Source organism: Scyliorhinus torazame, chromosome 7, assembly GCF_047496885.1.
Source record: "Scyliorhinus torazame isolate Kashiwa2021f chromosome 7, sScyTor2.1, whole genome shotgun sequence".
NCBI lineage: Eukaryota > Metazoa > Chordata > Chondrichthyes > Carcharhiniformes > Scyliorhinidae > Scyliorhinus > Scyliorhinus torazame.
The window spans coordinates 43,195,977-43,460,010 of NC_092713.1; the positions used below are offsets into that span (position 1 = coordinate 43,195,977).

Genomic DNA, 264,034 nt, shown 5'->3' on the forward strand with positions numbered 1-264,034 from the left:
CTTGTACTCTCATCTTGCAATGAATCAACACACCATTTGCCCTCCTAACTGTTTGCTGTACCTGGTGGCCAAAGACACCCGGATCCCTTTCTACATCAACATTTCCCAATCTATCACCATTTAAATAATAACTCTGCAATTCTACTTTTCCTACCGAAGTGGGTAAATGCACATTTGTAATAATGTCACTGCTATTGAGCAATCTCCAGATCCCATTCAGACACACATAATAACTGATTGGATGGTAGATAGGCTTTCATATTGATCATAATTACATTGGTGTGGATTTTGTGTTTTCTTTTGACTGGAACAAAAGTGTTCTCCATCATTACTCCTCTAAAATTTATTGTTACTCCAGGATTTAGTGCATGGTCAGACTGATGTGGACCTTCTAAGGTTGTGGACCAACCCCTGCCACACCGAGCAATCAGTGAAATCAATTAATGTGGTGAGAACCTACTCTCTTCCGCTTTCATATTACCTTTAGGCAACTTATGAAAAGTTACATCTTGTTCACTCAGTTGTAATTCAGTTTTAAATCAAGGTGTGAAAAATTATTATTGCTCAAAACGTATCTGGCACTGAAAAATATATTTGTGGAACATTGTTAAATATCTTCGTTATGATTACTCAACTTTTTTCATTAATTATTAATTGCTACAACATGCTGTGCAAGTGTGCGGTCAATTCCAGCCCCACAGACCCCGAAGCCCCAACGTATGTGAATTAACCAATAATTTGTATATTTTCCTGAGATCTTTGACTTTTGACTGCTCCAATGACTTACAGGCACCAGATTTGCAAGTAAATTTTTTTTTAAAAACTGCTTGTTTATAACAAGAGAAGAGATAAATATGGAATGGAAATAATGGAACCATGGTCTACTAATCTAACTGTTCCTCAAACCCTGTCCCACCCTCCACCCTGACACACTCGAGATAGACACACAGTGGATGGGGTAGGAAATGTTCACAAATAACAGGGATTAGAAGGGCTGAGATGAATATTTGCGAACTTGAAATCATTGGTTGGTTTGGATCTTTTAGAACCTGCTGTCGATGAGACCCTGTGAGCTGAAGGAATTCCTCTGGAGAGTCACCTTCACCTGTACAGGTCTCCACCAGATTGACTCTCAGTCTCACTGAGATGGTTCTATACCTGAGAGTTTACCATCCACTCTGCCTTTCAGCTGCTTCACTGGTCATTGAGCAAGGTTTCCGGCTGTTGTACAGAAAAAGAGAAAAGGCTCTGGGCTTCAGGACCCTTTTTGGATTCTGAAGAGAGATATCAGCCTGGGCTTTTCCCAGCCTTTCTCACAGAGGTTTAAACTTGCACAGGTCTGGCTGGAAAGAATGTTTGCAGCATTTAAATCAGGAGTCAAACCTTCACAAGACTAATAGTGTCCAGACCTGCTCACTCTAGTTGAGATATCAGAAAGAGAAGAAGTTCCAGCCTTTAACAGGCTTCTGCACAGCTCCTTTTCAGAAAAAAAAACTGTAAGCAAAAATGGAACCCGCTCCTGGAATCTTCTGAAAGGCTCTATCAATCCCAATCGAAAACAGAAAAATTCCTGGAGATTCAGATGAGGGGATTGGCTGCTATTCAAGTTAATCAAAATGACATCGCAAGCTATGTTATATAGAGTATACTGCGCCAAGGGGTGTGCCTGGGCTAGTTCAAATAGTAGCTTGCAGCAGGGGTGTTTCAGTTCAAAACCAAGAGTCTGTACTTAAAAACAGCCAGCAGGGCAGGCATTAAAAAGGAAATTTAAAAGAGGTTCCTTATATAATTATGATATTTTAGCCTCCATCTTCCCTCCAATCTCTATTTTTTGCGATGCAATTTGTTTGTTAGGGCTTTTAATTTCCTGTCTGTCTGAGAATTCTTGAATGCAATTGACCTTTTGGACAGCTGATGACATCATTACAGCTCCATGCCAAGAATCCCCATTAAACATCGCAACAATCAATTTCACGTTGATTTACAGAACTCACCAGAGTGCACTAGATCTCTCAGTGGGCTTTCCTTCGAAGTGTTACAACATCCTGGGTTAGTGTGCAGTCAATTCCAACCCCATTTAACCCAGAGTCACAACACAATTGAATTAACTAATATTTTTTAGAAAAATACCCAAAGTCCTTGGCCTTTGGCTGCCCAATAATTACAATCACCAGTTTTGTAAACTTAAACACCCAAAGTCCTTGTCCGCCCAATAATTACAGTCACCAGGTTTGTAAATTTAAACAGAATTACTTTTATTTAACAAGACTTGTAATGAAATATGAAGCAAATACAACTGGTTAACTATCAGCTAATTCCCAATTCCCTACTTTAACTTGCCTCCCACCCTCTATACACACACAATAGACAAGAGTGGAAGAAAGGGTGAATAATAATAAGTAACATTAAGAAAAAAGTGTCTTTGTTTCAGATGGTTGTCTTTAGCACACTGCCCTTCAAAGCAGGCTTTCAGGTCAAGATTTCTGCTTTCCAATTTGTAATGACTTTCAACTGTAGATTCATTCAGGTCTCTGCAGTTTCAGAGATACAACAGCTCACAGCATTTCCAGGGCAAACATGAAGGAGAGAACAGTTCCTTTTCTGTGTGGCCAGGTCAAAAATCTGCTTTCCTTAGATGCTGGAAATCATCCCACTCAGACAGGATCCAATCACCACATGTTACTGGGCAGAATACAGCCTTTCGGCCAATTTGTTGGCCACCAGCCAACTAATCGAACTGAGTGCGAGAAGTCAGAGTTCTCTTGTCCAAAGCTAGAAGAGTGTACTATGTTGTAACTTTTTTTGAATTCCTTATTCTTTCTGCTGTTTGACTTAAAATGTAAATGTCCATTAAGCATTCATGGATCCAAAATGATATTAACAAAAATAAAAGGGAAATAAGGAAATCATGAGGAAGGACCCTTACAAAGGTCAACACGAGCTTTGCATTATCCAGGTCAACAATAATTATGGTTTTATGACTTGGATTTGATTTATCATGATGTTTATCCAACATGCAGCATTGACATGAGCAGAAATTTCTTCCAATTAAACATGTGGAAGAATGAAGCCATTATTATTGGTGCTCACCGCTCGCTTAACATCAACTTAATTTCCTTCCATGGCACTGTTTGAGTTTGCAACTTACAACATCAGGGGCGCGATTCTCTGACCCCGCACCGGATCGGAGAATCGCCGGGGGGCAGTATGAATTCCGCCCCCACCAGCTGCCAAATTTTCCGGCGCCAGGGATTTGGCAGTGGCGGGATTCACGCTGCCCCCCGGCGATACTCCGACCCGCGATGGGCCAAGTAGCCGCCCGTTTTCGGTCAGTCCCGCCGGCGTAAATTAGAGTAGGTACTTATCAGCGGGACCTGGCTGCACGGGCGGCCTCTGGGGTCCTCGGGGGGGCACGGAGGGATCTGGCCCCGGGAGGTGCCCCCACAGTGGCCTGGCCCACCGATCCATGGGCGGGCCTGTGCTGTGGGGGCACTCTATTTCTCCATGTTGACTGGTATAAAAGTCCACGATGGCCGACGCAGAGATGAACCCCCCCTGCACATGGGCTGGGATGACGCCAGCATATGCTGGCGCTCCCGCACATGCGCCAATTCGCGCCAGCCAGCAGAGGCCCTTCGGCGCCGGTTGGCGTGGCGCCAAGCCCCTTCCGCACCAGCCGGCAGGGCGCAAACCACTCCACCGCCGGCCCAGCCCCTGAAGGTGCGGAGGATTTCGCACCTTCGGGGCGGCCCACGCCGGAGTGGTTCCCGCCACTCCTCGGCACCGGGACCGCCCGCCCCGCCGGGTAGGGGAGAATCCCGCCTCAGCTTCCTATACAATCCCAAACTGAGCTACCCAATCACACCACACATCCTCTGCATCTCGAAGACAGCCAACCTCTACCTCTATATCAACATTGCTTGCTTCCACCCCTATTTCAGCCAACTGATTTGACCCATCTGTTATCCATACCATTACTTTCTGCAGACCTCCCACTTTTAACTTGAGCTCATCCAAAACTCTGCCAGCCGCATACTGTACACACTCATCTTTCTGCTTACTGACCAATGTTGTGTTGGGCGCTCTGGATCCGTGGAACACATACAGGTCACCAACACTTGAAATAGTGCAACACTATTTTATTGAGTCATTAACTGTTTAACATACTCTCACTGTGGGTTAACACGATATTAGCTTTAACTAAAGACCTTTGCCTTGTCCTAACCAGTCAATGCACTCAGCACATGGTGAATGTCTGCGCTGCAGGCTGTGAGCTCTGTCCTACTAGGAAGCTGCAGCTCGAATGAGCGGGAACTCTGATGCCCCCTGTCTTTATAGTACGTGTGCTCTAACTGGTGATTGGCTGCGGTGTTGTGTGTGTTGATTGGTCCCACTGTGTGTCCATCAGTGTGTGTGTCTGCACCATGATATACTGGTGTATATTATGACAACCAGCATTGGTTCCCTGTCTGACAACATCTCAGTTTTAAATTCTTCATCCTGGTTTTCAAATTCCACCCAGGATTTCCCCCCTCCCTATCTCTGTAACCTCCTCCAGACATACATCCTTCCAAGATCGCTGTTCTCCCATTTTACCCCCTCACACACCAATTCCCTAGGCTCCCATATCGGTGTTAATGCTTTCAGCTGACTGGACTCTAATCTCTGGAATTTATTTTCTAAACCTCTCCATTTCTCTACCCTTCTCTTTGTTTAAAGTCATTCCTTAAAACTTACCTCTTTGACCAAACATCCAGTCACCTACTGTAAATTCTCAGACGAACGACCACTCAGAAGCATTGTCTGCAGAAAAATATTTTATTCAGGTTACTATACACTCCTCCTACTCCCAAAGAGTCTCCCCCCCCCCCCCCCCCCCCCCCACCCAGCCCATACCTGGGCCGGGGTATTTATATTCCAGCAGGCCTAGGAAAAGTGGGGTTAGCCCCGGCCCCTTACCTGGGTAGGTTGTATTCAGGTGAGGCCTCAGTGTCGTGTGAGAGTATCTTTAAGAAATGGGTGTTTATAAATGGGTGTGTATATAAATATCTGGGTGTTTACTACTGCAGTGATGTCAAAGAGTGGGTGGAGCTGGGCTGTCTGTCAGCTTTTCACTTTCGTTTTTGAGCAGGCTGCAGGGTGTGTTTTAGTTTAGTTTTCAGTGTTGGAGCTGAAGCTAGACCAAACAGGTGTACTGCTGTTCTCTCTGCCATCAAAAGACTATCTCTTGGTCATTTGGTGAATTCAGAATTATAAATGTTTTCAGTAGTGACTTTAAACTGATGTGCTTCTGATAAAGGTTTTGTTTTTAAGTCATATGGATGTTAAAAAGGAAAGCTTAAAGGTTTACTCAGTGTTGTATTCTTTGGGGATTGCATTTGAATTAATGGTTGTTAAGATGTTCACTATGTTTTAAAAAGGTTAACTTGAGTTCATAGAATAAACATTGTTTTGCTTTAAAAATACTTTTCCATTTCTGCTGTACCACATCTGTAGAGTGGGCCGTGTGCTCCCCATACCACAATCTAGTAAACATTGTGGGTCAGGTGAACTCCATGATACACTTTGGGGTTCTCTAAACCCTGGCACATAACAACAGGGACTCTGATGTTGCAGATTCCTGGGCCTCCTGTCAGGTTAAAACATCTACCCTGATATTTCCTTCTGTGCCTTACCTTCAAACCTTGTCTAATAAAGTTTTTGTGAAGCACTTTGGGAGTGTTACTATGTCAAAGGTACTATATTAGCAGAAGGTACCATTGCAAAAGAAAGTGCTTTTCCTTCTGGTTCAAATAAGCAACCTAACCATCCCGATTCGCTGAGGCATAGTTCAGCGTACAGTAACTGGCAGAACCCTTAAGAGTATTGATAGGCAGAGGGATCTGGGTGTACAGGTATACAGGTCACTGAAAGTAGCAACGCAGGTGGGGAGGGTAGTCAAGAAAGCATACAGCATGCTTGCCTTCATCAGCCGGGGCACTGAGTTTAAAATTGGCAAGTCATGTTGCAGCTTTATACTTAGGTCGCATTTGGAATATCGTGTTCAATTCTGGTCGCCACACTACCAGAGGGATTTGGAGGCTTTGGAGAGGGTGCAGAAAAGATTTACCAGGACGTTGCCTGGTATGGAGGGCATTAGCTATGAGGAGAGGTCAGAGAAACTTGGTTTGTTCTCACTGGAACGACGGAGGTTGAGGGGGGACCTGGTAGAAGTCGACAAGATTATGAGGGGCATGGACAGAGTGGATAGTCAGAAGCTTTTTCCCAGGGTGGGAGAGTGAATTACTAGGGTGCATAGGTTTAAGGTGCAAGGGGCAAGGTTTAGAGGAGATGTATGAGGCAAGTTTTTTACACAGAGGGTGGTGGGAGCCTGCAACTCGCTACCGAGGGAGGTAGTGGAAGCAGACACGATAGTGAATTTAAGGCGTGTCTTGACAAATACATGAATAGGATGGGAATAGAGGGATATGGTCCCCAGAAGGGTCGGGGGTTTTAGTTCAGGCGGGCAGCATGATTGGTGCAGGCTTGGAGGGCCGAAGGGCCTTTCCTGTGCTGTACTTTTCTTTGTTCTTTGTTCAATGATCACAGATGTTCTGAGTTTGCTATTTTAGCTTATTTTACACTCTCGTTATACTTAACTTTAACCCCTGAAGATGTTGTGGCGCAGTGTCCCTGCCTCTGGGCCAGAAGCTCCAGGTTCAAGTCCTATTTCGGGAGTTGATGGCCATGGAAGGTGTGTTCGTAACGTGGCCAAACAGGTTGAGTATCAATTTGTAAATCTTTTAAATCTGCTTGTGCAGCAGGAGGCTGCAGTCCTTTGTCAAGCATACTCATGGACACATCTAATCCACCTGACCCCACTGTATTTATTAGATTAAACTCACACCCACAGCTCTACATGCACTTGAAACCAAAATAATGAAGATAAATGTGTGTAGATCCTGTTCCAAAACTGATGGTTAATACTCAGCACAGTTTCTGTACAGTTTACCTTCCAGATATACATATATATCAATTTATATTTAACTTCCCGATATCCTGATTTTCTTTGTGTGGTAGATATATTCTTTATCTATCAGCACGGTAGCATAGTGGTTAGCACAGATGCTTCACAGCTCCAGGGTCCCAGGTTCGATTTCCAGCTTGGGTCACTGTCTGCGGAGTCTGCACATTCACCCTGTGTCTGCGTGAGTTTCCTCCAGGTGCTCCGGTTTCCTCCCACAGTCCAAAGATGTGCAGGTTAGGTGGATTGGCCATGATAAATTGCCCTTAGTGTCCAAACAACGGTTGGGTCAGGTTACTGGGTTACAGGGATAGGGTGGAGGTGTGGGCTTGGGTAGATGCTCTTTCCAATGGCCTCCTTCTGCACTGTAAATTCCTTGAATTCTATGAAATGTGTTTTACAGTTTCACTATATCCAGCACACAGAGGAAAATATTGTGATCTCCCACTGCAGTGAGCTACTCCAATGTTAGGGGCTGGTTTAGCACAGTGGGCTAAACAGCTGGCTTGTAATGCAGAACAATGCCAGCAGCGCGGGTTCAATTCCCGTACCAGCCTCCCCGAACAGGCGTCGGAATGTGGCAACTAGGGGCTTTTCACAGTAACTTCATTGAAGCCTACTTGTGACAATAAGTGATTATTATTATTGCTGCAGACACAGCTCTGAATTAGCTGTGAGATCTCAACACATGCAACTCATGAGCACATCATCAACTCACACGCTCATCTCAGCTGTCCCAACTATGCTGCAGCTGAAGATCACGGGGCAAATATGGACGTATTAATTAGAAAACAATTTATCATTTCTGGCACCACATTCCCAAAGTAATCGTGCTTACTGCACCAAGTTCAGCCAATATTACTGTTTAAGTGACTGGACAGTCTCTGTAGGACTGCTGAGGGGGGCTGAAACATGAGGCTACAGCTCAAATAGTTAGCATCTTGTCACACTGCACAATGATGCAAGCTCCTCAGTAGCTTTTAACAAGCCTCTTACAATTCAGTTAATAAAATTGAATCGCATCCTTTCTTGCTGCTCGTGAAAATGCTGGCTTCAACAAAAATACAAGATATAATCCATACAGCAGCAGAGAAAAGGAGTGTCATAAATTGTCAGTGATGTTCAAAACACATAAATTAGTGGGACTAATACATCAAATTGTGCAGTGTGGTCTTATTGTGAACGCTTTTTATAAAATGCTTAGTGCATTTCTTTAACAAAAACATGAACCCATCCATTTTAAATAGGCTAGGCCCCTGATACTGGATTAAAAATACAACATATACACGAAATACAGAGCAGCAATGAAGTTAATGAGTACTGAACCATATAGCTAAAACATTGGGATTTAAGGTTATGATTAAACTGTGTGGTGCTCTGGTCAGTGTGCACCTTAAGTATTGTGCCTCGCTTATCAAGAAGCAAGAGAAGGCATTCAAGTCCTGAAGGAATTGCAGAGAAAAGGCAGGTTCCATACATAAAATAGCACAAGTTAGGAGGCAAGACTGGAGGTCTCAGGTGCTGGATTTTCCTGTCGCCGACGCCTAAATCGCGTTCGGCAACGGGCCGGAGAATCCAAATTTCCGACAGAATTGGGGGCGTCGTCGCCTCTGTGATGTTCCGCCCCCTCCACAGCGGCGTAGTCGGAAACAATTGCTTGGGGCCCGCCCCCAGATGCTCCGCCCCCGACTGGCCGAGTTCCCGACGGCGTGGGTCCCGTGTGGTCGCACCCGTCGGGAACTCAGGGTGGCGGCTGCGGGCTCAGTCCAGGCTCGCAATAAGCCTATGGCTTTTTGGAGGACAGTCAAAAGGAGTTGCCTCAGCTCCAGTAGAAAATATTGGAAATTCTCAGCACATCTGGTAGCATCTGTGCAGAGAGAAACGGAGGTCATCCCATCAAACCCTTCATCAGAACTAGCGCAGATTGTGGACCTGAGGCGTTAACTCTGTTTCTCTCTCCCCAGATGCTACCTGGCTTGCTGACTATTTCCAGCATTTTAGTTTATATTTCATATTTCCAGGATTTGCAGTCTTTGCTCTCCTAGTGTATGCTCCATGCTGGACATTTGTACGTACGGTTAGCTTCAATTTAAAATAAGAAAATATTTAGCACCCAATGCAAAGTGTAATTTTTCCATTGACAAACCCCACTTGTGAGGAAAGAAGTAAGACATTATTGCAGGTTAATAGTGCTAATTCATGTGGGTGGGGGGGGGGGGGGGGGGGGTTGCCATTTTTAAACTTGGAAGTGAAACCAGGAGTCATACACCAATAAAATATGTCCCTGTTAGTTCGAGATATTTACATTTGGACATAGGATTGTTGTTTACAGTGCTGGTGAAGTTCAAGTCTTTTGGATGTGCTGTTGGGATATTATATAGGACCAGATTCAAAGAGGCTGAGCTGAATGCGCAACATGGATGACCAAGTTGTGAGTAATTGTCTGAAAAAACCATGGTTGTAAAATATATCATATTGAAGCCTTTGCTTTAAATGGGATTTATAAATAGAGGAATGCAGTGTACAAAACCAAGTAGCTCTGCTCAAGCTATATAAAATAGTTGGGCCCCAATGTGATTACGGCTTCCAATTCAGGGCACCCAAAAGATGTGAGGGAGAGGGTTAAATGGGGGTGAGGTAGGGTGGAAGGTGATAATCTATGATTAATCTAGGACAAAGGTTCGGCACAACATCGTGGGCCGAAGGGCCTGTTCTGTGCTGTATTTTTCTATCTCTATGAAAGGATCCTGGAAATAGACAAAGCGACAAGGCCCATGATTCCCCTCCCTGAACTTGCAACCGATACCCCCATCCCCCCCAGCCTCCCGAAATGTCGCGAATTCTCCAGCCCCGAATAGGCTCGTAGTGGCGTGACGCCATTTGCGACGGCGTCACCCGTCACGGGCGTGCGCGGTGTCACTGCACAAAAGACGCCCCCCCAGGGACCCGGCAAAATGGCTGCCGCCGTGCAGCGCCAAGTGAGACCCCCCACTGCTTGCCCCCTTCCCCCATCCCCCATCCCCATCCCCCCTTCCCCCATATCCCCCATTCCCCATATGCCCCCTTCCCCCATATCCCCTTCCCCCATATCCCCCCTTCCCCCATATCCCCTTCCCCCATATCCACCTTCCCCATATCCCCCTTACCCCATATCCCCCATATCCCCCTTCCCCCATATCTGTCTTCCCCCATATTCCCATATCCCCCCTTCCCCCATATCCCCTTCCCCATATCCCTCCATACCCTCCCTTCCCCATATCCCCTTCCCCCATATCCCCCTTCCCCCATATTCCCCTTCCCCCAAATCCCCCCATATCCCCTAACCCCCATATCCCACATTTCCCCCATATCTCCCTTCCCCCATATCCCCCTTTCCCCATATCCTCCTTCCCCCATATCACCCATATCCCCCTTCCCCCATAATGCCCCATATCCCGCCTTCCCCCATATCCCCCCTCCCCCATATCCCCCTTTCCCCATATTCCCCCTTTTCCCATATCCCCTTTTCCCCCATATCCCTCCTTCCCCCATATCCCCCTTCCCCCATATCCATATCCGGGAAGGCGGATATGGGGGAAGGGGTATATGGGGGAAGGGGGAATAGGGGGTATGGGGGAAGTACGGATATGGGGGGATATAGGGAAAGGGAGGATATGAGGGAAGGGAGGATATGGGGGAAGGGAGGATATGGGGGAAGGGGAGATATGGGGGAAGGGAGGATATGGGGGAAGGGAGGATATGGGGGAAGGGAGGATATGGGGGAAGGGGAGATATGGGGGAAATACGCCGCCCCCAGGACATTTCAGGGCGGCCACGAGCCAGGGACTAACCCGGAGCACCAGGCTGCCGCCGCCCACATCTAGTGCGAGTGCGGCGACGCTGACACCCACGACGAGGAGGGCCACACCCAGCGACGAGGAGGGCAGCCACAGCAACAGGCCCCCACGCAGCTGACCCAGGACACTGATGCACAGGACACTGACGCCCAGGATGCTAACACACAGGACCCTAACACACAGGACACCGACGCCCAGGACACTGACGCACACGACACACACACAGAGGTGAAGGATGGACAGGAATCACTACTCCAGGGGACCCCGGACTTCGGGTCGGATGAGGAGCACGCCATTACGCCACTGCTGTCTCCTACACCCTCCACCATCGCAGAGACACTCGCCTCAGTTGGGCACTTTAGCAATGAGGCATCTGGGACACTAACTGGTGCGCACAAGACAGCCGTCCCGGTACAGCAGGTGGAGGCAGGAGCAGCCGAGGGGCCAGGCTGTCGGAGGGCAGGCAACCATCTGCCGCCCAGATGGGTCCCGGGTTCCTGGAGTTACCACACCCACCCATAGACCCGATGCAGGCACGGACCAAGGGACGACCAAAGGGGGTGACGGCCGTCTTGTGGCAGCTGCAGACGAAGGTGGAGGAGTCCACCCACGTGCAGGAGCAGGCAGTGGTGCCGGTCATGCGTATCATCCAGGCTGACACCGTACGGGTGGCGTCCGCGATGCAGGCAATGGGTGAGACGGTGTCAGACATGGGTCACATTATGCAAGGTGTGGGGCTTTCCGTGCAGGCGGCTTTCGTGGCCCAGGACATGGCTGCCCTCTCACAGGCAGCCGTGAGCCAGAGCCAGCAGCTAATCGCAGAGGCGCTCAGTGCTGTGGCCCAGTCTTAGCAGACAATGGCCTAGTCTCTGCAGGCCATGGCCCAGTCTCAGCAGGCCATCGCTGAGGGCATCGGAGCCATTGCCCAGGTGCTGGCCGGCGTTCCCCAGACACAGACACGATGGGCAACTCCCTGAGCTTCATGGCTGCAAACTTGCAGACCCTTGTTGATACCAGGGTGGGCCTCCAGGACTGGCAGCGCCAGGTGTCGGGGGGCGTCGGTTCCTTTCGCATCTTCGACCCATGTAGAGGCCCGGGGGGCCATCGGGCCCCCCGAGGGAGGAGGAGGTGCTGGGGCCCGTTCCGGGTCCCCCTGTAGGGGAGGTCCCGGAACACTGCGACACCTCGGATTCCTCGGACTCCCCCCCCCCCCCCCCATCCACCCCCCCTCCTTTCCATCCCAGGTGCATCTGGTGGGCAACGGGCAGGACAGGCTGGCAGCCCGCTATCCCAGTCGCCCGAGCCGTAGCCTGGCCCATCTAGGCCGGGCCGCCCCAGGAAACGGCCGCCGAAGGGGTCCCTAGTCACAGGGCAGGAATCACAGGCGTCCACCTCCAGTTCTGCTGTACCATCTGGGGAACCACCTAGATGTTGTCATAGGGCCCGTAAGGCCAAGAAATTAGACACTGAGTAAGTTGGCATGGGTGCAGGGCACAGATTAGTTCTGGGGCTAGGGCACGTGTATGTACTGTTATTAAAATCACTTTCACACCTACAGAAGCTGCCTTTGTGCTCTGTCCGATGTGCGTGGGGGTGTGGTGTGAGGTGAGCATTAGTGGGTGTGTGAGGGGTGGTAGAACGTCGGCCTCAGGTGAGTGTGCCCCCCTCCCCCCGAGTCGCCCTCGCCATCCCCCCGGGGCAGACGACGGGACCGTGCGCTGCAGTGTCACAGCCGCATGCAGGGACGGTCCGGGTGGAGGGTGGTACTGTGGCCATGGGTCAGACATTGTCTAACGATGTGGAGCCCAGAGCTCATCGCAGAGTGGGCTGTCATCATCCTCCATGGCCTGCAATAGATACGCTTCCACCGGCGACTGCGTGAGCCCGGCCCGTTGTGCCGCAGGTGGATGTGCAATGGAGGGGTGGTGTACATGCAGGTGGGGCGCGGGTGGTTGGTGTTGGGTGGGTGGGGTGAGGGTGGTTGGTGTTGGGTGGGTGGGGTGAGGGTGGTTGGTGTTGGGTGGGTGGGGTGATGGTGGTAGGCTGGTGCCGTAGTGTGCATTCTGTGCCCATACTCGGCGATTCCCACGTCCCCCTAGTCCGTGAACCGGGCGGCTATTAGCCTGTCCCGCGCCCGCTGGCCTAGCTGGTAACAGTGGGCAGCCTCCCATCCATGTCCAGCCCGTCTCTCCTGACCATTGCCCCCATCCTCCTCATCTGGGGAGGTCTGCACCTCGTCTTGCTGCTCCACCCCTTCCCCCTCCTCTGCCTGCAGCACATCACCCCTCTGCTGGGCTATGATGTGCAGGACGCAGCAGACCACAATGATGTGGCCGACCCTATCTGACGGGTACTGGAGGGCCCCTCCAGAGCGGTCCAGGCACCTGAAGCGCATCCTTCAGCAGCCCAAAGCACCTCTTGACCACACCCCTGGTCGCTGCATGGGCATTGTTGTAGCTGTTCTCCACGTCTGTCTGTGGCCTCCGTATAGGCGTCATCAGCCACGCCCACAACGGGTAACCCCTGTTGCCCAGCAACCAGCCCCTCAGCCAGGGGGGGGGGGGGGCGGGGGGGGCGGCGTTCCTCGAACATGGGGGGGGGGGGGGCGGCGTTCCTCGAACATGGTGGGGATGAAAGATTGCGGCAATACGTATGAGTCATGTACACTGCCCGGGTACCGGGTGCAGACTTGCAGAATCATCATGTGGTGGTCGCAGACCACCTGAATGTTCATGGAATAGGTCCCCTTCCTATTCGTGAACATGGCCCTGTTATCCGCAGGTTGCTGCACGGCGACGTGCAGCCCATCGATCGCCCCCAGGACCCATGGGCATCCTGGCCGCCGCAGCTAAGCCCGCTGCCCGGGCACAGGGAACTGGATGTAACGGTCCGCAATGGCATAGAGGGCGTCTGTCACTGCACGGCTGCACCGGTGCACCGATGCCTGCGAGATGCCGGACAGGTCCCTACTCGGCACCTGGAATGACCCCGTGGCATAGAAGTTCAGGGCCACCGTAACCTTGACAGCCACGGGGAGAGGGTGTCCTCCCCCAGTGCCACGCGGTGCCAGATGTGCCATCAGGTGGCAGATATGTGCCATGGTTTCCCGGCTCACCCGGAGTCTCCTGCATGCCCGATCCGTGAGGTCCTGGTACGACGGGTGGGACCGGTACACATGGGGCCTCATCGGGTGTCTCCGTCGCCGTGGCACCACCACCATCTCCTCCTCCTCCTCGTCCTGTCGTGCGGGCGGCCCTCCAGCCTGTGCGGTTGCCACCGGCCTCCCTGCGGCACGCTTTTCTGCGGCAGCCGCCGCCGCATCCTTGGCACGCTCCTGCTCCAGCTCCCCCAGGGCGACATGTAGTAGTGCGGCTCTTGGGTAGTGAAACTTGGGCAGTGAAACTATGAAATACTTGGGGGGGGGGGGATAGACGACATGTCACCATTGCCCAATCGTCCCCAAACCCCCCCCCCCCCCCCCCCGCTCCCCGGCACACACCTTCTCCATCACTCGCCCTCCCTTGCCTCCCCCTCGCCTCCCCAGCTTGCACCCTCCCCAACGACCCCCCCTCTCCTCCCCGGCACGTACCCTCCCCAACCCCCCCCCCCTTCCCCGGCACGCACCCCCTCCATCATTTGCCCTCACCAGCACCCCCTCTCCTTCCCGGCACGCACCCTCTTCATCACTTGCCCTCCCCGGCCCCCCCCCCCTCACCTCCCTGGCACGCACCCTCCCCAACCCCCCCTCCTCCCCGGCACGCACCCTCCCCAACCCCCCCCCCCCTCTTCCCCGGCACGCACTCCCTCCGTCACTTGCCCTCCCCAACCCCCCCTCTCCTCCCTGGCACGCACCCTCCCCAACCCCCCCTCTCTCCTCCCCGGCACGCACCCTCCCCAATCCCCCCCGGCACGCACCCCCCCCCCCCCGGCACGCAACCTCTCCATCCCCCCTCCCCTCTCCTCACGCAGCCCCTCCCCCCCTTTCTCCCCCCTCCCCCCCAGCCCCTCACCCCCAGCTGCTCCCTCCCCCTCTCCCCTCCCTCCCCCTCCCTCCCTCCCTCCCTGTCCCTCCCTCCCTCCACCCCCTCCCTCCCTCCCCCCCCGCCCCTCCCCACCCAGCCCCTCCCTCACCGACCCCTACCTCCGCGCTGGCCGGCTTCAACCATCATGACTGGTTGACGCCGTTAAATAGATGGTTTGATTTACACCGGCGTGACCTGCGTTCACGCAGGACTTGGGACTTCGGCCCAACCGGCCCGGAGGATTGGGGCGGCCCCGGGGCCCGTTGCGTTGCGCCAATCCTCAACATTCTCCGAGGCACACGCCGCGATTCACGACAACGGGATTTTTGGGGGGGCCAGAGAATATGCTCTGGGCGGCTGGGCGGGATTTACCCCCCCCCCCCCCCCCGGCGATTCTTCGACCCGCCTGGGGGGTCAGAGAATCTCGCCCCATATGTTAGCTTGAAATTTCATGTTACACTCCCTACTATTTTGTCATCTTTGCAGCATGCTCCATTTGGCTGGTGTACCGCACATCCTCATCCCTGGTGCTCCTTGGCCTTTCTCATGGCAGAGATGACCCCTATGTGAGCTAAGATCTGCTACAATACACATGAGTTAGGTGTTTTCTGGTCTTCCAGGGCTGCGGATCCCGGTCATTAGAGCAAAGCGACTGATTGTCCCACTAATTAATGGATCAATCATCTGTTGCTTTAGCAGTCATTAACCCTATTAACATAAACGGAACTTCAGATGAATACACAAAGCAGCCAGACATTAGTATTACACAGTGAAATTCCAAGGCCACTATTTCTTAAATATGCCTTAATTATTTGACATTTTATTTACTTGTGACTTTGGTGTTGAAATTAGTTCCAACGATCACAGGTTAAACTGAACTTCACAGCTCAAGAAATTCAAGACAAGACTAACCTACTCCATAAATCTAGGAAGTACAGAAATTGCTGTCCCATAATTAATTTTTCCAGGCCTCTTTTGCTCTCTCTGGCTTTTCCTCTCTGTCTGTCTCGCCCCCTCTCTTTGGCCAAACCCATTAAAAGCTCTTTAAGCTGGGCTCAGCACTAAAGTAAAGAAAAAGGCCGTTGTGAGAGCCTGAACTCTTTCATGTATTACTCTGAATCAGCGCCATGCAATTCTTACTGCTGATATCTACATCCCTGTAAAATGTTACAAGATGTCAAGGGAATGATTGCTTTGCTGATTATGCAGCTGTTATGGGCCTTGCATTGGGGCTGAAGTTGTCGGATGCTGGGCAGCGGCAGGAGGTGAATTCTGGAGTGTATTTGTTGAAGGGTGTGTATTTTCCTGCAGTTTTCAGTTCAATAAATAATCATTAGAGATCCAGAATACGTCCGCTCACAAGGCTGTGAGCACAACCTGCAGTCTCCATCTCATTCCCATGGTGACTCACCAAGTGTAGTTATTTTATATGTGTGAGCAACAATCATGACCCTGAATGCTAGATTCCTTTCTGCTGTCCTTTTCTTATCAATCCCCTCTCTCCTTCGGCAGCTCGATTGACTTTAATTTATTTATTACCCTCTCTATTCATAACTATCCTGGGCTCACTTTGTTTGCCTCTCTAACCATCTCATTATTTTCCTCCATTCCTCCCTCATTCCATTTCTTTTCTTTGGACTCACCCTTTCATCCCTTCTCTAATGCCTCCTCTCTTTCCTATTCTCTCTCTACTCCGTTCTTTTCCCGTTCATTCATACCTTTCCTATGGGCATCCTGTGGGCAGGATTGAATGTAGGCCAGCCAGTGACCAGAGCTCGCGAGTACCAAGAGCACAAAGGGACAAAGCAGCAGAGCGAGGGAGAGTGCGAGGGAGATCGCGCTGCGGGCATGGGCGGAGGTTTTCAGAGCACAGCAAGGATAAAGCAGTGGTGGAAAGAGAGAGAGGTAGTGCATTGTGAAAACGAATCAGCAAAACGAAGCAGAAGTTAGATCACAGGACAGCAGGTAGAAGATTGGTTGGTGAGTATAAAGGTTTTCCCTCCTCTAAACTTGGGCAGTGAAACTATGAAATACTGTGCTGAATTTAAAAAGCTCACTCCACATGTTATCAAGAATTAGCTGAAGGCAGTGGTTACTGCAAAGGCTTTGGGCCCTGTCAACATCCTGACAATATTGAAGATTTCTTGCTCCAGAACCTGCCGTGCCCCTGGCTAAGCTATTCAAGTACATCTGCAACACTGGCATCTACCGAGCAAAGTGGAAAACAGCCCAGGTTTACCCCATACATAACAAACAGGACAAATCCAATCTGGCCAATCACCACCCATCAGTCCAATCTCGGTCATCAGTAAAGTGTTGGAAAGTGCACCAACAGTGCTCTCAAGCAGCATTTATTCAGCAATAATCTGCTCACTGACGCTCAGTTTGGGCTCTGCCTGGACCACTCAGCTCCTGATCTCATTCCAGCCTTGTTCCAAAGATGGACAAAAGAGCTGACCGCATTTGACTGAGTATAGTATCAAGCAGCCCTCGCAGAACTGGAGTCAAAGGAAATCAGGGGGGAAAGTCTGCACAGGCTGGAGTCGCACCTAGCCCAAATGAAGGTGTAGAGCGAATCAATGGGAGATGGTGGAAAAGTGGTAATGTTACAAAGCTAATAACCCAAACACTCAGACTAATGCTCTGGGCTATGGGTTTAAATCCCACCATGTCTACTGGTGGAAATTCAATTTGTGAAAGCTGACCATGAAACCAATTATCAATTTTTGTAAATAAAACCAGCTGGGTCACTTTAGGGAAGGTAATCTGCCATCCTTACCTGGGCTGGCTTACATGTGACTCCAGACCCACAGATATGTGGTTGGCTCTCCCCCCCCACCCATCACTGCCATCACTGGCCTTGGACCAAGTGACAATACTCAGCCCAGGGTGGATTTTGTACCAGTGCAGCCACCACTGTCTGGTGACATTGCCATTCAGTAGATCTGCTGGCCTCTGATTAGCTGCCGTCTTTTAGCAGGCAGACATCAGTCCCTGGGGTCCATGAAGCCTGCGAAGGCCCATCGCAGTGCAGTTAAGTGCCTGAGAGGCATTTAATGCAATGGCCTTCCTTAAAAGAGGCAAAATGGGGCTCTTGCCAGCTCTTCCACTGACAGGCGAGAACAAATTGCCTCCATTAAATACTCACCATGGTGTAAAGCTAATTAAACACTGGCCCGGATTCTCCACCCCCTGCAGGGTTCCCGACGTGGCGGAGAATCGGGCGCCCGGGGTAAAAATGGGATTGCCGCCCGTTTGCAATGCTCTGGTGCCCCCGCTGCCAGTGGGATCAGGGTTCACATCCCACGCGCCACTGGGAAAATGCAAATGGATGTTAATGATTTATTTGCATCCATTTAGTGGGCCGGGTACAATATTCTCCTGGCCCACGTGATTCTCTGGTTCTCTGGGCCAGGAATCACATAGGTGGGATTTACTACTGGTATTTCTCAGTGTGGCCCTGACGTGGTGGACCTTGAGGTGGGCTAAGAGGGTAATCCCTTAAGGGAGCTGCACCCGAAGTCCAGACCTGCCTATCCCACTCCACCCCATCCCCACCAGACCCTCCCTTCCCCCCACAGCCCCACCCCCCGTAACCCCCTTAAAAATTTACTGTTGTAATAGTCACTTGGACATACACCTGCTGGCTCAGACAGAGGAAGCACCACATGTCCATTTCTGGAAAGAGAAAGCAGTGACTTGTGTTTAAACCCCTCAGGTCCTTGAGCTGCAAGCCATTCATTCATTTCTCTTATTGGCTGTGCTTGACAGCTTCCACAAACACACACACATACACACGCAGTTGGGTGCCTTGCTTCATTCATTTTTTCATGGTTCAGTAACTCTGAAGTGCTCAATGTTTACAAACATCAACCACTTCAAAGAGAGCAAAGTGCTGTCAATTTCCAGCTGAGCACATCAAAAACACTCAAGTGTGAAGGGAGGTAATTGGAATACACTTAACTCTCTGAATGTCCAGGTGAGTGTTACAACGGTAATCTTTTCACTGTCTCTGTCTGGACTGCTCTCTAGCTTCCTGACAGGGGTCACATTTCTGGGGGGGGTTCCTAATTTAGGGGATATTTGTAGGGGTTCCTAATTTAGGGGGTCACTGGGGGGTGGGTGGGGGTCTATTCAATCTGAGGATGGCGGGCTGATTTGCAATGCGGGGAGGATTGGAGGCTTAGTTGTGATGCTGGGGAGTCGGGGGGGGGGGGAGGTGTGGCCAGCCGAGGGACCTCGCTATTGGGCGGGCCGCTCAAAATGGCGGGCCCCCATTCCTTCGGGAATGCCTCGTAATCCTCGCCAAGGATAAACTTATGCATGCCGAAGGATAGTGAATTGCTTCCTGCAAATCAGATGTAATTCCCCTCCGGTGGGTAAACATCACCTCCCAAACGGAGAATCCCGGCCACTGTCTAAACTGGTGAAGCATAATAGTTCTGATTTGTTCAGCAACTCCATGGTATTTTGTCAATTCTTTCATTAATGTTTGTACCATATCACAATAATGGTTTTTGATACCAGTGCTGCAGAGCGAAGAATGGCCTCCTTTGGTTCATTCTTACAGCGAGTCAGCAGTGTTTCGTCTGGGCGTGATTGTTCAGAGATAATGAGGGAATCTTGGAGATCTTACAACGCTTGTACATTTGCAGTTCAGTGCTAACAGCCATCTCTAATTTTAAACATTGCCACTGAAACATCTGTCACAAATTCCAAAAGAACCTAGAGTTAAGCGTGAGTGTGAACTGTTGTATATGCTAATCCATTCAAAATTGGTGCTTCCTGCTGGGTTAAGAGCCTTAGCTTGAGCACTTGTGCATGTCAAGGAGGGTGAAGTGTCGACCAAACTTATTTCTTTCAGCAGCACGAAGGAGAGATATGTGATTCTCACCCCTCCCAGAATAACCAATTTCATGTGCCACTCAAGAGAGATGACTCTGGTGCACCTGTCAGCAGCACAGTTTCCATAGTTACGTGGTTTTAAAATGTTATCAATTTTCCTTTGGTTCAGTTTTGTTTCATTTGACGCAGGGCTTTTTACCAAAGCTACCTCTTCAGGGTGCCCACAGGCATAAACAATAATCACAAATTTAAATTCCCACAGACTTCCAGCAAGTACCAAGAACCAAGTTAACCATTATTTAGGAATATCTTCTCATTAATACCGAGCAGCGAATAGTTGTGCCTCGTTGTTTCCATTACAGTAAGAAAACAGAAAATTCTGAACATGCATCATGACATGTTGATGAGCATTTGAAAGAAAGAGATTAATGCCTTGGGTGATTTTTTTTCCAGTCTGCTTGCGCAGTTCTGCAGATGAGTTCCACCTTATCTTTCTCTTTCAGTCGTTAATAGGATTCTGCAAATTTTTCATCCTTGTTTTCAAATCCCTCCCTATCTCTGTGAATGCCTCCAGTTCCGCAACTCTCTGACATATCGGTACTCTTCTAATTCTGGCCCCTCCAGTGTCCCTGCTCGCAATCGCTCCATCATTGCTGACCATGTTCTCAGCCGCCTCAGCCCTCATCTCTGGGTCCCCTCCCTTCACCTCTCCACCTGTCTCTCCCTCTCTCATCCTTTAAGAAACTTCATAAAACCTAATTCTTTTACCAAGTTCTTGGTCACCAGTCCGAATATCTCTTTATGTGATCGAAACAGCCTACTGTTAGATGAAATTTTTGCGATTGGGCAATACTCGCTGAAAACCCCTGAGTGCGCTAATAGCTACACCAACAACCAATTTAATATAATCAATCGGGTTCGTATCATGGCTCATTTATGCTTGCTCAAAGCGTTATGCGTTCATATACAGGGACCCATTCTTTGCAACGAAAGGAATATGTTCAAACCTCAGAACCTTAGAAACTTTACAGTGCATAAAGAGGCCATTCACCCCATCATGTTTTTTCCGGACAAATAACGAGAAAAAAGAAAATGGTTGCTCATTTTAATTCCATTTCCCAGCACCTGGCCCATAGTCTTGCAGGTGACAGCGCTTCAGATGCAGATCCATGTACCTTTTAAATGAGCATTTCAGTCTGAATCACCGACTTAGGCAGTGAATTCCAGATGCGCACCACCCTCTGGATGAACGCTTTGTGCATTAAAAAAATTATCCAGAGGATTGGGGAGCCTATCGTTCCCCGTTGATTTCTCCATGGCAATTCCTCGACCAATCTGAGTTGACATACCAACCAAACAGCACCCCTTTACTCCTGTAGCACAAATTGTTATAATTGTTTAGAGTTTGGCATTCTTACATTTGTCCTACTGAATGAAAACTTCGACAGACTGTCTCTCTTTTCAGTAATATTCTATGTTTCCATAAGTCAACAAACATTGTGTTAAACAGAGCACTGCGAGTTCACACGGGTATTTGATTATAGATGGTAAAGTTTGTTTTGATGTACACATAAAACATAATTTGTTTTTGGCACTTTGTTCTGTAGAGTGTTTGCAGAGTAGCCCCTGAGTCTACTTTGCTGTCAACATACAGGAAGTTACGAAGACCTCTTTAACAGACATGTTATGTAACCAACACCTTTACAACATGGTGGCAGCAGGAAATCAGAAAACCCTCAACCTCACAAGAATACTGAAAAACTAAGAAAAAGAACCTCTTTCATGGATTCTGAAACAAAAGTGGCTCCTAAGTGAAGTTATAGACACTGAGAAAATTCACCAATAAAAGCTCCAGACAAAAGTGCCTGGAAGCTAAAGGCAGAAGTTTTATTGCAGCAAATGATTCCATAGAATCTTCTTTGGAAGTCCGGCTTCAGCATAGAGAGCCCATAAACTGAAGGGGTGACCGAAATCCTTTTAGTTCCAGGCTGTAGCCAGTCCTGGGAAGCCCCTTTTACTAATTCAGACAGAAACGCAGTTTGAATGAAACCTGTCACTAATTCTGATCCTTCACTCTGAGCCTGAACACGTGGCCTCCGAGTTGAAAAGAAAAAAAAACACACTCAACTCTCAGTAGTCTTCTGACCATTCGAATCCTTAGGCTGCAGACCTGTGGTTGATTTAAACACACGGGGCTGGATTCTCCGGTCGGCGACGGCAAAAATCGCGTTCGCCGATAGGCCGGAGAATCCAAATTCCGGACAGAACCGGGGGCAGCGCCGCTTTCGCGATGCTCCACCCGTTCCAAAGCCTGAGGCCTGCCCCACAATGCTCTGCCCCCAACTGGCCAAGTTCCCGACGGCGTGGGTCTCTCACGGTCTCACCCATCGGGAACTCAGCGTGGCGGCTGCGGAGGGCCAATCTGTGGGTAGGGGGGGGACATTATTCGCGGCTGGGGGCACTGTGGTGGGCAGTCTGGGGTGCGCGGGCTGGCCGAAGGGAGGACTATTTTGCCGGCCGGGTCCGCGAACGGCATCCGCCATGAAGTGCGGCGCGGCCGCTGCAGGCCGCCGCCGTGCGCATGCGCAGCCACGGACCCGGCAATTCTCTGGGGCATATCGGCAGCTAGAGCCGGGTGCTCCACACTGCCTTCCTGCTAGCCCCCAGCAAAACGGGGAATCGGTGGCCGTTTTGCGCCAGTTTTCCCACCGTTCCTACGCCGGCGTTGGGACACAGTCTCCAATTCGGAGAATCCAGCCCCTTGCTCCTCACAATGCTACATTGCTGAATAAATCAAATGGGCAAACAGCTGACACATGGAGCCAATGTGAAAAAAATGTAGCACGCCACTGCCATTTTGCAGAACCCGCTGAACCCAACAAAGCACGGGAAGTTAGGAAAGAAAAATAAATAGTAACTGCAAAACCATTTAAAAAGGAAAACTGCTACTGCACAGCCATTCTTACAGGGGCAACATGAATTGAATCTGTCACTGCTGAACAGCAGGGAGGAAAGAAAAACGGTTAATGCACAGCCATTCTTAAAAGGGCACAACATTTAAAGCAGTGACTGCAGAAGCAATATTAAATCACTATGGATTCAAAAATCCAACCTACCAGATCGATTTGGACCGACCCCATGATCAAATTAAACAGGACATTTGGCATCCTTGGGAAACGATTTTCATATTTCTTGAGTACATCAGAGCGAGACCAGATTATTTCCTTTTATTTCTGGTTTTGGTGACCTTGCTAATCATGTTGCCCTGCTGCAAGGCATTGATGAATCTGCAACCAGCCTCGAAGAACTATTAACAGCCTTTGATGAATATTTTAATCTTCAAGTTGAGGTGAGTTAAAAGCTTAAAAAGAGGCAACCACCAAGTTCCGTCCCCCAGAAATGATGAAATGGCGAAAGACAACACCTGCAAAAACTATGTCAGGGATCCAGTGAGATGCAGAACATTCTTCAAGCCCCAGTAATATATCCTTATGGGAAGCCCAAGGCCGAAGTCCCAAATGGTTTCCTTCTTGAAGACTATGACACATTTCCAGCACTGCACCAGCAAATGGTAGTGAGCTCCGTGGCAGGAAAAAATGCAAGTACAATCAGAGAATGTTTACCTTGAAGCTGAGTTGGACGAACTTAACCTGAAGTACAGCCAAGCACAACAGCAGCCAAGAAAGGCATTCACAGAGGCCAGTGTCTTGAAAGACTCTTTGATGAACTAATATGTGTCCCTCGAAAAACATAAGGAGTTGGAAATGATGTTGAATGCTACTTCAGAAAAAACTGCCTTGGAGCTATCAGCAATGATAAAGCTATACACGGATACACTTCATGAGAAGATATGAAGTGGACAAGAAAATAAACAGTTAATCAAGCAGCTAATTGTCCTTCAGATTCATATTCAAAAACAGTTCATTATCATTCAGCAACACAGCAGAATAAAGAATATCTTGAGCAACAGAATGGTAGAACAGACTCAACCAGACGCTGTAAAATTTCAAGAAAACTCAAGACGACTTACCTGAGCTCCACAATGAATGGAAAAACCTGTTGAAGGATCTTTGCATGCTATAAGGACCCCTCAGAATTGTTACAGCAGAAAAGGAGGCATTTGGCTCATCGTGTCTCCACTGGCTCTCTAAATGAGCTGTCTGGCTTAATGCCATTCTCCTGCCTTTTGCCCATGCCCCAACATATTGTTTGTATTCGAGTAATTGTCTAATGCCCTCTTGAATGCCTCAGTTGAACCTGCCCCCGCCACACTTCCAGGCAGTGCATTCTGTCATGATATGCAGACACACACATAATGATATACAGTCAAGCAGCTAATGGACACAGAGAACAGGACATGACCAATCAGCAGGCAGGACACTCAGGGGTGGGATCTGACTATAAAAGACACGAGGCACTCACACTTCGCCTCTTTCCTCTGATGTACACCTAGAGAGTCAGTCAAGGGTGTTGTTCCAATCTCACACCTCCACCACGTGGCTAAGAGCTAGTCTGGTTCAGTCAGACAGAGTAACCACACTGAAGTTAGCAGAGAGTTGAACTCACAGAGAACTGTGCTAACTGTTCTATTAGTTCAATAAGCCTGATTGAATTAACTTCAAGGTCTGGAGTATCTTTCTGGTCTAAACTGCATCCAGTTGAAGCCAGTGTTAGACCAGTGTACCTAACACGACATGATACCAGGAGACTACTAATTTAAGGTGGCTTACCTCAGTCCGTTCCGTGACGACCAGCAAATGTATCCTGGCACCATGGAGAAGGTTCAGGCTTCTCACCAGCTCAGGACTTCCGGCAATCTCAGTGCCAACTGACGGATATTCAAGCAAAGGTTTCTGCTGTACATCGAAGCCTCAGACCTCGAGGGTGCGTCTGATGAAAGGAAGATCGCGCTTCTCCTCTCAGCAGCGGGCGATCAAGCCATCAAACTCTTCAACTCGTTTAACTTCACTGAAGGCCAGGACAAGACAAAGTTTCAGACCATCCTGGACAAGTTTGACAGTCACTGTGAAGTGGAGACCAATGAAATCTTCGAGCGCTACATATTCAAACAACGTCTTCAAGGTAAAGATGAATCTTTCAATGCCTTCTTAACTAGCCTCCGCCTGCTAGCGCTGTCCTGCAACTTTGGTGATATTGCTGACTCCATGATCAGAGACCAAATCGTGTTTGGAGTTCACTCTGATCCTCTGAGAGAGCAGCTCTTAAAAATCAAGCATATGATCCTGCCAGTCGCGATTGAAACATGTGTAGTGCATGAGCACGCAAAAAATTGGTATTCCCAATACAAATCGGCTGAAAATGAAAAACTTGCCTCCCACGAGGCAGTGAGTGTGCAGGCCATCTCCTGGATGCAGCGCCTCAGCATTGAAGACAGCGGCCATCTTGCGTGCTTTTCCCGGAGCCCCACGCATGCGCGATGCGAACGGGATAACGAAGCGGCCGACACCCACACTGCGCAGGTGCAGACGTCTGCTGACCGCACTGTGCATGTGCAACGACGTACACCGCGTCACGACGCCAACGTCATGACGTGCCCGAACTGTGGCAACGTCCACTTAAAGGGGCACTGCCCTGAAAGAGGCAGGCGATGTTTAAGCTGCGGGAAGCCTGGACACTATGCAGCCTTGTGCAGGTCTGCACCACCAGTCAGAGGCTAACGCTCCCAGTTCCGACGATGGCGCGTCCAGAATGTGCAACGATGATTACAGGATTCTGATCCTGGCAGTACAACGGATTCAGAGGACGAGTGCCTGGAGTCCGCCTACCGAGTGGACACCATTACCACACGTGAACAGGCCACACCTAACTCATCTCTCATTCAGTCCATCCTCGCTGTGGATTCGGAGGACGAATGGTGTGCGGTGATGCAGGTTAACCGCTGTTCCATCCAGTTCAGGCTGGACACAGGTGCTTCTGCCAACCTCCTCTCACAGGCAGACTTCAAACGCATCAAGAAGCCCCCCAAGGTCCTTCCAGCTGCCTGCCAGCTCCTGGACTATAACGGTAATGCCATCACGGCACTGGTGTCCTGCCATCTACTCATCTCTAACCGGAGTACCTATGCACGGCTAAGGTTTGAAAATTGTCAAGCCGGACAGGGCATCCTTACTGGGCGCCCTTTGCATGGGCGCGCATGCCTGCAAAAAGCTAAACCTGGTGCAGCAGGTTTATTCAATGACATCCTCCAATGTGGATCTTTAAGCTGGCATTGACGACATCCTCGCTCAGTATCCAGATGTGTTTGACGGGATGGGCACTTTGCCATATCGGTACAAGGTCCTACTGCGACCTGATGCCAAGCCAGTGGTCCATGCACCACGCCGGGTCCCGGCTCTGCTGAAGGAGGGCAGCAGGGGATCATTTCCAGGGTAACCGAACCGACTGACTGGGTCAGCTCGATGGTGGTGGTTAAAAAACCCTCTGGAGACCTGCGCATCTGCATTGATCCCAAGGATCTCAACCAGAATACAATGCGTGAACACTACCCCATCCTGAAGCGGGAGGAACTCACCAGTGAGATGGCACATGCGTGGTTTTTCGCGAAATTAGATGCATCACATGGATTCTGGCAAATCCAGCTGGATGAGTCCAGCAGAAGGCTCTGCACCTTCAACACACCGGTTGGCAGGTACTGCTATAACCATATGCCGTTCGGCATCGTCTTGGCATCGGAGATATTTCATCGCATCATGGCGCAGGTGATGGAGGGCATCGAAGGGGTTCGTGTGTACCTTCCAGCCAGCGCAGAGTAAGGAGACACTTCAGCAGCATGAAATTGAAACCTCTCCGTGGTCCAAGGTTGGCATCGACCTCTTTCATGCAAATGGTCGTGATTACGTGTTAATCATTGATTACTTTTCCAATTACCCTGAAGTCGTGAAGCTCTCAGACCTCACATCTCGGACCGTCATCAAGGCCTGTAAGAAGACGTTCTCCAGGCATGGTATCCCACTCACTGTCATGAGTGACAATGGCCCGTGCTTCAGCAGCCATGAATGGTCTCTGTTTGCCCAGTCGTATCAGTTCAAACACGTCACTTCCAGCCCACACTATCCGCAGTCAAACGGTAAAGTTGAGAAAGGGGTGCACATAGTGAAGCAGCTCATCTGCAAGGCCGTGGATTCTGCGTCTGACATTCACCTTGCACTGCTTGCGTACAGGGCGACCCCACTGTCCACTAGCATGTCGCCGGCTCAACTCCTGATGAACAGGGACCTGCAAACGACACTTCCAGCCATACACGTGCCAACCTGGATCACCTCCCGGTGCTGTAGAAGGTGCAGCAACTCCGAGACCGGCAAGAACAGGGCTATGATGCTCACGCCACCGATTTAGACCATAAGACATAGGAGCGGAAGTAAGGCCATTCGGCCCATCGAGTCCACTCCACCATTCAATCATGGCTGATTTCAACTCCATTTACCCGCTCTCTCTCCATAGCCCTTAATTCCTCGAGAAATCAAGAATTTATCAACTTCTGTCTTAAAGACACTCAACGTCCCGGCCTCCACCACCCTCTGTGGCAATGAATTCCACAGACCCACCACTCTCTGGCTGAAGAAATTTCTCCTCATCTCTGTTCTAAAGTGACTCCCTTTTATTCTAAGGCTGTGCCCTCGGGTCCTTGTCTCCCCTGCTAATGGAAACAACTTCCCTACGTCCACCCTATCTAAGCCATTCATTATCTTGTAAGTTTCTATTAGATCTCCCCTCAACCTCCTAAACTCCAATGAATATAATCCCAGGATCCTCAGACATTCATCGTATGTTAGGCCTACCATTCCTGGGATCATCCGTGTGAATCTCCGCTGGACCCGCTCCAGTGCCAGTATGTCCTTCCTGAGGTGTGGGGCCCAAAATTGCTCACAGTATTCTAAATGGGGCCTAACTAATGCTTTATAAAGCTTCAGAAGTACATCCCTGCTTTTATATTCCAAGCCTCTTGAGATAAATGACAACATTGCATTTGCTTTCTTAATTATGGAATCAACCTGCAAGTTTACCTTTAGAGAATCCTGGACTAGGACTCCCAAGTCCCTTTGCACTTCAGCATTATGAATTTTGTCACCGTTTAGAAAATAGTCCATGCCACTATTCTTTTTTCCAAAGTGCAAGACCTCGCACTTGCCCACGTTGAATTTCATCAGCCATTTCTTGGACCACTCTCCTAAACTGTCTAAATCTTTCTGCAGCCTCCCCACCTCCTCCATACTACCTGCCCCTCCACCTATCTTTGTATCATCGGCAAACTTAGCCAGAATGCCCCCAGTCCCATCATCTAGATCGTTAATATATAAAGAGAACAGCTGTGGCCCCAACACTGAACCCTGCGGGACACCACTCGTCACCGGTTGCCATTCCGAAAAAGAACCTTTTATCCCAACTCTCTGCCTTCTGCCTGACAGCCAATCGTCAATCCATGTTAGTACCTTGCCTCGAATACCATGGGCCCTTATTTTACTCAGCAGTCTCCCGTGAGGCACCTTATCAAAGGCCTTTTGGAAGTCAAGATAGATAACATCCATTGGCTCTCCTTGGTCTAACCTATTTGTTATCTCTTCAAAGAACTCTAACAGGTTTGCCAGGCACGACCTCCCCTTACTAAATCCATGCTGACTTGTCCTAATCCGACCCTGCACTTCCAAGAATTTAGAAATCTCATCCTTAACAATGGATTCTAGAATCTTGCCAACAACCGAGGTTAGGCTAAATGGCCTATAATTGTCCATCTTTTTCCTTGTTCCCTTCTTGAACAGGGGGGTTACAACAGCGATTTTCTAATCCTCTGGGGCTTTCCCTGACTCCAGTGACTTTTGAAAGATCACAACTAACGCCTCCACTATTTCTTCAGCGATCTCCTTTAGAACTCTAGGATGTAGCCCATCTGGGCCCAGAGATTTATCAATTTTTAGACCTCTTAGTTTCTCTAGCACTTTCTCCTTTGTGATGGCTACCATATTCAACTCTGCCCCCTGACTCTCCTGAATTGTTGGAATATTACTCATGTCTTCTACTGTGAAGACTGACGCAAAGTACTTATTTAGTTCCTCAGCTATTTCCTTGTCTCCCATCACTAGATTACCAGCGTCATTTTGGAGCGGCCCAATGTCTACTTTTGCCTCCCGTTTGTTTTTAATGTTTTTCAGAAACTTTTACTATCATTCCTAATGTTACTGGCTAGCCTACCTTCATAATTGACCCTCTCTTTCCTTATTTCTCTCTTTGTTATCCTCTTTGTTTTTGTAGCCTTCCCAATCTTCTGACTTCCCACTACTCTTTGCCACATTATAGGCTTTCTCTTTTGCTTTGATGCATTCCCTAACTTCCTTTGTCAGCCATGGCTGCCTAATCCCCCCTCTGATAACCTTTCTTTTCTTTGGGATGAACCTCTGTACTGTGTCCTCAATTACTCCCAGAAACTCCTGCCATTGCTGTTCTACTGTCTTTCCCACTAGGCTCTGCTCCCAGTCGATTTTCGTCAGTTCCTCCCTCATGCCCCTGTAGTTACCTTTATTTAACTGTAACACCTTTACATCTGATTCTACCTTCTTTCTTTCAAATTGAAGATTGAACTCTACCATATTATGATCACTGCCCCCTAAGTGTTCCCTTACTTTAAGATCTTTAATCAAGCCTGGCTCATTACATAACACTAAGTCCAGAATGGCCTGTCCCCTCGTGGGCTCCATCACAAGCTGTTCCAAAAAGCCCTCCTGTAAACATTCAATGAATTCCCTTTCCTTGGGTCCACTGGCAGCATTATTTAGCCAGTCCACCTGCATATTGAAGTCCCCCACGATCACTGTGACCTTGCCTTTCTGACATGCACTTTCTATTTTGTGGTGCATTTTGTGCCCCTGGTCCTGACCACTGTTAGGAGGCCTGTACATAACTCCCATTATGTTTTTTTTGCCTTTGTGGTTCCTCAACTCTACCCACACAGACTCCACATCATCTGACCCTATGTTGTTTAGTGCTATTGATTTAATTTCATTCCTAATTAACAAGGCAACCCCGCCCCCTCTGCCCACCTCTCTGTCTTTTCGATAGGTTGTGAATCCCTGGATGTTTAACTGCCAGTCCTGAACACCCTGCAACCATGTCTCTGTGATGCCTACCACATCATACCTGCCAGTCACAATCTGGGCCACAAGCTCATCTACCTTGTTCCGTACACTGCACGCATTTAAATATAGCACCTTTAATTCTCTATTGACCGTCCCTTCTTGTTTTCTTAGTGTGGTGGACCTTGGTTTACTGAGCCTTTCCATACACTGTGTCATATTTTGTGGGATTGGGACTATCGTAACCTCTCCTGAGTTCTGTCTTTTCGTGCTTTTTTGTATTCCTAAGCAGCTACGCTTCCCACTGATTACTTCACCTCTTGGTTCCCTGACTTTCTCTTCCCCCCCAATCTCTAGTTTAAAGTCCTATTGACCACCCTATTTGCTCTTTTCGGCAGAACACTGGTCCCAGCTCCGTTCAGGTGGAGACCATCCCAACGGTATAGGTCCCCCCTGTCCCAATCTGATGCCAATGTCCCATGAAAAGGAACCCCTCTTCCCCACACCACTCTTTCAGCCATGTGTTAACTTCCCTTATTCTTGCCTCCCTATGCCAATTTGCACATGGCTCGGGCAGTAACCCGGAGATTATGACCCTTGAGGACCTGTTTTTTAATTTGAATCCTAGCTCTTTATAATCTCTAAACAGGTCCTCTTTACTAGACTTGCCTATGTTGTTGGTACCACCATGGACCACAACAACTGGATCCTCCCCCTCCCTCTTAGGTATCCTTTAAAGCCGGTCAGAGATGTCCCGCACCCTAGCACCAGGCAGGCAACATACCATGCGGGACTCTTTATCCTGCTCACAAAGGATACTATCTATCCCCCTGATAATAGAATCCCCTACAACTACAACTTGCCTATTTACTCCTTCCCCTTGAATGGCCTGCTGAACCATGGTGCCTTGGTCAGCTGACTCATCCTTCCTGCAGCCCTGTTCGCCATCCACTCAGGGAGCAAATGCCTCATACCTGTTGGACAGGGTCAAGGGCTGAGGCTCCTGAGTTAGAACATAGAACATAGAACGATACAGCGCAGTACAGGCCCTTCAGCCCACGATGTTGCACCGAAACAAAAGCCATCTAACCTACATTACAGAACATAGAACGATCCTGACTGCTGGTTCCCTTTACCTACCTGATTTGTAGTCACACCCTGCTGTCCCTGGCCACTGGCAGGATTTAAACTACTTACTCTGACAGGTGTGACTGCCTCCAGCTCCCACATCAAGCAGCTCAAGCACATCACCTGACCAGCCATCACTAATTAATTAATTAGTTTAATTTAAGTTTACGAGTTTAGCTGTGTTTTTTTTTTAATTTGGGGCAGATTTGCTATCAACCAATCAGATCACAGCTTCCCTCTGACGTCACTTTTGGAAAAAAAAACTGGAAAACAGGAAGTTACCGTTAGGTTTTTATACTCACAGAGACTGCTCCTCCTCCTCCGAACGGCTCCCGAAATTAGGCCCGAAGAAAGAGAGAGAACAAAACAGTCAGGAAAAAGCACCTTCTCCCACTCTTCACCGAATTACCTCACTGCACAAATTACCAAATTCTCACTCTGTCTGTGTCTCACTCACTCAGGCTGTGTCTCCTTGACCTGCGCAATGCTTACTAAGTGCGCTTTCTGTCTGTCTTTTATACAGACTTTCGGATGACTCACACTAAAACTTCAAAGAGAAGAATACAATGTGTACCTTTCTGCCCCTTAACAGGCCTCAGGTGACTGCCAGATAACTGCCTCTCAGCAATTAGGGTTGGGGCAGCTTCAGCCAATCAGACACTAATCTACACTGCACTTTTAACTGAAAAACAGCACAATTAAATTAACCACTTACCTTTCCTGGTTACCTCACTGCACCAAATTACCAAATTCTCACTCAGGCTGTGTCTCCTTGACCAGCGCAATGCTTACTAAGTGCGCTTTCTGTCTGTCTTTTATACAGACTTTAGGATGACTCACACTAAAACTTCAAAGAGAAGAATACAATGTGTACCTTTCTGCCCCTTAACAGGCCTCAGGTGACTGCCAGATAACTGCCTCTCAGCAATTAGGGTTGGGGCAGCTTCAGCCAATCAGACACTAATCTACACTGCACTTTTAACTGAAAAACAGCACAATTAAATTAACCACTTACCTTTCCTGGTTACCTCACTGCACCAAATTACCAAATTCTCACTCTGTCTGTGTCTCACTCAGTCAGGCTGTGTCTCCTTGACCAGCGCAATGCCCGTGTTATCCCCATCAGACACTGTTCGGGTCAAGATCCTGATGGAGGCTGGTCAGCTCCATCTGTCATTGTTCGACAGGCTGCCCCCCGCTCGTATGTTGTGCGTCTGGCTGATGGTTCTGTTGTGTGACGAAACAGACGGGCACTGCGCAACGTTACCTGCCCGCAACCACATTCTTCTCCGTTTCCTTCTGTTGTTTTGCCCCCGGCTGATACCTCGGCTCACGAGGCCACCAGTCAGGCTTCAATCCCGCCCATCAAGGTGCTGTCGTCCGCACCACCACCTCCCCGGCGGTCGACCAGGATCAGACGCAAGCCACAGAGACTGGACTTATGAACATTTGTTCTGTTTGCTGTGTTCTGTGTTCTCGCATTGGACAGCTGTTTTCACATGTACATATGTTCACATCCACTGCATGTATATATGTTAATATTGGCCTACTCTTGTAAATACGTTCACATATGTCATCCAAGCATAAAAAAAAGGGGAGATGGCATGATATGCAGACACACACATAATGATATACAGACAAGCAGCTAATGGACACAGAGAACAGGAAATGACCAATAAACAGGCAGAACACTCAGGGGTAAGATCTGACTTAAAAGACACGAGGCACACACAGTCCGCCTCTTTCCACTGATGAACATCTAGAGAGTCAGTCAAGGGTGTTGTTACAATCACACACCTCCACCACGTGGCTAAGAACTAGCCTGGTTCAGTCAGACAGAGTAACCACACTGAAGTTAACAGAGAGTCAAACTCACAGAGAACTGTGCTAACTGTGCTTTAGTTCAATAAGCCTGATTGAATTAACTTCAAGGTCTGGAGTATCTTTCTGATCTAAACTGCATCCAGTTGCAGCCAGTGTTAGACCAGTGTACCTTCCATGACACATTCCAGACCCAAACCACTCACTGTGTGAAAAACTGTTTTCACACATCACATTTCCTTCTTTTGCAAATCACCTTAAATTTGTGTCCTCTCATATTGAGCCTTTTGTGAACGGGAACAATTTCCCCCTATTGACTCCGTCCATGCACCTCGTCATTTTAAACATCCCTATCCTTCCAGATCTTCTCTCCAAGGAGAACAATCCAACCTTTTCAATCTATCCTCAGAACTGACATTTCTCATCACTGGAACCAGTCTCCCAATGTGTTCACATCCTTCCTATATTGTGGCGCCCAGAGCTGTACACACTATTCCAGCTGAGGTCTAACTAGTGCCTTGTGGAAGTTCAACATATCCTCCTTGCTCTTGTACTCCTTAATAAAGCCAAGAATACCAAATGCTTATTAACTGCTCTCTCCACCTGTCCTGCCACCTTCAATGATCTATGTACATCTACACCCATGCCCCTCTGCTCCTCCCCTTAAGAATTCCCCCCTTTTTTAATATTGTCTCTCCTTGTTCTTCCTACCAAAATGCATCACCTCATGCATATCCGCATTGAACTTCATGTACCCATTCCACCAACTTGCCCATACCCTTTTGAAGTTTTACATATCCTCTTCACAGTTTACAATACTTCTAAGTTTTGTATCATCCACAAACCTTGAAACCATCCACTGAACATGAAGTTCTAGATCATTAATAAATATCAGGAAAAGCAAGGGCCCCAATACCTACCCCTGGGGAACACCACTACAATCCTTCCTCTGTTACTACTGTGCCTTTTATTCCATGAACTATAACTTTTCTCACAAGTCTGTTGTATGGCACTGTACCAAATGCCTTCTGAAGGTCCATATACACCAGATCAATAGCAATACCTTCATCGACCCTTTCTGTTACCTCCTCAAAAAACTCCAGCAACTTAGTGAAACACCATTTCCCCTTCTGAAATCCATGTTGGCTCTTCCTAATCGACCCACATTTTTCCATGTGACTGCTATTTCTTAGTCAGAGTTTTTTCCTCTGGAACATTACAAAGTAAAACAAATTAATTAATTCCACTCTGAAAGAACTGACAAACCAGTTTTCAGAGAACATTCAGGAATTTTCACTGATCCGGGAGGAAGTTGAGTGGTCAAAGAAAGAGACTGCGGCACTGAAGGAAGCAATTGCACATTTGAAAGAAACCTGGGAAAAACGTGATTTTCCCAAACAGGGATATGAAGAGGCAAAAATCTAGAACATAGAATAGCAAGCACAGTAGATGTTCTCTTTTAACAGCTCGAAGTTTTTCAAATACAATTGGCTCAATCACAATTGCAGACGAGAGCTTGAAAGATGATATGCCATCAATGAACACACGACGAGTGGTGAACGTAACTGAGGCTTTAATAAACTAACCGGAAAGTCACCTGGCCTCGGATCCCGAACTGAGGCAACGGCGGAGACTAGCCACCTGTACGTCGAGCCCAAGGGAGGCGGACCCAGCAGGCAGCAGTTTACCACATTACATATGATACAGAGGCAGTTTACCACAATACACATATTATATATTACAGTGGTTCGGACCCAGCAGGGACAAGCCCAGGCATGTAACAGTACAACAATACAATACAATACAGTGGTTTACCACATTCACCCCCTGTTAAAAAAATAGTCCAGCGGGGGTGAAGTGGATTAAACATCAAGAATGTCGGGGGGCCTTGATCCTCCGCCGTGATCGCCTGAGTCCCGGCTGTGCTGTGGGCACCGGTGACGAGACCTGCGCACCCGGGAGCGTGTCGACCTCTTCTTCACCCAGTAGTTGAGTCGGTGGAGGGGGGGCGGTGTGTAGGTGGGGGTGGTGGTGATGGCCGCCAGTGGGCCTACGGGTGCCAGACCTTGAAGTAGCTGGGTAGTGGTGGAGGGAGACGGTGTAGGATGGGGGGGTGGTGGTGATGGTCGCTGGGGAACCTGCAGGCGCCAAATCCCAGAGGGAGACTGTGTCCTGTCACCCGTCATGATGTGCCACGTAGGCATATTGTGGATTGGCATGGAGGAGCATGACCTTCCCGACGAGGCGATCTGATTTATGGCTCCTCGCATGCTTCCGAAGGAGGACAGGCCCTGGGACTGTCAGCTAGGACGGGAGCGAGACCCCGGAGGTGGACTTACTGGGGAAGGCAAACATACGCTTGTGAGGGGTCTTGTTGGTGGCAGTGCACAGGAGCGACCGGATGGAATGGAGCGCGTCGGAGAGGACCTCCTGCCAGTGGGAGACTGGGAGACTTCTGGACCGTAGGGCTAGGAGGACGGCCTTCCAGACTGTCGTGTTATCCCTTTCCATCTGTCCGTTGCCCCGGGGGATGTAGCTGGTCGTCCTGCTCGAGGCGATGCCCTTGCTGAGCAGGAACTGATGCAACTCATCGCTCATGAAGGAGGAACCCTGATCACTAGGGATGTAGGTGGGGAACCCGAGCACGGTGAAAAGACTGTGCAGGGCCTTGATGACGGTGGCAGAGATCATGTCAGGGCACGGGATGGCAAAGGGAATCTGGAGTACTTGTCAACAATGTTGAGGAAGTACACGTTACGGTCAGTGGAGGGGAGGGGCCCTTTGAAGTCGATGCTGAGGCGCTCAAAGGGGCGAGAGGCCTTTACCAGGTGCGCTCTGTCTGGCCGATAGAAGTGCGGTTTGCATTCCGCGCAGACCTGGCAGCCCCTGGTCACAGTCCTGACCTTCTCGATGGAGTAAGGCAGTTTGCGAGCCTTGATAAAGTGAAAAAAACAGGTGACCTCTGAGCGACAAAGGTCATTGTGGAGGGCCCGGAGTCAATCTACTTGTGCACTGGCATGTGTACCGCGGGATAGGGCATCTGGGGGCTCATTGAGCTTCCCAGGTCGATACAAGATATCGTACTTGTAGATGGAGAGCCCGATCCTCCACCTCAGAATCTTGTCGTTCTTGATTTTGCCCCGCTGTGTATTGTTAAACATGAAGGTAACCGTCCGTTGGTCAGTGAGGAGAGTGAATCACCTGCCGGCCAGGTAATGCCTCCAATGTCGCACAGCTTCTACAATGGCGTGGGCTTCCTTTTCGCAGGAGGAGTGTCGAGTTTTGGAGGCATGGAGGGTACGGGAGAAGAAAACCACGGGCCTGCCCGCCTGGTTGAGGGTAGCGGCCAGAGCAAAGTCCGACGCATCGCTCTCCACCTGGAACGGGATGGACTCATCCACAGCGTGCACCGCGGCTTTGGCAGTATCTGCCTTGATGCGGTCGAAGGCCAGGCGGGCCTCAGCCATCAGGGGAAAAACGGAGGATTTAATAAGTGGACGGGCCTTGTCCGCATAATTGTGGACCCACTGGGCATAGTAAGAGAAGAACCCCAGGCATCTCTTCAGGGCCTTGGGGCAGTGGGGGAGTTCCAGGAGGGGGCGCATGCAGTCGGGGTCGGACCCTAGGACTCCGTTTTCCACAGCGTAGCCAAGGATGGCTAGACAGGTTGTGCGGAAAATGCATTTTTCCTTATTAAAGGTGAGGTTCAGGAGTTTAGAGGTGTGGAGGAAGTGCCGGAGGTTTTCGTCATGGTCTTGCTGATCATGGCCGCAGATGGTGACATTATCTAAGTATGGGAACGTGGGCCTCAGCAACGTACTGGTCAACCATTCGGTCCATTTCTCGTTGGAAGACCGAATTCCCATTGGTGACGCCGAAGGGAACCCTGAGGGAGTGGTAGAGGCGGCCATCTGCCTCGAAGGCAGTGTATTGGTGGTCCTCCGGGCGGATAGAGAGCTGGTGGTACGTGGACTTCAAATCAACTGTGGAGAAGACTCAATACTGCGCAATCTGATTGACCATGTCAGATATGCGGGGGAGGGGGTACGCATCGAGCTGCGTGTACCGGTTGATGGTCTGACTGTAGTCGATGACCATCCGGTGCTTCTCCCCAGTCTTGATGACCACCACTTGGGCTCTCCAGGGGCTGGTACTAGCCTCAATGATCCCCATTCGTAGGAGTCGCTGGACCTCCGACCTGATAAAGGCCCTGTCCCGGGCACTGTATCGTCTGCTCCTAGTAGCGACCGGCTTACAGTCGGGGGTGAGGTTAGTGAAGAGCGAGGGTGGGGCGACCTGAAGGGCCGCGAGGCTACAGACGGTGAGGGGGGGCAGGGGTCCACCGAACTTTAAAGTAAGGCTTTGGAGGTGGCACTGGAAGTCGAGCCCCAGTAATAGGGTGGCGCAGAGATGGGGAAGGACCTAGAGTTTAAAGTTAGCGTACTCTACGCCTTGTACGTTAAGGGTCGCGACACAGTACCCCCGGGGTTTTCGGGAGAGATCGGGCCTGGCAGGCTTTTGCAAAGTGGCCCTTCCTCCCACACCCGTTGAAAGTCGCGTTCCGTGCAGGGCAGCGTTGTCTAGGATGCTTACCCTGGCCGCAAACGTAGCACCTCGGGCATCTGGCGTTGGCGGGCTGCTGCGCGGCACAGGCTTGCGCTGCACTTGAGTCGGGTGATGGCAGTGCCCACGATGTCCACGAGGGTGCCACGCGGTCGGAGGTGTAGGCGTCCATGTTCTGGGAGGCCACCTCCAGTGAGTTTGAGAGCTGCACTGTCTGTGGGACGCCGAGTGTACCCTCTTCTAGCAATCGCTGGCGGGTGTAGTTTAGTTTCATGCCTGCGACATAAGCGTCCCTGACCAACAGCTGCGCGTGTTGGGTAGCCGATACCGCCTGGCAGTCACAGTTCCTGCAGAGTACCCACAAGGCATGCAGGAATTCTGCTAGTGATTACCCAGGGCGTTGTCGTCTCGTGGCAAGAAGGTGCCTAGCATACACTTCGTTTACCGACTTTACATTGTGTCCCTTCAGCAGCATTATCGCCTCCGTATACGAGGGGGCGTCCCTGATGAGAAGAAAGACTTGGGGGCTCACCCATGCGTGGAGGATCTGCTTCTTTTGGAGGTCGGTGAAGTCTTTGGTGAAAGATCCGTGGTACGCTTCGAAGCAGCTTAGCCAGTGCTCGAATGTTGCAGTGGCGTCGGCTACCTGTGGGTCCAGCTCCAGGCGATCAGGCTTGAGTGATGAATTCCTCTTAGATGTTTAGTTTATTAAATTGATGTGCCATCAATGAACACACGACGAGTGGTGAACGTAACTGAGGCTTTAATAAACTAAACGGAAAGCCTCCTGGCCTCGGATCCCGAACTGAGGTAGCGGTAGAGACTAATCACCTTTATACCGAGCCCGAGGGAGGCAGAGCCAGCAGGCAGTAGTTTACCACATTACATATAATATAGTGGCAGTTTACCACAATACTCATATTAAATACTACAATGGTTCGGACCCAGCAGGGACAAGCCCAGGCATGTAACAGTACAACAATACAATACAGTGGTTTACCACAAAAGATAACACAGAGGAACTATATGTTGCCAAGGAAAAACTGATCAGTGGAGAGAATGGCAACAGGCAGATCTTTGAGCTGATGTAGCTCATCCCTAACCAGCCTTTTCCTCTCCTGAGGAGTGATGACTGCATTACCCTGGATCTCCTCTCAATGGTGGAGATGTAAAGATGAGCACTGTCTTTAGCAAGACAGAACAGCAAGTCTTGAGCACTCAAACAATAAAGAGTATTTAAATTTGGATTTCACATTCGATATCTCTTCTGTTTTTGTGGAGGTTTGTCCATTATCATTCCAGCTGCTGGCAAGTCCCCAATGGTCAGACCAACGTACTACCCACAAGATTACCATGATGCAACTTCCAGCCAGCATGCCACAACCACAAGGGATGCTGGAACCTGGTTGCAGTCTCTCACCATCCATAACAACACAGAAGTGAACGTACCACTGACCTTCTTCTTGCCACAGGAATGTTCTTCCTCAGAGGGGATCGAGACAGTTCAGATGGAGATAGAAGAAGAAAAAGCAGCAGCAAGACGTTGAAGACCATGTTCATCCATTCTGTACGAAACGATCGAGAGTGACAGAGAGTAACCATATAATCCCTACCATACAGAAGGAGGCTATTCGGCCCATCGAGTCTGCACATACCTCTGAAAGGGCACCCCATCTACGCCTACACTCCTGCCCTATCCCCGGAACCCCGCGCATTGATCATGGCCAATCCACCTAACCTGCACATCTTTGGACAGTGGGAGGAAACCGGAGCACCCGGGGGAAACCCACGCAGACACGGGGAGAATGTGCAAACTCCACACAGACAATCACCCAAGGCCGGAATTGAACCTGGGTCCCTGGTGCTGTGAGACAGCAGTGATAACCACTGTGCCACCCATTTATATGTATATAGGTACAAGTAGTTTCAAAAATCTTTCTGTTAACATACAGAAGACAATGAAGACCTCCTTCACAGACGCTTTCTGTAATCATGACCAATACAATACCTTGAACTGTACTCAGTACTCCTGATGTGGTCTAAGCTGGGCTTTATGTAGCTGTAGTAAAACGTCCTTCTGTTTTTATTCTAGCCCTCTAGTTGTAAAAAGGCCATTAGCTTTTTTCAACTATTTTTTGTGGCTGACTGTTACATTTTAGAGATCTGTGTGCTTGGACACCTAAATCGCTTTGGAACTTTTCACCATTTCATTGTCAAACCGATCCATTTCTTTTTGTTTGGGTGCAAAATGGATGACCTCAACTCAATCACATTTAAATCTACAGTTTGACCCACTCACTTCATCTATCAATGGCTTTTCCAAATTTGACATTCTACACCGTCTGCACCATTTACTGTACCACCAATCTTTGTGTCATTGGCAAATTAGATATATAGCTCTCTACTCCGTTACGGGGAGATGGCGGCGGAGTGATATTGTCACCGGACTAGTAAACCAGAGTCCTGGGGTCCTGGGTTCGAATCCCACCATGGGAGATGGTACAATTTGAATTGAGTAAAAATCTAGAATTAAAAGATAACCATGAAACTGATTATTATAAAAACCGATCTGGTTTACTAACGCCCTTTTGGGAAGGAGGTCTGCTGTCCTTCCCTGGCCTGGCCTACATGTGACTCCAGATTCACACAGCGATGTGGTTGACTCTTAACTTCCCCTCACTGAAATGTCTAGCAAGCCACTCAGTTCAAGGGCAATTAGGAAAGAGCAACAAATGCTGGCCCAGCCAGCGAGGCCCAGCCAGCGAGGCCCAGCCAGCGAGGCCCAGCCTGCGAGGCCCAGCCAGCGAGGCCCAGCCAGCGAGGCCTAGCCTGCGAGGCCCAGGCAGCGAGGCCCAGCCTGCGAGGCCCACTTTAATAAGGACACAAAGAGTCCACACCGAGTAAAATAAAAACAAAGTTTGAGTTATACAATCGACCCCTACCAGGTTCCTGCTTGGTTGGTGCCTTACTGGTCGATTTTATGTACACGGGGTATTTGAGATACCCCGCCCCTCACAGGGAGCCCGTACTCTGCAAGGAGCATGGGGAAGACAGGTATTCTCACCCCTTAGGTCGCGGCGGGATATGACATTCCCCCCCCCCCCCCAAAGTCTGAAGACCCCCTTGATGAGTGTTGAGAGGGAGAAGGAGGAGCAAGCAGAGGATGTCGGAGTCTCTTCAGCTCCAGTAAGTCCTCATGGAGCTGATCCGCTGGATCAGTCTCCGTGTACCGCGCTGGTGAATGCCATATGCGGCAGGAACAACGTGGCGGATGATCGTCAGGAGGTGCCTGAACTATACCAGGTGTGGGCCCTCGTGGGAGGCCAATGGGGGGGGTTTCCATTAATGTCTGATGGAGGGGCAGCAGGCTATGAGGGGGGATCTTGAAAGCATGGGACGGAGTGGATACTGAGGGGGAATGCCGATGATGCTTCCATTTTGGGGTTGGAGGGAACCCCGATGATTTCCGGGGGAGGGAAGCCCCCAACACCTCCATGGTGGGGGCTGGGGGCCGTTCAGTATTAGTTCTGATTGGGGCGCCCTATATAGATGGTGCCCTGACCTCTGTGGAGCCCTGACCTCTATCAGGCCCTGCCCCATCTGAGTGATGGTGTAAACCCCGCCCTTTGTTTTTTTTTCTTGAAGGAGGCTCAAGATGTGGAGAGAAAAATGGACTGGAACTGGAGAGCTACCCGCTAGTTTTCCGTCTGAACCTGACACTTTGTCTAATACTGGTAAGAATTTGCCCTTACCTTTAAATGATCATTTTCACTATTGTTTCTGACTGAGACTCCTCCAAGCCCACTCCTCACAAAATACCAGAATATCTTTATACTTATCTTTCCTAAGCGTGATTATCCTTAAGGACCTTTGCTCTTGCCCTGTTCAGACATTCCCAATGGTTCCCTCCTGTCTCAGTGTCACAGGAAATGGAATCCCACCTCTCAGACCGCTCCTTCAGCCACAAAGAACAAAGAGAACAAAGAACAAAGAACATTGCAGCACAGGAACAGGCCCTTCGGCCCTCCAACCATCCTATCCATGTGTTTATCAAGATGCCTTTTGAACTCCGTTAATGTATCTGCTTACACAACCTCCCCTGACAACGCGTTCCAGGCACTCACCACCCTCTGCGTAAAAAACCTGCCTCGCACATCTCCTCTAAACTTTGTCCCTCGGACCTTAAACCTGTGCCCCCTGGTGACTGACCCCTCCCTCCACCCTGGAAAGAGTGCCTGCCCATCCACTCTATCCATGCTCCTCATAATCTTGTAGGCCTCTATCAGGGCACATCTCAACCTCCGTCTTTCTAATGAAAACAGTCCGAGTCTGTTCAGCCTCTCCACATAGCTAACACCCGCCCGATTAGGCAACAGGTGTTTTTACGGTCATTTAGGCATATCCCTCAGCCTAACATCATGTCGGAAACACATCCTTTGTAAATGTCTATTGTGGCCCTCTCTATCCCGTATTATTGAATCCTCTATCTCCATTCTGATTCTCTCCCCTTTGTGCAAGAAAAGGCTTAAATTAGCTTGGCAGGGGGATTGGCATCTGAGAGGGAATCCAAATAGGAAAGGAGCAATGTTGGTAATGGAAGGAAGAACAATAGTAAGCAGAAGGTAGCAGAAGCAAAGGCAAACACCAAATAGAATAAACTGTGGAAAAATGTTATAAAAGCAACCAAAGGCTCTCTGTCTGAATTCTTACTGCATTTGCAGCAAGGAAGATGAAATTATGACACTAATAGAAGTAAACGGGTATGACCTAATTCCAAATACAGAGATGTGGCTGTAGGGTGACCAAGCATGGAAACTGAAAAGAATATTCAGCATTTATGAAGGGTAGGCAAAAAGGAAAAGGAGTTAGGGTTAGTACGTTAGCGAGGGAGGATCGTTGATCAGAAGATCAAAATATAGAATTAGTTTGGGTGGAGCTAAGCAGCAGCATGGGGCAACAAACCTTTATGGGAGTTCTTTATAGCACACCAAGCGGTAGTAGTAAAGTAGGACACGGCATAAATCAAGAAATCAGAGGTTGTATGTAACAAGGGTAATACAGTAATCATAGGGGACTTCAATCTGCACACAGACTGTGTAAACCTAATTAGCACTAATGTCGCGGAGGATAAATCCCTGGAATGTAAACGAGATGGCTTTCCAGAAAGATTTGTTGAGGAACCAATTAGACAATGGGCTATTTTAGATCCAGTATTGTGCGATGAAAGGGCTAATTAATAATCTCATTGTAAAGGAAGCGCTAGGGAAGAATGACCATGCCGTTTGATTATCCTTTATCGACTGCGTTTTGGCATTCGGATAGTTCAGGCTTCGGATATGACATACTCTACCGCAGTGAGTATAGTTAGGATGAATAAGTAGTGACTTGTGAAAACCTAACTAGTAATGAGGGGTTTGAGAACAGTGTTTTTGTCCCTCAGAGGTACGGTAAACAGTACCAAGCAAGGGAAAGCAACCTCTGGCAGAATGGACCTGGCACCCATACCAGTACTTCCAAAGACTTGTTGATTCCATTTGGACCAGGTACGGGCAGCATGGTAGCACAGTGGTTATCACTGTGGCTTCACAGAGCCAGGTTCCCAGGTTCGATTCCCGGCTTGGGTCACTGTCTGTGCGGACTCTGCACGTTTTCCCCTTGTCTGCGTGGGTTTCCCTCCGGGTACACTGGTTTCCTCCCACAAGTCCCGAAAGACGTGCTTGTTAGGTGAATTGGACATTCTGAATTCTCCCTCAGTGTACCCGAACAGGTGCCGGAATGTGGTGACTAGGGGCTTTTCACTGTAACTTAATTGCAGTGTTAATGTAAGCCTACTTGTGACAACAATAAAGATTACTATTATTATTGTTATTTGCCCGAGGGGCGGCATTTTCTTGATTGAACATAGCTGCCATGTTAAGGTTTGGGTCAGAAGCAAAAACTCTCGCAACAGCTGGGCACAAGGTGAGGCAAACAGCTAGACTTCCTACGCTAAAGGCCGTGTCCTGTCGGGGAGGCTCGTGTCGGCACGTGTTTCAGACCTCCTGCACAACACATGTTTGGTTTTTGCATGCATTTGATTTTCGGATGCACGGATAAGGATACTTGACCTGTAACGTGGAACTATTTTATATTACTTTTAGAAATGATACAATTAAATCTGAAACTATGGCTTGACTCGAAATAAAGGGAACTACAAAGGTAAGAGGGGTAAATTAGCTGTGATTGGTTGGAAAACTAGGATAATAATAATAATCTTTATTAGTGTTACAAGTAGGCTTACATTCACACTGCAATGAAGTTACTGTGAAAATCCCCTAGTCGCCTGTTCAGTTACACGGAGAGAGAATTCAGAATGTCCAATTCACCTAACAAGCATGTCTTTCGGGACTTGTGGGAGAAAACCAGTGCGCCCGGAGGACACCCACGCAGACACGGGGAGAACGAGCAGACTCCGTGCAGCTAGTGACCTAAGCCGGGAATCAAACCTGGGACGCTAGCACCGTGAAGTGACAGTGCCAACCACTGTGCTACCCTGCCGCCCTATAGGTATAATGGAGACAGGCAGTGGCTAGCATTTAAAGAATTAATGCATAGTTTACGACAAGTATAGATTCCTTTGAGGTTTAAAAACCCAACAGGAAAACCGATCCATGGCTAAAAAGACAATTTAAAGATTGTATTAGATCAAAGGAAAGACTCATTTGGAATTCAGCAAAGGAGGCCCAAGAAACTGATAAAGAGAAAATAGAAAATAAAATAGCAACTATCCAGAAATATAAAAGTGGACTGTAGAGGGGCTGTTTAGCACAGGGCTAAATCGCTGGCTTTGAAAGCAGACCAAGGCAGGCCAGCAGCACGGTTCAATTCCCGTACCAGCCTCCCCGAACAGGCGCCGGAATGTGGCGACTGGGGCTTTTCACAGTAACTTCATTTGTAGCCTACTTGTGACAATAAGTGATTTTCATTTCATTTCATTTAAGGATGTCAGTAATGTAATATCTTGACAGATGGCTGACCACCAAGTAAATTAAGGAATAAATGGTTTATTAAGCTACATAGCTGTATATAGAGAGTGAGATAAAGGCTACTGTATCCCATGACTCCAAATTCCTAACTAACTGGAAAACTAGTGCCTGACCTCAGAGTTTGCGTGCTCTAGCCCAATTGGCTGAATGGGAACCCACCCCCTTAAAGGGGCACGCTACCATATCCCTTCCCCTTTAAGTTCCCGATTAACACATTTCAGGAACAATGGAACTGTTTACAATAATATACAACACATGGATCTCAACACAATCCCTTATAAGGTAAGTTGATCGAGGAACCTCCTGATCGTTTGGGAGAATCGTAATTCACAAGCGGGTCCTTTCGCCTTCGAGGTAACTTCGGCTTGAACCTTAATGGTCTGAGTCTCAATTTGTGAAGGTGCATCTGTCGAGATAGTTTCCCTAGTTCCCCCCGGAACATTATTGGGTTCTTCCTCGGGGCAGGTTGCTGCAGCATTTCTTACATCCGCGGCAACATCACTGACAGGCATACTAGGGGAGGGATGCCCCGCTGGTTCTGTGTATGGTTCTCAAGTTGTCCAGATATTCTTTAGCCCTTTTTCCTTGGACATCTATCCCGTACGTCATTGGACCTGTATTGGCCAATACCGTTGCAGGGATCCAATGAGGATCAACACCAAATTTCTTTACATATACCAAATCGTCCACTTCAAGTTCTCTGAATTTTCTTTAAGTCATGATGTTTGTTCTGTGCATTTTGTTTTGCCTCCATCCTCTCTGCCAAATTCAGAAATATCAGATCCAACCATGTTCTAATGCGAGCCCATTAGCAACTCAGTGGGTGTAGCACTTGTGGTGACATGAGGTGTTGTTCTATAGGTGAGCAGGAACCAGGCCAGTCTGAGTTGCACTAGGATGATGACTGTTCCTTCATGGCAACTTTGAATGTTTGGACGGCTGTCTCAGCCAGTCCATTTGAAGTAGGTTGGTAGGGAGCCGTCGGAATATGTTGAGCACTGTTTGTTCTTATAAAATGTTGGAATTCTTCATTAGTAAAAGCAACGCCATTGTCTGAGACCGGCACCTCGGACAACCCGTGGGTGGAAAATGTCTGTCGCGACTCCCGGGTGCGGCTATGCAGAGCTAGGTCGCATATTCGGCAGCTCCCGCTTGGAACGGACTTTTGGGCTCTTTTACAGGGCCCCCACGGCATTTGTTTGACATTTCCCGGTGTGGGAAGAAGGCTGCAGCATTCCCCTGACACTGTCCCCCAGGAGTGTTGTGTCTTTTGGCTACCAGACCCGGCAGAAACAGTGAAAGATTTGGCTTGAGCTGCAGCAGTAGACGAGGGCCTCTTCCAGCATGCAGGCGGGGGAAGGGCAAGCTTAAAGCTGCAATCTGGCTTGACTCTATCAAAGGTGAATTCTAGCAGCAGAGGGAGCAACTGTGAAAAGATCTACCAGGGCCATTGAAGAAGCAGGGACGAGGCTTCTGGTGGCGGCCATGGAGGAGTAGGTCGCGCATTCGGCAGCTCCCGTCTGGAGCCGACTCTCAGAACTTTTTCAGGAGTTTCCATAGACTTTTTGGGGCAGACTGGTGAAGCAAACACTGCCAACTTCTATGAAACGGACCAGAAGTGTAATGGCCAAAGGAGCGGCACTGGAGCAACGGGAGAAGCGAGGGAAAGAAAACAAAATGGCGGCAGCCAGGGACAAAGGGGAGCTGCAGGAGTTCATCAAACGCTGCTTCGAGGAGCAGCGCGAGGAGATGCGCAAAGAGATGTTGGCGCCTATGCTTTCGGCAATTGAAGGACTCGGGATCACGCAGAAGGCCCACGAAGCTAAGATCCAGGAAGTACAGAAAAGAGTCAGTCAGAACGAGGACGAGCTCGTGGGCCTGGCAGTGAGAGTGGAGCAGAACGAGGCGCTACACCAGAGGTGGGCGGGAAGACTCGAAGACCTGGAGAACAGGTCGAGGAGAAAGAATCTGCGAATCCTGGGTCTCCCTGAGGGAGTGGAGGGGGCTGATGCCGGGGCATACGCGAGCACGATGCTCGAGGCGGTGATGGGCACGAAGGCCCCTTCGAGGCCGCTGGAGTTGGATGGGGCACATCGGGTGCTGGCGAAGAAGCCCCAGGCAAATGAGCCGTCAAGGGCGATGGTGGTGAAGTTCCACCGGTTCACGGACAGAGAGTGGGTCCTGAGATGGGCCAAGAAGGAGCGGAGCAGTAAGTGGGACAATGCAGAGATCCGAATATACCCGGACTGGAGCACGGAGGTTGCAAAGCGGAGAGCGGGTTTCAACCGGGCCAAAGCGGCGTTGTACCGGAAAGAAGTGAAATTCGGAATGCTGCAGCCAGCGCGACTGTGGGTCATATACAAGGGCCAACACTATTACTTCGAAACGCCTGAAGAGGCGTGGACCTTTGTACAAGCCAAAAAGTTGGACTCTAACTGAGGGTTTGTGAGGGTGGGGGGGATGTTTTGGGGTTTGATGTGTGATGGTTGTTGTATATAGGGGGTCAATCACGCGCAGAAAATGTTACATGGGCTGGGGGAGAGAGACAAGGCCGCGACAGGAGCTGCACCAGAGGGGGCGGAGCGGGCTTTGGAAAGCGCGTGTTTTTTTCCCGCGCGCGGGAAGAAAGGCGGGAAGGGGAACGAAGGAATGCATGTGGATTGGGAGACTCCCACACGGGGAGGTCAATGGGACGACGGGGGAAGCCGGGGTCAGCAGGCGTCAGCTGACTTACGGGAGTGACATGGGGGGAGCAAAAAAGCTAGACAGGGGTCTAGCGGTGGGGAGGGGAGGGGGGTGGGGGGTGGGGGAAAGGGTTGCTGCTGCACTGGCCGAAAGGGAATGGGACACAGAAGAGGTGGTCGGGACGGGGGTCCCCCCTCTGGGGGACTGGAGGGTGAGGGAGGCGTGGACACGGGACTGGCCCAGAAAAGGAGATGGCTAGTCGGCGGGGCGTGGGGGGGGTGAGAGCCCCTCCAATCCGGCTGATAACGTGGAATGTGAGGGGCCTGAATGGGCCGGTGAAGAGGGCTCGAGTGTTCGCGCACTTAAAGGGACTGAAGGCGGACGTGGCCATGCTCCAAGAGACACATCTGAAGGTGGCGGACCAGGTCAGGTTAAGAAAGGGATGGGTAGGACAGGTATTCCACTCGGGACGGGACGCGAAGAATAGAGGGGTGGCAATTTTGGTGGGAAAGCGGGTGTCATTTGAGGCCAAGACTATTGTAGCGGACAATGGAGGGCGATATGTAATGGTGAGCGGTAGGCTGCAAGGGACGTGGGTGGTGTTGGTAAACGTATACGCCCCGAACTGGGATGATGCAGGATTCATGAAGCGCATGTTGGGGCGCATTCCGGACCTGGAGATAGGAGGCCTGATAATGGGAGGGGACTTCAATACAGTGTTGGATCCAGCACTGGACCGCTCCAAATCAAGGACTGGAAAGAGGCCGGCGGCGGCCAAGGTACTTAGGGGGTTTATGGATCAGATGGGGGGAGTGGACCCATGGCGGTTTGCAAGGCCGCAGGCCAGGGAATTTTCTTTCTTCTCCCATGTACACAGAGCCTACTCCCGGATAGATTTCTTTGTTCTGGGTAGGGCGCTCATCCCGAGGGTGGAGGGGACGGAGTATTCGGCTATAGCCGTTTCGGACCATGCCCCGCACTGGGTGGAACTGGAGCTGGGAGAGGAGAGGGACCAACGCCCGTTGTGGCGGCTGGATGTGGGACTGCTGGCGGACGAGGTGGTGTGTGGGAAGGTGAGGGGGTGTATCGAAAGGTATTTGGAGGCCAACGACAACGGGGAGGTGCGGGTGGGGGTGGTATGGGAGGCGTTGAAGGCGGTGATCAGGGGAGAGCTAATTTCCATTAGGGCTCATAGGGAGAAGACAGAGGGCATGGAAAGGGAGAGTTTAGTGGGGGAGATTTTGAGAGTGAACAGGAGATACGCAGAGGCCCCGGAGGAAAGATTACTTGGGGAAAGACGACGGCTCCAGACGGAGTTTGACCTGTTGACCACAGGGAAGGCGGAGGCACAGTGGAGGAAAGCGCAGGGGGCGACCTACGAATATGGGGAAAAGGCTAGTCGGATGCTGGCACACCAGCTCCGTAAGAGGATGGCAGCAAGGGAAATAGGGGGAGTCAAAGATGGAAGGGGAGCCACGGTTCAGAGTGCAACGAAAATAAACAAGGTATTCAAGGCCTTTTATGAAGAGCTGTACAGACCCAAGCCCCCAGCGGGGGAAGAGGGGATGAGACGATTCCTAGATCAGCTGAGATTCCCGAGGGTGGAGGAGCAAGAGGTGGCTGGTTTGGGGGCACCAATTGGATTGGAGGAGCTGAGCAAGGGTTTGGGGAGCATGCAGGCGGGGAAGGCCCCGGGACCGGACGGATTCCCGGTGGAGTTCTACAGGAAGTACGCAGACCTGTTGGCCCCGCTACTGGTGAGGACCTTTAATGAGGCAAGAGAGGAGGGGACCCTGCCCCCGACAATGTCGGAAGCGACAATTTCTTTGATCCTAAAGCGGGACAAGGACCCACTGCAATGTGGATCGTACAGGCCGATCTCGCTCCTCAATGAGGATGCAAAGTTGCTGGCAAAAGTGCTGGCCACGAGGATCGAGGACTGTGTCCTGGGGGTAATCCACGAGGACCAGACGGGATTTGTAAAGGGCAGGCAACTAAACACCAATGTGCGGCGGCTCTTAAACATGATAATGATGCCACCGGAGGAGGGAGAGGCGGAGATAGTGGCAGCTATGGACGCGGAGAAGGCCTTTGACCGAGTAGAGTGGGAGTACCTCTGGGAGGTGTTGCGTAGGTTTGGGTTCGGGGTAGGGTTTATCAATTGGGTTAAGCTCCTTTACAGAGCCCGATGGCGAGTGTAGTGACGAACCGGCGGAGGTCGGAGTACTTTCGACTGTACCGAGGGACGAGGCAGGGGTGCCCCCTGTCCCCCCTGTTGTTTGCATTGGCGATCGAACCATTGGCCATGTCATTGAGGGAGTCTAATAAATGGAGGGGGGTGGTCCGAGGGGGAGAAGAGCATCGGGTGTCGCTATATGCGGATAACCTGTTGCTATACGTGGCGGATCCAATGGAGGGGATGGTGGAGGTCATGCAGACTCTAAGGGAGTTTGGGGAGTTTTCGGGCTATAAGGGCAGCATGGTAGCATTGTGGATAGCACAACTGCTTCAGAGCTCCAGGGTCCCAGGTTCGATTACGGCTTGGGTCACTGTCTGTGCGGAGTCTGCACATCCTCCCCGTGTGTGCGTGGGTTTCCTCCGGGTGCTCCGGTTTCCTCCCACAGTCCAAAGATGTGCAGGTTAGGTGGATTGGCCATGATAAATTGCCCTTAGTGTCCAAAATTGCCCTTAGTGTTGGGTGGGGTTACCGGGTTGTGGGGATGGGGTGGAGGTGTTGACCTTGGGTGGGGTGCTCTTTCCAAGAGCCGGTGCAGACTCGATGGGCTGAATGGCCTCCTTCTGCACTGTAAATTCTATGAAAAACAAAAGCTCAATGTAGGGAAGAGTGAGCTCTTTGTATTACAGGCGGGGGACCAACAAAGAGGGATAGGGGACCTACCGCTGAGGAGGGCGGAGGGGAGCTTTCGGTATCTGGGGATCCAGATAGCCAGGAGTTGGGGGACCCTACATAAACTGAATCTGACGAGGTTGGTGGAGCAAATGGAGGAGGATTTCAAAAGATGGGACATGTTACCGCTCTCGCTGGCGGGTAGAGTGCAGTCGGTCAAAATGGTGGTCCTTCCGAGGTTTCTGTTTGTGTTTCAGTGCCTTCCCATTGTGAGCACTAAGGCCTTTTTTAAGAGAGTAGGCAGGAGTATTATGGGGTTTGTGTGGGCGAATAAGACCCCGAGAGTAAGGAGAGGGTTTTTGGAACGCAGTAGGGACCGAGGAGGGTTGGCGGTGCCAAACCTGGGGAGCTACTACTGGGCAGCAAATGTGGCGATGATCCGCAAGTGGGTTATGGAGGGAGAGGGGGCAGCATGGAAGAGGATGGAGATGGCGTCCTGTAAAGGAACGAGCCTGGGGGCGTTGGTGACGGCACCTCTGCCGCTCTCGCCGACAAAGTATACCACGAGCCCGGTGGTGGCGGCAACGCTAAGGATCTGGGGCCAGTGGAGACAGCACCGGGGTGCAATGGGAGCATCGGTATGGTCCCCGATCAGGGGTAACCACCGGTTTGTCCCGGGGAAGATTGACGGGGGGTTCCAGAGCTAGCATCGGGCGGGGATTGGAAGAATGGGGGACCTGTTCATCGACGGGACGTTTGCGAGCCTAGGGGCACTGGAGGAGAAGTTTGAGTTACGCCCGGGAAATGCCTTTAGATATATGCAGGTGAGGGCTTTTGTGAGGCGACAGGTGAGGGAATTCCCGTTGCTCCCGGCACAAGAAGTTCAAGATAGGGTGATCTCAGGTGTATGGGTCGGGGAGGGCAAGGTGTCGGAAATACACCAGGAGTTGAAAGAAGAGGGGGAAGCGCTGGTAGAAGAGTTGAAAGGTAAATGGGAGGAGGAGCTGGGGGAGGAGATCGAGGAAGGTCTGTGGGCTGATGCCCTAGGTAGGGTTAATTCCTCCTCCTCGTGTGCCAGGCTCTACCTGATACAATTTAAGGTGGTCCACAGAGCGCACTTGACGGGGGCGAGGTTGAGTAGGTTCTTTGGGGTAGAGGACAGATGTGGAAGGTGCTCAGGGAGCCCGGCGAACCATGTCCATATGTTTTGGTCATGCTCGGCACTGGAGGGGTTCTGGAGAGGAGTGGCCGGAGCAATATCTCAGGTGGTGAAAGTCCGGGTCAAGCCAAGCTGGGGGCTAGCAATATTTGGAGTAGTGGATGAACCGGGAGTACAGGAGGCGAATGAGGCCGGCATTCTGGCCTTTGCGTCCCTAGTAGCCCGGCGAAGGATCTTGCTAATGTGGAAGGAGGCAAAGCCCCCCAGCCTGGAGGCCTGGATAAATGATATGGCTGGGTTCATAAAGTTGGAGAGGATTAAGTTCGCCTTGAGAGGGTCTGCGCAGGGGTTCTACAGGCAGTGGCAACCGTTCCTAGACTATCTCGCGGAGCGTTAGAGGAAGGTCGGTCAGCAGCAACCTTGGGGAGGGTGGGGGGTGGAGGGGACGTCCTGGGAGGGGGGGGGGGGAGGGGGGGCGAAAGGGGGGACTGCCTGGGAGGGTGGATGAGCAAGAGATAACATGAAGGGTTGGGGAAACTGGCATGTACGGGTGAGGGCCAGTGTACAAAGCTGTGTAAATATATCATTTTGCCATGTATATATCTTGCTCTGCACGATTTCTCGTTTTTTTTTGTTACCGGGGGGGGGGGGGGGTGCTTATTGTTTGTAAGGGAGAAAAATTGTGTTAAAAAACTTTAATAAATATATTTAAAAAAGAAAACAAAATGTCTGTCGCAATTTTTCTACTGTTGCTGATGAAGCCGCGGACTTCATTTTGTGTCTGTCCAATGACTTGGAGTGAGCATCTACGATGAGCAAGAACATGAAGTCCATGAATGGTCACACAAAATCGACGTGTGATCACACCCATGGTCAAACTGACCACTCCCAGGGTGCATTAGCGTCGCAAATGGCAAGCTTAGCTGCATTTGACACTGGTCACATTGTTTGACCAGATTCTCTATGTTGATATCCATCCCGGGCCACCATGTTTAACTGCGTGCTAGCACCTTCTTCTTCGTCAACCCAGGATGGTCACAAGGTAGCTTCTGTAATCATAACTTTCTACTGGGAGTGGGAACAACCATCCTTGCTCCCCATAATAATATGTCATCTTCAAAACTTAACTTGTCTTTTCTTATCTAAAAGGGTCGTAACTGGTCAGACCTGTTATCATAATGCCAGCAATGAAGGACCCTGTACTTGACTCAAGATACCAAGGGGCCTTTTTTGGTCCAAAACCTGACCTGTTATGCTGACACTGGCAATGTATCGAGAAAGAATAAAGCGAGAACAATTTCCTGTGGTATTGGTGGAGTCGGCTTAAAGCGTCTGTGTTTGAAATATAGGTGCCCTGCCTATGTTGAAACATATGTTGAAACAGGGGTCAGCACGGTAGCACAGTGCTTAGCACTGTCGCTTCACAGTTCCAGGGTCCCAGGTTCGATTCCCGGCTTGGGTCACTGTCTGTGCGGAGCGTGCACGTTTTCCTCGTGTCTGGGTGTGGGCTGGAGTCAGGCCTGGCTGACCTGGGAAGGAGTGAGGAGGTGAAACTGAGGCTGTCAGGTGCAAACATCGGCCATTTAAGTAACTAGGCCCATTTTAACTCCTCGCTCATAGTAAGTTTCATAGTTTCATCTCATTTGCTTCATAGTTTCCTCAAAACATTCCGAGATTTTGTTTCGAGGAACGAATGGATAGAGGCAGGAAGAGGAACAAAAAGCCCAGGATATTCAGGCTTTGCAATCCATGGAGGAGGAGAATGAAATGATGCAGGGCATAAAAGGAATCTCAAACTCAAACAACAAGATGTGAATCTCATTTGAATCGCTGCAAAGAAAAAAAAACCCAATTGACTGCTGCACAAGAAACAGGTTCACCCTGCATCGTGTTTCATTATTTTCGTATTTTCCTAATTCCGACAAAAGTAAATTTTAAACTTGTCAGAGTGGAGTAAAGCTGGGCAGGTTTGTCTGATTCACTCTTACCTACTCACACCTTGCACGGCTCTGAAGGATGACCTTTACACTGGCACCTTTTAAAAAAATTAGAGTACCCAATTTTTTTTTTACAATTAAGGGGCAATTTAGTGTGGCCAATTCGCCTACCCTGCACATCGTTTTTTTTGGCTTGAGTGGGTGAGACCCACGCAGACACGGGGAGAATGTGCAAACTCCACACAGACAGTGACCCGGGATCGAACCGGGGTCTTGAGCGTCGTGAGGCAGCAGTGCTAACCATTGTGCCACCGTGCTGCCCCTTGCACTGGCACCTTTGCACTCTGATTGGATGGCGCTCGTTAGCCTTGTACTGATGTAAGTTCACTAATTTGGTCTGCCGCCGAACCCTTTATTCTGGGAGCCCGGATTGACTTATAGAAATGGGATAGCAAATTCAATGGCAATAGATAGTGGAGACGCAGGGAAATGAAATCTGAGTCCACACGGTGCTGAATTCCATCGCTTGTCTAATATATGGGATTCTTAATCTAATGAAGAATGCCCACAACAAGGATAATGACACAACATTCTTCTTTCACCTAACAGGAAATAACCATACAGTATCGTTGGCAATTCGCATGATGACTATATCTCTTTTAGTCCAATCACCAACATTTCCCATTGATAGCTTTATTGCTATTGGGTTTCCTGGGTCAACATTAATAAGGCCATCCTAATAGTATAGCTTCTGTTAGATATTGGCGTCCCCATTATTTCCAGCCTTCACTGAAACTCAGTAAAAGTAACTGCTGTAGCGCTGGTTTTATATCATTGACTCTTTGGCTGAATTCATTTCAAATCAACAGATGAATCAATAAAACTAATTGAAACAAACACCTCTTGTATAAACATATTGATTACAGTTCAGCTTCTAATACATTTTAAATTCTCAAAAGGGTCTTTTGGCATAATAGGGGAAGGATATTGCGCTAGTAACTGTGATGGACACCTAAAGCAAGCATCAATTCTTTTCGTGGCATCTCAGGCAGCAACTGGCAAATGTAATTCATTACACTCAAATTTTCTCTCAGCTTTGTTGAGTTCCATTTGTTTCCTATCCCTCCATTCCAGTTAGCCCAGCAGCATTGGATTTATCCATGTTTATCAGTAGCATAGTATTTCTGGGATTTTATTTCCAATCACTCCGATTGAGTGGCCTTGGACCTTTCTTGGCTACATCCCACAGATGACAGGTAAACGGATACAAATTATTGATATTGCAAGAGCCAGATGGCATTTGCAGTACCATCTATATATATATACCACTGTAGACAATATCCGTTCTTTCTCAAAGCTTTTGGTTCTCAGTGCTTACATAACAACACATCTTGGAATATCCATGGGAATATGACCTTGCAAATTGTCCGTCATGTCACAAACCCAAACTGATGTTCTCACGGCCAAGGGGTCAGTGTCGATAGCGGTGGATCGTTTAAATTGCAGGGCAATTTGCAGGGCCCCTCTGCTAAAGACCTTGGAAACATCCGCTGTTCCTTGTTGGCCCAGGGGAGGGTGGGGTTGTAACAGGAGTGGGGTGATGTTGGACCCAACGTCTCCTAAGAAAACAGCCTGGGGGCCTAAGAAGTTCCCGTGGAAAATGGACTGCTCCAAACCCCTCCACCTGCTCTTCCCAAAATACTTTTTGCTTCTTAGTCATTGGGGTTCCAGTCCTGCTCTTCAGTTACATAAAATTGTGCAGGCAACAATTATCATCATGGGATGTGGGTGACGAATGTGATATAAAATAGTTACTTTAGAGATACTAGTTAATGTAATGTAGAAATAAGCCACTTTGATTCTGGCAGTTAGGGACAAAGGGGTTTGAGACCGCATGGAAAAAGCAGGAAGAGGTGTGTCTATGAGAGTGATGCTGCATTGATAGGGGCCAGAGAAAGGGATTGGAAGTGAGCCAATCAGAATAGATCGAACAGGTCAGGAGGGACATAGGCTGACCTATGTCCGTCGAGTATGTGAAACTTGATACCATTTGAATTGATTTTGCAGAGATCCCTTTGTCTTTTAGTCAGTCGTTTTTCTGGGGTGTAAGAGGCTGGATGTCTTTTACGTTTCTGTAAGATGATTAAGCTTGCAAGCTAAATAAATAACTTCTTTTTACGTGCGAATCCGTCTCAACTTTTATTGAGGCCAGACTGACAGAGAAAGAAATTTGGGGATCTACATTTGGTGCCGAAACCCGGGATTTCTCTGGGCGATCCTGATCCAACTGCGAAATCAGAATTAGACTGATTATGAACAGGAGGATGGGGAACAAAGGGCCCTCAATGTAGAACTGGAAAACGACCGCGCATTGATTGTTCCCCTCTTCTTATCGTCTGATTAGTCTGGTCACTCGCGGTTGGCACAGAAAGACCGCCTCGACGAAATCACAGGTCAGTCTGGGGATTAGCACTTTAATTGATGGGATTTCATTTTGTTGTTTCGGCTTGGGTTAGGGTTTTGGGCTGATGGGACTTTAATAATGAAGGTTCAGTCTATTATATGGGTTCAGAGGCTGATGTGACTTCATTAATGAAGGTTCAGTCTATTATAAGGGTTCAGAGGCTGATGTGACTTCATTAATGAAGGTTCAGTCTATTATATGGGTTCAGGGGCTGATGTGACTTCATTAATGAAGGTTCAGTCTATTATATGGGTTCAGGGGCTGATGAGACTTCAATAGATGGAGGTTCAGTCCAGTATAACTGTTTTTAAATCTGAAGATGGTTCAACTCTATGTGTGAGTGTTTTAAATATATAGTTGATTAAGCTAAAATTGTCTCCTTGGACTGTAAAGTTCCGAGGTCTAGTTGAGATTGTGAGGAATGCTGCATATTGGTTGAAGCAGAAGTCTCTCAAAGGGTTAACAGCAGCAGGCGGAGTTGAAAACAGACAGTGCTTCTCACTCAGGCTTTGAGATAACAGCAGCAGCCATAGTGTAATCGGATACCTTTCCTTTGAGTCAGTGAACACCAGCAAAGTTACGTTTTGAATTAATTAAAGGAAACCAGTGGGTTTCTCCACCTCTTTGATAAAAGTTATTATTTTCGAAAGCAATTGATTGAAATTGCCAGAATCTTAAGTTTTACTTACTTGAAATAAGGTTTATCTCATTTTATCTGGAGATTAATAGAAACTTAAAGAAGATCATGGACACCATTTTAAAAAGCGTCAATCTGGAGATGATAGTTGATTTTGCTAATACTTATGTGTATGTAAAAGAAAAAAAACTTGTTAAAAGAAAAATTGTTAAGATAAAGAAATAATTAAGTTGTAAATGTTATACAAGTTTGTGTTAAGCAAATTGTAAATTTAGTTCTGAGTTGAGATCAGAGCTAAGCTTGCAAGTTGCAGTAATTCAATTTGAATTTTCAAACATTTTTAAGTTTTTTAAAAAAAGAGAGCAAATAGAGAAAAGAAGGACACAGATCTTGAATGCGTTGAATAGCACATTTCAAAGGCCCATAAATCTTTCTGTTATCTTAGACCTAAAACCTAGGAAGATTGACGAGCCAGAGGAATTTCTGGAGCGTTTTAATGAAATCTACCGGGGGCAGTCAGGCGATTTGCTGTATCAAAATGGTCAGAATTCCCCTCAATACTGTGCTATGTTAATTCATTGCCTACCACCTTCTGTGGTTACTGCTGTGAAATGTAATAACATGAATTGGACAGAGAATGACCCTTCCCAGATGGCAAGGGCAGTCAGATTTTACTGGAAGGAGGGTGTAGGCCAAGAAGGAGGCTCAGTTACAAAGGTTAAGACTGAGTATGTAATGAAAAAGGATGATCTGCGACCCCAACAAGCGGCAGAAATGGTAGTTTACCAGCAGGAGCTCCAATATAGTGACTTTGGGTGGGTGGATCAGCGAAGAGGAGGATGAGACAACAGTGCTATATTTCTATCACCCCCCCAGTGGTGGACGTTAGACGTTGAACAGTCACTGCATCACGTTACCCTGGCCTATGACAGAACTGGACGAAACAGGGAGTTGGAGGACAAATACCGGCCATTACTTGAGAACGAATGGCCAGTCAAGGTTACAGCCACAGTCACGGGAAAAGAAGGTACAGCCGATTTTGTTACAATATCACCACATTTATGGCCACAGTCAGCTTCGGTAAGCCCTCATATTACACGTCAGGTCCATGACCAGTACCATGCCAGGGATATGGGGCGAATGGTCAGCATCTTACCGCAGCTCGTCAGAATAGGTATGAGATATACCTTTTGAACAATCCACGTCTGACATTTAAATACTGTACCACTATCAATCCAGCCTGTTTTCTTAGCGGTCCCCCTGTCCATGAAGACGCACCTGGCCACGACTGTTTAGCCTTGATTCAGGAAACTACCACAATAAGGGGCGATTTGAGTGACATTTCGTCAGAACAACCTGACATGATTATGTGTGGTCAAATATCCCACTGGGGTTTAGTTAATGACCTACTGCAGGCCCTCCTTATGCCCGCGCAGATTTCCGTTATTAAATGCGCTGCCCACACGAATGGTACAACCCCAGTTGACGTTGGTAATGAATGAGCAGATCGTGCAGCGCGCACAGCCGCACAAATTCAGCAAGTGATGGTGCCTAAAATGTTAAGTCAGACTAAACGATCTACTATGAATATGTCTGCTTCTGACAAGCGAATGCCAACCATCCAAGACGTCATAAGGTTACAGGAGGACGCTCCTGAGAGTGATAAACAAATGTGGAAACGGTTAGGTTGTACATATGATTCTGTTTCCTCTTTATGGACCACGCCTGCACATCAGACTTGTATGTCTGATGCGCTGGCTTTATGGGTCATTGAATGTGTACACTTTGCAACTCATTGTGGGGCTCGAGGGACTAGTGATTTGTTGCTGGACACTTGGTGGCACCCTAAAATGCAGGGGTTGGCCCAAAGTATCAGTAATCGGTGTTTGATTTGTCAGCAATATAACACCGGAAAAGGTATCCCTTGTGGGAAGGGGCAAACCCCGTTGCCCAGTGGTCCCTTTGAGACGCTCCAAATGGATTACATTGAGTTGGAAAGGTGTCAATGTTACAAATATGTTTTGGTCATTGTGGATGTGTTCAGCAGATGGGTCGAGGCGTATCCGACTATCTATAGTAAAGCTGCTCCTGTGGTTAAAGTCTTGATGAGGGAAATCATTCCCCGGTACGGTATACCAGCTCAGTTAAGTTCTGATAATGGGCCTCATTTTATTGGACAAATTAACAAGGAGTTTTGCTCCCAGTTGGGCATACGCCAGCAGTTACACTGTGCTTACAGACCGCAGGCGGCCGGGTTGGTTGAGAGACACAATCAGACCCTCAAAACTAAATTGGCTAAATTAAGAGCAGACACGGGACTGACATGGCTTAAGTTGCTCCCCGTTGCCCTCTTCCAGCTGCGGGTTACACCTGCGGGACCAGCCCGGCTCTCTCCCGCCGAGATTCTTTATGGCAGGCCTCTTAGAACTCCTTGGAGCCTGCAGGTTCCCAGACGGGTTCAGTTTCATCAGATGACTGAAGAAATGACCACCTATGTTCTAGCCCTTACGCAAGTGCTCAAGGAACTCCATGGCCCAGTCCGTGCGGCTCACCAGCCATTGCCCCAGTACCTAGCTCACTTTCAGTCCAGCCCGGTAGTTATGTCATGGTCAAAAAATTGGACTAGGAAGGGGTCGGAGCCGCGATGGGACGGGCCCTTCCAAGTTCTCCTTACCACCCCCACAGCAGTTAAAGTGGAGGGGCGAAGTGCTTGGGTCCACCTACATCACTGTAAATTGAGTCCATCTCCACTACTGTAAAAGGTCGGATACTAACCTGCCTCCCTTCTCCAGTGCTATTTTACAGGTGTGGAGCATGATGGAGTGGCTACGCATCGTCTGTCTGATATTTGGCCTCACTTCGCTTGGCGTGTTATTGGCGATGGATATGGAAAAGGGGAATATTATGTATCTGTGTAGCCCCAACCAATCTACAAGGATACATCACCTATGCAAAGGTATGTTCTTCGCTGCCCCCATATACGAGGACATGGTATCGACTCATGGAAGGTCATCAAAGTTAAGGAGAATGCAGGAGTCATGAAGCAGCTGCACCGGTCCCGGCGATGGGAAGGGAACATTATATGGACATTGCCTTGTTTTTGGAATACATGTAAATTTGATTTTGGATGTGTTAAAAGTGGTACAAAGAGGTAAAATCAGGCTGTCAGAAGAGTGTAGGAAGAGACCATGAGAAAGAGAAAGGGACTAGAGAGAGGACGGGGCGTGTGAGAAGGGAAGTACAGCTAGAACGTAGGTTACCGGGAGATACACTTAAGTTAGTTAAAGGCCAAACTGAGGAAAACCCGGGTAGTAAACCTTGGGAGCCCTCGGGGCAATATCCAAGGAGTTGTCTCAGCTACGGTTGTTTGCAATGCAGAACCGGTATGCTCTTGACTATCTTCTGGCCCGTGAGGGTGGGGTATGCGCCATAGTACAGGACAAGTGTATCATGGGTATTCAGGACTTGACCGCTAACATTACTAAATTTATGGATCGCATACGGGATCACTTGGACGGGATGCAGGATCCTGACACTTGGGGTAACTGGGGATTTGGAGGATGGAAGGACTGGTTGATAAATATGGCCATGTATCTAGTGGTAGCTATCGGCTGCATCTTTGTGGGCCTGGCCATCCTTAAATGTGTGATGGGTAGAATGCGGGGTGCACTAGATCAGATCACCGCCCCAATCACCGGAAAAAAAAAATTAACTGTTAAAATCCATGAGGGTGAGGCAGATGAAGGGGGGCTAAGACAGGAATTGGAAATGCAGCGATGGATCTTTTTAGATGAGGAACCGTAGCTATGGATTGGATAGTTCGGTTATCATGGAATGATAAAAGGAGGGAATGACGAATGTGATATAAAATAGTTACTTTAGAGATACTAGTTAATGTAATGTAGAAATAAGCCACTTTGATTCTGGCAGTTAGGGACAAAGGGGTTTGAGACCGCATGGAAAAAGCAGGAAGAGGTGTGTCTATGAGAGTGATGCTGCATTGATAGGGGCCAGAGAAAGGGATTGGAAGTGAGCCAATCAGAATAGATCGAACAGGTCAGGAGGGACATAGGCTGACCTATGTCCGTCGAGTATGTGAAACTTGATACCATTTGAATTGATTTTGCAGAGATCCCTTTGTCTTTTAGTCAGTCGTTTTTCTGGGGTGTAAGAGGCTGGATGTCTTTTACGTTTCTGTAAGATGATTAAGCTTGCAAGCTAAATAAATAACTTCTTTTTACGTGCGAATCCGTCTCAACTTTTATTGAGGCCAGACTGACAGAGAAAGAAATTTGGGGATCTACATGGGCGTCACTGGCTGGTTATTGCCCATCCCAATTACCCTTGAACTGAATGACTTGCTAGGCCATTTCAAAAGGAATTAAGAGTAACCACATTGCTGTGGGTCTGGAGTCACATGTAGGCCAGACCAGGTAAAGGTGGCAGATTTCCTTCCCTAAAGGACATTGATGAACCAGATGGGCGTTTATGACAATCAACAATGGTGTCACGATCATCATTTGGCCTTTAATTCCAGATTTGTATTGAATTCAAATTCTAGGACAGCCGAATGATTTGAGCAAGAGTGAGTCAGCCAGCAGAGGGTTGTGCCTGGACAAGATAAAGTATCATTTTAAGTTGATTATAACCACCAGCGCTCCCATGCCCTGCCATTAATGTCTGAAGATGCACCTCCCCCCCCTCATATTGAAACACATATTCGCCACACTCTCACGTTTACCAAACAACCCCCTCCCTCCCCCCATCACTCTCACTGTCACTAGCACTCATGGCCACTAGGCATAGTGAGGGAAGGCCACAGTTATCCAGCCAAGAGAAGACCTTCCACTCAGACTGACTGCATAGAATATGAATTTTGCAAAGTTTGACACCTTTCTTTTGAGCAGGTCGCAGTGGTCCTTTGAAGCACCATTGTTTCGGCAGCTCAAAACCTGGAAATCTGAGTTTGTTTGTCGATTGCAAGCTGTGATGAGTCTATATGAATTTAGGAGCTGGGGTCTGAAATGGGGTCGCTGCTCATTTCAGGTGATTTCCATGGGCTGGCTAAAAAAAGCCCTCAAGCCCTTTAGCAACCTGAATGCCTGTGCAGATCTCAGCACAGCTGGGTTGACGCGGTGGCACAGTGGTTAGCACTGTTGCTTCACAGCGGCACGGCCCGGGTTCGATTCCCAGCTTGGGTCCCTGTCTGTGCAGAGTCTGCCAGACTCAGAGTTCTCCCTGTGTTTGCTGGGTTTCCTCCGGGTGCTCCGGTAAAGACGTGCTGTTTGGTGAATTGGACATTCTGAATTCACCCTCTGTGTACCCGAACAGGCTCCAGAATGTGGCGACTAGGGGCTTTTCATGGTAACTTCATTGCAGTGTTAATGTAAGCCTACTTGCGACAATAAAGATTATTATTATACTGTTGTGCCATTTCTATGCCTGTTGTACCACATCGAATTTAGGCCCCTATGAAATCTACATTTGTGCATGTGCCCAGCAGCATCAATATATCCCCGGGATTCTCCGGGTCGGAGAATCGGCGGGCCAGGTGTGATTCACGCGACGCCGCCCCGACGCCGGTCCGCCAATTCTCCGGTCACCGGAGAATCGGTGCAATTGGCGCGGCGCCGGTTGGGGGCCGCGCCCGGCGATTCTTCACGCGGGATGGGCCGAGTGGCCGCCAAGATAGCCCGAATCCCGCCGCCGCCAATCACATGTGGTCTTACCCTGCGGGACCTCGGCATCCGTCCTGAGGGGGGGCTGCCTGGTGGGGGGCAGGGGGGATCTGACCCCAGGGGGGGCCTCCACCGTGGCCTGGCCCGCGATCGGGCCCTACCGAGCGGAGGGCCAGCTTCTCCTGGTGGGGGCCTCTTTTACTCTGTGCCGGCCCCCGTAGCTCTACATCATGTTGCGTCGGGGCCGAAGCGGAGAAGGAACCTAGCGCGCATGCGCGAGTTTGCACCGGTTGCAGCGCGCATGCCAAATTCGCGCCGGCTGCAGCGCGCATGCCGAATTCGCGCCGGCTGCAGCGCACATGCGCAGACCCGAGGCGCCCTTTTGACGCCGGTATCGGCAGCTGGAGCCGTGTGAGTCGCTCCAGTGGCATGCTGGCCCGCTGTAGGCGTTTACGACGGCGTCAACACTTAGCCTCAGGATCAGAGAATCCCGACCCTGGTACTGGACAGATATTGGTGTTTACATGCAGTGAATGGCATTGTACTCAGGATCACCGTGGTATAAGGCACAAAAATATCAACACGCTGAAGGTGTATTTGTGAAAGCTAATGTAGTCGAGGGGGAAAATATTCCCATTTTGTAACTAAATCTACCGCAAAAACTATAAGTTAGGTTTAAGGACCTCTGAACTCTCAAAGACAGAACAAATACTTAATGAAATCTGCCTTGACATCAGAATCTCACCTAGGGTTGCCAACTCTCGAGGATGGGTCTGGTGTCTCCAGGACATTGCTGTGCGCAACCTCGGAGATAAATCATTGGGGTGTTAAAAAAGTTTTTTTTTGTTATTGTTATTTTCTTTGAATATTTGTCTTTACCATATAGAACTATTGACAATGAGGGAATGAAGGTTGTTCGGCAGACAGCCAAGCATTATCCAATTGAGTAATTTCCAATTGGTGCAGTGAGCAGTACGTCACAAGGGTGGTAGTGTTGGCCGACTCCTGGGAGCAAATCATGTGATGAAATGTCCAGGAATGCATTTAATCTCAGTTGGCATTTTTTTTGTTGAAAATATATTTATTTGATTTTTAACATTTTATACATAACACAAAAATAACAACAATGCAAATCAACAAGAACAACAATCTCCCCGCTCCCCCCCCCCCCCCCCCCCGGCACTCTACGAACCAACATCCTAATTGTCATGTGAGAGTATCTTTAAGAAATGGGTGTTTGTCAAATAGCTTCAGTGATGTCAGAGTGTGGGTGGAGTTGCGCTGTCTGTCTGCTTTTACTTTCGCTTTGAAAAAAAGCTGGTGTGTGTCTGTGAGTTTTAGTTTCGTTTTGAGAGTGACGAGCTGCAGTGAAAGCCAGCAGATGTGCATGGATATCTCTACAAGTTTAAGAGTGTTCATTTGGGTGATTTCAAAGTGATAACTGCTCTCGGTAGAGGATTTAAACCTGATCTCTGTGTTAAAGAGGGTATTTGTCTTATGGATGTTGCAAGGAAAGATTAAGGGTTACTTATAGAGTACTGTATTCTTTGGGGGTTGTATTTTAGTTGATGTTTGCCAAGATGTTTACTGTATGTGTTATAAAAATGTTAATAGGATTCATAGAATAAACGTTGTGTTTTGTTTAAAAATACTTTTAGCTCTCTGTTGCACCACACCTGTAAAGTGGGCCCTTGTGCTCCCCACGACCAAAATCTATTCAAAGTTATGGGTCAGATGAACTCCCTGATACACTTTCGGGTGCTCTAAACCCTGGCCTGTAACAAATTGGGGGCTCAAGGGGGATAAAAGTCTGTCGATTGGGTTGGCTTTGTGAACTTAAAGACAGTGAGGGGTGAGCATGTTGTGGTTGCTTTTCAGGTGTGGTATACCAGTTTAAGTAGGGAGTGTGTTGTGGACAATGCCTCTTTCAGAGGCTCTAAAGTTTTTGGGGGTGGATAAGGTCACACGTAGTACCTTACGAGCAGTGACTAAAAATAGGCTTTTAGATTTGGCAAAAACATTGCAGTTAACATTACCTGACAGAATATGAAAAGAAGAGGTACTTACAGTGCTAGCTGAACATTTAAAATTGCCTGAGAGACAGTCTGACTCATTAGAAATGGCAAAAATTCAGTTTGCAACTTGAACATGAAAAAGAATTAAAGCAGCTTGAATACGCAATGAGCGAAAAAGAAAGAGAAAGAGAGATACAGGTCAGGGAAAAAGAAAAGGAGAGAGAAGAAAGAAACAAAGAAAGAATAGCCCTAGCAGAACAAAAAGAAAAAGAGAGAGAGGAAAGAGAAAAAGAGAGAAAGTTTGAACTTCAGAAAATGGCCATGAAACATGACAGTCAGTTAAAATTGGTGGATGTAAAGGGAAAGGTACAGTTGGAGGATAGTGATGAGGATAAAGAGAAAGAGCGTCATAGTCGAAGGCCTGGTGGGGATCTATTTAAATATGTCCAAGCATTGCCAAGGTTTGATGAGAAGGAGGTAGAAGCCTTTTTCATTTCATTTGAGAAGGTGGCTAAACAAATGAAATGGCCACCGGACATGCGGGTATTACTGATTCAAACAAAGCTGGTAGGTAGGGTGAGTGAAGTGTTTGCATCACTATGAGAGGAGGTATCTGGGATGTATGAAGAAGTAAAAAATCCATCTCTGGTGCATATGAACTAGTGCCTGAAGCCTACAGACAAAGGTTCAGAAATTTAAGGAAATAACCTGGTCAAACATACAAGGAGTTTGAAAGGATCAAACAGCGTAATTTTGAGAGGTGGATAAGGGTTTTGAAAATAGAGCAAACGTATGAAGCTCTCAGAGAAATTATACTTTTGGAGGAGTTTAAAAATTCAATTCCTGATGCAGTGAGAACTCATGTGGAAGAGCAGAGGGTTAAAATTGCGAGGTTAGCAGCAGAAATGGCTGATGATTATGAATTAGTTCATAAATCAAAGCTTGGTTTCCAACATCAGTTTCAGCCTGTGAGGGATAGAAACTGGGTAAAAGAGAAATACTCAAGTGGTAAAGGTAAAGGTGATCTGATGGGAGATAATAAGGAAAGTGTACCTCAGATTAAAAAGGAAATCCAGGAGGGTGGAAGAGACATGAAATATTTCAAATGTTTTCACTGTAATAAACTAGGCCGTGTAAAGTCTCAGTGTTGGTGGTTGAAGAAAAACACTGGGAAGGCTGATGTGATAAAACAGGATAAGTCAGTGGGGTTTGTTAAAGTGGTAAAGGAACGGATCCTTTTAATGTGGAGGGACTCGAAGCCCTTGAGTGTGGAGACTTGGGTCAGTGACATGGCCGGGTTTCTCAAGCTGGAGAAAATAAAGTTTGCCTTGAGGGGGTCAATGCTGGGGTTCTCTCGGCAGCCATTCGCCGACTTTCTCGGGGAAAATTAAAATGTCAGCAGAAGCAGCATTCTGAAGGGGGGGGGGGGGGAGGGGGGGCAGGTAGGTGCAATATGGTTAAGGGATGTACAGAAGAGGTTGGGTGGGAAATGTCTAGTTTACCATGTTGATGTTTATGTTATTATTGTTTTGTTATTGTTATAAAAATTTTGCAAATGCTTCAATAAAAATATATATTTTTAAAAGTGGTAAAGGAAAGCCCAAGTGAAGTGAAGGAGGTGCAAAAGATTGTACAGCCTGATCAAGAGGTGATTGATAAGAAGGTGCCAGATCTCTTTAAAGAATTTACTTCTGTGGGTAAAGTTTACTCATGTGTATCAGGACGAGCAGGTAAAGAAGCCACAATTTTAAGAGATATGGGAGCTAGTCATTCTTTAATGGTAAGAGATAAGGAGTTATGTAGTTTGGGAAGAATATTGCCAGAAAAGGTGGTAATATGTGGAATTCAGGGTGAGAGGAGTAGAGTTCCATTATATAAGGTAAGGTTGGAAAGTCCAGTGAAGAGTGGTGAACTGGTAGTAGCAATAATAGAGAAACTATCTTGTCCAGGAATAGTTTATCTTGGGTAATGATATAGCTAGATCGCAGGTGGGAGTGATGACTACTGTGGTTGATAAGCCAGTGGAAAATCAGACAACTGAAGTGCTGAAGGACGAATATCCTGGGATTTTTCCGTATTGTATAGTAACAAGGTCACAAAGTCACAGGTTAAGACAAGAGGAGAAATCAACGCGTGAAGATAAAGTTGAAGTTCAATTATCAGAAATGATTTTTGATCAGATGGTTGAAAAATAACAAGAACAGGTGGCGAATGAGGCGGATATTTTTAGTTCAGGAAAATTGGTGGAGTTACAACAGAAAGATATAGAAATAAAATGGATGTATCAGAAAGCATACATGGAAGAGGAATCTGAGTGTATACCAGAGTGTTATTACCATAAAAATAATGTCTTGATGAGAAAATGGAGACCTTTACATATGCAGGCAGATAAAAAGTGGGCAGAAGTTCATCAAGCGGTATTGCCGGTAGGGTATAGAAAGGAGGTGTTGCGAGTTGCACATGAGGTACCAGTGGGTGGTCATTTGAAAGTTAGGAAAACTCAAGCTAAAATACCAAAATACTTTTAGCGGCCTGGACTACATAAAGATGTAGTTAAATTGTGTCGATCATGTCACACATGTCAAGTGATAGGAAAACCTCAAGAAGTGATAAAACTAGCGGTCTTAATACACATTCTAGCATTCGAGGAACCTTTTACAAAGGTCTTAATTGATTGCGTAGGACCGCTTCCTAAAATGAAAAGTGGGAATCAATATCTTTTGACTATAAAGGATGTGTCTACTAGGTTTCCAGAGGGCATTCCAGTGTGCAATATTACAACTAAAAGGATTGTGGAGGAGTTACTTAAATTCTTTACTAGATATGGACTACCCACAGAAATACAATCAGATCAAGGATCAAATTTTACCTCAAGGTTATTCAAAGAAGTTATGGATAACTTAGGAATAAAACAATTTAAATCAAGTGCGTACCATCCAGAATCGCAGGGAGCATTAGAAAGGTGGCATCAGACACTAAAGACAATGTTGAGTGATTGTTGTCACGATTATTCAGAGGATTGGGATAAAGGAATTCCGTTCGTACTGTTTGCAATTAGGGATGCACTTAATGAGTCAACCAAATTCAGTCTTTTTGAACTAATTTTTGGTCATGAGGTAACAGGACCACTTAAATTGATTAAGGAAAAATTGGTGAGTGAGAAATCGGAACTTGCATTATTGGATTACGTGTCAAATTTTAGGGAACAATTAAATAGAGCAGGTGAATTAGCTAGACAGCATTTAAAAATTGCACAACATGTGATGGCACGGGTAGCGGACAAGAAAGCAAAAGTTTGTAGTTTTGCCAGTGGAGATAAAGTTTTCGTATTGTTACCAGTGGTAGGTGAACCTTTAAAAGCAAGGTTTTGTGGATCTTATCAGGTTGAAAGGAAGTTAAGTGAGGTGAATTATGTGGTAAGAATGCCAGGTAGAAGGAAAACTCACCGAGTGTGTCATGTGAATGTGCTTAAAAGGTACTTTGAGAGGGAAGGAGAGCAAAAGGAGGAGGTTTTAATAATTCTAACTCAAAGTGACGAACCAAATCCAGATGACATGGAATTTGACATACCTCAAATTAAATTGGAAAACGAGGATGTTCTTAAAAATTGGGATAAATTGTTGAGTTACCTTCCAGAGGAAAAACGGACTGACCTGAAAGTGTTATTGATATCACATGGATATGTTTGTGGAGATAAAATGGGAAGTACTAAAATGGCTATACATGATGTAGATGTGAGAAATGCTGTTCCAATTAACCAACATCCATACAGACTTAACCCTTTAAAATTGGCACAGGTTAACAAAGAAATTGAGAGTATGTTTAAAAATGGCATAATTGAAGTGGGTTACAGCCAATGGAGCTCACCCTTAGTGATGGTACCAAAACCGGACGGTACTCAATGGTTGTGTGTAGACTATAGAAAGGTTAATGCAGTTACAAGAACTGACTCTTATCCTATCCCACGTTTGGAGGATTGCATTGAGAAAGTGGGACAATCAGCTTTTATTTCCAAACTGGATTTACTTAAAGGTTACTGGCAGGTCCCTTTATCCGAAAGGGCGAAGAAGATTTCAGCTTTTGTGACTAAAGATGGTATATACCATTTCAACGTTATGCCGTTTGGCATGAAAAACGCCCCAGCCACTTTTCAACGGTTAACTAACAAAGTTGTTTCAGGATTATCCAATTGTGCTGTATATATTGACGATCTGGTAATTTTCAGCTAGACATGGAAAGAACATTGAAAACATCTGATGGAGTTATTCGATCGACTTCAGGAGGCGGGTTTGGTGGAAAACCTAGCCAAAAGTGAATTTGGAAAAGCCCAAGTCACTTTCCTTGGCCATACAGTCGGACAGGGTTGAATGGTCCCACGGGATGTGAAACCAACAGTTATTGAGGAGTTACCAATACCCTCGACACGAAGGGAAATAATGCGATTTCTTGGCATGAGTGGATTCTACCGGAGGTTTGTGCCGAACTTTAGCAGTGTGTTTGCTCCACTGATGGACTTGCTGAAGAAGTGTAGCAAATTTAAGTGGACAACGGAGTGTCAACAGGCATTTCACTGCCTGAAGGCTGAGTTAACCACTGCTCCTGTGTTAGCCATCCCAAATTATACCAAACCATTCAAAGTGGCTGTTGATGCGAGTGATGTGGGTGTAGGTGCGGTGCTTCTACAAGACGACAATGAAGGACTAGAGCGGCCTATTTGTTATTTTTCAAAGAAATTGAATTCTCACCAGAAAACGTATTCGACGATTGAGCAGGAGACTTTGATCTTGGTGCTGGCTTTGCAACATTTTCACATTTATGTGACCAGCAATCCGTCTGATTCAATTATATATACTGATCATAATCCATTGACGTTTTTGGAGCGATTCCAGAATAACAATGCAAGACTGTTTCGATGGAGTTTATTGTTACAGTCATTTCATTTAAAAATAATACATGTGGCAGGACGGGAAAGCGTGATAGCTGATGCTTTGTCATGAATGTGATGAAAAGAAGCAGGTCTAGTTGGAGGAAGAAGAACTAAAATGGACTATATTATTTTAAATGTGTCCGTGTTTTGTTTTGTTAAAAAAAAACATAAATTCACTGTCAATATTTCTTAAAGAAAAGTGAAGAGGTGAAAAATGAAACCATCTTGAAGTTGATGGTTCATTTTTTTTTCTTGCGGGGGAGGTACTCATGTGAGAGTTCCTTAAAAAACTAGCTGTAATGGGTGTACCTTTAAGAAATGGGTGTTTGTTAAATAGCTTCAGAGAGTGTAGGTGGAGCTGGGCTGTCTGTCTGCTTTTACTTTCACTTTGAGCACAAGCTGGTGTGTGTCTGATAGTTTTAGTTTCGTTTTGAGGGTAAAGAGCTGCAGTGAAAGCCAGCAGATGTGCATGGTGAAGGGCCTGTTCTGTGCTGTACTGTTCTATGTTCTATTTGGGTGATTTCAAAGTGATAACTGCTCTCAGTAGAGAATTTAAACCTGCAGCGGGATTCCCCGACCCCTTGCTGGGTCGGAGAATCCCTGGGGGGCAGCGCAAATCCTGCCCCACCACCCCGACACCGGCTGCCGTACTCTCCAGTGCCGGTTTTCGGGCAGGGGCGGTGTTCATGCCACGCCAGTCGGGGCCCGTTGGCAGCGGCCCCCCCCGGTAATTCTCCGGGCCATGATGGGCCAAGCGGCCATCTGTTTCTGGGCTGTCCCGCCGGCGTGGGTTGGACATGGTTCCACACGGCAGGACCTGGCCGGTAGGTCGGCCGGGGTGGTCCTCGGGGGGACGCGGGGGAATCCAACCCCGGGGGGGGGGCCCCCACGGTGGCCTGGCCCGCGATCAGGGTGCACCGATCTGTGGGCAGGCCTGTGCCATGGGGGCACTCCTTCCTTCTGCACTGGCCCCGCCATGGCTCTGCCACGGCCGGCGCGGAGAGGACACCCCCCTGCGCTTGCGTGAGAATACGCCGGCCGGTCACGCCGGCGGTTCCGTGCATGCGCGAGATCACGCCGGCCCTTTGGCGCATGCACTAACTCGTGCAGTCCCTTCGGCGTACACCTAGCACCTGGAAGTGTGGAGAATTCTGAAATTTCGGGGGCTGTTGATGCCAGAGTGGTTCGCGCCGGTTTTCCCACCGGCGTGGGGACTTAGTCCCCGGAAAGGAGAATGCCGCCCCCGATCTCTGTGTTAAAGAGCGTATTTGGATTATGGATGTTGTAAGGAAAGATTAAGGGTTACTTATAGAGTACTGTATTCTTTGGGGGGAGTATTTTGGGGTGAGTATTTTTGTTGGTTGCTAAGAAGTTTACTGTGTGTGTTTAAAAATGTTAATGGGATTCATAGGATATGTTTTGTTTAAAAATACTTTTAGCTCTCTGTTGCACCACACCTGTAAAGTGGGCCCTTGTGCTCCGCATAACCAAAATCTATTCAAAGTTATGGCTCAGGCGAACTCCATGATACACTTTGGGGTTTTCTAAACCCTGGTCCGGAACACAATAACTGAAAGAATAGACCCCCATCTCGACAACCCCCCACCACGCTCCCTCTCTCCCCCTAGCAGACAGTAACCCCTTAAAAAACAGACCTCGTCTTTTGTGAAACACCTCAATCCCCTCCTCAACATACACTTAATCTTCTCCAAATGTAGGAACTCCACCAGGTGCCTAAGCTATACTGAGGCACTGGGTGGAGAAGCTGACCTCCATCCTAACAGGACCCGCCTGCGAGCAATCAGCGAGGCGAAGACTAAAACATCTGCCCCTGCTCCCATCTGCAGCTTCGGCAAGTCCGACATCTCAAATATGGCCCCCAGGAGACTAGGCTGCAAATCCAAGTGCAAGATCAGCGACATGGTGCAACCTCAAAATGTTTTCAACTTCGGGGATGACCTCTCCCACACTGCTCGCAAGTATCCTCCACTCCACTCCCTCAAACAACCTCGTCAGATGCGCCCTGTGCACCACCTTTAACTGTATTAAACCGAGCCTCGGACCCGAGGTTGAGGCATTCACCTTCTGCAACACCTCACACCACAACCCCTCCTCCAATGCCACCCCCAACTCCTCCTCCCACTTGAAATGAAATGAAATGAAAATCGCTTATTGTCACAAGTAGGCTTCAAATGAAGTTACTGTGAAAAGCCCCTAGTCGCCACATTCCGGCGCCTGTTCGGGGAGGCTGGTACGGGAATTGAACCGTGCTGCTGGCCTGCATCCTCCCATAAATCACCGAGATGACCCCCTCTTCCAACCCCATCACCGACAGCACCCCCTCCAACAATGTGTGATGTGGAGATGCCGCCGTTGGACTGGGGTGGGCACAATAAGAAGTCTTACAATAAGGTTAAAGTCCAACAGGTTTATTTGGAATCCCTAGCTTTCGGAGCGTAGCTCCTTCAGCAGGTGAGTGAAGTGGTAGGTTACACAAACACATACATAGACAAAGCCAACGATGCAAGATGATACTTTGAACGCGAGACTTTGCAGGTAATTAAGTCGATACAGGTTCAGACGGTGCAACGGGATAATCACAGGTTAAAGAGGTCTGCATTGTCTCAAGCCGGCCCTGTTGCTTTACCCATTTGCATCTCCTCTATCACCATCTGAACCTCCTGCATCCCCACTGGCGCATCCAAACCTGTCTTCACCTCCTCCTCATTTTTAAATAAATTTTGAGTACCCAATTCATTTTTTCCAATTAAGGGGACATTTTAGGTTGGCCAATCCACCTACCCTGCACATCTTTTGGGTTGTGGGGGCGAAACCCACGCAAACATGGAGAGAATGTGTAAACTCCACACGGACAGTGACCCAGAGCCAGGATTGAATGTGGGCTCTCGGCGCCGTGAGGCAGCAGTGCTAACCACTGCGCCACCGTGCTACCCAACCTCAGTCCCTGGAGTTGTAAGTGACTCTCAAGTTCGCCGGGTAGACCACCCCAAATCGCACATTACTCTTATAAAGCACTGCCTTCTCCCTGTTAAAGGCCGCCCTTCATCTTGCCAGATCCGCCGTGATGTCATTGTAGAGATCAATACCACTGCCTTCCCACCTCACCTGCCGATTCTGCTTGGCCTACCTCAAGATGGGGCGGCTTGGTGGCACAGTGGTTGGCACTGCTGTCTCACAGTGCCAGGTTCCCGGGTTCAATTCTGGCATTGGATGACTGTCTGTGTGGAGTTTGCACGTTTTCCCTGTGTGTGCGTGGGTTTCCTCCGGGTGCTCTAGTTTCCTCCCACAGTCCAAAGACGTGCAGGTTAGGTGGATTGGCCATGCTAAATTTCTCTTAGTGTCCAAAAAAGGTTAGGAGGGGTTATTGGGTTACGGGCTTATGTGGGTCGGTGCAGACTCGATGGGCCGAATGGCCTCCTTCTGCATTGTATGATCTATGGGAGAACGTGCAGACTCCGCACGGACAGTAACCCAGCGGGTAATCGAACCTGAGACCCTGGCGCTGTGAAGCCACAGTGCTATCCACTTGTGCTACCGTGCTGCCCTGTGGACTGCCGCACAGTCCAAAGATGTGCAGGGGATTGGGCTTAGGTAGCGTGCTCTTTCAAAGGTCAGTGAGGACACAATGGGCTGAATGGCCTCCTTCTGTACTGTAGGGATTCTATGTTTGGGGTGGCATGGTGGTGCAGTGGTTAGCACTGCTGCCTCACGGCTCCAGGGTACCAGGTTCAATTCCGGCTTTGGGTGACTGTCTGTGTGGTGTTTGCACCTTCTCCCCGTGTCTGCGTGGGTTTCCACCAGGTGCTCCAATTTCCTCCCACAGCCCAAAGATATGCAGGTTAGGTGGATTGGCCACGCTAAATTGCCCCTTAGTATCCAAAAGGTTAGGTTGGTTTACGGGGATAGGGTGGAAGCCGAGGCCTAAGTAGGGTGCTCTTTCCAAGGGCCGGTGCAGACTCGATGGGCCGAATGGCTTCATTCTGCACTGTAGAATCTATGAACCTATGATTATACTGCAATTGTATAAGGTGTTAGTGAGGCCACACCTGGAGTATTGTGTTCAGTTTTGGTCTCCTTACTTGAGAAAGGACGTACTGGCACTGGAGGGTCTGCAGAGGAGATTCACTAGGTTAATCCCAGAGCTGAAGGGGTTGGATTACGAGGAGAGGTTGAGTAGACTGGGACTGTACTCGTTGGAATTTAGAAGGATGAGGGGGGATCTTATAGAAACATATAAGATTATGAAGGGAATAGATAGGATAGATGCGGGCAGGTTGTTTCCACTGGCGGGTGAAAACAGAACTAGGGGGCATAGCCTCAAAATAAGGGGAAGTAGATTTAGGACTGAGTTTAGGAGGAACGTCTTCACCCAAAGGGTTGTGAATCTATGGAATTCCTTGCCCAGTGAAGCAGTAGAGGCTCCTTCATTAAATGTTTTTAAGATAAAGATAGATAGTTTTTTGAAGAATAAAGGGATTAAGGGTTATGGTGTTCGGGCCGGAAAGTGGAGCTGAGTCCACAAAAGATCAGCCATGATCTCATTGAATGGCGGAGCAGGCTCGAGGGGCCAGATGGCCTACTCCTGCTTCTAGTTCTTATGTTCTTATGTTCTTATTTGATTCTAAGACCTTCTCCTTCATCTGATAACTGTGAAAACAAACTATCACAGCTCTTGGTGGATCATTCGCCTTTGGCTTCAGCCCAAGTGACCGATGAGACCTATCCAGCTCAATGAGGGAGGTGTTTCCCACCTCCACCCCCAACTTGGCAAACATGTCCGAAAGGTACTCCATTGGCCTCCAGCCCTCCAAACCCTCAGGCAGTCCCATGACCCGAAGATTCTGCCGCTGTGACCTGTTCTCCGAGTCCTCTACTCTGGCTCTCAGCCCTTTAACACTCTGTTCCACCTTCCGCAGCTCTTGTGCCATCGAGGCGAGCAGGTCACTGTGCCGTGACAATGCCTCCTCCACCACCTCCTTCAACACCTCTCCTTGCTCCCACACCGCCGTCAATGTCTTTCCAAGAGCCTCCTTTATCGAGGCCAACGTATCGTCCAACAACTGTTTGAGTGTGTCCACCGTAATGGGGAAAGCCCCACCTGGCGCCCTTGCCCCTACCATCTTTCCTCCCACGGAACACCTCACCGAAGCCGAGCTCTCAGGCAGACCAGCGCTCGGTCCTTTTCATTCCATATTCTTCCTTTGGGTTTTCGACATCCTCGGATTATCACAACTTTACTGGAGACTGGGTGAAAAGGGGCAAAAAATGAAAGCTCTAGCAGGAGCCACCAACATGCGACCTCCACCTGCATGTTGTCACCTCAGTTGGCAACCTTAATCTCATCCTTTAGTTTCTTTTTACCAAGATATTGAGGGGCCAAGCAATGGCAATATCAATGGCCTTTAGACATTTTATTCATTCTCTTCAACAATTTCTTCCCATTTCTTTCCTGAAATGGCTTACACTTCGCTGGGAAAAATTTGCATGGGTCCAAATCAGCTCCTGCAACCTTGTCCACAAGTAGGTTTTAGGCTACATTAGGCTGCGCAAGGGTCACCGACCGGATGGCAGTCAGAATCAAAGTGAGGCCTTGGCCCCTGTCCCTAGAGTTATTGAGGACAATGGCAACAGTCCTACCGTTACCTCAGAACATACGAAAACAAGGTTTTTTGTTTGAGCTTTTTCGCACAGTCGTTGAATGGGTAAACTTGGTGAGACACTGAGGAGTCTCATAACTGCGACAGGCACATTCTGCGGCTGAAACACAATCAGAATTCTATTACACTTCGATAAGGTCAGCTCTCGATGTTTGCTGCGGATTTCGAGAGCTGGCTAGAGTGAAAGGTTTCTCACTATAATGGGAATGCGAGCCATAGTTAAGGACTTTAGTAATCACCAGGCTCCCAGCCGCAGCTCAGGACTGGAAAATGGCATACGAAACTCTGCTGCAGTTAAGTGTCCTGCCTTGATTCTGATTGTAGCGAAGGAGGTGGGCCTTCTCTTGTACCCGATGAACTAATGGGTAGAAAAATAAAAGTAAATGAAAGGACTGATTAGAAGTGGATTCTATGCTCAGTTTGAGACTGATTTTAAATCGCTACCTCTCTCATTTCCTCTGAGTGATTTGACGTAAACGATTGTGTGGCTCAGACATGCTAAATGGTCTTCCCTTTTGTAGAGAGGCCAGATTAACCCTTTGAAGTTTGAACATCCTTGACAGAGGCAAACAGGGATTCGTATCATTTCTGTAAAAAAAGAGAAAGCCTGAATAAATGACCAAAAAATATTGTGACTAATTTTATTTTTGGAACAGGTAAATGGGAAGTAAGGAAGTGCGCACCTCCCGGGTCTCATTAACTCATAACGAGTATGAACTCCCCCAGTAAGTGGGGACAGAGCTTCCCCCTTAACAGGGAAGGCTCCACAGTATAAAAACCCTGGCCTGAGTGCTGAAGGGTGGAGTTCAGCGATGATACCTCTTAAAACTGAATAGTTAGCATGCCACTAGAATAGTTTTACATAAGTTACTTTATTAAGGATTGAGATGAATTATAGGACTGAGTAATCATTATAAACCATTAAACATGTATTTTTAGGACATAGCAGTAATAAGTAATCAAATGGGATTTAGGATAGCTAACTTGCCCGGAAGGACGTCACTTCCGATATCTTGCGCCGGGTCGGAGAATCCCCGGGGTGAGCGTGAATGCCGCCCCGCCGCTCCGACGCTGGCTGCCGTATTCTCCGCCGCCGGTTTTCGGGCGGGGGCGGGGACCACAACTTGGGAGCACCCCTCCCCCCCGGCAATTCTCTGGGCCCTGATGGACCGAGCGGCTGCCCGTTTTTGGCCAGTCCCGCCGGCGTGGATTGGACATGGTCCCACGCGATGGGACCTGGCAGGTAAGTTGGCTGGTGCGGTCCTCGGTGGGGCACGGGGGGATCTGACCCCGGGGGAGGCCCCCACAGTGGCCTGGCCTGCAATCGGGGCCCACCAATCTACGGGCGGGCCGGTGCCGTGGGGGCACTTCTTCCTTCCGTGCCGGCCCCTGTAGGGCTCCGCCATGGCCGGCACGGAGGAAACACCCCCCTGCGCATGCGCCAGAATACGCCGGCCGGTCTGCACATGCGCGGAATCACGCCGCGGTTCTGCGCATGCGCTAACTCACGCAGTCCCCTCTGGCGCTGGCCTAGCCCCCGGAAATGCAGAGAATTCTGCTACTTCCGCTCTGCCCAACGCCGGAGTGGTTCGCGCCGTTATTTTCGCCGCTGTCGGGCCATCGCGCCGATTCGGGAGAATCCCGTCTCTTGTCTTTGTGAAACAATGCAGGATGCAGGTTTTGCTGTCCTGCTTTTCACAGACAATGAATGCACAGCAAATTACTAGTAAGCATAGCAGTCAGGATGAGGATCAATCATACGCTGCTTGCGATTCTATTGGGCGAAGTTTAAACACTGCTTGCAATTCTATTGGATAAGTTTAAACGTAGCAGCTTCAGGGATTGGATCGTGTCCAACTGGGGTGGGCTATTGATTTTTGAACGCTGTATGAGTATTGTGTTCTGGGGCGAAATTCTCCGGAAACGGGACGATGTCCGCCGACTGGCGCCCAAAACGGCGCAAATCAGACGGGCATCGCGCCGCCCCAAAGGTGCGGAATGCTCCGCATCTTTGGGGGCCGAGCCCCAACCTTAAGGGGCTAGGTCGGCGTCGGACGAATTTCCGCCCCGCCAGCTGGCGGAAAAGGCCTTTGGTGCCCCGCCAGCTGGCACGGAAATGACATCTCCGGGCGGCGCATGCGCAGGAGCGTCAGCGGCCGCTGACGGCATTCCCGCGCATGCGCAGTGGAGGGAGTCTCTTCCGCTTCCGCCATGGTGGAGACCGTGGCGGAGACGGAAGGGAAAGAGTGCCCCCATGGCACAGGCCCGCACGCGGATCGGTGGGCCCCGATCGCGGGCCAGGCCACCGTGGGGGCACCCCCCGGGGCCAGATAGCCCCGCGCCCCCCCCAGGACCCCGGAGCCCGCCCGCGCCGCCTTGTCCCGCCGGTAAGGTAGGTGGTTTAATTTACGCTGGCGGTACAGGCATTTTAGTGGCGGGACTTCGGCCCATCCAGGCCGGAGAATCGAGCGGGGGGGGGCCCGCCAACCGGCGCTGCGCGATACCCGCCCCCGCCAAATCTCAGGTGCCGGAGACTTCGGCAACCGGCAGGAGCGGGATTCACGCCAGCCCCCGGCGATTCTCCGACCCGGCGGGGGGTCGGAGAATCTCGCCCCTGGTCTTTTTTTTTTTTAAATAATATTTTATTGAAAATTTTTGGTCAACCAACACAGTACATTGTGCATCCTTTACACAACATTATAACAATACAGATAATAATGACCTTTTTTATTTAAACAAGAACAAAAGAAAACAACAACAAATAAATAAATATTAAATATCAAAAATAAAAACTAGCCCTAATTGGCAACTGCCTTGTCTCAGGCCACCCCCCCCCCCCCCCCCCCCACCCCCCAAGTTCTGGGCTGCTGCTGCTGCCTTCTTTGTTCTCCCCTATCTATCTTTCCGCAAGATATTCGACGAACGGTTGCCACCGCCTTGTAAACCCTTGAGCCGACCCCCTTAGGACGAACTTAATCCGCTCTAACTTTATGAACCCCGCCATATCATTTATCCAGGTCTCCACCCCCGGGGGCTTGGCTTCTTTCCACATTAGCAATATTCTGCGCCGGGCTACTAGGGACGCAAAGGCCAAAACATCGGCCTCTTTCGCCTCCTGCACTCCCGGCTCTTGTGCAACCCCAAATATAGCCAACCCCCAGCTTGGTTCGACCCGGACTCCTACTACTTTCGAAAGCACCTTTGTCACCCCCATCCAAAACCCCTGTAGTGCCGGGCATGACCAAAACATATGGGTATGATTCGCTGGGCTTCTCGAGCACCTCGCACACCTATCCTCCACCCCAAAAAATTTACTGAGCCGTGTTCCAGTCATATGTGCCCTGTGTAATACCTTAAACTGAATCAGGCTTAGCCTGGCGCACGAGGACGACGAGTTTACCCTGTTTAGGGCATCTGCCCACATCCCCTCCTCAATCTCCTCCCCTAGCTCTTCTTCCCATTTCCCTTTTAGTTCGTCCATCATAGTCTCCCCTTCGTCTCTCAATTCCCTATATATATCCGACACCTTACCGTCCCCCACCCATTTCTTTGAGATGACTCTGTCCTGCACCTCTTGTGTCGGGAGCTGCGGGAATTCCCTCACCTGCTGCCTCGCAAAAGCCCTCAATTGCATGTACCTGAATGCATTCCCTTGGGGCAACCCATATTTCTCGGTCAGCGCTCCCAGACTCGCAAACTTCCCATCCACAAATAGATCTTTCAATTGCGTTATACCTGCTCTTTGCCACATTCCATATCCCCCATCCATTCCCCCCGGGGCAAACCTATGGTTGTTTCTTATCGGGGACCCCCCCAGTGCTCCGGTCTTTCCCCTATGTCGTCTCCACTGTCCCCAAATCTTCAGTGTAGCTACCACCACCGGACTCGTGGTATAGTTCCTTGGTGAGAACGGCAATGGGGCTGTCACCATAGCCTGCAGGCTGGTCCCCCTACAGGACGCCCTCTCTAATCTCTTCCACGCCGCTCCTTCCTCCTCTCCCATCCACTTACTCACCATTGAAATATTAGCGGCCCAATAATACTCACTTAGGCTCGGTAGTGCCAGCCCCCCCCCTATCCCTACTACGCTGTAAGAATCCCTTCCTCACTCTCGGAGTCTTCCCGGCCCAAACAAAACCCATAATACTCTTTTCTATCCTTTTGAAAAAAGCCTTCGTGATCACCACCGGGAGACACTGAAACACAAAAAGGAATCTCGGGAGGACCACCATCTTAACTGCCTGCACCCTCCCTGCCATTGACAATGCTACCATGTCCCATCTCTTGAAATCTTCCTCCATCTGTTCCACCAACCGCGTCAAATTTAGCCTGTGCAATGTGCCCCAATTCTTAGCTATCTGGATCCCCAGGTAACGAAAGTCTCTTGTTACCTTCCTCAACGGTAGGTCTTCTATTTCTCTACTCTGCTCCCCTGGATGCACCACAAACAGCTCACTCTTTCCCATGTTCAATTTATACCCTGAAAAATCCCCAAACTCCCCAAGTATCCGCATTATTTCTGGCATCCCCTCCGCTGGATCCGCCACATATAGTAGCAGATCATCCGCATATAAAGATACCCGGTGTTCTTCTCCTCCCCTAAGTATTCCCCTCCATCCCTTGGAACCTCTCAGCGCTATCGCCAGGGGCTCAATCGCCAGTGCAAACAGTAATGGGGACAGAGGACATCCCTGCCTTGTCCCTCTGTGGAGCCGAAAATATGCCGATCCCCGTCCATTCGTGACCACACTCGCCACTGGGGCCCTATACAACAGCTGCACCCATCTAACATACCCCTCTCCGAACCCAAATCTCCTCAACACCTCCCACAGATAATCCCACTCCACTCTATCAAATGCTTTCTCGGCATCCATCGCCACTACTATCTCCGTTTCACCCTCTGGTGGGGCCATCATCATTACGCCTAACAACCTCCGTATGTTCGTGTTCAGCTGTCTCCCCTTCACAAACCCAGTTTGGTCTTCATGAACCACCCCCGGGACACATTCCTCTATTCTCATTGCCATTACCTTGGCCAAGACCTTGGGATCTACATTGAGGAGGGAGATTGGTCTGTAGGACCCGCATTGTAGCGGATCCTTTTCCTTCTTTAAAAGAAGCGATATCGTTGCTTCTGACATAGTCGGGGGCAGTTGTCCCCTTTCCTTTGCCTCGTTGAAGGTCCTCGTCAGTAGTGGGGCGAGCAAGTCCAAATATTTTCTGTAAAATTCAACTGGGAATCCGTCCGGTCCCGGGGCCTTTCCCGTCTGCATGTTCCTAATTCCTTTCACCACTTCTTCTACCGTGATCTGTGCTCCCAATCCCATCCTTTCCTGCTCTTCCACCTTGGGAATTTCCAGCCGATCCAAAAACTCCATCATTCTCTCCCTCCCATCCGGGGGTTGAGCTTCATACAATTTTTTATAAAATGTCTTGAACACTTCATTCACTCTCTCCGCTCCCCGCTCCGTCTCTCCATCTTCGTCTCTCACCCCCCCTATTTCCCTCGCTGCTCCCCTTTTCCTCAATTGGTGTGCCAGCAATCTGCTCGCCTTCTCTCCATATTCATACTGTACACCCTGCGCCTTCCTCCATTGTGCCTCTGCAGTGCCTGTGGTCAGCAAGTCAAATTCCACATGCAGCCTTTGCCTTTCCCTATACAGTCCCTCCTCCGGTGCTTCCACATACTGTCTGTCCACCCTCAAAAGTTCTTGCAACAACCGCTCCCGTTCCTTACTCTCCTGCTTCCCTTTATGTGTCCTTATTGATATCAGTTCCCCCCTAACCACCGCCTTCAACGCCTCCCAGACCACTCCCACCTGAACCTCCCCATTGTCATTGAGTTCCAAGTACTTTTCAATGCATCCCCTCACCCTTAAGCACACCCCCTCATCCGCCATTAGTCCCATATCCATTCTCCAGGGTGGACGCCCTCTTGTTTCCTCCCCTATCTCCAAGTCTACCCAGTGTGGGGCATGATCCGAAATGGCTATAGCCGTATATTCCGTTCCCCTCACCCTCGGGATCAATGCCCTACCCAACACAAAAAAGTCTATGCGTGAATAGACTTTATGGACATAGGAGAAAAACGAGAACTCCTTACTCCTAGGTCTACTGAATCTCCACGGGTCCACCCCTCCCATCTGCTCCATAAAATCCTTAAGCACCATGGCTGCTGCCGGCCTCCTACCAGTCCTGGACTTCGACCTATCCAGCCTTGGTTCCAACACCGTGTTAAAGTCTCCCCCCATTATCAGCTTTCCGGTCTCTAGGTCTGGGATGCGTCCTAGCATTCGCCTCATAAAATTGGCATCGTCCCAATTCGGGGCATACACGTTTACCAACACCACCATCTCTCCCTGTAATTTGCCACTCACCATCACGTATCTGCCCCCGTTATCCGCCACTATAGTCTTTGCCTCGAACATTACCCGCTTCCCCACTAATATAGCCACCCCCCTGTTTTTCGCATCCAGCCCCGAATGGAACACCTGCCCTACCCATCCTTTGCGCAACCTAACCTGATCTATCAGTTTCAGGTGCGTTTCCTGTAACATGACCACATCTGCTTTAAGTTTCTTAAGGTGTGCGAGTACTCGTGCCCTCTTTATCGGCCCGTTAAGCCCCCTCACGTTCCACGTGATCAGCCGAGTTGGGGGCTTCCCCCCCCCCCCCCCTTGCCGGTTAGCCATCATCTTTTTCCAGCTTCTCGCCCAGTTCCCACGCGGCTGTATTTCTCCCAGACGGTGCCCCCCCGCCCATCCTTTCCCGCACCCACTCCCCCCTTTCCCCAGCAGCAGCAACCCAGTAATTCCCCCCTCCCCCCCCCCCCGCTAGACCCCCCGCTAGCGTAATTACTCCCCCCATGTTGCTCCCAGAAGTCAGCAAACTCTGGCTGACCTCGGCTTCCCCCCGTGATCACGGCTCGCCCCGTGCGGTGCCCCCTCCTTCCTGCTTCTCTATTCCCGCCATAATTATCATAGCGCGGGAACCAAGCCCGCGCCTCTCCCTCGGCCCCGCCTCCCATGGCCAACGCCCCATCTCCTCTCCCTCCCCACCTCCCCCCATCACCACCTGTGGGAGAAAGAAAAGTTACCATACCGCAGGATTAATCATACAATACAATCCCTCTTCGCCCCCCCCCCCCCCACTCGTCCCACCACTTTGTCCAAACGTTCATTTTCGTAGTCCAATCATTCCAATTTTTCTTCTACAATAAAAGTCCACGCTTCATCCGCCGTCTCAAAGTAGTGGTGCCTCCCTTGATATGTGACCCACAGTCTTGCCGGTTGCAGCATTCCAAACTTTATCTTTTTTTTGTGAAGTACCGCTTTGGCCCGATTAAAGCTCGCCCTCCTTCTCGCCACCTCCGCACTCCAATCTTGATAGACGCGGATCACCGCGTTCTCCCATTTACTACACCGAGTTTTCTTCGCCCATCTAAGGACCATTTCTCTATCCTTAAAACGGAGAAATCTCACCACTATGGCTCTGGGAGCTTCTCCTGCTCTCGGTCCTCGCACCATAACTCGGTATGCTCCCTCCACCTCCAACGGACCCGTCGGGGCCTCCACTCCCATTAACGAGTGCAGCATCGTGCTCACATATGCCCCGACGTCCGCCCCCTCCACACCTTCAGGAAGGCCAAGAATCCTCAAGTTGTTCCTCCTTGCGTTATTTTCCAGTGCCTCCAACCTCTCCACAGATCGTTTCTGGTGTGCCTCCTGTATCTCCGACTTCACCACCAGGCCCTGTATATCGTTTTCATTCTCAGCTGCTTTCGCCTTCACGACCCGAAGCTCCTGCTCCTGGGTCTTTTGTTCCTCTTTCAGCCCTTCAATCGCCTGTAATATCGGGGCCAACAACTCTTTCTTCATTTCCTTTTTTATCTCCTCCACGCAGCGTTTCAAAAACTCTTGTTGTTCAGGGCCCCATATGAAACTGCCACCTTCCGACGCCATCTTGGTTTCTGCTTGCCTTCCTTGCCGTTGTTCCAAAGGATCCGCTGCAATCCGGCCACTTTCCTCTCCTTTTTCCATCCGTGTCCAGGGGGAACACCCTTCTGGTTTACCGCACGGTGTTTTCAGCCGTTAAAATTGCCGTTGGGGCTCCTATCAAGAGCCCAAAAGTCCGTTTCACAGGGAGCTGCCGAAACGTGCGACTCAGCTGGTCATCGCCGCACCCGGAAGTTCTCGCCCCTGGTCTTTGTTCGGCAGAACAGATCTTGGCAGATATCCAGTCTGTTCTCCATGTACACGTAACAAGCTTGATTCAATAGCCATCTTGTCCAGGTTGTCGATGTGTTTTTTCCTCTCTGTACTGAGTTGAGCCACAGCGAATAACCCCACGTGGAAGCTGACTCATTACACAGGTCTTGAAACCTACAGGTGCAGGTTGGGGAGGGTGACCTTTCAGGGGGGGGAGGGGGGGAGTTTAGTAGTGATTCTTAATGAATCCTTTTCTTTGTACCCTATCATGCGTCCGATGAGTGTTTCTCACCCACCGGATTCTAAACTGGCGATGAGACTTAAGTGGAGTTGCCCCTGACACCTCGTGTTCCACAGCCGGAACCCTTTGTCTAGGCCGCAAATGGGCTTTCATCAATCGACCGAGGTGTCTCATATAGGAAAGCTGGAGGCCTTTGATGTGGGTAACGATGATTAGGCTCAATAAATAATAATAATAACAATCTTTACTAATGTCACAAGTAGGCTTACATTAACACAGTAATGAAGCTACTGTGAAATTCCCCTATTCGCCACACTCCGGCGCCTGTTTGGGTACACAGAGGGAGAATTCAGAATGTCCAGTTCTGCTAACAAGCATGTCTCTCACGACTTGTAGGCAGAAACCGGAGCACCCGGAGGAAACCCACGCACACACGGGGGAGATTGTGCAGACTCTGCACAGATAGTGACCCAAGCCAATATGGAGCATACGCAATTTTTTTTTCGGACCAACGCCATAATTGGGGATGACCGGCACACCGTAGCCCTGCTAGTGGCGTATGGCAGGCCAATGTATGCACTTATCAAAAGCTTGACACACCCAGACGCACCATCTCCTGGTCTTTTGCAGCCTTGGTAGAAAACCACTTAAATCCAACGCAGCCGCTCATGGGTTCGCCGATTCAGCTTTCACATGGCCACCCAAGCCCAAGATGAATCAAACAGTGATTTTGTTTGGCGTGTGTAAGGAAATAGGCTGAGACTTGCAAGTTTGGGCCCACCTACGCATTGCGGCCAAAAGTTGATGCCGAATTAGGGGCAGCACGGCGGCACAGTGAATAGCATTGCTGCCTCACGGCGCCGAGGTCCCAGGTTCGGTCCCGGCTCTGGGCCACTGTCCATGTGGAGTTCACAATTCACCCCGTGTTTGCGTGGGTTTTGCCCCCCAAACACAATGATGTGCAGGGTAGGTGGATTGGCCACGCTAAATTGCCCCGTAATTGGAAAAAATGAATTGGGTACTCTAAATTTATTTTAAAAAGGTGATGCCGAATTGGAAGGCTTGTACATTTAGTGATCATCTGCCTCAATCAATTCGCTAATTGGGCCACCCCGGTCATGCCAGTCCTCAAACCAGACAGTTCAGTGCGTCTCTGCGGGGACTATAAGATGACGGTGAATTGCGTTTCCCATTTGGATCGATATCCAGTCCCCCGCATCGAAGACCTCTATGCAAAGTTGAGCAGAGGATGAGCGTCCATGACACTGGACATGAGTCGTGCATATCTACAGTTAATACTGGACCCAGACTCCAGTTGGTTTGTCACCGTGAACACCCACAGGAGTTTATATGAATATACGAGGTTGTTGTTTGGAGTCTCGTCTGCTTCTGCTGTCTTCCAGCATGTGATGTAGAGCACCCTGCTGGGGTTGTCCAGAATGGCCATCAACATGGACGATGTCCTCATCACCGCGGCATCCGACCAGAAACATCTAGCGACCCAAGTCGACGTCCTCCGCCATTTTGAGCAGGTGGGCATTCGCCTCTTGCGGAAAAAATGTATCTTTCGTGCCCCTGAGGTCACTTATTTGGGGTATCAAGTGGACCAGGTTCGGGCGACAAAACAGGCCCGTCATCCCCGGCAGCCAGACAGAACTACGCTCTTTCCTCGGATTGGTAAATTATTGCGGGAGGTTCACCCCGAACTTGGCGACCCTCCTTAGTCCCCTCCACCTCTTCTAAAGAAGGGTCAACCGTGGGACGGGACACCGTCTCAACAGCGGGCATTCGACATGGTAAAATAGCAGCTGTCGTCCTCAAAATGACTAAGGCACTTCGACCCCGCCAAGCCGCTGCTGTTGACATGTGACACATCCTCTTATAGGGTGGGTGCTGTCCTCACCCACCACATGGCCAATGGATCAGAACAACCAATCGCACTTGCATCCTGCAGACGACAGCATGGTAGTACAGTGGTTAACATTGATTCACAGCTCCAGGCTCCCAGGTTCGATTCCCGGCTTGGGTCACGGTCTGTGCAGAGTCTGCATGTTCTCACCGTGTCTGCGCGGGTTTCCTCCGGGTGCTCCGTTTTCCTCCCACAGTCTAAAGCTGTTCAGGTTAGGTCGATTGGCCATGCTAAATTGCCCTTAGTGTCCAAAAAAGGTTAGGTGGGGTTACGGGGATAGGGTGGAGGTGTGGGCTTAAGTAGCATGCTCCTTCCAAGGGTTGGTGAGGACTCGATGGGCTGAATAGACTCCGTCTGCACTGCAAATTCTATGATTTCTATGTAACACTCCTCACATTGGTGCTGGCTTGTTTTACAGTGGGAGGTAATGGACAATGTGGGCACAATTCAGCGACCATACTGCAGCTGGCGTGGATCCGGGTGTGCTGGGTGAATAGTGGGAGAGGGCAAAATCACTGGCATTCCCCCCCTCCCCGTGACTGCGTTTCCTCCCACAGTCCAAAGACGTGCAGGTTAGGTGGATTGGCCATGATAAATTGCCCTTAGTGACCAAAAAAGGTTAGGAGGGGTTATTGGGTTACTGGGATAGGTGGAAGTAATGTTTTAAATAAGTCGGTGCAGACTCGATGGGCCGAATGGCCTCCTTCTGCACTGTATGTTCTATGTATATCAATTGGGAAGAGCAGACACTTTCTTGAGAGCCTTGAAGATAGTTTTCTGGTCCATTATGCTCGAGGTGAACAAGGGGACTGAGATAACAGAGAGCTATATACCTGGGTTTGCCAATGACACAAAGATAGGTGGTACAGTAAGTGGTGTAGATGGTGTAGAATGTAAAATTACGAAAAGACATTGATAGATGAAGTGAGTGGGTCAAACTGTTGATTTAAATGTGGTTGAGTTGAGGTCATCCATTTTGGACTCAAACAAGAAGAAATGGATCGGTCTGTTGCTAACTTTGCCTTAGTTTAATTGCTCTGTTTTATCACCTTTGCTCTTGAGTTGCCAGGTACCTTAATGATACCGCCACGTGGTTCAAGTCCGAGTAATGATCAATAATCCAATACACCGATTAGTAAGATTTAACTCAAAGCACATTTATTATACACAGTAATCGCTACTCATGCACAAATTCTACGCCTAAGCTACTTCTACAACTAACAGGCCTATACTTAACTTGGAACTGGCTCACCAGGTCAGGGAAACAAATAGCCTTTCGTTAGGGTTCTGAGCCTGTGGGATTCGAAGTTGGTACAGGTTGGTAGCTAGGAGCGCCTATCTCGTAGCGAGCGTTGAAGTAAGACTTACAGGTTTGATCGGCTGCTGAAGAGTGAAGAGAGAGCGATTTGAACTTGGGGTTCAATTCTTATTGTCCCCAGGGGCTTCCCGCCTTTCGGGGCGGACCCTGTACCTGGTCCCAAGTGATTGGACTTTGTCCCAGTCCCAATCACTTGGTTCGATTTTCTCCAATGCTGGAGCGGTTCCCTGATCGATGGGCGGTCTTGAAGTGGTCGTTCACCTCCTTTTGTGTAGGCTTCTGCTGGCGCCGAAGAGTCTGGTTTTGCTTTGTGTGTCTAAATATTGCTTATTGTTCCCGGGGATTGCTCATTAGTATGCAGATGGCTGGTGTTTTGTTATGCTGATGGTCGCTGGTATCGATCTTGTCTGGCCTTTCCAGAGGCAAATACACAGTCAACCTGCAGCTGCTCGTTTTTGGCCTGTTGGCTGACTTTCCTCTCAGCCTTTGCCATTCGCCATTTTAAATCGGGAGTTAGCCATTTTAAGTGGCTACAGGTCTGACAATTAAATGGTGAAAAGTTCCATATATATTCAGGTGTCCAAGCACACAGATCACAAAAATGGGCATGCGTGAGTTTCCCACGGCATTGCGCCCGGCATCAACCGGGGGGGGGGGGGGGGGGGGGGGGGCGGTTGGCGAGGGGCTTCTTCAAGCCATCTTTAAATATTCGGGAGACCCATAACAGGGGCATTCATAGTTGCAGCCTGTCTGTCCTACCAAACTCTTCCAGGACAGCCCTGCTGTGGTTTCTATCCTGAAAGTCAATTTCACCCCCTCTGACTGTGAGCAGCCTCTAACTTCACAGCTGAAGGCTATTTCAAATGAGGAATTAGCCTTATTAGTTATGAGAGCACTTAACACTCCTGAATTCTCAAGTGCCTCCTCGCGGGCACACAGCCATGTCCCAGATGTTGATTAGTGCATTGCATGTCCAGCATTCTTTGATGCCTGAACAGTTTGCCTGAACTGTAGGAGCATCGGCACCATAGAGGCAGCTGCCAACAATCAAACACTAAAGAGCTGGGCGTCACCACTGAGGATCCTGTCGCGACCAAAGGGTAAGTGTGTGGATGAGCGGAGGGCAGCTGAGCACAGCCCCCATAATGTTCCCGGCAGAGTTCTGGGGTCTTGGGGCTCCTGATGTGGCCCGGGGTGAGTGTGCAGAGCAAGGTTTGCCAGCACAACTGGCTCGCTGGATGGCACTCTGAGAAAAGGTAGGACACTCACGGTTAGGGTGGAGGAGGCTTGGCGATTTGAGGGACATAGGATGGAATCCCTAAATGATTGTCGGTCTCTCTCCTTCTCCAATACCTTCCAAATACAAAAGTGTTTGCTGTGGCATATCACAGTCATCAGCCCACAGGTGCATCCGGGAGGTGATGGATGCTCTGTATGCCCGGACATCAGATTATATCCCCTTCAACCTGGACGAGGCTCACCAAGATGGCAGGTTTCGCTACCATCAGTGTGATTCCCAAATGTCCAGGGGCATCCCAGCCATCAATGGCATACATGGCACTTTGCAGGCACCGGGGGCATCAGGGAGTGCGTTATATTAACAGCAAGGGGTTCAACTCCCTGAATGTTCCGATCATGTGTGACCACCACCTCAGAATCGTGCCTGTGTGTGCCCGCTACCCTGAGAACGTCCATGGCTGCTACATCCAGGGGCACTGAGAGATCCACGGTATCTTCGAGCACCACCCCAGGATGATAGGTTGGCTCATGGAGGACAAGGGATACCTTGAAGACATGGCTGATGATGCCAGTGCGGAGGATTGAGACTGAGGCGGAGACCAAATATAGTGAGGCTAACCGTGCTGTCATTGAGTGGTGAATTAGGCTGCTAAAAATATGTTTCCAATACCTGGATTGGGCTACAGTACATCCCCACAAGAGGGTCTTCCGCTTTTTTATAGAACAATACAGCGCAGTACAGGCCCTTCGGCCCACGATGTTGCACCGAAACAAAAGCCATCTAACCTACACTATACCATTATCATCCATATGTTTATCCAATAAACTTTTAAATGCCCTTAATGTTGGCGAGTTCACTACTGTAGCAGGTAGGGCATTCCACGGCCTCACTACTCTTTGCGTAAAGAACCTACCCCTGACCTCTGTCCTATATCTATTACCCCTCAGTTTAAGGCTATGTCCCCTCGTGCTAGCCATTTCCATCCGCGGGAGAAGGCTCTCACTGTCCACCCTATCTAACCCTCTGATCATTTTGTATGCCTCTATCAAGTCTCCTCTTAACCTTCTTCTCTCTAACGAAAACAACCTCAAGTCCATCAGCCTTTCCTCATAAGATTTTCCCTCCATTCCAGGCAACATCCTGGTAAATCTCCTCTGCACCCGTTCCAAAGCCTCCACGTCCTTCCTATAATGCGGTGACCAGAACTGTACGCAATACTCCAAATGCGGCCGTACCAGAGTTCTGTACAGCTGCAACATGACCTCCTGACTCCGGAACTCAATCCCTCTACCAATAAAGGCCAACACTCCATAGGCCTTCTTCACCACCCTATCAACCTGGGTGGCAACTTTCAGGGATCTATGTACATGGATACCTAGATCCCTCTGCTCATCCACACTTTCAAGAACTTTTCCATTAGCCACATATTCCACATTCCTGTTTTTCCTTCCAAAGTGAATCACCTCACACTTCTCTACATTAAACTCCATTTGCCACCTCTCAGCCCAGCACTGCAGCTTATCTATATCCCTCTGTAACCTGCTACTTCCTTCCTCACTATCGACAACACCACCGACTTTAGTATCGTCTGCAAATTTACTCACCCACCCTTCTGCGCCTTCCTCTAGGTCATTGATAAAAATGACAAACAGCAACGGCCCCAGAACAGATCCTTGTGGTACTCCACTTGTGACAGAACTCCATTCTGAACATTTCCCATCAACCACCACCCTCTGTCTTCTTTCAGCTAGCCAATTTCTGATCCACATCTCTAAATCACCCTCAATCCCCAGCCTCCGTATTTTCTGCAATAGCCTACCGTGGGGAACCTTATCAAACGCTTTGCTGAAATCCATATACACCACATCAACTGCTCTACCCTCGTCTACCTGTTCAGTCACCTTTTCAAAGAACTCGATAAGGTTTGTGAGGCATGACCTACCCTTCACAAAGCCATGCTGACTATCCCTGATCATATTATTCCTATCTAGATGATTATAAATCTTGTCTCTTATAATGCCCTCCAAGACTTTACCCACTACAGACGTGAGGCTCACCGGTCTATAGTTGCCGGGGTTGTCTCTGCTCCCCTTTTTGAACAAAGGGACCACATTTGCTATCCTCCAGTCCTCTGGCACTATTCCTGTATCCAATGATGACATAAAAATCAAAGCCAATGGTCCAGCAATCTCTTCCCTGGCCTCCCAGAGAATCCTAGGATAAATCCCATCAGGCCCCGGGGACTTATCTATTTTCAGCCTGTCCAGAATTGCCAACACCTCTTCCCTACTTACCTCAATGCCATCTAATCTATTTACCTGGAGCTCAGCATTCTCCTCCACAACATTATCTTTTTCCTGAGTGAATACTGACGAAAAATATTCATTTAGTATCTCGCCTATCTCTTCAGACTCTACACACAACTTCCCATCCCTGTCCTTGACTGGTCCTACTCTGTCCCTAGTCATTCGCTTATTCCTGACATACCTATAGAAAGCTTTTGGGTTTTCCTTGATCCTTCCTGCCAAATACTTCTCATGTCCCCTCCTTGCTCGTCTTAGCTCTCTCTTTAGATCCTTCCTCGCTACCTTGTAACTATCCATCGCCCCAACTGAAACTTCACACCTCATCTTCACATAGGCCTCCTTCTTCCTCTTAACAAGAGATTCCACTTCTTTGGTAAACCACGGTTCCCTCGCTTGGCACCTTCTTCCCTGCCTGACCGGTACATACTTATCAAGAACACGCAATAGCTGATCCTTGAACAAGCTCCACTTATCCAGTGTGTCCAAAACTTGCAGCCTACTTCTCCACCTTATCCCCCCCAAGTCACGTCTAATGGCATCATAATTTCCCTTCCCCCAGCTATAACTCTTGCCCTGCGGTGTATACTTATCCCTTTCCATCCTTAACGTAAACGTCACCGAATTGTGGTCACTGTCCCCAAAGTGCTCACCTACCTCCAAATCCAACACCTGGCCTGGTTCATTACCCAAAACCAAATCCAATGTGGCCTCACCTCTTGTTGGCCTGTCAACAAACTGTGTCAGGAAACCCTCCTGCACACACTGAACAAAAAACGACCCATCTAATGTACTCGAACTATATCTTTTCCAGTCAATATTTGGAAAGTTAAAGTCTCCCATAATAACTACCCTGTTACTTTCGCTCATATCCAGGATCATCTTCGCCATCCTTTCCTCTACATCCCTAGAACTATTTGGAGGCCTATAGAAAACTCCCAACAGGGTGACCTCTCCTTTCCTGTTTCTAACCTCAGCCCATACTACCTCGGAAGATGAGTCCCCATCTAGCATCCTCTCCGCCACCGTAATACTGCTCTTGACTAGCAGCGCCACACCTCCCCCTCTTTTGCCTCCTTCCCTGAGCTTACTAAAACACCTAAACCCCGGAACCTGCAACATCCATTCCTGTCCCTGCTCTATCCACGTCTCCGAAATGGCCACAACATCGAAGTCCCAGGTACCAACCCATGCTGCCAGTTCCCCTACCTTATTTCGTATACTCCTGGCATTGAAGTAGACACACTTCAAACCACCTACCTGAACACTGGCCCCCTCCTCCGACGTCAAATCTGAGCTCCTGACCTCTATACTCTCATTCTCCCTTACCCTAAAACTACAATCCAGGTTCCCATGCCCCTGCTGCATTAGTTTAAACCCCCCCAAAGAGCACTAACAAATCTCCCCCCCAGGATATTTGTGCCCCGCAGGTTCAGATGTAGACCATCCTGTCTGTAGAGGTCCCACCTTCCCCAGAAAGCGCCCCAGTTATCCAGAAATCTGAATCCCTCCCGCCTGCACCATCCCTGTAGCCACGTGTTTAATTGCTCTCTCTCCCTATTCCTCATCTCACTATCACGTGGCACGGGCAACAACCCAGAGATAACAACTCTGTTTGTTCTAGTTCTGAGCTTCCATCCTAGCTCCCTGAAAGCCTGCCTGACATCCTTATCCCCTTTCCTACCTATGTCGTTAGTGCCAATGTGGACCACGACTTGGGGCTGCTCCCCCTCCCCCTTAAGGACCCGGAAAACACGATCCGAGACATCACGTACCCTTGCACCTGGGAGGCAACATACCAAACGTGAGTCTCTCACGCTCCCACAAAATCTCCTATCTGTGCCCCTGACTATAGAGTCCCCAATTACTAATGCTCTGCTCCTCTCCCCCCTTCCCTTCTGAGCAACAGGGACAGACTCTGTGCCAGAGGTCTGTACCCCATGGCTTACCCCTGGTAAGTCGTCCCCCCCACAAGTATCCAAAGCGGTATACTTGTTTCTCAAGGGAACGACCGCAGGGGATCCCTGCACTGACTGTTTTTTCCCCGTCCCTCTTACAGTTACCCATCTATCTCCAATCTTTGGTGTAACTAATTCCCTGAAGCTGCTATCTATGACCCCCTCTGCCTCCCGAATGATCCGAAGTTCTTCCAACTCCAGCTCCAGTTCCCTAACTCGGTCTTGGAGGAGCTGGAGATGGCAGCACTTCCTGCAGGTAAAATCAGCAGGGACACTAACGGCATCCCTCACCTCAAACATCCTGCAGGAGGAACATTGCACTCCCTTCCCTGCCATTCCTCTAACTTTCTACCAAGATCTGGCTAACAACTAAATTTAAAAAAAAAAATTTTATATATAAAAAAAAAAGAAAGAATAAAAATTATTAATAACAATAATAAAATATGGTACTTACCTCACTCCAAAGGGTTTCCTCTCCACCAGAATTTATTGGTGAGGGTCTTCCCAGACGTCCGCGGGTCGACTTCCTGTTCCCACCTTAAACACTAGAATTTTTTAAAAAAAAATTTATTTAAAGGAGAAACTTACCTCCCAGAAATCACTTCCGCACTGCCCCCGCAGAAATGGACTAACCTGCTCCGCTCCTGCTGAAATCGACTTGGCCTGCAAGGTAAGCAAGTTGTTAATCTGCGCTTTTTCAAAATTCCCGCGCTGATTCTAAGGTCCCAGCTCTCACTCCCGAACTCAACAGCTGACCTGCAAGGCAAGTAAGTTAATATGTACTCACCTCACCACAGACAGCAACCTTTTAAATGGTCCCCTCTGTCTCGCAGCCCCCGCGCTTTTCAAAATTCCCGCGCTGATTCTAAGGTCCCAGCTCTCACTCCCGAACTCAACAGCTGACCTGCAAGGCAAGTAAGTTAATATGTACCATGTAATATGCTTTGTGGTGGCCTCCTGTGCCCTCCACAATCTGGCACAATGGCTGGGTGACATACTGGAGGAGGAGCCAGAGGAACATGCAGCCTTGTCTGAGGAGGCGGACCAGGAGGGGTTCGAGGCCGCGCCTGAGGAGGGGCCAGAGGATGGAGGACAGGGAACAGTGAGGGTCCGACATGCCAGGAGGAGCAAGGAGGCCCTCATCATCTCTAGGTTTGCCTAGGACGAGGCTGTGTCTGCCAGTTCAACGCTCCCCCTTCCCTACCCCCCTTGCACCACCCTCCGAACCAATCACTCTGCCCCATTCTGACTAATTGTTCCCCTCTCCAAGTGTCTGTCTGTGGTAAACCACTGTTGCACCTATATTAGGTGATGTATGGTAGGACCTGTACTACAGGTATGACGGTAGTCCCTGCCTGCTGGCTCCGCCCAGTTGGCGGAGTATAAATATGTGTGTCCTCTGTGTAGCAGCCATTTCACCAGCTGCTGTGGGAGGCCACACATCTTGAGCAATAAAGCCTCAGTTGTATTCAACTCTCGTCTTTGTGCAATTGATCATGCATCACTGTCTAACATCATTCCAAAGGGATGTGTTGGAACAGTCCGCTAGTCCCTATACAAGGCAGGAGAGCGATTTCTACTCACTCTGAGGAAAGCTCTCGTGCCCCTCAGGATCTGGTTAAGTCTGACTCCTGTTTTCCTGCTGATAGGGTGCAGGTAGGCTTGCTGTGAAAATTAACATGACAGAAGATTCACAAGTTTCAGCAGTGACATGTTTTAATAATGAACATTTTACTGTGACAGAATACCTGCACCAATTCACGCCCGCATGACTCCTGCCTGAAGGATTTAATTGCGTTTAAATCCATGCAAACCACGGTTTTGTATTGTCCCACCGGCGTGGGCCATGTACCTCGCTGCCGCCACTGGCAGGGGACCAGAGCATTGCAACAGCACCGGTCTCGTTCTTAGCCCAATGCTCGATTCTCTGCCCCATCGTGAATCACTCTGTCGGCGTCAGGCAGCAGAGAATCCCCCCCATTGTGTTTATGTTCATGTTATGCACATACGCCACAAGATGGTGATTGCAATCCATTAAAATCCTGCTTTTGACAACCTAAGGCGGACATTATGGGTCAACAAAAACAGCAACCAATCAGTTTGGATGTGCGCCATGTAGGAACTTTGAATTTTTTGGTTCTGTAGGCATTTGCAAGAATGTAGAAATTTCATGCTCAGATCAGTGCTAACATGCAGCCTTAGAGCTAAACAACGATAAAAGAGACCGACTCCTGCTGTGTTACTCCCAGGGTAGTTATTATAAAAGATGCACCTGCTTTATGTGAGAGTGTTCAATGTTTCCTTTGGGGAGGAATAGTCAGCTTGTTGGTGAATATATGTGAGGTCTAAGCAGAGTCAGCTTGCTTTTATGAAAGGGAAATTGTGTTTGAGAAATTTATTAGAGTTCTTTGAGGATGTAACAAGCGAGGTGGATCAAAGGGAATCAGTATACGTAGTGTGTTTGGATTTGCAAAAGGCATTCAATAAGGTGCCATTTAAAAGGTTATTACACAGGATAAAAGCTCATGCTGCTATGGATACAATTTGATAAACAGCAACTGGTGTAATGTCACTGAATCAGTACTGGGGCCTCAACCATTTACAATATATATTAATGACTTGGATGAAGCATTGTAGCCAAAGCAAGTTGTGAGGAGGATGCAAAGAGTCTGCAAATGGATACAGATATCTAAATGAATGGGCAAAGCCTTAACAGATGGAGCATAATGTGTGAAAATGTTGCGCACATTCGTGGGCAGAATAGTGAAGGAGAATATTATATAAATGGACAGACATTGCAGAGTGCTGCAGTACAGAGGGATCTGGGTGAGCCAACACATTAATCACAAAAAGGCAAAATGCAGGTATAACAGGTCATTAGGAAAAGAAATGGAATGTTGGTGTTTATTGAAGCGGTGGTGGAGTATAAAAGTAGGGAAGTCTTGCCACAGCTGCACGGAGAATTTGTAACGCCATATCGGCATACTGTCTTGGACTCCTCGCTTGGGGAGGGGTAGACTTGCACTGGAAACTGTGATGATATGCATGAAACAATGCTGTACATAATGTTGTGCATGACTTCTGACCACTAGGTGGCAGGGTAAACCCACCACGTGACCCTGTGGCTGGGGAGTTAGTTGGGAGTAGGTCGAGTTGGAGGATAGACGTATTTTGCAGTATCTCGACAATAGTTAATTAGTGTTAGTAGTTCATTATTTTATGTATCTGAGTTATCTTTATCACAGTTGTTTTAAAATAAATTATTTAGACTCGATGTTCTGTAGTTCATCATTCACTTCGGACAGTGTACAGAACATGACAGAAACCATTCAGGGAAGGTTCACTAGGCTGATTCCTCGGTTGAAGGTGTTGAAGAATAGGTTGAGCAGGTTGGATCTATAGTAATTAGAGTTCAGAAAAAAGAGGTGATCTTATTGAAATGTAAGATTCTGAGGGCGCTTGACAGGGTAGATGCAGAGAGGATTCTACTCGTAGGGGTACCTAGGTTCTCCCATTTAAGACAGGGAGGATGAGGAATTTCTTCTCTGAGAGGGTATTTAATCTTTGGTCTTCTCCACCCCAGAGAGCACTGGAGGTTATCCATCACCAATTGTGTGCAAGTCTGAGTTGCAGCTTTTTGATCTACACGGGAGTCGAGGGTTATGGGGGCAGGCAGGAACGTGAAGTTTAGGCTGCAATTAGATCTTCCATGATCCTACTGAAGAACAGAACAGGCTCAAGGGGTCAAATGGCCTCCTGCCCCTGCTATTTGTGATGTTCCTATGTTCTTTTGTACCATAGCGCAGAGACATTGAAGGTGTGGCATAAAACCAAATTGTGACAAACCTTCACCATAAACTGACCTTGAAGCCCTTCAGAAATAATGATATGTGACTAGAGTTTGAAAGCTATTAAAATTGAATGGTGCACTTTGCATTCCTTTCCTATCCTTTCCTAAGGGCAGCCTGGTAGCATTGTGGATAGCACAATTGCTTCACAGCTCCAGGGTCCCAGGTTCGATTCCCGGCTTGGGTCACTGTCTGTGTGGAGTCTGCACGTTCTCCCCATGTGTGCGTGGGCTTCCTCCGGGTGCTCCGGTTTCCTCCCACAGTCCAAAGATGTGCAGGTTAGGTGCATTGGCCATGCTAAATTGCCCATAGTGTCCAAAATTGCCTTTAGTGTTGGGTGGGGTTACTGGGTTATGGGGATAGGGTGGAGGTGTGGACCTTGGGTAGGGTGCTCTTTCCAAGAGCCGGTGCAGACTCGATGGGCTGACTGGCCTCCTTCTGCACTGTAAATTCTATGATTCTATCAATCTTGGATTTCAGCGCCAATTTTTTATTTATTTATTTGTTCATGCAGTGGGGACATCGCTGGTTAAGCCAGCATTTATTTCTCATCTCTAATGGCTCTTGAGAAGGTGGCGATGAGCTGCCTTCTTGAGCGTCAGTAGTCCACATGGTGTGGTTCCATCAACAGTGCTGTTAGGAAGGGAATTCCAGGATTTTGACTCAGTGACAGAGAAGAAACATAGATATTGTTCTAATTCATAATGTTGCATGGCTTTGAGGGGAACTTATAGTGTTGGTGTTCCCATGCACCTGCTGTCCTTGTTCGTTTAAGTGGTAGAACATGAGTTTCGAAGATACTGTTGAAAGAGCCCTGATGAATTTCTGCAATGCATCTGGCAGATGGCGCACACTGCTACTACTGTGCAGTGGTGATGGAGGGAGAGGATGTTGTGGGGTGCCAATAAAGTTAGCTGATTTGTCGTGGATAGTGTCAAGCGTCTTCTCAAGTGTTGTTGGAGCTTTACTCATTCAGGCAAGGGGAGAATATTCCACCACACTCTTGTCTTGTGCCTTCTAGATGCTGGACAGACTTGAGGAGTCAGGAGGTGAGTTACTCACCACTGAATTCCCAATCTTTGATCTGCCCTTGTAGCCACAGTATTTACATGGTTAGTCCAGTTCAGTTACTGGTCAATGATAACCCCCAGGACATCGATAGTGATGGTAATGCCATTGAATATCAAGGGGAGATGGTTAGATTCTCTTTTGTTCGAGGTGGTCATTGCATGGCACTTGTGTGGCGTGAATGTTACCTGCCACTTATCAACCCAATTCTGAATATTGCCCAGGTCATGCTGCACATTGACATGGACTACTTCAGTATCTGAGGAATTGCAAATTGTGCTGAACATTGTGCAGCCATCAGCGAACATCCCTGTATCTGACCTGATGATGGAAGGAATATCGTTGATGAAGTAACTGAAGATGGTTGGGCCGAGGACATTACCCTGGGAACTCCTGCAGTGAAATCCTGGGGCTCAAATGGCTGGCCTCCAACAATCACAATCATCTTCCTTTGTGCTAAGTATGACTCAAACCAGTTTTCTCACAGATTCCCTGTTTTGCTGGGGCTCCTTGATGACACACTCAGTTAAATGCAGCCTTGATGTCAAGGGCAGTCACTCTCATTTCACCAGGGAAGTGGCAGATGAAATGCAGTGAGTGTATTTTTAGGAGCATAATGTGGGTGGGTAAAGTGGGGGGGGGGGGGGGTGGCTGGTAACTGAGTAGAGTATCTCATGAGCCAGTGTTGGTCCTATGGCTTCCCAGTGGTTATGATTTACAGTAATACCTTAGATTCAGAAACTTACTGTAAATATGGTGATTCCTAAACAGACATTGAGACCAGATCAAATTAAAATTTTAAAAACTGAGATTGATAGGGTTTGTTAGAAAATATAACTTACAAAATCAATCAGGTAAACGGATTTGGGATGCAGGTCAACTGTGATCTAATTGAATGGTGGAAAAGACTTGAAGTGCTGGAGGCCTACTCTTATTCCAATGTTCTATGTTCCTGTATATACTGAAGTTTATGCTTTCACTAATTGAAAAAACACAATCTGAACCAGGGATTCTGATTCTGGATTATTCTGAGGTGGGGGCTGTGGGGAGCTACCCTCCAAACAGTAAGGTAAAGTCACCATAGTCCCTAGGCTGCTTTTCCCTTTGAGCGGGGTGGTGGTGATTTAACCTGAGCATCACCACACCTCAGACAAGGGACAAGGTTGAGAAGGCGGGAGGCCGTCATGAATGACCTCAGCCTGGAACAGGAATTGCACGATTAATCCACCCACTTTATTGAGAATGCTCCGTGCAGTGAGGCACAAAGCCTTAAGGCTTGTCTTTTTAACATTCCTTGTCTCGCCCCTATTATTTTTCACTGGGGCCCTGTTTGATTCTGACCCTTGATTTCTCTGCCTATCACTTTCATTACTCCCCTTTCTGTCTTTTGTTCTTTTCCGCATTTCCCCCTTCTCTGATTCCTTGCATAGGTTCCCGTCCCCCTGTCATTTTAATTGAAACCCTCCCCAACCACTCCAGCAAATACTCCTCCGAGGACATCAGTCTCAGTTCTGCCCACGTCCAACTCATCCAGTTTGTACTGTTCCCACCTCCACCAGAACTGGCCCCAATATCCCAGGAATCTGACCCCTCCGCCTCTTCAACCGTGTATTCATCTGATATATCCTGCTCCGACTAGCATGTGGCACTGGTGATAATCCTGAGATCGCTATTTTTGAGGTCCTACTTTTTAACTATCCTCCTAACTCCCTATATTCAGCTTTTAGGACCTCATCCCATTACTTATCTCTGTCGTCTGAGCCAATGTGTACTACAACCACTGACTGTTCACCCTCTCCCTCCAGAATACCTTGTCGCCACTCTGAGACATCCTTGACCCTAGCACCAGGGAGGCAACATACCATTCTGGAGCCTTGTTTGCATCCGCAAAAACACCTATGTTTTTCCCTTACAATTGAATCTCCTATAACTATTGCATGTCCACTTCTTACTCCTCTCCCGTGCAGTAGAGCTAACCGTGGTGCAGTGAATTTGGCTGCTGCTTCCCCATGAACAGCCTTTCCCTCCAACAGTATCCAAAGCGGTCTATCTGTTTTGCAGGGGAATAGTCACACGGTATTCCTGCACTAACTGCCAAGTTCTCTTGCTCTACTTGGTGGTCATCAATTCCCTTCCTGCTTGTGGACAGGTAGCCTGCTGTATGACCACCTCTCTCTATATGCTATCCATGATACTCTCAGCCTTATGGTACTATCGGTCATTGTTCCAACTCCAAAACACTGGCTTTCAGGAGTTTCAGCTGGAGACACATCCTGCACACAAGCTGGCTCCAGGCACCGGAAATGATTCTGGTTTCCCACACAGAGCAGAAGGAGCATATCACAGGTTAGAACTCTCCAACCATGACTTACCCCTTTAAATTCAATCTTCAATTAATATATATTACTCCAGGCCCTTTGTTCCAACAGAATATTGCCCTTACAAACTAAAAATATAGACCTTACAAACTATATGTAACAGAAGTAGTAAATACTTACTCAACTGTGTTCACAATCAACTACTTCCACTTGCTCCACATTGCTTTGAATTCTGACATCACCCCAGGAGCTCCAAAATCCAAGTTAGGACTTAAACTCTGATTGCATTCTCGCACTGTTTTCAATCTCCAATCACACTCTCCTCTATGTGTTGCTGACTGTCTGCCCCAGTGTACTCCTCTCAAATTCCTCTCTCAGTGCTGCTGACAGTCCTAGTGTCCCGGTGTCCTCCTCTCGTACTTTGCTCTATGTCCTGCTGACTGTCTGTCCTGGTGTCCCAGTGTCCTCCTCTTGCACTCTCCTCTAGGTGCTGCTGACTGTTTGTCTCTGTGTCCCGGTGTCCTCCTCTCACATTCTCCTCTACGTGCTGCTCACTGTCTGTCCCGGTGTCCTCCTTTCACATTCTCCCCTAAGTGCTGCTGACTGTCTGTCCCGTGTCCTCCTTTAACATTTTCCCCTAAGTGCAACTGACTATCTGTCCTGGTGTCCTGATGTCTACCTCTCCCACTCTCCTCTGGGTGCTGCTGACTGTCTGTCCCAGTGTCTCCCTCTCATACTCCCCTCTAGTTGCTGCTTACTGTCTGTCCCAGTGTCTCGGTGTCCTCCTCTTGCACTCTCTTCTAGGTGCTGCTGACTCTCTGTCCCGGTGTCCTCCTTTCGCACTCTCCTCTAAGTGCTGCTGACTGCCCTGGTGTCCTCCTCTTGTACTCCCCTCTAAGTGCCGCTGACTGTCTGTCCTGGTGTCCCGGTGTCCTCCTCTCATACTCTCCTCTAAGTGCTGCTGACTGTCTATCCTAGTGTCCCGGTGACCTCCTCTCATATTCTCCTCTAAGTGCTGCTGACTGTCTGTCCCGGTGTCCTCCTCTTGTACTTTGCTCTAAGTGCTGCTGACTCTCTGTCCCGGTGTCCTCACCTCGTACTCTCCTCTAAGTGCTGCTGACTGTCTGTCCTGGTCAGTTTCCATTATTGTGATTTCCCTTTTTAACAGTTGCTGCCTTTTCTATCGGACATATGCATGTATTTCATCAAAATGATCCTCCTGAGACAAAGAAAGGGCAGGATGAGGGTAGCTGCAAGGCCCAAGGTGGCTCTTATACTCATGCACCAGATGGACCAGTTTGCGGCTGCGTGCCATCTGCTGCTGAAGTTACAGCCTGGATTTACCTGCTGACAAGCTGATTGGTTATCACTGCAGTATAGGGACACTAGGACACTAGGGTACTGGTGGCGGATGACTGTCTGTCTCGGTGCCCTGGTGTCCTCCTCACGCAATCTCCTTTAAGTGGTGCTGACTGTCCTGGTGTCCGGTGTCTATCTCTCGCACTTTCCTCTAAGTGCTGTTGACTGTCTGTCCTGATGTCCCGGTGTCCTCCTCTCCCACTCTCCTCTAAGTACTGCTGACTGTCTGTCCCGGTGTCTTCCTCTCCCACTCTCCTCTGAGTGCTGCTGACTGTCTGCCCTGGTGTCCCAGTGTCCTCCTCTCGTATTCTACTCTAAGTGCTGCTGACTGTCTGTCCCAGTGTCCTCCTCTCGCAATATCCTCTAGGTGCTGCTGACTGTCTGTCCTGGTGTCCCAGTGTCCTCCTCTCGCACTCTCCTCTAGGTGCTGCTGACTGTCTGTCCTGGTGTCCCAGTGTCCTCCTCTCACACTCTCCTCTCGGTGCTGTTGACTGTCTGTCCCGGTGTCCTCCACTCCCACTCTCCTCTCGGTGCTGTTGACTGTCTGTCCCGGTGTTCTCCTCTCGCACTCTCCTCTCAGTGCTGCTGACTGTCAATCCTGGTGTCCTGGTGTCCTCCTCTCGTATTCTCCTCCAAGTGCGGCTAACTGTCTGTCCTGGTGTCCTCCTTTCACAGTCTCCTCTAGGTGCTGCTGACTGTTTGTCTCAGTGTCCTCCTCTCACACTTTCCTCTAAGTGCTCCTGACTGTCTCTCCCGGTGTCCTCCTCTTGTACTGTCCTCTAAGAGCTGCTGACTGTCCTGGTGTCCCGATGTCCTCCTCTCATACTCTCCTCTAAGTGCTGCTAACTGTCTGTCCTGGTGTCCTCCTTTTGCAGTCCCCTCTAGGTGCTGCTGACTGTCTGTCCCGGTGTCCTCCTCTTGTACTCCCCTCTAAGTGCTGCTGGCTATCTGTCTCGGTGACCGCCTCTCACACTTTCCTCTAAGTACAGCTGGCTGTCCTGGTGTCCTCCTCTCGTACTCCCCTCTAAGTGCTGCTGGCTGTCTGTCCTGGTGTCCGGTGTCCTCCTCTCGTACTCTCCTCTAAGTGCTGCTAACTGTCTGTCCTGGTGTCCTCCTTTCGCAGTCCCCTCTAGGTGCTGCTGACTGTCTGTCCCGGTGTCCTCCTCTTGTACTCCCCTCTAAGTACTGCTGACTGTCTGTCCCGGTGTCCTCCTCTCCCACTCTCCTCTGAGTGCTGCTGACTGTCTGCCCTGGTGTCCCAGTGTCCTCCTCTCGTATTCTACTCTAAGTGCTGCTGACTGTCTGTCCCGGTGTCTTCCTCTCGCACTCTCCTCTAGGTGCTGCTGACTGTCTGTCCTGGTGTCCCAGTGTCCTCCTCTCGCACTCTCCTCTCGGTGCTGTTGACTGTCTGTCCCAGTGTCCTCCTCTCGCAATATCCTCTAGGTGCTGCTGACTGTCTGTCCTGGTCAGTTTCCATTATTGTGCTTTCCCTTTTTAACAGTTGCTGCCTTTCCTATAGGGCATATGCATCAAAATGGTCCTCCTGAGACAGAGAAAGGGCAGGATGTGGGTAGCTGCAAGGCCCAAGGTGGCTCTTATATTCATACACCAGATGGACCAGCTTGCGGCTGCATGCCATCTGCTGCTGAAGGGACAGCCTAGATTTACCTGCTTACAAACTGCTTGGGTATCACTGCAGTATAGGGTGCTGGTGGGGGATGCAGTTGCACTGATAGCGATGGAAGTGCAGCCATTTGGTAGAGAACAGCATCAGGTTCAGAGAGTTAACCACGTAATCTAGGCTGACACCTCAATAGAGTACTGTATTATCAGAGGCGGTCTTTCTGATGAGGTGGTAAATCAATAGCGTATCCTCTCAGATGGATATAATAGATCCCATGATATGATTCAAGGAAGAGCAGGGAAATTCTCCCCAGAGTCCTGGCCAATATTTTCCTTCAACCCGCACCACTAACACAGACTTACTTGAAATAAATTGACTGCTGCATTTCCTACATTGCATCAACGGCTGGACTTCCAAACTATTTCATTTCTTTTGAAACGCCTTGGGATGTCTTTGAGGTTATGAAAGACATTGCATAAGATGAGATGGTGTAGCGTAATGTCACTGAGCCAGAAATCCAGAGAACCAACACCTCCGTGTGAAGGACCAGGTTAGGTTAAGGAAGGGGTGGGTCGAGCAGGTTTTTCACTCGGGGTTTGATTTGAAATTGAGGGGTGTGGCGATTTTAATGAGCAAAAAATGGGATTCGTGAGTGCGAAGGAGGTGAAGGATCCAGGTGGGAGATATGTGATTGTGAGTGGGGTATTGGAAGGGGCACCGGTAGTGTTGGTAAATGTGTGTGCCCCAAATTGGGATGATGTGGGTTTTATGAGGGGCTTGCTGGCAGCAATCCCGGATTTGGCCACGTACCAGTTGATCATGGGAGGAGATTTTAACTGTGTCCTGGAGCCGAGGGTGGATAGATCCAGACCCAGGTCGATGGGTAGGGTAAGAATGGCAAGGGAGCTGGGGGGGGTGGGTTATGGAGAGGATGGGTATAGTGGATCCATGGCACTTTCAGAACCCAGGGGGAAGGGAGTATTCTTTCTTTTCACATGTCGATAAGGTGTATTGCGCTGGTCAAGGAGACACAGCCTGAGTGAGTGAGACACAGACAGAGTGAGAATTTGGTAATTTGGTGCAGTGAGGTAATTCGGTGAAGAGTGGGAGAAGGTGCTTTTTCCCGACTGTTTTGTTCTCTCTCTTTCTTCCGGCCTAATTTCGGGAGCCGTTCGGAGGAGTAGGAGCAGTCTCTGTGAGTATAAAAACCTAACGGCAACTTCCTGTTTTCCAGTTTTCTTTTCCAAAAGTGACATCAGAGGGAAGCTGTGATCTGATTGGTTGATAGCAAATCTGCCCCAAATTTTAAAAAAAACACAGCTAAACTCGTAAACTTAAATAAAACTAATTAATTAATTAGTGATGGCTGGTCAGGTGATGTGCTTGAGCTGCTTGATGTGGGAGCTGGCAGATCCCATTGCGAGCTGCAGCGACCACATCTGCAGTAAGTGTTGGCTGCTCGAAGAGCTCCGGCTCAGAGTTGATGAGCTGGAGTCTGAGCTTCAAACACTGAGGCACATCCTGGAGGGGGAGACTTACCTGGACACTGTGTTTCAGGAGGCAGTCACACCTGTCAGAGTAAGTAGTTTAAATCCTGCCAGTGGCCAGGGGCAGCAGGGTGTGACTGCAAGTCAGGCAGGTAAAGGGAACCAGCAGTCAGGAACTCAGGAGCCTCAGCCCTTGACCCTGTCCAACAGGTATGAGGCACTTGCTCCCTGTGTGGATGGCGACCAGGGCTGCAGGAAGGATGAGTCAGCTGTCCAAGGCACCATGGTTCAGCAGGCCATTCAAGGGGAGGGAGTAAATAGGCAAGTTGTAGTTGTAGGGGATTCTATTATCAGGGGGAGAGATAGTATCCTTTGTGAGCAGGATAAAGAGTCTCGCATGGTATGTTGCCTGCCCGGTGCTAGGGTGCGGGACATCTCTGACCGGCTTGAAAGGATACTGGAGAGGGAGGGGGAGTATCCAGTTGTTGTGGTCCATATCGGTACCAACAACATAGGCAAGTCTAGAAAAGAGGACCTGTTTAGAGATTATAAAGAGCTAGGATTCAAATTAAAAAACAGATCCTCAAGGGTCATAATCTCCGGATTACTGCCCGAGCCACGTACAAATTGGCATAGGGAGGCAAGAATAAGGGAAGTTAACATGTGGCTGAAAGAGTGGTGTGGGAAAGAAGTGTTCCTTTTCATGGGACACTGGCATCAGTTTTGGGACAGGGGGGACCTATACCGTTGGGATGGTCTCCACCTGAACCGAGCTGGGACCAGTGTTCTGGCGAAAAGAGCAAATAGGGTGGTCAATAGGACTTTAAACTAGAGATTGGGGGGGGGGAAGGGAAAGTCAGGGAACCAAGAAGTGAAGTAATCAGTGGGAAGCGTAGCTGCTTAGGAATACAAAAACGCACAAAAAGACAGAACTCAGGAGAGGTTACGATAGTCCCCATCCCACAAAATATGACACAGTGTATGGAAAGGCTCAGTAAACCAAGGTCCACCACACTAAGAAAACAAAAAGGGACGGTCAAAAGAGAATTAAAGGTGCTATATTTAAATGCGCGCAGTGTACGGAACAAGGTAGATGAGCTTGTGGCCCAGATTGTGACTGGCAGGTATGATGTGGTAGGCATCACAGAGACGTGGTTGCAGGGTGTTCAGGACTGGCATTTAAACATCCAGGGATTCACAACCTATCGAAAAGACAGAGAGGTGGGCAGAGGGGGCGGGGATGCCTTGTTAATTAAGAATGAAATTAAATCAATAGCACTAAACAACATAGGGTCAGATGATGTGGAGTCTGTGTGGGTAGAGTTGAGGAACCGCAAAGGCAAAAAAAACATAATGGAAGTTATGTACAGGCCTCCTAACAGTGGTCAGGACCAGGGGCACAAAATGCACCACAAAATAGAAAGTGCATGTCAGAAAGGCAAGGTCACAGTGATCATGGGGGACTTCAATATGCAGGTGGACTGGCTAAATAATGCTGCCAGTGGACCCAAGGAAAGGGAATTCATTGAATGTTTACAGGAGGGCTTTTTGGAACAGCTTGTGATGGAGCCCACGAGGGGACAGGTCATTCTGGACTTAGTGTTATGTAATGAGCCAGACTTGATTAAAGATCTTAAAGTAAGGGAACACTTAGGAGGCAGTGATCATAATATGGTAGAATTCAATCTCCAATTTGAAGGAAAGAAGGTAGAATCAGATGTAAAGGTGTTACAGTTAAATAAAGGTAACTACAGGGGCATGAGGGAGGAACTGATGAAAATCGACTGGGAGCAGAGCCGAGTGGGAAAGACAGTAGAACAGCAATGGCAGGAGTTTCTGGGAGTAATTGAGGACACAGTACAGAGGTTCATCCCAAAGAAAAGAACGGTTATCAGAGGGGGGATTAGGCAGCCATAGCTGAAAAAAGAAGTTAGGGAATGCATCAAAGCAAAAGAGAAAGCCTATAATGTGGCAAAGAGTAGTGGGAAGTCAGAAGATTGGGAAGGCTACAAAAACAAACAGAGGATAACAAAGAGAGAAATAAGGAAAGAGAGGATCAATTATGAAGGTAGGCTAGCCAGTAACATTAGGAATGATAGTAAAAGTTTCTGAAAAACATTAAAAACAAACGGGAGGCAAAAGTAGACATTGGGCTGCTCCAAAATGACGCTGGTAATCTAGTGATGGGAGACAAGGAAATAGCTGAGGAACTGAATAAGTACTTTGCGCCAGTCTTCACAGTAGAAGACATGAGTAATATCCCAACAATTCAGGAGAGTCAGGGTTAGAGTTGAATATGGTAGCCATCACAAAGGAGAAAGTGCTAGAGAAATTAAGAGGTCTAAAAATTGATATATCTCCGGGCCCAGATGGGCTACATCCTAGAGTTCTAAAGGATATAGCTGAAGAAATAGTGGAGGCGTTAGTTATGATCTTTCAAAAGTCACTGGAGTCAGGGAAAGTCCCAGGGGATTGGAAAATCGCTGTTGTAACCCCCCTGTTCAAGAAGGGAACAAGGAAAAAGATGGAAAATTATAGGCCAATTAGCCTAACCTCAGCTGTTGGCAAGATTCTAGAATCCATTGTTAAGGATGAGATTTCTAAATTCTTGGAAGTGCAGGGTCGGATTAGGACAAGTCAGCATGGATTTAGTAAGGGGAGGTCGTGCCTGACAAACCTGTTAGAGTTCTTTGAAGAGATAACAAATAGGTTAGACCAAGGAGAGCCAATGGATGTTATCTATCTTGACTTCCAAAAGGCCTTTGATAAGGTGCCTCACGGGAGACTGCTGAGTAAAATAAGGGCCCATGGTATTCGAGGCAAGGTACTAACATGGATTGACGATTGGCTGTCAGGCAGAAGGCAGAGAGTTGGGATAAAAGGTTCTTTTTCGGAATGGCAACCGGTGACGAGTGGTGTCCCGCAGGGTTCAGTGTTGGGGCCACAGCTGTTCTCTTTATATATTAACAATCTAGATGACTGGACTGCGGGCATTCTGGCTAAGTTTGCCGATGATACAAAGATAGGTGGAGGGGCAGGTAGTATGGAGGAGGTGGGGAGGCTGCAGAAAGATTTAGACAGTTTAGGAGAGTGGTCCAAGAAATGGCTGATGAAATTCAACGTGGGCAAGTGCGAGGTCTTGCACTTTGGAAAAAAGAATAGAGGCATGGACTATTTTCTAAACGGTGACAAAATTCATAATGCTGAAGTGCAAAGGGACTTGGGAGTCCTAGTCCAGGATTCGCTAAAGGTAAACTTGCAGGTTGAGTCCGTAATTAAGAAAGCAAATACAATGTTGTAATTTATCTCAAGAGGCTTGGAATATAAAAGCAGGGATGTACTTTTGAAGCTTTATAAAGCATTAGTTAGGCCCCATTTAGAATACTGTGAGCAATTTTGGGCCCCACACCTCAGGAAGGACATACTGGCACTGGAGCCGGTCCAGCGGAGATTCACACGGATGATCCCAGGAATGGTAGGCCTAACATACGATGAACGTCTGAGGATCCTGGGATTATATTCATTGGAATTTAGGAGGTTGAGGGGAGATCTAATAGAAACTTACAAGATAATGAATGGCTTAGATAGGGTGGACGTAGGGAAGTTGTTTCCATTAGCAGGGGAGACTAGGACCCGGGGGCACAGCCTTGGAATAAAAGGGAGTCACTTTCGAACAGAGATGAGGAGAAATTTCTTCAGCCAGAGAGTGGTGGGTCTGTGGAATTCATTGCCACAGAGGGCGGTGGAGGCCGGGACGTTGAGTGTCTTTAAGACAGAAGTTGATAAATTCTTGATTTCTCGAGGAATTAAGGGCTATGGAGAGAGAGCGGGTAAATGGAGTTGAAATCAGCCATGATTGAATGGTGGAGTGGACTCGATGGGCCGAATGGCCTTACTTCCGCTCCTATGTATTATGGTATTATGGTCTATTCGAGAATTGATTACTTTGTAGTGTGTCGGGAGATTTTGGTTGGGGTGAAGGGGGCAGAGTATGCGGGGATAGTTATCTCGGACCATGCGCCCCACTGGCTGGATATTCGGTTCGGTACGGGACGAGAGCAGAGGCCGGGGTGGAGGTTTGACTCGGGGTTGTTGGCGGATAGAGGGTTTTGTGATAAGGTGCGGTTGGCGATTTGGGATTATGTGGAGTTCAATCAGAATGGGAAGGTGCCGGCGGGCATTTTTTGGGAAGCACTAAAGGCAGTGGTCCGGGGAGAAATTATCTCATTTACGGTTCGTGCGAAGGAAAGGAGGGCGGAACATGACCGTCTAGTGAGCGAGATAGTGGAGGTGGACAGGGAATATTCGAGGGTGCCCACCGTGGAGGGATTGGTGAGGAGGAAAAAGTTGCAGGGGCAATTTGACAGGCTGACAACGGGGAGGGCGGTAGGGCAACTGCGTAGGGCAAGAGGGGTGCAATACGAGTATGGGGAGAAGGTGAGCCGCATGCTGGCGCACCAGCTGCGGAGGGAGGCTGCGTCCAGGGAAATATCGAAGATCGGGACTGAGGCTGGGGATGTGGTGTCAGAGCCAGGGAAGAGAAATGAGGCATTTAGAGAGTATTACCAGGGACTTTATGAGGCAGATCCAGGAGGAGAGGAGGAGGACATGGGGTGGTTTCTGGATGAACTGGAATTTCCCCAGGTGGAGGAAGCAAAGAGGCAGGTGTTGGAGGAGCCCCTGGGGCTGAGGGAGGTGCTGGATAGTATCTGGGGTATGAAGGCAGGGAAGGTCCCTGGGCCGGATGGGTACCCGGCAGAATTTTATAAGGAATTTGCGGCGGACCTGGCACCACAGCTGTTGGGGGTGTTTAATGAAGCACTGGAGAAGGGGAAGTTGCCGGAGATGATGAAGCAGGCAGTAATCACACTAGGAGGAAGGTTGATGTCTTGGCCTTCGCCTCTCTGATTGCACGGCGACGAATTTTGCTTGAGTGGCGGTTGGCATCGCCACCGAGGGTAGCAGCATGGTTGGGTGACCTGTTCGTCTTCCTGCGGTTAGAGAAGATACGAGTTAAGGGGCTCAGCAGGGGAGGTTGAGAAAAGGTGAGGGATGTTTGTGACCATGTTTGAGGAACTGTTCGTCGCAGGGGGGTGGGTAATGGTGAGGAGGGGGGGGGGGGGGGGGGTGAAAAAGGAGAAAAATCTGTACAAACTGTATAGTTGATTGTTGAGAAGAATGTTTCCCGGGGTGTTTATTTGCTGTAACCTACTTTCATACAAGTTTGAATAAAATGCATTAAAAAAAAAAGTCCCGAGAACCAGGCTGATGCTCTGGTGGAATGGTTTCAAACTCCTCCATGGCAGCTGGTGGAATTTAAAGTTCAATGAATAAATCTGGAGCTAACAGCGAAGCTAGTCTCAGTAGTGGTGACCATACAACCATTGTTATGAAAACCCATCTGGTTCGCTGGCTTCACCTGGTATGGCTTCCTCCATATCCACAGTAATATGGCTCAATGGACTCTGAACCGGTGAAGCAAGCTACTGAGTATCAATGTCAACAAAAAGGAATTAAAATGGACACCGCCTGACATTGACCTCGGCACTAGAAACAACAAACCCAGCCCTGACAAAGTCCTCCTTACTAACATATAAGGTCCTGAAACAACTGTCCCACAGACTAGTCAAGCAACAGCCTGACAGAGCCATGCTTATGGCAGATTTGTTCCATCCCCAGCTCTGGATATGTCCTGTTCCACTGGTAGGACAGACTCAGTGACAGCACAGTGAGTAGGGAGTTGACTCTAGACCCCCATGAAGTCTCAGGGCATCAAGTCAAACATGGGCAAGGAAACCTCCTGCGCCCACTGCGTACTCCCACCTCAGCCGATGAATCAGTACATCAACTGGGAGAAGCACCGAGTGTGATAAGGATGTACTCTGGGTGGGGCACTTCAACCTCTGTCACCAAGATTCGATAATATCACTGCTGGCTGAGGTCTAACGGATAATAGCTGCTAGACTGGGTCTTCAGCCAGTGGTGGGGGAAACCATGCCTAACCTCATCTGCATCAGCCGACCTGTCACAGGTGCATCTGTCCAGAACAGTACTGGTAATAGTGACCTCCGCACTGTCCTCGTGATGACCATGTCCCATCTTTACAATTCTCCATTGTGTTGTATCGCATTACCACCAGGGTAAATGATTTAAAACAGATCTAGCAACTCAAAACTGGGCGTCCAGGAGGTGCTTATGGGTCATCACCAGCATCAGAACTGTATATAACCACAATTTCCAACTCATGGGGCGAAATTCTCCGTTATCGGCGGGATGTCCACCGACCGGCGCCAAAAACGGCGAAATCCCACCTGCATCACGCCGCCCCAAACGTCGCTAAGTCTCCTGCCCGGAATGGGCTAGCAGCGACGTGACGCTATCCTCGCTGGCTCACGTGGTTCACGCCGTGCGGCGTCATGCACGCCGCACGGCGTGATGGCTCATAAGACGCGCTGCTCCCCCCACCCGACCAGAAGACCCGACTGGATGGCCGCCCGCTGCTCAGCCCCGAGGTTCGAGTCACGCGATGTGGAGGCGCTCCTGGACGCAGTGGAGCAGAGGAGGGAGGCACTGTATCCCGGACACGGCCGCAGAGTTGCCCCACGCCACAGCCGGCGTCTGTAGAGGGAGGTGGCAGAGGCCGTCACCGCTGTGGCCCTGACACCACGGACAGGCATCCAGTGCCACAAGAAGGTGAACGACCTCGTCAGAGCAGGCAGGGTGAGCCTCCCCCCCCGCTCGATATCCATATCCCCCTCCCCCATATCCCCCCTCCCCCATATCCCCCCTCCCCCATATCCCCCATCCCCCATATCCCCCCATATCCCCCATCCCCATATCCCCCCTCCCCATATCCCCCATATCCCCCCTCCTCATATCCCCCATATCCCCCTCCCCATATCCTCACTCCCCCATATCCCCCCTCCCCATATCCCCCATATCCCCTCTCCCCCATATCCCCCTCCCCATATCCCCTCCCCATATCCCCCTTCCCCCTCCCCATATCCCCCCTCCCCATATCCCCCCTCCCCCATATCCCCGCTCCCCCATATCCGCCATAACCCCCTCCCTATGTCCCCATATCCCCCTCCCTATATCCCCCATCCCCATATCCCCCCTCCCCCATATCCCGCTCCCCATATCCCCGTATCCCCCTCCCATATCCCCCTCCCCATATCCCCCCTCCCCCATATCCCCATCCCCCATATCCCCCATATCCCCCTCCCCCATATCCCCCCTCCCCATATCCCCCCTCCCCATATCCCCCATATCCCCCCTCCCCATATCCCCCCTCCCCCATATCCCCCCTCCCCCATATCCCCCCTCCCCATATCCCCCTTCCCCCATATCCCCGCTCCACCATATCCCCCGTATCCCCCCTCCCCATATCCTGTTTCCTGCACTAATAAGCTCTGGTCATCAGTGCAGGAAGAGATTGGGATGCCATTTTTAAATGGAGCTCCGATATCTAGACCCTTCCACCATCGCCTCCGGACCCCTCAATGCCCCAATTCACCAATAAAGGGGTCATTGAGCCCTCTGCACCCCTCCTCATAAGGGCAGGGCACCCCTGGGGCCAATCCCCGGCACAAGCATGATGCCACCTGGACACCTTGGCACTCCCACGCTTTCTTTGCGAGGTTTTAATAAATTGTTTGAAGTTAAACTATACCAACTATCACAAGCCTGTCATAGGAGGAGCAAAGCTTCATCAAAGGAATGGTAAGACCTGACGATGAGATAATGTTAAAACCTCACTAAATCTTGGTAACAATATGGTGGGTTGCCATTGGGAGCTGTGTATTGCTGAAGAGAAGCAGCCTGTCAGGAACAGGGTTTGCAGCATTGAATTGTTTCATGGGGTTTTAAAAAGTGCAAGTTTTGACAAAAATTTATCACACATCAATGAAGTATTAAATAATACGAGCATTATCCCAGCTGCCCCTGGCCAACTTCAATTTAAATCATTCGCAGATAGAACATAGAACATTACAGCGCAGTACAGGCCCTTCGGCCCTCGATGTTGCGCCAACCTGTGAAACCACTCTAAAGCTCATCTACACTATTCCCTTATTGTCCATATGTCTATCCAATGACCATTTGACTGTCCTTAGTGTTGGCGAGTCCACTACTGTTGCAGGCAGGGCATTCCACACCCTTACTACTCTCTGAGTAAAGAGCCTACCTCTGACATCTGTCTTATATCTATCTCCCCTCAATTTAAAGGTATGTCCCCTTGTGCTAGACATCACCATCCGAGGAAAAAGGCTCTCACTGTCCACCCTATCCAATCCTCTGATCATCTTGTATGCCTCAATTAAGTCACCTCTTAACCTTCTTCTCTCTAACGAAAACAGCCTCAAGTCCCTCAGCCTTTCCTCATAAGATCTTCCCTCCATACCAGGCAACATTCTGGTAAATCTCCTCTGCACCCTTTCCAATGCTTCCACATCCTTCCTATAATGCGGCGACCAGAATTGCACGCAATACTCCAAATGCGGCCGCACCAGAGTGTTGTCCAGCTGCAACATGATCTCATGGCTCCTAAACTCAATAAAAGCTAACACACCGTACGCCTTCTTAACAACCCTCTCAACCTGGGTGGCAACTTTCAGGGTTCTATGTTCATGGACACCGAGATCTCTCTGCTCATCCACACTGCCAAGAATCTTACCATTAGCCCAGTACTCAGTCTTCCCGTTATTCCTTCCAAAATGAATCACCTCACACTCTTCTGCATTAAACTCCATTTGCCACCTCTCAGCCCAGCGCTGCAGCTTATCTATGTCCCTCTGTAACTTGTAACATCCTTCCGCACTGTCCACAACGCCACCGACTTTAGTGTCATCTGCAAATTTACTCACTCATCCTTCTACGCCCTCCTCCAGGTCATTTATAAAAATGACAAACAGCAGTGGCCCCAAAACAGATCACCACCACCACCACCCCAGCTAATAATTGGCTGGCTACAATGAAAATGTTGAACAGTTCCCAGTTCAGAATCCAGAAACCAATCCTCTGCCTCCTCCGCCTAAATGCAGCCCCTGTCGTCGAGATGTATTGGATCCAAGCGGAAATACAGGTGTATTGTAGGGAAGCTACAGGAAAACAGGTGAGGAAAGAGTTAACAATGAATTAGTATCTCTCTCCCCACCCCAAAATATTTTAACCTTTTCTTTCTTTCCTTTATGCAGTCTTCCCAACACCTTGATGCACATGTTTCCATCAGCTACCTATTAATATACAGGTAATTCACGCAAACTCGCATTAAAAGTTACACGCTTTTCTATTCAACATTTAATCCACTTAAGTGGCCTATGTTACGTGCCTCATATTTATACACATTTTTGATCGCTCAATCTCCACCCTCAGCCTCAAAATCCTCAAAAGGGCAGTGGCCAAGCTGGCATCAGGAATGAGAGTGACATCAGAAGCAGAAAAGCACAAGAGAATCTGGGAATCGCTGTTCACCGACTGCATTTCCCTTGTGTTAAATCATCAGCAGTCAGTACAGCGGAAAATATTCTGAGGTAATGGTGCTCACCTTTTTTTTGAAATAAAGGTCTCCTTAAAGTACACATAAATGATGTCCTGAATTGGGTCATCCTTGAGTGTTTAAGTTCGTTGAGAAATCAATCATTGATTGGAAGATGTTTGCACTGAGGGAATAAAAGGCTCATGACAGCTCTGATCAGTCATAATTTTGGCTGACAAATTTGCAGACTCAACAGTTGTCTGCTGAGAAAAGACATGATAGACCTTCAATTCACCGAGAGGCAGAGAGAGCGAGTGAACATTAGGCTTTATTAATCATGAACTTGCCTAGCCAGAGTCGGTTGTACAGATGAATGCCGCCCACAGGCGGCCGGTCTATATATGCCCCGGTGAGGGCGGAGCCAGAGGCGGAGCCCACCGGGGTTACAGTACAGTACCTGGAAACAGCTCGTATCACCACTTCCAGGTCATAGGTCATAGGTTACAGTATCATACATGCATTAGGTGAATACCTTCACCACAAGACAGTAATTCATAATCAGAGTTGAGTAACACAGACCTGCTCACATATGTTACTGAACAGCAAAGTGACTGTGTTTTGACTCATGATGTAAAGCCCCGAGAACTGTTGCCGGAGGCGGTTGACATGTTCAGAGATCAGCTTGTGGTCAGTTTTCACCCCCTTCACCTGCTGTTAATGGAATGGTAATGGCTGCAAAGATGGGCCAAATGGTCTTCACGCCTCATTAAAACTGACAAGGTGCCTGACACAGTTTTGAATGTGTTTTGCCTCTAGTGTCCAAAATGCCAGCGTGTTTCAGGCAATGGATCCCTTTGACTGTGTGATGCGCAATCGATTACTCTTGAGACAAGGTGAGTCATAACATAGGCTTTAATCTGCTAGAACTGTTCCCCAGCAACTTCGATACAGAAAGTGAAGGCTGCTGGGACAGCATCGGTTCTTAGGGCGGAGCTATGTACATCAGCCAATGGTAGACTCCTGGGTCTAGCCAATGGTCATCCACCTCTGGGGTACCGCAATACCTGGTATTACCACACTATGTAAATCAGAGTCCTGTGACATGAATAGGACAACGGTCACCATTTTATGTCTGAATTTGGGTCATAAAGCCAGCATACCATTGGCTTCGGCCACTTCTATGGATGGAGGGAGAGAAGAGAGCAGTAAAGGTAAACCTTGAAATTATTTTGTTCATCATTGGCAGCGACGGCATGCTGTACTGGGGCCAGTGCTGTAATCACAAGTCTTTGTGGCTCACCCAATTGTCAAAATAGACACCAAGGATTTTCATAATGACCTTTAAAAATGTATGTAAGACTCAGACAAGTTCTTCATCGGTGCCACACCTTGTCTGACAGCAATCCTGAGTGCCTGTGCCATTTCCTGCAAGGTCTGGTAATCTATGGTAATGCCAGTGTATTCCTGTGGATGGCAATGCCAATGTCTGACCCTCCTTTCCCACTGATAGATAATGTATAATCAGTTCCTAATATGTTATAGTCTTGTGTTCCAGAACATGTTTGTTCATGGGAATATATTCCAGCCCATTAAGCGTGCATTCAATTTGGAGCAAAAATAGGTCGCTATTTATTGTTAGGTTGTTAAATACAGGGTTGCCTTTTGAAGGTGCAAACACATATGTTCCTAATTTACTGACTGTCACCATTTCTGACCTTGCTGTTGAGAGCCAATGTTCCATCATGGAGGAATCAACCTGAATCACCCTCAAACTGCAGACAGACAAGAATATGCTGAAGATGCATAATTCAACACAGTGACAGATGCACAGGGTTAGCTAGCATTCAATCAGTGTGGCATTCTCCCGCAATGCTGCATGTCATTGACTCCCTGCCGCTGTGGAACTACTAACTAAGCTCAGCCATATTTTGCAGTTGTACTTTGTTGTGAGTGGAATCAGAAGTTGCTGAATTTATCCCCCTTTTTCTGTGATAGCCAAGGACAGTGGAAAGCAGCACGGGTCCCAGTATAAAGTGGAGAAAAGCATTTGAGTGGGTTTGAACGCAAGTGCTCGTGATGTGAAACACTGCAGTTGAGTGGAAGTCAGGCTGGTCTTTCCGCTGTTAAGCTCTCCTACTTAAAACAAGCTTCTTCAGAACTTCAATGACCTGCCCAAAGCAGAAAGGTCTTAAGGATCAAGACTCGAGAGGGAATTTTAACATGGAAGAGTGTATGGGTTGAGGCGCAGGTCGGATGTGAAAGTTGGCCAGAAAATACGAGTGCATCTGAAAGTTGGTTTCAGCCTTCCAACTTCCACTTTTAACTCAGGAATGTTAGGCTGGTTGTGTCCAATCCTCTCAGGGGTGATGGATCACCTATTGAGATATATTTATATTTATTGGTGAATCCACAGATATCCTAGGCTTTATGTCATTGAAAGCAAAGCAAAAAAAACAAGGGCAGTTAATTGGCAGGGTTGATATATTCCATCGATAAAGAAGGATGCCATTTGGCCCATCAAGCCTGCACCAACCCTCCAAAGAGCACCCGATCGAGGCCCACTCCCCGGCCCTAGCCTCACAACCTTACTCCTTAATCATGGCCAATCCACCTAACCCGCACATCGTCGCACTGAGGGAAGAAACCGGAGCACCCGGAGGAAACCCCGCAGACATGGGGAGAAAGTGCAAACTCCACACAGGCAGTCAGTCACCCAAGGCTGGAATTGAACCATGGTTTCCAGGTGCTGTGAGGCAGCAGTGCTAACCACTGTGCCACCAGGCTGCTGATAAGCATTCAGTACTCACACATACCTTCTTATGGTTTATTCACAGAGCTTTTTCTGAGAATTTTATTTCTACACTTCAGAGGTTTACTAAATAAGATCAGGATGGTGTTAGTTTGGACCTTTGAGAAGGAACAATAGTTTTTTATTTGTTCATGGGACGTGGGTGTTGCTGCCTGAGGCAGCACTTGCTACCCATCCCTAATTGCGCTTGAAGGGATCTGGAGTCACAGGTAGACAAGACGAGGTAAGGATGGCAGATTTCCTTCCCCAAAGGACAGGAGTGAACCAGATGGTTCCATGTCACCATTAGACTTTTAATTCCCATCTGCAGTGATGGGATTTGAACCTGGAGAGTTGGTGTCTCTGGATTGCTATTCCACTGCCTCCCCCACCATATTTAGATGGGAACTTAGTTTGGACCTTTGAGAAGGGTCAATCTTGCTATGGACTCATAGTCCAGAGGACTAGTTTATTGCGGGGGGTAATGGGTTCAAATCCCACCACAGCAGCTGGTAGAATTTAAATTCAATCCATAAATCGGGAATTAAAAGCTAGTCTTAGTTAATCATAGAATTTACAGTGCAGAAGGAGGCCATTCGGCCCATCGAGGTAAGGGACATGAGACTTAGAGGGGATTTGAAGGAAAACCTTTTCACCCAGAGGGTGTGGGAGTCTGGAACTCGCTGCCTGAAAGGGTGGTAGAGGTGGGAACCCTCACAACATTTAAGTAGCATTTAGATGAGCACTTGAAACACAATAGCGTTCAGGACTATGGACCTAGTGCAGGAAAACAGGATTAGAATAGATAGGTGTTTGATGGCCGACGCAGAAATAATGGGCCGAAGGGCCTCTTTCTGTGCTGTAAAACTCTATGGCTATCAGTAACATCACTCGGCACGGTAGCACAGTGGTTAGCACCGTTGCTTCACAGCGTCAGGGTCCCAGGTTCGAATCCTGGCTTGGGTCACTGTCTGTGCAGAGTCTGCATGTTCTCCCCGTGTTTGCGTGTGTTTCCTACGGATGCTCCGATTTCCTCCCACAACTTCCAAAACACTTGCTGTTAGGTAATTTGGATATTCTGAATTCTCCCTCCGTGTATCCGAACAGGCGCTAGAATGTGGCGACTAGGGGCTTTTCACAGTAACTTCATTGCAGTGTTAATGTAGCCTACTTGTGACAATAAAGGTTATTATTACTATTCTTACACTGCTGCTGGGGTGCAGCTTTGAAGGGACAATATCCATACCTCCAGATGGACAGAGAAAAGCTGAACTTCCTTGACCTGTCTGAACAGGAGTGTTTTAGAAGGGTCAGGGCAGCATGTCAGGTGGTGACAGATATCTGCTGCCTCCTCGAAGAAGATCTTCTGCTAAGTGGACAAGGTGGCCATGTGCTACCAGTGGCTGTCAAAGTAACCAGCCCTCCTCCACAACGCTTTTGCCTCCTGGATCATTCCAGTTCTCTGGTAATGATTTTGCCAGGGGATCTTCCAGTTAGTGACTCACAAATGCAGTGTCATTCAGCCTGGATCTGTAAAGATTTAATCACCTGCTAATGCTCGCATTCCAAGCATTGTTTGGCATCTTTGAATTTGTCTATATATGTGTTTCTGGAACAGACCTCTTCATTCACCTGAGGAAGGAGCAGCGCTCCGAAAGCTAGTGACATCGAAACAAACCTGTTGGACTTTAACCTGGTGTTGTAAGACTTCGTACTGTGCTCACCCCAGTCCAACGCCGGCATCTCCACATCACAAATGCATGACAAGGGCCTGGCAGTTCATACTTCAGGGCCAGTAATTGAATCAGATTTGTCTGCGATGATGTCAGTCAGTGAGCAGGAGCTCTGCTTTTCAGTGTTGTTTCTCACAGGCTCAGAATGCCTTCGGCTGTGTGCTTGTGGAATCAGGGCACCCTTGGTTCAACTGAGAATATTTGTGAACCGCACAGGCCTCCACTTCAGCAGTGTGCAATGGGTGTGTAAACACAAAAAGATATTTCTACAGGTGAGCGCATGATTTCTCAGCAGCTGCCAGGATCCTATGAGAGTCCCAGTTGGCTTTGGACCTGGAAGCACCCACTCATGAGGTGGTTGCTAGGTGGCAAAGGGATATCCCCTGCAAACTTGGCTGATGGTGGCCATGAGCAACCTCACCAATGAAGCATAAGAGGGTTGCAACCACAGTTAGGTGACCACCAGTTGTGTCATTCAGCCTGCATGGCACGCTTTTCAAGTGCCTAGATAGATCTGGAAGTGTCCTTCTACTTAACAGTAGGGTTCCAGGATAGTCATAATGTGTTGCACTCAACACACCATCCTGTGGCTGTGAGGTTTGGAGCTGCAGGAGGTACAAGGTGAGGAGTGTACATGGCCTGTAGATGATTCCAATGAGGAAGTTGAGGAAGATTAAGGTGATGTTATGGGCCAGGGTTTAGAAAACCCCAAAGTGTATCATGGAGTTCACCTGACCCACAACGTTTACTAGATTGTGGTATGGGGAGCACACGGCCCACTCTACAGGGTGGTACAGCAGAAATGGAAAAGTATTTTTTAAAGCAAAATAATGTTCATTCTATGAACTCAAGTTAACCTTATTAAAACATACAGTGAGCATCTTAGCAGCCATTAATTCAAATACAACCCCCAAAGACTACAACACTAAGTAATCCTTTAAGCTTTCATTTTAACATCCAAAAGATTTAAAAACAAAACCTTTAACAGAAGCACATCAGGTTAAAGTCACTACTGAGAGCAGTTATTAGTTTTAAATCACCAAAGGATCGATTTACAGTTTTTAGATTACAGAGAGAGAGAGACTAATACCCCTTCTGGCTGTGACTGCAGCTATCCAGCTCTGAAAAATGAAACTAAAACACACCCTGCAACAAACAGCCTAAAACAAAAGTAAAAAGCTGACAGACAGCCCAGCTCCACCCACTCTCTGACATCACTGCAGTAATAAATACCCATTTCTTAAAGGTACTCTCACTGCAGATATTTATATACACACCCATTTATAAACACCCATTTCTTAAAGGTATTCTCACATGACAGTGATGACGATAATTTAGCATCAGCTGCTCATGTTATTGCTGCCCAGGATTCCAAGGATTTCATTGGGGTGGTACGGTGGCTAGTAAATAGCACTACTGCCTCACAGCACCAGGTACCCGGGTTCAATTCCAGCCTTGGGTGACTGTGTGGAGTTTGCTTTCTCCCCGTGTCTGCGAGGGTTTCCTCTTGGTGCTCTGGTTTCCTCCCACTGTCCAAAGAAGTGCAGGTTCGGTGACTGACCATGCTAAATTGCCCTTTAATGTCCAACGATGTGCAGGTTAAGTGGGGTTATGGTGTTAAAGGCATAGGGTGGGGGAATGGGTCTAGGTAGGGCACTCTTTCAGAGGGTCGGTACAGACTTGCTGGACTGAATGGCCTCCTTCTGTAATGTAGGAATTCTATAATTCTTATTAATGCAAGATCCAGTTAGTTACCATCATTGGACTGATGTCATGCCCATGTTTCCCCCAGTCACTCTCCTCCACCCCCACATTAATACCACTTATACAAATTGCCCTGCAATCAATCAATTACCCATTGTACACCCCTCCTTTGGTCCCCATCAATTCACGACTTTTCATTCATCAGTAAGCAAGTGAAAAGGCAAGTTACCACCAGCGGCCAAGAATAAACAACAAGAATAAACAACAGCAAAGGCTGATAAAATCTATGTGAATCGGCCAGATGATTGAAACCGCAACATAACATTTTCTCAGACACCCATGTGCCTACCCTCAGTCAACCACAAAGATTTATTCTTCCTTTTGCCACAGCTCCGACATGCTGTCCATCCTCTGCTTCCAGCAGAGTTAGAAGCAGGCTTCTCAGATTGCTGCCCGAACTATGAGGTCTTCTTCACTTCTGCCAAAGACTTCTCCAACTGCGCCGGTGCTGTGGCAGACTCAACCATTAGAATGTGAGGCAGGCAGCTGGGCAACAGGTGGGAGGTGAGAGTGTGGTCCCCACTTCCAAGGCTCTATTCACCACCATGTCTCCCAGGGTATGTGTGTGATTCGCTGCTTCCTATCAACTGGTGAGCAACTTGATGAAGATCAATGAGGTGCTATAAGGCCAAGGTTAATGGACACGATTCTCCACTCCCACGCCGAAGTGGCCGCGCCGTCGAGGTCCACGACGGCGCGGAACGGCCCCGGTCCCGACCGATTCAGGCCCTGACAATGGGCCAGTATCGGGGCCGCGTCATCTACCCGCGCCAGGCCTTGTCGCCCGCGTAAAAGCGGCGCCGCATAGATGACGTGGCCGGCGCCGCATAACGGACGTCATCCGCGCATGCACGGGTTGCCGTCCTCTCTAAGTCCACCCCGCAAGAAATGGGGGACGGATCTTGCGGGGCCGTGGAAGGATGATGGTCCTCCTTCAGAGAGGACGGCCCGACGATCGGTGGGCACCGATCGCAGGCCACCCCACATTCCAGGTGAAGCCTGGTGCAGGATCCCCCCTCGCCCCCCCCACAGGCCGTCCCCCCCAGCGTTCACGCACCGCCCACGACTGCAGCGACCAGGTTTGGACGGCGCTGGGGGGAGCCCGCCGTTTTGGCCTGGCCGCTCAGCCCATCCGGGCCTCAGAATAGCGGGGGTGCCGGAGAATCGCCATTTTCGGTGTCTCCGGCCTGCGGCCCGTGAAACTCGACCGGGCCGTTCCCGCTGCTTGGGAGAATCACGGGAGGGCGTCGGACCGGCGTCCCCGGAACTTTTGGCAGCCCAGGCGATTCTCCCAACCGGCGTGGGAGTGGAGAATATCGCGCCCAATGTGTCTGCCATTCTATGAAGGCATCGGACATGCTGGCATTCAGTGCATGCACGGCCATTGCCAAGATCTGCATGGGCTTGTTTGATGACCCCAGTTGGTGTTCCACAGAGTTGGCTGGTCGACCCAGGGAGGAGTACATTATTGCAATGCCCTGCGCCATCAACCCATTCACGCTTGAGGGGGGTTCCTCCATTCTCTCGGCAGTCATAGATTGTGGCCGGAATCGCGGCCATGTGTTGACGCCGGCGTCAAAACCAGCGCGAGCGATGCTGGCGTAAATAGGCCTCCAGGCCCAGTAACTCCCCTCTTCCTCGGGGGCTAGTAGGGCACCGGAGTGCTGTGCACTGCTCCGGCGCCGAAAGCCGGCCCTCCACGGCCTGCGTGGGTCCACGCATGCGTGCCACAGCAAACTCCACGCTGGCAATGTGCGTGGTTGCCGTCTCCGCGCCGGCGCAGAGCAATATGTCCGCGACCGAACAGTGGGCCCGCGCAGCAGGAGGTTCGCCCCCTCCAGATCGCGGCCGTCCGCCGATTGGAAGCACCCGATCACGGGCCTGGATCCCCTGGAGGCCCCCCCCCATGTGTCATATCCCCCCATCCCCCCCACCAGGACGTCCACATCCGCCGCCGGTCCGGGCTCCTGCCGGGTGGGACCAGGCCTGAACCACGCCGGCGGGACTCTGCGGAACTCGGCGGGAGTTCAGCCCGTGGTGTGCGGAGAATCACTGTGGTGAGTACGCAGGCGCGATTGGAGGCGATTTTCCAGTCGCCGGAGAATTGGCACCTGGCGTCGGAGCAGCGTGGCGGGATTCTCGGCCCGCCCCCCCGGCAATTCTCAGACCCGGTGCGGGCTCCGAGAATCCCGTCCTGTGGGCGGGATTCTCCACTCCCGCGCAGAAGTGGTCGCGCCGTCGTGAACGCCGTCGAGGTTCACGACGGTGCGGAACGGCCCCGGTCCCGTCCGATTCAGGCCCTGACAATGGGCCAGTATTGGGGCCGCGTCATCTACCCGCGCAGGCCTTGTCGCCCATGTAAAAGCGGTGCCGCATAGATGTCGCGGCCGGCGCCGCATAACGGATGTCATCCGCGCATGCGTGGTTGCCGTCCTGTCCAAATCCGCCCCGCAAGAAGATGGGGGACTGATCTTGCGGGGCCGCGGAAGGAAGGAGGTCCTCCTTCAGAGAGGACGGCCCGACGATCGGTGGGCACCGATCGCGGGCCACCCCACATTCAAGGTGAAGCCCGGTGCAGGATCCCCCCTCGCCCCCCCACAGGCCGCCCCCCCCCCCCCCCCCCAGCGTTTGCGCACCGCCTACGACTGCAGCGACCAGGTGTGGACGGCGCCGTGGGGAACCCGCCGTTTTGGCCTGGCCGCTCGGCCCACCCGGGCCTCAGAATAGCGGGGGTGCCGCTAGCGAGAATCGCCATTTTGGGTGTTTGGAAGGTACATTTTTCTTGTGCTCTTCAATGATTATCCTTTTCATTGACCTCTCCCAAGGTACAGCATCTGTTCCCAGTTGGGCATAGCTTGGAGAGGTCTGCACATTGCAACATGCACGCTCCACAACTGTCCATGCCAAAACTCTCTAGTCTTGTCACTTGTGAAATGTGAGTCACCAGGTGAAAACCCAACTCTTTGTCTGACTGGTTCTACCAAAGAGTGAGTATTTGAGCTGGTGGATGGTAAGAGGGAGTCCTGTGACAGTGCACCCTCAGTAGCGATCATCTCCTCTGAGGAATCAGCATCTGTAAGGTCCTAGGAACTCTGCTTCTGAGAAGAAAGCAATTTTGAGAGGGTCAATAGGAATTGTCTAAAAAGGGAAACCTAAAGCAGATCACAAGTTAAAGTGAGTGTTAATTTAATTTTCTGTTCCTGAAATTCTTCCCAACCCAAGAATTTATTTTGCAAAAAATAAATTTAGTCCTGACGTTGAGCTGCAACCGATGTCAGTGAAAACTCAGAAGTTCAGCATTTGATCAAAATTTGATTTGCCGTAATGCCACCTCTATAACTTTCAAATCTGTGACATAACCTTCAGCTGCTGTCAGCAGAAGAAAGACAAACCCCACCAAGGTCAAGTGTGAAACTAGTTATTCGAGATTAGATGTGTCTGTGGATATTGATGTTTCTGTGGTGTTTTATAGTCGAGGACAGGCACCATCTGTCCCTGCTCTGCTCACAAACTGTGCACTGCTGTATAGCTGCATTATCATGCACGAGGCTTCGCCAAAAAAAAAAGCAGCTCTTTACAAAGGCTGACTTTTAATCGGCATTTACATTATCTAGTGTGATGGGAGTGAAGTATGAAAGGGAACCAACATTCATCAACAATGACTGAAGGTATGAATTATTATAGAACTTCCCCTCTGCTGTCCTCCACGTCTCTCGTTAAAATGTCACTTCGGAAGCCCACAGCCTTAAAAGATGCATTGATTTTGTATTGTTGAGCCCAAATATCAGAGGTACTGCATATTCAGAATAATCTCTGGTTTAGCATCATTTAACCCAACGCTTTTCTTTCCTACTTAAGAATGGTATTTTTGCAACTCCTAGGAACGAATGGTTTGTTAGCTCATCAGCAGTAAATAATCTGCCTGGAAAATTGTTCTTTGGGATTCTGAATATGTATTTGCATTAATGTTCGAAGCTGAACAAGCCGTCCGATGCCCTATCCCGCGGCACATGTGCCAACGCACAAATTGACCGCCTCCAAACCCTCCACGAGGACCTCTGCCACCCGGGGGTCACTCGGTTTTACCACTTCATCAAGTCCCGCAATCTCCCATACTCTTTAGAGGAGGTCCGTACAGTCACAAGGGACTGCCACATCTGCGTGGAATGCAAGCCGCATTTTTTCAGGCCAGATGGAGCGCACCTGATTAAGGCTTCCCGCCCCTTTGAACGCCTCAGTCTCGATTTCAAAGGGCCCCTCCCCTCCACCGACCGCAACGCGTATTTCCTTAATGTAGTGGACGAATACTCCCGCTTCCCTTTTGCCATTCCCTGCTCCGACATGGCCGCTGCCACAGTCGTTAAAGCCCTGAACAGCATCTTCACGCTGTTCGGTTACCCCGCATACGTCCACAGCGACAGGGGGTCCTCTTTCATGAGTGACGAGCTGCGCCAGTTCCTGCTCAGCAAGGGCATAGCCTCAAGCAGGACGACCAGCTACAACCCCCGGGGGAACGGGCAAGTAGAAAGGGAGAACGGCACGGTCTGGAAGGCCGTCCTACTGGCCCTACGGTCCAGGGATCTCCCAGTTTCACGGTGGCAGGAGGTCCTCCCGGACGCTCTCCATTCCATCCGGTCGTTATTATGTACAAGCACTAATCAAACGCCTCACGAGCGTCTCCTTGTCTTCCCTAGGAGGTCCTCCTCTGGAACGTCGCTGCCGACCTGGCTGGCGGCCCCAGGACCCATCCTGCTCCGAAAGCACGTGCGGGCACATAAGGCGGACCCGTTGGTCGAAAGGGTTCACCTCCTCCACGCAAACCCCCAGTACGCCTACGTGGAGTACCCCGACGGCCGACAGGACACGGTCTCCCTGCGGGATCTGGCGCCCGCCGGCACCACGCACACCCCCCCGACACCATCAACCCAACCGCCCCCCTCCTGCCACCGCCGCACCCCACGACCGCCCCCTTCCCAGGAGGATCAGTCCCCCTCCCCTTTGCACCGACAGCTGAAACCGTGCGGCTCCCGGAGGCGACAACACTGGTACAAGCACCACCACCACCGCCGGGGCCGAGGCGATCGACACGGACGACCAGACCGCCCGATCGACTCGTGGCGTCGATGTAAAACAAAGATGGACTGTTCAATGAACATTTTGTTTTTCCTATACCCTCTGTAAATAGTTGTAACAGGACGATACTGTCCAATACTGTACTACCATGTAACTGTTCTATCCTCCCAGGACCAGCCCTGTAAACCCTTACCACCATACGAAGCATCACCCCGCCGGGTTCATTTTTGACAAGGGGTGAATGTGGTAGTATATATTGGGGGTCATGTGGGACTGGAAGCCCTAATGTCATTGGCTGACAGATCCCGGGTCCTGGTTGGCCGTTGACCTCATACTCCGCCCTGAAGGCGAAGTATAAGAAGCCGGTGCCTTCCCCCGCAGGCCAGTTTACTATCGGGCTGCTGGGGAACAGACACGCTTAATAAAGCCTCATCGACTTCACTCTATTCGTCTCACGGAGTCTTTGTGCGCTACAATCCCATAATCAAACTTGAATTCCCCCTGCCATTAGTATTTATTTAAATAGTTCTGTGTCATACACTGTATCTCAGTGCATCTTTTACTTGTTTTAAGCTGTTTTCCAAGAACCTTGCCTGAGGCACATTCTATTTGCAGCAAATTTGTTTGAAATACTTTCTTTGGAAGGATTTCTATTATTATTTAAGGAATTTTAATAGCTGTTATTCGATTGTTATCTTTGGTCGCCTTGTCCAGGTTTCCTGCCCCCACTGCAGGAAGCCCAGTGCTTCTGCATAGTTACAGTGAACCACTTAACTCGATGAGGACACACTGATGACCACAGCAGTTTAAATAAGTGATTCTGCGATCCTCACGAGACCAAAAAGTAAAATGGAAAATGAGAACATTAATCAGAGGCTCACTGTTGCAAACCTTTGTTGGCATTGTTGGTGAAAATAGGTTTCCCCCTTCTATTAATTTAGCTGCTTTTGCTGCGCCAATTACAGAGAGCGGAGAAAGCAAATTAATATATTAACAAATGAATGGGAGTCCTATCAAATGAGAGATGTTTCGCTTCCTTTGTAATGGATGTTCGCCAAGCCAAAATGTTTGATCTTCTCCACTCAAATAAAAAGGCAAAAATAATGAATGATGCATGAGGACCATCACATTGAAACCAATTTAATATCTTTAGCCATTGGTTGTTCTTCACATAGAACAGTATAGAGCAGATGCACAGGCCACATGTCCTAACCAGTCCATGGAGACATTTTCACTTGAATCACCCTGCTTCATCCTTCCTCATCAAACCCTACCAGCATTTTCCATTCCCTTCTCCCTTGTAGGTTTATCTATTTTTTCCTCTCTTCATTTGTACATCAACGAGGAAATTTAAGGCTAGAGAATGTTCCAGTGGTAGGTTGGGACAAGAAAACCTAAGTATTCTTCACTTAATGTTAGGAAACTGAGACCCAATGTAGATCAGTGAGATTGAAGGGTGATATGTGTTGTATTATGAGTCCTTTAGATGTCTAAATGATGACATTCATGACGTGAACCATTTATTGTTGGACACTGGGTTACCCCAGTGGGCTAGACAGCTGTTTTGTGTTGCAGAATAAGCCTACCATAGTTCAATTGCTGTACTGGTTGTGATTATTCATAAAAGGCCTGCTTTCTTAACCTTGCCCCTTGCCTGAGGTGTGGTGATCCTCAGGTTAAACCAGTCAGCTCCCCCTCAAAGGGGAAAGCAGTGTATGGTCATCTGGGACTTTAACGCATGGGCAGCACGGTAGCACAGAGCCAGGGTCCCAGGTTTAATTCTTGGCTTGGGTCACTGTCTGTGCGGAGTATGCACATGTGGCAACTAAGGGATTTTCACAGTAACTTCATTGCAGTGTTAATGTAAGCCTACTTGTGACAATAAAGATCATTATTATTAATATTATTACCTTACCTAATCTTTAACTATTTACAGATCCCAGGTTACTGCCATACATGGTGCTGTTTCGCTTAGGCAGGCTGCTTCCAGAGTGTTCTCTCTGAGTCTCTTACCATAATATTCTATGGGCTGGATTCTCCGGTTTTGAGGCTATGTCCCGAGGGAGTGTCTAGTTTTACGACGAAAAATCGGCAAGGCCCCAGCACTGATCCTCTGACTGGTAAGGGGCTAGCAGCTGCACCATGTAAGATGCAAGGCCTTCCCGATATTCAGGCCTGGTGAATTGCTGGATCCATGGCAGCGCATGCGTACGGCGAAGACTTGCAGCGGTCGCACCGTACAACATGGCGCCGGCCATGCGTGGACCCGACCTGCCGGATAGTGCCCCCCTCCCCACCCTTGGGCCATTCCCCCACCAGTCCCCCCACCCCTCGCCGAAGCCCCCCTGGCCAGCAGACGTCGGGAATTCGGCACATCAGGGGCGGAGCAACGTAGGAGGGCCTTCAGGTAACGTCCTGAGACGGTCCCAACGGGGAATGCCATATTCCTTGTGACGCCGTTTTGGAGGGGGCGGAATATCCAAAAACAGGGGGCGTCCCCGACTCGGTCATAAACAGGGATTCTCAGCCCAGTCACCGATTACAATATTTGCATCGGGCATCAGAGAATCCCGCCCAATATATCATACCTTGTGAGTGCTATTCTCTAGTCCCACATTAACCCTTTCCCTGCCAGGCACCTTTACATTACAATAGTGAACAAGTTCATAATAGAACGTCACCTTTCTTCTGAATAGAAACCGATTTTCACTTCCAACAGAGTATTACAATCCCTTCTCCCCACACTTCAAGGCTCTGACTTTATGAATTCAAATTGTCTTGAAGCTCGACAGGTCTACCATAGCTTAGTCTGTCACATTTAGAGGAATGATAGTAGTATTCTGTATTTCTGGTACTTGGTTATCTCCATCTGATTCATTCGTTGTGGTCTTTTGAGTTGCATTTCTTTATATTAACTATCGTCTGCTTTTTTCAGACACTGTGGGGGGATTTTCCATGCCCCGAGCGGCGTGTATCTCGGCGACAGAAGGCGGCTTGCCATTGGCATACTGCAAGATCTTCTGCTCCCGCCGTTTTCAATGGGATTTCCCATTGAAACCACCCTCCATTGGGGAGAATGGTTGAAAAATCCCCCCTGTATGTTAGTCCCATTCCTTCCGAAGCACTCTGCTCATTGATAAAGTGGACTGGCAAAATCTGTTTTCCGTGGTGTCCGCCATGTTTTTGCTGGACATTTTCATTTCGCAAATGGAACATTCATTTCATCTTGTTTCACAATTTCAGCCAAACAGGTGTTTACTGTTTTATTTTTTAATTGTTTGCAACCTTACGAATCATTTCGTTCAGCTTACTGGTTCAAGTCATGTCTGAGACACCCATTGCTTTGCCATCTAGTATTGCCTTGCGCTTCAGGCGTCAGCTTTACAGCTTTCAACCTTATTTTTATCTTTTTTTACTCTGTCTGCAACTTGTAAAGTTCTATGGCTTTTACTTTCAATACATCCTCTGTGCCATTCAACTTTGCCTTTGGCTTCCTCATGGAATATGGAACATTGTTCAGTCTTCCCTGCCAACCCATTCTTCAGTCTGCACAGAGTAACATTAAACTCATTTTGATTCTCTTTGCAATTTTCCAGTGAAACAAACTTTGACCTTAGGGTATTCTTGTAGCATGCGAATGCCCTTCAACATATTTTCCTTTTTGCAAAGTTTGCTTGTTTCATCCTGAGTTATCCTGTAATTCTGCAGAATCTTCTCGCATTTCTTCCACATTGCTTCCATTCTGCTGTTTAAGACAGTCTTCATTTCTTCACGTTGCTCAATGCTTATTGCATTCCATTCGCATTTGATCTTAAAGGACAATCAACTGTTCTTTCAACTGTTTATTTTGTTGTTGACATCTTGCCAACTCACTCTGGGTTTCAATGAATCATTGATAGTTCCAAAGCAGCTTGCTCTGAAGTATTATTCAACCACATTTTTAGCTTCTCATGCTTTTCCATAGCTACGTATTGATTCTTCAAGGAGTTTTTCAGGGTCGCAACTTCTTTGCCAGCATTTCCTGCCTGCAGTTTTGCCTGGCTGTACATCTGTGCATTTTCACAACTCCAGCTTACCAACTGTGGACCTGAGGGTAGTTATTTCTTCCTGGTACTTTTGTGTCGTGCCTGAAATTTGCTTATTTAAATCTCGGACAGCTTGGTTCATTGATGACATCAGTTAATCGTGCTTTTCCAAAGGTATATATTCAGCTTGAATCTTGTGCTTTAAATCTTCCAGTTCAGCTCCGATGTGAACATGTCGAACAGCTTCATTTAATTTTTGCACATTTTGCTTCTTTTGAATTACCTTAGATAGCTTTCCTTCATTCACAGCCATCTGCTCACTGTGCATTGCCATGTGTTGTTGCAGTTTGCCTATTTCAGCAGCATTCGGGGACGTGTTGAATAATAGTATTGTCACTCAACTAGGAAACCAGAGATCGAGAGTAATGCTTTGGGGATCCAAGTTCAAATCCGCCACAATGGTGCAATTTGAATTCAATAAAAATCTGGAATTAAAAGTCCAATGATGACCATGAAACAATTGTTGTAAAAACCCATCTGGTCTTTTAGGGAAGAAATCTGCCATCCTTACCTGGTCTGGCCTACATCTGACTCCAGATCCACTGTCAATTGACTCCAGAGTCAATGTGGTTGACTCACGGCTAGCCCGCCCCTCCCAAGTGCAATTAGGGATGTGTAATAAATGTTAGTCCAACCTGCAACGCCTACATCCCATGAATGAATAAATCTTTTTTTTTCAAAAGCTGTATTCTTCAACCTTTCGACTGCTTCTCAGACTATTCTTTCTTTTGTTCTAAACCCTTTGGCTTTGTAGGCAGCACGGTAGCACAGTGATTAGCACTGTTGCTTCACAGCTCAGGGTCCCAGGTTCGATTTCTGGCTTGGGTCACTGTCTGTGTGGAGTCTGCACGTTCTCCCCGTATCTCCGTGGGTTTCCTCCAGGTGCTCCGGTTTTCTCCCATAAGTCTCAAAAGGCATGCTGTTAGGTGAACTGGACATTCTGAATTCTCCCTCTGTGTACCTGAACAGGCGCCGAAATGTGGCGACTAGGGGCTTTTCACAGTAACTTCATTGCAGTGTTAATGTAAGCCTCCTTGTGACAATAAAGATTATTATTGTTATTATTATTATGCATTTCATTGCAATGACATGGAGGGCAACCATCTTGTGGTTTACTTGAATAATGTTCCCCTCGTTCGGGATCCTTTGGCTCCCTCACCCTTTGGTCTTTTGTAGCCCACCATCTCGAGTTTTTAGTTGCTCAGCCTCTGTGGTCTCCTGTTGCTTTCTATGCTTTATTGGGAGTTCCCTCTCTCTCGGGGTCTCTTGTAATTTTCAGTCCACTTGCCATTTTCTTTCTTGCTGTTAAATGCTGTTGCCCCTTTAAAGTTGTCAGTGCAGAAAATTGATTTTTTTTAAAGTAAGGGTGTGTGTAGCCGTTGATTTCTACTCTGTGCTCTTTCTGTGCTTTTTCAGGCTCCCTGCGATTCTGGGCTTGTTTTTAAAACATTTTACAAAACTTCAGAAGAGCAGGATTTCTTTTCTGAGCGATTTGTTCTTTTTTTCGTTTAGCTCTAAGAATGCCTCACACATTTTATGATTTTGGCAGGTTCTCCAGTGATCCTGGCTGCCCTTTGTTTTGACTTTTGAAGCTGCAGCAATTCCTTCTCTGAATTGCAAAGACCGATTTCAGGGTGATTCTTCTGTCTTCTTTTTTCACTCTGCAGTATCTTCATTTCTCTGTAGTTTTTCCTTTGTACTTTACCCTATCAGCCGATTTGAATTTAATTTATTTTGTTTAACTTCAGTGCAGCGTGGCCACCGCTGCTGCCATCTGCTGAGTCCTTGGGACCACCGCCTACTCTATAATGTAAGTACAGCTTCTTTAGTATAATTATTGCTCACCGTCTTGTGAACTGACCATTAACTCTGTGTCACTCAGGGTCTTGGAATATATTGGTAGTTTTGCTCACTGTCTGTGTTTTTTAACAAGGTTTCTTTACTCTGTGTCACTCAGGGTCTTGCCATCGACTTCCATTCACTCTGGTGGATTCCTCGACTTCCAAGTTTCGAGCGAAGTTTCTTCAACTTTATCTTTAATTTTTCTTCTTTGGCGCACGTCCCTCTGGTCCAACTTAAGCTGCTATTAATATTTTACATCATGGGATTCTCTTCAAGATTCCTCATTTAAATGCCAACTTTCATATCGTAGAATCACAGAATAGAATCCCTGCAGTATAGAAGTCAATTTGGCCCATCGAGTCTGCACCGACCCTCCGAAAGAGCACCCTACCTTGGCCCACACCCCCGTAACCCCACATAATCTTTGGACACTAAGGGCAATTTATCATGGCTAATCCACCTAACCTGCATTTCTTTGGACTGTGGAAGGAAACTGGAGTACCCGGAGGAAACCCACACAGACACGGGGAGAATGTGAAAGCTCCACACAGTGACCCAAGGCCGGAATTGAACCTGCGACTCTGGCACTGTGAGGCAGTGGTGCTAACCACTATGTCAATGTGCCGCCCAAATATCAACACTGATCGCCAGGTTGTGTTTTGATGCCTCTACTGACATGACCTTTTTGAAGCAACCACCGTTGCCAACCATGTTGTAGTATGCTGTTGGGACCACCGCTGCCAACCATGTTGCAGTATGATGTTGGGAGCACTGCTGCCAATCATGTTGTAAGTATGGGTTTTGTAGATGTCTCAATGGTGAGATCTTGGGATTGTATATTTAAACACCAACAGTTTATTGTTAATCTTTATCTATTTACAGATCCCAGGTTACTGTTGTACATGGTGTTCTTTCTCCCATGAAGGCAGCATCCAGAGTGTTCTCTCTATGTCTCTTACCATGTAACTCTGTATATCATACCATGGTCAGTGCTATTCTCCTGTCCACATTAACCCTTGCTCTGATGAGCACATTTATATTGTAATGGCATGCAGGCACATAATACAACAATATGTGAGCAAGATTTAGCACAGATCACAATATAGGCAGTTATACATTCGTTATGAAGTACAATGTAGATATAGAATACTGTGGAGGAGGACATTTGAAGAATCAAGTCTAAAGTGGGCTAATAAATGGGTAAGGGTTTCAGCAACTGATGTGCTGAGGGAGGGGTAGAAGTGGGAACAGTGAGAGGAAGGTAAGTAGTTTTGGAAATGAATAGGCTTTGGGGTTTGTAGTTCAGTTCAGGGTTGAACTAACCTTTTACATACTGGCTTAATGTTTCGACAACATTTTCAAATAGATATAAAATATTATTGATTCACTGAGATACCCAAAGTCCTGTCAATTAAAGGTTTTCAGAAAAAAAAATGAAGTAATTCAGTGACCAATTTCCACTATTTGCTAATAAAATGTTTTGTGCAAGTTTTAATTAACTCTGTCAAGGCAACAAATGCTCTCATCTCAAAGGCTGCCCAGCAAATTGACTGTCATTGTTTATCCATAAGTTATTCATCAAGGAAATCAGTCAACATATTTGCCAACAGGCATTCGTCAAACCATAATCACTTGTGTAAAGGTGTTCAGTTACATGTGGTATCAACATACTGCAGCAGCTGCAGGTCCCCTTTAAGAAGTACGGATTTACCACAATAACATATGAACTTTAGTACTTCTATCAATCATCAACATGGAGCATGTTACTCGTCAATCACAAACAGGTTATGTTTCTCCATCCTCCCTGGGGAAAACCTTTATTACCATTTTGAGAGAGGCAGAAATATATGTGGAGCAAGTTGAAAATGTAATTACTTGCTGCTGGTTTATTCAGCAAACACTGTGAATGGGGAAATGTTCTAAAGTTTAGTATTATCCTTGAATTCCATCTTATTATGTTTTATCAGAGTAATGTATAAGACATTATTTGCATGTATATAAAATCTGATGGTGAATATATAAGAAACTGCTACAGGGGCTCAATATTTAGAGGAAAATTCTCTCACTTCCCTTGATACCAGATTGATTATTGCTGAACTGTATTATTGTGGATTATGCTTTCAGGCTGCTACAGAAAGCTATTATTCTGCAGGCATTGGAACAACAAATTAACCAGCCTGCTAGTTATGATGGTGGGAGGATGGCACTGTGGTTAGCACTGCTGCCACACAGCACCAGGGACCCGGCTTCAATTCTGGCCTTGGGTGACTGTCTGTGTGGGGTTTCCACTTTCTCCCTGTATCTGCGGGTGCTCCGGTTTCCTCCGACCATCCAAACATGCACAGGTTAGATGGATTGGCCATGCTAAAATTGCTCCTTAGTGTCCAAAGGCTATGTGGGTGTGGTGGTATGTATTAAGGGTAATACGGTACACCATGAATGCCGAGGAGCCATTGGAGGACAGATGCTGGATCCCGATTGGATCCGCCGCCTACTGGGCTCCACCCAGATAGGCGGGGTATAAGAACCTGGGTTAATCCCAGCAGCTGCATTCTGTGACTGAGCTGCTGGGGAACGAGTCTGAACAAGTCTGCTCAATAAAGCCTCGATTGAAGTTCTTTACGTCTCGCCTTGTGTGTGATCGATGGTGCTACAGTGGGGTTACAAGGATAGGGCGGGGAGTGGGCCTGGGTAGTGCGCTCTTTCAGAAGGTCGGTGCAGACTCAATGGGTCAAATGGCCTCCTTCTGCACCGTAGGGATTCCGTGGTGCTGAAAATACATGACAAAGTTTAGAAACCCACCTGCCACAGGACAGGGGACACCTGAGATTGTGCAAAAAGCAGTTGAGGTACAATTTTTCCCTCTCAAATCCATGTGCAGCAAAAGAGTGTTGGATAGGTCTGTAGGGAGTTTCAGTCGCAACAATACCCTCTCTGGAGGCAGTATTGGGAATGGAATTTGGAGGCTATTTTCTAACCTGCTTTAAATTGATCCAGTGGGGGGAGTAGTGATGGGAGATACCTCTGGCGCGATAGTGCTGTAACCCAGGGATAGTGTTTGAAGATACCTTTTTTTACTCTGTTAACCTGCAAACTGCACCTATAAAAATAAAGCAAGAGCACTATTTTCAGCACATGTAAAAAACAAAAGTTCTCACACAAATGTTATTAAATGACACAATGTATTAATATAGCACCTATAACATAGTACCACATCTAAAGATGCCTCACAGGAGTCTTAACAAACAAAGTTTGACACCAAATTACATGAGGCGATATTCGGGCAAAAATCTTGGTCAAAGAGGTAGGTTTTAAGGAGCGGCTTAAAGGAGGAAAGAAAGGATAAACAGTGATGAGGACATTTCAGAGCTTAGGCATTGGGTAGTTCAAGCTCGTCCACCATTGATGGAGCTACTTAAAGTGGGGACGGTGAAGCGACCAGAACCGAAGGAGCGCAATTATTTCAGAGTTGTGAGGTGTTGGGTAGGCTGGGTCGAGGTGAACTGCACTTGATGCAGTGTAGCGGGAGACAGACCTCCAACACTTGATAAAATGCAACACGATTTTATTCAACATCCAAACTATTATACATGTTCAACTGTGGGTTGACACTATGCTGACTTGACTGGAGACCTGACTCTAGCCTGACCAGACTAACCTAGCTACCACATGGTGTAGGCACTGGCTAGCTCACAAGCTCTGAATGTCTCAGAGGCTGGGTCCCGAGAGAGCGGGAAAACTGGTGCCCTCTGGCTTTATAGTGGTCGTGTCCTGTCTGGTGATTGGCTTCTCTGTTCTGTGTGCTTACTGGTCATCCTGTGTGTCAATCACTGCCTGTCTGCACTCCATTGTATACATAGATGTATATGATGACATCTCTCCCCCTTTTTTTTTCTATATTGTGTGTGTTGAGATAATAAATATTAAGGTGCATGTGCGTGTGGATGTGTATATGTGCGTGGCTATATACAGAATGTGCTAAGATGACCTTATGTACACAGGAAGGTGTCGCTCGTGCAGATGTAGGGCAGATGAAACAGCAACAACGATATTTACAGAGGTCAAAACGATAAGCTAACATAGTTGTGCAAAAGTTCAGTCTACAGGTTTAGTCGCTGCGGCGGGTGACAAATTCTGGTTGACCGCCTCAAGGGTGGATCAGGGGCCGCCTGCACTTGGATAGGCGGGACTGCCGCCAATGCGGTGGTCGCAGAGGTCGGCAGGATTGAACAAAGAACAAAGAACAAAGAAATGTACAGCACAGGAACAGGCCCTTCGGCCCTCCAAGCCCGTGCCGACCATACTGCCCGACTAAACTACAATCTTCTACACTTCCTGGGTCCGTATCCTTCTATTCCCATCCTATTCATATATTTGTCAATATGCCCCTTAAATGTCCCTATCGTCCCTGCTTCCACTACCTCCTCCGGTAGTGAGTTCCAGGCACCCACTACCCTCTGCGTAAAAAACTTGCCTCGTACATCTACTCTAAACTTTGCCCCTCTCACCTTAAACCTATGCCCCCTAGTAATTGACCCCTCTACCCTGGGGAAAAGCCTCTGACTATCCACTCTGTCTATGCCCCTCATAATTTTGTATACCTCTATCAGGTCGCCCCTCAACCTCCTTCGTTCCAGTGAGAACAAACCGAGTTTATTCAATCGCTCCTCATAGCTTATGCCCTCCATACCAGGCAACATTCTGGTAAATCTCTTCTGCACCCTCTCTAAAGCCTCCACATCCTTCTGGTAGTGTGGCGACCAGAATTGAACACTATACTCCAAGTGTGGCCTAACTAAGGTTCTATACAGCTGCAACATGACTTGCCAATTCTTATACTCAATGCCCCGGCCAATGAAGGCAAGCATGCCGTATGCCTTCTTGACTACCTTCTCCACCTGTGTAGCCCCTTTCAGTGATCTGTGGACCTGTACTCCTAGATCTCTTTGACTTTCAATACTCTTGAGGGTTCTACCATTCACTGTATATTCCCTACCTGCATTAGCCCTTCCAAAATGCATTACCTCACATTTGTCCAGGTTAAACTCCATCTGCCATCTCTCCGCCCAAGTCTCCAGACAATCTAAATCCTGCTGTATCCTCAGACAGTCCTCATCGCTATCCGCAATTCCACCAACCTTTGTGTCGTCTGCAAACTTACTAATCAGACCAGTTACATTTTCCTCCAAATCATTTATATATACTACAAAGAGCAAAGGTCCCAGCACTGATCCCTGTGGAACACCACTGGTCACAGCCCTCCAATTAGAAAAGCATCCCTCCATTGCTACCCTCTGCCTTCTATGGCCTAGCCAGTTCTGTATCCACCTTGCCAGTTCACCCCTGATCCCGTGTGACTTCACCTTTTGTACTAGTCTACCATGAGGGACCTTGTCAAAGGCCTTACTGAAGTCCATATAGACAACATCTACTGCCCTACCTGCATCAATCATCTTAGTGACCTCCTCGAAAAACTCTATCAAGTTAGTGAGACACGACCTCCCCTTCACAAAACCGTGCTGCCTCACACTAATACGTCCATTTGCTTCCAAATGGGAGTAGATCCTGTCTCGAAGAATTCTCTCCAGTAATTTCCCTACCACTGAAGTAAGGCTCACCGGCCTGTAGTTCCCGGGATTATCCCTGCCACCCTTCTTAAACAGAGGAACAACATTGGCTATTCTCCAGTCCTCCGGGACATCCCCTGAAGACAGCGAGGATCCAAAGATTTCTGTCAAGGCCTCAGCAATTTCCTCTCCAGCCTCCTTCAGTATTCTGGGGTAGATCCCATCCGGCCCTGGGGACTTATCTACCTTAATATTTTTTAAGACACCCAACACCTCGTCTTTTTGGATCACAATGTGACCCAGGCTATCTACACCCCCTTCTCCAGACTCAACATCTACCAATTCCTTCTCTTTGGTGAATACTGATGCAAAGTATTCATTTAGTACCTCGCCCATTTCCTCTGGCTCCACACATAGATTCCCTTGCCTATCCTTCAGTGGGCCAACCCTTTCCCTGGCTACCCTCTTGCTTTTTATGTACGTGTAAAAAGCCTTGGGATTTTCCTTAACCCTATTTGCCAATGACTTTTCATGACCCCTTCTAGCCCTCCTGACTCCTTGCTTAAGTTCCTTCCTACTTTCCTTATATGCCACACAGGCTTCGTCTGTTCCCAGCCTTTTAGCCCTGACAAATGCCTCCTTTTTCTTTTTGACGAGGCCTACAATATCACTCGTCATCCAAGGTTCCCGAAAATTGCCGTATTTATCTTTCTTCCTCACAGGAACATGCCTGTCCTGTATTCCTTTCAACTGACACTTGAAAGCCTCCCACATGTCAGATGTTGATTTGCCCTCAAACATCCGCCCCCAATCTATGTTCTTCAGTTCCCGCCTAATATTGTTATAATTAGCCTTCCCCCAATTTAGCACATTCATCCTCGGACCACTCTTATCCTTGTCCACCAGTACTTTAAAACTTACTGAATTGTGGTCACTGTTACCGAAATGCTCCCCTACTGAAACATCGACCACCTGGCCGGGCTCATTCCCCAATACCAGGTCCAGTACCGCCCCTTCCCTAGTTGGACTGTTTACATATTGTTTTAAGAAGCCCTCCTGGATGCTCCTTACAAACTCTGCCCCGTCTAAGCCCCTGGCACTAAGTGAGTCCCAGTCAATATTGGGGAAGTTGAAGTCTCCCATCACCACAACCCTGTTGTTTTTACTCTTTTCCAAAATCTGCCTACCTATCTGCTCCTCTATCTCCCGCTGGCTGTTGGGAGGCCTGTAGTATAACCCCAACGTTGTGACTGCACCCTTCTTATTCCTGATCTCTACCCATATAGCCTCACTGCCCTCTGAGGTGTCCTCTCGCAGTACAGCTGTGATATTCTCCCGAACCAGTAGCACAACTCCGCCTCCCCTTTTACATCCCCCTCTATCCCGCCTGAAACATCTAAATCCTGGAACGTTTAGCTGCCAATCCTGCCCTTCCCTCAACCAGGTCTCTGTAATGGCAACAACATCATAGTTCCAAGTACTAATCCAAGCTCTAAGTTCATCTGCCTTACCCGTAATACTCCTTGCATTAAAACATATGCACTTCAGGCCACCAGACCCGATGTGTTCAGCAACTTCTCCCTGTCTGCTCTGCCTCAGAGCCACACTGTCCCTATTCCCTAGTTCTCCCTCAATGCTCTCACCTTCTGACCTATTGCTCCCGTGCCCACCCCCCTGCCATACTAGTTTATTGCTGGTACATCGGTGGCCTCATGGTAGGGCACGTCCTCAACTGCCCCACATGTCAGAGATTTCAGCCAGCTCAACCCAAAGAAACTCTGCAGCAACATGAGATAGTGACCTCCCCATGGTCCAAAGTCGGTGTCAACCTTTTCCACGCCAAGGGGCATGACTATGTCCTCCTGGTCGACTACTTCTCCAATGACTCTGAAGTGGTGAAACTGTCCGACCTCACGTCGAAGGGGTGATTAAAGCATGCAAAGAAACGTTTGCCAGGCATGGGATACAGCTCACAGTGATGAGTCAGTGGATATTTTGGTCTCTTTGGTAGGGTCGAAGAATACCAGAAACGGGGCTGTGGTAAGTTTTGCCCTGAGCTCACGCCATTCGTTCTCATGAGCGGGCAGCCACTGGAATTCTGTCGACTTTTTGACGAGATGGCGGAGGGCTGAGGTGTATGCCGCCATATTGGGAATGAACTTCCCGAGGAAGTTGACCGTCCCGAGAAAGCGGAGGACCGCTTTTTTGTCCTCTGGGGTCTTCATGGCGTTGATCGCCGAGACCTTATCAGCATCTGGCCGCACGCCTTGCTGCGAGATGTGGTCACCAAGGAATTTGATTTCTGATTGACCGAACGAGCACTTGGCTCTGTTGAGTAAGAGGCCATGATCATGGTTTCTGTGGAATACCTGCTTGAGGCGATGGATGTGTTCCTGAGGAGTTGTGGACCAGATTATGACATCGTCAATATACACGCGCACCCCCTCGATACCCTCCATCATCTGTTCCATGATGCGGTGAAATACCTCTGAGGCAGAGATGATGCCAAAAGGCATCCGGTTGTAGCAGTAGCGACCGAATTGGGTATTGAATGTGCACAGCTTGCGACTGGATGCGTCCAGCTGAATTTGCCAGAACCCCTTGGAGGCGTCCAGCTTCGTAAAGAGTTTGGCATGAGCCATGTCGCTGGTCAACTCTTCTCGTTTTGGTATTGGGTAATGTACCCTCATGATGTCACGGTTTAAATCCTTGCGGTCGATGCAGATTCGAAGCTCCCCTGACGGCTTCTTGACGCAGACCATGGAGCTGACCCAGTCCGTGGGTTCTGTGACCTTTGATATGATGCCCCGGTCCTGGAGGTCCTGTAACTGCTGCTTGAGGCGGTCCTTGAGGGGTGCCGGCACCCGACGTGATGCGGGAATCACAGGGGTGGCGTTTGGTTTCAGCAGGATTTTGTATCGGTATGGGAGTGTGCCCATTCCGGTGAACACGCTGTGGTACTGCGTGATGATGTCATCAATTTCAGTCTGGAAGTTCTCATCAGGTGAGGCTGTCGCCTGTGAGGATGACATGGTGTGGACTCGCTGAACCAAGTTCAGGAGTTTGCAGGCCCGAGCACCGAGCAGGAATGCTCTGTCAGGTCCCACGATCTCAAATTGCAGTGTCGCTTTAAATGACTTATTGGAAACTCTGAGTTGGCATGAGCCACTGGCAGCTATGGCATTGCCATTGTAGTCAAGGAGCTGGCAGGCCGGTGGAAGAATGCTTGGTCTGACACGGATGGTGTCGAGATCGGATTTGGAGATGAGGTTCGCCAATGCGCCGGTGTCCAGTTTGAACCGGATGCGAGCCTTGTTGACTGTGAGGACAGCACACCACTTGTCGTCGGGATCCACGCTGAGGATTGGGAGGTGCGTCGCTGTCTTGGAGAAAGGCAGCGCATGCTTCGTAATGATGCCCACCCGGTATGGAGATTTGAGGCACGCAGCATCAGGATCTGATGGGCTGTCGGGGTCAGAGTCTGGCATGGCCTGCTGTATTGATCGGACGCTTCTGCGCCGCGGCTGGGATCGCTGGATGCTGGGCAGTGGAGCAGATCTGCAAAGGCTGCGTAGTAGCCAAACTTGCCACACTGTAGACACCGTCGTGATTTTGCCAGACATTGCCACTTTAAATGGGCGGAACCACAATTCGGACACGTCATGACGCTAACGTCAGCGCATTCCGTGCACCATCGCGCATGCGCAGTGCGGTCGAACGGCGTACGCATCTGCGCAGTCTGGTCGTCGGTCTCGCCGTCCCCTCGGTTGTGCTGCGCATGCGCAGGGGCCCGGGAAAAGCGTGCGGAATGGCCACTCTCGTCGATACTTAGGCCCTGCATTTGTGCGATGGCCTGTACCCATTCCGCCTCGTGGGAGGTTAGCTTTGCCGTTTCTGCCGCCCTGATGTGGGAGTACCGATTGTTAGCATGTTCGTGGCGAATGCACGTGTCGATGGCGATGGTGAGGGTGAGCTGCTGGACTTTCAGGAGCTGCTGGCGAAGGGAATCGGAGTGAACCCCGAAAAAGATCTGATCCCGAATCATGGAATCAGTGGTCGAGTCATAGTTACATGACTGCGCGAGGATGCGGAGATAGGTCAGAAAGGATTGAAAAGGTTCATCCTTACCCTGAAGCCTCTGCTGGAAAACGTACCGTTCAAAGCTCTCATTCACCTCAATATCGCAGTGGCTGTCGAACTTCAGTAGGATTGTTTTAAATTCCGTCTTGTCTTCGCCTTCATCGAATGTAAGGGAGTTGTAGATGTGGATGGCGTGGTCCCCGGCTGTGGAGAGGAATAGTGCGATTTTCCTGACGTCCGATGTGGCCACAAGGTCGGTGGCTTCGAGGTAGAGTTGGAACTTTTGTTTGAAGATCCTCCAATTTACACCGAGGTTGCCGGCGATGCGGAGCTGCGGAGGAGGGTATGTGACCAGATGGCTGTTTGCTGGTCAGCGCTGATTCACTCAAGGTAGGTCCGTCAAATTTTCAGCATCACTCAGCTGGTACCATGATGTGTTGGGTAGGCTGGGTCGAGGTGAACTGCACTTGATGCAGTGTAGCAACACGATTTTATTCAACATCCAAACTATTATACATGTTCAACTGTGGGTTGACACTATGCTGACTTGACTGGAGATCTGACACTAGCCTGACCAGACTAACCTAGTTACCACATTGGGTAGGCACTGGCTAGCTCATGAGCTCTGACTGTCTCAGAGGCTGGGTCCCGAGAGAGCGGGAAAACTGGTGCCCTCTGGCTTTATAGTGATCGTGTCCTGTCTGGTGATTGGCTGCTCTCTTCTGTGTGCTGACTGGTCATCCTGTGTGTCAATCACTGCCTGTCTGCACTCCATTGTATACATAAATGTATATTATGACAAGTTGTAGTTCTGGAGAAGATCACAGAGATAGGGCGGGATGAGGCCATGGAGGGTTTGAGGAAAAGACGATGATTTTGTTCAAGCAGGAGCCGATGCACTTCATCAAGCACAGGGGTCAGTGGTGAACGTGCCTTGGTGTATGTTGTGGGCAGCTGAGTTTAGATGATCTTACAGATACAGAGGATAATATTACACAGGGGGAAATAGGGCACCTTAGCGATGGCACTGACATTTGCCTGGCGGCTCAGGGCCAGTTATAACACCAAGGTTCTGAACAGTCTGATTCCACCTCAGCTGCCAGGGAGAGATATAGAATGGTGGCTAGGGAATAGAGTTTGTGTTGGCAAACAAAGACAATGGGCAGGATTCTGGCCCTTTCCACCAGTGGAATCTTCCATTCCCATCGGTGGCAGATTCCCTGAGCAGAGGGCATGAACCAAGCATAACCGGAAGATCCCATCAGCATCTAATGGTGAGCTGTCTCCGCCATCGGGAAAAATGCCACTGGGGGGAGGACGGAAAATCCCACCCAGTAGGTTTGATTATCTTGATATTTAGTTGGGCAGGATTGCTGCCCATCCAGCACTGGAGTCGGACAAGCAGTCTGACAATTTAGATATGATGGAGAGTCAAGGGAGGGAAAGCTGGCTGTTGTTGGTGTATGTGTGTGTATAATTGATGCTCTGAGGGAGCCAAGGACAGATCCTTGGGGGACACCAGAAGAGCGTTGTGGGAAAGGGAAGAGAAGCCATGGCAGGTGATTCCCTGGCTGCGATTGGCTGGATAAGAATGGAATCAGGTGAGTGCGGTTCTACATTCAGATGAATGAAGGTGGAGAGGTTTTGGAGGACGATGGTGTGGCCAACCATGTCAAAGGCTACGGACAGGTTGAGAAGGGTAAGGATGGATAGATTATCTTTACCACAGTGGTGCATAATGCAATCTGAGACTTTGATTAAAAATGCATTTCTGTGCTGTAAGAAACCTGAATGGAGACTCTCAAACATGGAGATCTAAGACAGGTGGATACAAATTTTGGAGGCGACAAAGGACTTTGGAAAAGAAAGGGAGTTTGGAGATGGGATGGTGGTTTGTGAAAACAGAGAAGTCAAGGATTGGTCTTTTGAGGATAGGGGCTCTCAGAGCAGATTGGAAGAAGAGGGGAATAGTATTTGAGGAAGAGGAATCATTAATAATATAAGCTTTCTTGTGGGTCAGAATCAGTTTTTGGGTGGTCAGCAGTTTAGTGGGAATGGGGTCGGAGGAGTCTGGTTGTTGTCACACACATGCAGAGCTCAGAAGGGGCCTGTAGGGAGATAAGGAGAAAATGGAGAAAGCTGTAAGGGCAAGAGAGAGTCTTAAACAAAGTTAGGCCTGGTGGGCAAGGGGAAGGAAAAATAATGGCAGAGTCTGCTGACTGGGTGGCTTCATTCTGAGTGACAAATGAGCTTGTGTGTTGCTTGCGCTTGCTGGAAGTAAATGAAAGATATCCCACATCTGGTTGATGTGTCCGTCTGTGCCATCTCTTTGTTACGTTCTTCCAGTAGAAAAAGGAATGGGTGGAAGAGAGGCTTGGCCTTGCCTGCTCTGTGTATGTGCTGATGAGCTGCAAGTCAAATCAGCATGAGGCAGTATGTCTAACAGGCTGAGTTAATGGAGCACAGAACATCAGCACCGCCAGGAAGCTGGAACATTTAATAACACTTACTCTCATCTGTAGAGCACACAGCACTAACCGTGCATAACTACAGAACAGCGAAGCGGAAAATGAAGATAATCACAGGCAGTGCAATGGAAATTGGTATGTAGTGACTAAAGTAATAAATGATGTTGGATTGTGAGTTTTCTACATTTTGGGTATTTCATCCTATCTTATGTTCTGACTGTGGTAATTAATAAATATCTGATCATATTTAACCTTTTTCCAAATGTCTATTTTCTTCCTTCTTGTTGATCCCACAACCTCCCTTATGAACGTTCAATAAAAGGCTAATTCGCCAGAATATCATTTCCCCTTCAAATTATGTGCCCCACCAGTGGATAATTTGAATGGTCACTTTTATGCGTGTACATGTGTATGCACCTGGCACGCTACTGCACCCATGACTCAGAAGTCAGTAGATGCTGCTTTCGGTTTCCTTTAAGGTTGTAGCTGCAAAATATCGGGTGCCTGTAGCACAACAGTGCCAAGGCAGGTCATAGCAATTAAGACCAGAGGGTGGGGTGAGATGAGGCAGCACATTGTGGGAGCAGGGGGTGTGGACATGAGAGGATAGGAGTGAGATAGAAGCAGGACTAGAGGGGAAACATGAGAGGGGAGGGGGTGGACAGGAGGCAGGTTATGCGGGGAGGTGTTAATACAAGAGGGGGAATGTAGGATGGAGTTGGGATGAGGGGGATAGTTAAGGAACAGAGTAGATTAGTGACAGACCATCCCTAGAGGAATCCGAGACTGTCCTGGGACTGAGACCACATATTCAGAGACATTACTGAAGATTCTGTCCTGGGGCTGAGGCCAAATGGTTGGAGACATATTGAAGATACTGCCTTGGGCTGAGGCCACGCTGTTGGGGATATATTGAAGGGACTGTCCTAGGACTGAGGCCAAACGGTCGGAGACATATTGAAGATACTGTCCTGGGTCAGAGGCCATGCTGTCAGGGGCATACTGAAGAAAATGTTCTTGGACTGAGGGCACCCTGTTAGGGACATATTGAAGATACTGTCGTAGGACTGAGGCCACACTATCGGGGACATATTGAAGATGCTGTCCTAGGACAGAGGCCACACTGTTGGGGACATATTGAAGATGTTGTCCTAGGACTGAGGCCACACTGTTGGGGACATATTGAAGATACTGTCCTTGGACTGAGGCCACACTGTTGGGGACATATTGAAGATACTGTCCTAGGACTGAGGCCACACTGTTGGGGACATATTGAAGATGCTGTCCTAGGACTGAGGCCACACTGATGGGGACATATTGAAGATGCTGTCCTAGGACAGAGGCCACACTGATGGGGACATATTGAAGATGCTGTCCTAGGACTGATTCCACACTGTTGGGGACATATTGAAGATGCTGTCCTAGGACTGATTCCACACTGTTGGGGACATATTGAAGATACTGTCCTAGGACTGAGGCCACACTGATGGGGACATATTGAAGATGCTGTCGTAGGACTGAGGCCACACTGTTGGGGACATATTGAAGATGCTGTCCTAGGACAGAGGCCACACTGTTGGGTACATATTGAAGATGCTGTCCTAGGACTGATTCCACACTGTTGGGGACATATTGAAGATACTGTCCTAGGACTGAGGCCACACTGATGGGGACATATTGAAGGTACTGTCCGAGGACTGAGGCCACACTGTTGTGGACATATTGAAGATACTGTCCTTGGACTGAGGCCACACTGTTGGGGACATATTGAAGGTACTGTCCTTGGACTGAGGCCACACTGTTGGGGACATATTGAAGATACTGTCCTTGGACTGAGTCCACACTGTTGGGGACATATTGAAGATTCTGTCCTGTGACAGAGGCCACACTGTTGGAGGAATATTGAAGAGACTGTCCTGGGACAGAGGCCATGATGTCAGAGGCATACTGAAGAAAATGTCCTGGGGCTCTACAGGCCATATTAAATGGCTGTGCATAGCACACATGTTTTTGTCCCAGTCTTGATGGGGGAAGGCCTCTGTGCAGTGATGATACTGCACATTATTGTGTGCGGTCTCACTTCAGGCATTGGTCCTGGGAATTCTAGTCATGGTATTGTACGATAGAGTGTGTAGCGGTTATCATGTGTGCTTTGCACGCAAAAGGATCTTGGTTCGAAACTGGTGTGGGAGGAAAGGTTGTGAGGAAAAGTTGCACAATAACATTCCAGAGTTAGCACTGCTGCTTCACAGCACCAGCATTGGGTGACCGTGTGAAGTTTGCACATTCTCCCCGGGTTTGCGTGGGTTTCCTCCGGGTGCTCCGGTTTCCTCCCACGGTCCAAAGATGTGCAGGTTATGTGGATTGGCCATGGTCAATGGGGTTCTGGGGATAGGGTGAGGGAGTGGTTCTGGGTGGAGTACTCTTTTGGAGCATGGTACAGATTTGATGGACTTAATAGCCTCCGTCTGCACAGAAGTGATTCTATGGGAGGCATCTGTATGCTGTATGTCAATAAGTGAAAATCACAGGGATGTGTTGCTTGGTGTCATGGGGAGGGAGGAGGAAGTGGCGATTGAGTGGATAGGAGGGGCCCGAAAAGGCTACATGTAACCTTGAGAAGCGGAGGGGTGAGGTTGACAAAGGGTATGGAGACATCAACATTAAAGGGTTCAGGTGGGAGAAGGGGCATATCCACATGGACAGTGATGGGGTCATGGGTAACATGGGAAGGTTGGATAGTGACAGGAGGAATGGGAGGTTGTCAGTAAGGAGGAGGATGGTGGACGGCGATGGGAAGCTTGAAGCTGGTCTCACTCACAAAGGTCAACATCACCCGAGAACGTAGTTTGAAAAACAAGCTTGAAAAAGTCAATTATGGACGGGCCTCAAGATGTGTGGGAAGAGTTCAGCCAAACAATTTTGAGCCAAATGAAGGGAAACCCTATAGATTTCCTGCTCAAACCATGGAAAGTATGTCTCAGCTTAGTGCTGGACTCGAGGCTCTAACACACAATGAACGAGTTTGGTTCCTAATGTTGTACATTTAGGTAAGAATCCAATACGTTCGGTAGCTGTGGTGCATTTGGTTTTTAATTGTCATCTTTACAGAGGCATGTCAGAATGGATGGGGGGTCAACTAACCAAGGGCCACAGCTGCTGCGCATTCTATGGGAGCTATATGGGGGCTGGTTTAGCACACTGGGCTAAATCGCTGGCTTTTAAAGCAGACCAAGGCAGGCCAGCAGCAAGCACGGTTCGATTCCTGTACCAGCCTCCCCGAACAGGCGCCGGAATGTGGCGACTAGGGGCTTTTCACAGTAACTTCATTGAAGCCTACTCGTGACAATAAGCGATTTTAATTTCATTTCAGAAGCAACATGGACCCAGAAGCCTCAATTTTCCCAGTGTACTGGCAATCGTCCATTTAAGGCACCAAGCTTGGAGTTGTGGCATAAGTGCACGGATTGGGTATCGATAGTCATTGCCAAGGCCACTGGAAGATAATGCTGACTGTGGGCTACAGAACATGGGTCCTTTGAGCCAAAATTAAGACCCTCGTTGTGAATGCACAGTCACATTTGTGGGGAATTTTCAGCCACTTGTCACCATTCAGGATGAAATTGTCCCGCAAGGAGTGGCCTTGAAAGACCATGTGCAGACTGAGGGAAGGTCAAGGGCTAGAGAATGGATTTCTGCCTTGTATAAGGAGGGAGACCATTCCCCAGGGAACCACTGACTGCTCAACCGTGTCCATTCACAGATACAAGAAGGAGTGGAGAATTCAGGTTGTAGGCAATGCTACCTTGTTGATAACTATGATTAAAATGAGGAGAAGAAGAGCCCATCATTGATTGGCACAGCTCAGGGAAGACCATCACCATGAGGATCAAGGGCCAGTGGGGTCCCAGGAAGTTCTAGATGCTGTGGGGAAGGGAAAAATCCTCAAAGACGTTTGCTGCAACCAAGGATCTACAGCAGATGCAGCTCATAGCTGGAGATAAGTGAAGGATAATGCTGCAGGTACCTTTGCTTGTCCAGAGATGTCATAGCTCATATTTTCTACATTCTCCATGAGGACCGCATGCCGCACGGACTTGGAGAGCATCCAATGCTGGTGGATTTGAGGGTTACCACCACACTAAACTCTCTTGTCAGTGGATCCTCCCAGGGCTCCACTTGGGACCTTTGTGGAATTTCACAATTGGTGACATATAAATTTGCACCATTGGTGATAGATGTCCTTTTCAGTAAAGCTCACCTTTATGAGCAGTTCAGCATGGATGTAACAAGCCAGTCTGCCAGAGCTGTGGGATTCGCAGTGATCTCATTTCCTGCAAGTGCAGTGTGTCATCCACTGCAGACATGTGGCCTTGAGAGCTACCAGGCTGCAGCTTGTGGGACTTGTTAATTGAAAAGGATGTTCCTCTCTGAACGTGTAGCTAATTTGTAATCACAGAATGCAGATCCAGCACGTTTGTGTTTGGCACACAGGCAGTTCACACGTCTCATACATTTTGAGTCACCCTCGGGTGCTAGAGATATTTGAGAAACCTTGGCACTTCGAAGGGTTGGCTCCTTAGTGATAAGAAGCACTCCCAGAAGACATAGCTAATAACGCCCATTTGTTGGCCACAGAGTGCATCTGAGGCAAGATACAATGCTTCATACTCTGCCACTCTTAAAGATGTGCTTCTGATATTTGCACAGGTCAGGTGGAACTCTCCAATACTCACCGCAGAAGGTGACCTGTGTCATCGTTGTTCCCTGTGCCCTGCACAATCTGGCACTGCAAAGGAGGAATGTGTTGCCACAGGGAGATATAGAGGAGTTCGACAACTCTACAGATGAGGAGGACTTGGAAGGGGATGACTGAGAAGGATGAAGATTCAGATGAGCCACAAGGATGCCATTATATATGGACGAAATGGCAGATGTGCCCATGACAACCTTATAGCTGTGGGATTTTAACAGGAATGAGGCAAGACAAGTGTCCACAATCAAAGTTCTCTTATGAAATGAAAATGAAATGAAATGAGCTTTGATGCAGGGGACACAACAAAACATTTATTCTCAGTCGCAACATATCAGGAAAGGTAATCAATTTTGCAATGATCAAGGAAGCAACACAAGTCACTTTTGCCCTAATGATGAGGTCATCCTTGGAAGGCACCAGAGCCTTGGGAACAAATGGTCAGTGTGGAATGTGATTAGTACTCCATTAAAGCATATCCTTCAGCAACTACACATAGTGGAGTACTTTCAACCAGAGTGTCAACAAGTCAGTGGACATGGCAGCTGTCAAGCTGTTGAAACACCGTTGCACACATGGATGCACTCTTGCCAGTCTGCAAGGAAAAATAATCATCAATGGCAGCATCTGGACATCACCATCTCTCCAAATGCCGGCTCTCAAGGGTGAATAATACAGAGGCTTCGTCTTGTGACTGATCCCCAACATGCCTTTGGACATCAGGACACAGAGACCTGTTAATCTACAGCATGCACTCAAAGCTGCCAGTTACGTTTGCATTATCCTCACAGAGAGCGGCTCATATCATTTGATTACTTACAAACACTCATTATCCTGCACTTGTTGAAAGTCTGCCACTTTATGTCCCACATTACCTATTGGGCATTGCATTTGGTAGAGAAGTGGTTCAGTCAGTATTGACATGGCAATGACAACTTCTTTCCTCCATAAATCTTGCTGAGCACTCAGGAGATGTACCAAAGCCTCACTTTCATAGTATTACAGTCCTCGACATTGTCCATCTCACAAAGACTAATCTTTTCCATCTACCCTAAGTCAGTGAGTGCACAGTCATGTAATGAATTCCAATTGGAGTTCCATCATGCGTAGCTACAGAAGGATTCTGTAAAGAACTACTAGACAGCTGTTTAGAAGAAAAGTAAGATTCTCACATATGAATAGATGGTTTCATCACGAAGAACACACCTCTAACAACATAAACTCATATCCCTCTTGCAGACATTTCTAAAGTCATGAGTGGAAACAACTTCTATCGTTCAGCATCATGGGAACACAGAAATGAATAACATTCAGCTTTAAACTCAGAGACGTAAATGTAAATAATCTTTATTGTCGCAAGTGGCTTACATTCACACTGCAATGACGTTACTGTGAAAAGCCCCTAGTCGCCACATTCCGCTGCCTGTTCGGGTGCACAGAGGGAGAATTCAGAATTCTCAGCTGGTACGGGAATTGAACCCGTGCTACTGGCCTTGTTCTGCATCACAAACCAGCTGTCTAGCCCACTGAACTAAACCAGCAGTAGCACGTTAATATGTTGTATGAGGGCATGAAAGCCTATGGTGCTCGATGATGAATATTATTTTCCCAAAAACTCAGTCATAAAATAAATGCCATTGCAAAACGGTCCTAGTGTTCATCGAGGCAAATACTTGTTACATCCACAAACGACAGACATCGGTACGACAGCATCAGGATAATTGTCAAACTTGATGAACAATTCTCCTGAGGACAAATAATGCCTGATTGAGATCTAACGGTCATATGTGATGTGCCTTTGTTAATGTCACAGATGTGTAAATAAAGGTTAATTATGTGAAGAGATTGGGTGAGAGTTAATGAAAATGAGGATCCAGGTGGGAGCTAATTGGAGGGAGGTACATTTTGACCCGTGAATGAATGCGGGACCTTGTCTGAGGTTGATTAGCCATTGAATACCTGAGCTTTGGAGAGGGTAAATGCAAAATATATTTACAATAGTGAGGAGTATATTCAGTGAATGAACACTGGTGCCACCAATGTACATTCAAAACATTTACACTTTTCTTACCCTACTGCTCCATCTAGATGCAGCCCTGAAATCCACAGCCGAGGTGGAGGCATCCTGCTGACTGCTCTGCCGTGTTGTCTGAGATTACTTTCACAGGCGTCCTTTTGTGACCTGAGGCCTATCGGGCCTCAGCCTTCTAAAGGTCTCCTGCTCTGAGGTAGGTTTGCCCTCCTCGGCCTGACCTGGTGGAATTGGCGGGGTCACTGGCAGAGACGATTTAGAATAGCAGGACACCCTTGGAATATCCTGAATGCCAACGGCCGGTGCTCCTCTGCCCTTTGGGTGGCCGAGGGCCCCTCGCTGGCTCCTTGAGGAGAAAGTGCACCTGGAGGGAGTTCGAGGTGCCCCGTCGCCATCTTGCCTAGCCACTGCTGAAACTTGCCATGGCTAGTGCGATGGTGTACAGATCTGAGTGCAAATCTGGCAGAAGCCTGGGTCTCCAAAGCAACCGCCACCCTTTCTATGGAGATTTTCATGCAGATTTTCACAGTAACTTTCCATTGCAGTGTTAATGTAAGCCTACTTGTGACAATAATAAAGATTATTCTTATTCTTATTATTTGCATGGCACAGCCACGATATCTGACAGAATGTGGATGGACTCCACCATCCTTCGTTCCAGTTTGGTGATGGTCTCTGACCACACTGCCTGATATTCCCTTGCCTCTCTCTGCATCTCTAACTCGGATTCAGCAGTCTCCACCAGTCTTCCAAGCATCAGAGACCTTGATTGTCGCTGTCTCTGCCAGCTGCGGACCTGTGTCTGTGAGGTGACCCCTTGCCAACTCCAGAACTCGGTCCCACCGAGATGCATGTATCTGCGCCGGTGGAGGGTGCAGGTGAACACAATGACGGGTTTTCATCGGATGGTTGTTGTGCATCCTCAGCTGAGGTGAATCCCTGCCTGGCCCACCACAAGATTCAATGTGTTCCTTGTTGATGCATAATAAATGAGCTGGACAGAGGAAGGTTGTGCAGACTTATTTATCCCTCCACCAGTGGGAATCAGAGGAACATGAGAGCAAACAAATTAGAAGCAGAAGTAGATCAATCAGCCCCTTGAATTTACTCTGCCATTCATTAAGATCATGACTGATCTAATTTTAACCTCAGTTCATATTCCTGCCTAACCCTGATAACCTTTCACTCCTGTTATAACCCTGCAGGAAGCCCAGGATCTGCAACCTTAGAGTCCCTTTGGCCTCACCTAAGTACGATCTGCCCAGATGAGTGGAGTGGGTGGGGGGAGGAGCTACCCCCTTGAGCCAGAGACTGCTGGGGCATAAATACTTTGGTCCAAGTGTGGACTGGGAGCGGGAGACTCTTTGAGGAGTTGGAGGCGTAAATATATAAGGGAATAAATCTAAATTTTTCTACAGTCATCGCTTCCGAGTGGTCGCTTTACAGCTCATCAAGAAGTTGTTGACCTGTGCCTTAAACATATTCAAAGACTCTACTTTAACTATCTTTGAGGAAGGGAATTCCAAAGTCTTAAAACACAAAGAGAATTTTTTCCTCAGCTCTGTCTGAAATTGATGACCCCATATTTCTAAACAGTGACCCTGACATCTGGATTCTCCCACAAGAATCAGAGAATCATTGAATCCCTACAGTCAGGATGGTGAGTGACTTGGAGGGGAACCTCCAGATGGTGGTGTTCCCAGGAATCTGCTGCCCTTGTTCTACTAGATAGTAGCGGTCGTGGGTTTGGAAGGTGCTGCCCAAGGAGATTTGGAGAGTTCTTGCACTGCATCTTGTAGATGGTACATACTGCTGCCTCTAATCATTGGTGGTAGAGGGATTGAATGTTTGTGGAAGGGATACCAATCAAGGAATATTGTTGGAGCTGCACTCATCCAGGCAAATGGAGAGTATTCCACCATGCTCCTGACCTGTGCCTTGTAGTTGGTGGACAGGCTTTGAGGAGTCAGGAGACGAGTAACTCACTGTAGGATTTCCAGTCTCGACCTGCACTTGTAGCATTGAATATTACTCTTGTCCAAGCAATCACCAATTCCCATTTAAATAAATTTGTCCATTCTGTTTTAGCAGTAGTTTGTGATCGAATTCCGCATTCTAAAAACCCTCTGTGTAAATATCTTTGTCGAACTTCACCTTTAATGTTTTTGCAAATTATCTTAACATTTCTAGCCTCTTTTGATCATTTCACTCACCAGTAAAAATTATTGTTTATTGGCACGGTGGCACAGTGGTTAGCACAGCTGCCTCACAGCTCTGAGGAGCCCGGGTTCGAATCTGACCTCGGGTGACTGTGTGGACGTTTATACGTTCTCCCCGTGTCTGGATGGGTTTCCTCCGGGTACTCCGGTTTCCTTCCACATTCCAAAAATGTGCAGGTTATGTGGATTGGCAATGCTAAATTTTCCCTCGGTGTCCAAAAGGTTAGATGGGGTTACGGGGATAGGTGGAGTGCTATTTCGGCGGGGCGGTACGGACCCGACGAGCCGAATGGCCCCCTTCCGCACTGTAGGGACACTACCTTAGACTAACTTTTCATAAATTTAAGAGCCCCCTATTGGGCCACCCTTTAACTTTTTTTTAGCTCTGATGTCAAAATCTTACTTTCTTGTGTTAAATTGGAATCAAACTCAGTGACGGTAGATGTGTTGTTCTCTCTGGAAGAGCGAGTTGCTCATTATTTATACACTTCCTGCAGCTATGCCTATTTGCTCTGATTTACAAGTAGCTTCCATTACTGCCAGAACAATCACCAACCATCAGAGCTTATTATTTGCTCTTAGGCTGCATTAATAACAGAGTTGTGTGTCTCGAATATCCCACAAATGATGATTTTATACCAGTGTTTCTCCTAGATTGTAGCCTAGCGCAACAAATAGAGGTAAGGCTGAGTTTAGCTATTCAAAATGAATGACTCGATGGTGTCAGATAACGCACATCTGGTCAGTCAACTGAGCTATGCACGACACCACTTCATTCACGGAGATGAATAACCGGTTAAGGTTGGAATTGAAGGTTGCAGATATGAGCACAGAAAAAGCATGTTCCATCGGCTGCTGGGATTAGAGAATTTTTGCACTTGAAATTGAACTGATCAAGGCTAAATAATGTGGTTTAGAATGTTAGATTGATATCTTGGAAGTTTTACTCAATACGGTGGAGTTTAGGAAATACTTTGTAGAACATTGTCGGTTCACCCTTGGCTGTTAAGGATTGTCTGGTGTCATTCGCCTCACAAGATTCGCTCTTCATCATGTACCCTTTTGCCTTCATTTTACACAAGTTCTCCGTATTTTATTCCTTTGTAACATTTTACACGTCACCGTTCCTTATGACATCCCTGAGACCCTAGTCCCCCACACTTACCTGAGTGGCAGCAGGTGGTCAAGACCCCGCAGGCCCATTTCTCCCAGCTCCCCACAGATCTGACCCTGAAACTGGCCAATGGCATTTCAATGCAGTTTGATTATTCAAATTGCCACGGTCCGATTCTACCCTGGGTGCACGGGATTCTAACCGGGTTCAATTCCCGGCTTGGTCACAGTCTGTGCGGAGTCTGCACTTTCTCCTTGTGTCTGTGTGGGTTCCCTCCGGATGCTCCGGTTTCCTCCCACATGTTCTGAAAGACGTGCTTGTTTGGTGAATTGGGCATCTGAATTCTGATTAACACTATTTTATTAAAAGGTTAACTATTTAAACATACTTGAACTGTGGGTAAAGTTGCCTTTGTCCGAACCAGTTGATGCACTCAGCACATGGTAAATGTCTGTGTTGCAGGCTGTGAGCTCTGTGCTCCTAGCTAGCTGCTACTCGAATGAGCGGGAACTCTGATGTCCCCTGTCTTTATAGTGCATGTGCTCTCACTGGTGATTGGCTATGGTGTTGTGTATGTTGATTGGTTCCACTGTGTGTCCATCAGTGTGTGTCTGCATCATGATATACTGGTGTATATTATGACATCCCCCTTTTATATAAGGAAATGTGCCTGCGTGACAATAAATAGTGTGTGGTGCATGTTCCTGACTACGTGTGTGCGAAATATTTACAGGACTATGTACATAAAACTAAGCTATTTACATGGGAAGGTGTCTGGTGCAGAAAATAACAGTGTGTCACACAAATAACGAGATGAACACTATATACAAACCACTTGAACGATTAAACGGAAGAACAGAACGGACCAGAGGGTCCATTAGTGCACAAAGTTCACAAATTAAGTCTCTGAGGCGGGCGACGAATTCTGGTTGACCGCCTCAAGGGTGGGTCGGGAGCCGCCGGCTGAGGAGCGGGCTGGACTGCGTCAGAGTGAGGAGGATGCAGAGTAACTGGAATCTCCGCACAGTCCAGGTCAGGGACAACAGGAGGGCGTGGCACTGGCGGAGGATCACGTAGCGAGCGCGGAACGAGACGAAGGGCACGCCGGTTACGGCGCAGAATGGAACCATCCGGTAGACGAATCAGGAACGAGCGGGGAGCCACCTGCCGAAGAACCACAGCAGTTGCAGACCAGCCACCATCCGGAAGATGGATGTGGACGTTGTCATCTGGAGCCAGAGCAGGGAGATCAGCTGCACAGGCGTCATGAGCCGCCTTGTGCTGTGCACGAGACAGTTGCATTCGTTGAAGGACCGGAACGTGGTCGAGGTCTGGGACGTGAATGGGCGGCACCGCCGTCCTCAGGGTGCGACCCATGAGCAGCTGGGCTGGCGACAGGCCAGTGGACAGTGGGGCAGAGCAATAGGCCATCAAGGCGAGGTAGAAGTCGGATCCTGCATCGGCAGCCTTGCAGAGGAGCCGTTTGACTAAGTGGACGTCCTTCTCCGCTTTGCCATTGGATTGGGGGTACAGGGGACTGGATGTCACATGCACAAAGTTGTACCTCCTGGCAAAGTTGGACCATTCCTGGCTCGCGAAGCAGGGGCCATTGTCTGACATCACAGTGAGTGGGATGCCGTGATGAGCAAAGATGTCCTTACAGGCACGGATGACTGCAGACGATGTGATGTCGTGCAAACTTACCACCTCCGGGTAGTTTGAAAAATAGTCTACAATCAGAACATTTTCCCTGCCCAGCGCGTGGAACAGGTCGATGCTGAACTTGGACCAAGGGGACGTGACCAGCTCATGGGGCTGTAGGGTCTCACATGGTTGGGCCGGCTGGAACCGCTGACAGGTGGGGCAGTTGAGCACTGTGTCGGCGATGTCGTCATTGATGCTGCGCCAGTACACTGCCTCTCGGGCTCGGCAGTGGCACTTCTCCACGCCAAGATGGCCCTCGTATAGCTGTTCCAAGACGAGCTGGCGCATGCTGTGCGGGATAACAATGCGGTCCAGCTTCAGGAGGACACCATCGACTGCCGCCAGATCGTTTCTGATGTTGTAGAACTGCGGGCATTGGCCCTTGAGCCACCCGTCTGTTAGGTGTCGCATGACACACTGTAGCAGGGGGTCAGCCGCAGTTTCGCGTCGAATTTGGACGAGGCGTTCATCCGTGGCCGGTAGATTGGCGGCCACAAAGGCCACATGGGCGTCAACCTGGCAGACGAATCCCGCTGGGTCACACGGGGTGTTGACTGCCCTGGACAGAGCGTCGGCTATGATCAGGTCTTTGCCCGGGGTGTATACAAGCTGAAAGTGTAAAGCTATGGACAGTATAAAGGTTAATGGAGATCAAGGCAGCAGGTTACGTGACAGGTTATTATGTAGAGATATGGGTTCAAAGACAAGGAAAATTAGGAGAAAGGGTAAGAGGAAAAATAAATTGCGAAACGTTACTGATCAAGGTGTTAGGATTCATAACAAAGACATAAAAAACAGCATAAGTGTACTTTACCTGAATGCTCGTAGTATACGAAATACGGTAAATGAGTTGATGGCGCAAATCATCGTGAATGATTATGATTTAGTGGCCATTACTGAAACATGGTTAAAAGATGGTCACGACTGGGAGTTAAATATCCAAGGGTATCAGACTATACGAAAGGATAGAATGGACGGTAAGGGCAGTGGTGTAGCTTTGTTATTTAAGGATGGCATCCGGGCAATAGTAAGGGATGATATTGGTGCTATGGAGGACAAGGTTGAATCAATTTGGGTGGAAATCAGGAATAGTAAGGCGAAAAGGTCACTGATAGGAGTAGTCTATAGGCCATCAAATAGTAACAGGATGGTAGGGCAGGCAATAAGCAAAGAAGTAACGGATGCATGTAGAAATGGTACAGCTGTTATCATGGGAGATTTTAATCTGCATATCGATTGGTTTAACCAGGTTGGTAAAGGCAGCCTTGAGGAGGAGTTTATAGAATGTGCCTGGGATAATTTCCTGGAACAGTATGTAATGGAACCTACAAGGGAACAAGCGGTCCTAGATCTGGTCCTGTGTAATGAGGCAGGATTGATTAATGATCTCATAGTTCAGGATCCTCTTGGAAGGAGCGGCCACAATATGGTGGAATTTAAAATACAGTTGGAGGATGACAAGGTAAAATCAAACACTAGTGTTTTGTGCTTAAACAAAGACGATTACAATGGGATGAGAGAAGAACTAGCTAAGGTAGACTGGGAGCAAAGACTTCACGGTGAAGCAGTTGAGGAACAGTGGAGAACCTTCCGAGCGATCTTTCACAGTGTTCAGAAAAGGTTCATACCGACAAAAAAGATAGACGGTAGAAAGGGGAAAAATCGACCGTGGATATCTAAGGAGGTGAGGGAGAGTATCAAATTGAAGGAAAAACCATACAAAGTGGCAAATATTAGTGGGAGACCAGAGGACTGTGAAGTCTTTAGGGGACAACAGAAAGCTACTAAAAAAGCCACAAAGAAGAGTAAGGTAGACTATGAAAGTAAACTGGCTCAGAACATAAAAGCAGATAGTAAAAGCTTCTACAAATATATAAGACAAAAAAGAGTGGCTAAGGTAAATATTGGTCCTTTGGAAGATGAGAAGGGAGATTTAATAATAGGAGACGGGGAAATGGCTGAGGAGCTGAACAGGTTTTTTGGGTCAGTCTTCACAGTGGAGGACACAAATAACATGCCAGTGACTGATGGAAATAAAGATATGATAGGTGAGGACCTTGAGATGATTGTAATCACTAAGGAGGCAGTATTGGGCAAGCTAATGGGGCTAAAGGTAGACAAGTCTCCTGGCCCTGATGGGATGCATCCCAGAGTGTTAAAAGAGATGGCTAGGGAAATTGTAAACGCACTAGTGATAATTTACCAAAATTCACTAGACTCTGGGGTGGTCCCAGAGGATTGGAAAGTAGCAAACGTGACACCACTGTTTAAAAAAGGAGGTCGGCAGAAAGCGGGTAATTATAGGCCGGTAAGCTTAACTTCGGTTGTAGGGAAAATGCTGGAATCTATCATTAAGGAGGAAATAGCGGGGCACCTGGAGGGAAATTGTCTCATTGGGCAGACGCAGCATGGGTTCACAAAGGGTAGGTCGTGTCTGACTAATTTGGTAGAATTTTTTGAGGACATTACCAGTGCAGTAGATAACGGGGAGCCAATGGATGTGGTATATCTGGATTTCCAGAAAGCTTTTGACAAGGTTCCACACAAAAGGTTGCTGCATAAACTAAAGATGCATGGTATTGAGGGTAAAGTGGTAGCATGGGTAGAGGATTGGTTAACTAACAGAAAGCAGAGAGTGGGGATAAATGGGTGTTTCTCTGGTTGGCAACCTGTAACTAGTGGGGTCCCTCAAGGATCAGTGTTGGGCCCGCAGTTGTTCACAATTTACATAAACGATTTAGAGTTGGGGACCAAGTGCAATGTGTCAAAGTTTGTAGACGACACTAAGATGAGTGGTAAAGCAAAAAGGGCAGAGGATACCGGAAGTCTGCAGACGGATTTGGATAGGTTAGGTGAATGGGCTAGGGTCTGGCAGATGGAATTCAATGTTGCCAAGTGTGAGGCTATCCATTTTGGGAGGAATAACAGCAGACTGGATTATTATTTAAACGGTAAGATGTTAAAACACGCTGCTGTGCAGAGGGACCTGGGTGTGCTGGTGCACGAGTCGCAAAAAGTTGGTGTGCAGGTGCAACAGGTGATTAAGTTGGCTAATCGAGTTTTGTCTTTCATTGCTAGAGGGATGGAGTTCAAGACTAGTGAGGTTATGCTGCAATTGTATATGGTGTTGGTGAGGCCGCATCTGGAGTATTGTGTTCAGTTTTGGTCTCCTTACCTGAGAAAGGACATATTGGCACTGGAGGGAGTGCAGAGGAGATTCACTAGGTTGATCCCAGAGTTGAGGGGATTAGATTATGACGAGAGGTTGAGTAGACTGGGACTGTACTCATTGGAGTTTAGAAGGATGCGGGGGGATCTTATTGAGACATATAAAATTATGAAGGGACTAGATAGGATAGATGCGGGCAGGTTGTTTCCACTGGTCGGGGAAAGCAGAACTAGGGGGCATAGCCTCAAAATAAGGGGAGGTAGATTTAGGACGGAGTGTAGGAGGAACGTCTTCACCCAAAGGATTGTGAATCTATGGAATTCCTTGCCCAGTGAAGCAGTTGAGGCTCCTTCTTTAAACGTTTTCAAGAAAAAGATAGATGCCTTTCTAAAGAATAAAGGGATTCGGGGATATGGTGTACAGGCCGGAGAGTGGAGCTGAGTCCACAAAGATCAGCCATGATCTCATTAAATGGCGGAGCAGGCTCGAGGGGCCAGATGGCCTACTCCTGCTCCTAGTTCTTATGTTCTTATTTTCTTATGAAAGTCGTATCGCCAGAGTTTGAGCAGAATGCGCTGGAGGCGAGGCATCATATCGTTCAAGTCTTCTGTATTATATTGACCAGCGGGCGATGGCCGGTCTCGATGGTGAATTGGGGAAGGCCGTACACATAATCATGAAATTTGACGACACTGGTCAACAGGCCCAGGCACTCCTTTTCTATCTGCACGTAGCGCTGTTCCGTGGGGGTCATGGCACATGACGCATATGCAACGGGGGCCCATGGTGAGGCCTCATCGCATTGCAGGAGCACTGCCCCAATGCCGGATTGGCTGGCATCGGTCGAAATTTTTGTCTCTTTCGCTGGATCAAAAAAGGCCAATACCGGGGCCGTGGTAAGTTTGGTTTTAAGTTCTGTCCATTCGCTCTCGTGGGCAGGAAGCCATTGGAAGTCTGTTGTCTTCCTGACCAGGTTCCTGAGAGCTGTGGTATGAGAGGCGAGGTTAGGGATGAACTTCCCTCAGAAGTTGACCATGCCCAGAAATCGGAGGCCCGCCTTCTTGTCCTCTGGCTTTTTCATGGCTGTGATGGCAGCCACCTTGTCCGCATCCGGCTGCACACCCAACTGGGAGATGTTGTCCCCTCGGAACTTGAGTTCCGTCTGGCCGAAGGAGCATTTGGCTCTGTTGGGGCGTAGGCGCTGCTCCCGTATGCGTTTGAACACGCGCTGGAGGCGACTGACATGCTCCTGCGGGGTGGTGGGCCAAATGATTATGTCGTCAACATAGACACAAACATCTTCAATGCCTTCCATCATTTGTTCCATGATCCTGTGGAATACTTCTGACGCCGATATGGTCCCAAACGGCATCCTGTTGTAACAATATCTGCCAAAAGGGGTGTTAAAGGTACACAGTTTCCTGCTGGATCTGTCTAGTTGAATTTGCCAGAATAATTTCGAGGCGTCAAGTTTGGTGAAGAGCTTGGTCCGAGCCATCTCGTATGTGATCTCTTTGCGCTTGGGGTTTGGGTAATGCTCCCTCATTATGTTGCGATTCAATCCTTTGGATCAATGCAGATTCTGAGCTCGCCGGAAGTATTCTTTACGCACACCATGGAACTGACCCAGTCGGTTGGTTCCGTAACTCTGGAGATCACTCCTTGGTATTGGAGGTCCTGCAGCTGCAGTTTGAGGCAGTCCTTGAGGGGTGCTGGGACTCTGCGAGGTGCATGCACCACAGGCGTGGCGTTCTGATTGAGTATGATCTTGTAAGTATATGGGAGCGTGCCCATGCCTTCAAAGACATTGCGGTGCTGGTCGATGATGGCGTTGAGGTGCGCCTGAAGTCAGCATCCTGGAAGGCAGACGTGTCAACAGGAGAGAGAGAGTGAACTCTTTGAACGAGGCTTAGCAATTTGCACGCCTGTGCGCCAAGCAGAGAGTCCTTTGAGGAGCCCACGATCTCGAAAGAAAGGATGGCTTTTCGTGACTTGTGCGTCACTTCGAGTTGGCATCAGTCGGTAGCAGGAATGATGTTGCCATTGTAGTCCAATAGCTGGCAGGCCGATGGGAGAATGGTTGGTTTGACACGAAGGCTTTGGAAAGCAGACCACGCCATGAGATTGGCGGAGGCACCAGTGTCCAGGCGGAATCATATTTGGGACCGGTTGACCGTCAGGGTGGCACACCCCTCATCGTCTGGAGCGATGCTGTATACCAACAGTGGCTGGTGTCTTTGCTTTGGGGACAGCCTGTTTTTCGTTATGACACCGACTCGAAAAGGCGCCTTCGGGTCCTCAGTGCCACTGCTGTGTGGGAGGTTGGAATCGGACTCGGTGACCTTGGGTTGAATTGCCCGAACATTCCTGCGAGGCTGGCTGAAGCGATATGAATTGGAAGGCTGAGCTGCTCGACAGCAGGCAGCGTAGTGGCCAAGTCTGCCACATCGTAGGCATTGTCGAGATTTTGCGGGCATTGTCGCTTTAAATGGGCGGAGCCACAGTTGCCGCACGTCGTGACGTCAGCACGTTCGCTACGTCACCGCGCATGCAAGGTGTGGTCCTGCGTGGTGCGCGCCTGCGCATTACATTCCTCCATGTCGCCGTCCCCTCGTTTGGTGCGTACAAGCGCGGAAGTCTGCGAAAAGCGCGTGAAATGGCTGCCCTCATCCAGGCTGAGGCCCTGGAGGTGTTCAATCACTTGGACCCGTTCCGCCTCGTGGGCACCTTGCCGTGCCGTTTCAGCCGTTTGTATATGGGAGTGCCGACTGCTGGCATTTTCATGTAGTACACAGGTCTCGATGGCGGTCGCTAGGGTGAGTTGCTTTACTTTGAGGAGCTGCTGACGCAGGGGGTCCGACTGAACACCGAAAAAGATTTGGTCGCGTATCATGGAGTCGGAGGTGGGCCCGTAGCTGCAAGATTGCGCAATTATGCGGAGGTGCGTTAAAAAGGATTGGAAAGGTTCGTCCTTATCCTGCAAATGCTGCTGGAACACGTAGCGTTCGAAACTTTCATTCACCTCTACGCTACAGTGAATGTCAAATTTGAGGTGAACCGTCTTGAACTTTGTCTTGTCTTCGTCATCTGCAAAGGTGAGAGAGTTGAAAATATGGATGGCATGGTCCCCGGCCGTGGAGGGGAGAAGAGCAATCTTTCTGGTGTCCGAGGCACCCTCCCTGTCCGTGGCTTCGAGGAAGAGCTGGAAGCGCTGTTTGAAAGTCTTCCAGTTGCCCCGAGGTTGCCGGCGGTGCGGAGCGGCGGCGGCGGGCTGATGTTGTCCATGTTGCAGAATGACGGAATGCTGACGGAAGGCAGATCACTTGCAGGTAGGTCTAAGAAGTGCTAGTATGCAACCACTCCTGGTATCATGATGTGTTGGGTGTTCTGGATCACATACAGGTCACCAACACTTGAAGTAGTGCAACACAATTTTATTAAAAGGTTAACTATTTCAACATACTTGAACTGTGGGTATATACGATACCAGCTTTAACTAAAGACCTTTGCCTTTGTCCGAACCAGTTGATGCACTCAGCACATGGTGAATGTCTGTGTTGCAGGCTGTGAGCTCTGTGCTCCTAGCTAGCTGCTACTCGAATGAGCGGGAACTCTGATGTCCCCTGTCTTTATAGTGCGTGTGCTCTCACTGGTGATTGGCTGCGGTGTTGTGTGTGTTGATTGGTCCCACTGTGTGTCCATCAGTGTGTGTCTGCACAATGATATACTGGTGTATATTATGACAATTTTTATAACTGAATATAATGCTTTGCCACTGGTAACCTGATGGCAGTTAAAATTCCCACCTTTATTTCTATGGATCTACACCCTTTGCTCCTAATGAAGGGCAATTAAGGATGCTCAATAAATGCTAGCCTAGCCAGTGATGCCCATTCCCTGTGAAGGAATACATTTTAAAAAGGCTATCCCTCAGGATTTGCAAGGGTGAACTAGCTGCTTTGTGTCAATTAACAACGTTAAAGTGGACTGGCAATTTGAATTGTGGTTAGAATTTGTGAAATTGTGAAGGAAAGATAATAAACGTACATTTCGATAGCACCTTACACAATCACACAATGTCCTAAAACTCATTGCAGCCAATGAGACACTTATGAAGTGCCATCCAGCACAGCAAGACTTCAACAAGCAGCAACGAAATAAATGACCACAGCAAATGTTACATATTGACAGAGCAACCAACACTGGGCAAGAACAGGGGGAAGATCCCACCTCTGCAGTACTTCGTAAGACTAATCTTTTGCACCCACCTGAGAGGGCACCTCAGATTAAAGTCTCCTCTGGAAGACAGCACCTGAGAGGATGCAGCACTCTCTGTAAAATCATCCCAGATGATGCGCTCAAGTCTTTGAATGGGGGTAGGGAGGGTGGTGGGGCGGGATGTTGGGGTGGGGGAGGAGGTTGAACCCACAGCCGTCTGACTTGAGAAATAAGAGTACGATCACTGAGTCAAAAGTGAGACTGTGGCCCTTTCCCCGCGAGTTGAGCCTGTGTTTTTAACATGTGTACTGCATTTTTACATAATGAGCAGTTTGTTTTGTGCTCTGTTCCCCCGCTTGTTGTGTCACACATCAGTTTTTTTTTGCTGCAGCAACAGCCTTGTCCTGCCCTGGGGTGCCGTTGCCTGTTGGGAATGTCACTCATCATTTTTGTTGCTTCGCTATGGGGAGATCAGCGAAGGCAGATGTTCAGTGCCAGCAGACAGAATTATCCTGGAGCATAACTGTCAGCTTCATAATGGAGGGTTCTCGTTTGGGCAGTGCTCCTGGGAGCCTCTCTAGCATTTGTGTAGGTGCTGAATCCTTCTCATTATTTGGAGATGGGCAGCACTGGTGTCAGGATTTTTTAAATTTCAGATAGACAGGGTGAGGGTGGGGGAGCGGTGATGTGGGCTGGTGGGAAACGGGGGAGGAGAGGGAAATCAAATCAGAATTCTACGTGCAGAAACAATCTAACAGTTTCATATTTTCTATTCTTTATAACTTCTGAGTATTTGCAGAGAAATGTTTTGCATCTTCATTTTTATCCCCCTAACCTCTGCAATTTAGTTAATTTGATATTGGTAGCTACCGTGGGACTTAGCAGTTGCTTATTGACTAGTTTCAGGTTGGTCACTTGTGTTCTAGAGGACATAAATGTGCAATCGACTGTAGGTGGTTCATTTTGGAGTAAGATGGCAAAGTGCTTTGGGCCCTTAACTTGCAACAGATTTGATGGATTGAGCTTGACTAGCCTGTTGACCCCTCGGGATGAATTCTCTTTAATTCTAAGTTGGCAGTTTTAATTGGCATACTTGTGTTCTTGGTGCAATCATCCCAAGTACCCTTTGTTTATGAATATTTTATTAATATTGATATATGTGGTTGTTTACTGAGCTTTATATTCTGTTTAAATTTAATGGATAATTATTAGGCTATTGCCAGTTATCAATGAAGTATAAATTTTACAACTTGAGCTGTCTTGGATTAAAATGAAAGGAGAGTACAACGTTAGTCTGATTCATTCTTGCACACATCCCATGTAGCTGGTTGCAGATTGTTATTGGTAGGGATCTAGAATCAGGGGCGAAATTCTCCCCCAACCACGCGATGTCCGCCGACTGGCGCCAAAGACGGCGCCAATCAGACGGGCATCGCGCCGGCCCAAAGGTGCGGAATGCTCCGCACCTTTGGGGGCCGAGACCCAACATTGAGGGGCTAGGCCGAAGCCGGAGGGATTTCCGCCCCGCCAGCTGGCGGAAATGGCGTTTGTTTCCCCGCCAGCTGGCGCGGAAATGCGGCGCATGCGCGGGAGCGTCAGCGGCCGCTGACAGTTTCCCGGCGCATGCGCGGGAGCGCCAGCGGCCGCTGAAAGTTTCCCGCGCATGCGCAGTGGGGAGAGTCTCTTCCGCCTCCGCCATGGTGGAGGCCGTAGCGGAGGCGGAAGGGAAAGAGTGCCCCCACGGCACAGGCCCGCCCGCGGATCGGTGGGCCCCGATCGCGGGCCAGGCCACCGTGGGGGCACCCCCCGGGGTCAGATCGCCCGGCGCCCCCCCCCAGGACCCCGGAGCCCGCCCACACCGCCTGGTCCCGCCGGTAAATACCAGGTTTGATTTACGCCGGCGGGACAGGCAATTTGTGGGCGGGACTTCGGCCCATCCGGGCCGGAGAATTGAACGGGGGGTCCCGCCAACCGGCGCGGCGCGATTCCCGCCCCCGCCCAATCTCCGGTACGGGAGACTTCGGCGGGGGCGGGGGCAGGATTCACGGCGGCCAACGGCCATTCTCCGACCCGGCGGGGGTCGGAGAATGACGCCCCAGGTTCCTTATCCATCCTTTTGGCTGTGTAATGGAGGGAGCTCTGGAAAATGTTAAGGAAAAGAGAAATATGTTTACAGCTTGTTGAAATGAATATCTCCAAATTAAATTTGCACACTTATTTCAGTGAATGGATTGGATTGGATTGGATTTGTTTATTGTCACGTGTACCGAGGTACAGTGAAAAGTATTTTTCTACGAGCATCTCAACAGATCATTAAATACATGGGAAGAAAAGGGAAGAAAAGAAAATACATGAATGAAAATAGAAAGTACCATTTACGCTATATTGGCGTTCTTTCTCTGAGGGTGCCGTTTATGTGTTTACGCCTCACTTCGGGATATTCTTGCATGTAATCAGAGCTAATCCCCTCCCCACCTTCACCGCCTTCTTCATGGGCATGGTCCACCTCAGGTCCTGACTCTTGGCAGTGCCAAATTTACATCCTGATGGTGCCAACCTGCTTGGCACTGCCAGGGTGCCAGGGCAGCGCCAGGGTACTGCTCTGCCCTGTCCCCAACTACCCGGGGGGCTCCAATGGCCTCCAAGAACCCCAGAGTGGTCATCAAATCTGGTCTCCGCTTGTGGACATCAGTACTAATCGGTGCCTGGATGAGGCCTCGCCGAATGGATAATTTAAATATCATTTTTTAATTTTATTTAAAGTGCCCAATTCATTTTTTCAATTAAGGGGCAATTTAGCGTGGCCAATCCACCTAGCCTGCATATCTTTGGGTTGTGGGGGCGAAACCCATGCAAACACGGGGAGAATGTGCAAACTCCACACGGACAGTGACCCAGAGCCGGGATCGAACCTGGGACCTCAGTGCCATGAGGCAACAGGGCTAACCCACTGCGCCACCGTGCTGCCCGATTTAAATATCATTAACTGGATTACGCACAGCAAGAGAATGACCCAGATCGTGCTGCATGCCGCAGCTCAGGTGACTCGTGCGTGGTTTTGTGCCTGGTGCCAAGTCCATTTTGGGCCTCTACCTCGATGCACCCAGTGCAACAGGATCGGCGCCAGGTGCAACGCAATAGGAAAATCGTGCCCATTGTCTTTGAAAACTCTCAGGAATATATCTAGGTTAAATGTTGTTATGGGTCCAGGTTTACAGAACCCCAAAGTGTTTCATGGAGTTCAACCGACCCACAACTTTTAATAGATTGTGGTGTGGGAAGCACACGGCGTACTCTCCACGTGTGATACAGCAGAAATGGACAAGTGGTTTTTAAAATAAACAATGTTTATTCTATGAACTCACGTTAACCTTTTAAAAATAAACATTGAATATCTTACCACCCATTACTTCAAAGATAACCCCAAAAGACTACAACACTAAATAATCCTTCAAACTGTTCCTTTAAACGTCCAAAAGACCTCAAACCTTCAAAAATAGGAGCACATTAGGTTACATTCAATATATTTATAGTCTTTGGATTGTAGAAATCAACAGACCAGCTCTGTGTTTCTTCATGCAGCAAAACACACAGACACTCCCAGCTGCGATCTCAAACTTAAACTCAAAAAACAGAAGTGAGGTCAGCTCCCCCCCACCCTCTGACATCACTTCAGTAATATGATCAGCTCCATTTCGTAAAGGTACATTGCTTAAACATCCATTTCTTAAAGGTACATGACAATATTAAGAAGGCTTGGACAGAATGGCTGAAAGGGTTAGTGGCCAGCAGCATCATCCCGAAGGACATTGGGTCAGTGTAAAAGAAATTTGATGGCCGGAATTTTCTCATTTTTTCAGAGTGGCAGTGCGGGTGGAAAAAGCAGTGGGGAAGCTGTCGACCCAATGACGGCTTCCTCAGTCGCAATTTTAGGCACTCCGTGAAAAGAAAGGTAAGTGGTGGGTCGCATTACATCACGCTAGCTGAGCCCACCCTAATAAAGCTCCCCCCCCCCCCACACTCCCGAACAACCCCACAAACATATTTCAGCCCCCATAGGAACCCCCACCATATAGAACCCCTACTATGGAACATCCCTTCCCCTTCCCCACCACGGAGCCCCCCACCATATCCATGGAACACCCCCCTCCCAGCGCTGCCACTGGTGCCGCCCCCTGGCATGCAGTGCCGGATGGTAGTTCCCCAGGCAGTGCATGGGCAGTGCCAGGTTTCTGCCCTGGCTTGACCTCCCCCCCGCCCCCCCCACTACTTAAGAGAGGACTTCAGCTCGCTGACATTTTTGTTTGCAGGGTCGTCTCTTATGGCCTTCTCCTTTTGTGCAACCCTGTCCCATTGACGCTTAATCCTAGGTACGCCACTTCAGAGGCCTGGAAGGTGTATATTTTGTATTTTAGACAGACCCCAGCATCACAAAGCCTATTAATACTTCCTCGAGGATGGCCACATGTTCTTCAGGTGTAGTGTGTCGGTGATGAGCAGGTCATCAAGGTAAATCTTGAGAATCCTCTGGAGGAGATTTTCCATTGCATGCTGGAAGATAGCACAGGCTGAAGTGATTCTAAATAACTGTCTGGCATACTGGAAGAGGCTTTTTGGGTATTGATTGTAGCAAACTTCTGAGACGCCTCATCCAGCACTAGGTAGGTGTGACTGAGCTCTAATTTTGAATAGGTGAGGCCCCCCTCCAGCTTGGCATAGAGATCTTCAATTTGGGGAATTGGATACTGATCGACCTGGGCAGCCTCGTGTATGGTCATCTTATAGACCTCACAAATCCTTATAGAACAATCAGGTTTAAGGACAGGGACTATCGCCGCTGCCCACTCTGATAACTGAACCGTCTTAATTATACCCAGTGCTTCCTGTCTCATTAGCTCTGCTTCACCCTTCTGATGAAATGCGTATGGCACTGGCCTGGCTCTACTGAACTTAGGTGTTGAATCCGGATTGACATATATCTTGACTTTTACACCTTTAATTGAGCCCAATTCCTCATGGAAGATGTCTTCATACCTCCTTCAGGCACCTTGGAGGATGTCGTTAGATATTTTGAAGATCTCCAGCCAGTCGTGCCTAATCTTCTGTAGTTTCTTCCCAACAGACTGGGTCTATGTCCTTCCACAACACCCAAAGACAGATTGGCCTCCAACCCTCTGTAGGCCACTTGGGGTATTGACCAAGGATCTTCAAAATTCATCATCCCCTCGATATCTGTTGGAAGCTTGACTGTGGTACTCTTAAAGCTTAAAGTCTGTGCTCCTGCACGCAGATATTTGAAAGTCTGCTCACTCACTATGGTCATTGAGACCCCGGTGTTGGTTTCCATTTTAAGGGGTCCACCATTCACCCTGATGACAATTTCAATCTGAACTGTTTTAATCAATTGGGCTGCATTCAACCGACGCACAAAATTCTCTCCTTCAGAACTCATCTCTACTATGTGCAGTGGTGCTGTACGGAGCTGCTATTTTCTTTCCCCCAATGGCGTGCTTTGCCTCGCGCAGCAGCATTGGTAAATGTGCCCTCTTCAGTTGCAACAGAAGCACATGAACTCCGAATATGGCAGGTTTCCTGGGATGGTACCTCCCGCAAAGATAGCAGTGTACCTCGGATTCGGTTTATACTATGATTCCATCCTGCTCCTTGGGTTCCGGTCCTACTCCGAGGACCAAGTCTGACTCTGAGTTGTGCCTGCTGATTCCACTGCAGACCTCACAGATGTACAGCCCCATACGTGGCTAATCTCCCCTTCAGCCACGCTTTGAAGCTCAGTTGCTTCTTTTTCGGCGCACTCCATTGCCTGAGCTATCTCGATCGCTTTTCCCAACAAGATTGTGGTCTCCACCTTAAGCTTCTTCTGGGTATTGAGGTCATGGATCCCACAAACCAGCTGGTTGCACAACATGTCACTGAACGCAATCACAGGCTCACAATGCTCAGCAAACTGGTGAAACCTGGCTATGAAGGCTGAGGCAGACTCCTCATGGTTCCTCGCAGCAGAGTTGAACTTATAACATTGGAGGATAATCGAGGTCCTTGGATTATAATGCTCTTTGACTAATTTCACTACCTCGTCAAATGTCTTTGAGTCAGGTACCTCTGGGGACATGAGGTTCCTAATCAAATTGTAGGTTTGGGGCCTACAGACTGTCAGAAGTATCACCTTCTGCTTGTCCTCTCCTGTGTTCTCTTTCCCGGTAGAGAAGAAATGGAGTCATTCGGTGTATTGACTCCATGACTCCTTGGTCGAAAGAGTCCAATTTCCCAATGATAGGCATTTCCACTCATGACTTAAATGGGTCAGACTTTTGCTGGAGCTTCTCTACTTTCTCAACTTTTCCTTCCTTATCCCCTCGATTCACAATGACGGTTGACTGCGATTGAAAAATGTTTTTCCTCGTCGCCTATATTGTAGCTTGAGGCATACACTGGAGGCTTCCAGTAGTAAACAAAAGAGGTTTATAGAAGAAAGGCAAAAGCAGTTAGAGAACAGGCATGGAACACTATAAACAGGTCTTTACATTTCAGCTTCCTAGTCCACACTGCGTGGGATTCTGCCCCCAGGGCCCCGCGCAACCTCTCAATTGCCCAGAGTTCATGTGGTCCCATGCAATTGGCCCCGAGGAGTTGGTCACGTGGTTAGTGCAGTTCACCCCCTTAAAAGGGCCAAGCTACCACATTGTAATTGTTACAACTGGTGTTTGTGCACACTAGTGTTTAAAGTAATGAAACAAATTAAAACAAAAACGTATCTGAACAAGAAGCCTCGGGGCATATAGCACAGGAGACAGAATTCTCTCTCAGTTCTGGTAAGTAAGAAATCTCCCATTTCTCACCAGGAAAGTACCAGGTGAATGTAAATCCACCCAACTCAAAGTATTGCCTCCTCCCCAAAATCCAGACCCATTGTTGTGATATTGTATACATGCCATTGCAGACAATCAGATGCACCTTTAAGAAGCTACATAGTCACTTCACTGTGGCATCACTGTGTGTAAGGCTGGAGGATGAAAGGCACAGCCTCAATGCTAGATATGCTAGATATCTGCATGGTGGTACTGTAGTTAGCACTGCTACCTCACAGCGTAAGGGATAACAGCATGGGGTCGGTTGTGAGGATAGGGCTGGGTGGATGGTTGAGTGAACAAGGGTAGAGTGCTCTTTCGGAGGGTCGGTTCAGACTCGATTGGCCGAATGGCCTCCTTAAGCACTGTAGGGATTCTATGATTCTATGATATTCACTATTGCCTGTGATCCCTCCTACAGATATTCACTACTGTCTGTGACTCTGTATCAGTAAGACTTAATGCACGCCTTCAGAGTCAAGCATCTAGTCATGTAATCAGCCTATGTAACTATTAGGACCCAGGCAAGGTCAAGGCCTGTATATAGTTGTTGCTAGTAATGAACTTCATGTAACTGTGTTCAACCAGAACCCTCATCATTCACAATATCTTGCTTAGCAGAGATAGCATGGAGACAGATACCTTGAGGTCTACATCAAGTTCCTCAATGTATACTGTGGCAGCAGACCATAAGAGACCATGACACCATCATTCCCATAACTCCAAGTCTCAATCCTACCAATTATGTTTCTGCTTCTGAAGCAATACTGAAAGGCTCACACTGGGGGTGGCATGGTGGCACAACAGTTAGCATTGCTTCCTCCAGGATCCCGGGTTCAATTCTGGCCTTGGGTGATTGTCTGTGTGGAGTTTGCACTTTCTCCCTGTGCCTGCATGGGTTTCCTCCGGGTGCTCCGTTTTCCTACCGCAGTCCAAAGATGTATAGGTGAAGTGGATTGGCCACGCTAAATCGCCCCTTAGAGTCCAAAAGTGTAGGTGTGTTACTGGGTTACCGGGATAGGGTGGAGGCGTGGGCTTAAGTAGGGTGCTCTTTCCAAGGGCTGGTGCAGACTTGATGGGCTGAATGGCCTCCTTCTTCACTGTAAATTCTATGAAAAGACAACCTATGTAAACATAAACAATATGTGTTGTGTTAATTGAATCATTGTTATTACATCTGGCATGGGCCAATTCAGTCCTGACTCTTGTTAATCTTCCACTGCAGTTAGCTATGGGAGAGAAAAACATTTCTGACAAAACACATCATTGTCCCCAATGAAGACGTAGACATAAATGTGGACAGGGGCCTAAGTTGAAGCTATCCACCCTTATCAAGGCCTGAATCAAAGTGGTTTTGGTGCATTAAGTTTCGTTGATATTCTCATTTGGCATTTTGGTTTGCAGCGTGGCAATGCCTGAGTCAGCATTGTTTGTCAATGACACAGATGGTGGCTGAATTTGATCCAGACACTGGCTGAATGGTTTCACTGCTTTTTAATACAGGAGTAAGGGAGTGGTGACGTATGGAACATTGGCTGTCAGTTCCAAGGGTTTCCGTGTAGGTTTGCAGGCCGAGGAAACGAGTGGGTGACTATTCCCTAGCTGCAAGTCCTTGACAGGCTTTCCACCTTTAGCTGCTCCTTTCTCACCTTCACCCTCGTACCCCACGCCCAATGAGCAATGTCGCTACTGCTCTGCCACCTGCAAGTGACGCCCTTTCTGTTGGACCTCTCAGTTGATTAAATAACATATACGGTTAAAATCTTAACAGTATATGGCTGGTCTCCTTAATTGTTGCCGCATCGGGAAAGTTCTGCACAACAACACTACAACTGCTGAACTACATGCTGCCAGCCTAGATCTGAAGATGTTTTCAGACTGTGTGATATTTTTGGAGCTCTTGGCAGTTCTCTGCGGTTGCTATGTGTGAGGATGCCAAGCCTTCCAAAAACATAGCACAGGAACAAGAGGCAATACCATTAACTCCTCTCCTCCAACCCCAGTTTAAAGAAATAAATAGCTAAAAGGCTCGATCTTTTTCCAAGATAGCGAGGAGTAGATCAGAACATCAGGATCGTGCCTACAGGAAAGCTATTTTGAGTTTTTGTTTTAATGTTCATTGCTGTCAAATTGATTGTGCTTTTTTTTCAATTATCTTTAATAATTCTGCTGGAAGCAGACCAGATTACTGTGACAATCAGGTTGCCATGGCATTCATTTAGCTCCAAAACCCCAGGAGTGAGCAGTATTGTAGTGCTCTGTGTCATAATAGTTAATGGTGAATCAGACTTACTACAAGATGCTGGCTTATTCTTGACACTGTATTCTCAGGTAACTGTCTCTTTTCCCATGGATGCACTCTCACTGTATTATTCATGGCCGACACCAGGCAGTGGAGCAAATAGATCTCGATCACAGTGGGACACTTTGCAGCGTTTTCTAATTTAATCAGTTCATGGAGGGGACTGTCAGGCTGCAGGTGAAACTGGGAAATTTGCCACCCCAGGAAATGCTGCTTCCACTGAATTTGAAAAGCAAACTCTGCTTTCTGTCTGCATTGGGAAAGATCCCACCTTATGCTAAGCTGAAATTGGGTTGTGTGAAATTGTCGTAGCCTTCGAAATGGCACATAATGTATCTGCTTTCAAAATAAGTAACATTACTTATTAAACTGGACCTCTCCCCTCCATCTGGCCCAGGGGGTTGAGGTGAGAGAGGTACAGGCTTGACATAGGGCAGGCTAGGTCACACTTGTTGTGTTGGGCACTTCCTCACAGTGTCAGCTTTCTGATGTGGTGTCTCCGGTTCCTTGGCTTTTGCAGGCATTGTCCGCAAGTTTCTCCTGCAGGAAGATAGATTGAATGATAAGGTGAAGGTTAGCATTTGGAAGACACCTTCCAGGTGGAACTGAAGTATCTATGTGAGGGAACTGTTTGCATCAATAACCATGTTCAAGTGGAAGTAGGGGTTATAAAGGTCCGCATGCTAGTAATTGCTGTGAGGGAGATGGCAAATCACAATCGAAAATTTTGAATTAGTGACCCAAACTTTAATCACAGTGCAAGATGAAAAATTGCTTTTACAGCTATCTATTTTCATAGAATCCCTACAGTGCAGAAGGAGGCCATAAGGCCCATCGAGTTTGCACTGACCCTTTGAAAGTCCACCTGACCTACGTCCAATCTCCTGCCCAATTCCTGTAACCCCACCCAACCTTTGGACACCCAGGGGCAATTTATCATGGCCAATCCACCCAACCTGCATGTCTTTGCACTATGGGAGGAAATCCACGCAGACACGGGGAGAAAGTGCAAACTCCACACAGTCATCCAAGGCCGGAATTGAATTTGGGGCCCTGGCTCTGTGAGGCAGTCATTGGGAGAACAATGCATTTGTGCCCATGGTGTCCAACAAGAAAAGATTAAGTAGTCAATGTGTTACCTTGTCAGCTCTAGTTCGGCCATTGAACTTTTTCCAACATTGGTCTGACATCCTCGAGGTAAGGGAAGTGGCACTCAGTGCCACTGTCACCTGTTTCAACATTGCAGGGGAGGTATTTTTCTGTCGTTTCTACCTGTGGACCTTCTTCATGGATTGTCACCTTGACGAGGTGGAGGGGTTTGTGCATTCTGATGATACATTGAGCAATACCATCAGGATATCTTTGCTCATGGTAGGGCCAACCATACTGGCAAGGTTGTGGGAGGTGGTGGGGAGAGGTGCCAGACAAAGTGAAGTCCAAAATGCCCCCAATAGCAGAACAGGTGAAGGAAGACTGTACATCTCACCAGTTGTGAAGACAGAAGAAAGCTACAGTGGGAAGATGGACTTGGTCATCATGATTTGACAAGTCACCAAAATCCGATCATCAACCCATCAAGATCATCTGGACATTGATGGTGCCCCAAGGTCCCCACATTAAACAAAGTCAAGTATAGGTTTCAACCAGGGTCCCAGCAGGAGTGAGACTTCCTCTTATTTTCTGACTGTCAGCCAGGAGCATCTAGAGGTTGTTCTCACATAATTTCTCTGTTTTTCCTACCTGCCTCATTCCCATGCCCCATTCCATCTTTGAACATCTCCTCAGAACTTCCACTTGAAGACATGCTTTAAAACTGACACTGTTCCCTAAAACTCAGTGCAATCTGCCAACTGTGTTCCTTCTTCCCTGCTTCTTCCTCAGTCTGCTGTTACTATCCTCTGCCAATTTTGAAAACAAACAAAAGTAAAGCACAGGAACGGGCCCTCCAAGCCTGCGCAGACCATGCTGCCCGTCTAAACTAAAATCTTCTACACTTCAGAAAGGTAGATAGGGAATTCCGGAGATCAGCAGAGGATTAGAGAGGGAATTCCTGAGATGAGCAGAGGATTGCAGAGGGAATTCGGGTCACGTGTAGGGGATTAGAGAGGCAATTTGGAGACGTGCACAGGATTAGGGAGGCAATTCCGGAGATGAGCAGCGGATTACAGAGGGAATTTCGGAGATGTGTAGAGGATTAGAGAGGGAGATATGGAGACATGTAGAGGATTGAGAGGCAATTCCGGAGATAAGAGCCTAGGCAGCTGAAGCCATTGAGTGATGAAAATGGAGAATACTCAATAAGTCAGAATTGGGGAGCTTAACAATTTTGAACTGTAGGGTTGAAGTTCACAGGAATAAGAAGTGATGGAGGGATTTGGAAACAAAAAGAACAATTTTTACACCAAGGTATTGCCAGACCCGCTGTCAATGTGGCTGAGTGAGCATGAGGAAGATGGGCAACGGGACTTGGTTGCAAATTAGGATTAAGGCAGCAAAGGTTTGGTTGAGCTCAAACCTATAAAAGAAGTTTACAAGGGGAGTTGTTAGACTTGCAGTCCACATGTTGCAAGCAGACCTCTAACTCGCACCCACCATATGTGCTATCTGCTTGCCGGAGCTAAGGATGTCATGCTTTTGACTCCGATTCACCGGCTGAATTTCAGGCTGTCAGTAGGGACATCTGCATCATTCGGCAAACACTCGTGAATCAAGCAAGCCACAGATTTATTGTTCTCTAGAGGAAGCAATTACATCTGCTATCCCCATGGACAGTGGTGCCAACAAGACAGAGCACTGCAATTTCACTGAGTGACAGGATTTGTCAGGGTCTAAGGTAGCTATGTGGCAACACATGCTCCCCTCACCAATGGCCAGATGTACATCAACAAGAAACAATATATCTGTGTTTGTGACCAGCAGAACGCTAACATGCAGATGAGCATCTACTTCACTGGCAACAGCCAACAGGCCATTATTTGTTGAAGAATTCCTCAGCGGCTGCGTGTTTAACACAGAAAGACAAAGCTGGAATTCTTGGAAGTAAAGGCTTAATTCAGTCAATGATAACCCAAGGGTACTTTTCTATGATTCAACTGGAACAGCCCACTCACCCCCTAGAATCATCATTAAAACCATATCAATGATACAATCCAGGAATACTGCATGTGCCTGGTTGAATTTAAGCACTTTGCAATTTGACAGGGAGATCAATGCAAGTGGTAAACATGATGAATGGAATGCATTACCTTGAACATGGTGGTTCAACTATTTTTCCAACACCAAGTTGTGCCATGCATGAGGAGGGTGATCTACTACTGACTGCCCTGGCCATTTCCTGCCACTGTTGCTGAGTTGCGCACATAAGATCTTAAGAACCAGGAGCAGGAGTAGGCCATTTGGCCCATCGAGCCTTGTGCTGCCAGTCAATAAGATCACGGTTGATGTGATTGCAGCCTTAAGTTCACTTTCCTGCCTGTCCCCCATAATCTAGCAAGCCACTCGGTTCAAGGGAAATTGGGGATGGCAATAAATTCTGACCCACCCAGTAATGCATACACCCCATGAATGACTTTTTAAAAAAACCCTTGTCCCGCTTGCTGACGAAAAGTCTATCTAACTCAAATCTTGAACACATTCAATGACCCAGCCTCCACTGCTCTCTGTGGAAGAGAATTCTAAAGACTGGCGACTCTCTAAGGGAAGAAATTCCTCCTCATCTCCATCTTAAGTGGGCAACTCCTTATTTTTAAACTGTGCTCTCCTGGTTCTAGATTCCCCCATGAGCAGAAACATCCTCTCAACACCTACCCTGCCAAACCCCCTCACAACCTTATATGTTTCAATAAGATCATCTCTTATTCTCGTAAACGCCAATAAACATAGGCCCATCCTGGGATGTACTTCCCAGGAATCAGCCTATTGAACCTCCTCTGAACTACTTCCAATGCAGCTACATCCCTCCTCAAGTAAACTGTATGGAGTACCATTGGTGTGTTCTCACCATCCCTTCAATGAAGGCCAAGATTCCTTTTACCTTTCAAACTGCTTGTTGGACCTGCGTGTTAACTTTTTGTGACTCATGTTTAAAGACACCCAGACCACTCTGTACTGCAACATTCTGCCGTCTCTCTCCATTTGAACAATGTTCTGCTTTTCTAATCTTCCTAACTGGAGAACCTCACATTTTCCCACATTATATTCAGCTGTCAAATTATTGCCCACTCACTTAATCTATCTATATCCCTCTAGGGGCAATTTATAATGGCCAATCCACCTAACCTGCACATCTTTGGACTTTGGGAGGAACCGAAGCACCCGTAGGAAACCCCGCAGACACAGGGAGAAAGTGCAAATTCCATACAATCACCCAAGGCCAGAATAGAACTGGATCCCTGGTGCTGTGAGGCAGCAGTGCCAATCACTGAGTCCAACTATCCTGGACAATGGGCTGGACCAACTTGTAGGCTACTTCACAAACATCTGAAAATACTGTCATATGCCACGAATTACCCTGGACTACAGTGACTCTAGCTATGTGGGCCAATCTGGCAGCCCACTTCGCAGATTTCAAGATGCTGATTTATGTCTCATGATCTATATGTGGTGGTATTGGTTGTGGGAGGAATTTGAGTAAAGACACAGGAAGAGCATCTTACTCTTCAAATTATATCATGAAATCTTTACCAACCATACGAACCACTCACACAGTCAGATGGGGCCTTAGTTTAATGATCTGTCTGAAGGGTAGCATCAACCTTGCTGCAATTACTCAGTAGTGCACCTAAGTGTAAGCCTAGTTTATGGATCAAACTCGGACTTCTGTCCTGTGTGTTGATCTGCTGTTGTCACTGTAGAAGCAGTGGGGTTGGGGCCATGTATGTAATCAAGGGAGGAACACATGCCCCTGGCAATGCCTCAGAGGCAATGCCCTGTCCCTGAGGCAAATCGTGGAGTAGCTCATACTGCACAATCAGGAGGAAACTAAGACCCTGATGTGCAAGCAGTTTTGAATAATTTTTTGGAGCCAATGCATGGTGTCATAACACCCAGGAGGCCCATGGGGAAACATTATAGATCTCTGGTGGGACTTATGGCCCAGGTTCTCAGGTAGGGGTTGGAGGAGACAACCCAACTGGGCTTGTTAGGACCAAGCATAAAAGTTAGCCCGAGCAGAGACCAGCATGTTGGTTGTCCTAATGGGGACTGTGATTGTAGATAGTTACTACCGTGGGCAGATTATTGTTAAATGTAAATTAATCTTGGGCAGGATTATCCATTGGCTGATGGCAAAATCGCAAAATGTGATTGGGTGGAGAATAGGTTCCGACGGTAAAATCGAGTCCGGTGCCGATTTGACGCCAAATCGCTATTCCCCGTCACTTCGACAGCGGCGTCAATGCGGTCCGGAATGCACGTACAGTGAACACCATTTGCATATCATTAGCGGGCCCTACCTGGTATTCTCCAGGGCCTCTGCGATACTCCGCTTCCGTAGGGCCAAGTTCCCGACAGCGCGATTCACTTGTGCTTTTAATAATCATGAAACCGGCATCGTGGCTGCTGAGGGAGAGAGAGGGGGTACGGAAAGTGTCCAACATCGCCATAGTTTGCTGACAGTTGTGACGCTGGCCAGGGGGGAGGGGGGGCTTCTGCCAGGGCCAGGGGGTGTAGTGGGAGGTGGCCAGGAGGTGGGCTGTGGGGTTGGGGAGGACGGGCATGGAACACCATTGCAGCAGCCGGCAAGGCAGCCATGCAGCTGCACATGCTGCTAACTGACCACTGTGAACACGGTCGTATAGGTGTCTCTCCAGGCCATCCCCTAGCTGCCCTCTGGCGCCCGCCAACACATCAGCTGTGTGGGCGCGCTCCAGCACAACCAGTGCCATCTTGTTGGCTGGGATGAGTGTGTGTGGAGATTATAATGTGTATATGCGGCTGCAGCTTGTCAGCCTCTCGTGTGTGAATCACGGACCTAGCGAATCCCGCACTGTTTTTCATTGGAATCGATTGTGTTCCACGAGGTGCCGGTTCTTAGCCCCTTCACAGTTGCTAAATTAATCCAGGTTTGCCGCCAGTTTTGCTGTCACGAAAGTCCATGAATTCTGCGTCGGCGTCAACACAGAAACAGAGATTCCCGCCCCTTTTGTTTCCTACCATTGAATATAAAAATTGCCAAGCCATGCTTGCAGCTGTACAGAAACTTAGTTAGGCCACTTTTGGAATATTGCGCACAATTCGGTCGCCACACTCCCAGAAGGATGTGGATGCTTTGGAGAGGGTACAGAAGATGTTTACTTGGATGTTGCCTGGTCTGGAGGGTATTAGCTATGAGGAGTGATTGGATAAACTGTTTTCATTGTTTTCACTGGAGCGATGGAGGTTGAGGGGCGACCTGATTGAAGTTTACAAAGTTATGAGGGGCATGGACAGAGTGGACAGTCAGATGCTTTTTCAAAGGATGGAAAAGTCAATTACTAAGGGAGATAGGTTTAAGGTGCGAGGGTGAAAGTTTGGATGAGATGTGTGAGGCAGGTTTTTTACACAGAGGGTAGTGAGTGCCTGGAACTCGCTGCCGGGGGCAGTGGTGGAAGCAGATACGATAGCAGGGTTACAGGAATTGGCACATGAATAGGGTGAGAATAGAGGGGTATGGACCATGAAGTGCAGAAGGTTTTAGTTTAGACAGGCACCATGATCGGCGCAGGCTTGGAGGGCTGAAGGACCTGTTCCTGTGCTGTACTGTTCTTTATTCTTTGTACTGCTGGCTTCGTTGGTCATTAAACATGGCACTCCATGGGAATGGCAAGAAATTATTCTGGGAACGATTGTTGTTTGCCTTTGCAACTACTTTAGAACCAGAGTGGGATCTATGCCTAAATCCCATCAGGTGTGTCAGGCAGGGGCCATAGCTTTGGCAGAATTCCCATGAAACCTGAATGTTCCTGACAAGTGCTTTAAATCCAGTCCTCCCTGTTCCTGACTGTAATTCCTTAGTTTATCATCAATGGGGTAAAACTTGGCAAATCCGGATTACATATCAGGTTACAAATCCTCTTCTTACCCCGAATTCCCACCACCCCAAACCACCACTCATTGCCTGCGACGTCGGGTCTATTGGGTGTGCCTCAGGCCTTCTTTTCTGGTCAGGGATCTTAGGCTGGAACAAACCAATTTTACTAGTCCCGTGTTTGGTTTATTCTTGAAGGTGACTGCTTTACTACAGTTTATTGAAAAGTTACATTGGATCAAATCTCATTCAGGCGGAAGGATCCTCCATCACCATGCAATCACAAAAGTGGCAATAAACTTTGCTGGCAGCACAAAGCGGAAAGAGCCATTGGTGCAGAAATTGTTTTAAATTTAATAGGGCTGGGAAATCCCTGGTCATGTAGTTGGCTGTCAGCGGCAGAAGGCTTGATCAGCTCCCAAGATTTGTGTTCCTACTCATGGTTTGGAGGTTACTTGCTGCTTTAAGAGTACTTTCTCAGTCCTGATTAATGACACAAATTTCCCTTTGCTTCCTTGCCGGACAGTGAAACAGTCTGTCACTCAGTTACAAGCAGTGCGATATATCTACAGTGGCAGCTCAATAATCGGGAACTCTGTAAAACTAAGTAGCCCTGCATGACACATTATTATCTATGTTATTCAGGTAGGGGCAAAAGCTTTTTGGGCACTATCAGAGTCTTTGGAACTTAATTATTACACTGATATTGATATCGGGTTCCAGTTGCAAGCTGTGATTGCCTGGGCTTTAGAGCTCAGTGAGAAATTATTTTGAGCTCAAGTCATGACTCCTAACTAAGTGTCAGGCAAGGTGGCACACTGGTTAGCACCGTTGCTTCACAGCGGCAGGGTCCCAGATTCGATTCCCACTTGGGTCACTGTCTGTGTGGAGTCTGCACGTTCTCCCTGTGTCTGCGTGGGTTTCCTCCGGGTGCTCCGGTTTCCTCCCACAAATCCTGAAAGACGTGCTGTTAGGTGAATTGGACATTCTGAAATCTCCCTCTGTGTACCCGAACAGGCGTATGGCACTTGGGGTTTTTCACAGCAATGTCATTGCAGTGCTAATGTAACGTCATTGCAGTGTTAATGTAAGCCTCCTTGTAATAATAATAAAGATTATTATTAGATTATTAGGTGGGAGACTTAAGGAGGGCATTGGGAGTCGGGTGTCTTCCAAGAAGAGTGAAATTACATCTGCCGTTCGGTACTCAGGAATTGAAGAAAGCTTCAAACATATCACAGAAAAGATTAGAATAGAAACAGGAGTAGTCCATTCAAGCCTGCTGTTCTGTCATTCAATCAGATCCTGGTTGATTTTCACATCAATTCCATTTACTCCTACTCAGTACAACTCTGCCTAGCTCAGTCCTGAAAGCTCCAACTCTCCTAGCCTCATGAGGGGGAGAATTTCAAATTTCCACTCCCCTCTGGAGACATTTGCCGATTCCGCTCCTGACCAATCTCGCTCTAATTTTAAAATTATGTCCCCTCGTTCTGGCGGGATCTCCCCCGCACCCCCACCCCCCCACCAGTAGAAATAGTTTCTTATTTATCCGATCAATCCTTGTAACTTCTATCAGGTGATCTTTCCTCAATTTTTAAAGTAACACAAAGGGACGCATACTGACCTCTTGCTGACCATCAATGGTATCAATGCAAAGAGACTGTGGCAATTCAGCAGGGATTCAAGAAGGCAGCCTTCTCAAGGGCAATTAGGGATGGGCAATAAATTCTGGCTGAGCCACTGACACTCACATGCCCTGAATAAATAAACATAGAGACCAATCATGCCTCTGTTGTATTCTCAAAGCAAATTTAGATGGTGCACTTGCATTACACTTCCACGTCCTGCATCATGGGTGCGATTCTCCGACCCCCCGCCGGGTCGGAGAATCGCCGGGGGCTGGCGTGAATCCCGCTCCCGCCGTGTCCTGAATTCTCCGCCACCAGAGATTTGGCGGGGGCGGGAATTGCGCCGTGCCGATCGGCGGAAATCGCGCCGGTCGGCCGGCCCACCCCCGGCGATTCTCCGGTCCGCGATGGGCCGAAGTCCCGCCGCTGTCAACCCACGCCAGCTGGCGTGGATTGAACCACCTTTCGAACGGAGGGACAAGGCGGCGCGGGCGGGCTCCGGGGCCCTGGGGTGGCGCGGGTAAATCTGGCCCCGGGAGAGCCCCCACGGTGGCCTGGCCCGCGATCGGGGCCCACCGATCCGCGGGCGGACATGTGCTGTGGGGGCACTCTTTTCCTTCCGCCTTCGCCATGGTCTTCACTATGGCAGAGACGGAAGAGAGTCCCTTCACTGCGCATGCGCGGGGATGCCGTGAGTGGCCGCTGACGCACCCGCGCATGCGTCGCATGGCAAAGTAATTTCCGCGCCAGCTGGCGGGGCGCCAAAGGCCTTTCCCGCCAGCCGGCGGGGCGGAAATCAGTCCGGCGCGGGCCTATCCCCTCAAGGTGAGGGCTCGGCCCCTCAAGATGTGGAGAATTGCGCACCTTTGGGGCGGCGCGATGCCGGACTGATTCGTGCCATTTTTGGCGCCGGTTGGCGGACATCGCGCCGATTGCGGAGAATCCCACCCCTTGTGTCCCATGACATCTTTGTCCAATTTCCCTGGCCCACCTGTTCCTGACCTTCTATTTTGCTCTACCCCTCTTCAATAATATAAAATCCATCATGCCGCTCCTTCTCTTTAGCTCTGAAGATGGATCAATTAGACTCGAAACGTTAACTCGGTTTCTCTCACCACAGATGCTGCCAGACCTGCTGGTTTTTACAGCATTTTCCAGTCTTTATTTCAAATGCAGATGGTGTTCAACACTGAGTTCAGCTGGGGATTTCTGGCCTTCGACCTGACTGAAAATGAATAAAGAAAGAAAATAATTTTGGGTGAGCTGGAGGAAATAGTGCCTGATTCCATCTTTATCTTGATAAGTGAGTGAATTTGTATTTGGGGCAGGAAATCTTATTGGAGCTGTAGTAACAGATTGGATTTTACAACATTGCTGTCGCACAGGGGACCACTGGGAAGTCTGATCCACGCAATGTGTAGCAGCCATCCAGGCACTTGAATCCACTTGCTGCAAATGTGGTTTGCAAGGTTAAACATTCGATTACACAGGGAGATTGGAAACACTGCACATTCCATAAATTACTTACTGCTTGTTGGAGACATTACTTGAAAATGAAAATAAAATAGCAGAGCCCAGAGAAAGAAAACTGCTGGCAGGAGAGAAAGTAAAATTCAACTTTAAACCATGGGCATTGCAGTCGATTTGTCCAGACACCACCTCCATTCAGTGATGTTTTTGCCTACAAGCCTATTGCCTGAAGCTTGTTGGCGGTGATATTTGCCGATGCGGATATAATTGGAATGGACAGCTTACCGGATTGTAACGGTGTCTCAAAGGTGAAAACGTAACTGTGTTCATGTGAAATTTCACATAATGTACTGTCAATGCTTAACAAGGAAGGCTACAGAATATAAATAGCACCTGGCCTCAAAATTTATGAACATAATGCATTCATGAGGACATTTCGTGACATTTCATCCTTGTTCTTAGAGCGTATCCCCACACTTAGGGATGGATTTTGTGGGACCGACGGGGGTCTTGACCATCTGTCAGAAAACTGGCAGGATACCCCGCCAGTTACCTGGGGGAGGCATGGTGGAATCAAGGGCCCTTCAGGCATTTAACTGACCACTCAATGAGCCTTCCCGGAGGTCTCCTGGAGCAGAAATCCTGCCCACTGAGAGCTTCCATCAGTCAGCGGCCAGTCCCACCCATTGCAGCCAGCACCAGCGGATGCAATGGCCTCTGGTTGCAATGCCAGAACCCAACAGAGGCCCAGAAACATCATGAGTGCCCAGACCATATTTGAGTGAGGACGGGATGGGGGCATAATGTGGAGCTTCTGGGAAACAGAGGGCGGGGGTAGGCTTTCAGTTGAACCCCCCCCTTTCCGATGCTGGGTGCCCTGATTTGGCAACAGGGACCACTCTCTCTGGTAGGCCAACAGGGTTTGCTAGGTGGCCTTCTGAGGGTGTCAGAAAGCTGTGCGGCTCCTGTTAAATCTCTGAGGCACTGAACAAAGAAAATAGAATAATACACAGCAGAGAAACAGTGCCTTCGGTCCTTCAAGTCTATACCATCCATGATACTACCGTTGGCCAAAACCCTCAGCACTTCCTTGTGCAATATCCCTCTATACCCATCCTATCCATGTATTTGTCAAGATACCTTTTGAACGCCGTTAATGTACCTACTTCCACAACCTTCCTTGGCAGCGTGTTCCAGGCACTCACCACCCTCTGTAAAAAAAACTGCCTCGCAAATCTCCTCTAAACTTTGCCTGACAGACTTTAAACCTATGCCCTCTAGTGACTGACCCCTCCACCCTGGGAAATGGTGCCTGCCCATCCACTCTATCCATGCCCCTCATAATCTTGTAGACCTCTATCAGGTCACCCCTCAACCTCCGTTGTTCTATTGAAAACAGTCCGAGTCTATTCAGCCTCTCCGCCTAGCTAACACCCTCCTGACCAGGCAACATCCTGGTAAACCTCCTCCGCACCCTCTCCAAAGCCTCCACATTCTTCTGGTAGTGTGGTGACCAGAATTGTGTGCAATATTCCAAGTGGGGCCTCAGCAAGATTCTATATAACTGTAGCATGACTTGCCAGTTTTTTATACTCGATGCCCCATCCAATGAAGGCAAGCTTTCTATTTGCTTTCTTGACTACCTTGTCGACTTGTGTTACCATTTTCAAAGATCTGTGGACCTGTACGCCCAGATCTCTCTGCCTTTCTATATTCCTAAGAGTTTTGCCATCAACTGTATAATTCCCCTCTATGTTAGACCTACCATAACGCATTACCTCACATTTGTCTGCATTAAAATCCATTTGCGATTTCTCTGCCCAAGTCTCCAACTGATCTATGTCCTGCTTTATCGTCTAACAATCCTCAACACTACCTGCCACTCCACCAACCTTGGTGTCATCCATGAACTTACTATTCAGACGAGCTACATTTGCCTCCAAATCGTTTATGTCTTCTACAAACAACAGAGGCCCCAGCACAGATCCCTGTGGAACACCCTAGTCACAACCTTCCATTCATAAAAACACCCTTCTACTGCTACCCTCTATCTTCTGTGAGCAAGCCAGTTCTGTATCCATCTTGCCACCTCACCTCTGATCCTGTGTGACTTCATCTTTTGTACCAGTCTGCCATGAAGCACCTTGTCAAAGGCTTTACTGAAGTCCATGTAAACAACATTCACCACCCTCCCCTCATCAATCATCTTTGTCACCTCCTCAAAAAACTCTATCAAGTTAGAGACCTCCACTTCACAAAACCATGCTGCCTATCACTAATGAGTCCATTTGTTTCCAAATGGGTATAAATCCTGTCCCTGAGAATCCTCTCCAATCATTTACCTACTACTGATGTGAGGCTCAGCGGCCTATAGTTTCCTGGATTATCCCTGTTCCCTTTCTTAAACATTCTCCAGTCCTCTGGGACATCACCTGTAGCCAATAAGGATACAAAGATGTCAGTCAAGGCCCCAGCAATTTCCTCCTTTGCTTTCCTTAGTATTCTGGGATAAATCCCATCCGGCCCAGGATATTTATCTACCTTAATGTTTTTTAAAACACTTGGCGGGGCGGGCGGTCCCGGCGCCGAGGAGTGGCGTGAACCACTCCAGTGTCGGGCCGACCGAATGTGCGGAATCCTCCGCACCTTCAGGGGCTAGGCCGGCGGCGGAGTGGTTTGCGCTGCGCCGGCTGGCGCGAAAAGGGCTTGGCGCCACGCCAACCGGCACAGCAGGGCCTCCGCCAGCTGGCGCGAGTTGGCGCATGCGCGGGAGTGCCAGCGTGTGCTGATGTCATCCCAGCACATGCGCAGGTTGTTCATCTCCGCGTCGGCCATTGCGGACTGTTACAGCGGCCGACGCGGAGGAATAGAGTGCCCCCACGGCACAGGCCCACCCGCGGATCGGTGGGCCAGGCCACCGTGGGGGCTCCCCCCGTGCCCGGCTGAGGACCCCGCCGGTAAGTACCTACCTTAATTTACGCTGGCGGGACGGGCCTAAAACGGGCGGCTGCTCGGCCCATCGAGGGCCGGAGAATTCGGGCGGCCCCGGGGCCCATTGCGTCGCGCCGGTCCTCGCCATTCTCCGAGGCGGGCGGCACGATTCACGTTGGGGGCTTTTTGGGGGGCCGGAGAATTCGGCGGCCGGCAGGGGGGGGGGGGCTTCACGCCGACCCACGGCGATTCTCCGACCCAGTGGGGGGTCATAGAATCCCGCCCCCAATGCCCCCTCCTTTTTGATGTCAATATGACCATGACTGCTAAATTAAAATGGGCTCAGGTAAAATTAATGCCAATTGTTCATTAATGAGCCAAATTTATATCCCGTTAGCACTGGTCTGGAATCCTCTTAAATCAGGGAGGTTTTTCCTACTGCTTGGAGACTGATGCGAGGCCTCTTCCACAACTAAATAGATCCAGTTGCCATGGCAACCCTGCAATTGACTGTAACAAATGCATTCCATAAAAATGTTTTTGTATTAAGTTATTTCCTTTTTTCTGTTACTCTGGAATTAACGTTGATGTATAAAAGAACTTGACTAATGGCAATAATATACTCAATGATAAGATGGACAAATGGAATGAAAAATATCCGAAAATATTTGACTGAAGAGTGTTGGACGAACTGGTCATCATTAATAGAAACATAGAAAATAAGAGCAGAAGTATGCCATTCAGCCCTTCGAGCCTGTTCTGCCATTTGGCCCTTCGAGCCTGCTCCGTCATTCATTATGATCATGGCTGATAATCCAACTCAACAGCCTATTTCTTTTTTTAAAAATATTTTTATTAAAGGTTTTTAACAACACAATTCTTTCCCCTTACAAACAATAACTCCCCCCCCCCGTAACAAAATAACGCAGAATCACCCTGAGCAAGATATATACATGGCAAGATGGTATATTTACATAGCTTTATACATTGGCTCTTGGCCGCACGTGCCATTTCTCCCCACCCTCCATGCCATCTCCCGCTTGTCCATCCCCTCAAACAATCTCTCGTTCCCCCCTCTTCCCCCCCCCCCCCCACCCCCCCAGGGTTGCTGCTGCTGCTGACCAACCTTCCTCTAACGCTCCGCGATATATTCTAGGAACGGTTGCCACCGCCTGTAGAACCCCTGCGCAGACCCGCTCAAAGCAAACTTAATCCTCTCCAATTTTATGAATCCTGCCATGTCATTTATCCAGGCCTCCAGGCTATGGGGCTTCGCCTCCTTCCACAATAGCAAGACCCTTCACCGGGCTACTAGGGACGCAAAGGCCAGAATGCCGGCCTCTTTCGCCTCCTGTACTCCCGGCTCATCCACTACTCCAAATATTGCTAGCCCCCAGCTTGGCTTGACCCGGACTTTCACCACCTGGGATATTACTCCCGCCACTCCTCTCCAGTACCCCTCCAATGCCGGGCATGACCAAAATATATGGACATGGTTCGCCGGGCTCCCTAAACATCTTTCACATCTATCCTCGACCCCAAAGAACCTACTCAGCCTCGCCCTCGTCAAATGCGCTCTGTGAACCACCTTAAATTGTATCAGACTGAGCCTGGCACATGAGGAGGAGGTATTAACACTACCCAGGGCGTCAGCCCATAGCCCTTCCTCGATCTCCTCCCCCAGCTCCTCCTCCCATTTACCTTTCAACTCTTCTACTAGCACTTCCCCTCTTCTTTCATCTCTTGGTGTATTTCCGACACCTTGCCCTCCCCGACCCATACCCCCAAGATCACCCTATCTTGAACTTCTTGTGCCGGGAGCAACGGAAATTCCCTCACCTGTCGCCTCACAAAAGCCCTCACCTGCATATATCTAAAGGCATTTCCCAGGGGTAACTCAAACTTCTCCTCCAGTGCCCCTAGGCTCGCAAATGTCCCGTCAATGAACAGGTCCCCCATTCTTCTAATCCCCGCCCGATGCCAGCCTTGGAACCCCCCATCCATCTTCCCCGGGACAAACCGGTGGTTACCCCTGATCGGGGACCACACCGATGCTCCCGTTGCACCCCTGTGCCTTCTCCACTGGCCCCAGATCCTTAGTGTTGCCGCCACCACCGGGCTTGTGGTGTATTTTGTCGGCGAGAGCGGCAGCGGTGCCATTACCAACGCCCCCAGGCTCGTTCCTTTACAGGACGCCATCTCCATCCTCTTCCATGCCGCCCCCTCTCCCTCCATGACCTACTTGCGGATCATCGCCACGTTTGCTGCCCAGTAGTAGCTCCCTAGGTTTGGCAAAGCCAACCCGCCTCGGTCCCTATTGCGTTCCAGGAACCCTCTCCTAACCCTCGGGGTCTTATTTGCCCACACAAAACCCATAATACTCCTACCTACTCTCTTGAAAAAGCCCTTGGTGATCACGATGGGGAGGCACTGAAACACAAACAAAAACCTCGGAAGGACCACCATTTTGACCGACTGCACCCTACCCGCCAGCGAGAGCGGGAGCATGTCCCATCTTTTAAAATCCTCCTCCATTTGCTCCACCAACCTCGTCAAATTCAGTTTATGTAGGGCCCCCCAACTTCTGGCTATCTGGATCCCCAGATACCGAAAACTCCTCTCCGCCCTCCTCAGCGGCAGGTCCCCATCTCTCTTTCTTGGTCCCCTGCCTGTAATACAAAAAGCTCACTCTTCCCTACATTAAGCTTGTAGCCCGAGAACTCCCCAAACTCCTTCAGAGTCTGCATGACCTCCACCATCCCCTCCATTGGGTCCGCCACGTATAGCAGCAGGTCATCCGCGTAGAGTGATACCCGATGCTCTTCTCCCCCGCGGACTATCCCCCTCCATTTATTAGACTCCCTAAGTGATATGGCCAAGGGTTCGATCGCCAATGCAAACAACAGGGGGGACAGGGGGCACCCCTGCCTCGTCCCTCGGTACAGCCGAAAGTACTCCGACCTCCGCCGGTTCGTCACTACACTTGCCACCGGGGCGCTGTAAAGGAGCTTAACCCATCTGATAAACCCTCCCCTGAACCCAAACCTGCGCAATACCTCCCAGAGGTACTCCCACTCCACTCGGTCAAAGGCTTTTTCCGCGTCCATAGCTGCCACTATCTCCGCCTCTCCCTCCTCCGATGTCATCATTATCACGTTTAAGAGCCGCCGCACATTGGTATTTAACTGCCTGCCCTTTACGAATCCCGTTTGGTCCTCATGAATCACCCCCGGGACACAGTCCTCAATCCTGGTGGCCAATACTTTTGCCAATAGCTTAGCATCCACATTGAGGAGCGAAATCGGCCTGTACGATCCACATTGCAGTGGATCCTTGTCTCGCTTTAGAATCAAGGAGATTGTCGCCTCCGACATTGTCTGGGGCAGGGTTCCCTCCTCTCTTGCCTCATTAAAGGTCCTCACTAGTAGCGGGGCCAGCAGGTCCACATATTTTCTATGGAACTCCACCGGGAACCCATCCGGCCCCGGGGTCTTCCCCGCCTGCATGCTCCCCAAACCCTTACTCAACCCCTCCAACCCAATTGGTGCCCCCAAACCAACCGCCTCTTGCTCCTCCACCCTCGGGAACCTCAGTTGGTCCAGGAATCGTCTCATCCCCCCTTCCCCCCCTGGGGGCTGGGATCTATACAGCTCTTCATAGAAGGCCTTGAATACTTTATTTATTTTTGTTGCACTTCAAACCGTGGCTCCCCTTCCATCTTTGACTCCCCCTATTTCCCTCGCTGCTGCCCTCTTACGGAGCTGGTGCGCCAGCATCCGACTAGCCTTTTCCCCATACTCGTAGGTCGCCCCCTGCGCCTTCCTCCACTGTGCCTCCGCCTTGCCCGTGGTCAGCAGGTCAAACTCCGTCTGGAGCCGTCGCCTTTCCCCAAGTAATCTTTCCTCCGGGGCCTCTGCGTATCTCCTGTCCACTCGCAAGATCTCCCCCACTAACCTCTCCCTTTCCATGCCCCCTGTTTTCTCCCTATGAGCCCTGATGGAGATCAGCTCTCCCCTGATCACCGCCTTCAACGCCTCCCATACCACCCCCACTCGCACCTCCCCGTTGTCGTTGGCCTACAAGTACCTTTCAATACACCCCCTCACCTTCCCACACACCACCTCGTCCGCCAGCAGTCCCACATCCAGCCGCCACAGCGGGTGTTGGTCCCTCTCCTCTCCCAGCTCCAGTTCCACCCAGTGCGGGGCATGGTCCGAAATGGCTATAGCCGAATACTCCGTCCCCTCCACCCTCGGGATGAGCGCCCTGCCCAGAACAAAGAAATCTATCCGGGAGTAGGCTTTGTGTACATGGGAGAAGAAAGAAAATTCCCTGGCCTGCGGCCTTGCAAACCTCCATGGGTCTACTCCCCCCATCTGGTCCATAAACCCCTGAACACCTTAGCCGCCACCGGCCTCTTTCCCGTCTTTGATCTGGAGCGGTCCAGTGCTGGGTCCATCACTGTATTGAAGTCCCCTCCCATTATCAGTCCTCCTACCTCCAGGTCCGGAATGCGCCCCAACATGCGCTTCATAAATCCTGCATCATCCCAGTTCGGGGCGTATACATTTACCAACACCACCCACGTCCCTTGCAACCTCCCACTCACCATCACATATCTCCCTCCATTATCCGCTACGATAGTCTTGGCCTCAAATGACACCTGCTTTCCCACCAGAATTGCCACCCCTCTATTTTTTGCGTCCAATCCCGAGTGAAATACCTGTCCTACCCATCCCTTTCTTAACCTGACCTGGTCCGCCACCTTCAGGTGTGTCTCTTGGAGCATTGCCACGTCTGCCTTCAGTCCCTTCAAGTGCGCGAACACTCGAGCCCTCTTCACCGGCCCATTCAGGCCCCTCACGTTCCACGTTATCAGCCGGATTGGAGGGACTCTCACCCCCCACCCCCCCCCCCCCCCCACCCCTCCCCGCCGACTAGCTATCTCCTTTTCTGGGCCAGTCCCTTGTCCGCGTCTCCCTCAATCTCCAGTCCCCGAACCGGGGGACCCTCGTCCCAACCACCTCTTCTGTGTCCCATTCTCTATCGGCCAGTGCAGCAGCAACCCTTTCCCCCCCCTTCCCCCCCTCCGCCCTCTGCCCCCCCTTCCCCCCCTCCCCTCCCCCCCACTAGAGTCGATTTCGGTGGGAGAACAGCTGGTGAGTCAGTTTCAGCGGGAGCAGTGCGGAAGTGGCTGCTGGGAGGTAAGTCTGTCCTTTAAAAGCACTTGTCTTTGCAGGGGCAGGCCAGTCGATTTCGGCGGGAGAACAGCTGGTGAGTCAGTTTCAGCGGGAGCAGTGCGGAAGTGGCTGCTGGGAGTAAGTCTGTCCTTTAAAAGCACTTATCTTTGCAGGGGCAGGCCAGTCGATTTCGGCGGGAGAACAGCTGGTGAGTCAGTTTCAGCGGGAGCATTGCGGAAGGAGGTTGCTGGGAGGTAAGTCTGTCCTTTAAAAGCACTTGTCTTTGCAGGGGCAGGCCAGTCGATTTCGGCGGGAGAACAGCTGGTGAGTCAGTTTCAGCGGGAGCAGTGCGGAAGTGGCTGCTGGGAGGTAAGTCTGTCCTTTAAAAGCACTTGTCTTTGCAGGGGCAGGCCAGTCGATTTCGGCGGGAGAACAGCTGGTGAGTCAGTTTCAGCGGGAGCAGTGCGGAAGTGGCTGCTGGGAGTAAGTCTGTCCTTTAAAAGCACTTATCTTTGCAGGGGCAGGCCAGTCGATTTCGGCGGGAGAACAGCTGGTGAGCCAGTTTCAGCGGGAGCAGTGCGGAAGTGGCTGCTGGGAGGTAAGTCTGTCCTTTAAAAGCACTTGTCTTTGCAGGGGCAGGCCAGTCGATTTCGGCGGGAGAACAGCTGGTGAGTCAGTTTCAGCGGGAGCAGTGCGGAAGTGGCTGCTGGGAGGTAAGTCTGTCCTTTAAAAGCACTTGTCTTTGCAGGGGCAGGCCAGTCGATTTCGGCGGGAGTGAAGCTGGCTGGTTAGTCAATTTCAGCAGGAGCTGAGAATTTTTAAAAAAAAAATTAGTGTTTTAGGCGGGAACAGGAAGTCGACCCGCGGACGTCTGGGAAGACCCTCACCAATAAGTTCTGGTGGAGAGGAAACCCGAGACACTACACGTGTAGTGTCTCCCACCCACCCTCCTCCTCTAACCTAATAATAATAAAACCCATTGGTCTGAGGTAAGTACCATATTTTATTATATTATTATTATTTTTTATAAAAATTTAATTTAGTTGTTAGCCAGATCTTGGTAGAAAGTTAGAGGAATGGCAGGGAAGGGAGTGCAATGTTCCTCCTGCAGGATGTTTGAGGTAAGGGATGCAGTTAGTGTCCCTGCTGATTTTACCTGCAGGAAGTGCTGCCATCTCCAGCTCCTCCAAGACCGAGTTAGGGAACTGGAGCTGGAGTTGGAAGAACTTCGGATCATTCGGGAGGCAGAAGGGGTCATAGATAGCAGCTTCAGGGAATTAGTTACACTAAAGATTGGAGATAGGTGGGTAACTGTAAGAGGGACTGGGAAAAAGCAGTCAGTGCAGGGATCCCCTGCGGTCGTTCCCCTGAGAAACAAGTATACCGCTTTGGATACTTGTGGGGGGGACGACTTACCAGGGGTAAGCCATGGGGTACGGGCCTCTGGCACGGAGTCTGTCCCTGTTGCTCAGAAGGGAAGGGGGGAGAGGAGCAGAGCATTAGTAATTGGGGACTCTATAGTCAGGGGCACAGATAGGAGATTTTGTGGGAGCGTGAGAGACTCACGTTTGGTATGTTGCCTCCCAGGTGCAAGGGTACGTGATGTCTCGGATCGTGTTTTCGGAGTCCTTAGGGGGAGGGGGAGCAGCCCCAAGTCGTGGTCCACATTGGCACTAACGACATAGGTAGGAAAGGGGACAAGGATGTCAGGCAGGCTTTCAGGGAGCTAGGATGGAAGCTCAGAACTAGAACAAACAGAGTTGTTATCTCTGGGTTGTTGCCCGTGCCACGTGATAGTGAGATGAGGAATAGGGAGAGAGAGCATTTAAACACGTGGCTACAGGGATGGTGCAGGCGGGAGGGATTCAGATTTCTGGATAACTGGGGCTCTTTCTGGGGAAGGTGGGACCTCTACAGACAGAATGGTCTACATCTGAACCTGAGGGGCACAAATATCCTGGGGGGGAGATTTGTTAGTGCTCTTTGGGGGGGTTTAAACTAATGCAGCAGGGGCATGGGAACCTGGATTGTAGTTTTAGGGTAAGGGAGAATGACAGTATAGAGGTCAGGAGCACAGATTTGACGTCGCAGGAGGGGGCCAGTGTTCAGGTAGGTGGTTTGAAGTGTGTCTACTTCAATGCCAGGAGTATACGAAACAAGTTAGGGGAACTGGCAGCATGGGTTGGTACCTGGGACTTCGATGTTGTGGCTCTTTCGGAGACATGGATAGAGCAGGGACAGGAATGGATGTTGCAGGTTCCGGGGTTTAGGTGTTTTAGTAAGTTCAGAGAAGGAGGCAAAAGAGGGGGAGGTGTGGCGCTGCTAGTCAAGAGCAGTATTACGGTGGCGGAGAGGATGCTAGATGGGGACCCTTCTTCCGAGGTAGTATGGGCTGAAGTTAGAAACAGGAAAGGAGAGGTCACCCTGTTGGGAGTTTTTTATAGGCCTCCTAATAGTTCTAGGGATGTAGAGGAAAGGATGGCGAAGATGATTCTGGATAAGAGCGAAAGTAACAGGGTAGTTATTATGGGAGACTTTAACTTTCCAAATATTGCCTGGAAAAGATATAGTTTGAGTACAATAGATGGGTCGTTTTTTGTACAGTGTGTGCAGGAGGGTTTCCTGAAACAATATGTTGACAGGCCAACTAGAGGCGAGGCCACGTTGGATTTGGTTTTGGGGAATGAACCAGGCCAGGTGTTGGATTTGGAGGTAGGAGAGCACTTTGGGGACAGTGACCACAATTCGGTGGCGTTTACGTTAATGATGGAAAGGGATAAGTATACACCGCAGGGCAAGAGTTATAGCTGGGGGAAGGGCAATTATGATGCCATTAGACGTGACTTGGGGGGGATAAGGTGGAGAAGTAGGCTGCAAGTGTTGGGCACACTGGATAAGTGGGGCTTGTTCAAGGATCAGCTACTGCGTGTTCTTGATAAGTATGTACCGGTCAGGCAGGGAGGAAGGCGTCGAGCGAGAGAACCGTGGTTTACCAAGGAAGTGGAATCTCTTGTTAAGAGGAAGAAGGAGGCCTATGTGAAGATGAGGTGTGAAGTTTCAGTTGGGGCGATGGATAGTTACAAGGTAGCGAGGAAGGATCTAAAGAGAGAGCTAAGACGAGCAAGGAGGGGACATGAGAAGTATTTGGCAGGAAGGTCAAGGAAACCCAAAAGCTTTCTATAGGTATGTCAGGAATAAGCGAATGACTAGGGAAAGAGTAGGGCCAGTCAAGGACAGGGATGGGAAATTGTGTGTGGAGTCTGAAGAGATAGGCGAGATACTAAATGAATATTTTTCGGCAGTATTCACTCAGGAAAAAGATAATGTTGTGGAGGAGAATGCTGAGCCCCAGGCTAATAGAATAGATGGCATTGAGGTACGTAGGGAAGAGGTGTTGGCAATTCTGGACAGGCTGAAAATAGATAAGTCTCCGGGACCTGATGGGATTTATCCTTGGATTCTCTGGGAGGCCAGGGAAGAGATTGCTGGACCTTTGGCTTTGATTTTTATGTCATCATTGGCTACAGGAATAGTGCCAGAGGACTGGAGGACAGCAAATGTGGTCCCTTTGTTCAAAAAGGGGAGCAGAGACAACCCCGGCAACTATAGACCGGTGAGCCTCACGTCTGTAGTGGGTAAAGTCTTGGAGGGGATTATAAGAGACAAGATTTATAATCATCTAGATAGGAATAATATGATCAGGGATAGTCAGCTTGGCTTTGTGAAGGGTAGGTCATGCCTCACAAACCTTATTGAGTTCTTTGAGAAGGTGACTGAACAGGTAGATGAGGGTAGAGCAGTTGATGTGGTGTATATGGATTTCAGCAAAGCGTTTGATAAGGTTCCCCACGGTAGGCTATTGCAGAAAATACGGAGGCTGGGGATTGAGGGTGATTTAGAGATGTGGATCAGAAATTGGCTAGCTGAAAGAAGACAGAGGGTGGTGGTTGATGGGAAATGTTCAGAATGGAGTACAGTCACAAGTGGAGTACCACAGGGACCTGTTTTGGGGCCGTTGCTGTTTGTCATTTTTATCAATGACCTAGAGGAAGGCGCAGAAGGGTGGGTGAGTAAATTTGCAGACGATACTAAAGTCGGTGGTGTTGTCGATAGTGTGGAAGGATGTAGCAGGTTTTAGAGGGATATAGATAAGCTGCAGAGCTGGGCTGAGAGGTGGCAAATTGAGTTTAATGTAGAGAAGTGTGAGGTGATTCACTTTGGAAGGAATAACAGGAATGCGGAATATTTGGCTAATGGTAAAGTTCTTGAAAGTGTGGATGAGTAGAGGGATCTAGGTGTCCATGTACATAGATCCCTAAAAGTTGCCACCCAGGTTGATAGGGTTGTGAAGAAGGCCTATGGAGTGTTGGCCTTTATTGGTAGAGGGATTGAGTTCCGGAGTCGGGAGGTCATGTTGCAGCTGTACAGAACTCTGGTACGGCCGCATTTGGAGTATTGCGTACAGTTCTGGTCACCGCATTATAGGAAGGACGTGGAAGCTTTGGAGCGGGTGCAGAGGAGATTTACCAGGATGTTGCCTGGTATGGAGGGAAAATCTTATGAGGAAAGGCTGATGGACTTGAGGTTGTTTTTGTTGGAGAGAAGAAGGTTAAGAGAGACTTAATAGAGGCATACAAAATGATCAGGGGGTTGGATAGGGTGGACAGTGAGAGCCTTCTCCCGCGGATGGAAATGGCTGGCACGAGGGGACATAACTTTAAACTGAGGGGTAATAGATATAGGACAGAGGTCAGAGGTAGGTTCTTTACGCAAAGAGTAGTGAGGCCATGGAATGCCCTACCTGCTACAGTAGTGAACTCGCCAACATTGAGGGCATTTAAAAGTTTATTGGATAAACATATGGATGATAATGGCATAGTGTAGGTTAGATGGCTTTTGTTTCGGTGCAACATTGTGGGCCGAAGGGCCTGTACTGCGCTGTATTGTTCTATGTTCTATGTTCTATGTTCTATCCCCGTCTAGCTTTTTTGCTCCCCCCATATCCCTCCCGTAAGTCAGCTGACACCTGCTGACCCCGGCTTCCCCCGCATTCCCTTTCATCCACCCGTGTGGGAGTCTCCCAATCAATGTACATTCCTTTGTTCCCCTTCCCGCCTTTCTTACCGCGCGCGGGGAAAAAAAAACCCAGCGCTTTCCAGAGCCTGCCCGCCCCCTATGGCGCAGCTCCTGTCGTGGCCTTGTCTCTCTCCCCCAGCCCATATAGCATTTCCTGCGCGTGGTTGACCCCCTATATACAACATCCATCATACTTCAACCCTCAAACTCCCCCCTCCCACACAAACCCTCAATTAGAGTCCAACTTTTCAGTTTGTATAAAGGTCCATGCCTCTTTGGGCGTTTCGAAGTAGTGGTGTTGGCCATTATGTGTAACCCACAGTCGCGCTGGCTGCAACATTCCAAATTTCACTCCTTTCCGATGCAGCACCGCTTTGGCCCGGTTGAAACCCGCTCTCCGCTTAGCGACCTCCATGCTCCAGTCCGGGTATATTCTGATCTCTGCATTGTCCCACTTGCTGCTCCGTTCCTTCTTGGCCCATTTCAGGACCCTCTCTCTGTCCGTAAACCGGTGAAATCTCACCACCATCGCCCTTGGCGGCTCATTTGCCTTGGGCTTCCTCGCCAGCACTCGGTGCGCCCCTTCCAGCTCCAGCAATCCCGGGGGGGCCTCCGCACCCATCAGCGTCCCGATCCTTGTGCCCGCATATGCCGCGACATCGGCTCCCTCCGCTCCTTCTGGGAGAGCTAGGATCCTCAAATTGTTTCTCCTCGACCTGTTCTCCAGGTCCTCGAGTCTTCCCGCCCACGTCTTGTGTAGTGCCTCGTGCCGCTCTACTCTCTCCGCCAGGCCCACAAGCTCGTCGTCGTTCTCACTCACTTTTTCCTGGATCTCCTGGATCTTCACCTCTTGGGCTTTCTGGGTTGCTCCAATTCCTTCAATTATTGCCAGCATAGGCGCCACCAGCTCCTTGCACAGCTCCTCGAAGCAGCGCTTAATGAACTCCTGCATCTCCTCTTTGTCCGTGGGCGCCGCCATTTTGCTTTTTTTCTCTTTCTTCTCCCGCTGCTCCAGGGCCGCTTTTTTCGCCGTTTCGATGCGGGTCCGGTCCATGCAGGTTAGTAGGGGACCTCTCTCCTTCCTTCCCCACGGGTTGTCTTTATCAAAAGTTCCGTTGGGGCTCCGTTAGCGAGCCCAAAAGTTCATCTTCGCGGGAGCTGCCGAATCGTGCGGCTTAGCTCCGCATCGCCGCAACCGGAAGTCTCAACAGCCTATTTCTGCCTTCCCCCCCCATATAATAGAATCATAGAATCTCTATAGTGCAGAAGGAGGCCATTCGGCCCTTCAAGTCTGCTACAGCCCTTGGAAAGAGTACCCTATTTAACCCATGCCACGACCCAGGGCAGCACAGTAGCACAGTGGTTATCACAGTTGCATCACAGCTCCAGGGTCCCAGTTTCGATTCCCGGCATGGGTCACTGTCTGTGCGGAGTATGCACATTCTCCCCGTGTCTGCGTGGGTTTCCTCCGGGTGCTCCAGTTTCCTCCCATAGTCCAAAGAGATATATATCGGTACACAGAAGATAGGAACAGGAGGTGGCCTTTTGGCATTTCGAGCCTTCTCCGATTCATCACGATCATGGCTGATCATTCAACTCAATAGCCTAATCCTGCTTTCTCCCCATAGCCTTTGATCCCATTCTCCCCAAAAAACAAAATGAAAATCAAAATGAAAATCGCTTATTGTCACAAGTAGGCTTCAAATGAAGTTACTGTGAAAAGCCCCTAGTCGCCACATTTCCATCCAGCCGCCTCTTGAATATATTCAAAGTTGGAGCATCAACTCCTTCCTGTGGCAATGAAATCCACAGGCTCACCACTCTTTGTGTGAAGAAATGTCTCCTTATCTCTGTTCTAAATGGTTTACCCTGAATCCTCAGACTGTGACCCTGGTTCTGGACACACCCATCATTGGTAACATCTTCCCTGCATCTACCCTGCCTAGTCCTGTTAGAATTTTGTAAGTCTCTATGAGATTCCCTCCTCATTCTTCTGAACTCCAGCGAGAACAATCCCAACCTAGTCAATCTCTCCTCATATGACAGTCCCGCCATCCCAGGAATCAGTCTGGTAAACCTTCGTTGTCCTCTGCACACAATACTCCAGATGAGGCCTCACCAAGGCCCTGTACAATTGCAGCAACACATCCCTGCTTCTTTACACGAAACCTCTCGCAATGAAGGTGAACATATTATTTGCCTTCTTTACTGCCTGCTGCACCTGCAAGGTTACCTTCAGCGAATGGTGCACAGGGACACTCAGCTCTCGCTGCACACTCCTCTTTCCCAATTTACAACCATTCATTTAGTAATCTGCCTTCCTGTTTTTGCTTCCAAAGTGAATAACCTCACACTTATCCAAATTATACTGCATCTGCCATTGATTTGCCCACTCGCCCAACCTATCCAGATCATACTGTAGGATCCCTGCATCCTCGTCACAATTCACCCTCCCGCCTAACTTGGTATCATCTGCAAACTTTGAATGTTACATTTTGTTCCCTCATCCAAATCATTAATACATATTATGAATAGCTGAGGTCCCAGCACCGATCCCTGTGGTACCCCACTAGTTACTGCCTGCTAATTTGAAAAGGACCCATTAATCCCTACTCTTTGTTTCCTCTCTGCCAACCAGTTTTCTATCCATCTCAATACATTTCCCCCAATCCCATGCGCTTTAATTTTGCACAATAATCTCTTATGCAGGACTTTGTCAAACGCCTTCTGAAAGCCAAAATATACCACATCGTCTGGCTCCCCCTTGTTAACTGTACTGGTTACCTCTTCAAAGAATTCCAACAGATTTGTCAAGCATGATTTTCCCTTCATAAATCCATGCTGACTCTGACTGATTCTGCCACTGCTTTCTTAATGTTCGACTATAAAGTCCTTGATAATGGATTCAAGCATTTTTCACACTACCGATGTTAGGCTTACTGGTCTATAATTCCCTGCTTTCTCTCTACCTCCCTTTTTGAATATCGGAGTGACATGAGCTACCCTCCAATCTGCAGGGACTGTTCCAGAGTTCCACCAATGCATGCACTATTTCCAGAGCCACTCATTCAGCACCCTGTGATGCAGATTCTCAGGCCCTGGGGATTTATCAGACTTCAATCCCATCAATTTTCCCAGCACCATTTCTCTACTAATGTCGATGTGCAGGTTAGGTGAATTGGCTATGCTCAATTGCCCTTCATGTTCAAAAAAAGTTAGGTGGGGTTACAGGGCTGGTATGGGGATAGGGTGGAGGTATGGGCTTAGGTCAGGTGCTCTTTCCAAGGGCCGGTGCTGACTTGATGGGCTAAATGGCCTCCTTCTGCACTGTAAATTCTATGATCTATGGCCCGATCCCCATAACCCAGTAACCCCACTTAATCTTTTTGGACACCAAGGGGCAATTTTGCATGGCCAATCCACCTAACCTGTATATCTTTGGACTGTGGGAGGAAATCGGAACACCCGAAGGAAGCCCATGCAGAGACAGGAGGAAGTGCAAACTCCACACAGACAGTCACCCGAGGCCAGAATTGAACCCAGGTCCTGGTGCTGTGAGGCAGCAGCGCTAGCCACTGTGCCACTGTGTCACCCATATCCTTTGAAACCCTTTCACCCCAAGAGTTAACTTGAACTCCTCCTTGAAAACATACACAGGGAGCGATCCTCCGGCCACGCTGTGCCAGAAAATCAGCTCGCCGTGGTGCAGCGTGGTCGGCGAAAGCCGGGAGACCCTGCTCCCGGGATCTACCCGGTTCGCAACGCCTCGCGTGATTCAACGCAATCTTGCGAGACGTTGCAAGTGGAATCCCACCCACAATATGTAGGATCATTCTTAGCAAATCTGCATATTAGAGGGAGGGATGTGCAGATTCCTGAGGTACCTGAGACTTTGAGATTCAATCCCTTCACCTCGGGGTCCTCGGGCGGGTGCCGTTTAGTACTGGTTCCCACAAATTGGGACCAGATTGAACTGCACTCGTGGGGGTCCCCAAGGTGATCAAAAGCCCCCCAGCTGCATGCCCTTTGGGAAGGATGGTGCCCTGGCATTGCTGGTGCTTCCTGGCTACCTTGGGTGCCAGCCTGGCACTGCCAAGGTGCCCAGCTGGCACTGCCAGCTGGCAGGGACACTGCCAGGGTGTCAGCCTGGCCCTGCCAAAGTGCTCAGGTGGCACTGCCAGCTGGCAAGGAAACTGCCAGGGTGTCAGGTTGGCACTGCCAAAGTGCTCAGGTGGCACTGCCAGCTGGCAGGGAAACTGCCAGGGTGCCAGGTTGGCACTGCCAGGCTGGCACCCAGGTGGCACTGCAGGGCTCCCCTTTGTAAAGAACGTGCAGCTTCGGCCCCTTACTCAAAGCGAGTGTTGTTGAACAGCCATGTGATTCTCGGTACTGTCAGTGCCGGGAAACACGTGGCTAAACGCACTCATTCGGAGACTTTGTTCCCTTTTGGGAAGCTGCATCCTGTGACCCCTGGTTTTGGACTCACCACACCATCAGGGACATCCTTTCTGCATCTACCTGGGCTAGCCCTGTTAGAATTTCACAGGTTTCTATGAGATCCACATCATTCTTCTGAACCCGAGTGAATATAATCCTAACTGACTCAATCTCTCCTCATACATCAGTCCCGCCATCCCAGGAATCAGTCTGGTAAACTTTTGCAGCACTCCCTCCATAACAAGAACATCCTTCCTCAGATAAGGAGAGCAAAGGTGAGGCATCATCAAGGCCAAGGCCATGTATAATTGCAAGATAACACTCCTGCTCCTGCACTTCAGTACTCTTGCTATGATGGCCAACATACCATTTGCCTTCATTACCACCTGCTGCACCCTCATGCGACTGGTATCCGATGGCACCCAGTTCTCAATGCACACTGAGAGAGGGCATTCAGATAATAATCTGCCTTCCTGTTTTTACCACCAAAGTGGATAACCTCACATTTATCCACATTACATTGCATCTGCCATGCATTTGCTCACTCACTCAGCTTGTCCAAATCACACTGAAGGATCTCTGCATCCTCCTCACAGTTCACCCTCCCACCCAGTTTTGTGTTATCTTCAAATTTGGAGATATTACATTTAGTTCCTTCATCTATATCATTAATATATATTATGAATAGCTGGAGTCCTAGCACCAATCCCTGCGGTACCTCACTAATCACTGCCTGCCATTTGGAAAAAGACCCATTAATTCCTACTTTTTGTTTGCAGTCTGCCAATCAGTTTTCTATCCATCTCAATACACTACTCCAAATACCATGCACTTTAATTTTACACACTAATCTCTTATGTGGGGCTTTGTCGAAAGCCTTCTGAAAGTCCAAATAAACCACATCTACTGGCCCTCCTTTATCAACTCTACTGGTTACATCCTCAAAAAATTCCAGTAGGTTTGTCAGTAGTAGGTTTTGCCCCTTTCATAAATCCAAACTGATTCTGTCTGATTCTGCCACAGTTTTACAAGTTGCCTGCTATTAAATCTTTTACAATGGACTCTAGAATTTTCTCCAATACCGACGTCAGGCTGACTGGCCTATAACTTCCTGTTTTCCCTCTACCTTCCTTTTTTAAATAGTGGCGTTAGGGTAGCTACCCTTCAATCTGTAAGAACTGTTCTGGAGTCTATAGAATCCTGCAGGATGACCACCAATGCATCCACAATTTCTGGGACCACTTCCTTAAGTACTCTGGGATGCAGATTATCAGGCCCTGGGGATTTATCATGTGAGTAAAGTTTGAACAGTTTATCGACTCACCTAAATTATGGCGTTTGTCCTTCAAACACAAAACATTTATTATTCTGTACAAAATATACAGCTAGATTTTTGAAAATTTATTCTCAGGATATTGGGCCAAAGTCAGGCATCTATCGCCCCTTATATAAAAGCAAAATATTGCAGATGCTGGAAATCTGAAATAAAACCAGAAGATGCTGGACTCAGCAGGCCTGCCAGTATCTGTGGAGAGATTGAGTTAATGTTTAGGATCTAGATGACCCTTCTACAGAACCTTCCTAGTTGCCCCAAGATGGTGGTGGTTCCTCATCTTTAACCATTTGAATGGTGGGTTTGATACAACTCAATGGCTTGTCAAGCCACTTTGAGGGCAGAGTCAACCATGTTGATATGCAACTCGAGGTTTTGTGGCAGAAAATGTTGAAATAAAACCAGAAAATGCCGGAGTTCAGCCTGTTTGCTGTTTTTAAAAAAAAAAGTGGCCACTTCAATGGGCCAGTCATTGTTTGCATCACAAAAGCTACGAGCGCCAGTGACTTTCAGGCATTCCAGATGGCTGCCCAAAACAAGAATAAGGCTCTTACATATTTTAATTAGGAGCCAAATACCTTTTGATCGTAGCTTCAGGAAGCTCAGTTCACAATAAGTGAAGCAAGTTCTGGTCTTGCCCCCCTCGGGATTCTTCGGGGCGTCATGCAATGACCAACAAAAAGTCAGGTTATTTTTAGACTGCATTATTAAAGAAACTTCCTGAAGCTTCCTTATTCATTGTGATCAATCCCTTAACAGTGGCCAGTCCAAATCTCTCTCCCGCAGCTTACCTTAAAGTTTCTTTGAGACAAGCGGCTTGAAATTCCCAATGTGCAAGCATTGAAGTTCTCTCGCTAAGACAGTCTTCTCCTCAAATAAGAATGAAAAAGTGAGTAGCTTTTATTATCCTGTCATGCTCAGGTGTTATAATGTGGTGGATGGAGGTGGCTGTTGTATATGGTCTTACCTTGGCTGACTCGGGCATAGACTGGCTGAGCAAGACGTCGTGGCATTCACTGATGTGGCAACGTCCCGTCACTGCCCCTGATCATATGAACCTGTAAAAGTGGTGGACAGGAAAAGAGGAGGCAGTTCATTGAGGGCACGGCATCCCAGGCCTGTTCACTGCTTGCACTACAAAAGCTACTCTAATATCTCATACAATCATGTTTACACTGGGCATCATGATCTCCAAGGCTGTCACCCACCAACTACCACATAAACTCCCGAGAAAGGCAAAAAATAAATTTAAAACCCGAGGCCAATTCAAAGAAAGAAAATCTGGAAAAGCCATCAGCGTCCACAGCAAAGGTGATCAAAACTTTGGCTGTAAGACACAACACCCAACATCTCACCAGATCCAGCCAGAAACTCCTCCCTTTTGAACACTTGCACTGAATTTTAATTTACTGCTTGGAGCCTTGCTAATGGCCTTCGCCCGCTTTTCCCTTACTTACTGCTATGTTGTTCCCAAATTATATAAAGGAGGGGATCCCTTTCTCCCCTCCTGGAAAATAGTTTGCAATTTGGCCTTGTGCGAAACACAAACCACAATGCTGTTGTCAGCCATCTCTTTTCTTTTTGCAAATCTATACTTTATTCGTAAAATATCTGAAAAAACATTCCAAACATTTCAATATGGCCGTCACGCAAACTGTAATAATATTCACGATTTCTACATACATCAAGTTACAATCTGAGGTGTTTCAGTACAAAGGAACATTACAGACATTTCATAATGGTCATTACAAATGGTGCAAGGGTGTTTAAGTTGTCTACAGAGATCAAGTTGCACTCTGCAGTTCTTCAATACTTTGTCATACATGTAATATTCACTGTATACATTCAACATAAGTCACACAGTCCGAGGGGGTTCTATACAATTTCCCTATGGCTATATGATTCTATACAATTCCCATAGCTCAGGAAGGTCTTAATCAGTGATGTTCCCCCATTGTGCCTCTGCGGCTGCTGTCCCAAGCTATAGCGCACCCCTCAGCACTCCTGGAGTTTGGAATGTGCCAGTCTGTAACACTCGGTCAGGGACAACTCTTTGCACTGGAAAACTAACAAGTTTCGGGAATGCCAAAGAGCGTTTTTCACTGAGATGATGATCCTCCAGAAACAGCTGAGGTTTGTCTCGGTGTGCTTCCCTGGGAACAGCCTGTAGAGCACAGAATCCTGCGCCGCAGAGCTGCTTGGGATGAACCTCAACAAAAGCCACAGGCGACACGGTAGCACAGTGGTTAGCACTGCTGCCTCACAGCGTCAGGGACCCGAGTTCGATCCGACCTTGGGTGACTGTCTATGCGGAGCCTGCACTTTCTCCCCGCGTCTGAGTGGGTTTCCTCCGGGTGCTCCGGTTTCCTCCCACAGTCCAAAGCTGGGCAGGTTAGGTGGACTGTCTAGAGGTTTATACATTGTGTCCCTTCGAACGTGGTCCATTTTTATCCCGCAGATGAAGCAGCGGAAAATGGCTCAGGTGATTGTCACAGCGCAGGTGTGAGAAATGGGCCAGACCTGCGCTATGTACACCAAGAGTGCCTCACACCTGATTACCAGGTTCTTACCTGCAATGGAGAGGAAGCATTGCTCAGTTTTTGGTTTATTATACCTACTTGCTCCTTCCAGTTTCTTTTTTAAGAATATTTTATTCAAATATTTTCATTTATAACATATAAAAAATTCAAACCATTCCAACAATTTTTACATTATTACAAAAACATAAATCCCCCAACCCCACCCCATCCACCCTAATCCAGCCTCGTACCAGGACTATTATCACCCGAACATACGCGCATCCCTCCCTCTAAATAAAGCCCTGCCAAACTGACTATTCCCCTCATTGCCCGCCCAACAGCTGACAGTCACCAACTCCTTAAAAAAGGTCATGATCAGCCGGCTGTAAAGCCCATCCACCGATCCTCTCATACTTTATCTTCTCTAGATGCAGAAAATCCACCAAATCCCCAGATCAAGCCAAAGCCTTAGGCAGCGCCGGGGACCTCCACCCGAGCAAGACTCACCTCCAGGCTATTGGAGAGGCGAACGCCAAGACATCTGTGTTCTTCACCTCCAACAGCTTCGGCAAGTCTGAAACTCCAAAGATGGCAACTATTGGGCATGGCTCAACCTCAACATCCAGAATCCCTGAGACTGTTTTGAAAAAATCGGCAAGCCTGGGCCAAGACCAAAACAGGTTTGCCGGCCCCCTAGGATATCTCTCATACCTATCCTCAACCTCAGGGAAGAACCCACTCATATGCACCCTAGTCAAGTTCAACCTATGCACTACCTTAAACTGTATCAGACTTAACCTCACACAAGAGGAGGTGGAGTCTGGTACCGGAAGGCTTTAGAGAGGGTGCAGAAGAGATTTACCAGGATGTTGCCTAGTATGGAGGGCATTAGATATGAGGAGAGGTTGAACAAACTCGGTTTGTTCTCACTGGAACGACGGAGGTTGAGGGGCGACCTGATGGAGGTCTACAAAATTATGAGGGGCATAGATAGTGACATAGTGACATTTAAAGGGCAGCTCGACAAATACATGAATAGGATGGGAATAGAGGGATACGGACCCAGGTAGTGTAGAAGATTTTAGTTTAGACAGGCAGCATATCGACACAGGCTTGGAGGGCCGAAGGGCCTGTTCCTGTGTTGTACTTTTCTTTGTTCTTTGGTTATCCTTGCTACCCTTCTTAAATTAGGGGACAACATTGGCTATCCTCCAATCCTCTGGGATGGCACCTGTGGCCAACGAGGGAACAAAGATTTCTGTTAGAGGCCCAGCGATTTAACCTCATGTCTCCCTCAGTAATCTGGGATAGATGCCATCTGCCCCCGGGGATTTTTCTATCTTAATGCTTTTTAACACGACTAACATTCCTTAAGGGCAGCACAGTGGCGCAGTGGTTAGCACTGCTGCCTCATGGCGCTGAGGTCCGAGGTTTGATCCTGGCTCTGGGTCACTATCCATTTGGAGTTTGCACATTCTCCTCGTATTTGCGCGGGTTTCGCAAAGTTGTGCAGGGTAGGTGGATTGACCACACTAAATTGCCCCTTATTTGGAAAAAATGAATTGGGTACTCTTAATTTATTTTAAAAAAACTAACACTTCCTCACTCATAATAATGACCTGTTCTAAAGTATATACGTATCCCTCTGAGACATCACCAATCAACGTGTACCTCTCCTTTGTCAATACCGATGCAAAATACCCATTAAGGATCTCACCTACATCCTTTGGTTCTATGCATAATTTCCCTCTTTTGTCCTTGAGTGGACCAACTCTTACTCTAGCTATCCTCTTGTTCCTGATATACCTATAAAATGCCTTGGGATTCTCCTTAATCCTGTCTGCCAAGGACATTTCATGACCCCTTTTTTGCCCTCCCAACTCCTGCTTGAGCTCTTTTCTGCTTTCTTTGTATTCTTCAAGTGAAATGAAATGAAAATCGCTTATTGTCACAAGTAGGTTTCAAATGAAGTTACTGTGAAAAGCCCCTAGTCGCCACATTCCAGCGCCTGTTCGGGGAGGCTGCTACGGGAATTGAGCCGTGCTGCTGGCCTGCCTTGGTCTGCTTTCAAAGCCAGCGATTTAGCCCTGTGCTGAACCAAGTGTTTCATCTGTTATTAGTTGCCTGGACCTCATGTATGCATCTTTTTTCTTTTTGGCTAGACTCACAATTTTCCTGGTGATCCACGGTTCCGGATTGCTGCCTTTCCTGTCTTTCCTTTTCACCGGCACATGCCTTTCCTGCACTCCCATCAACTGCTCCATAAAAGATTTCCACATGCCAAATGTGGATTTACCCTCAAACACCCTCTTCCAGACAACAGGAAGATCCCTTTCCTGATTTATTCCTAGTGTTATACTTGTTAGACATCACTCGACAGAGGGGATCTAATTCTGTCACTCTGGACCAATTTCTTTCAAATAAATACCTAACAAATGGGCCAAAAACCAAATCGCCAGGCAGTTTGCGACTGCTCACCTCATAGCTACCACCAGATGTCCTCTCCTTCCAGTTTCTAACCCATGCCCTGGTCTCTCTGAACCATATCCTCAGCACTCTCAGGCTGTCTGACCTGATGGTGAAGGGGACAAGCCCAATTCCCAGAAAACATGGCCTCATTCTTGCCACGATTTATCTTGGCACCTGATGCCAGTTTGAACTGGTCACATATGTTGATTAGTCATGTGGGAGTACCTTTAAAAAATGGGTGTTTATAAATGGGTGTGTATATAAATATCTGTAGTGAGAGTACCTTTAAGAAATGGGTGTTTACTACTGCAGTGATGTCAAAGAGTGGGTGGAGCTGGGCTGTCTGTCAGCTTTTTACTTTCGTTTTTGAGCAGGCTGCAGAGTGTGTTTTAGTTTCGTTTTCAGTGTTGGAGTTGAAGCCAGACCAAGCAGGTGTACTGCTGTTCTCTCTGCCATCAAAAGACTATCTCTTGATCATTTGGTGAATTCAGAATTAGAAATGTTTTCAGTCGTGACTTTAACCTGATGTGCTTCTGATAAAGGTTTTGTTTTTAAGTCGTATGGATGTTAAAAAGGAAAGCTTAAAGGTTTACTTAGTGTTGTAGTCTTTGGGGGTTGTATTTGAATTAATGGTTGCTAAGATGTTCACTGTATGTTTTAAAAAGGTTAACTTGAGTTCATAGAATAAACATTGTTTTGCATTAAAAAATACTTTTCCATTTCTACTGTACCACACCTGGAGAGTGGGCTGTGTGCCCCCCATAGTCTAGTAAATCTAGTAAAAGTTGTGGGTCAGGTGAACTCCATGATACACTTTGGGGTTCTCTAAACCCTGGCCCATAACAGTCTGCTCACCAACAGCGGATCTGAGCAGAAGATGGTGACGTCATCCATGTACAGTGAGGCTTTAACTTGTGTGCCTCTACTGACTGGGATCACCACTCATCTTATGCCTGAATCCTTCCTGATGGACACAGCAAAGGGCTCCATACAACACACAAACAGGACAGGCGAGGGCGGTCCTGCCTGACTTCAGATTTAATTGGAAAGCTTTCCGATTCGCACCCATTGATTGAAACTCCACAGCTGATGATTGTGTAGAGCAGTTGGATCCAATTGCGGATTTCCTTCCCAAACTCCCTTTTGGACAGTACATTCATCATGTAGGTGTGTGATATTCTGTCATAGGCCTTCTCCTGGTCCAGGTTAATGAGGCAGGTATCCACACCCCTGTCCCGCACATTGGCAATCGTACGCCTGAGTAGCACGAGGCCATCAGAGCTCTTCCTGCTGGGTACAGTGCAGGACTGGTCAGGGTGGATCGCTGACTCCAAAGCAGACCTAACCCTAACCTGATTGGCGATGACCTTGGACAGAATTTTATAGTCCTCATTCAACAGTGAAATGTGTCGCCAATTTCCAATTTCTTCCCTTTCACCCTTCCTCTTATAGATGAGAGTAAATTCCTCATGGATTCTGATATGCTCAAAGCCAGAAGCATACTCTTGTACACCTCCAACAGGTCTGGGATGATCCAGTCCCACAGAACCGGATACAACTCAGCTGGTAAGCCATCGCTTCCGAGAGTTTTACTCTTCTCAAAGGACTTGAGGGCCTTAGTCAACTCATTCAGAGTTAGTGATATGTTCAGGACCTCCTGCTCGCTGTCCTTTATGACCTCCATGATAGAGCACAGAAAGGACTGGAAGGCCTTGCTTTTTGTGGGCTTCGCGTCAAACGATCAATAAAAAGATTTGCTTGGTCATCAAAATGTGAGACTGTGATGACTTTACTGAGCCGTCTTCTTCCTTCAAGCTGTTGATTACAGAGCTATCTCTGTATATCTTTTGGAAGAAGAAACGCAAACATGTCTCATCCTGCTCCATGGAGATGATCTTGAGATGAAGAGTGAGACTTGCTCGCCCTTCACCTCCTGGAGCTTCTCCTTGACATCAACCCCCATCGACCGCAGTGGCAGCAGATTCAGCATGCATTTCTGGAGAATCGGTTGCAGACAGCCAGTCGGAGGCAGTGGTCACAGAAGAACACCAGCCTAGCATCATTGGATCTGACTACAAAAGCTTAGGACACAAACAGGATGTCTATCCTGGAGTGGGCAGACCCAATTGGTCGTGACCAGCTGTATCTGTGCTACACTCCAGCTATAGGGTTACTGAAGATATCATGCATCTTGGATCTTTTACTGTTTCCATCAGGAGTATGGATGAAGTGTCCAGTCTGTTGTCCGTGCTGCCGGATGGTCCATCGCATTGCATAGAGGATTTAATACCACGCACATTGATGGAAGCAATATTTATCCCCATTTAACATGTTCTGTCACTTACCAGACCTGTTGGCTGTGATTAACCGGCATCGTTGCGCCTGACCGGTGATGCGACAAGGCCATTGAAGCTCACGAGAGAACTCTCGCAATATTTGTGACGCTTGAAGCATCACGCAAGATTCACCGGAATCTCACGAGATGTTGATATCTGGATCTCACCCTCACTGGGCGAGATTCAGATTAACATAGTTAAATGAGCCATTAGGCTCATTTAAATATGTCTGCGACGGATACTCCCGGTGCCTGGGATGTAATGGCCATGCCTGGGAGACCTGGCCAAGGCTCCATTTAGCATTGGTCCACACGAATGTGGACCAGGTGTAATGCCACCTGGTCTCCCGGCAATTAGAGACTCACAGGTCATCGAGCTCTGGTCAGGGTGGTCCCCTGACACTCCCACTGCCACCCGGGCACCATGGCGCTGCCAGGCTTCACCTGTGGCAGTACCAGGGTGCCAGGATGGCAGTGCCAAGTTGCCCAGGTGCCAGGTTGCCCATGCCAGTAGTCAGGCCCAAAGTGCCTTGCCCATAAGAGGGGATGTGGGAGGGGGGAGGGCTCAAGGACCCCGGAGGACGTGCAGTGGCAACTTGGGTGCAGTGGGGGTCGGGGGGGGGTCAGGAGGCTGCGGTGCGGTTGCGGAGGGGGGAGTCGAAAAACTGGGCCGGCCTTTAAATATGGCACTCCGATCCGTGAGTACTCTTCCTGCACTGGCAATCTGAGCTTGTCAGTGCATGAAATGATGTAATTGTGGTTGTGGGGGGGCATTCCCCGTCGAGGCCAAAAAAGAACGGCAAAGTGGCATTGAATAGCGGGATCTTTCTCGGCATTGCAGGCGCCGAGAAATACCCGACTAAACGCAGCTAGAAGCAGACTGTATTTTTGTCCCTCTGAATCGTGCCCATTGTCTTTGACAGTTCCAGTCATTTGGGCAGATCCTGTGTCCCACAGCGTCTGTACATTGTCTCACTTTGGGTGGGCTGAGGTAACTGATGTCAGCCATCTCTTCTACTTTTGCAGGCACTTAAATCCTCATTCTCAAGTTATTTTTCATTTGCAAATGGATGAGTTCCTCAACTGAAGACACTTCTAAGTTGACCTTACCAAAAATCGGCTGACCTCTGAAGTATGCACTCTTTACATATGCGCCACCATTGAGCAAAATGCAAACGTCTTTCTGCGGAAATATGGATAGTGTCAACCTTGCATTCCAAACCAAATCTTACAACAGATCTCTGAATGTTTTGTTTCATGGCAGGTATCAGATTTAGTACCTAATCTGAGTTTAATGTTACTTGTTATGGGTGGGAACACCTGTCAGCTGTACATTTAATGCAATTTAGAATTCACAGCATAATAGTTATTTAGACGTTAAACTACTTTTGTATAATTATCACTAATTTGGATTTGGAACAACCAATTAATCACAGACATTGCACATTCACAGATCAGGGATAAATCACTAATTAAACTTATTAAAAATGTGATGATGAAAGATTATTGGCCTGAAACATTGGGCGGTATTTAATCGAGGCAAGGCAGATCGCACCTGTTGGTTCTCCAGCCAGTGGGAGCTGCATATCACACATTTTGGGCAAGGCTCACAGTAATAGGCACCTAAGTGGCCTGCAGTGATCCTTCCCTGGGGTCCAGGATACCAGGAATGGAAATTGTGCCCTGCCCCCTCCACCACCCCCAAGAACTGTGGACCAGTCAGAGGCTGCACTTCCTGCCCCTTCTCAATGTTGACCCTCGCTCAGGCGCTGAGTGCCAGTGAATGATGAACACCCTTTCTGCGGGCTCCCACTTTCAGCCTTCCTGCTTGATGACTACCCGGCCTGCTTGCTGGTTGAATACATGGTGATGAGATGAGGCCTTTATTTAGGCATCAACTAGTATCTGATTAAGTTGCTCCTTTCCAATATCATAATCCTTCATTATTTTGAACAACACAATTAAATGTTGCCTTGCCCTTCTCTGCTCTATGGAGAACAAACACGAAGCATCTCTAGTCCCAGCGCTTAGCCAATTTTGAGTATGCCCATAACACAAAATGTTTTGGACTAATTAGAAATGTGCAACTTTGATTTACTAGGACGACACCAGAGGTAATGGGATATCATTATGATGAGAATCTTCAAAAACTGCAGCTTTATTCACTGGACTACAGAAGATACAAAGTCTCTCTGATAGATGTGTTCAGTGGTAGAAAGGGATTTGCGGAGTTACACAGTGAAAGATCACGTACACTGGTTGATTAATTCACAATAAGACAGTGTAAAATTAGGATTAGTTGTATACGAGTAAATTGAATACCAAAACAAAATTCACTCTCAGAGTTATTAGAATATGGAAAATGCGACTCTCAGTGGTTGCTGAAACAAAGGGTGGAATTTAATGGGGCCTCAGGAGTGGATTGGGGGATGGGGGGAGCAGAGAATCGGGCAGGAAGGCGGGGGAGGGTTGGAGTACCCATTGCCACCCTGACACCTTGAAATTCTCTCAGAAATGGATAAGGTCAAGGACAACCTTCCTACTCAGAGGCCAATTGGGGCTCTTAAGTGGCCAATTAAGATCCACTTCTCACAGCTGCTAACCATTTTTAAAATTGGTACATGGGACATGGGCATCGCAGGCTGTGCCAGCATTTATTGTCCTTCCCTAATTGCCCTTAAGGGGGCATTTAAGAGTAACCACATTGCTGTGGGTCTGGAGTCACATGTAGGCCAGACCAGGTAATGAGAGCAGATTTCCTTCCCTAAAGGACATTAGTGAACCAGGTGGGTTTTTATGACAATCGACAATGGTTTCGTGAGACTTTTAATTCCAGATTTTTACCCAGATCTGCAGTGGCGGGATTTGAACCTGGTTGACTAGTCCGGTGACAATACCACCATGCCCCACCTCCCCGCAGGCTCGAAGTGGATGGTGGGGGGGGCTGCCTGACTGGGCAGTCTGTGTCCCACAGAAGGCCACGCTCCCAGTGACAAGGTTTGAACCTGCGGAGACACCAGTAACTCTTGGGGTGGGATTTCTGTCCTTAAAGGGAGTGGAGCCCCAATGCCTGGCAGTTAATTGCCTGATATCCACGGATTAGGGTGAGGGCAGATGGAAAAGTTGAGGCTTCGGGACCCTGACAAAATTTAGTCAGTTAATTATACCATTTAAGAAAGAATGAGCTAAGTATTTGAAGACAATTGTGAAATGATATGGGGGGGGGAGAGAAGAGAAGTTGAATCAAATAGAAAGCAGCGATGGGTCAAAATATCTCCATTATTGCAAAATGGCTGAATCTGTGCGTTCGACAATTCCTTCCAGTGGTGTGTTGATTATCTCTCGGCTTTAAAAATTAACAATTTTTATTCAACATTTTAACATTTTTACACAAACAGCACCCAATACCCCCTCCCCCAGCACCCCGCCCCCCCCCCCCCCCTACCCCCGCCCCTTGGCAGCAACCAGGGGCGAGATTCTCCGACCCCCCACCGGGTCGGAGAATCTCCGGGGGCGTGAATCCCGCCCCCGCCGGTTGCCGAATTCTCCGGCACCGGAGATTCGGTGGGGGCGGGAATCGCGCCGCGCCGGTTGGCGGGCCCCCCCCCCGCGATTCTCCGGCCCAGATGGGCCGAAGTCCCGCTGCTAGAATGCCTGTCCCGCCGGCGTAGAGTAAACCACCTACCTTACCGGCGGGACAAGGCGGCGCGGGCGGGCTCCGGGGTCCTGGGGGGGGCATGGGGCGATCTGACACCGGGGGGGGGTGCCCCCACGGTGGCCTGGCCCGTGATCGGGGCCCACCGATCCGCGGGCAGGCCTGTGCCATGGGGGCACTCTTTCCCTTCCGCCTTCGCCACAGTCTCCACCATGGCGGAGGCAGAAGAGACTCCCTCCACTGCGCATGTGCGGGGATGCCGTGAGAGGCCGCTAACGCTCCCGCGCATGCGCCGCCTGGCAATGTCATTTCCGCGCCAGCTGGTGGGGCACCAAAGGCCTTTTCCGCCAGCTGGCGGGGCGGAAATCAGTCCGGCGCGGGCCTAGCCCCGCAAGGTTAGGGCTCGGCCCCCCAAGATGCGGAGGATTCCGCACCTTTGCGGCGGCGTGATGCCCGACTGATTAGCGCCGTTTTTGGCGCCGGTCGGCGGACATTGCGCCGATACTGAAGAATTTCGCCCCAGGTCTCCAATATGCAAAATAAAGAGTCCCAATCTCTGGTGGAACCTCATCTGTCCCTCTCAGAGCAAATTATACCTTTTCCAAGGCCAAAAACTCAACAGGTCCCCCAGCCACACCGAGGCACTAAGGGGAGAAGCTAACCTCCACCTCAACATGATCCGCCTGCGAGCGATCAATAAGGTGAAGGCTAAGATGTCTGACCCCGCACTCGTCTGCAACTCCTCTAGAGTTGCAAACCTCCCCTCCGGAAACAGATACTTCATCTCTTTCACCCCTTTCTCCTCCCATCCCCGGAACCTCACATCCATCCTCCCCGGCTCAAACCCATGATTCCCTCTTATCGGCATCACCCTCGCCCCTCACCTCAACTTGAAGAGTTGTCAAAATGCCCCCAGATTCTCAGCATGGCAACCATGACCGGGTTCCCAGAATACTTCCGTGGGGCTAACCCGATCGCTTACAGGACCCTGCCTCCGTCTGCACCCATAAAGCCTCTAGCTCCTTCCTCCAGCCCCGCACTTTCTCCACATTCGCTGCTCAGTAATAGTGCAAAAGATTTGGAAGAGCCAAGCCCCCTGACTGCTGACCCCTTTGGGGCACTGTCTTCCTTATCCTCGCCACTTTCCCAGTCCACACAAATTACGAGACCAGCCTATCCACCCCTCAAAAAAATGCCTTTGGCAAAAGGACCAGTAGATACTGGAACACGGCAGAAACCATGGCAAATTATTCATTTTGACTGCCTGCACACGCCAGCCAACGACAAAGGGATACTATCCCACCTCCCCAGATCCTCCTTCACATTCCCTACCAGACGTGTGAAATTGAGCTTACAGAGCCACGCCCAGTCCCATGCTACCTGCACCCCCAAGTATCTAAAGTGAGTTATCGCCACCCTAAATGGCAACCGCTCCACTCCCACCCCTCCACCCGAAGGAGACACAACAAAAGACTCACTCTACCCTAAATTCAATTTATATCCCAAAAATGCCCCAGATTTCTCTAGAAACCCCATTAGGCCCCTCACCGAAGAACCCGGGTCCATGATATACAGCAGTAAGTATTCTGCGTACAGAGACACCCTATGCTCCTCCCACCCCGACCATAAGCCCGAACCCCTCAGCGCAATCACCAATGGCTCAATCGCCAACGCGACAAAGAGCGGGGACATGGGGCACCCCTGCCTTGTTCCCCGGAATAATGGGAAGTACTCCGACTGCGTCTCATTCATCCGCACACAAGCTGTTGGATATTTATATAGCAAGTTTACCCAAGCCACAAACTTAGGCCCAAACTTCTCCAGTACCACAAACAGATAACTCACTACACTCTGTCAAATGCTTTCTCCGCATCCAACGCCACCACAGCCCTAACTTCCTCCCCTCTGCTGGAGAAAGCACCACATTCAGCAGTCACCACACATTCGACGACAGCTTCTGGCCCTTGACGAACCCCGTCTGATCTTCCCCACCACCTTCGGAAGACAACCCCCCAGCCTCAACGTCAGCACCTTTGCCAATACCTTGGCATCTACATTCAGTAGAGAAATGGGCCTATGTGACAAACACTCCACATCCTTTTTCAGTATCAATGAAATAGATGCCTGTCTCATACCCTCAGGTAACCCCCCCTTCGCCATCACATCCTCAAACATTTGCACCATCAGCAGCGCCAACCTGTCCTTAAATTTTATATAAAACTCCACCGGGAACCCATCTGGCCTCGGCGCATTACCTGACTGTATCTTCCCTATCGCTACCTAACCTTCCTCCAACTCTAATGGCTCCTCTAACCTGGCCCTTTCCACCTTTCGCCACTCCAGTTGCTTCAAAAGCTCCCCGGCTCATCCTCCGGCAGTTCCGCCTTATATAACCCCCTATAAAAGTCCTCAAACACCCTGTTCACCAGCTCCGGAGCCACCACCACCGTTCCTGCCCCATCCCTATTCCACCCTCGCTGATGCCTGCCGCCAGAGCTGGTCTGCCAACAATCAACTGGCCTTCTCACCATACTCATACACAACCCTCCATGTTCGTCTCAACTGCCGAACCGCCCTGCCTATAGACAGAAGGTCAAACTTCACCTGCAACTCCTTCCTCCTCACCAACAGCCCTGGCGCCGGATCCTCTGTGTATCTTCCATCCATCTCCAAAATTTCCTCTATCAGCTCCGCCACTCCTCCCGCACCTCCCTATCCACCTTCGCCTTTAATGTGATGACCTCCCCCCTCACGATCGCCTTCAATGCCACCCAAACCACCGATGATGAGACCTCCCCATTTTGATTAAATTCCACATACTCCTCCATCACCCTCCCCTCCTTGATGCAAACGTTTGGGTCCACCGGCAAGCCCACATCCAATCTCCATGCTGGCCTCTGGCCCCCCTTCTCCAAGACCACATCCACCCATTGTGGCGCATGATCTGATATCACAATCGCCGAGTAACCTCTCGACTTTTAAATGGCTATGTCTTGGTTGCTCCTCGGAGGGCTCCATTGATCACCGAATGACCAATTTAGAGCAATAACTATTGATAATTAACAGCTATATTCTTATCTGGCTAATTTATAGTCCAGTTTCCAAAATTGTTTCACATGGAATTTATCGCATCAAAAGAAGCCATTTGGTCAAACTGCTGTTTATGCTCCACATGAGCTTCCTCCCATCCTACTTCATCTAACCCTATCAGCATAACCCAATCAATTTTCATTAAAATTTTCCTATCAAGGGACCTACACAAAATGCATTGCTAAAGTCAAAATATATTATATTCAGCAAAATTACTCTTATCCCCTAACCCTGTAACATCCTCCTAGAATACAATTAGGCTTGTTACAAGTGGCATTCCTTTAATAAACCCACACAGAGTTGGTTTTATAGTCTTAACTCTCACTGAATGTTATTGAATTGCTTTCTTTCTAATAGACTTCAATATTTTCCCACTACAGCCATAAAACGAAAACATTTATCATTCCCAGGATCATACATACAGCCTTTTTTAAGACTGAAATTAAATGAGCTATTTTGCAATCTCTGCGAATACCTCCTTCTCCAATAACCGTTGCAAAACTTTCAACCCAACCCCTCAATTCTACTCCATTTAATTAATATCACAAATGCATTGGATCGGCACCGGTGTTTTATGGACCTCCAAGTACCCTTGTTTCCTGATGACAATTTCAGTGCTGAGCAAGGTTTTCTTCATAAACTTAGGGCACAATCGAACGGCGCGATCGAACGCCACGCTGCCCCTGAAAAGCAGCTCGCTGCGGCGTAGTGTGGCCGGTAGAAGCCAGGTGACCCCGCTCGTGGGATCTACCCGGCTCGCAACACCTCGCAAGATTTAACGCGACCTCGCGAGATAATGTGATGTAACTCCTGCCCATTGTGGATGGGATCACTTTTTGGCAAATCTGCATATTAAAGTGAGACAGCTAGCCCCACTTTAATACGCTGATTCCCGAGGGGCCCGAGGCGTGGCATCCATTGCAGACCTCAGGTGAGCGTCGATCAGTACTGGGCTCCACAAACGGGGCTAAGCAGAACTGCACTTCTGGGTGTCTCCCAGAGTATTGGAGGCCCCCAGGTGCATGCCCTTTGGACAGGGTGGTACTGTGGCACTGCTGGTGTCACCTGGGGACCCTGGCAGTGCCAGAGTAGAATCCTGGCAGTGCCAATTGGGTGCCAGCCTGCCACTGCTAAGTTGCCCAGATGGCGCTGCCAGCTGGTGGGGGCACTGCCAGGGTGCCAGGTTGGCATATTCAAGGTGCCAAGCTAGTTTTTCTTGCGCGATGGCGATTGGACCGGGGGTGCCTTGCATGGGTGTTGGGGAGTGCGAAGGTGGGGGGTGGGGGAGTGGGGACCAGGGACCTTCCCATACTGCATTGGGACTTGGGGGTTGTCAGGGATCGCTTTTGGGGCTCCAGAGATCGGGCAGAGCTGCTGAGTGCACAAAATGGGGCTATTTGCCCGCTGAGGCCCCCATCTAACATGAGTGCCGTTTTATTGCACCGTGTTTCTCGGCACTGCGAGCGTCGGGAAACAAGTGCCGGGAAACATGCGGCTAAACGCGGTCGCTATGGGACTTTGTTCCCATTTAATTAAATCCAGCCCTTAGTTTATTTAGTTGCCTGGGAGGAATACAGTGGTTTTGGCATACTGTTCATTGCCTCAGTTTCTCACCTCCCCCATCCTGAAGGTATCCCACGTATTATCTCAATAGCTTGTCATTGCGTTGATTAAGGACAATGGGGAACCAATGGACTTTTCTAAAAGCAATCCAAATATTGACCATGTTTGCAGGAGCAAGTGGTAGAAAGTGGCTCAATAAAAGGGGACATTTCTGAATATTGGTCACTCGGCAATGAATCAGAATTTGCTGCAGTCCCCACTTTGGGAATGAGCAGATACAGCTCAACATCATAGTGAACAGTCATAGGAGTCAAGTCACTCTGTAAGTGGGAATAGGATGTGCGCTATCTCACATGGCAGTAGATAAAGAGCCTAGTTGAGAGTTTTATTACTGAAGTGGGGAGCTGAATAGGCCTCCCACCTCCCGAAGTGGAGCTTGGGTGAGCACACGAACAGCATGATGCTGGGGCAGGGTGATTGAAAGGCGTACCTCAGCGCTCCAACACAATGTCCCTGTTGTGACTTTTTTAGACCCTCTAGCCCTTACCCCCTACACCCATTTCCCATGCCATCTCCATGCCAACTGATGTCCTCTAACCCCCCACAGTGGTCCCTTATGGCCACCATGCCAACTCATGCCCATTCACCAATATGCATGGCGCACTATAGTTCCATGCCAACTCATGCCCATTCACCAATATGCATGGCGCACTATAGTTCCATGCCAACTCATGCCCATTCACCAATATGCATGGCGCACTATAGTTCCATGCCAACTCATGCTACCCAACCCCCAAATTCAACATTTCCCTCTATGAGAGCCCAGACTGATAAGATGATTATCTCAGTGGGTTTTGTTTTGACAGCTGGGAAGAATTGTTCACTGTGCTTGATTGACATCTTAATATAGTTGTAGTAAGTTATTTCTGCAATTATTTTCATCAATGCCTTAATGTTTATGTGCACACGATTAAGAAGTATGCTGAGTTTGGAGCCTCTGTTACTGAAATTTAATAGCCTGTTTGAATGATACATTTATAGGGTTGTAAGAAGAGCATTTTATTTCCAAAACAAGATTTTGAATGTATTTTTTCAACAGTTCCACACAAGTTAATGTTCTGATTGTGTTCATTCATTCTGTGCATTGTGTATACGAGGTGAATGGACATGGAAAGTACATGTGTTGATATGGGGTTATGAAGGGTCATTGGAGTGGGTGGGGGGGGCGGGGACGGGACGGACAAATTGATATTAATTTGGTACAGAGACCATAAGGGGCCATGGGATGGATAGAGCACATGCATTAGCATGAATTGACATGGAAGGGAATGAGGGCATGGAAAAGACAGGTCATCTTTTGAACATACCTTTTCCTTCCAAATTCCAGCCAGTGGTTCTGAACAATTCTGAGATCTCTGAATTGTGAGTCATGGTTAATTTGGCTCAACTTCTTGAAAATTGCAGGGGACTAGGATATGTCGACCTCTGCACTGATCATGAGTGTAGGGGGCAGGCTGATATGTCGACCTCTGCACTGATCATGAGTGTAGGGCGCAGGCTGATATGTCGACCTCTGCACTGATCATGAGTGTAGGGCGCAGGCTGATATGTCGACCTCTGCACTGATCATGAGTGTAGGGCGCAGGCTGATATGTCGACCTCTGCACTGATCATGAGTGTAGGGCGCAGGCTGATATGTCGACCTCTGCACTGATCATGAGTGTAGGGCGCAGGCTGATATGTCGACCTCTGCACTGATCATGAGTGTAGGGCGCAGGCTGATATGTCGACCTCTGCACTGATCATGAGTGTAGGGCGCAGGCTGATATGTCGACCTCTGCACTGATCATGAGTGTAGGGCGCAGGCTGATATGTCGACCTCTGCACTGATCATGAGTGTAGGGCGCAGGCTGATATGTCGACCTCTGCACTGATCATGAGTGTAGGGCGCAGGCTGACTCCCCACAATACTGTCCCGTGGCAGCAGAAATTGGGAGCACCAGGAATGGGTATGGGTGCGGAGTGTGGCGGGAAAGTGATGTTATTATGGGCGGCACGGTCGCCCAGTGATTAGCACTGTTGCTTCACAGCGCCAGGAACCCGGGTTTGATTCCCGGCTTGGGTGACGGTCTGTGAGGAGTCTGCACGTTCTCCCCGTGTCTGCGTGGGTTTCCTCCGGGCGCGCCGGTTTCCTCCCACAATTCCCGAAAGATGTGCTTGTTAGGTGAATTGGGCATTCTGAATTCTCCGTCAGTGTACCCAAACAGGCGGTGGAGTGTGGCGACTGGGAGATTTTCACAGTAACTTCATTGCAGAGTTAATGTAAGCCTACTTGTGACAATAATTAAGATTATTATATCTTTGAGTTAGGGATGTTGCTCATACAGTTGAAGATGGAGACTGAAGCCCACGTAAACACTCACTGCTGACATCACTACAAATCACGTGATGCTTCACTAGCAGGGATGTATTCTCTGATACATAACCAGAAGGGGGACTCAGGAATTGTTCCAACTTTGCAAAAAAGTGAATTTTCTTCCATGGTGCAATACCTAAAATTATTGTTCCATTACTTCCATGGACAATGCCATGGATAAGCCAGTGGCCAGCATGGTAGCACAGTGGTTAGTATAGTTGCTTCACAGCTCCAGGGTCCCAGGTTCGATTCACGGCTTGGGTCACTGTTTGTGTGGAGTCTGCACGTTCTCCCCGTGTGTGCGTGTGTTTCCTCCCACAGTCCAAAGATGTGCAGGTTGGGTGGATTGGCCATGATAAATTGCCCTTAGTGGCCAAAAAAAAAGGTTAGCTGGGGTTGCTAGGTTAAGGGGATAAGGTGGAGGCATGGACTTATGTGGGGCGCTCTTTCCAAGAGCCGGTGCAGACTCGATTGGCCGACTGGCCTCCTTCTGCACTGTAAATTCTATGATTCTATGATAACCGACATCCAAGATGTCCACTAAAAGGTTCTGTGTCATCCAATATACTTTTAACATTATTTGAACTACCTCACGAGCTATAAAAACAAGAATTTGCTACTCTTCCTTGTCCTAACGCCAGTGAGGCAGATAGTAATCTGCATGACACATTGTGATATCCAATGCTATATTGGCTAGAGAGGCCATGGTAATACCATATTGTTCACTAAAGATGTTGACCACCATAACCAAGACCTTCTTGCATTGTGGTGAATTGACAGGTTTGTCAGTGTCCAACATGACGGTGGTTATTAAATATTTCTGAGTGGGGTCTTTCTGTAAATATTCACACATTCATGGTGACCCCTGAAAATATAGAGAAAATACTGGCATAATTCCGTATTCATCATAATTTTGAGAAAAAAAGTCAGAGCCAGTTATCCAGAAGAAACACATGGTATTGTTGAAGAGAAGGCTGGTTATTTGTATGCAGTAGCAAAGATAACCTGCTCATTGAAATCTGATAACAGATGTAGAGAGATCAGATGGAGACAAATCTGATGGCCTTATGCACCCCCGACCGTTTAATGCAAACGTTATACACTAACCAATACGATAGAGTTTAGGACAATCATCCAGCCTCTCAAATATTGCACTGAAAAGAAAAATAAATTGACTTTTCAATGTACTGATAGATAAGAGTTGGTCACGGGGATCTGAACTATCTGACATGATGGACAAGACTGAAGTCTGACAGGAAAATAAACAGGCAGATCGACTTAATACTGGTTAAAATTGCTGCTGTTCGTCATCATATCCAAAAGCACAACAAATTCTCCTTTTTTACAAAACAGGATTAAACCATATATCACCTGTCATGATATGCAAACATACAACCAATGAACACTCAGAATAGGACACAACCAATGGGCAGCCAGGACACTCAGAGGTGGCATCACCACAAGGGGGCATGACATAAACGCTATAAAAGGGATGAGGCACTCACACCCTGCCTCTTTCCACAGACAGACATCTAGAGAGTTAGACAGGGTTGATCAGCAGCATCACACCCCAGCACGTGGCTTAGAGCAAGCTGGTACAGTTAGACTGAGTTACTACAGTTAAATTAGCAGAGTCGAACTCATTTGAGAACTGTGTTAATAGTTCAATAAACACGTTGAACTCATTTCAGAGTCTGGAGCATCCTTTAGTTAAGACTGCATCAAGTAGCAGCCTGTGTTATCAGAAGCAGCATAACACAACATGATACCAGGAGTGACTGTTCAACTCTATTTAGTTCAACTCAGCAAGATCCGTGACAACCAGCTACTGCCTACAGGCACAATGGACAAGATTCAGGCTCCCCATCAGCTCAGGACCACCGACAATCTTAGTGCCAACTGGCGATCATTCAAGCAGAAATTTCAACTATACGTGGAAGCATCCAACCTCAATGGCGCGACCGATGCGCGGAAGATAGCTCTTCTACTCACCACTGCGGGTGACCATGCGATAGAGATCTTCAACTCCTTTCACTTATCCGAAGGGCAGGACAAAACAAAGTACCAAACCATCCTGGACAAATTCGACAGCCACTGCGAGGTGGACACCAACAAAATTTCCGAGCGCTACATCTTCAAGCAGAGGATGCAAGATAAGGACGAATCCTTCAACTCTTATCTAACTAACCTTAGACTGTGCAATCCTGCAACTTCGGTGATATCACTGACTCCATGATCAGTGACCAAATCGTTTTTGGAGTCCACTCTGATCCTCTGCGAGAGCAATTGTTGAAAATCAAGTACATGATCCTGCCAGTCGCGATTGAAACGTGTGCTGTGCATGAGCACTCGAAAAATCGCTATTCACAGTACAAAACGGCAGAAAGTGAAAAACAAGCCTCCCACGAGATGGAGAGTGTTCAGGCCATCTCCCCGGATGCAGCGCCTCGACATTGACGAAAGCGGCCATTTTGTGCGCTCTTCCCGGGGCCCGACGCATGCGCAATGCGATCGGGAACACAAAGCGGCCGAAAACTGCACTGCGCAGGTGCAGACATCCGAGAACCGCACCGCGCAAGCGCAACGATGCACTGCGGCACCGCCCATTTTAAAAAAAACTGCCCTGCAAGAGGCAAACGCTGTTTAAACTCTGGGAAACCAAATCACTATGCAGCCCTGTGCAGATCTGCACCACCAGTCAGGAGCCAGCGCTCCCAATTCCGACAGCGGCGCATCAGAAGTGTGCAACACTGAATGCATGACTCTGACCCAGGCGGTGCGACGGATCCAGATGATGAATACCTGGACAACACTTACCGAGTGGGCATTATTACGAAGTGCGAATACGCCGCACCGGACACATCGCGAGTCCAATCAATCCTGGCCGTGGATTCCGAGGACGAATGGCAGGCAGTGATGAAGGTCAACCACTGCCCCATCCAGTTCAAACTGGACACGGGTGCCTCCGCCAACCTGATTTCGCAGTTGGACTTCAAGAGAATCAGGAAACCCCCCACAATCCTTCCAGCTGCCTGCAAACTCCTGGACTACAATGGAAACGCAATCAAGGCACTGGGGTCCTGCCATCTGCAGGTGTCCAGCCGACACACACAAGCAAGCTTACGCTTCAAAATTGTTAATCTCGAGGGGCTGGTTTAGCACAGGGCTAAAGAACTGGCTTTTAAAGCAGACCAAGGCAGGCCAGCAGCACGGTTCAATTCCCGTACCAGCCTCCCTGAACAGGCGCCGGAATGTGGCGACTAGAGGGTTTTTGCAGTAACTTCATTTGAAGCCTACTTGTGACAATAAGCGATTTTCATTTTTTTTCATTTCATTAAACCAGACAGGACGTCCCTGCTAGGTGCGCATGCCTGCAAGCAACTGAACCTCATTCAATGGGTCTACACCACAACGCCGTCCCATTCGGATCTTCAAGCCAGCATAGACGACATCCTAACCCAGTACCTAGATGTATTTAGCGGGATGGGCACGCTGCTGTACGAGTACAAGATTCTACTGCAGCCTGATGCCAAGCCAGTGGTCCACGCACCACGACATGTCTCTGCTCCACTGAGAGAGCACCTGAAGGCAGAGCTCACAAGTCTACAACAAAAAGGCATCATCTCCAAGGTCACTGAACCAACCGACTGGGTGAGCTCGATGGCGTGCGTAAAGAAGCCTTCGGGGGACCTACGCATCTGCATTGACCCCGAGGAGCTAAACAAAAACATTATACGGGAACATTACCCCATCCCGAAGAGGGAAAAAATCACAAGTGAGATGGCACACGCTCGCTTCTTCACAAAATTGGACGCATCCCAAGGATTTTGGCAAATCCAACTTGAAGAATCCAGCAGAAGACTCTGCACTTTCAACACGCCTTTTGGCAGATTCTGCTACAGCCGAATGCCATTTGGGCATCATCTCGGCATCAGAGATATTCCATCTCCAACAGATGATGGAGGGAATAGAGGGGTTCGTGTCAATGTTGACAATATCATAATCTGGTCCACAACCCCAGAGGAACATGTGTCGCGACTCAAGAAAGTATTCCAACGCATACATGAACATGGCCCCAAGCTAAACAGATCCAAGTGCTGTTTTGGGACATCCACGCTGAGGTTCCTGGGCGATTAGATTTCGCGACACGGTGTGCGCCCGGACGCAGATAAAATTAAAGCCATCGAGGCAATGAAAGTCCCCGAGGACAAGAAGGCAGTACTGCGCTTCCTGGGAATGGTCAATTTCCTTGGCAACTTCATCCCAAATTTGGCCACACACACCATGGCCCTACGCAACCGGGTGAAAAAATCAACCGCCTTTGAGTGGAAGGTGGAGCACCGAACAGAGTGTCTGGAGCTGAAAGCCAAGCTCACCACTGCACCTGTCCTTGCATTCTTTGACCCAGACCGAGAGACCAAGATATTCACAGATGCGAGTCAGGATGGCATTGGGGCGGTGTTGCTTTAAAAAGACGACACGTCATCCTGGGTACCAGTAGCATACACGTCACGGGCAATGACACCCACTGAAACCAGATATTCGCAGATTGAGAAGGAGTGTTTAGGTCTTCTCACCGGCATCCTCAAATTTCATGATTATGTCTACGGCTTGCCAACATTTACTGTTGATACGGATCATAGGCCTCTGGTCCACATCATCCAAAAGGACCTGAACGACATGACGCCTCGTTTGCAGAGAATTCTGCTCAACTCCGGAGGTATGATTTCAATTTCGTGTCCACACCTGGCAAGGAGCTCATCATCGCCAATGCAGTGTCCCGCTCTGTCAACTCACCCAGTGAACCACTGGAGATCATCCAGCACATTGAATTGCAGGTACAACTGTGTGCAAGCACTCTCCCGGCAACAGATAAGATCGTTCTCATCCGAGAACCAAAGACCCCCTGTTGCAGCGAGTCATCCACAACCTCAGCAATGGTTGGCAGAAAGGGCAATGCCCTCAATTCTACAATGTCAAGGACGACCTGACGCTGATCGACGGCATCCTGCTCAAGCTGGACAGGATTGTCCTCCCGCTACATCTCCAGAGCATGGTGCTGCGGCAGATTCATGAGGGACACCTGGGCGTAGAAAAGTGCAGATGCAGGGCCCGGCAAGTTGTCTACTGGCCCGGCATCAACCAGGACACCACAGACATGGTCCTGAACTGCAAAACCTGTCAGAAGTTCCAACCAGCGCAGAGCAAGGAGATGCTCCAACCACATGACCTAGAGACCTCTCCGTGGTCCAAGGTTGGCATTGACCTATTCCACGTGAATTGTCGCGACTGTATCTTAATTATCGATTACTTTTTTAACTATCTTGAGGTGCTGAAGCTACCGGACCTCACCTCACGGACTGTCATCAAAGTGTGTAAAGAGACATTCTCATGGTATGGCATCCCGAACACTGTCATGAGCGACAATGGCCCGTGCTTCCACAGTCGAGAATGGTCCACGTTTGCCAAGAGCTACAATTTCAGGCATGTCACCTCCAGTCCGCACTATCCGCAGTCCAATGGCAAAGTCGAAAAAGGGGTGCACACCATAAAGCAACTCATCTGCAAGGCCTCAGACTCCGCTTCCGACATACACCTGCACTACTTGCGTACCGGGCGACTCCCTTGTCCACTGGCATGTCACCAGCTCAACTGCTGATGAACAGGGACCTGCGGACAACGCTTCCAGCCATACACCTGCCCAGCCTTGATCACCTCCCGGTGCTGCAGAAGACAGGGCTATGACCACAGTCACTGATCTGGACGTGCTATCCCCGGCAGACACGGTCAGAATCAAGATACCGGATGGTGGGTGGTCTGCTCCGGCTGTCGTTGTTCGACAGGCCACGCCTAGATCCTATGTCATATGTATGGCTGATGGCTCCATTATGCGAAGGAATCAAAGGGCACTGCGAAAAGTTGCTTGCCCACAACCACTTTCCCCTCCATTTCCACATGTTGAATTGCCACCTCCAGACACCTCGAACCAGTCATGCCTCCCATTCGCCTGCCAAGACACCGTCATCCCTCCAATACCTCTCCGGCGGTCGACGAGGATCAGACGCAAGCCTCAGAGACTGGACTTATGAGCATTTGTTTTGTTTGTTCTGTTCTGTATTCCTCAGTCAGTCACATTAGACAGACACATTCACATGTATATACATCTAAAAAAAAAAAGGGGGCAGATGTCATGATATGCAAACATGCAACCAATGAACACTCAGAATAGGACACAACCAATGGGCAGTCAGGACACTCAGAGGTGGCATCACCACAAGGGGGCATAACATAAACACTATAAAAGGGATGAGGCACTCACACCCTGCCTCTTTCCACAGATAGACATCCAGAGAGTTAGACAGGGCTGATCAGCAGCATCACACCCCAGCACATGGCTTAGAGCAAGCTGGTACTGTTAGACTGAGTTACTACAGTTAGATTAGCAGAGAGTCAAACTCATTTGAGACCTGTGCTAATAGTTCAATAAACACGTTGAACTCATTTCAGAGTCTGGAGCATCCTTTAGTTAAGACTGCATCAAGTAGCAGCCTGTGTTATCCGAATAAGCATAACACAACATCACCTTGACCTGAAAATGCTCGTCTGTGAGAAATGATACATCATAATTATTGTCATTGGCCAACCCACAAGTTCTTATTTAGAATGTAATTCTTGCCAATAAATAACTCTGCCTTTGCTTTTATTTCAAGGGCATTCTTAAACAAAATAAGGAGACCACAAAATTGTCCTTGAGGCAAATAAAACCGCACTGTATAAGCAATGTTTTACCAGACTCATTATCCAGGGGTTTCGATCAGATTGTCAGAGTTGACTCTTCATTTCCACCAGTGTACCTTGTGTGTTTTCTAACGTTGCTTTACATCCTCTGTGAAGTTGAGGGAAATCAATACACCATCAGGAAAATAAATAAGAGGCAGTTTACCTTCATGGAAACAAAAAAAGTTCTTGAACCTTCTTAAGATGAGTTACCTCCTGCTAGACTAATTAACTCCTAGAATCTCTGCCCTATTCCTACCCACATAAATAACCGTGGACGACACATAACTAGTATTGTACTGTTCACAGATGCAGAACTTTCTTAAGGAAAGAAAGACAGCAGGCACATTGATCTGCAAGCAGGAACTCCCGAACACTTATAATTGTCGATTGATTAGTCGCAGTTATAGAAACAGATATTTACCTGTCCGGACAATAACCTAATTATAGAGAGCTATAATTATTCTTTTCCCTCTCCAGCCAACTCTCATTTCATCCAAAACTTTCAACAGCTTTTGTCAGCTGATATAGTCAAACGTTTTTCATTTTCCACAAAGCAGATGTATCCACTTATTGGCATTGCATTCTTCTTTTGCTTAACACTCTCCTCACTGCTTGAGCCCTTCTCGTTCCAAAATCCTTCCTGAATCTGAATTAGTCATAGCCACTGTAAATGCTTACTTTGCCTTCCAACCATTTGCTAGGATCTTTTAAAAAAAAATAATTTAGTGCACAATTCATTGTGCTCCAATTAAGGGGCAATTTAGCATGGCCAATCTACCTACCCTGCACATCTTTGGGTTGTGGGGGCGAAACCCGCGCAAACACGGGGAGAATGTGCAAACTCCACATGGGCAGTGACCTAGAGCCGGGATCGAACCTGGGTCCTTGGCTCTGTGAGGCAGCAGTGCTAACCACTGCGCCGCCATGCTGCCCCTTGCTAGGATCTTTAACATTACCTTGGATGCATGTGTAGTCAAAGTTATGGGGTGCGATCGAACACTGCATCGTGGCGGGCGTGGATCTGAGCTAGCCGGTTAGATTGCGGAAGAGGCCGAAATCAGGAACCACGCAGGGCACTGAGCAGTTTCCGATCTATCCGGCCCGCTCTCGTTGGCGAGATCCATATCCCAGAAACCAACAATCACCAATTAAGGCCAATCCTCATCCCATGAACAGGAAGGACCCCCTATCTAACGGCCTCCCGTGATCGAACCGGCTCCTGAGCGAGTGGTCACGCGGGAGCCCTATAGCACATCCATTTAAAAGCGTGAAGCTAGTGCAATGGCTGCTGTGGGAAGCAGAGGAGGTGAGTAGCCATTTTGGAAATTGGGCAATCAGCTCAGGGGCACTGGGGCTGCTGTCCCAGTGCTTGGGCGGGTGGGGGAACACCCACGGCAGAATGGGCCTGGCCGGGGAGGGCGGGGGGGTCAGCCACCATCGGTGGGAGGTCACCTTTATGCTGGGGAGCCACCCCCCTGGACCGTGTTTCCCCATACCAGGGGCAGCATTAGCTGCTGCCTACCCATCCCACTGAACACCCGCAGGATAGAGCCCCGTCAGTAGTAATAAGGTGAAAGTCACTTTAACTTCCACTGACCGTGGCGACCTCTGGCCACACAGCTGAAGGCAACGCTAATAGGGAACTGGCAATGTTAGTAATGTGAGCACTTCACAGCTCCCAAGTGGATTCCCATGGGTAGATGTGCCGTGTCGTAGGTGGGTGTTACTGCCTCGCATCCCAATCAGTCTGTGAGGCCTGGGCACTTGGCCTGAGCACTGGAGGCATCAACACTACAGGGGCAGCAGCCAATAATCAAACACCCAAGACCTGGGCTACAGCACTGGGGCCAACCCGCGACCAGTGTGTGGGCGTGTGGATCAGGGAGGGGACCTGTGCCCGGTCCAAGTATTGTTCCCTGTGGGAGTCTGGCGTCCTGGGTCTGGTGTCCGGTGCCCAGTGCACCCTGCTGTGGCCGGAGGTGGGTGTGCAGGGCGGGTCTGCCCAGCATAACCGGCTCGTTTGATGGCAGCCTGAGAGAAGGTAGGAAGCTTTACTGTGGCGGTGGCTTGGGGGATCTGAAGGTACCGGGATGGAGGCCATAACTGATTGCTGGTCTCTCACTCTCTCTAATTCCTTATAGACATCACAGTCTGGATGATATTATGGAACCCGCAGGAGTGTCCTTCGCGGTGCTAGTGGCAGTCCAGGCAGCAAGACACCGGAGAAGGTGGCGGCAGCAGCATTGACGGAGGTTTGAGGTGGCGGCCTATGTGCAGGGACCTGTCCCATACCCTGAAGGCCGGCTGCCCATCAGGCCAGAGAGGGACCCCAAGGGGGAGACTGGCGACTTCCCAAGATGTACAGATGTCACTGGCCGTTTCAAGAGATGTTGGACAGCATGTGCCGCAGGAGACTCCGTCTCAACAAGGGGACATCTGAACTTGTACCCCTCAGGATCATTCCAGGGCTTGAGCGTCTGCCAACTAACAGCCCACAAGTGTATCCAGGGGGTCACGGATGCCCTTTTTGCCCGGGCAGCTGACTATATAAACTTTGACCTGAACCAGGCCCATCAATAATAATAATAATCACTTATTGTCACAGGTAGGCTTCAATGACGTTACTGTGAAAAGCTCCCAGTCGCCACATTCCGGCGCCTGTTCGGGGAGGCCAGCATGGGAATTGAACCCGTGCTGCTGCCTTGTTCTGCATTACAAGCTAGCTGTTTAGCCCAGTGTGCTAAACCAGCTCCATCAAGATGCCCGGGTAGCAGGAATATCCACCATCGGCGTGATCCCCCCCCCCCCCCCCCCAAGTCATTCTGTTTCACCCTCCCAGGGTCTGTGTTACATCTCTCTAATAATCTGAGCCGCTGTTGGCACTGTCAGCTGGTCAATTTACAAGACAGGAGGGTGATGATAACCTCCTCAAATTCTGCTGTAGTCTGACTCCTGTCCCTCTGCTGACAGCACGCTCACACCAATCACCTGAACGTGATGTGCCTCGCGGGTGGGGGGCCACAGAGCCAGGACCACCATGCCCGGGGGTGGGGTGGGGGAGGGGGTGGGTGGCTGGACTGGAGCTTGGGGAGAGTGCAGGGCAAATGTGGGAGGGTCTCAGGTGTAACGTGTTTCAATCGTGAACCTAACTATCCCTAGCTACCGAATGTGCCGCTCCCCCTTCCAGTGCCCTCTCAGTGATCCTGTATCTGCTTAGCCCACCTGGCTAGGTTTGTCTCCAGGATGCACATCAGAGGTGGAGGCAGGCTGCTGCATAACACACCCTGTGGCCTTTAATGCCCCTGGTGGGGTGTCCTCTGGAGGGCCTGGGGTTGGAGGGCCCCGGCTGACTTGCCAGTGGCACATGCCTTACTGTGCCAACCTGTTCTGCCGCTGACTCTGAGGTGCACTGTTGTCAGGAGGGGGTACTCGGGGGAGCTGATGGCCGCCATTGTGTCCCTGTAGGGAGACTCTCGTTTGGCCTTTAGTGCACCCTCTTCCCGGTCCATGTGTAAGCCCCATATGACAAGGCACTATTTCGTGTGCCTGTAGCTTTTGGCACTCCTCCAATCTGCTATGGACCCACTGAAGTGTCCTGGATGGGCCAGCACCATCGGATGGAAATCCTGCGGGAGAATGGACAGGTGGTCAGTGGGAGGGAAGGATCATTATGTTTGGCATGAACTACACAGGTGTGACTGGTCATCTGGGTGGGGGAAGGTGCCTTGTACTCATCTCTGTAGCACAGGCCAAGCTCGATGTTATTGATCGCTTTGGCCTCTGACACCCCCTCAATCATCAGGCCCCGTTTCTCATGTGAGGTGAGGGCATTGCTGCCCAGCACCCTGCCACCCGTCTGGGCCCTCTCCCGTCTGTTAAGGGCCAACTTCTCCTGCGAGGACAAAGAGAGGGCATTATGAGCTGCACACTTCATGCATCACTGCGGGTGGCGGGGGGACAATGATGGGAGACAGGCCTGGGCACCTGGTGATGGGTATGGTGTGTTGGTTGGTGGCAGGATGTTTTGGGGCACAGGTGCAGTATTGTGCTGAGGGTGGGGAGTGGGCGGGGGGGGTGGGGGGGGAAGAGGTTGTACGGTGCCAACTGCAGGATTGTTGGGTAGGGGCGACTGGTGCCATGGGGCCGATGCCAACTCACCAGTGCGACCTGATGGAGGTCGTCTAGCTTCTGGCAGCACTGGGTGGTGGTCCTCCATGTGACACTCCCTGCCCTGACGGCCGCTGACTCTCAGGTGGCTGTGGCTGACCACCCGACCCCCTCAAGGGAACAAGGTATCCAACAGTCTGGCCTGGTCGGCATCTCCGAAACGTGGGGCAGGTCTGCACGGTGGCATTGCTGCATGCTGTATGGTGTTTGATCTGCAGGATCGGTCTAAGTGCTGCTCCCCGTTGTTAGTCGGAAGCTGAAGGGCCATCGTGAAGCACACGGCAATTCCTGCTTGCTACCGCACTGACTACTTCTCCCATTAGATCGCACCCGTGGTGTGGGACTCGTCACAGTTCAGACGAGACTGAACCTGGTATAATTGGGAGCAGGATGAATCAAGGCTGTCTGCTCTCACCATTGTTCTTTAAAATCTGTGCGGATGCCAAGAAAAGAAGCACTAGATGATGTACAGAGAGTAGGATGGGGTCAATTAATGAAGTGTTATAATCCTCAAGAGAACTGTGAATAGGAAATAACTTACTTTTGACCCACCTTTTCGGGACTCCTCATTGCCTACAATATGAAGGTACTGAGAATTGCAGGTGACTAGGTCCTAGTGGCGAGCACAGCAGAGAATCTACAGATAATAATGGATAGAATGAGTGAAGTGCTGAAAGCTTTTGGAATTAAAAGGAATGTAATAAAAGATGGATGTTATGAAGTTTGGAATAAATAATTGAGAGACCAGAGATCAAGATAAATGGTCAATAGCTGGAACAGGTTTTACAATTCAACTGCCAAGGGTATATTTTATCAAAAGATGGTTATTGCTATAAAGATCTCAGAGCCAGAATATCAATTCCCAAACATACATAATTGCTCAGCATTGAAATGAATAGAGCTTTTTAAAGTCAAATACAGATTTGGAATGCCTTGTCATATGGGGCTTACACATGGACTTTGATAAAAGTCGATATCAAAAGCCTCGTAAATTGTGACATGTGGTTCTGCAGAAGCATGAGGGTGGATCCGCTGCAAAGAACAATGAAGAGGTTCTTTGGATAGTTGAAGAGGAAAATTGTTAATGAATATCAAAGAACAATACAGCACGGGAACAGGCCCTTCGGCCCTCCAAGCCTGTACCAGTCATGATACCACCCTTGGCCAAAACCCTCAGCACTCCATTGCCGTATCCCTCTAAAGAACAAAGAAAAGAACATTAAGAAAAGGCAACAAAGTTGGATTGGCCCATATTCTAAAGCCAGAGAACCTGCTGAAGGAAATGTTTGAAGGAAGACTAGAGGGATATCAACCAAGAGGGAGAAGGGAAATGATGATGTTAGACAACTTGAAATGGGAAATGGGAGGCTCCTACAAGGAACTGAAGAGGAAAACATGAGGCACAGAGAAATGAGCAGATGACCGGCTCTTAGGCGGTTTACTTCATGTAGACAACTATCCAACAGCATGCATTTGAGAAAAGGCCCTTAAAGGACAGATTATCTTCCAGACCTGGAATTGTCCATAAGGCCAAAGGTGTAATAATAATAAGAAATGACACTTTAAGCTGATAAAAGGATGTAGAAAATAATTAATGATATTTTAAAAAATTTCCTTCCAATTACCCAAATATGCCTGATATTCCAAAGGGAACGACACTGTACCTATGTTCAGAATCACTGTGTTTTTGATGGCAATTGCACATGAACTGTTTTCAGTTCATTATGAATTTGAGGTTTTTTAGGACGGTTATGTTTTCGACTGTCTCTTTAAATTCAAAGGAACATGACAGACTGGAAAGGGATATGTGACCACCTGCTTGCTCTGCCCAGCAATAGGTTAGGTCAGTCATTGTAAAGTCGGGAGTGCGATCCGCGGGTGGGTCGGGGGTGGGTGTCGGGAGGGTCGTGGAGCCGTCCGTTGCGGTGCTCCTGATCACGCAAATCCGCGCGCAACAGCCGGCCTTTAATAAAGCCGGCTGAAAGCGGCCTTCAAAGTGGCCACGAACATGTAAAAAAAATGCAGCCACACTGCGCATGCATACTCGATCATTGGTGCGCGCACGCATGCGCAGTGTGGCCGCATTTTTTTAATACGTTCGCCGCCTTTTTTTTAAAAGTTCGGGGATGGTTTTATTCATTTTATTTTTTTCATTTATTTTATTCATTTTATTTTTATTTTTTTTACAAGTGGGGGAGTTTATTTGATAAAATCTTACAGGAAAAGAATGCAGAACTTTGGACAGATGGAGACTCCATACTTTCCGACACCAGAAGGCTTCACCTTCATCCAACAGGGTCCATTGGAGGAGCATGTACGAGGGCCAAAGGGACCCAAAACCATTTCCTCCATTTTTGTCAGCAGCAAACAAGGTAAGAGAAAATGGCGGGTCGCGCAGGTCAGCCGGCTTGGGTCACAAAGTTCGGTCGGTGTGGATCGTGAAGGTCAGCTGGCGTGGGTCGCGAAGGTCGGCCAGCGTGGGTCGCGAAGGTCGGCTGCCGTGGGTCGCGAAGGTCGGCCGGGTTGGGTCCTGAAGGTTGGCCGGTTGGTAATAATGGGTCCCTGGATAAAAGGTTTGAAAAACACTGGGTTAGGTGATGGCTACCATGGAGACAGAGGGGCTAAATCAAGATTGATTGAAATCACAGCAGGTTTTTTCTGCGCCCCTTCCTCCGGGGTGTTTCTCAGCGGTGGTAGCCCACTTTTGGCCAGTGGCAGGATCTTCTGGTGCCGCCGTTATCAATGGAGTTTCCCATTGAATCCATTCCCCCTTCTGTCACGAAACCTATGGTGGTGATTCACTGTTGATGGAAGACCCTGCTGGCGGGAATTGCCAGCAAACCTTCCCCGCACAATATCTCACACCTGAATGCAAAGAGAAAAGCAAGTGTCTTTACTTGGGTAGATACACAAACTTCGGCTAGTCTGATTTGAAAACCCGGGCCACAGAGAGGGAGACAGGCAAGCGATGGCCATTGTGAGGAGCAAGGAAAAAGCTGTTGTCTGTTAGTTATTGGACAGAATGTTAGTGAAAGCTGTAATTCTGCAAAGGATGCTGGAAAGTATATGCAGCCAGGAGATTTTGATTGCATTAAGATACGAGGAAGAGTTATCCTTTCTGGTGTTTAGAATATTTGTTGCCTACTAAGTCATGTTTAGTCAATACTGATCTTAGTTTATTTGTTACAGTGAAAGTCCTCAAATTTGAAATCTTGTGTGATTGTTTTAAGTTGGTCACTGGGAAATTAAATGCATTTTTTAAAGTTATGAGGATCATAAGATATTGCTGTTACGTTCTGGTGCTTGGCCGGTAGGAATCATGCACTAGAGAACATCTAGTTCTTGACTAGTTAAATCTTTATTGTAACACAATTACATGGGTTAGATAAACATGAGAAAAATATCAAAAACTACTATTTATAATAAATTATCTAAGAGCTACTACAAATGTGACTATCCACTACGACGAAAATCTCCAGACTCCCTGAGGTAACTGTGTCATGTGGCTGTTCTCTACTGCCACCTGCAAGTTGGAGGTCGTATACATTACTTTTTAACAGAATTGCTTGTGCATATCATAATTGCTACCACACAGTATTGTGACTGATTGCTTGTTAATTTATTTGTAGATGGTATGTTAAGTCATTGGGTATTAGCAATAATCACAGAATGGACTAGAAAGAAAGCAATGGAGTCACCTCTTTGAGGCAAACCCTATAATGAACTGTCATCTATGCAATTTCCAAACCCTAATGGGCTTACACTTTGCAACTTAGAGATGTGAAATAAAATTGCTGGCCAAGCCAGTAACACCTATATCCCGTGAAAGAATAGAACAAAAAAATTAAAGGACACTTTAAGATGGAAGTCCCCACACTCCCCAAATACCCCTCCCCCACCAGCCACGTCGCTGACCACCTGAACCCTGACCACTGATCATCCAACAACTCCTCATTAACTACCCGGCCCTCCCAGTGATCATCACCCCCTTCCTCCCCCACCCCCGACAATCCTACCAAGCCCTCACCCACTTATCTTCTCTCTGGTTTCTCAAAGTGGCTGGAGTTTCAACTTACATGCAACTTACTTTTCAACTTTACTGCAGCTTGTACCATAAAATGTGGGCATGCCTTTCTCTTGTCCGACCCTCCTGCATTTGATCGGAGGCCTCGGGCGCCCACTGCATGGCACCATTATCTTTTCAGGGGTTTTGCTTTTCTTTGCAGTCGAGACAAAGGATATCCAGGTTGCCTCAGCGTAGGCCACTTAACCAGTTGTCAGAGTTTATTACAGAGGTTTATTGCGGAGGTCGCAGATGGAAGAGAGGGAAAATCTCCCAAGTGCCTCTGATGATGTCACCATGTAATCATGTGACATGCTACATAGAAGGGCATTGGTTACAATACATATCAACAATTTGCACCTGGCCTGAGTCGGAAGGTAGGACAAAAAAGATGCAGCTGTATTTCTGTGTAAGTGAGTAGGAGTGGAGCGGTGATCCAACTGTGATTGCCACTCCATGGAGGTTAGGGCCCATTATATTATAGTTTGCTGTGATGGGTATCACTATTTGCAGGCACCACACTTCTCAGAATCTGACTGGGAGCAAACAGATGATATTTTTGGGCACATCTTCAAGGCATGAGTGTTGTATTGTTGACAGGTTAAAATAGTATATAAGCAAATTACATGAACCCCGTTCTAATCTGTGGAACCGAGAATATCAATAGATGGACCTATGAGATTCATGGGATATTGAACTGTAACTTGGCTTTTAGCAAATCTATTAAAGGGTGAAGTCATGTCAATCAACGATGTGTCTTCAGACACTCCTCCTTCTGCAGTCTATTTAAAGCCCAATTGTAGTTTAAACATCTCACCTCACTCCAAGGTTTCTTATCATGTTCCCACCTCATGTTGTGCCAAATATTGGCACCATGCTGTTGAATTGTGTAGCATAAATTTGTGGAAACCAATAAGAATTATGTGTTGTGAATTATCCCAAACTTCTAGTTCTCTGGTAGAAGACCAAAGAAATCAAGAACAGGCCAAAAGGCACTTAGAAATAAAATGATACATTTAAAAATTATTTCATGGGATTGGGTGTGGAAATTAACAAGTAGGTAGGGCGAGTACTCTTCAAATCAAACTATATTGACTTGTGCACAAGGAGAACAAAGGGATTCACTGTGATGCTCTGTCTGAATCCAACGAAGCAGTAATATTTATAGCATTTTAAACCAATAAGATTACAGTCCCTTATCTGCATTTCAACACACCAATAATACGACAGTTAAACTTTCATTTTTAACCAATGAAAGGACAGCATGTCTCGCCAATCGAAAACAAGGTAAGTGGACCAATAGAAAGCGAGTATTTTCAATCCTTCGTTTGCATACTTTATCTCCCCACCTGCCCTTGGGTGGTTACTGCAGTTTACAGAATGCACATTTTTGTTTCGGCTACATCCATCATTCTGTCTCTGCAGACCCATGTCCTCCACTAAGACACAGTTTATTATGGATTCCGCATTGGTGCCACTGGCAACATAATGACATAACATCCAGGAGCAGGAGTCAGCAATTCAGCCCCTCGAGCCCTCTCCACCATTCAATATGATCATGGCTAATCTCATCTCGGCCTCATCTCCACCTTCTGCCCACTCCCCATAATCCTTCATCTCGCTCCTACTTAAAAACTTATCTATCTCCTTAAATATATTCAGTGTTCCAGTGTCCACTGCAATCTGGGGTAGAGAATTCCACAGGTTCACGACCCTTTGAATGAAGTAATTCCTCCTCATTTCTGTTTTAAATCAGCCACCCCTTAGCCTAAAACTATGGCCTCTCATTCTAGAATGTCCAATAAGGGGAAACATATGCTCTGCATCTACCCTGTCAATCCTTTCAGCATCTTATATTCCTCAATTAGACCTCCTCTCATTCTACTGAATTCCAGCGAGTATTGGCCTGAACTGCTCAATCTTTCTTCAAAGAACAAAGAAAAATTACAGCATAGGAACAGGCCCTTCGGCCCTCCAAGCCTGCGCCGATCCAGATCCGCCTATTTTCTAAGGATCTGTATCCCTCTGCTCCCTGCCCATTCCTGTATCTGTCTAGATACATCTTAAATGACGCCATCATGCCCGCCTCTACCACCTCTGCCAGCAATGCGTTCCAGGCACCCACCACCCTCTGCGTAAAGAACTTTCCACGCATATCTCCCTTGAACTTTTCCCCTCTCACCTTGAACTCGTGACCCCTAGTAATTGAGCCCCCACTCTGGGAAAAAGCTTCTTGCTATCCACCCTGTCTATACCTCTCATGAGTTTGTAGACCTCAATGAGGTCCCCCCTCAATCTCCGTCTTTCTAATGAAAATAATCCTAATCTACTCAACCGCTCTTCATAGCTAGCCCTCCATACCAGGCAACATCCTGGTGAACCTCCTCTGCACCCTCTCCAAAGCATTCACATCCTTTTGGTAATGTGGCGACCAGAACTGTACGCAGTATTCCAAATGTGGCCGAACCAAAGTCTTATACAACTGTAACATGACCTGCCAACTCTTGTACTCAATACCCCTTCCAATGAAGGAAAGCATGCCGTATGCCTCCTTGACCACTCTATCGACCTGCGCAGCCACCTTCAGGGTACAATGGATCTGAACACCCAGATCACTCTGTATATCAATTTTCCCCAGGGCTTTTTCATTGACCGTATAGTTCGCTCTTGAATTGGATCTTCCAAAATGCATCACCTTGCATTTTCCTGGATTGAACTCTATCTGCCATTTCTCTGCCCAACTCTCCAATCTATCTATATTCTGCTGTATTCTCTGACAGTCCCCTTCACTATCTGCTACTCCACCAATCTTAGTGTCATCTGCAAACTTGCTAATCAGACCACCTATACCTTCCTCCAGATCATTCATGTATATCGCAAACAACAGTGGTCCCAGCACAGATCCCTGTGGAACACCACTGGTCACAGTTCTCCATTTTGAGACACTCCCTTCCACTACTACTCTCTGTCTCCTATTGCCCAGCCAGTTCTTTATCCATCTAGCTAGTACACCCTGGACCCCATGAGATTTCACTTTCTTCATCAGCCTACCATGGGGAACCTTATTGAAGTCCATGCATATGGCATCTACAGCCCTTCCCTCATCATTCAACTTTGTCACTTCCTCAAAGAATTCTATTACGTGGCTAAGACATGACCTTCCATACACAAAACCATGTTGCCTATCACTGATAAATCCATTTTCTTCCAAATGGGAATAGATCCTATCACTCAGTATCTTCTCCAGCAGCTTCCCTACCACTGACGTCATGCTCACCGGTCTATAATTACCTGGATTATCCCTGCTACCCTTCTTAAACAAGGGGACAACATTAGCAATTCTCCAGTTCTCCGGCACCTCACCCATGTTCAAGGATGCTGCAAATATATCTGTTAAGGCCCCAGCTATTTCCTCTCTCACTTCCCTCAGTAACCTGGGATAGATCCCATCCGGACCTGGGGACTTGTCCACCTTAATGCCTTTTAGAATACCCAACACATCCTCCCTCCTTATGTCGACTTGACCTAGAGTAATCAAACATCTATCCCTAACCTCAACATCCATCATGTGCCTTTCCTCGGTGAATACCAATGCAAAGTACTCGTTAAGAATCTCACCCATTTGCTCTGACTCCACGCATAACTTTCCTCCTTTGTCCTTAAGTGGGCCAACCCTTTCTCTAGTTATCCTCTTGTTCATAAGACAAGTTCTTTAGCCCTAGAATCGATCTGGTGAACCTTCTCTGAACCGCCTCTAATGCATTCAGATCCTTCCTCAAGTAAGGGGACCAACCTGTGCACAGTACAGATGTGGTCTCACCAATGTCTTATACAGTTACAACAGTGCTTCCCTGCTTTTCTACCTTATTCCATTAGCAATGAATCCCAAAATTCCATTTACCTTCCTTATTACTTGCTGCAGCTGCATACTAACTTGCTGCGATTCATGCATGAGAACACCCAGATAACACTGCACCGAAGCATTTTGACGTTTCTCTCCATTTAGATAACAAGCCTTTTTATTCCGATGATCAAAATGTGACCTGTCACTTATCCACATTAAATTCCATCTGCCAAATTTGGCCAACTCACCTGACATATCCATATCAATTTGTAACTTTTTTATTTACTCATTGCAACCTGCTTTCCCACATATCTTAGTGTCATCTGCAAATTTGTCTGTAGACATTCTGGGCGGGATTCTCCCCTAACCGCCGGGGCGGGCATACCGGCGCCAAGGAGTGGCGTGAACCGGAAGGGCTGCCCGGAAGGTGCAGAATTCTCCGCACCTTCAGGGACTAGGCCGGCACTGGCGGGGTTGGCACCGCGCCAACCGGCGCCAAAGGGCTTGGCGCCGCACCAACCGGTGCCGAAGGCCTCCGCTGGCTAGCGCGAGTTGGCGCATGTGCGGGAGCACCAGCGTGTGCTGCCGTGATCCCAGCACATGCACAGGGGGGTTCTTCTCTGCGCCAGCCATGGCGGACGTTTACAGCGGCCAACGCGGAGGGAGAGAGTGCCCCACGGCACTGGCCTGCCCGTGGATTGGTGGGTCCCGGTCGCGGGCCAGGCCACCATGGGGGCAGCCCCCGGGACCAGATCCCCCTGCGCCCCCCCCGAGGATACCGCAGGCCGCCCGCAGGGACAGGTCCCGCCGGTAAGGACCTTGTTTGATTTACACCAGCGGGACTGGCAGAAAACGGGCGGCCACTCGGCCCATCGCGGAGCGGAAGATCGCCGGTGGGGGGCACTGCCAACGGCCCCTGACCGGCGCGATGCGATTCGCGCCCCCGCCGAAAAACGGCGCTGGTGAATCCGTCAACCAGCATCGGGGCGGGATTCACGCCGCCCCTCCGGCGATTCTCCGGCACAGCGGGGGGTCAGGGAATCCTGCCCTCTATCCCTGCATCCATGCCATTAATATAGATTGTAAATAGTTGGGGCCCAAGGACTGAACCCTGTAGCACATCCCTAGCTACAGCTTATCAAACAGAAAAAGACCCATTTATCCCCACTCTTTGCTTTCTCTTGGTTAGCCAATCCTCTATTAGTTGGGAGGATTTGAAAATCTCCTTGGATATATGCCACTATTCAAAAAATGTCCTACCTTTTAGTCTTTCTACCCAGTCCACTAGGGTAAAATCTGTTCTCAAACCTATGTAATTACCTTCGTTTAACACCAGCGGCGGTATTCTCCGCTCCAACGGAATTCTTCGACGCCAGTTTTCGGGCGGGGTCGGGGATCGCGCCGCGCTGGTCGGGGGCAGTTAGCAGCAGCCCCCGGCAATTCTATGGGCCCCGATGGGCCGAGTGGCCACCCGTTCCTGGACAGTCCCGCCGGCGTGAAATGGACATGGTCCATCCCGGCGGGACCTGGCTTGTCAGCTGTCCAGCGGGGTCCTCGGGGGGGCGCGGGGGTATCCGTTCCCGGGAGGGCCCCCACGGTGGCCCTGCCCACGATCAGGGCCCACCGATCTGCGGGCGGACCTGTGTCGTGGGGGCACTCTTTCCCTCTGCGCCGGCCTCTGTAAGGCTCCGCCATGGCCAGCGTGGAGAAGAAACCCCCTGCGCATGTGCAGGAAACACGGCGGCGGTTCTGTGCATGCAACAACTCGCGCCGACCAGCAGAGGCACTTTGGTGCCGGTTGGCGTGGCGCCAACCCCTCCAGCGCCGGCCTAGCCCCCGGAAGTGCAGTGGATTGCGCAACTCCCAGGCAGCCCGACGCCGGAGTGGTTCACGCCGCTCTTGGCGCCGGTACTGATTGCCTCGCCAATTCCGTGAGAATCCCGGCCCAGCACACTAGTGCAGGACTCAAGTTAATTGCTCTCAAATTGATTTTGAAATTCAAGCATGCAATGATCACTCTTCCTTTGCGGATCCTTTGCTGTAAGATCATCAATTAATCCCAACTCATCACACAATACTAAATCCAAAACAGCCTTGTAAGAGTTGTTCCAGTTTATTCCCTTATTTTCCCTTTTTCTTATTTTGCCGTTATTATTTTAGATCTATGGATGATTAATGGACAGGCATTTTTAAGTCAAGCAGGATTAATGGACATGTATCTTTAAGTCAAGCAGCAGATTTTAGAAGTTACAGGAGAGAATACTAGGTCCTACTGGTTTAAAAAGGAGGTTTCAGACTTGTCGTTACCAGAGAACGAGATGTGCTGGGACTCAGTTTGATTGATTGGCTGGGGGCCAACAAATTGGCCCAAAAGACTGTACTCTACCCAGCAACAGGTGGTAATTGGATTTTGTCCCAGTGGGATGGTTATCAGAGACCTGAAGGTTTTGGTTTGACTCCTGGCTGCTTAAAGGCAAGATCCTGCTCTCTTCCCTCTGTGTTTCTCCAGAAAGGCTGTATTTCTGGGTTGCAGAGAACCTGCATGAGTGATTCTACAGGAAAATCATCACAGCTGCAGACAAAGGCTAGACCTTCTCTCACTGTCTCCAAAAAAGGGCTGTGGGCACTCTATGAACCCTCTGTCAAGGCTACCCTTGCCAAATTGATTAATCCAGTCTATATGCATATTAAAATCACCCATGATTATTACCATACCTTTCCTTCAAGCCCCTAGTATTTCCTGGTTTATACTGAGTCCTATTGTGGAACTACTATTAGGGGGCCTGTAGATTACTCCCACCAGGGACTTCTTTCCCTTGCTATTTTTTATTTCGACCCAGTCTGATTCCACATCTTGATCTCCAGTGCTAATATAATTTCTCACAACAGCACGGATTCCTTCATCTACTAACAAAGCTAGTCACCTCCTTTTTCTTTCTGTCCTTCCTTCCGATTCACTGGATATTCAACTCCATACCAGGTCTCCTTGTAACCATGTCCCAGTAATCATCCCTGCAGCTTGCATTCAGCTAGTTTTGTTGGCTATCCCTCATTGCCCTTGAACTGAGTGGCTTGCTTGACCATTTCCAAAGGCAATTAAGAGTTAACTGTGCATCTGAAGTCACCTGTAGGTCACAGACTGGGTAAGAACGGCAGGATTCCTTCTCTAAAGGGCATTAGTGACCTGGATGTTTTTTTTTTGCAATAATTAGTGATAGTTTCATGGTCACTATTACTCAGCCTAAATTCCAATATCACCAGCTGTTGGGGTGAGATTTGAACCCATATCGCCAGAGCATTGGCCTCGACCTCTGAATTACTATTCCGATTATCGTACCACTACACTTCCACCTCCCGTAATGTGTGATGCTTATCTACCGGCTGGGTGAGACGAATCACCACAAGTGACCTTTTCTATAATCTTCTATAGCTGCAGCTATAATTAAGAACACTGCTGACATTAGTTCAGTAAGCAACTTTGACTTCAGAGAAATCAAGGCCTGTTGGGAGAGTGTAGGTCAGCCACATACTAACAGTGTTTGCTCATTAGACCAATGCTGGAACTGGAAAAAAACAGCCAATTAACAGGTCACGCCAAATCACACTACAAGGTGCTGTCCTGATTAACTTTCTGGGGTGTAACAAATATCCAGTTACCATCACATGAGCTATTTCTCCATTTTTAATTTATCTCAATTTCAAAAGACAAGAGCCAATTCAGAGTGTTCTTCTTTATCTTTCCTGTTTTAATAACCTATCAAATTCAGGACCATGTTTCATTTTCACTATTGAGTAATCAGTGACCATTGTAGCTAGTGAAAATTAGAAGTTGATTTGAACAGTCGTCCAAAGCATTGGGATTTTGTGGTAGAAATTACAATGGAATTGTCAGCACTCGCTGTCTCCACGGAAACCGACGGCAACTTCTGAAGTCCAGACACGCGAACTTTCCCCTTTTCCAACAGCAGTTTAAAGCTGGTGTCAAGGTAAGGGGGTGTCGTGGCATACAATGATGGCAACAAACTGGTTAAACAGCCAATCATACTGAAGTATTCACATACATAAAATCAGAAAGTTAACGGCAATTAATGTCTATCACTTTTAATTTAAAATTTTTGAATGTAAAGGAAGTAATAAGGGAACAAGAAGAAAAAAGAAGCATTTGGAAAATGTGAATCGTAAAATGTGAACTGTTTTATCACTGTGGAGAAACTTAACACTGAGGACATCTCTGAAGACATCCAGAAGCTTCTATGCTACTCCAGGGAGGTATGTTGTGGTATGCTCAGACTGAAACCAAAGGAAATGAATCGAATTGATGGAAACTTCCACTCTGACACCATCAATCTCACCGCTAGTCTCACCCTTTAAGACGTTTCACTTTGTCGAATGAGGCGTTACCAGGTTTTTAACAGTGTACTGATGCACGATCAATGACCACGAAAGCGAGGTTGTAGTCCAACTGAAGGCTTTAATAAGGTAGATGTTTCCCCCAGCAGCTCAGGTACAGAAAGAAGGCTTCTGGGGTGGCACGGGCTCTTATACCACCTTGCAGGGCGGAGCTACCATACAGCTTGACCAATAGGAAACATACAATATCTACCAATGGTGTTCCAGCATTACCAGGTACCGTAATACCTCTACACAGACTACCACATGTACTAACGCTACAACTATTGCTAAACATTCTCAGAGTACCTGTAAAGCTTATCTCATATTTGTGGAATGTCAAATTTCTGCAGAACGATTTTAAAAATTCACATTTCTAAAATGCATTTTTTCATTACGTTGTTTATTGTAGCTTGTACCCTAATTGCTTACTTTGCTGACAGTAAATGTCAAATAAAAGTGCCTTTAACTGCCTTTAACTTCCTGATTTCTGTATGTGGATACTGCAGTTGGCAATCCCACACAAACACTTTGAACGCTTGCACTGCATAGTTCAGTTCACTCTTTTCATGGAGTAGTTGATTGGTTTAAAATGTGGCAATTGTGAGAGGAATTTGATGTGTGTTAGTTAATAATATGGCTAGCGCCGCTCCTCTTGTTTCACCTCAGGTGTCCAAGGTAGAACTGCACAAACTGCTTCCACGAAGCGGTGAAGGCTGACAGCAGAGATCTACAGATCAAAGTTCCAAGAAAAAAGACAGGAATGACCTCCTGTCAAGTGAGAATACCTTTAAGAAATGGGTGTTTATAAATGGGTATGTATATAAATATCTGTAGTGAGAGTTCCTTTAAGAAATGGGTGTTTATTACTGCAGTGATGTCAGAGAGTGGGTGGAGCTGGGCTGTCTGTCAGCTTTTTACTTTTGTTTTAGGCTGTTTGCTGCAGGGTGTGTTTTTGTTTCGTTTTCAGAGCTGGATAGCCGCAGTCACAGCCAGAAGGTGTATGGATCTCTCTCTGTATTCTAAAGACTGTAAATCGATCCTGATGATTTAAAACTAATAACAGTAGTGACTTTAATCTGATGTGTTCATGTTGCAGCTGTACAGAACTCTGGTACGGCCGCATTTGGAGTATTGCGTACAGTTCTGGTCACCGCATTATAGGAAGGACATGGAGGCTTTGGAGCGGGTGCAGAGGAGATTTACCAGGATGTTGCCTGGTATGGAGGGAAAATCTTATGAGGAAAGGCTGATGGACTTGAGGTTGTTTTCGTTGGAGAGAAGAAGGTTAAGAGGAGACTTAATAGAGGCATACAAAATGATCAGGGGGTTGGATAGGGTGGACAGTGAGAGCCTTCTCCCGCGGATGGATATGGCTGGCACGAGGGGACATAACTTTAAACTGAGGGGTAATAGATATAGGACAGAGGTCAGAGGTAGGTTCTTTACGCAAAGAGTAGTGAGGCCGTGGAATGCCCTACCTGCTACAGTAGTGAACTCGCCAACATTGAGGGCATTTAAAAGTTTATTGGATAAACATATGGATGATAATGGCATAGTGTAGGTTAGATGGCTTTTGTTTCGGTGCAACATCGTGGGCCGAAGGGCCTGTACTGCGCTGTATTGTTCTATTTTCTATATGTTCTATGATGTGCTTCTGGTAAAAGGTGTTTTCAGTCTTATCGATGTTAAAAGGAAAGCTTAAAGGATTACGTAGTGTTGTATTCTTTGGGGGTTGTACTTGAATTGATGGTTGCTGAGATGTTCACTGTATGTTTTAAAAAGGTTAACTTGAGTTCATAGAATAAACATTGCTTTGCTTTAAAAAATACTTTTCCATTTCTGCTGTACCACACCTGTAGAGGGGGCCATCTGCTCCCCATACCACAATCTATTAAAAGTTGTGGGTCAGGTGAACTCCATGATACACTTTGGGGTTCTCTAAACCTTGGCCCATAACAAACTAGGTGCTCGTCCGGGATAAAAGTCTATCTATTGGATTGGCTTAGTGAACTTAAAGACAGTGAGGGGTGAGCATATTGTGTGGTTGCTTTTCAGGTGTGGTATTTCAGTTAAGTAGGGAGTGTGTTGTGGACAATGGCTCTTTCAGAGGCTCTGAAGTTTTTGGGGGTGGAGACAGTCACACGCAGTACCTTACGGACAGAGACTAAAAGCAGACTGATAGATTTGGCAAAAACATTGCAGTTAACGTTACCTGACAAAATGCAAAAAGATGAGGTAATTATGGCAGTGGCGAAGCATTTAAAGTTGCCTGAGATACAGTTTGACTCATTGGAAATGGCAAAAAATCAGTTACAACTTGAAAAAATGGAACATGAGAAAGAACTAAATAGCTTTAATAGGAAAGAGATAGAGAGGAAAAAGAAAGAGAAAGGGAGATACAGATCAGGGAAAAAGATAAAGAGAGAGAGTTTGAACTTCAGAAAATGGCCATGAAACATGACAGTCAGTTAAAATTGACAGGCATAAAGGGAAACGTACAGTTGGATGATAGTGATGAGGATAGTGAGAAAGAGCATCATAGTCGAAGGCTTGGTGGGGATCTATTTAAATATGTCCAAGCATTGCCAAGGTTTGACGAGAAGGAAGTGGAAGCCTTTTGCATGTCATTTGAGAAGGTAGCTAAAGAAATGAAATGGCCACAGGACATGTTTGGTATTACTGATTCAAACAAAGCTGGTAGGTGGGGCTAGTGAAGTGTTTGCATCACCACCGTAGGAGGTATCTGGGGCGTATGAGGAGGTGAAAAAATCCATCTTAGGTGCATATGAACTAGTGTCTGAAGCCTACAGACAAAGGTTTAGAAATTTAAGGAAAGAATTTGGTCAAACATACATGCAGTTTGAAAGGATCAAACAGAGTAATTTTGATAGGTGGATAAGGGCTTTGAAAATAGACCAAATGTATGAAGCTATCAGAGAAATTATACTTTTGGAGGAATTTAAAAATTCAATTCCTGATGTAGTGAGAACTCATGTGGAAAAACAGAGGGTTAAAACAGCGAGATTAGCAGCAGAAATGGCAGATGATTATGAATTAGTTCATAATTCAAAGCTTGGTTTCCGACTTCAGTTTGAGCCTGTGAGGGATATAAACTGGGGACATGAGAAATACTCAAGTGGTAAAAATAAAGGTGATCTGATGGGAGATAATAAGGCGAGTGTACCTCAGACTAAAAAAGAAATCCAGGAGGGCGGAAGAGACATGAATAATTTCAAATGTTTTCACTGCAATAAACTAGGCCAGGTAAAGTCACAGTGTTGGTGGTTGAAGACTAGCACTGGGAAGGCTGATATGGTAAAACAGGATAAGACAGTGGGGTTTGTTAAAGTGGTAAAGGAAAGCCCAAGTGAAGCAAAGGAGGTGCAAAAGATTGTCCAGCCTGATCAAGAGGTGATTGATAAGAAGGTGCCAGATGTCTTTAAATAATTTACTTGTGTGGGTAAAGTTTACTCATGTGTATCAGGAGGAGCAGGTAAAGAAGTCACAATTTTAAGAGATACGGGAGCTAGTCAACCTTCAATGGTAAGAGATGAGGAGTTATGTAGTTTGGGAAGAATGTTGTCAGAAAAGGTGGTAATATGTGGAATTCAGGGTGAGAGGAGTAGTGTTCCATTATATAAGGTAAGATTGGAAAGTCCAGTGAAGAGTGGTGAAGTGGTAGTAGGAGTAATAGAGAAACTATCTTGTCCAGGAATACAGTTTATCTTGGGTAATGATATAGCTGGATCGCAGGTGGGAGCGATGCTACTGTGGTTGATAAGCCAGTGGAAAATCAGACAACTGAAGTGTTGAAGGACGAATATCCTGGGATTTTTCCAGATTGCGTAGTAACAAGGTCGCAAAGTCACAGGTTAAGACAAGAGGAGAAATCAAAGAGTGAAGATGAAGTTGAAGTGCAATTATCAGAAATGATTTTTGATCAGATGGTTGAAAAAGAACAAGAGCAGGTGGAGGATGAGGCGGATATTTTTAGTTCAGGAAAATTGGCGGAGTTACAACAGAAAGGTATAGAAATAAAACGGATGTATCAGAAAGCATATACAGAAGAGGAATCTGAGTGGATACCAGAGTGTTATTACCATAAAAGTGATGTCCTGATGAGAAAATGGAGACCTTTACATATGCAGACGGATGAAAAGTGGGCAGAAGTTCATCAAGTAGTATTGCCGATAGGGTATAGAAAGGAGGTGTTGCGAGTGGCGCATGAGGTACCAGTGGGAGGTCATTTGGGAATAAGAAAAACTCAAGCTAAAATCCAGAAACATTTTTATTGGCCTGGACTACATAAATATGTAGTTAAATTTTGTCGATCATGTCACACATATCAAGTGATAGGGAAACCTCAAGCAGTGATAAAATCTGCGCCCTTAATACACATTCCAGCATTTGAGGAACCTTTTACAAGGGCCCTAATTGATTGCGTAGGACCACTTCCTAAAACAAAAAGTGGGAATCAATATCTTTTGAGTATATTGGATGTGTCTACTAGGTTTACAGAGGCCATTCCAGTATGTAATATTACAGCTAAAAAGATTGTAGAGGAGTTACTTAAATTCTTTACTAGATATGGACTACCCACAGAAATACAATCGGATCAAGGATCAAATTTTACCTCAAGGTTATTCAAAGAAGTTATGGTTAGTTTAGGAATAAAACAATTTAAATCAACTGCCTACCAACCAGAAGCACATCAGTTTAAAGTCACTACTGTTATTAATTTTAAATCATCAGGATCGAATGTGCTTCTGGTAAAAGGTGTTTTAAGTCTTATGGATGTTAAAAGGAAAGCTTAAAGGATTACTTAGTGTTGTATTCTTAGGGGGTTGAATTGATGGTTGCTACGATGTTCACTGTATGTTTTAAAAAGTTTAACTTGAGTTCATCGAATAAACATTGTTTTGCTTTAAAAAATACTTTTCCATTTCTGCTCTACCATACCTGTAGAGTGGGCCGTGTGCTCCCCATACTACAATCTAGTAAAAGTTGTGGGTCAGGTGAACTCCATGATAAACTTTGGGGTTCTCCGAACCCTGGCCCATAACACTTCAAAAACTTCAAAATCATCATCTCTAAAGCAGTGAAAGAAAAATGCGATCAAAAAAACCTTCACTTAGGCAAGGAAGCAGTTGTCCTGGCTCAATGTTTCAATACTTACCAGCCTGATGAGTTTGTAGCCCTGCCAATCCTTGCTGTGCCCTCATCGTGTTGACATGACATGTTTCAGACAGTTCTGCAAATCCCTGCATTGACAAAGTCAGAATCCGAGGTCAAATCTTCATTCGGTTGCCACTTTACATCTTATGAGCTCTGACCTGCTGACCCCCACGGAGGTTAGCCGTGTGTCTCTAAATGCGCACCGGGTAAATGCAGAAGTGAGCAGGACAATGTTGGGTTTCGATACACCAATTCTGTTGATGTTTTAATCCCTTGCACGCGCCAACACCCATTCTCACACCAAATCCCTGACCCTTCCTGCAGGTTAAAACCCCCCCTCCATAATCTGCGAGCTATTTTCACAAAAACAAGATTTAAAACAGTTTTTAAAGTCTTGGCAAACGTTATGTTCTTTGTTGCAGCCACAAAGAGAAAGAATCCGAGGTGTCACACGCTGAGGTCATATAATATAGTGCACAGGGGTTGATTACAAGATGCTTCTCAAACAGAGTACACTGTGCGCTTCACAAAACCCGAAAAACGCCCCGTTGGCTTCACTGCGTAAAACATAACTTTACACCAGCCAATCGTGTTTCACTGAAAGGGTCTAAAGTGCTCTCTCTAGTATAATGTTACTTTTGTCAGGTATTTGAAAACACATTTGAAAGGAAAGGAGTTGAGGACCAGAACAGATCAACCATGATCTTATTCATAGATCATAGAATTTACAGTGCAGAAGGAGGCCATTCGGCCCATCGAGTCTGCACCGGCTCTTGGAAAGAGCATCCTACCCAAGGTCCACACCTCCACCCTATCCCCATAACCCAGTAACCCCACCCAACACTAAGGGCAATTTTGGACACTATGGGCAATTTAGTATGGCCAATCCACCTAACCCGCACATCTTTGGACTGTGGGAGGAAACCGGAGCACCCGGAGGAAACCCACGCACACACGGGGAGGATGTGCAGACTCCGCACAGACAGTGACCCAAGTCAGGAATCGAACCTGGGACCCTGGAGCTGTGAAGCAATTGTGCTATCCACAATGCTACCGTGCTGCCCAATGTGATGCGGAACACCCTCGATGGGCCATATGGCATCATTGAATCCTGACAGTGCAGAAGGAGGCCATTCGGCCCATTGTGTCTGCACCCTACCTAGGATCTGGCCCCCACCCTATCCCAGTAACCCTCCCGCTACCCTTTTGGACACTAAGGGGCAATTTAGCAGGGCCAATCCACCTAACCTGCACATCTTTGGACTGTGGGAGGAAACCCACACTAACACGGGGAGAAAGGTCAAACTCCACAGTCACCCAAAGCTGGAATTGAACCGGGTCTCTGGCGCTGTGAGGCAGCAGTGCTAACCACTGTGCCACCGTGCCGTGGGTTTTCATATGGGAGCTCATAGACTTTGGGCGCGCTCGCACGGCCTCTTTGCGCCCGACTCAGTGACGTGCCGAGGCTGGTAAATCCCGTGCATTTGTGAGATTTACAATGCTCCGGACGCCTCATCATATCTGACGAGATCTCGTGAGATGCTGTGATTTGGATCTTGCCCTCAGTGGGCAGGATCCAGATTCCCTCAGTGGGCAGGATCCAGATTTGCATACTCAAGTGAGCAATTAGCCTCACTTGACCATGTCCTGCGCTTGTCAGTGCAGGAAATGACGCTAAGTGAGGCCTTGGCGGGCCATTCCTCGCTGAAGCTCGGGGCCCCATTTAATAGTGGGTTTGTCTCGGCACTGCAGGCCGAAGAATGTACCCAAAATGGGACTCTGTTTCTTTTTCGGTAAATTGCCCCCCTTGATCTGAAAGCACTGCCCCACAATGAAAATGAGATTGTTTCGACAGCTACGGTTACTGCAGCTGGTACTGACAATTATACAACGTTAGGGCAACATGAAAGTGGCTATTCCCCATTTACTGAACCAAGTGTTTATGGTCTGGTACTGACTGGACCATAATAAAACACGACAAAATCCGCCTTTCTGATAACTGCATTAACCCACAGAAATATCCTCTTCTATTTAATCAGAAGAGAATTGTTTTTCCCCTCTCTCCAGGTTGACATTTATACTTTCCCTCGGAGGAACAATCGATGTGAGATAATCCAATGACAATAGTTTGTTAATCATTTCTAAAGAGCCGTGAATGGTTTCTCTCGGGAAGCAGAAAATAGTCATTTCTAAATTTGTTTTCTTTTGAAAATGAATCCTTAAAATAAATTCCTGCCAGGAATCAAACCTCGAAAGGTCATCTGCGCATTAAGTATAAGCTGTTTGAGAGGTTGACATTTTTCTTTTGTATTGTAAACGCAGTTGGATTTTCCAAGTGTTTTCCTTCCCATGCAATGAAAAATATGAAGCACTCAGGAAGTGTTGAAAAAAGTAAAAGAGGCACTAAAAAGATGGCAAAATAATTGATCCTTACTTGATATTCTTTGATCAGTGTCATTCATTTTATCATTTTTGAAAGGAAATGGAATATTCTTAGCAATACAAAGTTGTGAGCAATATCCTGTGCAGGATTCTCTCAGCCCGGGGCCAGGCTGGAGAATCCCCGCGACTTGGCCATGCCCCCCTGACGCCAGCACGTGATTCTCCGCAGAGCGTGGTTGGCGCGGCGCCAGTCGTGGAACGCTCTACGCGTCCGGCCCGCTGATTCTCGGCCCGGGATGGGCCGAGCGGCCGTAGTTAAAACACTGAGACCCGCCGGCGCCGTCCACACCTGCTCGCATCTGGCGGGAACTCTGCGTGCAAGGGGCGAGTGGCGGCCTGTGGAGGGGGAGGGGGCTACGACTCGGGGGGGGGGGGGGTCCGGTGCGGCCTGGCCTCTCTTTCCCCTGGCCTCTTTTCCTACGCGCCAGCCCCTGTAGTCCTGCGCCATGTTGCGTCGGGGCTGGCGCGTTGAAGGAGGACCTGGGGGGCGATTCTCTGAGCCCCCGCGCCGGGCCGGGAATGACCGCAACCGCGCCATGATGCCCCAATGCCGGTGCGCGATTCTCCGAGGTGCGGAAAATCGGCGCCATTTGCGCAGCGGCGGCAGCGGGCCGCTGGAATTGGCGGCCCCGCCGATTCTCCGGCCCGGATGGGCCGAGCGGCCGCGCCGATACGACAGAGTCCCGCCGGCGCCGTTCACCCCTGGTCGCTGTCGGCGGGAACTCTGCGGGAACGGTCGGGGTTGGCCTGTGGGGGAGGGGGAGGGGGGCTCCTTCACCGGGGGGGGTTTGGCCCGCGATCGGGGCCCACCAATCGGCGGGCCGGCCTCTACCCCCCCCCCCCCGAGCCTACTTTCTGGCGCGCCGGCCCCTGAACACCGGGTACTCCATGTTGAGTCGGGGCCGGCACGCTAAAGAAGTCCCTCGCGCATGCGTAGGTTGGCGTGGCCCAACTGTGCATGCGCGGATTGGCGCGGCACCCATTTGGCGCCGCAAAATGAATGAAATGAAATGAAATGAAAATCGCTTATTGTCACAAGTAGGCTTCAATGAAGTTACTGTGGAAAGCCCCTAGTCGCCACATTCCGGCGCCTGTTCGGGGAGGCTGGTACGGGAATTGAACCGTCCTGCTGGCCTGCCTTGGTCTGCTTTCAAAGCCAGCGATTTAGCCCAGTGTGCTAAACCAGCCCCTGGTGAACTGCTCCAGCGCCAGGGGGCCAGAATCGGCAGTACCAGGGCCCGGTTCACACCATCGTGAAACGCGACGGCGTTCATGACTGCGCGAACGCTTGGGCTCCATATCGGAGAATCGCCCTCCTGGTATCAGGTCACAGTGCATGAACTACAAGGGTTGGATAAGTCAATAATTGGACGGGATTCTCCAGTCTGCAAGCCACATGTTTCTCGGCGGCATGCCATTCACTGGTGGCGGGATTCTGTCTTCCCACTGAATTTCAATATGATTTCCCATTGTAACCCCCCCCCACCCCACTGCAAAACCTGCTGTCAGGAAAATAGAATCGTGACAACCAGAGAATTCTGGCCAATGTTGTCTAGAAATTAGGTTAAGTCCAGAGAAGAGCATATGGGGTCGGACATGCAGGCGACTGTTAGGTTTGACTCAGGAAACACGTAATATTCTTGGTACATGCTAATTATAATCATTTAGAAGGGCAGAAGCTGAGGACCAGGGTTCGAATCCCAGCCCTGGGTCACTGTCAGTGTGGAGTTTGCACATTCTCCACGTGTCAGCGTGGGTTTCGCCCCCACAACCCAAAGATGTGGGAGATTTGTTCGTGCTCTTTGGGGGGGTTTAAACTAATGCAGCAGGGGCATGGGAACTTGGATTGTAGTTTTAGGGTACGGGAGAATGAGAGTATAGAGGTCAGGAGCACAGATTTGACGCGCAGGAGGGGGCCAGTGTTCAGGTAGGTGGTTTGAAGTGTGTCTACTTCAATGTCAGGAGTATACGAAATAAGGTAGGGGAACTGGCAGCATGGGTTGGTACCTGGGACTTCGATGTTGTGGCCATTTCGGAGACATGGGGCGTCATTCTCCGCCCCCCCGCCGGGTCGGAGAATGGCCGTTGGCCGCCGTGAATCCCGCCCCGCCCCCGCCGAAGTCTCCGGTCCCGGAGATTAGGCGGGGGCGGGAATCCGGCCGCGCCGGTTGGCGGGACCCCCCGCTGGATTCTACGGCCCGGATGGGCCGAAGTCCCGCCCAGAAATTGCCTGTCCCGCCGGCGTAAATCAAACCTGGTATTTACCGGCGGGACCAGGCGGCGTGGGCGGGCTCCGGGGTCCTGGGGGGGGGGGGGGGGCGCGGGGCGATCTGACCCCGGGGGGTGCCCCCACGGTGGCCTGGCCCGCGATCGGGGCCCACCGATCCGCGGGCGGGCCTGTGCCGTGGGGGCACTCTTTCCCTTCCGCCTCCGCCACGGCCTCCACCATGGCGGAAGCGGAAGAGACTCTCCCCACTGGGCATGCGTGGGAAACTGACAGCGGCCGCTGACGCTCCCGCGCATGCGCCGGGAAACTGACAGCGGCCGCTGATGCTCCCGCGCATGCGCCGCATTTCCGCGCCAGCTGGCGGGGAAACAAACGCCATTTCCGCCAGCTGGCGGGGCGGAAATCCCTCCGGCGTCGGCCTAGCCCCTCAATGTTGGGGCTAGGCCGCCAAAGATGCGGAGCATTCCGCACCTTTGGGCCGGCGCGATGCCCGTCTGATTGGCGCCGGCTTTGGCACCAGTCGGCGGACATCCCGCCGTTGGGGGAGAATTTCGCCCATGGTTAGAGCAGGGACAGGAATGGATGTTGCAGGTTCCGGGGTTTAGGTGTTTTAGTAAGCTCAGAGAAGGAGGCAAAAGAGGGGGAGGTGTGGCGCTGCTAGTCAAGAGCAGTATTACTGAGGCGGAGAGGATGCTAGATGGGGACTCATCTTCCGAGGTAGTATGGGCTGAGGTTAGAAACATGAAAGGAGAGGTCACCCTGTTGGGAGTTTTCTATAGGCTTCCAAATAGTTCTAGGGATGTAGAGGAAAGGATGGCGAGGATGATCCTGGATGAGAGCGAAAGTAACAGGGTAGTTATTATGGGAGACTTTAACTTTCCAAATAGAATGAACCAGGCCAGGTGTTGGATTTGGAGGTAGGAGAGCACTTTGGGGACAGTGACCACAATTCGGTGACGTTTATGTGAGTGATGGAAAGGGATAAGTATACACCGCAGGGCAAGAGTTATAGCTGGGGGAAGGGCAATTATGATGCCATTAGACGTGACTTGGGGGGGATAGGTTGGAGAAGTAGGCTGCAAGTGTTGGGCACACTGGATAAGTGGAGCTTGTTCAAGGAACAGCTACTGCGTGTTCTTGATAAGTACGTACCGGTCAGGCAGGGAGGAAGGCGTCGAGCGAGGGAACCGTGGTTTACCAAAGAAGTGGAATCTCTTGTTAAGAGGAAGAAGGAGGCCTATGTGAAGATGAGGTGTGAAGTTTCAGTTGGGGCGATGGATAGTTACAAGGTAGTGAGGAAGGATCTACAGAGAGAGCTAAGACGAGCAAGGAGGGGACATGAGAAGTATTTGGCAGGAAGGATCAAGGAAAACCCAAAAGCTTTCTATAGGTATGTCAGGAATAAGCGAATGACTAGGGTAAGAGTAGGGCCAGTCAAGGGATGGGAAGTTGTGTGTGGAGTCTGAAGAGATAGGCGAGATACTAAATGAATATTTTTCGTCAGTATTCACTCAGGAAAAAGATAATGTTGTGGAGGAGAATGCTGAGACCCAGGCTATTAGAATAGATGGCATTGAGGTGCGTAGGGAAGAGGTGTTGGCAATTCTGGACAGGCTGAAAATAGATAAGTCCCCGGGGCCTGATTTTTCCTAGGATTCTCTGGGAGGCCAGGGAAGAGATTGCTGGACCTTTGGATTTGATTTTTATGTCATCATTGGCTACACGAATAGTGCCAGAGGACTGGAGGATAGCAAATGTGGTCCCTTTGTTCAAAAAGGGGAGTAGAGACAACCCCGGCAACTATAGACCGGTGAGCCTCACGTCTGTAGTGGGTAAAGTCTTGGAGGGGATTATAAGAGACAAGATTTATAATCATCTAGATAGGAATAATATGATCAGGGATAGTCAGCATGGCTTTGTGAAGGGTAGGTCATGCCTCACAAACCTTATCGAGTTCTTTGAGAAGGTGACTGAACAGGTAGACGAGGGTAGAGCAGTTGATGTGGTGTATATGGATTTCAGTAAAGCGTTTAATAAGGTTCCCCACGGTAGGCTATTGCAGAAAATACGGAGGCTGGGGATTGAGGGTGATTTAGAGATGTGGATCAGAAATTGGCTAGCTGAAAGAAGACAGAGGGTGGTGGTTGATGGGAAATGTTCAGAATGGAGTTCAGTTACAAGTGGCGTACCACAAGGATCTGTTCTGGGGCCGTTGCTGTTTGTCATTTTTATCAATGACCTAGAGGAGGGCGCAGAAGGGTGGGTGAGTAAATTTGCAGACGACACTAAAGTCGGTGGTGTTGTCGACAGTGTGGAAGGATGTAGCAGGTTACAGAGGGACATAGATAAGCTGCAGAGCTGGGCTGAGAGGTGGCAAATGGAGTTTAATGTAGAGAAGTGTGAGGTGATTCACTTTGGAAGGAATAACAGGAATGCGGAATATTTGGCTGATGGTAAAGTTCTTGGAAGTGTGGATGAGCAGAGGGATCTAGGTGTCCATGTACATAGATCCCTGAAAGTTGCCACCCAGGTTGATAGGGTTGCGAAGAAGGCCTATGGAGTGTTGGCCTTTATTGGTAGAGGGATTGAGTTCCGAAGTCATGAGGTCATGTTGCAGCTGTACAAAACTCTGGTACGGCTGCATTTGGAGTATTGCGTACAGTTCTGGTCACCGCATTATAGGAAGGACGTGGAGGCTTTGGAGCGGGTGCAGAGGAGATTTACCAGGATGTTGCCTGGTATGGAGGGAAAGTGTTATGAGGAAAGGCTGATGGACCTGAGGTTGTTTTCGTTGGGAGAGAAGAAGGTTAAGAGGAGACTTAATAGAGGCATACAAAATGATCAGGGGGTTAGATAGGGTGGACAGTGAGAGCCTTCTCCCGCGGATAGAAATGGCTGGTACGAGGGGACATAGCTTTAAACTGAGGGGTAAAAGATATAGGACAGAGGTCAGAGGTAGGTTCTTTACGCAAAGAGTGGTGAGGCCGTGGAATGCCCTACCTGCAACAGTAGTGAACTCACCAACATTGGGAGCATTTAAAAGTTTATTGGATAAGCATATGGATGATAATGGCATAGTGTAGGTTAGATGGCTTTTGTTTCGGTGCAACATTGTGGGCCGAAGGGCCTGTACTGCGCTGGATCGTTCTATGTTCTATGTGCTGGTTAGGTGGATTGGCCATATCTTTTTAGTAAAAAATATATACAAGGCCAAACGGTACAAACACTCATTTTGTGTTGGAAAAACAGGGTACCCTCCCCTCAATACCAATGTACGGGGTGGGGGGGGGGATAATCTGATTATTAAAACAGTTCACATCACATTTCTACAAAAAACAAATGGTACAAGCACTAATCTTTGCGCTGGAGAGACCAGGGGCGGAAGTCCCGCTGCTGGAATGCCTGTCCCGCCGGCGTGGATTAAACCACCTCTCTTACTGGCGGGACAAGGCGGCGCGGGCGGGCTCCGGGGTCCTGGCAGGTGCGCGGGGCGATCTGGCCCCACGGGGTGCCCCCACGGTGGCTTGGCCCGCGATCAGGGCCCACCGATCCACGGGCGGGCCTGTGCCGTGGGGGCACTCTTTTCCTTCCGCCTTCGTCACGGTCTCCACCATGGCGGAGGCGGAAGAGACCCCCTCCACTGCGCATGCGCAGGGATGCCGTGAGCGGCCGCTGACGCTCTCGCGCATGCGCCGCCCGGCAAAGCCATTTCTGCGCCAGCTGGCGGGGCACCAAAGGCTTTTCCCACCAGCAGGCTGGGCGGAAATCAGTCCAGCGCGGGCCTAGCACCTTTGGGGCGGCGCGATGCCGGACTGATTTGCGCCGTTTTTGGCGCCGGTCGGCGGACATCGCGCCGATTGCGGAGAATTCCACCCCAGATACCCTCGCTGTTTTGTTACCTGTAGAGATGGCAATCTGTGCTACTCAACTCAGTTACAGTAGGCGCTCTGGAAGAAGGCTCAAAGTCGTCCAGAAGTTTGATAGAAGGTTTATTGAGCAACACAACTTAAATAACTGCGTGAGTTCTTACTTAAAGAACTGCACTAGTAGAAAGGTTACAACTTTTCAATGCTCTGCAACTAGGCCGGACCACACTAGCAGCCCTGAGCTAAATTTCTGTTCCTGTTCTCCTCACAGTCAAATCAGCCAAAGAGGGGGAGGGATTGTCTGCTTCCCACTTTTATACACGCCAGTGCTGCCCCCTGATGGTCTTTCCATTACCCATCAGCCCCTTCTGTACATACCCATGTAAAGATCACTACATCCCCCTTTTTCACTTTTATCTTCATTGTTGCAGAGCTGTAACTAAAAACAAAAATCAAACACAGTTAGTTTCATGCACAAATACAGAACAGAGCAATGATAGTATCAGTCCATGTTCGCAAGTTCAGACGGTTGGGCTCACGTCTGATTCGGCTAGACCTCCTGAGTGGGCATGGAGACCCAGAGGTTTTTATGTCCATTCGGGCACCCACTGCTGGAGTCCCAGGATGTTGCATGATAGAGTCCTGCAGATCGGAAATATAGGTTGACGAGGTGGAACCTTCCGCAGGTCTCGCCGATTGCGTCGAAACAGTGTTCCATCATCAGACTTCACAACATAAGATCGTGGGGATACTTGGCGGAGGACCATCGCCATGTTAGACCAACCCCCAGCCGGGTATCGCAACCTCACCCTGTCGTTGATCGCTAATGCATGCAGCACTTTTGCCTGCCGGTCATAGTGCTGCTTTTGTCCCTAACGTTGGTGACGCATCTTGTCCAGGACTGGCGAGTGATCTGGATTGGCGAAGTGTAATGCCGGTAGCGCGTCCGCACATCTCGATTGAAGAGCATTTGAGCCGGTGACAGCCCAGAGCTCAATGGCGATGAACAATATGACAATAGGGCCAAGTGTATGTCGGACCTCAAGTCAGCGGCCTTGCTGATCAGTTGCTTAATAATGTGGACACCTTTCTCCACCCTGCCATTCGATTGAGGAAAGTGTGGACTCGGCGTCACATGCTTGAAGTTGTATTTTTTTGAGAATTCCAACCATTCCCAGCTTGCAAAGCAAGGACCATTGTCGGGCATGACCGTCTGTGGGATGCCATGCCTCGAGAAGGTTTCTTGCAGGCTTTGATAACTGACGCTGATGTGAGATCCGGGAGTTTCAGTACTTCCGGAAAGTTGGAGTAATAATTTATGAGAAGAACATAGTGTCGACCCATGGAATGAAACAAGTCAATACCAACTTTGTCCCACGGTAGCGTAGCCATCTCATGCTGCTGGAGTGGCTCCTTGCATTGTGCCGGTCGATGTTTTTGGCACGTGTCACAGATGAGCACCATGTTCGTTATGTCCTTGTTTATCCCAGGCCAATACATGGGTTGCCGTGCTCTCCTTTTGCACTTTTCGGCACCAAGGTGCCCCTCATGAAACCTGCGGAGCATGTCCGCCCGTAGCACCAGTGGAATGACGATTCTGTCATTTCGCAGTATGATGCCATCCACCACGGACAGTTCAGTTTGGACGTTTTGGAACTGTGGGCACCGCCCTCTCGGCCAGCCATGCTGAAGGTCGTGCATGACCTGGAGCAGGGTCGCATCTTCCCATGTCGCCTGACGAATTTGCTGCAGCCTCTCGTCCGTTGCCGGGAGTGTCTCCCTGCACCACTGTGCATGAGCTTCCACATCATTAATGGATGCCGGAGGTGGATTGTCAGCGTCAATGGCTCGGGATAAGGTGTCAGCTATTATTAGGTCCTTCCCAGGAGTGTAGAACAGTGTGAAGTTGTACCCTCCGCAACTTCATCATCATGCGTTGTAGGCGCGGCGTCATGTCATTGGGATCTTTGTTGATGATGTTGATCAGTCTCCACGAGAAATGTGGGAAGACCATACACATAGTGGTTGAATTTTGTCACACCCGTGATCAATCCCAGGCACTCTTTCTCTACCTGTGCATACCTGGGACGAGATTCTCCGACCCCCCGCCGGGGATTGGCGTGAATCCCACCCCTGCCGGTTGCCGAATTCTCCACCACCGGATATTCGGCGGGGGCGGGAATCGCGCCACGCCGGTTGGCGGGCCCCCCACCGCGATTCCCGGCGCGAAAATGCCTGTCCCGCCGGCGTAGATTAAACCACCTACCTTACCGGCGGGACAAGGCGGCGCGGGCCGGGCTCCGGGGTCCTGGGGGGGGGGGGGGGGGGGGGCGCGGGGCGATCTGGCCCTGGGGGGGTGCCCCCACGGCGGCCTGGCCCGCAATCGGGGCCCACCGATCCGCGGGCGAGCCTGTGCCGTGGGGGCACTCTTTCCCTTCAGCCTCCGCCACGGTCTCCACCATGGCGGAAGCGGAAGAGACTCCCTCCACTACGCATGCGCGGGAATGCTGTCAGCGTCCGCTCACGCTCCTGCGCATGCGCCGCCCAGAGATGTCATTTCCGCGCCAGCTGGCAGGGCACCAAAGGCCTTTTCCGCCAGCTGGCGGGGCAGAAATCCGTCCGGCGCGGGCCTAGCTCCTTAAGGTTGGGGCTCGGCCCCCAAAGATGTGGAGCATTCCGCAGCTTTGGGGCGGTGCGATGCCCGACTGATTTGCACCGTTTTGGGCGCCAGTTGGCGGACATCACGCCGTTTCCGGAGAATTTCACCCTGCACTCGGTGGCGGTCATCGCTCGAGAAGCGTAAGCCACTGGGACCCAGTCCGACTGGTCATTCTGTTGAAGTAGCACCGCACCAACTCCATGTTGACTGGCATCGGTGGAGATCTTTGTGGGTTTTGCTGGGTCAAAGAATGCCAGCGTGGAGCTGCCATCAAATGATGCTTCAGATCCTCCCCTTCACCTTGGTGACGTGGGGTCCAGTCCATCTCCGTGTCCTTCCTTATTACTTGTCGTAACGCTGTCGTCCATGCTGCTCGGTTCGATATGAACTTGCCCAGGAAGGTGATGAATCCAAGAAACCTAAGCACCGCTTTCTTGTCACGTAGCCGCTGCATGTTCTGAATTGCTGCGATCTTCTCAGCGCCCGGCTTCACCCCGTGCTCTGATATCGTGTCACACAGGAAGGTCAGAGACAAACATGCGAAGGTGCACTTGGCTTGGTTGAGCTTCAGCCCAAATTGGTGGATTCTTTGGAAGACTTGTTTCAATAAAGCAATGTGGTCTTCCTCTGTCGTTGACCATATTATGATGTCATCAACATATACACGGACGCCTTCACTGCCCTCCGTCATCTGCTCCATAATTCTGTGAAGTATTTTGGATGCAGATATAATCCCAAAAGGCATTTGATTATAACAGTATTGTCCAAACGGAGTGTTGAAGGTACACAGCAGTCAGCTGGAATCATCGAGCTGCAACTGCCAGAAGCCTTGTGAGGCATCAAGTTTGGTGAATATGCGAGTCTTCGCCATTTCGCTCGTTATCTCCTCTCGCTTGGGGATAGGGTAGTGCTCCCTGCGAATGTTTTTGTTCAAATCCTTGGGATCAAAATCCTTGGGATTCTGAGTTCACCGGACGGCTTCTTGACACACACCAACGAGCTGACCCAGTCAGTCGGCTGTGTGACCTGTGAGATGATGCCTTGAGATTGGAGGCGTTGGAGTTCTGCTTTTAGCTTGTCCCGCTATGGAGCTGGTACCCTCCTTGGTGCATGAATGACCGGTGTTGCATCCTCTTTGAGCAGGATTTTGTACTTGTAGGGTAATGTACCCATGCCAGAAAAGACGTTGGGATATTCACTGAGAAGCAGCTGGATGGCATCGGCCAGTCGTGATGAGTCAACCGTGTTCATGAAAATCCTTTGTATCAGCCGCAAATCCTTGCCAGCTTGAGCACCTAACAGTGGCGTTCTTTTGTCGTCCACGATCTCAAAACGTAGTCCTTTTATGACTTTCTTATGAACTACTTGTAGGTGACATGATCCCCTCGAGGCGATCTGGTTGCCATTGTAGTCTGTTAACTTGCATGCAGCAGGTATCATCTCGTGTGTCCCTGGGATGGATGCGAGATCTTTGCTTGTCATCAAGTTTGCAGATGCTCCCGTGTCAAGCTTGAACGTAATTGGGGAGTTGTTCACTTGCACCGTGACACTCCATTCGCTTGTGGATTCAGTGGTATGTACGTATCGAGGCTGTGTAGTCAGCTTATGCGGTTCCTCTGTGGCGTTTATGATTCCAACGGCGTATGTGTTCTCCCAGGAGTGGAACTCTTCGTGGTCGGAAAAATTTTCTTCGGGTGTCCGAGTGTCCATTGCATCTACTGTGCGAACCTTGAAGTTTCCATGTCTTTGCATTGGAGAGTAATATTTGGCTGTGGACTGACACTGGGAGGCAAAATGATTAATCTTAGAGCAAATTAGACACCTTTTCCCTTGTGCAGGACCTTTCCCTTTTAAATGGGCGGTGCCACAGCGGTAGCACGTCATGACATCCGTGACGTCACGTTCTGGCAGCGATCGCGCATGCACAACTCGCTCTTCGGGCTGGGGCCGGTATTTTGCATACTGCGCATGCGCAAGGAGCTGCATACCGGGTTCTTCCGGGATCGCGTCTGTCCTGACTGCGCGCATGCGCAGACATGCCGTAATGGGCGCCAGCCGCCGGAAAAGAAGGCCTGTGAGGAGAAGCCACCATTTTTACATCTTCTACCTCGTGGAGGATTTTCTCCATGTATTTTTTCAAGAAACTCCAGGTACTGCTGTTTTTTCTGTTCTTGCTGTAAACATTTTGCTATTGTGGTTTTCAAAATTAATTCATTTTGCTCCATTAATGATTCCCTTAAATTTTCATCTGAAAGACCATAGATTAATTGATCCCTGATGATGGAGTCTGTTACATCAGTATAGTTACAACCTTGTGCTAGCAAGCGGAGATCTGTGACAAAATTGGAGATAGTCTCCCCATTTTTTTGGAATCTGTTACGCAGGTTAAATCGTTCCATGATTTCATTTGGCTGTGATTTACAGTGCTCATCAAATTTTGCCATTATCACTTCATATTTAGTTTTATCTTCAGTATCACCATACGTAAACGAGTTATAAATGTCTACCGCCTGCCTGCCGTTGAGAGTAATATTCCAATCTTTCTCTCGTCGGTGGCTGCATTTAGGTCCGTAGCTGTCATGTATATCTGAAGCTGCTGTTTATACATTTTCCAGTTACTATTTAAATTACCGCTAGTTTTCAGCAACTCTGGAAGTGGCGTGTGGTCCATCGCTTCAGTAGGTTGTTTGGAATCAAAATGCTGCGAAGTCTTTCACAGTCGAGCAGCCGGCCTGCTGCTTTTGCTGGTTGCTTTGGTTTTTTCTGGTCTCTAACTTAATCTATCTAGTGCTGTTCAATTAAAGCCACTCCTGTACCATGTTTTGTTACCTGTAGAGATGGTAATCTGTGCTACTCAACTCAGTTACAGTAGACGCTCTGGAAGAAGGCTCGAAGTCGTCCAGATGTTTGATAGAAGGTTTATTGAGCAACACAACTTAAATAACTGCGTGAGCTCTTACTTAAAGAACTGCACTAGTAGAAAGGTTACAACTTTTCTATGCTCTGCAACTAGGCCTGACCACACTAGCAGCCCTGAGCTAAATTTCTGTTCATGTTCTCCTCACAGTCAGATCAGCCAAAGAGGGGGAGGGCTGTCTGCGTCCCACTTTTATACACGCCAGTGCTGCCCCCTGATGATCTTTCCATTACCCATCAGCCCCTTCTGTACATACCCATGTAAGGATCACTACACTCGCCTCTGTACCAACAGAAGGGAAAGGAAGGAGGGTGGTGGGGAGAGAGAGGAAAGGAGAGTGGTGGAGAGGGAGGGAGTCGGAGTGTTGATGAAGGGGGGCCCAATAGGGTACTGCTTGAACTAACTACAGAGGCAGAAAAACAAAAGAACCTTCAATTATGTTGGCCAGGCTAAATTGCCCCTTAATTGGAAAAAAAAATAATTGGGTACTCTAAATTTATTTTTTAAAAATTATAATCGCTGAGGCATAGAGGCAGCAATAAGTATGTTACTCATTGATTACCTATTTCTCAGGCAGGGGTGGGGACTGCAGAAAGGCCACCATTGGCGAAGTGATCCAACAATGGATCAACTGCACCAGCTCGACCTTCTATGGACTACGACAGCGAGTATATGACAATAAAAACCTGCATAAGTCAACAAAAAGTTCTTTGGGTACAGAACAATTATCGCCACCACACCCCTGTACTGCAGCAAGACCTGGGTTGTGATTCAGTGACACGGAACAGTGGAAGAGAAATTCCATCGTCAATACTTATGCTGCATCCCCTAGATTCAATGGAAGGATCATTAAACACATTCTAGTGTCTCCCGTAAAGCCAACTCCACCAGCATTCAGGCAAAGCTTATGCAAAATCAACAATGGACTGGACACAGTCTGGGTGGTTGAAAAGTGCCTCCTCCACCAGTTCCTGTTTTCTTAACGCTCAAATGGTCAATGTCAATGGGTGGAGCAAAGAAAATGCTTCAGACACCCTGAAGCTCCACCCCACATTTGCCCACTGATTCAGCTCCATCACTTGACATTGAGATCAGCTTCTCTTGCTTGCTACTCCCAAAGAACAAGGAACAAAGAACAATATAGCACACGATCAGGCCCTTCGGCCCTCCAGGCCTGGACCGGTCATGACACCAACCTTGGCCAAACCCTCAGAACTTCCTTGTGCGGTATCCCTCTATACCCATCCTATCCATGTATTTGTCGAGATGCCTTTTGAATGCTGTTAATGTATCTGCTTCCACAACATCCCCTGGCAACGTGATCCAGGCACTCACCACACTCTGTGTAAAGAACCTGCCTCGCACATCTCTTCTAAACTTTGCCCCACGGACCTTAAACCTATGTCCCCTGATGACTGACCCTTCCACCCTGGCAAAGAGTACCTGCCTATCCACTCTATCCATGCCCCTCATAATCTTGTAGCCCTCTATCAGGTCACCCCACAACCTCCGTTGTTCTAATGAAAACAGTCCGAGTCTATTCAGCCTCTCCACATTTATAACAAACTCCAGGCCAGGCAACATCCTGGTAAAGAGTACCTGCCTATCCACTCTATCCATGCCCCTCATAATCTTGTAGCCCTCTATCAGGTCACCCCACAACCTCCGTTGTTATAATGAAAACAGTCTGAGTCTATTCAGCCTCTCCACATTTATTACAAACTCCAGGCCAGGCAACATCCTGGTAAACCTCTCCAAAGCCTCCACATCCTTCTGGTAGTGTGGCGACCCGAATTGTGCACAATATTCCAAGTGCGGCCTTACCAAGGTTCTATAGAACTGCTGCATGACTTGCCAGTTTTTATACTCGATGTCCCATCCAATGAAATCAAGCATTCCGTATGCTTTCTTGACTATCTTGTCCACTTGTGTTGCCACCTTCAAGATTTGAGACCTGCATGCCCAGATCTCTCTTTCTATATTCCTAAGAGTTTCGCCATTTATTTTATATTTCCCCTCTCTATTAGACCTATCAAAATGCATTACCTTACATTTGTCTAAATTAAACTCCATTTGCCATTTCTCTGCCCACGTCTCCAACTTATCTATGTCCTGCTGTATCTTCTGACAATCCTCAACACTATCTGCCACTCCACCAAACTTGGTGTCATCTGCGAACTTACTTATCAGACTGGCTACATTTCCCTCCAAGTCGTTTTTGTATACTACAAACAACAGAGGCCCAAGCACAGATCCCTGTGGAACACCACTAGTCACAACCTTTCATTCAGGAAAACCTTCCACAGCTACCCTTTGCCCTCTGTGTCCGAGCCAGTTCTGTATCCATCTTACCACCTCACCTTTGATCCAGTGGGACTTCACTTTTTGTACCAGTCTGCCATGAGGCACCTTGTCAAAGGCTTTACTGAAGTGCATGCAAACAACATCCACCGCCCTCCCCTCATCAATCATCTTCGTTATCTCCTCAAAAAACTCGATCAAGTTAGTGAGGCACCACCTCCCCTTCACAAAACCATGCTGTCTATCGCAAATTAATCTATTAATTTCCAAATGAGTATAAAACCTGTTCCTGAGAATTCTCTCCAATAATTTACCTACTACTGATGTGAGGCTCACCGGCCTATAGTTTCCTGGATTATCCCTGCTACCTTTCTTGCACAGCGGTACCACATTAGCTATTATCCAGTCCTCTGGGATCTCACCTGTAGGCAATGAGGATACAAAGGTGTCAGTCAAGGCCCCAACAATTTCTACCATTGCTTTGTTCAGTATTCTGGGGTAAATTCCATCCGGCCCAGGAAAATTATCTACCTTAATATCTTTTAAAAGACCCAATACCTCTCCTTTTCGATGTCAACATGACCCAGACTGTCCACACACCCTACCCAAGAATCATCTTCCACAAAGTCCTTGGGCGGGATTCTCCACTCCCGCGCCGAAGTGGCCGCGCCGACATGAACGCTGTCGAGGTTCACGACGGCGCGAAACGGCCCCGGTCCTGACCGATTCAGGCCCTGACAATGGGCCGGATCAGGGCCGCGTCATCTACATGCGCCAGGCCTTGTCGCCCGCGTAAAAGCGGCGCCGCATAGATGACGCGGCCGGCGCCGCATAGCGGGCGTCATCCGCGCATGGGTGGTTGCCGTCCTCTCTAAGTCCACCCCGCAAGAAGATGGCGGTGGGCACCGTTCGCGGGCAACCCCACATTTCAGGTAAAGCCCGGTGCAGGATCCCCCCTCGCCCCCCTGCAGGCCGCCCCCCCAGCATTCACGCACCGCTCACGACTGCAGCAACCAGGTGTGGACGGCGCCGGGGGGAACCCGCCGTTTTGGCCTGGCCGCTCGGCCCATCCGGGCCTCAGAATAGCGGGGGTGCCAGAGAATCGCCATTTTTTGTGTCTCCGGCGATTCTCCGGCCTGCGGCCCGCGAAACTCGGCAGGGCTGTTCCCGCCGCTTGGGAAAATCGCGGGAGGGCATCGGACTGGCGTCCCCGGAAATTTTGGCGGCCCAGGCGATTCTCCCAACCGGCGTGGGAGTGGAGAATCGCGCTCCTTTTCTTTGGTGAACAGTGATGCAAAATACTCATTTATTACCTTGACCATTTCCTCTGGCTCAACACATAGATTCCCACCACTGCCCTTAAGCGGTCCAGTCCAATCCTTTCCCTGGCCACCCTCTTGCTTTTTACATATGAATAAAAAGCTTTGGGATTCACCTTATTCCTACTTGCCAAGGACTTTACATGACCTCTCCTAGCCCTCCTAATTTTTTATTTTCCTATTTTCTTAATACTCCTCAAGGATTTCAACTGACCCCACCCTTCTACATCGAAAGCCTTTCGTAAGTATGACAAACTATTAAGCTGCAAACAGTAATATTTTC

General features: G+C 48.6%; 1 long non-coding RNA gene across 2 annotated transcripts; it reads left to right on the top strand.

Annotated features, from left to right (window-relative positions):
• The first annotated feature begins 372 nt into the window (after positions 1 to 372).
• On the top strand, positions 373 to 123,853 carry LOC140427273 (uncharacterized). Of its 2 annotated transcripts, none has more exons than XR_011948424.1 (6): positions 373 to 448; positions 43,444 to 43,501; positions 112,431 to 112,483; positions 112,609 to 112,766; positions 113,528 to 113,604; positions 123,691 to 123,853. It is a non-coding gene; the product is annotated as an uncharacterized lncRNA (long non-coding RNA). The 2 variants fall into 2 exon arrangements; XR_011948425.1 differs by lacking the exon at positions 373 to 448 and adding an exon at positions 40,956 to 41,037.
• The last annotated feature ends 140,181 nt before the right edge of the window (positions 123,854 to 264,034 follow it).